Raw genomic sequence first — 225,364 nt, 5'->3', positions numbered from 1 at the left:
CTTATAATGGCCCTTCGTTTTGTGATCACTGTGATTAAACAGCACAACATTTTGGTGAAATATTTAATGTATTTGCTCCACTACATTAATCTGACTTTGACACTTTTAGAGGTCCAACTCCTGAGTTGGGAAACCACTAGACAATATAACCTGGCTCTGTTTCAGGTAGTTAGAAATTCCACCTAAATCAGTAAGGTTACTAGAGGCCTCATCAAAATTTACCTGTAAAATAAAGAGGAACATTAGGAAATAGAAAAAAAAACTAGCATAAAGCAACAGTGAGAGGGTCAAAAAGCAGTTTGAACTTTTATCAGTCAGATTTGATTCACTATAACGAGTTTTTTGCTTTACATCTGTTTTCCCTCCAGTAGTGGCGAAGCTATATGACCAAAAACAATACAACCATAATAGCACAAACACAGCAGAGATTATGGCTGTTACACCTTTTTTATACTGTCAAAGTAGAAAATTGGAAACACTTGGACACTTCACAAGACATTTCAAAGAGTATCAGCAAAATAGTCTTCAATAATTACGCTTAAATTAAGCTAAACAGCTAAAGTAATACTTTCCTGACAAAAATGCCAATTTTAATTTGGGTTTTAGAAAAACGTGATTAAATTAAAAATAAAAGTTTTTAATACAGAGAAGGTGATTGTGGCCATAAGATGCTACGTTCTCTTAATGCATGCTAACTAATCAATTAAGGACACATAACAAGCCATAATCCTTTATTACTAGTTTCTAAATAATAATGACAGACATTGGGAGCACAGTTAACAGAAAAATGGCATGTGTATATGATGCAAGATTTATGGTCCAGCATTTAAAAACCCAGTATAGTTTTATTAATAGGATTCAAACAGGCTCTGTTTGCAGCTTTGTACACACATCTGACAGTCTCACCAATATCTGGACCAACCTGTAATGTGGGCACTTAAAAATGTTTGGGTAGTATGACTTGTTTTTATGTATGTACGTCCCAGTCAGAAGACAGAAAATAAAGAAAAACAACTTCTTTGTTGTGAGGTGAAATCAAGGATTTTTTTGTCACTGATGTGTTTTCCCCCTTCTTCCTCTTGATGGTGATCTCCTGATCAAGCTAAGTTCTTTAACCAATCAGCATTCAGCTGACATGTAACATCATGAACATCTACCTACTCATTGTTGCCTTTTTGAAGGACTGCACTCTTCACAATCGCTGCATTGATTAAATTTCCACAATCACTCCCTCTTCTTTAAACAACAACAGTTCATGAAATACTCTAAGCTAAGCTAAAGTTGGCCATGGATTTAACAGTGTTTGTGTTCCACGCGTAACATTTTCTACCCTTAAAAGGCCAAAACAAAAAACAACAAAAAACTAAAAATTTCGACAGGGAAAGAATCATTTCTTCCAATGCGTCACTGCAAAGAAAACCAGAAGCAGGATCATAAACTCTGTGTAAAATTTGGAGGTGGTCAAACACAAAAATGCTGAAAAGTAGAGATACAGTCATTGAGATGGTATACTTGTATAAAACATATTTAGCTTGCCTTTCTTGTACTGCTTCTTCAAAACTATATTTTTAATTCTGTCCTCACTCGACTCATGTTTATACTTGTATCTGTGCTTTACTTATCATTCTTGCCCTTTAGATTCTAAAATGTGTAATACATGATTGTTTTTATTTTTGTGTGATGAGTTACTATTTCCTATAAAACATGGATATTTAACATTGTGCACATGAAACGAGAACAAATAAAATATATAAGAATTACAGAGCCTTTATTGGATCATCTAATCATTTTCCTCCATAAGTTGACTCCCCATCGAGCACAGCTGGGTTTTCAGTCTCAGTACTCACTGAAGCAGAGCTTTTGTATTCTTTGAGCTGTTAGTTATTGTCCCTGAATGAACTTTGGAAGTGCTTTGCCTCTTTCCTCATTACTACTTCCTGCCTGAATTGTTTATCTCACCAGATGACCACCCCCACATTACCTTTCACTTCATATTTGTGAACTTTGTAATACTGATATTTTTCAAGTGTGAAGCTTTTTGAAAATACACCACAAAATAAGTTATTGTGAAACAAACAAACAAAAAAAATAATAATATATCTTTTACTACTTGCATGTATGTTAAACACACAAGCTCACAGTCATCAGCCAGCTGAAACAGTTCAAATTCCAGCTTCCGACAGTTCCCAAGAGTCCATTAGTGTTATGTAACATGTTTGGGTCCTCTTTTTCCTGTGCACTCTGCAGCCTGTTGATAACACCACACATACCACAGTACTCTTTGCTGGGTCGCACTACTTCTCTGCAGAGGGATTTCTGATACTTCAACCATGATTTTTCAAGCTTTCTTCGATTGTATGAATTTTACTAGTTGGTTTTTGCTCGGTTTTATATTGTTAATTTTAAATGACGTAATACGAAACCGGAGGCCTCGCAACTTTCCACCAGGACCCTGGGCTGTGCCTCTGCTAGGAAATGTCTTCACTGGAGTAGACTACAAAACAATGCATGAGGTGAGCAGGAGAAAATCTTTACAGTGCAATTTACACACAGTAGGCTGGCCAATATAATGTGCACAATAAATAACAAAAGATAATAACAAGACTTCAACTTTAAAAACATTTAAAACTTTCAGTGAGTTATTAGTGACTCCAGCTCAGGTCCGTTTCACTACTGTGTTTATGTTATTGTCTACCACTTGAAGGGTTTTTAATAAAAAGTCTTTACTTCTAAAGGAATACCAACTGTGAAACATTTCTCTTGATTTATTTCTAAATGCAGCTGGCTCAGAAGTACGGCCCCGTGTTCAGTTTGAGGAGGGGCAGTGAGAGGATGGTGTTTGTTGCAGGATATAAAATGGTCAAAGAGGCTCTTGTCAGCCAGCTGGACAGCTTTGTTGATCGACCAATCGTCCCTCTTTTCCATGTTACATTCAAGGGCATTGGTGAGTAGTTAAAACACGTGCACGAAAGCATGTGCTATCACATAGATTTTTGGGTGTACCAACTTCCTTCCCCAAGTCTTAAACTGTATTAAATTTTTGCCATTTGGAAATGACAAGCACCTTTATCATTATCATAGCATTAAATCAGAAGTCCTGTGGTGAAATGCAACTAGTAAGTCAAATTTCACCTACTTTCTGGAAACTTTAGGTACATATTTTAATGTGTTCTCCATTACACACATTACACACGGCAAGAACATCTTGGGTTGATTCACTGCAGTGAATTTGGTAGTTGATGATTTTCTGTGTGAAGTGTGCATGTTCTCCCTGTACCTGCATGGGCTTTATTAGCTCCCATGTTTCCTCTCACAGTCCAAAAACATTTTACGCCGTGCCCTACAAGATGTACATTAATGCAGAGACTTCCTTGTTATTAATTCAATATAATATTGTCATAGGTATAGCGCTGAGCAACGGTTACCTGTGGAAGAAGCAGAGGAAGTTTGCCAACACTCACCTGCGTTACTTTGGAGAAGGCCAAAAGTCACTGGAGAAGTACATTGAAGTGGAGTGCAACTTCCTTTGTGAAGCTTTCAAGGAGGAGCAAGGCAAGTAGGCTGCAGGAATTCACATGACTGAAGTGATTGCTGTGCACTGAAATCATTTTTGTAGCAGGATTTCTCTTGACTTAATTATATTTTGACATCTTCACAGGAAGACCATTCAACCCCCATTACATCGTAACAAATGCAGTGGGTAACATCATCTCCTCTGTGGTCTTTGGACATCGCTTTGAATACACTGATCCGAGCTTTCGCAAAATTCTGGAGCTGGACAATGATGCCGTTGTGCTTGCTGGTTCAGCTCAGACGCAGGTACTCCTTGTTTAAACTACCATGTTGTGATCGCTTGCGATGTTGTTGTTGATCTTTTACTCAGAGTTTATCATCCTCACCAGCTGTATGATGCCTTTCCTGGCTTGATGAAGTACCTGCCAGGACCTCACCAGACTGTCCTTGCCAACTACAGGGAGATTGTGGCTTTCTTGAACAGAGAAATTGAAAAGCACCAGGAGGAGTGGAACCCAGATGACCCTCGTGATTTCACTGATGCATATCTGTCAGAGATGGAGAAGGTAACACAAAAACATTTCTAGCGAAGCATATGAATACTATTCTGTTAACTTTTTAAAAAACTTTAATTGAAACAACCTGAAAAGGATAAGCGGAAGCGAATGGATGGATGGATGGATGGATAATTGAAACAATAAGCATGTTTTCATGTAAACCATAACAATTCCAAATTGTCTATACTGACCACTAATAGGTCAGATTTGTAATGTGACAGCACTGTGTTGGGATTCAAAAGAAGCCCTTTAAAAGTTTCTGAGATTTCAGCCACCCAAATGAATCAGTTAAACAAAAAACACAATCCTTATGATCATGAGATTAACTGGTAATAATGTAAATTGCCTAAATGAACCAGGTACTGTGGATAATGTCTGTATTTTTCTGTTACATTAGAAAAAAGAGGATCCTCGTGCTGGCTTTAATATTGAAACACTTCTGGTCAGTACCCTTGATCTGATTGAGGCTGGGACAGAGACAGCTTCCACCACTCTACGCTGGGCTCTAGTATTTATGATGAACTACCCAGAAATACAGGGTTAGTGTCTTATTACTGTATCCCCCTTTCTCATATCCCAGATTTGCACATCTTCGATCCCTGCTTTCAACTCTCCTTTATCATAGCAGGAAGAAAAAGTGAAGGGCAAAAAGCTTGAGAATCTTAAACAGCTGAAAGCAAATAAAGGATGGTTTCCTCCTCCAAGACGAATTTGCAGGTTAAATTCTAGGTGGGCCACTTTCATAATGGATACAGCTTTGCATCCTTGATTGTAACTCCAAAGGAGAGAACTCCCTTTCTTCTGTCTGTCAAATGCATTTTAAGAATTGTAAATCATTGGTGTATTGTCATCAGATTTTAGGTCACAAGCAGGATGAGGGGGGATGGATGGGCAGGCACAAACGAGAAAAATGAGAACAGCCTGAAGAAAATAGATTTTAGACCGGTCTGACTATGATGGTTATTAAGTTGGCTGCTTTAGTTGTTACTGTTTCCCCTTTCAGAAAAAGTGCAGGCAGAGATAGACAGAGTGGTCGGACAGTCTCGCCTGCCCACTTTGGCCGACAGACCCAACCTGCCCTACACTGATGCTGTTATCCACGAGACCCAAAGGGTTGGAAATATTGTTCCATTGGGATTCCCAAAAATGGCCAGTAAAGATTCTACACTGGGAGGATACTTCATTCCTAAAGTAAGGGATTATTTACCAGACTGAGCCAGAAATTAACGTTCATTTCATGTCTTTCAATTATTTATAAATAGCTAATAACAACATCTTATAATGAAATTTCAGGGCACAGCTATTACTACAATACTTTCATCTGTGCTGTTTGATAAGAATGAGTGGGAGACTCCAGATGTCTTCAATCCTGAACATTTCCTGGACTCAGAGGGCAAATTTCGAAGAAGAGATGCCTTCTTGCCATTTTCAGCGGGTAATTTTATAGCGTGTACTTAAGTTTCCATTAAGAGTACATTTGATAGAAAATGAAAAGCAGGATAAATACTTCTGTTTCCTACAGGTAAACGTGTGTGTATCGGTGAGCCCCTGGCCAAAATGCAGCTCTTCCTTTTCTTTGCGTCTTTGCTCCAACGCTTCACTTTCACTCCTGTTCCCGGAGAAATGCCCAGCTTGGAGGGTGTGATGGGCTTCACCTACTCTCCCGAGGAGTTCAGGATGCTGGCAGTGACTCGCTGAGGTCATGCCATGCAAACACAAAGATGAATTAAATGAAACTCCACAAGCTTTATGGGATCATCAAATCACAGCATACTGAAAAAGCATACTAGAAACCCGGAGAGAAGCAATAGCGTGAAAATATACTCTGTAAAACATTTAATGAACATTTCACATAGTAAGACACAATATGCATGTCACAGTGCCGACTGTTGTTGTACTTTTATTTCTTGTCTTTTACTGTGAAGCACTTTGAGTTTTATCTGTGAAAAGTGCTATATAAAACAATAAAGTTTGCTTACATAATACATAATAATAGTTAGACAACCTTGAAAAAATAATGTGCACGCACTATAACAACTGACTGAAAATTAGGTGCCACATGATTCCATAAGCTAATACTAACTTTATCTATAACAAAGTAAAGTCTTTAAATATATGTTGTATTGAAATTAAATTAACAAAAAGAAAGTTTGATGACATATGGATAAAACTGCCCTTTTTATCTATTTTTATCTATTAGCCAGTCAAACTGTTCTGTGAACTTTGCATCTTTTTACAACTATTAGAAATGCAATTTCCTTTCATGATAAAACAAATTTCTCTGGACTGCAAAGAATTACATGTTATCTATCAACAGATAGATAAGTGTTTGTTTAATACTGAATACAAATCTAGTATAAGAATTAACAGCAGAATTAATTCTAAGAATGGCTGCCAGAATCAATTTACTGAGCAAATTTAAAATGAGTCTTATTCCTTTAAATGTAAAATTATTTTCTCTTACAAATACATCACGGTGTGTCTTTGAGTCATGACTAAATAACTCTTACAGGCTTAAGGAGGGAATAGTGACAAGACACCATAAAATGAAACACTTTAAACATACTAAAATGCTTTGAGTGCTCAGTAAGACTAGAAAGGTGTTCTATAAATGCTTTTCAATATCCAGTAAAACTTTATGCCCAAACTGCTTTGGACCTTGAGTTCCCTGTTTGCACATTGGAAGTGGGATAGAGTTAAAGGAGTTGTTATGTTCTGGTTGAAAAGGAAAGAACATGACTGGGAGTGGTGAGCTTTAAAAACGTATTAAAATCTGTTTGCAAATGTGGACTGAATTATTAAAAATGTGATCAACATTTATTTTCTTTTGGTTGCCCTTGACAAACATAGCAATGTGATTTATTTCATTTATCTCATGTTGTTGAAGAAGGAACACTTGGAGGCAGGAATTGTCTTCACCTGATGTCCAATTTATTTACAAATGCTTATAACAAAGCAGCTTGGACTGATGGTATGTACAACAAAAGAAAAGGAAAACAATATAAAGACAAACTTAGGCTACGTCCACACATACCCGGGTATTTTTGAAAACGCAGATTTTTCTATGCGTTTGGACCTTTCGTCCACACGTAAACGGCGTTTTTGGTCACTGAAAACGGAGATTTCTAAAAACGCCTGCCAGGGTGGATATTTTCGAAAACTCCATTTTTGCATTTACGTGTGGACGAGGAAAACGGAGAAAACGCAGCGTCAAAGGTGTGCGCCTTTTTTGACGTCACACTGTGCGCCACGTTATTGTTTCGGTGAAATGAATTTCTACAATACTGTTACTGTTAATTGTACTCTCTGCACTGTTTAAATGCTTACATATACACACACAGTTACTGTCCCTCCACACATAGGACTGGTTCTGCTTCTATGCCCCATCTTTGTTTACTATTTCCTACCGAGGCTTCTAGACTTCTGATTGGCCAACATTTCTACACTGTTAGGAATATATCACCACCTGTTGCTTTGGCATGTTCCTAGCAGCGTTTTCCTTCATGTCTGCGTTTACGTGTGGACGGGATTATTTTTTTAAAACGAAAACGGAAAATCTCCGTTTTCAAAAATACCCGTGTACGTGTGGACGTAGCCTTAGAATATTAAATAGGACCTAAGGAAACTAAAGCCCATGGCTGTTGGGCAACATCCGCCAATTTGGTCTTTCATCTTGACCTCAAACTAGTGATACACACTGTGCCGAGGTTTTGGAGCATGTGTCAAGAACCCTAGGTCGTTTTCTTATGAAGGGTATCGAGGCTTGCTTCTTTAAGGGCGAATGGTGTCAGTGATGACGTCTGAACTTTGAGTGTTGAGCTGTACACGCTTGCTGTGGAATACTTGTGTAGCCCTGCTTCCTCAGTGCCAATGTGAAAAGGGTTTCTCCAAAGCCAAAATGATTATTTCCAAAAAGAGAAATCAACTAAGTCCAAGTACAGTGGCAAAACTATTTTTTCTTAATAAAAATGAATGAAGTCACAATAACCTCAGCATTCATAACTGTTATCTTTACCAGCTGACCACCTTGTAAACTGTGAAATATATCCCCAAAAGTTGATTCTGTTCATCTGGATGTAGCGTTTTCAGTGGGAGAAAAGTTTCGTCACTCATCCAACTGACATCTTCAGTCTCAGCTGACTGCAGGATTCCACAATATTATAAACAGTACATTTGCATATTAATGATCAAGGAACTGACCTCCCAGCCCATTGTTCCTTTAGTGGTACTAGTTTCAGTCACTATGCAAATGTCTTGTTGCATTCTTAATCATCCAGGTAAGTAAATTTCCAAAAGCTGATTCTTTTCTACGTCCAGATGAACAGAATCAACTTTTGGGGATTTACTTACCGGGATGATTGAGCATGCATCAAGATGTGGAATATTATACTTTCCAAATGTGAAAAATTTCTGAAAAAACCCAAACAAACAAACTTTGATATACCTTCTACTAGTCACATGTAGACTTCAGCCATCTGAATGAATCAAGTAATCAAAAACACAATTCTTATGATCATGACATGTATTTTTCGGTTACATTAGAAAAAAGAAGATCCTCATGCTGGATTTAATATTGAAATGCTTCTGGTTTGTACCCTTGACCTGATTGAGGCTGGGACAGAAACATCTTCCACCACTCTACGCTGGGCCTTAATATTTATGATGACCTACCCAGAAATACAGGGTTAGTGCCTTATAAATCTATCCCCCTTTCTCATATCCCAGATTGCACATCTTTGATCCCTGCCTTCAACTCCTCTCCTTGTATCATAGCATGAAGATAGAGTGAAGGTCAAAAAGCTTGAGAATCTTAAACAGCTGAAAGCAAATAAAGGAATTTTGACCTTGGATCCACGGTCAGGGGATACAGAGCAGAGTTGATTCTGGGGAGAGCACAAAATCAACTTCTAAGTGAAAGGAGAAGACGGGTCCATTTCACTATTGATGCCCTATCGATGAACAAAATTAGCCAGACTCTGCAGGAACTGAAACCACTTCTACCCTCCCCTATTTTAAAAGAGGTTCACAAGTTTGTGGACAAGGTTCAGCGGGCCCAACATTCTAGAGGAAAAGAAAGACAACTCAGGAAATTCCACACTTTATTAACAAAAACCTTTACTTCTCAATCAGAACCTACACCACACAGAGAGGAACAGGAAGACTTCACACCTGAAGACAGTCAGGAAAAATGGGTAAAGAACTTTTCAGACAGGAATCTCACTGAACCTGAAAAGAAAGTGCTAGCCAAAGGACTCAATTTTGCCATTTCTCCTCAACAGTTGATCATAGTGGACCTCATCACAGCCACAGAGACCGCCATAAGGATTAATAAATTATCACAAACAGAAGCAGAGCAAATCAGGATGAAAGTTTCAGCCACCCTCTCCAGTGCTAACGTTCCTCCATCTAACCTCACAATACAAGAAAAGAAGGCCGTTGCTTCCCTGAGCGAAGACCACGACATCACCATATTACTAGCTGACAAAGGAAGGTGCACCGTGGTTCTAAACACAACAGATTACCACACAAAGATTACTACACTCCTCAGTGACAACAATACCTACGAAGCCTTAAAACGAGACCCCACAAGCAGCTACAAAAAGAAAGTTATCCTAAGATCCATAAAGAAGGAGTCCCACTCAGACCCATTGTTGGCACCATAAACTCAGCCACTTACAACATCTCTAAACACCTTGTTACCATCCTAGCACCCCTTGTGGGGAACACCCCACATCACATCAAAAACTCCACCGACTTCACCAACAAGGTCCAGAAACTTACACTTGAGCCAGATGAAAATATGGTGTCTTTCAATGTAGTCTCTCTCTTCACTTGCATACCTACCATGGAGGCAGTGGAGACTTGTCAGAAAACGACTATAAGAAGACAGATCCTTGGAAGACAGAACCAGCTTCACTCCCGACCTGATTTGCACATTGTTAGACCTCTGCCTTACCACCACGTATTTTATATACAACGAGGGTTTTTACAGACAAAAATATGAATGTGCCATGGGCTCCTCGGTGTCACCTATTGTAGCCAACCTTTACATGGAGGAAGTGGAAAGAAAGGCTCTTGGCTTTTTTAAAGGGAGAGTACCCAGCCACTGGTACAGATATGTGGACAACACCTGGGTCAAAATCAAAACCCAAGAAGTGGAATCCTTCACTGCTCACATCAACGCTGTGGATAAAAACATCAAGTTCATCAGGGAAGACACAAAGGATAACTGTTTGCCATTCCTGGACTGTGTCGTGCGCATTGAAGGGAATATAAACATCAACATTGAAGTTTACCGGAAGCCAGTACACACAGACCAGTACCTCCTCTTTGACTCCCACCACCCTCTGGAACACAAACTTGGAGTAATCAGGACCCTACAACACTGGGCAGAAAATGTTCCCTCTAGGCCTGAAGGGGAAAAGAGGGAACACACACACGTTAAGCAGGCTCTCCAAACATGTAGTTATCCTAATTGGGCTTTCATCAAATCAGCAAAGGGGCACATAAAAAAAGAAGATCAGACACCAACTAGGGAGGATCAGAAAGACAAACGCAACAACATTGTCATCCCCTATGTTGCCAGTTTATCAGAAAAACTCAGGAGAGTCTTCTCCAAGCATGACATCCCGGTGCATTTCAGACCCAGCAACCCACTCAGACAACAACTGGTTCATCCCAAAGACAGAACTCATAAACACAAACTTAACAACATAGTATATGCTGTACATTGTAGTGAGGAATGCTCAGACCTCTACACTGGAGAGACCAAACAGCCACTTCATAAATGCATGGCACAACATAGAAGAGCCACCTCAACCTCTGCATCTGAAGGACAAAGGTCACTCTTTTGAGGATGCCACTGTTCACATTTTGGACAGAGAAGACAGATGGTTTGAAAGAGGAGTGAAAGAAGCCATCATATCCACTGTGAACGACCGTCTTTGAACAGAGGCGGTGGTTTACAACACCAACTGTCTGTCATCTATAATCCAGTTTTGAGAACCCTTCCCAGACGCCTTAATGCCCACTCACATCCTGGGGCTATTGACCTCAGGAAATCACATGATAGGGTGGCGCTAGGTTTCAGAATGAGTTCACCCGAAACCTTGGCTGATTGTGACCTACACCCATTTTCACACCTGAGCTCGTGTGATTAGGTAGAGGATCAACAGGGGGTTCATGACCCCTGTTAAGTCAAATTGTTGAATGTTGTCATTGTGTTTCTTAAATTTGTAAAGTCTTAGTTCAAACTATAGGATCAAAGACATTTCTTTGTCCCCCTCCCCAGCCTCTCGAGTTTCTGGGTGGAGGCTGTAGTGTTTTATCACAGACACATCCCATGTGAAGATTCTGTTTGTTGTTTGGTAAGCTTCCTGCCCTTTTATGGCTTCACCTGTGTTGTGCATGGTGAACCAATATAGGAACTGAACCACATATTGGGTGTAGGGGAGATTACTCTCTTTATGACCAAGGATGTTCTTAAAAACAGTTGTGATCAGGAACACAGACAGACAGACAGACAGACAGACACACACATACACACACACACACACACATTCTTGCACACGTGCTTACACGTGCGCACACACACACACACACACACACATAGTGCCTTGTGTTAGAACCATTGGGGGGTTTTACGGTGGGAGGTGCTTGTGCTGTGATGTGTATTGTAACAGTTTGTCAATAAATAGCTGCGAGGAGAGCTGCTCTTTGAAGGAGTTGGTCTGAAGACAGGTGAGGAGCATTTAGCTTCACAGCCTGGTTCTGACCAAGCCTTTCCTCGTTAGCGAGTAAAAGACCGGTTGAAGATGTTCTGTCTTGTTTTTCGTTCTTCGTGAGGAATAAGTCTCTAAACTAGCAGGGCCTGTGGAAACACAGACTCAACAACCCCATTGGGGGACACTCCCCTAGGACTTAAATCTGGGACTCTCCACCATTTGACCTTACAACTGAAGAAGCTTCTCGGATGAGAGGTGAAACGTCTTCAAGTCACTTAAAGAAGTCCAGACGCTTTTCTTTCCAAGCTCTTTAGACTAGTCACATGTATGTTAACATTTTAACATACAAGCTCAAAGTCATCAGCCAGCTGGAATAGTTAAAATTTCAGCTTCCGACAGTTCCCAAGAGTCCATTAGTGTTATGTAACATTGACGTTTTCCTGAGCACTTTGCACCCTGATGATAACACCACACATACCACAGTGCTCTTTGCTGACTCACACTGCTTCTCTCCAGAGGGATTTCTGATACTTCAACCATGATTTTTCAAGCTTTGTTCAGTTGTATGAATTTTACTAGTTGGTTTTTGCTCAGTTTTATATTGTTAATTTTAAGTGATGTAATACGAAACCGGAGGCCTCACAACTTTCCACCAGGACCCTGGGCTCTGCCTCTGCTAGGAAATATCTTCACTGGAGTAGACTACAAAACAATGCATGAGGTGAGCAGGAGAAGATCCTTACAGTGCAATTTGGTTTACATACAGTAGGCTGGCCAATATAATGTGCACAATAAATAACGACAAAGAATAACAAGACTTCAAATTTAAAAACAAAAGTTTATTAGTGACTTTAACTCAGGTCCTTTTCAGTACTGTGTTTATGTTATTGTCTACCACTTGAAATGTCTTTAATCTTACAAAAAAGCTTTTTTATTTCTAAATGCAGCTGGCTCAGAAGTACGGCCCCGTGTTCAGTTTGAGGAGGGGCAGTGAGAGGAAGGTGTTTGTCGCAGGATATAAAATGGTCAAAGAGGCTCTTGTCAGCCAGCTGGACAGCTTTTTTGATCGACCAATCGTCCCCCTTATCCATGTTGTATTCAAGGGCATTGGTGAGTATGAAACACGTGCACGAAAGCATGTGCTATCACTGTCCTATCACTATCACTATCATGTCCTATCACAACTCCTTCCCCAAGTCTCGAGCTTTATTAGATTGCTGCCAATCTGGAAATGACAAGCACCTTTTATCATCATTATGTCTTTAAATCAGAAGTACTATGGTGAAATGCAACTAATTAGATTTACTCAAGTCAAATTTTGATGTATTTTACTGAAGTTTTACCTAATTTCTACAAATACTTTAAGTGCATAATTTTACTTTGTGCTCCATTACACACATTTTGAAGCTTTTCTTACTACTTTAAAAGATTTTTTTAAATTATTTTTTTTTTATTTATTAGGCCACCAATGTGGTTCATGGGTTAGTACTGTCATCTCACAGCAAGAACGTCTTGGGTTGAATTCACTGCAGTGAATTTGGCGGTTGGTGATTTTCTGTGTTTGCATGTTCTCCCTGTGCCGGCATGGGCTTTATACATTCCCAGTCTCGCAGTTCAAAAACATTTTACTTCATGCTCTAGGAGATGTACATCCATGCAGAGGCTTCCTTGTTATTAATTCAATATAATATTCTCCAAGGGATATCTATGAGCAACGGTTATCTTTGGAAGAAGCAGAGGAAGTTTGCCAACACTCACCTGCGTTACTTTGGAGAAGGCCAAAAGTCACTGGAGAAGTACATTGAAGTGGAGTGCAACTTCCTTTGTGAAGCTTTCAAGGAGGAGCAAGGCAAGTAGGCTGCAGGAATTCACATGACTGAAGTGATTGCTGTGCACTGAAATCATTTTTGTAGCAGGATTTCTCTTGACTTGAGTATAATTTGACAACTTCCCAGGAAGACCATTCAACCCCCACTACATCATGACAAATGCAGTGGGTAACATCATCTCCTCTGTGGTCTTCGGACATCGCTTTGAATACACTGATCCGAGCTTTCGCAAAATTCTGGAGCTGGACAATGATGCCGTTGTGCTTGCTGGTTCAGCTCAGACGCAGGTACTCCTTGTTTAAACTACCATGTTGTGATCGCTTGCGATGTTGTTGTTGATCTTTTACTCAGAGTTTATCATCCTCACCAGCTGTATGATGCCTTTCCTGGCTTGATGAAGTACCTGCCAGGACCTCACCAGACTGTCCTTGCCAACTACCGGGAGATCATGACTTTCCTAAACAGAGAAATTGAAAAGCACCAGGAGGAGTGGAACCCAGATGACCCTCGTGATTTCCTTGACACATATCTGTCAGAGATGGAGAAAGTAACACAAAGACATTTCTTGCGAAGCATATGAATACTATTCTGTTAACTTTTTTAATAAGTTAATTGAAACAATAAGCATGTTTTCATGTAAACCATAAGCAATTCCAAATTGTCTATACTGGCCACTAATAGGTCAGATTTGTATGTGACCAATGTGCTGACATTGTGTCGGGATTCCAAACGAGTCCTTTAAAAGTTTCTGAGACTTCAGCCATCCAAATGAGACATTTAATCAAAAAACACAATCCTTATGATCATGAGATTAACTGGTAATAATGTAAATTGCCTAAATGAACCCAGTACTGTGGATAATGTCTGTATTTTTCTGTTACATTAGAAAAAAGAGGATCCTCGTGCTGGCTTTAATATTGAAACACTTCTGGTCAGTACCCTTGACCTGATTGAGGCTGGGACAGAGACATCTTCCACCACTCTACGCTGGGCCCTAGTATTTATGATGACCTACCCAGAAATACAGGGTTAGTGTCTTATTACTCTATCCCCCTTTCTCACATCCCAGATTGTACATCTTCGATTAAATAAAGGATGATTTCCTCTTCCAAGAAGAGTTTGCAGGCTATAATCCAGGTTTACTACTTTCATAACGCATCCACCTTTGCATCCTTAATTGTAACTCCAAAGGAGAGAACTCCCTTTCTTCTGTCTGTCAGATGCATTTGAAAAATTGTAAACCATTGGTGTATTGTCATCAGATTTTAGGTCACAGGCAGAATGAGGGGGGACAGATGGGCAGGCACAAACAAGAGAAATGAGAACAGCCTGAAGAAAATAGATTTCAGAGCAGTCTGACTATGATGGTTATTAAGTTGGCTGTTGTTGTTGTTTCTCTTTCCCCTTTCAGAGAAAGTCCAAGCAGAGATAGACAGAGTGGTCGGACAGTCTCGCCTGCCCACTTTGGCCGACAGACCCAACCTGCCCTACACTGATGCTGTTATCCACGAGACCCAAAGGGTTGGAAATATTATTCCACTGGGATTACCAAAAATGGCCAGTAAAGATTCTACACTGGGAGGATATTTCATTCCTAAAGTAAGGGATTATTTACCAGATTGAGCCAGAAATTAACGTTCATTTCATATGTCTTTCAATTATTTATAAATATCTTACAACAATATCTGATAACGCTATTTCAGGGCACAGCTGTTACTACAGTACTTTCATCTGTGCTGTTTGATAAAAATGAGTGGGAGACTCCAGATGTCTTCAATCCTGAACATTTCCTGGACTCAGAGGGCAAATTTCGAAGAAGAGATGCCTTCTTGCCATTTTCAGCAGGTAATTTTATGGCGTGTATTTTAGTTTCCATTAAAAGTACATTTGATAGCAAAATGAAAAGCAGGATAAATACTTCTGTTTCCTACAGGTAAACGTGTGTGTATAGGTGAGCCCCTGGCCAAAATGGAGCTCTTCCTTTTCCTTGTATCCCTGCTCCAACGCTTCACTTTGACTCCTGTTCCTGGAGAAATGCCCAGCTTGGAGGGTGTGATGGGCTTCATCTACTCTCCTGAGGAGTTCAGGATGCTGGCAGTGCCTCGCTGATGTCATGCCATGCAAACTCCACAAGCTTTATGGGATCACCAAATCACAGCATACTGAAAAAGCATACTACAAACCCACAGAAAAGGAATAGCATGTGCTCATATAACTCATCTGCTACTGAAAATATACTCTGTATAAGATGTAATGAACATTTCACATAGTAAGACACAATATGCATGGAACAATCCTAATTGCTGTTATACTTTTATTTCTTGTGTTTTATTGTGAAGCACTTTGAGTTTTATCTGTGAAAAGTGCTATATAAAACAATACAATCTGCTTACATAATACATAATAATGGTTAGACAACCTTGGAAAATAATGTGCATGTGTTAGTAACTACTGACTGAACATAATTAGGTGTCACATGATGCCATAAGCTAATACTAACTTGAGTCTTTATCTATATTAAGGCAAATTACTTCAGATATTATCCTCTGTTTTTAAATATATGTTGTACTTAAATTAAATTTGTAAAAAGAACATTTGATGATGTGGATAAAACTGCCCTTTTTACCAAGCAAACTGTTCTGTGAACTTTGCATCTGAAACAAATAAAACAAATTTCTCTGGACTGCAAAGAATTACATGTTATCTATCAACAGATAGATAAGTGTTTGTTTAATACTGAATACAAATCTAGTATAAGAATTAACAGCAGAATTAATTCTAAGAATGGCTACCAGAATCAATTTACTGAGCAAATTTAAAATGAGTCTTATTCCTTTAAATGTAAAATTATTTTCTCTTACAAATACATCACGGTGTGTCTTTGAGTCATGACTAAATAATTTTAACAGGCTTTAGGAGAGAATAGTGACAAGACACCATAAAATGAAACACTTTAAACATACTAAGGTGCTTTGAGTGCTCAGTAAGACTAGAAAGGTGTTCTATAAATGCTTTTCAATATCCAGTAAAACTTTATGCCCAAACTGCTTTGGACCTTGAGTTCCCTGTTTGCAGAGTTGAAGTGGGTGAAAGTTAAAGGAGTTGTTTTGCTCTGGTTGAAAAGGAAAGAACATGAGTAGGTGTGGTGAGCTTTAAAACGTATTAAAATCAGTTTCTTTCATTATTTTCATATTGTTGAAGAGTCTTTCTTGAGTGGGCAAAGCAGCTTCCCTCTGGGTCTGTATTTCTTAGCTACATCCACTAGAAAGTTCCTTGTGGCATACACTGTGACTCCCTGTAAGAGGGATACAGATGCAGTGAAGGAAGAACACTTGGAGGCAGGAATTATCTTCACCTTATGTCCAATTTATTTACAAATGCTTGTAACTATGGCATTATATTTGTGCATCTGCACTTTTTTTTACATGCGCTCAAAAATTTTTCACGTGCACTCAGAATAGTGGCACAAAAATAACGCCATATGTAACAAAGCAGCTTGGACTGATGGTATGTACCACAAAAGAAAAGGAAAACAATATGAAGCAAACTTAGAATGTTAAATAGGACCTAAGGAAACTAAAGCCCATGGCTATTTGGCAACATCCGCCAATTTGGTCTTTTATTGCAACCTCGAACTAGTGATGGTTAACTCTGTGTCAAGGCTTTGGAACATATGTCAAGAACCCTAGGTCATTTTCTTATGAAGGGCATCGAGGCTTGCTTCTTTAAGGGCGAATGGTGTCAGTGATGACGTCTGAACTTCAAGTGTTGAGCTATACACGCTTGCTGTGGAATACATGTGCAGCCCTGCTTCCTCAGTGCCAATGTGAAAAGGGTTTCTCCAAAGCCAAAAAGATTATTTCCAAAAAGAGAAATTGACAGTGGCAAAAATATAATTTCTTAATAAAAATGAATGAAGTTACAAGAACTCAGCGTTCATAACTGTTTGCTATACCAGCGGACTACCCCAAGATGACCTTTCACCTTATAATTGTGAACTGTGAAATATCATACATCCCAGATGTGAAAAAATTCTGAAAAAACCCAAACAAACAAACTTTGATTTACCTTCTAATAGTTTCATTTATGTTAACATTTAACACATAAGCTCACAGTCATCAGCCAGCTGGAATAGTTCAAATTCCAGCTTCCGACAGTTCCCAAGAGTCCATTAGTGTTATGTAACATGTTTGGGGCCTCTTTTTCCTGAGCACTCTGCAGCCTGATGATAACACCACACATACCACAGTACTCTTTGCTGGGTCGCACTGCTTCTCTGCAGAGGGATTTCTGATACTTCAACCATGATTTTTCAAGCTTTCTTCGATTGTATGAATTTTACTAGTTGGTTTTTGCTCAGTTTTGTATTGTTAATTTTAAATGATGTAATACGAAACCGGAGGCCTCGCAACTTTCCACCAGGACCCTGGGCTCTGCCTCTGCTAGGAAATGTCTTCACTGGAGTAGACTACAAAACAATGCATGAGGTGAGCAGGAGAAGATCTTTACAGTGCAGTTTACACACAGTAGGCTGGCCAATATAATGTGCACATGGAAAAACAACAGAGAATAACAAGACTTCAACTTTAAAAACATTTAAAAGTTTCAGTGAATTATTAGTGACTCCAGCTCAGATCCTTTTCAGTACTGTGTTTATGTTATTGTCTACCACTTGAAGGCTTTTTAATAAAAAGTCTTTACTTCTAAAGGAATACCAACTGTGAAACATTTCTCTTGATTTATTTCTAAATGCAGCTGGCTCAGAAGTACGGCCCCGTGTTCAGTTTGAGGAGGGGCAGTGAGAGGATGGTGTTTGTTGCAGGATATAAAATGGTCAAAGAGGCTCTTGTCAGCCAGCTGGACAGCTTTGTTGATCGACCAATCATCCCTCTTTTCCATGTTGTATTAAAGGGCTTAGGTGAGTAGTTAAAACACGTGCATGTAAGCATGTGATATTGCCTATATTTTTTGCTGTACCAAGCTCCTTCCCCAAGTCTTAAGCTTAATTAGATTGTCGTCAATCTAGAAATGATCAACACCTTTACATCCTCATTATATCACGTCCATGTATGGCCCAATTCTCAAAACAAACCCTGAAAAAGCATATCAAATGTAAAAATATAATGAAATTATATATTATTTTTAGTGCTGTTACAGTCCTGGGTCTTCGACCCAGTTTTTGAGTTTCGTTTTGGACCTATTTATTATTTCATAATAAGATAATTATGAACTAGTTCCTGAGTATGTTAGTTTCCTGTGCAGATGGGTTTATTAGTTATACTGTAGTTCTTCAATTCTGGTTTCTTCATGTTTGTTCTGTTTGTGTCCAGTTAATATTTTCTTTAGTCCTCTCTGTGTTTCCTCCCTTCATGTTTCCATGTTCATCTCTCTGTGTTTTGTTCCCTTTACTCACCAGTCTTTCATATCTTCATGGTTATCCCTAGTCCCAGTGTCAAGTTTACGTGCCGTAGTCTAAGTATCACAGTATGTGTGTTAATTCCTATTTTATTTTGATAGTCTTGCGTGTGTTATGTTCAGTTTTTCTTCCTGTCCTGTCAGTCAGATTCTGTTCAGCTGTGCTCTTCAGGTGTGTCCACTCTACCCCAATCTCCTCCTCCTGTGTATATACTGTCTGCATCTCCCTCTCTTCTCTGTGGTGTCGGCTTCTCTAGCTGTCTTCTGGAATTCCATGTTTCCATGTCATTAGTTTCCTAATTTATCAGTTCCTTAAGTTTCTAGTTTTATTTCTCACCTGAGTTTTTTGATTTTTAAGTGTATAAACTACAGCAATAAAGCTGCCTCTTTTAGTTTACCCCTTTGTCTCCGAGTCTTGCAATTGGGTCTTGCCTTGCCTGTCACATAGTCCTTAATGATAAATGCATTTTGTTTTGGCTCACATTGTACTCCGTCCTATACAAAATGTCCATCCGTGCAAAGGTTTCCTTATTATTAACTTAATATAATATTCTCCGAGGGATATCTATGAGCAACGGTTATCTTTGGAAGAAGCAGAGGAAGTTTGCCAACACTCACCTGCGTTACTTTGGAGAAGGCCAAAAGTCACTGGAGAAGTACATTGAAGTGGAGTGCAACTTCCTTTGTGAAGCTTTCAAGGAGGAGCAAGGCAAGTAGGCTGCAGGAATTCACATGACTGAAGTGATTGCTGTGCACTGAAATCATTTTTGTAGCAGGATTTCTCTTGACTTGAGTATGATTTGACATCTTCCCAGGTAGACCATTCAACCCCCACTACATCATGACAAATGCAGTGGGTAACATCATCTCCTCTGTGGTCTTCGGACATCGCTTTGAATACACTGATCCGAGCTTTCGCAAAATTCTGGAGCTGGACAATGATGCCCTTCTGCTTGCTGGTTCAGCTCAGGCACAGGTACTCCATGTTTAAACTACCATGTTGTGATCGCTTATGATATTCTAGTCGGTCTTTTACTCAGAGTTTATCATCCTCACCAGCTGTATGATGCCTTTCCTGGCTTGATGAAGTATCTGCCAGGACCTCACCAGACTGTCCATGCCAACTACAGGGAGATCATGACTTTCTTAAACAGAGAAATTGAAAAGCACCAGGAAGAGTGGAACCCAGATGACCCTCGTGATTTCATTGATGCATATCTGTCAGAGATGGAGAAGGTAACACAAAAATGCATCCTGTTATGTTCACTTTATTAAAAAGAAACAAAAAAAGCAACAATAGCCATGGGGGCATATGTTCATGTAAACTATAACAATTCAATTCAATTCAATTTTATTTATATAGCACCAAATCACAACAAAAGTGGCCTCAAGGCGCTTCATAGGTACAGAGAAAAACCCAACAATCATATGACCCCCTATGAGGAAGCCCTTTGGCGACAGTGGGAAGGAAAAACTCCCTTTTAACAGGAAGAAACCTCCGGCAGAACCAGGATCAGGGAGGAGCGGCCATCTGCTGCGACCGGTTGGGGTGAGAGAAGGAAAACAGGATAAAGACATGCTGTGGAAGAGAGACAGAGATTAATAACAGATATGATTCGATGCAGAGAGGTCTATTAACACATAGTGAGTGAGAAAGGTGACTGGAAAGGAAAAACTCAATGCATCATGAGAATCCCCGGCAGCCTACGTCTATTGCAGCATAACAAAGGGAGGATTCAGGGTCACCTGATCCAGCCCTAACTATATGCTTTAGCAAAAAGGAAAGTTTTAAGCCTAATCTTGAAAGTAGAGATAGTGTCTGTCTCCCGAATCCAAACTGGAAGCTGGTTCCACAGAAGAGGGGCCTGAAAACTGAAGGCTCCCCCTCCCATTCTACTTTTAAATACTCTAGGAACAACAAGTAGGCCTGCAGTGCGAGAGTGAAGTGCTCTTATAGGGTGATATGGTACTACAAGGTCATTAAGATAAGATGGGGCCTAATTATTTAAGACCTTGTATATGAGGAGCAGGATTTTGAATTCAATTCTAGATTTAACAGGAAGCCAATGAAGGGAAGGCAATACAGGAGAAATATGCTCTCTCTTTCTAGTCCCTGTCAGTACCCTTGCTGCAGCATTTTGGATCAGCTGAAGGGTTTTCAGCGAGTTTTTAGGACATCCTGATAATAATGAATTACAGTAGTCCAGCCTGGAAGTAATAAATGCATGAACTAGTTTTTCAGCATCACTCTGAGACAGGATATTTCTAACTTTAGAGATGTTGCACAAATGGAAGAAAGCAGTCTTACATATTTGTTTAATATGTGCGTTGAAGGACATGTCTTGGTCAAAAATGACTCCAAGGTTCCTCACAGTGTTACTGGAGGCCAAGGTAATGCCATCCAGAGTAAGAATCTGGTTAGATACCATATTTCTAAGATTTTCAGGGCCGAGTACAATAACCTCAGTTTTATCTGAATTAAGAAGCAGAAAGTTAGCGGCCATCCAGGTTTTTATGTCTTTAAGACATTCCTGCAGTTTAACTAATTGGTGTGTGTTACCTGGCTTCATGGACAGATAGAGCTGCGTGTCATCTGCATAGCAGTGAAAATTCATGCTATGTCTTCTAATGATGCTGCCTAGGGGAAGCATGTATAATGTAAATAGAATTGGTCCTAGCATCGAACCCTGTGGAACACCATAATTGACCTTAGTGTGTGAAGAGGACTCTCCATTTACATGTACAAATTGGAGTCTATTAGATAGATATGATACAAACCACTGCAGCGCAGTACCTGTAATACCTACAGCATGTTCTAATCGCTCTAATAGGATATTATGGTCGACAGTATCGAACGCTGCACTAAGGTCTAGCAGAACAAGCACAGAGATGAGTCCACTGTCGGAGGCCATGAGAAGATCATTTGTAACCTTCACTAAAGCTGTTTCATTATGTTCATGTCATTCCTGGCCACTAGCAGATCCCTATTGGCATTCCAAAGAAGTCCTTTAAAAGTTTCTGAGACTTCAGCCACCCAAATGAATCCATTAATCAAAAAACACAATCCTTATGATCATGAGATGAACTGGTAATAATGTAAATTACCTAAATGAGCTCAGTGCTGTGGATAATGTGGGTATTTTTCTGTTACATTAGAAAAAAGAGGATCCTCGTGCTGGCTTTAATACTGAAACACTTCTGGCTTGTACCCTTGATCTGATTGAGGCTGGGACAGAGACATCTTCCACCACTCTACGCTGGGCTCTAGTATTTATGATCAACTACCCAGAAATACAGGGTTAGTCCCTTATTAATCAATCCCCCTTCAATTTCCCAACTCCTCTCCTTGTGTAATAGTCTCCAAAGATGAAAGTGAAGGAGGTGAAGAACGGAAGGGCATCGAGGCATCTTTTTTTCCCAACAAAATTAGACATCATTGGTTCAGAGCCTCATTTTCACACAACACCATTTAAATATAAATACTGCATCGGAAATTGTTGTTATAGCAAACCTGCTGCTGACATTTTTTTTAAAAAATATTTGGGACCACTTTTACTTCAGTTAATAATGTGGCATATTGTGATGAGTTTTAGTTGTTACTGTTTCCCCTTTCAGAGAAAGTGCAGGCAGAGATAGACAGAGTAGTCGGACAGTCTCGCCTGCCCACCTTGACGGATAGGCCCAAACTGCCCTACACTGATGCTGTTATCCACGAGACCCAGAGGGTTGGAAATATTGTTCCACTGGGATTACCAAAAATGGCCAGTAAAGATTCTACACTGGGAGGATACTTCATTCCTAAGGTAAGGGATTGTTTACCAGACTGAGTCAGAAATTCAATTCATAAGTGTGTCAATTATTTATAAATAGCTAATAACAACATCTTATAATGAAACTTCAGGGCATGGCTGTTACTACAATACTTTCATCTGTGCTGTTTGATAAGAATGAGTGGGAGACTCCAGATGTCTTCAATCCTGAACATTTCTTGGACTCAGAGGGCAAATTTCAAAAAAGAGATGCCTTCTTGCCATTTTTAGCAGGTAATTTTATGGCGTGTAATTAGGTTTCCATTGAGAGTACATTTGATATCAAGGGTTAGCAGGATAAAAACTTCTGTTTTCCACAGGTAAACGTGTGTGTATCGGTGAGCCCCTGGCCAGAATGGAGCTCTTCCTTTTCTTTGCATCTCTGCTCCAACGCTTCACCTTCAGACCTGTTCCTGGAAAAATGCCGAGCTTGGAGGGTGTGTTGGGTTTCAACAATTCCCCTGAGGAGTTCAGGATGCAGGCAGTGCCTCGCTGATGTCATGTCGGGCAAACACAAAGATGAATAAACTGAAACTCCACAGGCTTCATGGAACCACCAAAGATTTAATGAACATTTCACATATTGAGACACTATATGCATGTTACAATCCTAATTGTTGCCATACTTTTATTTCTTGTTTTATTGTGAAGCACTTTGATTTTTATCTGTGAAAAGTGCTATATAAAACAATAAAACTTTCTTGCTTACCTGCTGAAAGCTTACGCAATACTTATTAAGGTTAGACAACCTTGCGAAATAACAGCCATGTGTTAATAACCGTTGACTCAACACTGTTAGGTGCTACATGATGTGACTTGAGTTTTTCTTAACACAAAGGACTTCAGATATTATCCTTTGTATTTAAATTCACAAAAACGTTTGATGTGTGGATAAAACTCTGCTTATTTTTATCTAAGCAAGGCCTACACAGGCTTGCTGCACCTCTGTCTCCTTAATGCCAGTGTGAAAGTATTTTCTCTAAGTCCAAGTTCAGTGGCAAAATGTTATTTTTTTTATATAAATGAATAAAGTCACTATAACCCCAGTAAACTCCATTAAAAATGTATGTCCTATTGAATTTATTTAAATACTGACTGAAATCATACAAGTTTTCTTGCATTGATAGACCTCTTCTACAATCACCAACAAATTAATCAAAAATATATTAGACAAATGAATGAACCACACAAAATCAAGTGTTATTTCTACTCTTGGCAGTGATTATTCCAGTGCTGACAACCAAGTTGAAATGGTAGTAAAGATTTATACAGTCCCGATCAAAAGTTTAAGTCCACTTGAAAAATGGCAAAAACTCAAATTTTGCATGATTGGATCCTAAGAAGGTTCCAAGTAGAGCTTCAACATGCAACAAAAAGAAATGGGAGTGAGACAAAACATTTTTTGAGTGTGTAATTTATTGAAAACAACAGAAACAGACTGTTTTACAGCTGATCAAAAGTTTAGGACCGCACCTCCAGAAAACCCGTAAACTCCTCTAAAACAGAAATTAAAGTTCCAAACATGAACTCAGTAATGAGTAGTTCCACTATTATTGTTGATCACTTCAAAAATTCATTGCGGAATGCTTGACGCTAGTGCTTCCATGAGATGAGTGGGAACATTTCTCCAAGTGGTGATGGCCACATGAAGGGCATCTACTGTCTGAAACTGTTGTCCAATTTTGTACACTTCCCTTGCCATCCATCCCCTTCTATAGCACATTTAAAAGACTAGTGTACATCAAAGTGCTTCACAATAAAACCGCCAAGCGGGTAGAACAATTAACAGATAGTACAGTTACAATTAAAATTGCATTACATGGTGTAGTGCAGGCAGAATGAAAGTCAAACTTATATGCGAAAAAAGCTAAGTTGAACAGGTGTGTTTTTAAGCGTGATTTGAATGATTGAATTGATTTCGGTGTACGGATATCAACTGGGAAATTATTCCAGAGTCTAGGGGTGGCAATGGCAAAAGCACGCTCACCTCTGGTTTTTAAATCAGACCTTAGTTGCATTAGAAGCAGTTGGCTGGAGGATCTTAGTGCTCTCTTTGGGTTGTACAGATCAAGGGGATCAGTTAGGTAGCTAGGGGCCACGTTATTTAGAATTTTAAAAGTGAGCAGAAGGGTTTTGAAATCAGTGTGATATTTGACAGGAAGCCAGTGCAAGTTAGGGAGCGTGCGTGAAACCCTGTGACTGTGGGAAGGGGACCAACCAGGTCCACATGAACGTGATCGAAACGCCTACCGGGGAGGCGGAAAGGTTCGAGGGGTGCCTGCGTGTGCCAGTGGATTTTCGAGCGTTGGCATGGGATACAAGCCGCCGCCCAGTCTTTCACCGTTTTGCGAAGGCCTGAGAAGAACCTGGCGCTGACCAGCTTGACCGAGGCCCGGACGCCCGGATGAGAGAGGACATGCACCGAGTCAAAAACACGACGACGCCATGAAAGGGGAACCACTGGGCGGGGATGGCCGGTGGAAATAAAGCAGGCGCGGACCGCTGTCCCACACGGGGGTGTCCTCCAGCACGAGGCCCGTTTTCCTTGACTGAAGGGCAAGGACGTCTGGGTCAGCACGTTGCTCAGCGGCCATGGCAGCGTAGTCGACGCCGACATACACTGGAGAAACCAACATGCGTGAGAGACAGTCAGCGACGTGATTGGACTTACCAGCCACACGCTGAATGTCTGTGGTAAACTCCGAAATGGCCACCAACTGGCGCTGCTGGTGTGCACTCCATGGGTCAGAGACCTTGGACATAACAAATGTCAAAGGTTTGTGGTCAACATATGCAGTAAAGTTGCGACGCTCAAGGAAAAAACGAAAATGTCGTGTCACAAGGTGCAGGGCCAGCAACTCCCTGTCGAAAACACTGTGCTTGCGTTTGGCATCCCGGAGCGTACGACTGAAAAAGGCAAGCGGTTGCCAGACACCTGAAACCCGCTGTTCCAACACGGCACCCACTGCCACGTCGGATGCGTCGGTAGTCAACGCGATCTCTCCTGACAGAAACGGGTGGGCTAGCAGGGCGGCGTCAGCCAGCGCAGACTTGGCTGTGGAAAATACCTGGATGCCAGTCAACAGGATCTTTGGCTGTTTTACCTTTTAAGGCAGCATAGAGCGGCTGTAGCAGGTGGGCAGCTCTCGGGATAAAGCGATTGTAAAAATTGGTCATCCCTAAGAACTCCTGCAACGCTTTAACCAACGTGGGACGCGGAAAGACCGAAACGGCCTGGACTCTGTCCAGCAACGGAACCACACCCTCAGCGGTGCCCAAGGAAATCCAGAACAGGCAACCCAAACTGGCACTTGGAAGGGTTGACGATCAGGCCGTGCGCTGCCAAACGCTGGAAAACCTGGCACAGATGGGACTCGTGCTGGCTCGCCAAGCAGCTGGCCACCAAAATATCATCCAGGTAAACAAAAACGAACAGCAGCCCACGCAAAACGGAGTCCATCAGCCGCTGAAAGATTTGGGCAGCACCTTTCAGGCCAAACGGCATGCGCAAAACCTCGAACAAGCCGAAGGGGGTAATGACAGCGGTTTTAGGAACGTCTTCAGCGCGTACGGGAACCTGGTGATACCCCTGTACCAAGTCAATTTTAGAAATAATCGAGGTCCCGGCGAGATTGGCGGAAAAATCCTGAATGTGGGGGATGGGGTAACGGTCATTCTCCGTGGCATTATTTAAACGGCGGAAATCTCCGCATGGCCACCGATTTGGGCACCATGTGAAGCGGAGAGGCCCATGCACTGTTCGAGTGCTGTACAATGCCAAGGCGCTCCATTGCTGCAAACTCTTCCCGAGTGAGAAATTAGGGACAGACAGCGATGGAAACTCTAAAAGCAAACGCTGAAAAGCATCCCTGGTGGTCACTACATTAGCCCGAATCAGGGGCTTGGCGGCCCAAGTACAACAGGGTAGCGAAGAAAACGAGAGAGCATCAATTAAACGTCTGTTAGCAACATCGACAAGCAGTCCACGGGCACACAGAAAATCAGCACCTAAGATAGGTACAGAGCTAGCGGCAACAACAAAGTTCCACTGGAAATCCTGGCCATGAAAACAAATAGTCACCAACCTTTTCCCAAACGTTGTGATGGGAGAGCCTTTAGCTGCAATGAGCTGCAGCCCGCAGTTCGCTGCTAGCCTGTCGGCAGCGGTCGGGGGAAGGAGGCTCTTCTGGGAGCCGGAGTCCACGAGAAAACGTCTCCCGGAGCGTGAGTCCTCTATGAAGAGCAGCCTTTCTGTATTGCCAGAGGTCGCGGCTGCAACGGCGCGCTGGCAGGTCCAGCAGGCAGCAACGAGGTCTGGCGCCAAAACGCTGATGGTAGAAACAGATGCTCTTTCCATGTTGCTGCCGTGTAGCAATCCCTGCCATCAGCAAAGGGGCGGATGCTCCAAGGGAGGCAAGGGGAGGCGTGGAAGGTGCGGCCAGCGAGTCCGTAGCCAGGGCGTGGATGTCGAAAGTGTGGCTAGCTAGAAGAATGCGATCTGCTTCTTCAGCCAGGTAGCGATAATCCTTCGCAGCCAGAAGCGGAGAGTTGGCGAGGACAGCTCCCAGGACAGCAGCCGGCAGTTGGCGGAGGAAGAGGTGGGCGAAGAGGAATCCCCCGTCATCTGGCCCGAGCAACGACAGCATGTTCTCCATGAGCTCTAAGTGCATTTGATCACCAGCTCCTCTTTACCTTCTTAATTCATTTGGAAACACTAAAGATGTTTGAAATTTTCCAAACTGCTTCTGCATTTTAGCTTAATGTTTGTTAAATAAATTACGAGTCACTGCTGTATGTAATGTGTTGTTTTTCATGTGAGGTTGTATTTGCCTAATTTTACAACCTGCTAAGAACCAGGTGATTTTTTTTTTAAATTTACTTTGTTCTCATACCTAAACGGGAAGAAGGTGGACTTTCTTTTTCACAAATGGCCTAAAGTAGGAGACAATGGCTTTCAAGTGGAACTCAACTTGTAAAATAAACTACTAACTCAACTTAGCTAGTTTTCTACATTTGTTGTGCATGTGGCAAATCCAGGAAAACAAACAAAATGTCAGTGATGGGTTGAGGCCGGGCTTTGATTACTGTGTCTGACACGCAACCAAAAAAAATTCTCTGCCTATCCAAAATACATGAAAAACAATCTTTTCAACAAAATTTAACATAACGGGAACAAAAATATATTTAAATGATCAAAGTAATCAAAAGGAAAATAGCAGTCAACAAAAAATATGGAAATCCCCATCGCTCTCTTTCCTCACTACACACAGATGAAAAGGTGCTAATATCAATTACCTGTCACCACCAATATCCGTGTGATCCAACATTCCCTAATTACTGCAATCAATCAACAAACAAAACAACATTGACAACTAATAATAAAAAATATGAATCACATTTCAAGTCATAAATCCCTTTCTCTCAAACACATTCATGGCTCATACATTGCATATGTTAATCTAAATATGACAATTTTTGTATCAAATTTATTGGGGAATTTGATACAATGACTTTGTATAGCACAATAACTCTTTTCTCTACATGTTAAAATGTTGGCTTTGATACAGAGAACACATATTCTTCCTGACATAGTTGATGAACTGGAGGCTTTTAGACAACAACTAAATCCATGAAAGCCACCAATGAACTGATCATCATAAGCACATAGTATGCAAATGTTTTATTTCTTAATGTGTTGATTAATACATTTAAAAACATAAGCAGGAAATAGAGAAGCAGCACTCCTACATTTGAATTAATACCCATTTATCTTAAATACAGGGTCTTCTATATAATCACATGTAAAAGCAATTTGCAGCATGCCAGGTTATATGAAGATCAGTTAATTTTTTACAAAAAAATCTTCCATTTTTTTGGTCTAATTTACGAGGTGTGAATTTTTCACATTTTTGAATTTTTTGAATTTTGCCCTGTTTTCTGTCTATGATCTTATCTTCATATGTTCATGATCTTATGTTCATAATTACACACAGTTCAAAATTAGAAATGTCTTGTGGAACCAAATATGTGCTGTAGATGCTAAATATTTAAAGAATGATCACGACTAGACCATGAGCCTGGCATCAAAGTGTAGCTTTGTATGTTTGATATCAAAGTGTAGTTTTGTGTATTTGACTTGGCAAATTTAAAAAAGAAATTGTTACGCAAAATGTCCTTCCTGTCGCAATCACCATCCCTTAATCTCTTAATCACTACACTGTGGTCACTCCAGTTGAAACTATGCTGTTGATGATATTTATTCTCTAGCTAGTCATAAAATAGCTGTTGAACAAAATCAAGGTTGTTATATGGTTGCTGATTTTCCAAAATAGTGGAAGAATCAATGTCAAGAAGTCATTCTTGAGGTAAATTCCTTAAGAACCTGACTGAAAGTCAGTGACAGCAGATAGTATAAGGGGTTAGGCACACTGCGACAACTTCTAGACAATTTTTTTTTAAAAGGCAGGCAACACCAAAAAGAGATTTTTGAATGTTCTTAAGAAGCCTGGAGAACTATTCCTCAAGACTACTTAAAGAGAGTTACATTAAGAAAGTTGCATTATTATTTTTTTCAGTTTGCAGGTCAGAATATATATGATAAAAAGTGTTGTTTCTCTTTGGGTTTCTAGTATCCTCATGAAGAGGTTCAGCTTCTTGATCTTTATGTTTGGATAGAAGGACATCAGCGAGGCACAGCCTGCATCCTGAACTCCTGAGGCGTGTGGGTGAAGCCCAACACACCATCCATGCTGGGCATTTCTCCAGGAATAGGAGTGAAGGTGAAGCGTTGGAGCAGAGATGCAAAGAAAAGAAACAGCTCCATTTTGGCCAGGGGCTCACCAAGACACATACGTTTACCTGCGGGGTGACAAACAGAAGTATTTGTTTTTTGTGGCAGTCATTCTCTAAAATAGGAATTCTGATTATTGTTGCTATAGAACAAAAAGAAAAGTAGATTGAAAATGACCTGCTGCAAATGGCAAGAATGCATCTCTTTTTCGAAACTGGCCCTGTGAATCCAAGAAATGCTCAGGATTGAAGACATCTGGAGTCTCCCACTCATTCTTGTCAAGCAGCACGGATGCAAGAATCATAGTCGTAGCTGTGCCCTGAAAAGAAGTTTTACAATCTTTTTGATATTAGCTGTTTAGAAATAACCATCTCTGGGTGAGTCAGGTAAATCGTCACTTACTTTAGGAATGAAGTATCCTCCCAGTGTAGTGTCCTTATTGGCACATCTCGGGAATCCCAGGGGAGCAATATTTGCAAACCTTTGGACCTCATGGACAACAGCATCAGTGTACGGCAGGTTGGGTCTGTCGGCCAAGGTGGGCAGGCGAGACTGTCCGATCACACTGTCTATCTCTGCCTGGACTTTCTCTGAAAATGTAAGCACAGTAAGGACTAACACAGACAGTTCACTGCTCATCATGGTTAAACTCTCATCAACAGTCTCAGTCCTTCACTAAAATACATCAGTGTTAAGTGTTATTGATTAGACTCTGACCCTGTATCTCTGGGTAGGTCATCATGAATACAAGGGCCCAGCGCAGGGTGGTAGCAGTTGTTTCTGTTCCAGCTTCAAGCAGGTCAAGGGAGGATAACGACAGTGTTTCAAGGTTGAAGCCAGCCTGGGGATCCATTTTTTTCTAATGTAACATAAAAGCACTGACATTATTCAAAGTGCTGAGCTGATTTAGGCTATTTTACACCACTACTAAATATATTATTATTTAACAGCAGGTTTTACATTTTCTTGACAAATTGTACTCATAATGAATAAGTTGCCCTAACTTAGTTATTTTAACTAAGCTTTATGTCATTTTTCATAATTTTTTAACGTTTTGGGAACTAATTGGATTTTCCGGTGTACTCTCCAGAAGCATGTTCAGAGTATTCACCACCATGGCTAATTGAAACTCCTGGTTCATATAAGCATTTAGATATTTTATCAATTTTCAAGTGACACTGATAATAATTCTTTCGGGAATTAAAAGTGGTATTTTGGTGAAGTGTGTGTGTGTTTCTTTTCTTTACAATGATATGTGCTTTAGTTGTAAATATTACCTTCTCCATCTCTGACAGATATGTATCAATAAAGTCACGAGGGTCTTCAGGGTTCCAGTCCTCCTGGTGCTTTTCTATTTCCTTCTTTACAAATGCCAAAAGCTCCTTGTAGTTGTTTTGGACAGTCTGATGAGGCCCTGGCAGGTGTTTCATCAAGTCAGGAAAGGCATCAAGGAGCTGTTGATGACGACAGTCTCTCAGAACAGCAATAGACCAACACAGCTTATTTTGTTATTACAACATAATAGTTTACATAAGGAATACCTGCGCCTGGGCTGAACCAGAAAGCACAATAGCCTCATTGTCCAGCTCCAGAATTTTGCGATAATTTGGATCAGTGTATTCAAAGCGATGCCCAAAGACTACACAGCAGATCACATTGCTCACTGCATTTGTTATGGTGTAGTGTGGGTTGAATGGTCTTCCTAGGAAGATGTCAAATTTAACTCAGGTCAAGAGAAATCCTGCTATAGAAATGATTTCAGTGCACAACAAACAGCCCAACTGAGTGAATTCCTGAACTCTACTTGCCTTGCTCCTCTTTGAGAGCTTCACAAAGGAAGCTGCACTCCACTTCAATGTACTTCTCCAGTGCCTTCTGGCCCTCTCCAAAGTAACGTAGGTGAGTGTTGGCAAACTTCCTCTGCTTCCTCCAAAGGTAACCATTGCTCAAAGATATGCCTATGACAATATTATATAGAATAACTAATAATTAGTTTCTGCTCAGTTATATTTCTGTTTTTCCCACAAAAATATGCTGTATATATATGATGTCCTTTGTAAAATGATTTCCAACAACAAATGTGACTTCACTTTCATGCTACAGTTGTGTCTACTTTCTGCTTATTTTATGACAGAAAGTTAATAGAAGAAGAAGAAGAAGAAGAAGAAGAAGAATCCTTCAATTGTCCCACAAGGGGAAATTTGGTTGTAACAGCAGCCAGAAAGACAATCGTATAATTGTTATACTTTATACTCAAAACATATTTAATAATAATACAAATCTGTGCAATTACTAGTAACTACAGTTTCATGTAGTGGAGTACAAAGTAATATTTCCCTCCAAAATATGAGTTGTAAAACGCAAATACTTCAGTAAAGTATATTCAGATTGTATTTATTTAGAGTACTTGGTTACATCATGAGCCCTTTTTGTCAAAGTGACAGACTGATGACACTTGGTGGTGCGGGTGGGAGGGGGTATGTTTGGCAGTTCCTAGACCTTGATGCCCCTATACTCACCAAGACCCTTATAGACAATATGGAAGAGAGGAATAACTGGTCGATCAATAAAGCTGTCCAGCTGATTAACAAGAGCCTCTTTGACCATCTTGTATCCTGCAACGTACACCATCCTCTCACTGCCTCTCTTCACACTGAACACAGGACCGTACTTCTCAGCCAGCTGCATGTAGGAAAAATTAGGAAGAGAAATGTTTCACAAACATTTATTTTTTTCAGAGTAATACCTTCAACATGTAGACAATGACAAACATTTCATTAAAAGATTGAAGTTCCCAAATCCCCCACTGAAGCTGCTGACACAGTATGAAAGTGTGACAGTGATGACTAAAAATCTTTTAAGTTGCAATATTGTTACTATGCAGTTGTGATTTCTTTTGCACTTCATGTGGACCACGTTGTTGTGTGTAAGTCAAACTTCTGCTGGAAAAAATGCATGTACATACTGTTGCATGCATTACTGTTACATGACTGTTAAGCTCACCTTCATCATTGATTTGAAGTCAACTCCAGTGAAAACATTTCCTAGAAGAGGCAAAGCCCGGGGTCCTGGTGGAAAGTTACGCGGTCTGCGGTTTCTTATCAGATCAAACAAAATCAGCAATACAAAAGCAAGCAACAACCAACTAGTAAAATTCAAACAGTCAAAAAGAGCTTGAAAAACCATGGTGAAAGTATTGATGATCCTTGTGGAGAGCCACAATGATTCTGCAGACAGGACTTTAGTATGTCTGGTGTTATTTGGGTGGGATCTGCAGTTCTGAGAAAACAAGCCCCAATGTCAGGTTACATAACACTGAAAGCTTTGTGTGAAAATAAAAGGCTGGAACTTGAACTCCTACAACTCTCTGCTGACTGTGAGAATGTCTTTTAAATGTTTATACCCAGGTTGATTTGTCAGTGACTAATGGTATATTAAAATATTGATTTTGCCAATTCTATGGCGTATTTTACAAACATGATTAGTAGATTTTTCACAGTTTAAAATAAGTTTAATTGTCTGAATTAAAGGAGGGAATGACAAAGCTATTCTAAAAAAATTGCTGGTTTAAGATGGAATGATGGAATGTATTGCATATATGTGGCACTGCCCCAAATTCAGAAGTTAACAACTCAGAGGATGGTCCTACATAGTTGCTTCATACTTCTGCTTCATAAATTCTCTAATCTATTTTCCACAGCTGTCAGTTAAAGGTCACAGACCATGTACAAAACTTCATAGAAACAGCATTCACTGAAGGATATGGTCTATTTCCACTGTATAAAAAAGGGAAAAAAAGAGGAATACAGCCATGAGTTGGAGATGCTGACTTGCTACACCCTTTTTGGCTGCTACCTCAAAGTACACTGTGCACTGTCGATCTTACGTGCTGCACAATAATATTCAATATTTGGTATGTACTTTTATATACACATAGATTATTGCGATGATGTTGTTTATTATATTGCTCTCTTTTTTGCTTGTTTTCTCTTTTTTTTCTCTCAACAGGTGATCCAGGTGATTAAAATATATATATATATATATGTGTGTGTGTGTGTGTGTGTGTGTGTGTATTTTTTGCCCCCCCACCTTTTTTTTGTACCCTTTATCTCCGCTGTTTTTCTTTCCATCCCTCTCTTTATTTCTCCCTTTCCTTTCCCCCAGTTATGTCTGTCCCATATGTAACAACTGAAAATAAAATAAAATAAACTTTGTTTTTTTTAAAGGATGCTCTTCTAATGGGAAATGTCAGCAGTTATGGCCACAATTGTGTAATTTTAGTATTTTTTGTTCAAGGTGTTCCTTCCTGCAGCTGAGACAGTAAATCTGTGGGTGTGGGCATAAACAAGGTCTCTGTTTTTCTAACGTACAAGTGCACACAATAAAATGAAGCTCCCTGTCAAACTGTCTTACCTGGACACTTGAATATAGAGAAGTGGTATGCTTTTGGGGGACATGTATATTCTTCCTAATAAGCTACAATTTCTGCTGTAGAAACAAAGGAACATAAATAACCCCCAAAAAAGTTGTAACAGAAGAAAAGTACACAAAGTATTTCTATCTGCACAGCTGTGATACTCCACTACCTCAACCTAATTTTTTTTTTTTTTTGGGGGGGGGGGGGGGGGGGGGATGCTGACTTGCCTCCAAGTTCCGCAGATCTAAAACCAGAACATCTGTGGGATGTGCTGGACAAGGAAGTTTGATCCATGGAAGCCGCCAACTGGCAACTTACAGGAGTTAAAGGATGTGTTGGTTGCCAGATACAACAGCACAGCAGGGATGCTGTGGAATCTGTGCTTTGGCAGGTCAGGGCCGTTTTGGCAGCAAAAGGATGACCAACACAATATTAAGCAAGTCGTTATAATGTCATGCCTGATTGTTAATTAACGGTATGTCATTTAGGAAATCATTTTGTCTTTCAGTAAAAACCTAATATATGGGTTGAAAAGTCTGAATATGTGTAATTAAATTCAAATTTGAACACTGTTGCCTCACAGCAAGAAAGTCCTGGGTCTGAATCCAGCATCTGGCTTTTTCTGTGTAGAGTGTGTATGTATTCCCTGTGTCTGTGTGGGTTTTATTCGGGTTTCTGGCTTCCTCCTACATTCCAAACACACAGAGTTAGTGGGGTTAGGCTAATTCGTGATTCTAAATTGTCCATAGGTGTGAATGTTTGTCAGTCTTTGTTACCACTGTGACCAGGTCTGGACTGATTTCATCTTAATACCACTGCAGTGCAGCATGCGAGAAATAAAAGCTACACTAGGCTGCTAGGAGTGGCTCATGACCACAGTAGCCATTAATTTTGTTTGAATCTCTCCCTCTCTAATTATATGCCTTCCTGTGGTTCCTTACCACATTAATTACACCTTCCTCTGTCTATTCCTCACCCTGTTGTTGAGACTGCTGTCCTGCACTTGCTTTTGTTTTTACATCTTAAACCACTGCTTCCACATTAAACTCTGTTCTGCAAGGAACATGAGCAGGAAAGATAGGGGAGGGGTCGGTCGTGTTAAGAGATTTGATTGGGCAAAATCAGTGTCATTAATGAAAATGAATGAATGGGTTGTTCAAGGTAAGTGTGCTCTAAAAGCCAGCCATAACTTGTATAATTAAATCGACAAAGAAAAAGAATTATGTGCATCGACCCAGTATGCCAGAATACCAGTTCAGCCCTGCCTGTGACAGTCTGGTGGTCTGCTCAGGGTGTACCCTGACTCTCCCCCTGTGGTAGATGAGGAAGGCAACGCTGAAGTGGATAAGCGGAATAGAATGGTTTGATAGATGGATGGAAATTCAAATTACATTTCCTTTTTATAAGCACAAAACTAAGTACATTTTAGTTTCAACAGCTCAAATAAAAACAGCAGCTAAAAGTTAAATGAATTACTGAGTGAAACAAAATGCAAAACATAAAGGTACAAACAAAGGTAATTTATTTCCACTTCTTTAAGAAGAAAAGAAAAAACACGTTATGCGATAGGAACTTTGTAAAACCGAACGCTACCTTTCCTGTTTAATGTCCAGGTCTATGGCGCCCCATACAGGTCTGGCCAGAGTATGCTACAAGATACACAGACTTCGTGGGTTTTTTAAATGAGATCATTTCTCTCTGCACCTAATATTTCCATTGCCTTTAGCAATACTAGAGGTAAGCTACGGGTTCTGTACATTTAGTTTAGTCTGTGATGAAACACTGACTAAATTTCTTTATCCATTGGACTGAACCCTAGAGTTCAATACTAGTACATTTTCCATTATATTATGTCTTCATTGCTTAGGAGTGCTGCTTCTCTGCAAACTTATTCATGTTATCACTTCTTTTAGCATCATGTGTTATAATATTACACATCTAAAACAGAAGATGGAGCCAGAGTCTCTGTGACATTGGTCTTTCATTAAATATATTTGAGTTTCATTCAATACACTCAGTTATACAGTGTATTCAAGTTTAAATTTGAATTCTGCCTGTAACCCATTGAAAACTAACAACTACTTCATTAGATATGTGGGCTCTTTGTCGTATGTTTGTGGTTTTCAGTGGTTTTATAAGCCTGTTCATGCTTCAGTGACTCTTTTGCTATGTAGACGTTCAGAATAGATCAGTCATGACAAAGTTCATATAGAATATTGTCTGTTCAAAGGTGCTTGTGAAACAGCGTTTGTGAAATGGTCTGCAAAGCAAATCCAGACCCATCAGGCTCTGTGACCTTACATCTACTTACAGTGTAAATAATGTTCAGTGGAGGCAAATATCAACAAGCAGATTCATGAGCAGAACCCTGGATAATTGCACTATTTGAAAGCAATCAGTCACTTTAATGATTATCCAGCTGAATCCCTTGGAAGGTCAAAGGTGTTTAACTATGAACTCAGAGCGCATCGCAGGATAAAAAATTAATAAAAAATTCTTCATACAAAAACATATAACCTGTCATGTGTGCAAATGTGAGGGAACGTGCATGTGTCCATTTCCAAACCACTTTATCACTAACCTGAGAAGAACAGACAAAAAAAGTTTCCCTCTTGTTTCTGCAAGTCAGGAATTGAGACCTGTACTGTAATCTGATCACAGATAAGGTTTTATGCAGGATCAGGACAAAGGGCACTCCTTATTTATTGTTTGTCCATGAAAACCATGTGACCACATACTACATATATATTATATATATTTGTGTTGATAATATGACAATATATCTTAGCTATATAGCGAAAGACACAGTAAAACCATTATTCCTGGTCATCATTCATGTGACTTCCACTCAGAAGTATATGAAACTGCAGGATGAATTTACTAGATGACTTTTGTCACCACTGGACAGTATTTACGCTGTCAGTAGATGTAAGTTCAAAGGCCTTGAATAAATTCATCCTGCAGAGCTGAGCAGGTGGATTGTGTTTTGTAGCCCAGCTTGTTATGTAACCACCGTATCACAAGCACCTTTGAACAGACAAGTATTAGTACTGTGCGTCAAGAACATTTGCATCAGATGAATATTTTATCAAGCATCAGGTTTATAAACCACTAGTTTCTGTAAGAAAGAATCACATCTCCAGATTGGCAACATTTAGCTGCAGCTGAATTTAACAATGTGGTTTTCCAACTTTTTGCTGAGCAACGAGGGAGTTTTACTCTCTGTGTTTTTGTTCCTTCTGATCATGTACCACCTCAGAAACAAGAATCCAAGAAATTTTCCACCGGGACCATTCGCTTTACCTTTTATTGGGAATTTCCAGATTGTGGGAAAGAAACACCCACATATTTATTTCAGCAAGGTACTTGTTCATGCTGTATAATACTAATATAAATATACTAATAAGTACTGCTTTGTTGTTTGCATGTATTCTCATGTGCTTGCGTCTGCATTGTCATCAGGTTCAAAACTGAGATTTTGATTTTGTACCTGTACGTGTTTTACTGCAGCAGTTTTTTTATTTTTCCATTTATTTGTATTGAAATGCAGGAAGGAGAGAATACTTCCAAACCAACTCTAATAAATTATCAGAGCAACTCACTTAGCACTAAGTATCAAACTATAGTTTGATACTTAGTGCTAATAAGCAGATATAAGTCTAAGCAATTTCTTCAAATATGGTCAAACAATTATCTGGAAAAACTTGGACCCCAGAAGTTTAATTATGTAAATTTCAATCCACTTGAATTTCAAGACTGTAAAGTTTAGATTTAAGTTAAAAGAAGACATGCACTAACTATTAGGTTGAGTGGTAAATTTAAATTTCTCATAGTTGTGAATGTGAATGGTTGCCTGACTGTCTGTGTTAGCCCTGTGACAGACTTGCAACCTATCCAGGATGTACTCCACCTCTCTTTAGGCTGCTGAATTAGATAAGTGGAAGAAAATGGATGGTCGGATGAAATATTGATTGATAGTCAGTTTATCCATGTAGATTTCCGGCCTCTGATTACTACCCTTTCCCACTAATTTATTTCTCTAGTTTACAAATGTTGTGGTATATCCTTCATGTTTGTTGTGTTTTTTGTAGCTGGCTGAAATCTACGGGAATGTGTTCAGTTTCTGCTTCGGCAGGGATAAAATGGTAATCGTCTCTGGATACAAGATGGTAAAAGAGGCTCTGGTAACACAAGCTGACAACTTTGTGGATCGACCGTACAGCCCCATGGGCGACAGGTTTTATTCGGCTAACTCAGGTTTGGAAGTCACTATTTGATGTACCATTCAGTGCTGAAAATATTCTCCATAGGTTGTTAAGTTCACAATCTCCTTGTGTGTATTCAGATGGTCTGTTCATGAGCAACGGTGGAAAATGGAAGGCACAGAGACGCTTTGCTTTGTCTACATTACGAGACTTCGGCCTGGGGAAGAACCGCATGGAGCAGTGTATCTGTGAGGAGATCCGATACCTCCAGGAGGAGATAGAGCAGGAGAAAGGTGCTTTATGCAACGATACCAATTTTTTCAAACCGATACAATACCAATACTTGGATCTGAGTACTTGCCGATACTGAGTGCAAAAACCGATACTTCTACCACACACACACACACACACACACACACACACACACACACAAATGCAATGAACTGGAAGACAGGTAAAAATAAAATCTTAATAAAAATAACCACAAAAAAATTTCAAGTGAAAAATAAGCACTTCTGTTAAATTATTGCGGAGTATCCACACTGTAATTTAACAAAATATCACTGAACTATTGGGCACTGTCTCGAGCTTTCAGAATAATAAATAAACACTTCTGTTTGGAATAAAATAAATACAAATTATGTTTGAGAATAAAATAAACTTTTAAATTATTGCAGAGTGTCCGTATTGTAAACGAACAAACAAAATAACGAAAGTATTTGGCATTGACGAACAAACTCCTCATCTGCCCGTGGATCATCAGTCCACTGTGCCGTTAAACTGAGGACTGACATCGCGCACACACTGCTTGTCTTTACCTCTTCAGAAAGTTTTGGCACCATTATCTCCCTGATGTATGGGCGGCTGGGAATTTCATATCAATCCTATGTTTTCCACGACCGGCATTGGCTGGTCATCCAGAGAAATAAAATGAGTCAGGGCCTCTGTTGTTTTAACTGCCAGTGGATTTTCTCTTGACATTTTTCATCGCTTTTCCAAAACCTGAGTTAAAGTTGGCTGTTGTGGTCCACACTGCTGACATTTTGTTTAACCTAGCTACAGCAGCCTCCAGTTTCTCTTTTTTATCTGGAGCCGCCAGTCTCACTCGCCTAACCCTGTGCCTGTTTAGCGCTGGATGTCCCCCTAGTGGCCAATCTAAAAAACTACAACTGAAATGACCAGCCACCCTCTGACTAATGACATAAGTTCATGGTATCGGTTAACTTTTACGAGTATGAGTACACACACATTTTACAGTATCGGCCCCGATACCCGATACCAGTATCAGTATCGGTACATCCCTAGTGCTTTACATCAAGTGGAACATAAGCATACAACCCTGCACAAACAGTGCTAAAGCAAAGAATAATGTTTTTTTAACAATCGTCTTTTCGTCTTCAGGAAAACTTTTTACGCCAGCAGGCCTCTTCAACAATGCTGTGTCTAATATAGCGTGCCAGCTGGTGATGGGGAAAAGATTTGACTACAGTGACCACAACTTCCAGCTCATGCTGAAGAATCTGTCTGAGATCCTTCACCTGGAGGGCTCCATATGGGCTCAGGTATGTCAAAATAATTTCCTTCTGTCACAAAAAGAATGAGAGACAGCACTGTGGCATGGGTGTTGGATTTCTTCTCTCTATCATCCTTTGAATAATGCTTCCTCTCATCAAATCTTTTATTCCAACAAGCTCTATGAATCATTCCCCGGAGTGATGAAGCGTTTGCCAGGTCCTCATAACAAAATCTTCAGGGATTTTAACAAAGTCAAAGAGTTCATCGCTCAGGAGGTGAAAAGCCACAAGAAGGACCTGGATCACAACAATCCCCGAGACTACATCGACACTTTCCTCATCAAAATGGAGAATGTATGTGGACACTGCATTGCACAAACTGCACTCTGCCAATTAGCCATTTGTGTTGTGCCTAATGTAACTTTTTCATTTGTCTGTGCAGCTCAAAGAATCTGACCTGGGCTTCACTGAGACCAACCTGGTTTTGTGCTCTGCTGATCTTTTCCTGGCTGGAACAGAAACAACAGCCACCACTTTGCTGTGGGCTCTGGTTTTCCTGATCAGACATCCTGATATCCAGGGTGGGTGGTGTGCTGGGCTTCATCCGGAGGTTTAAAATAGTCAGAACATAATGCTAGTAACTCTAATACAGTTTACTATAAATGCTAACATTAGCAAAAGCAGACCACATATACAACTAATGAAATGCTTTTTTATTTGTGTTTAAAACTAACAGTTGGGAAAATGTAAATCCAAACCTGAAAAGGGCGTGAGAGAAATTTGTTCCCCAGAATCAATAAAGTCTATTTTATAGGGCTGTCAATGCAAACGCATCATCACGATTAACGTGATTAAAATTTTTAACGCATTTAACCCATTTGGAGCGCAGAATGGACAAACTTTGGACAAACTGCCCGAAATGTGTTGACATAGACATTTCGGAGATTTTGAGTTATTCTGCCCTCCAGATGGGTAAAATGTGTTAAATAACTGTCATTGCGTTAATCATGATGACAGATTAATTTGCATTGACGCGTTAACGTTGAAAGCCCTACAACTAAAAAACTTTTCTGGAAAACGGTGTTATTGTTCCTAAACATTTGTAAAAAGTATAATTTTATGAAGTGCAAAACTTGAATATTAAGTCATTAGGTAAATTTAATGAAACAATTGCAAGATTACTAGCGTCAGTGCAAGGTTTTACAGCAATGCTTCCAGAACTTTGACATATTTGTTGGACATGTCAACCAGCCAACAACCAAAGTTTGTCAGTAAGATAACCAGTATTAAATAAAAAATAGAAACTAAAAACACTCATCTTATGGGACTCAACAGCTCCATAGAAAGCTTGGGCTAATAGTTTTGGCCACATTATGTGTGAATTTAAAGACAAAACATACCTCAGTTTGGGAAAATAAACATTTCTCCCACAGTTAAAGCTGAACTCCTTTTGATTCGCTTTCACAGAGAAAGTCCAGGCAGAGATAGACAACGTGATTGGACAAACCCGCCAGCCTTCCATGGCTGACAGACCAAATCTGCCCTACACTGATGCCGTCATCCACGAGATTCAGAGGATGGGAAATATTGTTCCTCTCAATGCACTCAGAATTGCTGCCAAAGATACAACCCTGGATGGTTACCACATACCCAAGGTGCATGCAGTATACACTTTAAGCTTCACATGTTTGTTCTGTCAGGTGTTGTTGTTAAAGTGCATCTTGTTGTTATCTTGTCTGTTTTTCTAGGGTACCAGTGTGTTGCCTGTACTCACCTCTGTGCTGTTTGACAAGACTGAATGGGAGACTCCAGACACCTTCAACCCAGGACACTTCCTGGATGCTGATGGGAAGTTTGTGAAGAGAGAAGCATTCCTACCTTTCTCTGCAGGTAAAACTCACAATGAGTGTTTTGTTTTAGCAAAACTTGAACTTGAAGAAAAAAAACATCATCCACAGCTTGTAAACCTGCACGTGTATGTGTTTGTGAATTCTTCAGGGAAGCGTGTGTGTCTTGGTGAAAGCCTCGCCAAGATGGAGCTGTTCCTGTTTTTTGTCGGCCTGCTGCAGAAGTTCACATTCTCTGTTCCTGATGGAGTGGAGCTGAGTACAGAGGGTGTTTACGGAGCTACACGTGTGCCTGAACCCTTCAAGATTCACGCCAAGACTCGCTGAATTACATTTGCTCATTTTCCATAAGGCCAGTGTGTAATAGATGAGACTAAGTGAGATTATTTTCATTAAGGCTGGATTTTGGGGGATTTTGGGGGAATAATATTGATATTATTTTTCAGTATCAGTGTTCATCTGCAGTGTAATTACTGCAGATGAACTGACCTGTTCATTTTTCACCTTTATTTTTGATTATTAATGTCATCAATCAAAAACTATTTAGAGGTTCTATACAAAATGTATTTCATGAAAAAAGAAAGTTTGAATTATTTTGTTTGTGTTGGTAATGTTTTGTGTATGAACGTTTGTGGTAATAAAATATTCACAAAAAATAATTATTGACTGATTTGTGTCATTAACTTTATTAAAGCCACAGGTTATGCAACCAAACATTTGGTACAGTGCCTTACAATTAATATTAACGCAATGTAGTTCTTTCAAATGCAGTCAGCGCTTTTCACATATGCAAACCTCGCTTTCAATAGAACGTTACCTTCAAAAGCAACATATAAAGAGATGGATGACCTTTTGCAGTGTCTCAGTATAATTCATAATAAATAATCACAGATTTCAATATAATACACCAGTTTTAGGGTAGACACTTTAGTCCTGAGTCAAAGGCTAATTATGTTGAGTAGCATTTTTCAAATAAAAACTGGCTTCATCTATCCATTAAGCCAGATAATACACACCCATTAGTTAAACTGCAGGAATGTCTTAAAGACATAAAGACCTGGATGATCTCTAATTTTCTGCTTCTAAATTCAGATAAAACAGAGGTTATGGTTCTCGGCGCTAAAAATCTTAGAAATTCTGGATCTATCTAGATCCTTACTCTGGATGGCATTACCTTGGCCCCCAGTCACTGTGAGGAACCTTGAAGTCATTTTTGACCAGGATATGCACATATTAAAGATATATGTAGGACTGTTATGTACTATGTAGGCTGGACTACTGTAATTCATTGTTATCAGGTTGGCCTAAAAATTCCTTGAAAAGCCTTCGGTTAATCCAAAATGCTGCAGTAAGAGTACTGATGGGGACTAGAAAGAGAAAGCATATTTCTCCTTTATTGGCTTCCCTTCATTGGCTCCCTGTTGGCTCCCCTCTAAATGACCTTACTGTCACGGTTCTTGTTCATTCTGACCCAGCATTTTCAGTTTCTTATGTTTTTGATATTCTTCTGTATTATGATTTATGTTCTGATTCTTTAGCTATCATGTGTTGATTATTATCATCATTATTATTATTATTATTCTATGTTCCAACTTATTCTGGTTTAGGTTTTGTTCTTTTGCCCTCATGTTTAGTATAGGTTTAGTTCCGTGCTTAGTCTTCTCTGCCGTGTGTTCCCTCTGTGTAAGTTCGTGTTTTTCAGTCTGCGTCTTTATGACCTGCTTCCCGTTTTAATTTGAAGGGTTATGTCTTATGTCAGTGTTTCTAGCTTCACTCCTCCTGTCTCATTAGGTCTCATTCCTGCCAGCTGTGTTCCCCTTCTGTCTCTAATTCCTTGATGACTTCCTCAGTGTATTTAAGCCCCGTGTTTCTTTGTGTAAGTGTCGCGTTGTACCCTCAGATTTTGCCTGTGTGTTCCTGTTAGTGTTCCACGGTTTAGTTTTTGTTCATGGCCAGCAATAAAGCTGTGGGGTTTTTTTTTTTAGTTGCAACTCAGTCTCCACGAGTCCTGCATTTGGATCCTCACCTCTGCCCGCCTGCACACAGAGCCCTGACAGAATGACGCGACCAGCATGGATCCAGCGGACTCACGTTTCGCCTCAGAGAGGGAGTATCTCGCGCAGCTGTGGGATTACTACCGGAGGATAATCCACGCTGTGAACCCCTACAAGAGGCAACTGGAGGTAGTGTTTTTTGATCACCTCTTGTCATCCACTACCTCCACTGTCAGTTTTGTGGATATTAAAGGACTAAAACAAATAATTACAGATTTGAGGGTGAGGCTCTGTTTCGAACTATTTGGCATGGGCGGTCCGGGCAAGGAAAATTCAGCTGCCCTCCTGGAAGCCCTCGCCTCTTGGTATTCTCGGCATCAGCGGCCTTTCCCGTCGTTGTTTATTGCCAAATCGCTCAATCCTCCCTTAAGGGAGAAATGGCGCCCTCGCTATCTTCACCCCACCACACCCCACTCTCTCCTGTGGCATTGGCTGAGGCAGCTGTTATTGGACCTGCAGCACAGAACGCCGCAGTGAGTAAAACAGACTCTGCCATCAGAACCAATTGACTCACTAAGACCAGGAAAGTTCAGAGGAGTTCTTCTATGTTGACTGGCAATTTTAAGACTGTTTTTGCTGCCAAGCCGCCTCTCTCTGAGAAGAAATCTGGTGCTTCTTCTTTTCTTGATTTTAAAACTGAAAAGACTGAGATCTGTTCCAAACTGTTAGCTCAGCCACAGTTAGCTTAGAACCTGTGAGCTTAGAAACTGTTAAGCCTTTGTCAGTTAATGTAACAACTCTGATTTCTGAGTCAATGGACTTCGAGGATGTTGACCCGGAGTCAGTGGACTCAGAAGTATTCAACCCCGTATCAGGGAGCTTAGAGTCTGGAGGTTTGGAGTTATTCGACACACAATTAGTGGACCTTTCGGCCCAGTCAGGCTACACAGAGACAGAGATTCTCCCCAGGGCTTCCCCAGAGGCTGAGTTTGTGACTGTTGCCACCTCTGGACCCCTGGAGAAAGTAGAGCCTGCTGGGCTTCAACTCTCCGTTCAGTCAGCAGTTCAGTTGCCGCTAGCTCGGTCGTCCACTCCACCACCTGCTTTACAACCATCATTACTGCCTTTAGCTAAGGTTGTAGCCTAGTCAGCCGCCCAGCCTGCAGTCAGGTCAACCACTCCACCACCTATTACACCTCCACCACAATCAGCCCCGTTACCTGTAGCTTAGTCTTCAGTTCTGTCAGCCACTCAGCCAGGGGTCTCAATGCCTTCTGGCCCTGCATCAGCTCCTGCTGGAAGCTCTGGTGAGCCAATCCAGCACTTCGCGGCTCCTATGCCACTGTCTGTCTCCGCTGGCAGTTCAGGGGAACTGTTTCAGCCGTCCGCCTCCGCTGGAGGGTCCGAGGGGCCCGTCCAGCAGTCTCCTGTCTCCACTGGAGACCAAGGTTATGGTTATGCCATCCAGAGTAAGAACCTGTTAGATACCATATTTCTAAGATTTTCACATAAGATGCGGAAGGTCTCACGATGATTTCACCCGAAACCTAGACATGACAAATGAAGTCATCTGCAATCAGCAAAGGAGCTTAAAATGATTTTATGGGTTTAAAATGATTCAGATGGAGCTCTATGAGCTTCAGAAAAAGCAAGAACATCTTGAGATCCAAGTGGAAGAAGCACAGTGTTATAATAATTAGAAAAGCAAGTGAACTTGAGACTCCTATCGCAGAACCACCTCCTGACTCGGCTCAGACTAGTGGTTGGTGCCATTGTGGTCATGAATCTCTGCAACAGTCGCACAGAATGTTTGAGTCAGTGGAGAGAGGAATAATTGAGCCTCAACAGAAAATTCAGGTAAGAGAGACAAGAACACAGGAAAAAACAATTGAGATCGAGCTCCGTGAGCTTGAGAAAAAGCAAGAGCGCCTCAAGGAGCAGTACAGAAGGATTGTTGCTGAGCTGTCCAAGGCTAAAAGAGAGAGAAATGAGGAAAAGAGAGAACGCAAATCTCTGGAAAGCTTTAGAAAATCTTGAGAGCCAAGTGGAAGAAGCACAGCGTTTAATAATTAAAAAAGGAACTGAACTTCAGAAACTTGAGACTCATGTTGCGGAAGTTTTCCTTTAATAAAGCCTGCAGACAAAACGGTGAGCGGTAGCTAACATCCTTTAATTAAAAAAAGAACAAACCAAGCTTGGTGTGAAGTCCAGACGCTTTTCTTTCCAAGCTCCTTAGACTACAATGACCTGGATGACTGAGAACCTTCACAGACATCTTGGTGAGGCATCATCGCAGGGCAGACAATTGGCAGAGTCCCTACTGAGCCGAGCATGGCCCTCGTTAAATACCTCTTACAGGAACAAAAGGCAGTGCACAGCCATTTTCACACCTTTGGTCTTACCCCCCCCCAATAGAAAGTTTCACACTCCCTCGATACCCCTTACAGTCGTTGAAGAGACAAAAGACACACACACACCCCGACTCTGGGTCTTTTGTGTGTGAATGCTTCCCTCCAGCTTCCCAAGATACCATCTGTTAACAGTTTGAGTGTGAGTGACATTGAGACATGCTAAAATCCAGTGGTACCAAGGCATTATACAATAAAATAATGTGAATAATACATAAACAAAAGAAATTCTTCTACACTCATGTCGCAGAACCACTTCCTGACAAGGCTCAGACTAGTGGTTCGTGGTGTCATGGTGCCAAACGCCTACTTAAAGTAGGTTTAGGTCGTGCTTCAATTCATCTGTGCCGTCCCTCTTTTCGCATTCCTGGTCCGGTGCACCATTGACTGCCTGACACCTTTGTCCCAAAGACTCCAAAAACTTCTACGTTTGTTTTTGACAGGTACGATGCCCATAGGACACCACTGCGTCTGCGACCCACCGGTGGTTGCACTCACACCCAGTTTGAGGGGAAGTGAGAGGATTAGATTTTGGCACTTTGAATGTTCAGTTGTGTGAAGGTGAGATTAAAGTTGGAGTAAAATACTGGGATCTCTCGTGTCGTCTTTACATACCTCCACTACACAGCTAAAACAGAAGATGGAGCCAGAGCCTTGTAATTAGGGATGGGTATTGATAAGATTTTAACGATTCCGATTCATTTTCGATTCTGTTTAACGATTCGATTCTTTATCGATTCTCTTATCGATTCTTGTTTTAAAAAAGGAGAACACACAGGTCAATTAGCTTAGAACTGTTTTATATCTTCTCTTTCAACAAGATAGAAATTTAGGAGTAACATGGCCTTACAAACCCAACAGTGAGATCTTAAGAGATCCCCAGCCTACGGCTCTTCAATGGGGTGTCACAGGGTCCCCAGGAAAAAAAATTGTAACTGTCAAATAATAAAATAAATATTCTTCTGTAGCAATAACAAAGTATAACATAAATTATTCTGTAGCAATTACACAGGAATATCCAGTAATGTCCCTGCCTACAATTAAACACATTCACTTACCATCTGCTGTGGCAAATGGCTGCAAGGTTTTGACCACAAACTGCTCTGTGACATTCGGGCCTGAAAAGAGACGCTACCGGTAGACTGCAGCGACAACTGCCAGCGAGCGCCAGCCAGACTCTGTCTGTCTCTCTCATCATGGTCACCTAAATGCACAGTAATGGCAGGTTTTGTAATAAAGCAGATCGCGCTAACATAATATGCACTGTTAGTTGATTATTTATCTGCCGCATTAACGGGAGAGGACGTGCAAACCGCTGCTGCTGCTGGGTTGAGATTCACGAGTCCGGAGCGGAATTAAAGACATTCATTTAAGTTCATCGCGTGTTTTGTGAGCAAATGCTTTTGCATATTCGTAGTGTTTCCTCCCTTAATGAAATATCTACTTTGCAAGTATTGCAAGTTGCCCTGTTGTCATCCGTTCTCGTAAAGTATAAACAAACTTTTAAGCGTTTGAGCCGCTTAGGCGCCGTGTTTCCTGCCAGGTACGCTCCGACGCTCCGCAACGTGGTGACGTCATTCGGGGCGACTGGAATCGATAAGGGAATCGTTTGTAAAAATGGCAAACGATTCCAAGGAATTGAAACAGTGGGAATCGGTTCTCAACAAGAACCGGTTTTCGATACCCATCCCTACTTGTAATGTCAATCTTTCATTAAATATATTTGAATTTCATTCAATACACTCAATAGAAATTACAGTATACATTTAAAACACTGTTAAACATTCAGTTTAACAGTGTATTCAAATAGAATTTTAATTCTGCCTGACAAACACTGAAAACTAACAACCATTTCATTAGATATGTGGGCTCTTTGTTGTATGTTTGTGGTTTTCAGTGTTTTTTATAAGCCTGTTCATGCTTCAGTGACTCTTTTATCAGGTAGAAGTTCAGAATAGATCAGTCGTGACAAAGTTCATATACAGGGAGTGCAGAATTATTAGGCAAATGAGTATTTTGTCCACACCATCCTCTTCATGCATGTTGTCTTACTCCAAGCTGTATAGGCTCGAAAGCCTACTACCAATTAAGCATATTAGGTGATGTGCATCTCTGTAATGAGAAGGGGTGTGGTCTAATGACATCAACACCCTATATCAGGTGTGCATAATTATTAGGCAACTTCCTTTCCTTTGGCAAAATGGGTCAAAAGAAGGACTTGACAGGCTCAGAAAAGTCAAAAATAGTGAGATATCTTGCAGAGGGATGCAGCAGTCTTAAAATTGCAAAGCTTCTGAAGCGTGATCATTGAACAATCAAGCGTTTCATTCAAAATAGTCAACAGGGTCGCAAGAAGCGTGTGGAAAAACCAAGGCGCAAAATAACTGCCCATGAACTGAGAAAAGTCAAGCGTGCAGCTGCCAAGATGCCACTTGCCACCAGTTTGGCCATATTTCAGAGCTGCAACATCACTGGAGTCCCCAAAAGCACAAGGTGTGCGATACTCAGAGACATGGCCAAGGTAAGAAAGGCTGAAAGACGACCACCACTGAACAAGACACACAAGCTGAAACGTCAAGACTGGGCCAAGAAATATCTCAAGACTGATTTTTCTAAGGTTTTATGGACTGATGAAATGAGAGTGAGTCTTGATGGGCCAGATGGATGGGCCCGTGGCTGGATTGGTAAAGGGCAGAGAGCTCCAGTCCGACTCAGACGCCAGCAAGGTGGAGGTGGAGTACTGGTTTGGGCTGGTATCATCAAAGATGAGCTTGTGGGGCCTTTTCGGGTTGAGGATGGAGTCAAGCTCAACTCCCAGTCCTACTGCCAGTTTCTGGAAGACACCTTCTTCAAGCAGTGGTACAGGAAGAAGTCTGCATCCTTCAAGAAAAACATGATTTTCATGCAGGACAATGCTCCATCACACGCGTCCAAGTACTCCACAGCGTGGCTGGCAAGAAAGGGTATAAAAGAAGAAAAACTAATGACACGGCCTCCTTGTTCACCTGATCTGAACCCCATTGAGAAACTGTGGTCCATCATCAAATGTGAGATTTACAAGGAGGGAAAACAGTACACCTCTCTGAACAGTGTCTGGGAGGCTGTGGTTGCTGCTGCACGCAATGTTGATGGTGAACAGATCAAAACACTGACAGAATCCATGGATGGCAGGCTTTTGAGTGTCCTTGCAAAGAAAGGTGGCTATATTGGTTGCTGATTTGTTTTTGTTTTGTTTTTGAATGTCAGAAATGTATATTTGTGAATGTGGAGATGTTATATTGGTTTCACTGGTAAAAATAAATAATTGAAATGGGTATATATTTGTTTTTTGTTAAGTTGCCTAATAATTATGCACAGTAATAGTCACCTGCACACACAGATATCCCCCTAAAATAGGTAAAACTAAAAACTACTTCCAAAAACATTCAGCTTTGATATTAATGAGTTTTTTGGGTTCATTGAGAACATGGTTGTTGTTCAATAATAAAATTATTCCTCAAAAATACAACTTGCCTAATAATTCTGCACTCCCTGTATAATATTCTGTTCAAAGGTGCTTGTGAAACGGCATTTGTGAAGCAAACTGGGCTGCAAAGCAAATCCAGTCCCATCAGGCTCTGTGACCTTACATCTACTCACAGTGTAAATAATGTTAGGTGGAGGCAAATATCAATAAGCAGATTGATTAGCAGAGTGCTGGATAATTGCACTATTTGAAAAAAATCAGTCACTTTAATGAACACCCAGGTTAACTGGCTAACAAACAGGAGTGACCAAAAGTAAAGAAAAATAATTTTTAATTATGTTCAACCAATAGCAAGAGCAGCGCAAAATACATGAGTGTTGTTCCTAATGTCTAACCAGGAGGGCAGCCTACAGCCCCCCTCCAGAGTCCTATCATGATCAGATGTACAAACAAACCATTGAATCTCTTGGAAGGTGCAAAGGTGTTTAACTATGAACTCAGAGCGCATCTACATACACTTGTATTTTCTGGTTGGTAGAAATGACTGTGGGCTTTTTTCTTATTGTTTGTTTTTGTATTCTTATGGAAGGTTTGTCATGAGCAGCACAGCAGCATTAAAATAAGCTGGTGGGTTGGGCATCGGGAGCACCGCGCAGTTTTATTTTGCCATGCTGTGGGTTTGAAAGTTGAGTTTTGAATTGACAGCTCCCTCAGAATCTGCACATCACAGTGTGACCTTGTCAACATTCAGCTTTCTAGAAACTGTTACCTGAAATTACCAGAAAATCCCACTGAGTACCCCAGTGTTTTTCTGTCGCTCTCAGCATTACAAAAAAAAAAAAAACTATAAGAGCCGAATATGTAGAAAAACAAATAATTAAACTCAAAGAAAATTTTCTTTATCTGTAAAAAGAAATAGTTTTTTGGGCGGGGGGGGGTTGCAGTTCACATATGTATATAACCCTCTGAGCCTAGTTTAAATCCAACACTTAGTGTGCGCATGAAAATGGCCTATAGTAACTCATGCTTTTCAAATATGCAGGAGTATTACTAAACAAACAACAACATAAGAAACCTCATAAACCTATACAAGCTAAACCCCAAAATTAACATCCAGAGAAAAACAATAGATGGCATTTACCTAGGTGGTATCAGTGACTGTTTTCAACAGCTGTTGGGTGGTGCAAGAAACACTTTTACCACCACTTTATCACTAACCTGAGAAGAACAGATAAAAAAGTTTCCCTCTTGCTCCTGCAAGTCAGAAATTGAGATCTGTACTGCAATCTAATCGCAGATAAGGTTTTATGCAGGATCAGGACAAAGGGCACTCCTTATTTATTTCTGTGCATGAAAATAATGTGACAACATTTTACATATATATTTGATATTTGTGTTGATAATGACAATATATCTTAGCTATATAGCAAAAGACAGTAAAACTGATGATGGTGATGATTCCTCTAACGTCATCAGAAGTATATGAAACTGCAGGATGAATTTACTAGATGACTTTTGTCACCACTGGACAGTATTTACGCTGTCAGTAGATGTAAGTTCAAAAGCCTTAAATTCATCCTGCAGAGCTGAGCACGTGGATTGTGTTTTGTAGCCCAGCTTGTTATGTAACCACCGTATCACGAGCACCTTTGAACAGACAAGTATTAGTACTGTGCGTCAAGAACATTTGCATCAGATGAATATATTATCAAGCATCAGGTTTATAAACCACTAGTTTCTGTAAGAAAGAATCACATCTCCAGATTGGAAGCAATCAGCTGCAGCTGAATTTAACAATGTGGTTTTCCAACTTTTTGCTGAGCAACGAGGGAGTTTTACTCTCTGTGTTTTTGTTCCTTCTGATCATGTACCACCTCAGAAACAAGAATCCAAGAAATTTTCCACCGGGACCATTCGCTTTACCTTTTATTGGGAATTTCCAGATTGTGGGAAAGAAACACCCACATATTTATTTCAGCAAGGTACTGGATCATGGTTGTATAATATTAGGGGTTTCTAAGTAAGGAGTGCAATTTAAAGTACTGCTTTGTTGTTTGCATGCATTCTCATGTGCTGGTATGTCTGCATTGCTCAGTCATTAGGATCAAAACTGAGATTTTAATTTTGTACTTCTACATGTTTTACTGCAGCAGTTTTTTGATTTTTATTTTTTTAATTCATTTTTAGTGAAACACAGAAAAGAGAGAATACTTCAGAAACAACTCTAATAGATTATCAGAGCAACTAACTGTTGTACTATAGTTTGATACTTAGTCCTAATAAGCAAATATAAGTCTGTGTCTTATATCTATATCTATCTATCTATATTGTGCTATGTCTAATATAGCAATTTGTTCAACTATGGTCAAACAAACAATTATCTGGAAAAATTGTGGATCCCAGAAGTTTAATTATGTAAATTTCAATCCACTTTAATTCAGTATTGTAAAGTTTAAATTTAAGTGGTTAGTTGCCACACAATGGGATTTGGCTAATTGGTCCCATAGGTGTGGATGTAAATTGTTACACATCTGTCTGTCTGTCACAAACTTGCAACCTGTGATGTAATGATGTACTTAACCATCAATAGCCTCCTGCTCCTGCAATAAGTGGAAGAATAGTGAAAGAAAATGGATGGACAGATGAAATATTGATTGATAGTCAGTTTATCCATGTAGATTTCTGACCTCTAATTACAGCAGTTCACTCTCATTTATTTATCTAGTTTACAAATGTTGTAGTATATCCTTTGTGTTTGTTGTGTTTTTTGTAGCTGGCTGAAATCTATGGGAATGTGTTCAGTTTCTGCTTCGGCAGGGATAAAATGGTAATCGTCTCTGGATTCAAAATGGTAAAAGAAGCTCTGGTAACACAAGCTGACAACTTTGTGGATCGACCATACAGCCCAATATCTGACAGGTTTTACTCAGGAAACTCAGGTTTGGAAGTCTCTATTCGTTCATTCAGTGCTGAAAATATTCTCCATAGGTTGTTAAGTGCACAATCTCCTTGTGTGTATTCAGATGGTCTGTTCATGAGCAACGGTGGAACATGGAAGGCACAGAGACGCTTTGCTTTGTCTACATTACGAGACTTCGGCCTGGGGAAGAACCGCATGGAGCAGTGTATCTGTGAGGAGATCCGATACCTGCAGGAGGAGATAGAGCAGGAGAAAGGTCCTTTACATTAAGTGGAACATAAGAGCACAATCCTGTGGAAACAGTGGTGAAGCAAAGAATAATGCTTTTTTAACAATTGTCTTTTTTTTTCTTCAGGAAAACTTTTTAGGCCAGCAGGCCTCTTCAACAATGCTGTGTCTAATATAGCATGCCAGCTGGTGATGGGGAAAAGATTTGACTACAGTGACCACAACTTCCAGCTCATCCTGAAAAACCTGTCTGAGATTCTTCACCTGCAGGGCTCCATATGGGCTCAGGTATGTCAAAATAATTAACTTCTTTCCTTCTTCTTCCTTTTTCTCATCAAATCATTTATTCCGAAAAGCTCTATGAGTCATTCCCTGGACTGATGAAGCGTTTGCCAGGTCCTCATAACAAAATCTTCAGGGATTTTAACAAAGTCAAAGAGTTCATCGCTCAGGAGGTGAAAAGCCACAAGAAGGACCTGGATCACAACAATCCCCGAGACTACATCGACACTTTCCTCATCAAAATGGAGAATGTATGTGGACACTGCATTGCGCAAACTGAACTCTACCAATTAGCCATTTGTGTAGTGCCTAATGTGACTTTTTCATTTGTCTGAGCAGCTTAAACAAGCTCACCTGGGCTTCACTGAGATCAACCTGGTTTTGTGCTCTGCTGATCTTTTCCTGGCTGGAACAGAAACAACAGCCACCACTTTGCTGTGGGCTCTGGTTTTCCTGATCAGACATCCTGATATCCAGGGTGGGTGGCGTGCTGGGCTTCAAATGGAGCTCGACAAGTTCAAATTCAACCCTGATAATGATGTGAGAGAAATTTGTTCACCAGAACAGTCCATTATATAACTTTATGATTAAATCATTCATGTAAACAACCAAAGTTATTCAATCAGATAACAAAATACAAAATAATCATCTTATGGGACTCAACAGCTCCATAGAAAGCTTGGGTCCAGTTTGGGTCACATTATGCGTGAATTTAAAGGCAAAACATACCTCAGTTTGGGAAAGTAAAAATTTCTCCCACAGTTAAAGATGAACTCTTTTAATTCGCTTTCACAGAGAAAGTCCAGGCAGAGATAGACAATGTGATTGGACAAACCCGCCAGCCTTCCATGGCTGACAGACCAAATCTGCCCTACACTGATGCCGTCATCCACGAGATTCAGAGGATGGGAAATATTGTTCCTCTCAATGGACCCAGAATTGCCGCAAAGGATACAACCCTGGATGGTTACCACATACCCAAGGTGCATGCAGTATACACTTTAAATTTCACATGTTGGTTCTGTCAGATGTTGTTGTTAAGTGCATCTTGTTGTTATCTTGTCTGTTTTTCTAGGGTACCAGTGTGATGCCTGTACTCACCTCTGTGCTGTTTGACAAGACTGAATGGGAGACTCCAGACACCTTCAACCCAGGACACTTCCTGGATGCTGATGGGAAGTTTGTGAAGAGAGAAGCATTCCTACCTTTCTCTGCAGGTAAAACTCACAATGAATCTTTTGTTTTAGCAAAACCTGAACAAGAAAAAAAAACATCATCCACAGCTTGTAAACTGGCACATGTATGTGTTTGTGAATTCTTCAGGGAAGCGTGTGTGTCTTGGCGAAAGCCTCGCCAAGATGGAGCTGTTCCTGTTTTTTGTCGGCCTGCTGCAGAAGTTCACTTTCTCTGTTCCTGATGGAGTGGAGCTGAGTACAGAGGGAATTTCTGGAGCTACACGTGTGCCTGAACCCTTCGAGGTTCACGCCAAGACTCGCTGAATTAAAACATCTTTCTCGTTTTCCATATAGCCAATGTGTAATAGACATGACTAAGTGAGATTATTTTCATTAAAGGTGGATTTTTTTTTATTTTGTGGGAATAATGCTGACATTATTTTTCAGCATCAGTCTTCATCTGCTGTGTAATTCCTGCCTGTTAAATTGACCTGTTCATTTTTTACCAGCTGACTAAATCATTAAGCACTTGAAGTAGCATTATTCAGCTCCACTACAAGCAAGCATTACATCACATTCACCATCTTTATAAATAAAGATGCTATGCCATGCTATTCAATAAAATGGAAAATCACACTGCCAAGAAACAAACTGGTACGTGAGCCGCTTTTACATTCAAGTTGTTTAATTCATACAAACCCTACTTTTATTGTGCAGACTCACCACATAGCATCACCATGTATAACAAATCTAAGGGTGAAGAAAGATCTGTAGTCTGTGGCATCAATCCAGTTGCAGTTACTATTCATATCAGTGATTATCTTCTTTAGAACATTAACTGATTTCTGTAAGCGTGCTGCTGAAAACTACACAAAGCATCCATGAAATCCAAGTCAACTTATTTGGTGTTTTTATTCATGTAAGCTTTCCTTATATCCAGTTAACTGTGAACAGTTTTCATGAAGTCTTCAGACCAATGTAGCACAGAGTATCATGGTCAACACTATCACCTCATAGCAAGAAGTTCTTACAAAATCTTGAATAATCAGACTACCTCATACCTTAAAACCCTCACACTACATTATTTTCCTAACCACATACTTTGCTCTTAGACTGTAGGCTTACTTGTGGTTCCTAGGGTGTTTACAAGTAGAGTAGAGTAACAGGCAGAGCCTTCAGCTTTCAGGCCCCTCTTCATTGGAATCAGCTCCCAGTCTGGATTTAGGAGACAGACATTCTCTGTACTTTTCACATTAAAGTTTAAACTTTCTTTTTTGGTAAAGCTTATAGTTAGGACTCGATCAGGTGACCCCAAATCATCCTCATTATACTGCAATATGTTCAGGCTACTGGGGAGCGTCTCATCACTACTATATTTAGTCATTAGTAAATATTGAACTCTGGCTCTTTCTCCCATACTTTGCTTTTCCTCCCATCTCTCTTTGCTCTGTTCTCATTTACCCTAGGCTGGTCGTAACAGATGGCTGTCTCTAACTTTGTCTCTAACTCTAACATTTCTCCTCTTCTACTCTGCTTCACAATGTGAAGATTTGTTTGTGTGATCTGTTTCTTTGGCTTAATATAAAACAAGTGGTCAGTATTATTTTTGCCAGCCTTCTTATGGTATGGTTTCATTTTTGTTAAGAAAAAGGATCCACCAGGCTTTTTCCTCCAGCACCTCCAGCTCTTCCTACTTTGGGAATCCTCTCCAACATTGTTGCTGAACAGCCTCATATTTATCTAACCTGGATAATCTAACATCATTGTGGCATTGTTACATATTATGCAGTACACGTTTCTTTAAAATCCTCAGGATGATTAATGACACAGATTTGTTTAATGCTATCACTACTTAACACACGGCTCTGATCCCTTCCAAGATAAGGTGAGGCAAGGTCTCACAATGGCTTCACCCGAAACCTAGATGAGACAAAGGAAGTTACCTGCCACCAGCTAAAGTAGTTTATTGTTATGGACCTGCTTTAAGCTCAAAATGAATGAAATACAAATCCAGAAGGAAAAATCTGTGTTTTTAACCCACTCTCTAACTGGTAAAAAAAACAGAGAAATTAGTTTTCCTCTTGTTTGTGTAACTCCGAACCTGAAACCTTTTACTATCTGTTTCACTTAGGAGGCAATGCCCCCTTATGGCACAGAATGGGAATATTATATTATAATACATGAATTCTCTACGGTGATCATTTGTGTGATTGATGTCTCCACATACCACATTTGAGCAGTAATTTTTTTGTCATAGATATAAATAAATGACACTGCAGAATGTATACGCTAGATGACATTTGTCGCCACTGTACTTCACTTACACTAAAATTACATGGAATTACAAGTTATGCTAGCACTACATCACATTCACCTTTGTACAGTTGTAAAATGGCGCAGATAAAGCTCCTATATGAGCTTTGTGAGGACTGCTCTGTCCTGAACTTCTGCGTAACAAAAAGAGTTAACTAGGCGTCGAAAGGCTCATAAAAGCCCTCTGACATCCGCGAGGACGCACAGATTACAGACATCGTACTGCTCACGTCTTCGCTCTCTGTAACGATGTGGTTTTCTAATTTTGTGCCGAGCACTGAGGGGATTTTACTCTCATTTTTTTTAATCCTTTTGATCGCATACTACCTCAAAAACAGGAATCCAAGAAATGTTCCGCCTGGACCTTTTGCTTTACCCTTCCTCGGGAATCTTCAGTTTATTGACAAGAAACATTTGCATCTTTACTTCGCCGAGGTACTGATTCACACTTCTGCTATCTTTAGTATTGAGTGTACTTTGTACTATAGCTTTGTTTGTTTGTATGCTTTTGTGTGCACGTGTGTTTGAAACCGAGATGTTTATGATATGTTAGATTTCTATGGAGAGAAATATGCCTCGAAAGGGTTTCAAACCCGTAAAGACGTTTTACGTATCTTCAGATTTCTTTGTATTTGTACAAATCATTGTACACATTTGTAAATGTTATTTTAAGCTTGTGGAACATATCGTACGGATTTGAGGCAGATTTCTCTACATATACTATTTTTTTTGACTGAAATACTGGAAGAAAGGACAACTGCATGCATCTATGCAGAGGTTGTCAGAGCCATGAAAACTAAGGGCGTTTTTACTGTAGTCTGACTCAGTTGATGAGTTTGTAAACTTGTAGCTTTCCCAGGTAGTTTAGTTTGTTTTCAAACAGCGAACAAAAATGCGTAACCAAAAAACACTTGCGAATGTCTCGATGGATGCTCAATCGTTCAGATAAGGAAATACCAAAAAGTTGATTCTGTTCATCTGGACGTGTTTTTAATGGGAGAATTGTTTGGTCACTCATCCAAACGCCTTTTTCAGTCTCAGCTGAATGCAGGTATCGTGCCAAAGTAACTATCCCCGACAGAATTTGTTTCCCCTGCCTCTGGAGGGCGCACTGGGGAGGGAGAGCGGATGCAGTCTAGTCAATTCTCAGGCTCGGGTTATAGCAGGTTATTTCCGTCGGGGATAACTACCTTGGAACCCAGTGGACACTCTTTCATTGATGAGGATGTAGACATCCTGGAAGTGGAGGAACGCTGGTTTGGGCGGGGAGTCAAGGAAATGGGGGCCATCCTCTTTTCCCATCTTACAATGCTGTGATTGCAGCCATTCCCCAACTCTCTGTGAATGGTACTCATGGCCATTGGTAAATGGTCTTTGATTAATGATCAATGGCCTTTGATCAGTGGTCATGACAATTTGCAATTTGATTTTTGACCTCACAGCCCATTGTTCATTCAGTGGGCTAGCTTCAGCCATTGTGCAAATGTGCTGTTTATAAGTTTGGGGAAACCTGCAGTCAGCTGAGACTGAAGAAGTCACTTGGATGAGTGACAAAATGTTTCTCCCACTGAAAACGCTACGTCCAGATAAAGAGAATCAGCTTTTTGAGATTTCCTTACCTGCATGATTGAGCATGGATCAAGACATATTGTCACACTGACTGCAGGCTTTCCCAACCTTATAAACATTACTTTCGGGGCGATCGTGGCTCAGTAGTTGGGAGCTCGCCTTGCAATCGGAAGGTTGCCGGTTCGAGCCCCCGGCTTGGACAGTCTTGGTCGTTGTGTCCCTGGGCAAGACACTTCACCCGTTGCCTACTGGTGGTGGTCAGAGGGCCCGGTGGTGCCAGTGTCCGGCAGCCTCGCCTCTGTCAGTGTGCCCCAGGGTGGCTGTGGCTACAATGTAGCTTGCCATCACCAGTGTGTGAATGTGTGGGTGGATGACTGGATATGTAAAGCGCTTTGGGGTCCTTAGGGACTAGTAAAGCGCTATATAAATACAGGCCATTTACTTTTACATAATGACCGAAACTAGATTAGCAATGGTGCCCTGAGGTCAGTTTCATGATCATTAACATACAAATTCACAGAGAGTTGGGGAATGACTGCACAGCAATGAAAGATGTACTTGACTCCTCCCTGTCGAGGATGTGTATGTGCTCATCACTTAAAGAGTGGCCACTGGCTTGTACGTCTTAAATAGACCTTGGAGTCATGAATAGAGAAAATGTGTCACAGATTTTACGTTCAAACTTTTAGAGGGGACTCAGCTCGCATTTATAATATCATGCATACAGTGCCTTGCATTAATATTAAGGGAATTTGCTGTTTGGAAATGCAATCAGCCCTTTTTCACATTTGTAAACTTTCATTTAATTGGATATGTATTAGGCAACCTAATTAGTTGAATGACCTACTGTAATGTCTAAGGATAATTCAGAGTGAATGATCAGACATTTCAATATATTCCACCGGTTTCAGTGTGCAGCCTTTAGTTATCAAACCTGAGCAAAAGCTCAGTCGTTAAAGATGTTAAAGAAATATTTGTGGGAAAGCAGATAAGATGCGAAACATGCACAAAATCATTTCAGTCTCTTTATCACAAAGAGGCAGTCAACCAAATCATGAAGCATTTGAAGTAGCTTTATTCAGTACAGACACTGGAAAAGTCACCCATGCCACTCCAACCTGTCATCAATAGTAAAAGTACGACTACATATATATAAAAATATATACTTAAAATGAGTTTGTTATATTACTAATAAAAAAAGACCTGTGTTTTTTTTTATATTTCTGCAGGGCTGCAATATATGAAGCTATTAAACAACTATAAGCTATAAGTGGGCTGGCCTCACCTCCATAAGAAATGGCCTATCAGACAATTGCCCCATTCATTTTGAGCCAGCGAGAAAGAGGGGCTGTTTATAAAATGGGCTGGAAGTCTTAAACAGCAACACAAATGCAAAGTTTTTGTAAAACCCCTTGAATTAAAGTCTGTACTTCACATCATGATTATTTGATCTGTGGTCATGCACAGAGGGAAATCTACAAATATTGGATCTTTGTCCAATTAATTATGGACCTAACAATATTGTTCATGCTTGTATTTTTTGTAGCTGGCCAAAGTCTACGGGAACGTGTTCAGTTTCTGCTTCGGCAGGGATAAAATGGTAATACTCTCTGGATACAAGATGGTAAAAGAGGCTCTGGTGACAAACGCTGACAACTTTGTGGATCGACCATACAGTGCCCTGGCCGATAGGTTTTACTTGGGACCCTCAGGTTTAGAAATTATCCTCTATTTCTTCTCATTCAGCGCAGGAATTATTTACCAGTTATTAACTGCCAGATCTGCATGTTTGTATTCAGATGGTCTGTTCATGAGCAACGGTGGAAAATGGAAGGCACAGAGACGCTTTGCTTTGTCTACATTACGAGACTTCGGCCTGGGGAAGAACCGCATGGAGCAGTGTATCTGTGAGGAGATCCGATACCTGCAGGAGGAGATAGAGCAGGAGAAAGGTCCTTTACATTAGGTGGAAGATAAGTACATAATCCTGCAAAAGGGAGCAAAATTTTACCTGTAACAGTTGTCTCTTCTTCTTCTTCTTCAGGTAAACTTTTCAGTGCAGCAGGTCTCTTCAAAAATGCTGTGTCTAATATAGTTTGCCAGCTGGTGATGGGGAAAAGATATAATTACAGTGACCACAACTTCCAGCTCATGCTGAAATATCTGTCTGAGGCTGTTCAGCTGGAGGGCTCTGTATGGGGTATGGTAAGTCACTTTCAGAAAGTGAATAAGGGACAGCACTATGGCATGCGTGGGATTTGTCTTTATCATTTATAAATATAACTTTCTCTCATCACCGACCAGCTCTACGACTCATTCCCTGGACTGATGAAGCATTTGCCAGGTCCTCATAACAAAATGTTCAGCGATTTCGACCTTATTAAAGAGTTCATTGCTCAGGAGATAAAGAGCCACAAGAAGGACCTGGATCACAACAATCCCCGAGACTACATCGATGCTTTCCTTATCAAAATGGAGAATGTATGTGGACACTGCATTGCACAAACTGCACGAATTAGCCATTTGTGTTGTGCCTAATGTAATTTTTTCATTTGTCTGAACAGCTCAACGAATCTGACCTGGGCTTCACTGAGATCAACCTGGTTATGTGCTCTGCTGATCTTTTCCTGGCTGGAACAGATACAACAGCCACCACTTTGCTGTGGGCTCTGGTTTTCCTGATCAGACATCCTGATATCCAGGGTGGGTGGCATGCTGGGCTTCAAATGGCACTTTAAAATAGCCAAAACATAAAGCCAACAAAAGTAAAAATTTCGTCCAAAGCTAGAGCTGAACTCTTTTAATTCGCTTTCACAGAGAAAGTCCAGGCGGAGATAGACAATGTGATTGGACAAACCCGCCAGCCTTCCATGGCTGACAGACCAAATCTGCCCTACACTGATGCCGTCATCCACGAGATTCAGAGGATGGGAAATATTGTTCCTCTCAATGGACTCAGAATTGCCGCCAAGGATACAACCCTGGATGGTTACCACATACCCAAGGTGCATGCAGTATACACTTTAAATTTCACATGTTGGTTCTGTCAGATGTTGTTGTTAAGTCGATCTTGTTGTTATCTTGTCTTTTTTTTCTAGGGTACCAGTGTGTTGCCTGTACTCACCTCTGTGCTGTTTGACAAGACTGAATGGGAGACTCCAGACACCTTCAACCCAGGACACTTCCTGGATGCTGATGGGAAGTTTGTGAAGAGAGAAGCATTCCTACCTTTCTCTGCAGGTAAAACTCACAATGAGTGTTTTGTTTTAGCAAAACCTGAACAAGAAAAAAAAACATCATCCACAGCTTGTAAACCTGCACGTGTATGTGTTTGTGAATTCTTCAGGGAAGCGTATGTGTCTTGGTGAAAGCCTCGCCAAGATGGAGCTGTTCCTATTTTTTGTCGGCCTGCTGCAGAAGTTCACATTCTCTGTTCCTGATGGAGTGGAGCTGAGTACAGAGGGAATTTCTGGAGTTACACGTGTGCCTGAACCCTTCGAGGTTCATGCCAAAACTCGCTGAATTATGAAAAATCTTTGAGCCATTTTCCAGTTAACCGACATGCAACAGTCTAAGACTGTTAGCCGTCATTAAAGTAATTTGATGAATGTCTGTTTTTTGTTAACATGCGTAGAGGGTCATCGCTGTATGATTGCTGCCTGTAAAAACGACAGATTTATTTCTTTATCTGTACGTTTGATTCAGTGTGAACCAGTTATGTTCCTTTACAATATTCCTTCAGTACCATTATTATTAAGGAATAAATGCTATAAGATATGTACGAGATGCATTTTATTACAAAAACATTTGCTAAAAAAGCTGTGTTGGTTTTAGAACAGTGAGTTATGTCACATGTAAACAAGTTGGTAATAATAAACTTTTTTCATAACAACTAATAAATGATTTCCTGATTTGTACCTTGGTTACAACAACATAACACTGCAGACTCATGGTTACACATTGTTAATCATACTCTGAGCGTCTTGGTGGGGGGGGGATCTGCTGTTACGCCTGACTTATTTACAAGCCAGTGCTTCTGTTCTCATTCAAGCTATTTTTTCCATGTATTTATCAATCCATGTATTATATTACACGTAGGCTCGGAACAACAGTGTGAAAAGTAGAAATTATTATTTGGTATTGTCATCTTTTATAAGACACAGATCTACACTGACTTGAAGTAAAAGAATCAATTATGTTTTTTTTAGGGGGAGGCGGGGTGGTCAGTCACATTAAAATTTTTAGATATCTTAAAATACCAGAATGATTGCACAATTTTTATTTTATTTTACTGTTTAGCATTCTAAACAAATGAAGACTGATAAGTTTCCACTGGAAAATATGTTTCTTGTAGCTGGAAGCTTTTTTCACAGACAGAGATTATTATATCCACCTAAGTTCCGAGTCAGCGGCGTGCCAGCCCATCTCTAACTAGGAAGGAGTGATTCAGTCACGCAAATCTTCTGTACACAAATGCAGTACATCAGCAATAAAGAACTCAAACCATCATCTCAGCCACACCTGGGTAATGTTTGCTTTCTTTTTGTTTCAGTGGGTCTTTTCTTCAGCAGTGGGAAGGTGTGGAGGAGACAACAACATTTTGCCATGACAACATTACATACCTTTGGTCTGGGTAAGAGGTCAAGAGGAAAGAGTATTTGCCATGAAAGTCATACACAGATACACATACATTGATCATTATCAGGAATCTGACTCAGATGACTCTAGGATGGTCAATATGGGTTCTAGTAAGATGCAAATAAAACTATTTTGTATGACCACATTCAAGCATAAAGCCACAAGTAAGAGTTTTTGTACACACTCAAGTAAATTACTGAGACACGGTGTGATTCAGATAACCGATGCAGATCAAAAATGTAGAGTGGTTATTGTTTCAGTGAAAGTGCGTTCTTATAGAGAATATTGTGAGTTAAACCAGCACAACGACTTCCTTATTTCCTCCCCTAACAGTTCAATTCAGTAAAAATTTTATTTTATTTACACAGCGCCAAATCAGGCAACACTCACCTCAAGTTTTAAACTCAAACTCGAAAGAAAGGATACCTGTCTCCCAAATCCAAACTGTGTGTTGATTCCACAGAACAGGGGCGTGAAAGCTGAAGGCTCTGCCTCTCATTCTACTTTTAAATACCCTAGGAACCACAAGTAAGCCAGCAGTCTGAGAGCAAAGTGCTCTATTGGAGTGATATTGAACTATGAGGTCTTTAAGATATGATGGGGCCTTGTATGTGACGAGAAGGATTTTAAAATCAATTTATCTGAGGGGCTTTCTAGGAGTTTTTAGGACAACACATCAATAATGAATCACAATAGTCCAGCCTAGAAGTAATAATTGCATGAACTAGTTTTTCAGCATCAGTCTGAGACTGGATGTTTCTAATTTAAGAGAATTACATTTAGGAGAATTACATATGGTATCTGATTAGATACCATATCTTTTGAGCCGAGTAGAATAACTTTAGTTGTATCTGAATTTAGAAGCGGGAAATTATCCAGGACTTTATGCCTTTCAGACATTCCTGCAATTTAAATAATTGATGTGTGTCAACTGGCTTTATTGACAGATAAAGCTGGGTGTCATCGACATCGCAATGAAAATGTATGCTGTGCCCTCAAATGATACTACCTAAAGCACGGGTAGGGAACTCCAGGCCTCGAGAGCCGGTGTCCTGCAGGTTTTAGATCTCACCCTGGGTCAACACACCTGAATCAAATGATTAGTTCATTACCAGGCCTCTGGAGAACTTCAAGACATGTTGATGAGGTAATTTAGCCATTTAAATCAGCTGTGTTGGATCAAGGACACATCTAAAACCTGCAGGGCACCGGCTCTCGAGGCCTGGGGTTCCCTACCCCTGACCTAAGGGAAGCATGTATAATGTAAACAGAACTGATCCTAGTACAGAACCCTGTACAACTCCATAATTAACCTTTGTGTGTGAAGAAGACTATATTTACATGAACTAATTGTATTCAGATATATACGATTAAACACACCACTGTGCAGTACCTTTAATGCTCCAATCTCTAACATAAAATACTGTGGTCAGCAGTAATGAACGCTCCGCTGAGGTCTAGCATGACAAGCACAGAGATGAGTCCACTGTCAGAGGCCATAAGAAGAACATTTGTAACCTTTACTATCGTTGTTTCTATTATGCGATTATACACAGTGAGTGTTCGGAAGAAAGAACATCGGAAGAAAGGCAGTCCAACTTATTATTCTATCAGTCCATTTTCTTCTTCCTATCCATTTCAAGGTTGCAGAGTTGCTGGAACACAGCTCTCTAAGAGATATGGTACATCTGTTGTCCTATGACAGCTCTGCATAATTACACAACAATACATAATACACTAAATTTAATCAGATAATCAGACCACATGCATATTCCACACTGAAAACTTCTTGGCTTTGCAATAAAGACACCTTATGAAACACATATGATTTCACAAAGGTTTTCATTCATACAACTGACAGTTTCAATTTACAAAGTTAAATTCTTCATATATATATATGAAACTGCAGAATCAATCTCTTAGATTATGTTTTGTCATCAGTGCACTTTATTTGCACTGTATGAATGCCACGATTTTATTGTACATGTACAGCGACAATAAGGGTATATTCTATTCTGTTCTACTCTATGAGGTGAAAGGTTCATTGACTCTGAATAGATTTCATCATGCAGACACAAGGGAATACGGTGTTCTTTAAACACAGGTTGTTGTGAAAGCGCTGTATCACCATCACCTTTATACAGACAGATATTAATTTTGAGCTTTTTCTTGACTGGTCTGACCTGAACTTCTGGCTAACAAATAGAATTAGCCAAGCGTGACTGGCTTACAAAACCGCTGCTTTGTGCCTGGAAAAGACAGATTACAGACTTCCAGCTGCTGCTGTCTGTCTCTTTAACTATGTGGTTTTCCAGCTTTTTGCTGAGCACTGAGGGGTTTTTACTCTCTATTTTTTTATTCCTTCTGATCATATACCACCTCAAAAGCAGGAATCCAAGGAATTTTCCACCAGGACCATTCGCTCTACCCTTTATTGGGAACTTCCAGATTGTGGACAAGAAGCACCCACATATTTATTTTACCAAGGTATTGAGTCATACTTGTATTATCTTAAGTGGCTTCTAAGTATTGAGCATTTATAGTACTGCTTTGTTTATTTGTATATATTCTTGTGTGCTGGTGTGTCTGCATTACTCTACTTTCAAGACAGAAACTGAGATTTTCATTTTACACAGAGAAGAGAGAATACTTAAGAAGTCCATGCACAGTGCTTGTGGTCTATGTTTGTGAACTTTAGAAAAACGTTTAAAAAATCTTTACTCATGTTGTTGTGTGGTACAGCCCATCCAAGAAGTTTGTCCTCCTGTTTTGATGATGAAAATGTATTTTTTGTGTCCCACTCTTAACAATGAGAAAACAAAAGTTGATGTGATTTGATTTGGATTTTGAATATTTACATTTGGTAGTCAAATTGTGAGTGTGGATTTCTGGCTTCTGAGCAGAGCAGTTTACACACATGAAACCAAACATATTTATTTTATCCTTTGTGTTTACAGCTGGCCGAAGTCTACGGGAACGTTTTCAGTTTCTGCTTCGGCAGGGATAAAATGGTAATAATCTCTGGATACAAGATGGTAAAAGAGGCTCTGGTGACACAAGCTGACAACTTTGTGGATCGACCATACAGTGTCCTGGCCGATAGGTTTTACTCGGGACCCTCAGGTTTAGAAATGATTCCCTTTTCCTTCTCATTCAGTGCAGGAATTATTTCCCAGTTATTAACTCCCAAATCTGCATGTTTGTATTTAGAGGGTCTGTTCATGAGCAACGGTGGAAAATGGAAGGCACAGAGACGCTTTGCTTTGTCGACATTACGAGACTTCGGCCTGGGGAAAACCCGCATGGAGCAGTGTATCTGTGAGGAGATCCGATACCTGCAGGAGGAGATAGAGCAGGAGAAAGGTCTTTTACATTAGGTGGAAGATAAGTACATAATCCTGCAAAAGGGATCAAAATTTTACCTGTAACAGTTGTCTCTTCTTCTTATTCTTCTTCAGGTAAACTTTTCAGTGCAGCAGGTCTCTTCAAAAATGCTGTGTCTAATATACTTTGCCAGCTGGTGATGGGGAAAAGATATGATTACAGTGACAACAACTTCCAGCTCATGCTGAAGTATGTGTCTGAAACTCTTCAGTTAGAGGGCTCCATATGGGGTACAGTAAGTCAAAAAGAATTTACTTCTTTCAGGGTATGACAAAAGCACTGCTGTGTTTTTTCTCTGGCAGATTTGCCCTCTGTAAATACTAGGCTGTTGCTATGATGCTTTGAATAAAACTGTCTCTTATATTTGTTATTAACAAGCTCTATGAATCATTCCCTGGACTGATGAAGCGTTTGCCAGGTCCTCATAACAAAATGTTCAGCTATTTCGACATAGTCAAAGATTTCATCGCTCAGGAGATAAAGAGCCACAAGAAGGACCTGGACCCCAACAATCCCCGAGACTACATTGATGCTTTCCTTATCAAAATGGAGAATGTATGTGGACACTGCATTGCGCAAACTGAACTCTAAAAATGAACCATTTTCCAATATTAATTAACAAATGTGACTTTTCCATATCTCTGTGCAGTTCAACGAATCTGACCTGGGCTTCACTGAGATCAACCTGGTTTTGTGCTCTGCTGATCTTTTCCTGGCTGGAACAGAAACAACAGCCACCACTTTGCTGTGGGCTCTGGTTTTCCTGATCAGACATCCTGATATCCAGGGTGGGTGGCATGCTGGGCTTCATATGGCACTTTAAAATAGCCAAAACACCAAATGTGAGATTATTTACCTTTAACAAGTTTTAACCAAAACAAGCGACTCTTCATTTTACAGGTGTTTAATACAGACTACCGGACAAGTTACCTACATTAGTATCAACAGGACCAAATTCTGATCTCATCTGATGAGGATGGGAAATGCACTGGCCCTGCATGCATTAGCAGCATTAGCATACAGCAGGTCAAGAACTCTTCAGATAAAATCATAAACACACTAAAATACTGGATTAGCAGTGACGTGAGTCATGTTGCACTGCATCAGATGATGGTAAATGTGAACAGTAATAACAATAACAGGAAGTAGTATGGATGCAAAACCAGCAGATATAAATTCAATATCTGGCCAAAGAAACAGTTCTTCTCACAAACATGTTGACTATTGCACCACTTTTTGTTCACCAACAGTGCATTTCCTTCACCGTTCTTCTTGCCACTCAGATTACACCTAAAATGTTCTGCAGGAGCTGTAGGACTGTCACCCGGGAAGTGTGAGTTCATTAAGGAGAGAACTGGACTTGATTTATTGAGATAGAGAAATTAATTATTCTATATTTGGTGACTGAACTCAGATGACCCATCATGGCAGAACAGGATCCCGGTGGTAATAGGAGTTAGGACAGAGTCTACCTCAGAGTGATTTGGGTCAGGTGGAGGTGTGGAGTCTGAAAGGGAGAATGACAGAAGAGTACAGAGCTTTAAAGCACACAGAGTGGATGATGATTGGCTCAATTAAGGTAGGCAAGAATATGACTGGACTAGAATAATGATGTCAGTATTGATTTGGACAGTGTAAAAAAAATGGAAATGATGTGAAGCAAGGACTAGCAGCCGAAGTTAAATAGAGTTAAATGATTAAATAATTATCGCTCTTCCTTTTTAATCTATGCATAAGGTTCATTTCAGTTCAATAAATTTTGTTCGTAATCTCAGTATCCTCAAAGTGCTTTATTTTGTCAGACAAAGACAAACAATAATAGAGAGAAAACCCCAATAATCAGATGACCCCTTATGAAGAAGCACTGTTAACAGGAAGAATCCTCAAATAGCACCAGAATCAGAGAGGGGCAGCCATCTATTGGACAGAGGGGACAAAAATAATTATAACGCTAACAACTAATAACACATTTCAGACAAGTTTTAATAAAGCACATAGCACTAAACTCTGAATCAGTGCACTAAGCTCATCCTTTTTTATTGCCCAAGAACCTCACACTCACAGCGTTTACAGCTGAAGCAGAGCTTATATCCTTGTGTTTCGTTGCTTAGCTCCAGCTCAGCAGCCCTGTTGTCTCCCCCTTAGTCTCTGAGGAACAGAATGTGTTCCATTCATTATCACTGGTGTACTCAACACCAACAGTTTGTCCCGTGCGTAAACAAAGTGGCTCTCCAGTGGCAAAAGAAAACATCATGAGCAAGAAAAACAAAGGTGTATAAAGTAACCATGATATTACTAATAAAGGATAATAACAAAGAGTAAGTGACTCAGACAAAAACACACAGACTGAGACTCGAAATTGTGCTATGGTAACATACAGGTGTTAAAATATGGCTTTTTCTGAACTCTTTTAATTCGCTTTCACAGAGAAAGTCCAGGCAGAGATAGACAACGTGATTGGACAGACCCGCCAGCCTTCCATGGCTGACAGACCAAATCTGCCCTACACTGATGCCGTCATCCATGAGATTCAGAGGATGGGAAATATTGTTCCTCTCAATCCACTCAGAATGGCCGCCAAGGATACAACTCTGGATGGTTACCACATACCCAAGGTGCATGCAGTATACACTTTAAGCTTTACATGTTGGTTCTGTCAGGTGTTGTTGTTAAAGTGCATCTTGTTGTTATCTTGTCTTTTTTTCTTGGGTACCAGTGTGTTGCCTGTACTCACCTCTGTGCTGTTTGACAAGACTGAATGGGAGACTCCAGACACCTTCAACCCAGGACACTTCCTGGATGCTGATGGGAAGTTTGTGAAGAGAGAAGCATTCCTACCTTTCTCCGCAGGTAAAACCCACAATGAGTGTTTTGTTTTAGCAAAACCTGAACAAGAAAAAAAAACATCATCCACAGCTTGTAAACCTGCACGTGTATGTGTTTGTGAATTTTTCAGGGAAGCGTGTGTGTCTTGGCGAAAGCCTCGCCAAGATGGAGCTGTTCCTGTTTTTTGTCGGCCTGCTGCAGAAGTTCACGTTCTCTCTTCCTGATGGAGTGGAGCTGAGTACAGAGGGTGTTCCTGGAATTATACGTGTGCCTGAACCTTTCAAGGTTCACGCCAAGGCCAGATGAATCTCACTGAGCCATTTAACCAACGACTAAGAGTCAAGACTGAGAAAAAGTATTTTAATGAAGGATGGATTTTTTTAATTGCAGAGAGAAAATTGTAATTTCTTTTGAATATCTTCTTCTCATTGCTGTATCACTGCTGCCTACAAAGGTTACCTGTTTTTCTTTACATGTGTGTCTGAATCAATGTGTTTTCATTCAAGCATATTCCATCATTAAATTGCAATAACAAAAAATTGTAATGTACACTTTTAGTAATAAAATGTATTCACAACTAGTTTTTTGCCAATCTGTGTCACACAGCTGGTTTAATTCACTGGTTACACAAGAAACCGTACATGCAAAGCCACGACTACACATTTGACTAGCTTATAAGTACCAGTGCATTTTACTATTTGTGTTCCTGTTCAAGTTTTTTTCTCCCTTATATCAATTTACTCAAAACAGTTCCTGTATGTATGTAAAGATTTCACATCAACAATGTGAACATAAAAAAATGTTGGTGCTACTTTTTAGTAGAATCTGTAATAACTGAGGCCTGACCCAGCATCAGACAAACCTTCACACACACACAGATCATTATATATACCCAAGCTGTGAGTCAGCATGTACCAGCCCATCTCTAAATAGGAAGGGATCCTGGAGTTGAGGTCCTGATCACTCAGTTTTTTCTCCTTTCCTACTCTGCTTCACAATGCAGCTGCGTGATTTGTTTTCTTGTCTTGATATAAAGGAGCAATTGCTTATTATTTTTGCTGGCCTCCTTATGGTATATTTTCATTTTCGTAAGGATAAGGATCCACCAGGCTTTCCTCCAGGACCTCCAGCTCTCCCTATTTTAGGAAACATCTTCAACATTGATGCCAAACAGCCTCATATTTACCTAACCAAGGTAAGCTGACAGTATTGTGGCATTTACACATTTCTTAAAAGTCCACTTGGGCAACCTCAGGATTTCCACTACCTCTAAGAAATAGCTATTTAGTTACACTTTCATCTGAAGTAGAATCACTGCTTGAATAGTTTAAAGAGAACATTAATAATAAAGTTAACAAAATGTTCATCTTTCACTTTGGTAAAATAATAAAGCAATTCCAAATACCTTGCAGATACTAAGTTATAGTGTTAACAACAGGTTGTGCTATGCATCTTATCAGAATCACATGCTAGAAAACAGGCCACTTATTGTCTGCTGCTGCATCCACAGCTTGCTGATTTTTATGGGAATGTGTTCTGCATACGTCTGGGAAGGCACAAAACAGTGTTTGTGTCCGGGTGGAAGATGGTGAAGGAAGCTTTAGTAACACAAGCGGACAACTTTGTGGACCGGCCTTACAGCCCGATGGTGACCAGAATTTATTCAGGGAACTCAGGTGAATCACAAAAAGAATACACAAATGCAATACTTCAGCAACAAAGCAGTCAGGTCGCCTTCTGAGGCACACCTCAGTAATTTTTGCTTTCTTTTCCTTTCAGCGGGTCTTTTCTTCAGTAATGGGAAGGTGTGGAGAAGACAGCGACGTTTTGCCATGGCTACTTTACGCACCTTTGGTTTAGCTAAGGAGTCCACAGAGCAGAGTATTTGTGATGAAAGTCAACATCTGAAGGACGCGATGGAAAAGGAGAAAGGTCGAGAGACCGCAATGAGTGAAAGCAAAACACACACAGTGTACTGTGACTAAACGCATTTCCTGTCTTCAGGTGAGCCATTCGACCCAGTGCCGTTCTTAAACAATGCTGTCTCCAACATCATCTGCAAGATAGTGTTTGGGAGACGATTTGACTACAGTGACCACAACTTCCAGGTCATGCTGAGCAATCTGACTGAGATGGCCTATCTGGAAGGTTCCATATGGGCTCTAGTAAGACACAAATTGTGTCAGTGGAAGTTCTCTTCCTGAAAATATTGAAAGGTAACCCACCACTGAATACATTTTTTTCAATTTCCTCCCCTGACAGCTATATGATGCATTCCCAGGACTGATGAAACACCTGCCGGGGCCCCACAATCGCATCTTTAGCAGCTCCAGATCTTTGGTAGCATCTATCAGGGAAGAGATCGAGAAACATAAGTTAGATCTGGACCCCAACAACCCAAGAGATTATGTTGACAGCTTCCTCATAAAGGAGAAAGTATGCTGTTTACATTCACCAAAAATAATAATAACAGTAATAAATAAAATCTGTTTAGTAACTTGTATGTTTGATTCCTTGCTTTGCTTGCTAGCACAACAGAAACACTCATTTGGGCTTTGAGGAAGAAAACCTGGTTCTGTGCTGTCTGGACTTGTTCCTGGCTGGCAGTGAAACCACTTCAAAGACTTTGCAGTGGGGACTCATCTATCTTATCATGAATCCTCAGATCCAGTGTAAGTTCAAAACAAGACTAGTTTTAAATGACATCCAGGTCAGAGATCAAAATAATTATATGACACGGATACCTGTTAATTAACAAGTTAATATAATTTGACTGCCAGGTAAAGTCCAGGAAGAGATAGACAGAGTGATCGGACAGACCCGTCAGCCCACCATGACAGACAAACCCAACCTGCCTTACACTGATGCTGTCATCCACGAGATCCAGAGGATGGGAAACATCGTTCCACTCAATGGACTCAGGATGGCCGCCAAGGACACAATGCTGGGTGGTTACTTCATACCCAAGGTGCATCTGGTCTGCTCATAGAACACAGCAGCTTAAGCCCCCTACATAAGATTAAAAATTGCTTAGTTCAAGTTCTTGCATTGGTTTCATCCAGGTAAACCATCACGTAGGGGACCAAAAACAAGGTTTCCATTTGCCAAAAATAATTTAGCTTTTTATAAAAATACTTTTCTTTTTCCAAAATAAACAATGACTGAAATTCTATTTTTCCACTCGCCACACTGCAACTTAAAACTGACTGTTGCTTTCAAATGCGTTGCAGATGGCAAAAAGGGGGAAAACAATTTTTTCTGACAGAGAACAAGGATGCTAATAATGATACATGCTAAATATGTAGGCTATACCTTAACAAAACAGTATGTGTTGTTTCCCAGATTATAACCCCCTTAACAGCGTGAGCACCTAGTAAGTGTTTACTGTCAACAAGCCCTTGCATGAGATTTTAGGAAGGGTTCTTTGTCCTTTTTTCAAGATAAAGTGGTCTTTTTTGTCTTATATTTGTTCTTACAAACATTGCCTAGCTGTATAAACCAGCACTTTGAATACCGTCTTTGAATGTGACTGCTGTCATCTGTGTGCAGGGGACCTCTGTGATGCCTAACCTGACTTCAGTGCTGTTTGATAAGAATAAATGGGAGACTCCAGACACCTTTAATCCTGAACATTTCCTAGATACCGAGGGCAAGTTTGTGAGGAGGGAAGCATTTTTACCTTTCTCTGCAGGTAATTTTAACATATAAACTGTAATTATGATATTGGTTAAATGGGGTGATAACCAGAGTCACCTTCCTTTCCCAGGTAGGCGCGCGTGTCTCGGTGAGGGGCTGGCAAGGATGGAGCTCTTCCTGTTTTTTGTCAGTTTGTTTCAAAAGTTTAAGTTTTCCACTCTGGATGGAGTCAAGCTGAGTACAGAAGGAGTCACCGGAGCCACTCGCACACCCTACCCTTTTAAGGTGTACGCTAAGCCCCGCCGAACCATCCCCAACAAACCACACTCGTGAAATTTAAAGACTTATTTCAAAGAAAGGGTATTCCCCTACCAAAATCAGTTTCAACAGAAAAAGCAAATGTGAATATTGTTGTGTTGCTGTGAGATGGAGACTATGCCTTTTTCAATAGTATTATTATTATTTATCATTATTTATCACATACTGAGTTTTGACTATAGACTGTACATAAAAGATAGACCTCACACAAAGTGCATTGTAGAGCCTTAAGCTGGCATCTTCACTATTTTTGTGACTCAAAGGTGATGTAATAAGCAAGAGGCAGAGCTAACTTTGAAACTGAAACTTTTCTGTAAAGGAGAATATGTCCAGCAGGGGGTGGCTCAAATCTGCTGCAAAATACTCTAATTGATGCCCTGGCTGTCTGGAGGTGCTTCCATGATGTGCTGAGCAGACGTCTAGTGCTATTAAGTACTGGAATACACCCTAATGTGTGCACACACACAGCCACAGGCACGTGCTCAGTTGAACCACAGTTTTCAACTGGGCTATATAAGATGGCAAATGTGCAGACATTAGTCAACTATGTCTGTGAAGGTTCTCAGTCATCCAGGTCATCGTAGTCAAAGGAGTTTGCGAAGAAAAGTGTCTGGACTTCTTTAAGTTGCTTGAAGACGTTTCACCTCTCATCCGAGAAGCTTCTTCAGTTCTAAGGTCAAATGGCCGAGAGTCCCAGATTTAAACCCAGTGGGAGTATCCCCCCAAAGAGGGACAAAGGACCCCCTGGTGATCCTCTAATCATATGAGCCAAGGTGTGAAAGCGGGTGTGGGACCTAATCAGCCAGGGTTTCAGGTGAGCTCATTGTGAAACCTGGCCCCACCTTGTTATGTGAATTCCTGAGGTCAGATGGCCCAGGATGTGAGTGGGCGTTAAGGCATCTGGGGAGGGAACTCAAAACTGGATTATAGATGGCAGACAGTTGGTGTCGTAAACCACCGCCTCTGTTCAAAGATGGTCGCTCACAGTGGACATAGATGGCCTCTTTCACTCCTAGGAGTGAGCGACCATCTTTGAACAGAGGCGGTGGTTTACGACACCAACTGTCTGCCATCTATAATCCAGTTTTGAGTTCCCTCCCCAGACGCCTTAATGCCCACTCACATCCTGGGCCGTCTTCAAGCAACTTAAAGAAGTCCAGACGCTTTTCTTCGCAAACTCCTTTGATTAGTCAACTATGCTGCTTGTTGCTATACCTTTTAGGTTTTCCACAAGTGATAAATCTTCTTTTCTCCAAAAGTGCAAATAAATGTTTCCAAATGTTTTTTAGTCAGTGCTGGATGTGTGAAAGCTACAAACAAACTGATATACCAGACTACAACTGCTGCTTTTTAATTACAGTTGTTTTGCTGTGGTGACTAACTCTATTTACATAAATAAAGGTTAGGATGAATTTGATATGCATATTAGCTTTAAATGAGACGTTAAGCAGTTGCGTGTTAAGTGACCCTTAAGTGTGATTTTTTAAATTGCATTCTGTTGTTTAATTTGCTCATAAAAATCATCAATCAAGTTTGATATTTATATTGTTATTGCACCAACATTTCACTTAAGGTAAACAGGTTCAAAGTCATCAAAATATTTATCTTCCTAAATTTAAATAATGCAACTTCTGCGTCACCAATTGGAAGTATTGTTATTTTTATTTTCATTCAAAATATCCGAGGCCTACATTTCAGAGACATGTACAGTTATTACCCCCAAACCGAGGAGGTCATTTCAACATTTAGTTGAAATTCATTATTCACATTTAAAATGCTCTGGTACTTATCCAACTATTTCCAAAACTACAAATACTCAAGTTTTAAAATGTATAATATAGTACATAAAAAAACTAAAGTAAAAAATAGAGCAACAAACTAAAAGTAAGTATTTTTATTCACAGTTTTTAACTGATCTGAATAGAAAAATCAGAAACTAATGTGGAAAATTATAAGTGTAATGCAAAGTTGTCTCTTGATTGCAGACATTGACCATGATGTGCCCTCACACATTATGTAATATCAACACCCAACTCAAAAATAGAGACTAACTCAAAAGTGCCATCAAAGCACCCTGGACTTCATTAATACTTCATGCTCCATCATCCATGCTCATTTCCTGCTAAAGGAGTCCTGCTGAAGTTTGTTTCTAATGGTCTAGAGCTGAGTACAGAGTAAAATGACTCAAACTACATGTACTGGAACACTCCCAGGTTTATGCCAAGGCTTGCTAAATTAGAAGATTTCTTGGTGAGATTGTCTATTTATCAAAGTGTAGCAAACAAAGGAGACTGTTGCAATTTCTTTGATATCAGCCTTTGGGTGGACTAGTGTTCAGTAAGACCTGAAAGTAGCAACTGAGATGATAAATTCACAAACAACAGGCTTAAACAGTAAGTAGTTGGGACCATTTTATCTGAGTGTATCTGAGCTACAGGTGCGTGATCTAGCACCATCCACACACAACAGCAAGGTGGAAAATACTGTTATGAAAATGGGAATTTGGATTATTCTGAAGCCTGAACTTTTGGCTCACAGCGATGACTTGCACACACTGACAACATCATCAGAAAACCTTTGCTTTGTGTGGATAATATGAATACAGCTGTACACACCCAAGTGATAAATGAATACAATATACATTTTTAGAAAAACAAAATGCATTTATTCACAAGAAATCCAAAAGCTTTAAAATTTGAACTTCTTACAACCCTGAAAGTTTATAATGCCTTTCCCCTACACTTTTTTTTAATCCATTTACACACAAACGACAACTCACAGTTCCCTGTGCTGTGCTACACTTGATACCACCTATTTTTAGGAGTCACTGCTTTTTAACATCAGAAATCTATAATCGTCATTCACTGCAAAAAAAAAATCAAAGCAATTTTAGATACTTCTATAAAAAATTATAATAGAATCTAATTATGTGTTGTGAAACTAGTGCAGTTTAACTAGAAGGTGTAGCAACAGGCAGCCAGAAACCAACAATCTGAAATACAAATTCTGCTCCTCTATAGTGCTTTTAACCTCTGCTGACACTAAACAGCCTGAATACATGTTCACGATACAACCCGATTACAGTAACAAAAACAAAAACAAAAACAAAAAAGATTCAAGTTACAATTTGAAGGTACTATATAAATGTTCAACCTGATTCTGATATTTGGATCAAAGGCTGGTGTTAACATCATGTTTACATTACAGTTGTACAAATTTAGAGACTACAGTCTTGGATAGTCACTGCTAAATATGATTCAAGAAGGCCCAGCAGTTTTTACTGTGAGCACACTGCCAGTACAGAGATCACATCACTCCCTGGAAATATAGAAAAATATTCCTGGATTTACTTTAAACGGTTTAGGATTTTCACAGCTTTACATGATGGGCTTTTTTCCATTTTAGTAAAAACTAAGTGGCTGACGTTTGAAGCATAAAAGCAGTTGGTGGCCAGCACCACATACAGAACTGATTTTTCAAAGCTTCTTTGTGTTTTTCATCAGATGCTCCTGTTTGATGACCGTGTCACCATCACTGCATACTTTGATTGTTCAACTTGTACGTATTTCAACAATCATCTAAAGTTACAAGTTCTCGGCTTTAGCGTTCATTAATATCACATTCGTTAAAATGAGTGGGCTCAAACTCTGAATTAAATATCATTAAGCAGTCAGTTATGTTTCTCTTAGTCCTGACAGGAGATAAATGAGCCCAGGCTAAACTGATTATAACAAGTATTCAGCTGCACAGCAAAGCAAAAGCAGGGTAGAAATGTGTTCTAGTCTACTCTAGAGTTGGTGCATTGTGTACTGCTTGAGTTAACAGTAGGTTAACTTTCTATCCAGGTTCAATGTACAGTAGGAGAGCATAAATATCATCAGGTGGGTGACCTATTGGATGAGCCGATGCTCACTGATCCCAATCAGCATATCTTTGACCCCTCCCCGTTTTGAGAGCAGATGTGTTTAAGGTCACTTATGGGAGGGAGTGATGGTTATAGATTTTTCCTTAGCTGAATAAAGGGAGACATTCGGCTCTGTGACACAGTCTACTTGGAGGTAGTGGCAGGCACGCTGATTGAAAGTGCCCGGCGGGGGGCATTTGAGACTTGCCGCTGCTGTGTCAGAAAGGACTGACCGGGGGACAGCATGGAGGCAGTGTGGCCCCCGAGACGTGATTCGATGGCCAGCTTCTGAAAGTTCAGACTCTGAGTACAGAAAGAAAACACTGAGTGAAGGAGAGGCAGTAGGTAAATATGTAACAGACCATCTTGCCGGCCAATTTTACTTTACCTTGTTATACCATGCTGTGACAATCAGCTTTTCCTCATACTCTCTCAGCTTTGCCTGTTCACACTGACGCTATGAGACAAATTAGCCAAAAATGTCAGTCCATTTAAACGAAAAAAAACAACAACAACAAAAACCAACCACTAAATTTAAAACAAAATCTTCAATCTCCCAAAGAGCCAAACACTAAATATCAACACAAAATGACAGAGAGCCCTGGGCTGGGCTGTTCTTTTGCAGAATCACTAAGTGAGGAAGCAGAAAGCTTTTCCACGTCACTTCTTTCACACCAGAAAGACCCCCACAGGATAAATGAACCAATTTCAGATCTTTGCCCTAAAAGTGAGGCAACAGGAGGTAATCTTATTTACGGGTTTAGGAAATGCAAGAAGGGAAAACATCACTGGGTCTTTATAATGGAAAAGGTAGAGACTGCCATATTTCAGAACCTTTGTTTACTTCCATCTCCGAGTGGCTTACATGAATTTCCTCATACTGTTGTTGATATCTGTATATTCTGATACAGAGTTTCTTCTCTGCACATTGACTCAGTTTTGAGAAACATGTCGTAAACATATAACTTCAGTTTTAACAAGTTAAAATGCAGATTTACTTCCAAGCTGAGAATCTGCTTGTCTCGGTCTGCTAACTGGTTCCTCAGAGCCTGGATCTCAACAGTAGCAGGATTCAGCTTAGGGTCCAATGCTCGGATCACCTACAAGTAGGAACAAAGGAAGTGAAATACTAACACAGACAATACTCAAAGTAACGAAACATGAATAATATTACCCACATTGCGAGCTTTCTCCAGGTACATCTTGTATCTCTCTTCCATTGCTCTCATGTCATCATCCTTCTTCTTAAGAGCAGCCATCAGCTCATCCACCTTCAGAGCTTTTAAATAAAATAATAACACTTATAACTAAGCCATCACTTTGTGTCTCGTGTTGTGTAATGATGACGCAACACACAACTTACAGGTTTGAGTGTTGTCAGGCTGAAGGTCCTCCAGCAGCTCTTTCTTTTTCATGATTTCATCCTGAGCCTCGTTCAGTTGGACCCTGAAGGGGAAGAAAAATGCTGCTTCGTTACCGCCCTCTACTGGAAAAACATAGAAATTCATTTTGCACCCCTTAGTTATTTGTCAAAGCTCAGACCAGCTGCACTTACATGTGTGCATCAAGTTTCCGCTTCAGGTTTGACTGAAAATGACAAAGTAGAAGTACAAGATTAAATGTGGTTAAGGAATTTCATTCTGGATGGCAAAATTAAATAAAGTGGATTTCCCCTGACAGACTCACCCTAAAGTAAAAACAAACAATCAAGATGTGATTGAAAGAACTGTGCTGGCTCTTTAAGGTGTTTTCTGGAAAACTAATTTGGCCTTCCTGTTCTTACATTTAAACCAGAGGTTTGCATCTTGCTGTAAACCATCTATGTGAATGTATACAAATGGCTGTAATTACAGTTAATACTATTCTTTTGTAAAACTCCTTGTGGAAAGAATGACAAAAACTGCATGACTGACCAAAAATCTATGAATCTGACTCAATGCATACATCTTTCTCTACCAATATCTATCCATCTCAATCTCAGTCTTAATATCAATCTGCCTACCTTGTATGAGTGATTTTCTTTTGTAATACCCTGTCAGCATCAAATATACCAGGCTGACACTGACTCTGCATTTTCTCTGTACTAATGCCAGCCTATTTGGGCACACTTACATCATCAGGCTTGGATGCCTGACTCTGCAAAGCCTTTTGGAGGTCCTCAACCTGCTGCTGCAGCTCACTGACCCGTTCTCGACTCAATCTGAAGATTAACCACAATGTAGAGGAATGAAAGGTTAACATGCAGATCGAATACGTTTGATAAGGACAATAAAATACTTCAAACTAAATGTATGGAGAGAACAGCTTCTATCACATCTATCAGTGCTTGACAGAAATTCTGTTAACCTGTTTTCAGTGTCCAGTTCGCTGCGAGTCTTGTGTGCTTCCTCCAGCTGGGCCTGCAGAGAAGCGATCTTCTCACGCTCATATTCTTCCTGCTGCACTCTCAACATCTTATTCTCATGCTGCAGCCGAATGAACTTTTCTCTGAACAATTACACATCAGTCACACACATTAATTTAGTGGGAAAGATAGAAATCTTATTAAGTGCAGCAACAGCAGTAAGATACTACCTGTACTCAATGGGCATCAACTCAGCAGCCAGGTTATCATGACTCGGGCTGCTAGAGGGAAGCATGCCTATATGAAATAAGCATGCAAACTTCAGATTACCATAGCAACACCACAATAAGTAATGTCAGGTATGACCTTTCCTATAGGATACCTGCTTGGGAGAGTTGGTGCTGCTGAGCCTGAGTGCATCGAAGCTCCTCGTTCAGTTCCTTCAGAGAATCTCGCTCAATGATGATCCTCTTGTGGTGGTGAAGAAATTTTTTAACAATGTTAGTTAGGAGTTTTATCACAGAAGAAAATTATTACATTATTATTGCTAACAAAAAAAAATAAATAAATAAATAAATGCTGCTAAACCTCCTTTTCTTTCGTTGCAGTTTCATGTTTCTCCTCCAACTTCTTCATCTCAAACGCCAGGTTGTCTGCTCGCCTCGTCTCCTCAGACAACTTCCTGTGTAGCTCCTGGACCTAAATAAATGAAAAAGTAATAATATAAATTCATCTAGCATCAGACACATTATTGCTCATAAAATGCCAGTAAATGTAATTATTACAAATGATTAACAAATAATTATTGTGTGAAATTTATAATTTGTGTGGATTTTGGATGAAATTTCCAGCTGTGCTTTTGCATGTCATTTACCTGTCTCTTGTATGTCTCGAGCTGTGCACGGGCAGCGTTGGCCTTGCGCAGCTCTTCCTCCAGACTGACTGTGTTTTGCATGTAAGTCATGTTGTTCTCCTCCAACAGTTTCATCTGCCTCTTTAAATCACCCAGATTCTCCAGCTTGCGCTTGTACGTTTCCACCGAAGCCTCCAGCATCACCACCCGATCTGAGCAGTTCCTATACAGCACATTGGAAAACAGAAATATACAGTACTGTGGCACATGTCTCGATTTACTGTGCCTGGAATAAGCAACATTTAAATAAGCTATTGGGATCACTGGATACTTTAAAACTACCTCTTTGATTACTTATATATTTAATATCGCAAAACAAACATTTTCCTACCCAAGAATATGAAGGACTGTAAAATATCTTTGCCACACATTTGAGTCTCCAATATAACTGTGAACAAGAGCTGCTTCAGAAATAAGGCCTTTCTACTTTAAACTATACACTCAGGTAGAACGTTTTGAACCAAGGTAAGCGCCTTTTGTGTCGAACTTAAATGATCTCCCAGTGCTTGCGTGAGAGATCAAAGAGCTCTGGTTTCAAAAACCTGCTGATTATCTAGTCCCAGGACACTCTTACAAAAGAAATTCGAAATCTCATTGTTTCACTTCCTGTAACATTACCGATTTAGAATTAAGTCATTTTACTGGAACGAGATAATCTGTACCGGTGTTCCACCGATTTCATGCCAGCAAAATGACAGCCCTCATTGTTAAGGTCAGAAACTCAAACATCAGCCAGTTTCACTCATTGAAGGGTGTGGCCTTTCTGCTTCTATTAGTTTCGCAGCAGGGGACAACAGAAAGTATCTACTTGTAAACTGTCCTTCGATTCCTTCCTTTAGAGGTCACCACAGCAGATCATCTGTCTCCATCGGACCGTATCCCTCATCTTCATTCACACCAACCTTCTGTAGGTCTTCCTTCACTATATCCATGAATCTTTTCTGTGGTCTTCCTCTTTTCTTTTTACCTAGCAACTCCATATTCAACATTGTTTTTCCATTGTAAGCACTAACCCTCCTCTACATATGTCCAAATAATCTCGGCCTTGCCTCACTAACTTTCTCTCCAAACCAATTAATTTAAGCTATCCGACTGATGCACTCATTTCTAATCCTGAGCCTGAAATGCGTTTTTATTTTACTGGATTAATTTTTATGATTTTACCTCTACACAATTTAATACTTTAACGGATCTGTTGTAATACAGACACAAACCTCAGCACATCCAGTTCATCTTTGAGAGCTCGCGATTCTTCTGCCAAGCTGGTGAGATCATCATTTCGGTGCTGAACTTCTATCAGCTGCTTCTCCAGCTCCTCACAGTGGATCCGATAGTCATCCTTAGCAGCCTCCAGCCTAGAAAATGCATAACACATCATTGTTTTGTTTTCACCATAGTGAGGTGGGAGGTACATCAGCCATTTCAAGAGGAAAGGACAAACCTGAAGTTCTCCTCCTGCAGTGTTTCTAGCTGTTGCTGTAACTGACTGTGTTTTCTTCCTGAGGGTGTGCTTGGGTCATCAAATGTGTCCAGCTGATTAGCTCGGTCTGTTAGGACGTCATTCTCAGCCAATAAGCTGTTCCGTTCCTCTTGAAGAACAGCCACCTGTGCAGGCAAAGTAAGGTGAGAGAGCCATTCTCACAAGTAGTTTTAAATTTGAACTGGTTTCCTCGGGGGGAAAATATGACATTAAATATCTTCATTTATTTCATGCAAAGTAAAATGTCACATCAGTGCATCAAAAGATACACCACTTCCATGAAAATTTATTTTCCCAGCTGTTAAAGCAAACAGTGCAGTTAATCCATGCTGAAAGCAGAGCACAGACAAAGTGCACTTTAAGCAAACATGTTAATGCATGGTTAGTTTTCATTCTCACTCACCAGTACCTCAAAGCTGGTTGCCAGTTTATGAAATTAGTTTGAGAATAACATATCACTGTTTAAATTCCTATCCCATAATGCCCTTACAACTTGTCTACAACTAAAGTTGAGATATACGTTCACTATTATTCTTGTTATTATGAATACCAATCAGGCACATAATTAAAAATCACAGGTCAAGCACAGAATAATTTCAGTGACTCATTATAGTGCAGAGTTCTGCTGGTAAACCTTTGGTTCTGACCTTCACGTGCATGTTTCTTTGACTGATGCAACCTTTCTGCAGGATGTTGCAGACTATACACCCATGGCAACAGGTGTCCTCGATGACAACAGCATTTCCACATGCAAGGGTAAATGATAAAGAGCCTACTACCAATGTAAGATGACAAAATCTCTTACTCTGCATGTAAAATATTTACAAAATGCACTTTCAATTTATCTACTACCACCAAACAAAACCATGTAAAATAGAAATATTTAGTAACTCAGTATGGCCTGTTGGAGCTAACTTGAAGCCATTTATTTTAATAGTTTGAATCTTTGAAACAACAAATAATTAGTAACAAGCACATCAGTACAAAAGACCCATATACATTTCAAAATAATGTGATGTTGCTTTTCTCAAAAGAATATGGCAAAGTCTTTAGGTTAATTACTGGAACAACAGTAAAAATTATTAAACAAGCACTGCGTGTCAAACAGAATCCCAACTGAACCGTCTGTTAGCCGAGTTAGAGTACAAATATTTAAGCAGCTGGTTTAGTTGAGTTTAGTTGTGCGGGACAGACAACCATGTTATACTTACCTCGCTACGATCAGAGAAGAGCAAGACTGGAAACAGAACAAATCAATCTGTCGAGAGTCCAGTTGAACAGTTGATCAGTCCCTAAGCTAAAATTAGTCTGCCTGTTCAGTGCTGAATGAGGCCTTGTAGCAGTGGCAGAGCATGGGCTGAATGCCACGGTAGGACAAGCTGAGCCCAGACTCTAAGCTCATGGTCATTCTGCCACAGCAGCTCCACACAATGGAGCAAAGCATTACACAATTCCTGTTTATACTGTACATAGACATGTATGTGTGGAGACATAGAGACCTGAATGTCAGCAAAGTAAGGCAAGAGAGCGCGAGTTAATCAGATTCAGGAATATTTCTCAGTAGTAATTCTCCTTGGCTGTGTGTAACAGGTCTGCACTCACCTGTAGGTCCAGCTCTTGACATCGCTGGGTTAGTGCTTCCTTCTCTGTCTGAAGTTCAGCGAGGTCCTCAAGAGCTTTTTTCAGCTGGACACATGAGGATTTGGAAGTTAAATTATCGAAGAGAGACATTGATGATTCTCACATGGATCAGAAAAAGCAAATATTAAATGGCTAAAGTTTTTCTTAAAAAAAAAAAAAAAAAAAAAAAAAGCTAAGTTCAAGAACTAAGCATAAAATACATTACTCATAAAATCAATACAAAACCATCAATGTTCCCCGATTCATTTTCCCATTGAAGATGCACATCCCCAGCGCTACATGTGCAGTTCATGTCAATACTTGAGCTGTGGTAGTCTCTGCACAGTGATAATGTTCTTCCTCAAACACATCAAGGAAAATAAAGGCTCAAGTTACAGAAATAAGTTGGGTGGACTCCTTTGAAATGGCAATATCAGCAGCTGTGATGCCAACTGCCTGACAAAAGTTACATTAGTGACTTCTGCAGTTTGCACAGTACAGTAACGCTCCAAGAACAAGTCAATAAACTGACGAGCTGAACCAGCTGAACAAGCCAACAATTTAAATTACATACGCAGGTCCTTTGCTTGACTTAGCAAAAGCAAATTAGAGTAAGCTGAACTACTTTAGACTTTATGCATGTTAAAGAAAACATCATATTAAATACAACTAAAGTTTTAAATTATGAGGTCAGTATATGTGCAAGCAATATCTATGAGCCAAAAGCCGAGGTTGCACGCTGCACTAAAGGAACATTTTAACTGCAAAGAAATACAGCAGCGGCTGTCACTCAGGTGGCAGAGCAGATCGTCTACCAATCGGAAGGTAGGCGGCTCAATCCTAAGCTGCTCCGGTCCACATGTCACAGTATTCTTGACCAAGATACTGAACCCCGATTTGCCCCCGATGCATTCATATCCACCATATCGCACCAAATAGACATTACAAATGCATTTAGCAACACACTTTCTTTTATAATCAGTGGGATATAATAATAATACTAACCTGCTGTTCCAAGTCCCCTGACAGCTCTGCTCCAAATGGGGTCTTGGCCTCTTTACTCATGAGCTGAAGAGGAAAATGAAGCAGAGTTTATTACATACACTCACTGAAAAAGCTGCAAAGCCTCAACCTATTTCAGCATATGCAAGTAAATACTCGAACCTCCTTCAAAAACTATTGCTGCTGCTGAAACAGTTACTGTTATTTAAAATGGCAGAACTGCTCAGCAAAGCTGTTTCTGCGTATCCTTAATACCGCTAATTTGTCATAGCAATTAATGTTGTATTAAAACAGGCTGACCTCCTGGATGGCTGTCATGACAACATGCTGCACAGACTCCTCCAAGGTCATGATGATCTGAATGTATTCTGGTAGTATAATGAGAGAAATTAATTACACAAACGTACACACCATTGTAATATTTTGTCAAACTACCAAATGCAGCAACTGTCCTCACTGGTTTCTAATCTAGGCCATCTCAAAACATGACATGTTACAACATTTTTTTTTATTTATTTTTTTACATTTTGTTCCTGCAAAATGTATTTATTTGGGTCTTACATGAGTGTAGAGATTATGTGTAACACACAAGCAGCAACATACCCTGTTTGCGCTCACATCTGACTGCACAGCCCAGTATAAGCTGCAGAAGTCTCCCCAGTTCAGTGGGGTCTGAATGCTCTGCCACCAGTGACACATCTGGCAAGGGAAAATCTGAAATTTCCTGGGCTAAGACCTGAAGGTGCACAGAAAATAAAAGCTGCACTTTAACTTTTCACTAAGGTAAAGCTTTTCTCTAAGATGTAAAAGTATTATAAAAGCTGTAAACAACTGTTTATAGGTTTTCAGATTCTGTAGTCATCTCTACCAATAACTTGTGCACAACATCTGTGCATGAACAAGGATTACATACTTCATACCTCATTATAATAGTCAACCACCATCTGAAGGATCTTTTTCAGGTTGTTCATCTGAGGAAAGATATAAAATATTCTCATATTTGTTTTATATAGATCAAAATGAACAAACAACAATGGAAAACAATATATGTTCATGCAGACCAAAAAAAGAAACTTTTCAGTCACACATGTGAAAATGTCCTTTTTCATGGCAGATATTTTGAGTTGCATAGTAGATTAAGTTGATATTAATAATAAATCTTAAGACCAAATTAGGTCATTTAATCGCTCATCATCAATTTTTTTTTGAACAATTTCTGCTCAGCCACTTCTGATTTGCCTGAAAATCTTATGGTTTAAAATCTAAAGTTATATAACAATTGCAGTCAAACTTCAGGTCATGTATCAAATACTTGTAGATAATTATCTATAAATATCGTTTTTTGTTTGTTTTTTTAAAAAAAGGCCTGTCCATCCACTGTAAAGCCTTATTTTTGCACATTGAAATCTGAGGCAATAGTTGAACTTGAATATATCTCAAAAACTATTTTGAGCCTTAAAAAGCCAAAACTTTTCACTGGCCGCTCTATAAAAATGAATGAGTAATTTGAGACAGATACATACAAAATGTTTGCACACAAATTTCCACAAAAAAGTCCCATATTTTAAACACACAACAATAAAAAAGGCACATTGCAGAAGATAATTTCTGAGTTATATTTAACAATAATGCGAAAAAATGAATAAAACCTCTGGAATACTACTTAACATTAAATTCTTATTCACAAACATAAAGAAAATGTTATTTACATTCAACTTTCATGTTGGACTGACCAAGAAAATGACAAGAATATTTAATTTTGGACCATAACATTTTAAGGAAAATCTGAAATGGTCAGGCAAAAGATTTGAGATGAATGACCCACATGTAAATAAGACTTCTATTATATGCACAATAAAGCAGCGGTCCCCAGACCCCGGGCCACAAGAGTTGAGGCTCGGATGTGAAATTCATGGTTTTCAGGGTTTTTACTGTTTTTATCATTAATTCGGTTTCCCTGGGTCTTTTCCCGTGTGTTATGAATAAATCCTCTTTTTCTGGCACTGGTACTGGTTTTTTGTTGTTGTATTTATCCGAGACACCTTAAAGGCTGGTCCATGAAAATATTGTCAGACATAAATCGGTCTGTGGTGCAAAAAAGGTTGGGGGCCGCTGCAATAAAGGATGTGTCCATGAAAAAGGCATTCAGGGGAGAGGAAAAAGCAGCAGCAGGGAATAAAGCATCACATCCAAATCAATGTAGATAAAATGGCTTTTTTTTCCCACCCTTACACCTTACAGCTGACATATTTGGACAAACATACATGCACACTTTCACCAGAAGAGTCAGAGCGCAGAGTCAGAGCGCACGCTTAAGCCAGAAGCAGAACCCCTGGAGCGGCTTGGAGATCAGTGTCAAGGACAGTTTGGCAGGTGTGGAGCAAACAAAGGATTTAGCACACAAAGGGTTCAGCAAATTAGAAAAAAATTAAAAAATTAAAAAAACAAAAAACAGAGTGAACAAAAAGCAGGGCATGATAGTACTTTGTACCTTCAATCTCCAGTTGTCCTCAACATCTGTTTTGATACGACTGAGCCACCCATCAGTGAACCATGCAGGGTCTCTGAAGCACAGAGATGGTAAGACTTATTCTACACAAGAGTCCTTGTTTAGTCTTTGTTAGATATCCATGTTATGTGTATTAAATTTCTGAAATAAATGCTACAACCTTTTCTACTCAAGCTCTTTAATTTCTACAACTGCCAGCATTAGATTAGATACAACAGACAGGTTCTTTTATTCAGCTGTGGGCTGCACATGGGGAAGATCCAGCTTTTGACTTTTACAACAACTCTGTCAGGCAAAAGTGGCAAAAACTGTTTCTGTAATAGGAGAAAATGTTTGAATTCTAAATTAACCCACTGATTTTTGATTATATGGGTAAGATGTTACTTTACTGGAGATATGTGACATGTGATCGGTGAGAGCATGCAAACTCCATGCTCGCTCTCAGAATTATCACACAAAGCTATAACTGTGCAATTAACTGAAATTGATATTCACTTACAATTAAAGCCTCCAACAAGTATTTTAAATGGTGCTCTCACTTTGCCTTTCCTTTACAGTGGGGCACTTTCTCTGTTCTCTTTGTTAAACTAAAAAGTTTGACAAATGCATGACATTTTAAATCAATTTTCTGTGATAAATAATCCTCATCATAACTGTGATTATGATTGTTGCCATAATTAAGCAGATCTACTTTGTACCCAAAATGTTCTTGCTGTGAGGCGTCATTGTCAATGACTAATATGTGGTACTGGCCAGAAATGTAATAAGATATCAGTAGTTTTCTTGTTGTTTGTGTGCACTTTAAAGCAGAATCAGGACCCCTTCTCTCTATATTAGAGGAACTAATGAGGGCATGAGTGCAAAAAAATGCAAGCATACTATCCCAACTGTTCCAGCAGTGCACATTTGACCTAATGTGGAGCAGGCAGGAGTGTGTGTGACATGAATTACTCAAGCTTAACGAAACTGGCTCCAAATAAATAAAGCATGTGCTCTCACATCTGATGCAGTGCCTGTGACATTGCTGCTCCAGTGGTCAGCTCGTCCACTGTTTGGCAGGGTGCAGGAGTGTTGAAGGTTTGCAGCTGAGAGGCAGAAAACAAAATAATATTATGATGACTGATAAACCGAGGGAATAATGTAGAAGTGCACCATCAAAGATATTTTAAAAAGTACAACATTGCAAATATTCTGAGATGCCATACGGTGCTGTGAACTATTTGCCCCGTACCTAATTTTTTATTTCTTTGCACATTTGTCACTTACCCGTTTTAGATAAAAATAAATATTATTATAGAAAGAAACCTTTAAATGATGATTTTTTTTTCAATAACAGAACAAAGCTATTTAAACATACCTGGACATGTGTGAAAAAGTAATTGCCCCTTAAACCTAAAAACTAGTTGCGCCACCCTTAGCAGCAAGAACTTCAAGTCTTTGTGTTATGTGACAATGAGTCTCTCGGGTTGCTGTGCAGCAGTGATTCTCAAAGTGTGGGCCAGGGCCCCCTGGTGGGCAACAGTAATAACAGAAATTCAGTGTGAAATTACTCACTTATGTACAGTAACATGCTTATATAAATGTATTTATTTATTTATTTATACAAAAAAGTTATTTAAAACTGGTAACAGGACATTACTCTGACCTAAATTTACTTGTATTGAAGTTTGTGCCACAGTGGCAAGTGGGTCAAACATAGGCCTTTATACTTTGCATATAACTGGGTAGCATTAGCAATTTATAGCCATTTATTTGATTATTTTTAATAGATTTTTTGTGGAAATGGAGCAGAGTCTCATATTTTGGTTAGAGTGCAGATTTAATGATGGCAGGCCCCTCTGGAATTTTTAATTTTTAAGCGGGCCGCAGTACTCTTAACTTTGGGAATAGCTGCTGTGGAGGAATTTTGGCCGACACTTCTTTGCAGAATTGTTTGAATGCAGCCACATTGGAGCACAAACTAATTGTGGGATATTTGCCTCCAGGATTTGCTGGCAGAGAGCAGAATTTATGTCACCATTAATTAAAGCAAGTTGTCCAGGTCCTGACGCATGAAAGCAACCATCACACTAGCACCTCCATGTTTGACTGTCGACATGATGTATTGTTTTTGAAATAGTATGATAGTTTTATCCCAGATGTAATGGGATGCAAACCTTCGAAAAGGTTCAATGTGTCTTGTCACTCCACAGTATATTTCTCCAAAAGTCTTGGACATGTGAGACAAGCCTTTGTTTCCTTTTTGGTCAGCAGTGGTTTTCTCCTTGGAACCTCCATGGATGACATTTTTGCTTTTCTTTCTTAATCGCAAAGACCGACCTTGACTCAGGCAAGGGAGACGTGCAGTCCTCCAGAATTCGGTCTGGGTTCTTTTGTGACCTCCATGATGAGTCATTGATGGATTATTGATGATAATTTTGGTAGACTTACCACTGTTCACTACTGTTCCAAGTTGTCCCCATTTGTGGATAATGAGTCTCACTGTGGTCCACTGCTACTTTTTGAGACCTTTTAGCCTGTTTCAACTTGTCAGACAGGTTCTATCTAAGTGATGATTTAACAGATTTAACAGATCTGGCAGTAATCAGACCTGGGTGTTGCTAGTGAAATGATTTCCAAAGATTTCAGTTAAACACAGTTAATTAAAACTTAACAAATAAAATCATTATTTAAAAATGCATCTCTGGGGTTATCATTGTCTAATATTAAAATGTCTAATATTAAAATTTGACAATCTGAAACATCATGGGACAAAAAACAAACAAACAAACAAAAACAATACAAAAAAAAAGAAATCATAAAGGTGGTGAATAGTTTTCACAGCACTGTAGTTGTTTCATATCCCTACAGAGAATAAGGAAAGCTGAGAGGAGAGAATAAGACACATTATCACTCTGCACTGTTTCATTTGTGTTCTTCTTTAGTCTTGTTTGTCTCATTTACAGCAGTGCTTTTTTACCTATCTACATTTGCACAATGTTTCCAAAGTCAAGCCATTCAGTTAAAAAAAACAAAACAAAAAACAAAAAAAACTCTTATTAGTGACTCAAACAATAGCAATTATAACGTTTCCCATAATCTAGCATGGAAGCAATGATAAATGTTTAGAGCGGGATGCACAGGGCAATAGTGGCAAAGAAACCACAGCAGACCCAAATAAAGACAAAGGCTTTCTTGCTTACATGAAGATGTAAATAATTCAAGCAGCAGCCACGGTGTACGGTTAATTCTCCCAGTCTAAGATCAATATCCTTACACAAGAACAGTGCAGCTGTATCCACGAAACAATTTAAAGAGCACCAAGCACGGTTTTCAAATTAAAGAGTTCATAGGAAGTTTGACTCCCTGCATGGGACACCTTTATACATTTTCTAGTTTTTTGGCATTGGGTAAGTTGACTCGTTACTTAGTGACACTGCTGTTCAACAAAGTTATGGATTCAACAAAGTGGCTTACTGACAGATACAGCAATCGTGGATCCTGGACGAGATCTCATTAACCCAGCGCTTATCCTATTACTAACCACAAGACAGGCAGCAAAACTGTTTGTTCTCTGTAAGCGGAAAGTGCCTTACTACTTGCTGCTGTTTGCTACATTTAAGCAGTTACATAACATTAGCAAAAATCCAATCAAACAGCGACATTCCGCAAATACCCCCCTGGTTAATTGGATTAGCGGCCCGAGTCTTGCCAGAGCCACATAAACTAGAGGATTGTTGTCTTTGCATCTGCTAGGTGTTAACTTTACATTCAGCAGACCGCAGGACCCCCCCGCCCCCAGATACATTTCCTACCTATAGACTCACAGAGACGAATAACAGCTGCACACGAAGCTAATGTCTCTAATAACGACCTTATTCTGCCATTACACCGTCCGGACAAATCGTCAGATTTGCTTCATTTTCTCTCTGGTTTCTTTCGTTGACACCCCCACCAGCTACGAACAGGTGACTTAAATCCCTTCCGCGGTTTCGGCGACACATTCACAAACAGACTCACCCATATTATGAGGCTTTCGACCAGCTCCGTCTTGTTTTCGTCCATTTGTTGCCTTTTAGCTTAAAGCTAAAATATTTTTTCCTCCACCTGTCGGCAAAGCTCTTCCGCTCCGTCCCTCAGCATTTGACCTCACCTGCTGCCAAAGGTGGCTATCTAACGTCAGATACGTATTTTGAAGGCGAGTGAAGACCTGTCCGACTTAAGTTTGCGTAAGATGTACGCGAATAGCGTAGCTTCTTCTTCTTGCTTACAGGTTGGGTTGTTGCGAAGTGAGAGCGTATCTAAGCAGAAACCAATCGGTATTAAGATCGGGGTTGATTGACGGCTGTTACTCCACACTCTGGCCAATCAGACAGTTTGATTTAAAATTCGTGTACGCCTCAATTATCTGGACAAAATAAACACATTCTCTATCCGCTTAGTGAGTCATTTTCTTTGTCCACGGATATTAGGGAACAGGAAAACAAGGTATTAGAAGAAAATGGAGCGTAGCTGATTTAGCATTATTTATTGTGTTTTATACAGGTTACAGTATCAGTTTCCCCCAAATGAGGTCGTCATTTCACCTGCAGTTAACAGTTAAGTAATAAAAACCCTGCTCGAGCCTACAGCATCGTGACTAAAATCTTTATACACTGATATGATAACTTTAGTTGAAACGAGACAGTATCGAATTCCCAAAAGGACACTCAGATTTGCAGGCAAAGGTAAATATTTCAAACTATTTGCTTCTTGAAACAAGTCACAACCTAAACCATGTAAAAAGTCATACTGAGCAACAGATACTGGCCCAAACATAAATGTGGCTCGAGCTTGCTCAGCCAACATCTCCCCACTGCAGTTTATGCCATGTTTGACTTCTCTGCTTTAAAATATTTTATTATCACACCCAACAAATTCAAAATCCTGCACAGCCAGTTTTCTTAGGCAGAGCCTTAAGAAAAATACTGTTGGAATGATAATCCCTAGGACACGTTTTATTGGCTATACAAGTATTTTCTGTAATCTGCACTATTCCCAGAGAGGCACTAAAACCCTGGCAGCTTGTCAACTACTCTCTGCCAGTAAATCATTTCCCATGAAGGCAATAAATTTTCTCAAGTTACCCATTTATTTTATGCCTCACATGAGGTTGTGTCTAGTTGATATGAAATCTTCCCTGTGTCACATGCTTTCCCAAGCCACACACCATGGAAAATTACAAACAAATCTTAAAAAGCATATATTACAAGTGGATTGTTACATCACCCAGCAAGCAACATAATGATTACAAAGCAAAGCTAAAATTTGACACACTTGTAAAATGGTACGTGCTTGAACTGACTCTGGACTTTACCCATTAAACTCTCTTTGGATGAGGACCTCATTTATCTCCTGATTTCTGCCACTCTGAGACCTTGACCTTATAGTGGCTATTTTTAGAGGATTTGATCCACATGAACTTCCCCTTTTTAGCTTCTAAGGTATAGTGCCAGGGCAAATATTTGACAAGATATTTCTGCAATAGCTGCCTTGGAAAAGTACGTGATGGTTGTCACAACATTTGACACTACGTTGCTTTGCCACAAATATTTGCCACAATAATTCAAAGCTATGTTCATGTAGTACTCTGTTTTTAATGCTTTCACTATCCACCGATTTGGACATTTCTTGCTTTCACACTGCAACTTGGATTTGGATCAAAGGATCCGTTGAAGTACCCTTAGTGTAGTAATATAAAAAAGCACTGCATGGACAGGGTTTTGGCTAAGTAAACTCTGGGTAAATTATTGGCAAGTTCAAATCTAACCTACTTAAACAAAGCGTAGGAGGAATCTTTTCTGGCTTTGATCTGGTCATGCGACCCAAACTGGTTACCTCTGGCCAGACTGAAGGGACAAATATGTTGATTTTTTTTCTCAGTTTTTTGTATTTATTTGAGACTAAAGGTTGACAGCTGCCTATTTTAAAGGGAAGTAAGTGAGTTTTGTACAAAGCACCAATGTATTGATCTGACCATAATGCTGTCCCCTTTAAGTAGAAAGACTCACAGGCCAGCTGATATTGGAAAATGTAGTTGATCATTAACAGGGAGCTTCAATTTATTTTGTTCAGTGATGCTGTTGGGCAGCACTTCACTTCCTTCTAGAAGACAGTGATTATCTATCTGCCTAACCTCTATACACCCATGCTACAGATTTAAGTCCAGGTGAGTCTTTTTTCCAATGTTTTCTGTAATAGAAATATGATTTTGTGCTTTACCAAATTGTTAGAGAAGGTTTGGGGGAATTTGTTGAGTGTGTTTCTTACAGATTTCTTGATTTGTATGAAAGACCAGACCTAATGTTAACCTCATTAGGTGATCTAAGCCATAAATTGATACTGAAGTTATTTGAAAAATGAAATCTGTTATAAACCTGCAAGCTTCTTTGATTTGAGCATATCGTTATTAACAGTTTCATCTTTCCATCTGAAAAAATCATTTCACCTGTTAGTGCAGGCTAAGCTTTACAAACCATTTAAATTAGCAGTCCGAACGCTGTAGTCAGAGCATCAGTAGCCGTAATCCGCAAACAGAGAAGAGCTGAGCTTCTGTTCTCTTTATCTCACACATCAATAATTAAATCATTAGTTAGATAAATGAGCATTACAGGTGTGTTTATCTATGTTGCTATGTAATGTCATGTTTCAGATCAGACTGAAGTTCCACTGAGTCAGGGTCGCCTGTAGGATAATCCACGTATTTGCTGTGCACACCTGATCAGTCAACATCAACGTATATGAGCTGCCAAAAGGTGAGTGGTTCACACAAACGCATACACTCACAGTAAAGCTCATGTCATGCAGGGGCTGAATTATTATATTTCCTTGTTTTCAGTGGGGGTTACACTTCTGTTTGTCACTATCGCTGAAGCACTTGGGTGATTCTCATGCTTTAACTTAAAGGGTTACATTAATTTGGATTTTTAAAACAGTTTCTTCTACACGGAAACTGGGAAAACATTATTTATAAGACACTTCCTGTGTTATAAAAAAAAGTAATTTATTGCTTTTATTGGGGGCACAGTCTGGTGTAGGAAGTTGTTGTCACTGCTTGCATGACTCAAATCAAAAGTTTTCTATTGTGTTGTGTTCTGTTTCATCGTTACATCAGTATAAGCTTTTTCGAGATTATTTCACTTGAAATCCATGAACACCAGGAATAGGAATAGAAAACGCTTATCGATTCTTCTATCATTGTCCTTTTCCTTCTTCCTGCCTTTCACTTATCTCTTCTCTTCTATGTCTCCTCGTCTCTCTTGTTTTTAGGAATCCATGCAGGCATGTCTGTCTTCAAACAGACGAGACTGGCACTGCCCAGTCTGCCTGCAGACGGCCAGATTCCCAGTCCAGACGAACTGCGGCCATTTGTTCTGCGGTACGAGATCCTGCACACATTTACACAAACTGACCAAAATCTTCTCAGACTCTAATTATTTTACGCACGCACCCGTTCGCTCCATCATCTGTGATTTGGGCTCACACTTCATGTCTTAGTTTATGCGATTTATTCACTGATCAGTGTAGAAAAAGTGTGCTGTAGCTGTTTCAGGCCCATCTGTTTGGCCCATCTGTTTGGCTTTTAATAATTAACTTTTGCCATGGTCCACCCATTACACTTGTAGATAGAGCAGCAAATGACGAAACACAGTAAGGTATGTGTTCACAGACGATGTGAGATGGAGGTTTTATGCCAGCTACTAGGAAAGCAAAACCTTAACATCATTAACCCAAGTTCATAATTTACACTTTGAACATTAAGGAGTTTTGTGCTATGAGTTGACCTTAGAGGTCCTATAATACATAGAATTATATATTAGGCTAACCATGTAAAAATGTTCAGGTCTTTGCAAATCTCCTTTTAAAAAAGGGCTCTTGTAATTTTTGCTACAGGGTCATTCTACCTTATATTTGCCTGAAAAAAAGAATCCAGGAGAAAGATTGACTTCTCAGTGGGGAATACATTTCAGGTTCTGTCATTTAGGACTTGTTTTTTTTTTATCTAGAAAAATTAGAGCTAGATCCTTCAGTTTTCTGGTGTAAATATCTGGTAACATGGCACTATGAATATGGAGGCTCAAGAGTGGTTAGCATGTAATGACTGTTGAAATCCCTGAAATATTATGTCCAATCTCTACCAGCAGATTTGGAGGCCTAAAGACACCACATTTTTGCAGGTAGAGGACTGATATTTTGTTCACAGCTTCTCATATTCAAGGCACATAATATTCTTTGAAGAATATCCAAAACTTGGGATGGTTTTCTCTCATGTTTCCAATATGAACCTGACACTGAACCATGACTGTGCATAAATGTATTGCTTTAAAAAAAAAAACTAAACAGTAGGAGTGAGAACCTGAAATTCTGGATATCTGCAAAATCCTATTAGGAAGTGTTTCTCCTGGAATTTCTTCAGGCAAATCTGAGATGGTCAATTAGATGTTCATATCTGTAACTTTTGAGCAACATTTATGGCATGAATGCACTCATCCAACCTTGATACTATCTGTTATAGATTAAATGACGAGTTAAATAAATAGTTGTGTTTGATTCTGCAGCTCCCTGTCTTATCACCTATTGGAGGCATGGGTCATGGTTAGACGCAATCAGCTGTCCACTTTGCAGACAGAAGGTGCGGTATTCACGTAGTTCTTTTACTGTACATCATAAAAGTGTTACGAGTGTGGACGTGAAATAAAAAAACTTGTAATCTTGCAGGTCAGCGTGCTCTGCCACCTGTTCAGCGAGACCCGATCAGACCAGCAGTCAAAAGAAGTTCTCAGAGAAATCACAGCCTACAACAAACGTTATTCTGGAGCTCCACGCAGGGTCAGTACTCTGTTAAAACATCAGTAACATCATTGTACTGCTACTCCCCAACAGCAAACACACCTATCAAAGAGCCAAGAGTACTTTTATTGTTATTATTCTAAGATATCATAAGCCGTGGTATCTATCAGGGTATCAGAAAGGGAAGAAAAGAATTCTTTCATTATTTCCTCGAAGAGTTAGAAACGGGAATAACTCTTATGCAACCTAGTAATTATTGTCCTGTTTAACCAACAGTGATAGACAAAGGAGGTATGAGCTCAACAGTTCACAATGGCACACCTAGAAGCCATGTGACCTTCTTTGTGTGTTTTTATTCCTTTGAAAACATATCCTGTAGTGTTCATGCTTAAGAACTGGAGCTAGTTTTGACTATAAATACATTTAGAATAATTTATTTCTTGCTTTTAAGAGAGACACAAATATAATAAATGCAGCATCAGGAAATCAGCAGAATAGTGTAGAAGTGGTCATTCAAAAATCTTGTGGATCATTTTTGATTGCTCCAACTTGATCCATTTGGTGTCTGGTTGTCTGACTTCTTCCTGCATACTCACTCCTCCAGGTAACAGACTACCTCTGTGACACACCCCTGCTTCTGCAGTTACTGGTTCGTGGCCTGGGCACCATGGGAGGACTCGTGTGGCTGTTTCTGTTCAGGGTTGCTCTGTGCTGCGTGGGGACCGTGATGTCCATCTCCTCCCCTGCTCTGGATGCCGTGTCTTCATCGAGTACCCTAGAAACAGACCCCTCTCTCTGTGGACTGCTAGGTGTCCTGGACGACCTGGTGGTGGTCATCCTGCTCCTTATCTGTGTTATCAATATCAACCAGCAAATAACACCAGAGAGAGGACACCCTGGAAATGCTACCACCTCACAGGGAGTGATGGGAGATTCACTTTAGAGAGCATGAGCAGCTGGAGCGTGGCAGCACAAGCTGTTGGACATGGACTTTTATTGAATTTCTTCCTTCTGGCTGGATTAGTGGTTAGAAGAATATTGACAACTGCACAGCGTGCAACAGTCAAGGTGTTAGAGGTTGTCTGAGCCTCCCCAAATGTGGATTCAGATTCCAGGTGTTTTTGTGAACTGTTTACAGAGTTCATGCTAAAGTCAAACTAAAAATATGACGTTATGCAATGTGTAGGTTCAGATGTGGTTACAAATCCTTAACCCTTCTTGAGTCCTTAAGTATTTGACTTGTCTTTGTTTTCCCTTTTAAAAAAAAAAAAAAAAAAAAAAATCTCTACCAGTGTCTATTAACATGCATTGCATCTTTTATATTTTAATACTCTATATTATTTTTTTAGCTTGCGATTTCCCAGAGACACAGATAGGAGTCTTTTGGGTCCATTATATAAAAAACAAAAAGAAAAAACCCCAAACGTGTTGTTCCAGTAAGCTACAGAACATGTGTCACGTCAGTACTGTATTATTGACATCCATGTAAATACTTGACATTGTATAAATTTAAGTTTTTATGGTTTAAATAAAGAATATTTATTGATTTATATAGCTGTTCTTTATCACGTCACACTACACCACTTTTTTCAGTATTAAATCATTTATTGTTAGCAAGTTCAGTACTGGATGTTTCAGCAGACCAACACTAATCACACAGACCTGCAGTTTTGTACAATATGCAGATTAAACCTATGGAATTCATGTTTAATCCATAGGTCAATAAAGTATAACAGGCAGAAATAATGCATAAACACCAGCGTACCCCAGTAAGTAAAAAGGTGGGTAACAAAATGTAAACAGACATGACAGTTTCAGGTGACGCCCTACTTTGACAGCACTAGAAACGTGTTAATGGAGGAATATCACTCTTGGTTGCTGCACCAAGAAGCTGCGTTCTTGAACATACGCAGCCAGGGCGAAGGTGTGAGAGAAGGTCTGAAGTCCCTCGGGGCCCAGGGCCACTGCCAGCTCAGGGTGCAGCGCTCCGGGTGGGGCATCATGGCCAGGTGTCTGCCGTCCCTGGAGCAGAGTCCTGCGATACCCTGCGGTGAGCCGTTAGGGTTGAGAGGGTATTCTTCAGTGGGATGACCCTGGTCGTCAAGGTAACGGAGGGGGGCTAGTCCACCAGAAATAATCAGGTCCTGAGCCCGAGAGCTACGGAATTGCACAAGACCTACGGGAGAGAAAAAGGTTAGGGGAAAAATCAATACTAAACACAGGTGCTGATTACAGAGCATACTGACCTGTGACTTGTTAGGCAACCAAATTAATCTTTGATGTTATGTAAGTTTAAAGAGGGGGGGCTCATCATTTCTGTACATTTTGCTAGAAAAATGATAAATAGCTCAGTGATTTATTGACGTGTGCAAAATTTTAATGGAAATATATAAAGCTAGAAAATTTTGGCTATGACCACCTTTACTACATACTTTTCTATATTCATAATTCCTTACATTTTGACAAGATCCCAACACCATGGCTGAAAAGCAGGGCCGAACCACGACAGAGCCGCCAACGTGTTTTACAGATGATGTCACAGATTTTCGGTCCAGTTCGTGTGTAATCTGATATACCTCAGCTTTATCCCCCCACTTCAATTTCCCTTCCTCAAAAATGACTTCTTGTCAGCCAACCTTCCACCGAGACTATTTCTGATGAGGGTTTAGTGAACAGCAGATAGATCAGCTGAAGGGAAACATGTCATTTCTCAGGTCTTATGCCAGGTTTTTGCTTTTCTTTCTCCCCCATTTCTTAAGGACATGAATGTCAGCTACTGTTCATTTCCTGCAGATAGCTTTTAAGCCTGCCACATCGTCTTTTGTACTTATCCAGTTTCCGCAAAGTTTTTAAAGACAGTGCATCATGAGAAGATATGCCAAGTTTGCCTTGTTGATGCAAAATACTATTTTATGCCTGTTGAAAATTGAACAGTCATAACATAGTTACAAGCTGTTGTAAGAATAAATGCTACATATGGGTCATTTTAGCCCGTTGATGTTTGGTAGGCAAAGTCATGGTATCTGATCTGATAACATCCTAGCCCTAGGATTTACCCTGTGGGCCAAGTTTGCTCATGTTTGCTTGATCAACTCCTGATCACATATAAAGAATTCATGTCCAAACATCCTGAGTTTTCATGTATTATAGTAAAATTAATTAAATGATCTATCATCATCTCTGAATATTTGAACTCCACAGGATCCTCTAGTGCAGGGGTGGGGAACTCCAGGCCTCAAGGGCCAGTGTCCTGCAGGTTTTAGATATCACCCTGGGTCAATACGCATGAATCAAATGATTAGTTCATTACCAGGCCTCTGGAGAACTTCAAGACATGTTGAGGATGTAATTTAGCCATATAAATCAGCTGTGTTGGATCAAGGACACCTGCTAAAACCTGCAGGACACTGGCCCTTGAGGCCTAGAGTTCCCCTACCCCTGCTCTAGTGTCTTCTAAGACAGCGGTCCCCAACCTTTTTTGTGCCACAGACCGGTTTATGTCCAACAATATTTTCACAGACTTGCCTTTAAAGTGTCGCGGATAAATACAACAAAATAAAACCAGTACCGGTACCAAGAAAAAGAAAATTTATTCATAACACACAGGAAAAGACCCAGGGAAACCAAGTTAATGATAAAAACAATAACAAATAATGATAAAGGATTTATGGTTTATTATTTATGGTTTTCAGAATAAAAACCCTGAAAACCATAAACTTCACACCCAAGTCTCAACTCTCACAACCTGGTACCAAACGACTCAAAGACCGGTACCGGCCCGGGGGTTGGGGATCGCTGTTCTAAGACACCATTTTTCAATAGAACAGAACTGGTTTGTGGGTACTGTTTTTACAGCTGGTGAGTTTAAGTTAAGCGTAAGTTACCACTGTGATTTAGTTCAGTAAGTTGTGACCCACTGTCATGATACTAAGCTCGCTTGGTTAAACCTGACTACAAATCCTGCTTAGCAGTAGACCTCTCGTGCTGATCTGACTTTACCTTCTCCATGTGCAACCCAGACTCCCAGCGCTGAGCCCTCCATGCCTCTCAGCCAGATGGATGGAGAGTCCTGGATCCCAACGCTGACAAAACGCGACTCAAACCTGCCAGACTTATTGTGACTCAGCACCACTTCAGATTCTGGTGAGAATAAAAAAGGCAAGACAAAAAACATCAGGATTAAAAATTATTCTAACCAATTCTGTTTTAATTCACTACTAAGGTATTGTGTTGCTTTATTTCAGTCATCACATTTTCAAGAAACATTTCCATGGCTTTCTTTGCATTGTCCTCTTACCCACTCCTTCCTCGCTCTCTCCCACCCAGCCCAGCAAGGCGAGCAGCTGACAGCCATTACATACGCCCAGACTCACTGTATCCTCACGTTGTCGGAAACGATCAAATTCAGCCTTGGCCTTGGGGTTGTAGGCAACAGTAGCTGCCCAACCTTTATGAAAAAGTAATACTGTTACACAGGAAAAAAAGAATATGTACCTCACAGTGGTTTATGTCTGAGTGCGTGCAAGTGCGATTACCTTTAGCTGATCCCAGAACGTCTGCATAGCTGAAACCACCAACAAAGACAACTGCTTTGAAAGGGTCCAGCGTTAGTGAGCCAGTGCACAGGTCTTGCATGGTGACATCCCAAACCTACACACACATTTACTTCAAAGTTCAATAATGAACACATGCAACACAGTTTAGATTTAGATGAGCAGATATCTGGTTCATAAGGCTGTTGTTAATGACCTCAAAGCCCGCCGTGTACAAGGAGACAGACATCTCTCGATCTCCATTACTGCCCTCCTCTCTGACCACAGCAACACGTGCTAAAAGAGCAGAACAGTTTAAAAAGACAAATTCACAGCGTATTAATAAATGATTATATCTGACAAAACCTGCACAAATCAGCACACTGGGAAATGATGTAAAGTGAAAATATAAAAGCTGAAACAGACTTATAAAGAACCACAGCAATAGATGACAATGCATTACCAGTTAGCGGCTAGCTGTTGCATCATTTCAGTGTTGCTACTAGCAGTTTGAACCACTAGCGAACTGAATAAAATGCTTCAAAGGTTTGCTGTTCTTGGAGGACTTCCCCAGTGGGGATACACCCAACTGTTATGCTAAATTATAGTTTATAGACAATTAAATAACCAAAGACTGTTTGACTTCATAATAAAAACAACCATTAATTCCAGTTCTGGAGTACAACAAGTCACTGATACCAGGTTGGCTGATGGTGGGCATTTCAGAGGGGTTAAAGGTCAGTTTAAAGTATGGCTGTGTCCTCTTTGATAGCCCCTCCTCCTCCTGTTTAATACACAGCTCATTGGCTTGGAGACGCTCCAGCTGGAAACTCGTGTCCTCCCATATTGCTCTGAGGTCAGGCAGCAGCTCCCTCAGCACCTCCTTTCCATCTACACGGACCCTGACCTGGAAGACAAGTGAGATGAAAGACAGCGGTCATCCCTTACAAAGACACAAGACCCAAGTCCATGCCAGGTTTAACGTCTCACCATGGCTTCTGGTCCAAAGCCATATGTTCTGCCGATATGAAGGCACTGGACGCCTGCATCGCTGTATCTTTGGCACACAGTTTCTAAATCTGACTGTGAAACCTCCAGAACCAAACCCAGCTCCTCGCTGAACAACAGCTCCATGACTACATGTGGCAAAAGATTTGAAACTCACAGTTAATTTGCATTATGTATGTGTAATTAACTGGTAAGGAAAGGGAAATAACACATTCAGTCTCTAACCTCCAGCTCCTTGTGAAGTCAATTCAACATCAATCCCACGGTTTCCTGCAAACGCCATCTCTAGCAAGCAGGTAAGAAGGCCTCCGTCACTGATGTCATGACCTGCACTCAGCAGGCGATCTGAAAGGACACAAAATAGATTCCATGTTGTTGCTGTTCTTATTTTTTTTAGGAGCTTTTCAAGCCACTAGGTGGCTCTCTCGTCACAGTGCAGAGCTGTGGCTGTGCAGTAAGAATTTAATGGAATATTTAAACAAAACTGAAAGGGAAAAAAAAAAAAAAAAAAAACACTGGAGAAAACTTTGCTCGCAGTATAAGTCGACGCCAACCTTTTCCCTCTCTGTGGCAAGGAGATGTTTTCCCTGTGCAAACTGACCGTGTATGAGTTTCTGAGTGGTGTTGAAACAGGCTGTCAATAGTTCTGGCTGGTCCAGGTCAGGAGAGCAGTCTCCCAGCTGGCTGTAGCACTGAGCCAGGGCAGAGCCTCCCAGACGATGATGGCCTGGACTGAGAGGAACCCACAACAACACGCCTGCAGACAGAGGACAAAAAGTCAGAGGCAGGCCGTCTGTTACTGAGAGTACGATGTGCGTAGCGTGAGTGAGAGAAGCATGAAAATAGAAATTAAAAGCTCTAAATAAGGAAAATTAACTTATTTTTTATGCCATTAAAACACTGACAGATTTGAGTCTTGGTGTGTGCGTTATACCTTTGCCATCTGGATCCTCGAGATCAGGCGTCACAGTAGCAGTGATGTCAGGGGAAACAGCATATGCTGAAATAACAAGAGCACCTGAAAAAGAAGCAGAGTGAAAGCTAAGTTTAGACAGTTCACACACACACACACACACACACACACACAGTACCTGGAGCTTTGACCGTCTCTTTTCCAACTCTAGCAGCCATGCTCAGAGAGTCCTTGCCTCCATCGATGGCCACTCCCAGCTGACCCATGACTGCACACATGGCTTTGCAGGCTTCCCACAGGCATGCCCCCTCTCCAGGTAGCTTAGCAGCCCACATCCAGTTACCACTGCACTTCACATCCTGACAAGATTATAATAATGATAATAATAATAATAATAATAATAATAATAATAATAATTACATCATGTTGGGATTAAAAATATACCTTTTTACATTTTTGCATATCTGCGATATATTAATTAAGCTTGTTTGTTTCTGCACATTTACTCACCTTTAGTTCTGTTACCCTTGCAAACACCAGATTGGTCAGAGCCTCACCCACAGCCATGCGAGCCCCTGCTGCAGGACACACCAGCCCTTTAATTGGCTGCTCCCCAATGGCTGTTGCTGCTCCCCCTAGGCTGAAAGGTGATAGAGCAACAACAGCCACATCGGCCAATGGGGTGTGAAGAGGGCCGACACACTGTTGCTGGGCAACCAACCCAGTCACAGACCGGTCCACCTGATGGAGGGAGAGAGAGACAACAGAGAGAATCACAGTGTCTGCACAAGTTATTTCTAAAAACAAGAGACTGTAAGACGGGTATATACACACACACCTTGTTGGTCAGGTAGCGTTTGGACGCCACAGCAGGCAAACGTAAAACTCTGTGCAGAGCATCTTTGACAGTCAGCCCAGCAGGAAGACTCAGTGTTTGATGATTCAGGGCCAGTGACTCCACCTTAAACTCCTTCTGCGGCATCTTTCCCAGAACCCACTCCAGCTGCAGGTCCACAGGACAACGCCCGCTGTCTGCCACATCTCCACTTCCTCCCTCATCATGGACCAGCACAATCTGAGTGAGAAATCAGTAATTCACTGAGCATGGATCTTACTCAGTGAGACACTTGTGGCATTATGACCTAGCCAACAAGGTGAAATGACCGGTATGATAGATGTGCATGTATTGACTCGAGCCAGTCTAAAACGTGCCTTGCCGTCTCCTGTGATGTTTCCCACAAAGTCAACAGGACACTTCTCCCTTTGACACACCCTCTCCAGGAAGGACCGGTCTGATGGCTGCAGCAGGAGGGCATTGCTCTCCTGATACTCGGCCCCCCACAGCTCCAGCACACTCAGTGTGGGGTCACCTTTCTACAACACAAAGCATAAAAAAAATCCAGACATTTATCCTGTTGGATTCAAAAGAAAATACAAGAAATGTGTTTTAAAACACAAACAGAAAGCTGTGCTCATGTGGTGATTACCTTGAATCTACTGCAGTATATCACAGCTCCTGCTGGCTCACTGAGCTCCTTGAGCACATTACCTAAAAAAAAATGAGAGTATAGGTTCAATACCTTGGTTTTTCTCTCATTTCTAAGCTTTATATAACCTCTTAAAGAAGCCACATTTTCCTCACCATTTCCTCCTGCCCCCTGATCATGTATACTGCAGATTGGATTTCCACCGCTTCTTTCCAGGCATGCCCTGAGAGCACGGTTCATCTTTTGCTCCATCTCAGCATCTCCCCTCTGGACAGCACCCAGATCCCTGTCGCTGGAGTTGTCCCCCTGGACCTACAAGTTTACATGTACTTAAATACTGAAAAACATTCACGTCACATGAGGTCATTGATTAATTGTAGTGTCCATACTTGAACAGAAGAGGCTGCTCCTCCTCCTACACCGATCCTGTACACCGGCCCTCCGATCTTCACCACCTCCATTCCTGATGGACAGCAGAGCGGCAGAGAGTCTCTGTGAGTCACTGATCAATGCGTGTAAATATAGTCTCCGAATTGATTAATGTCATTTCACACAGTGTGTTAAAGCATCACCAGGCTCTGGCGCTTCTTTCTTCACGTGTATATCTTCGATAGAACCGAGACCACCACTGAACATGATCGGCTTAATCCACTCCCGTCGCTCCCCATTAGCCAGCCGCATGCCGAAGGAACGAGCAAAGCCTAAAGGAGGGTTAGATGTTAAAGCAGTGCCGAAATAATTCAATAGTCATTCATAAATGTGTACATTTACGTTAGAAAACAGGTTACAGATTTAAAGATGCAATGTTTTTGGGAAGCAGTCTAAGGAAAAGAGACAAAATGAATTTTCTGCAAAAACAGTGATAATATTGGATTTGTATCCTTGTTTAAACGTATGTGTTTAGTGTGTACTTGCAGGTCTTCCTACCCGAGAGGACAGGTTCTCCAAACTTGTTGCCGTAGTCCGACGCTCCATCGCTGGCTTCAATGGCCACCTGCAGGGGAGGGGCAAAGGTGGAGGGATACTCCCATCCCTCTCCTTTACATTCCCATGGGAGATCATATCCTACAGAGGAAAAGGCATGTTGGCTCAAGGTCAGTTTCTGTGCAGCACAGTCCAACCAGGTTTTACCTTACTAACAAAAACGCATCTTTTTTATGTTTTGCATGGTGTGCCTCAGGGTTTCATTACTGGACCATTATCCATTTTCTGTATAGATGCCGTGCATGTGGCAAATCATTCAAGACTTTCAGATTCTTTTTCACTGTTATCCAGATGACATCTAGGTTTATCTAAATGAATCTGGTAAAATTCTTCAATTTTACCTTTAAAGAGAGAATTTTTATACTTTAATGAAACCACCTTTTTACTTTCCTGAACTGGCAATTCACTGATCAACATCAAATTCTAACCAAAACCATTTTAACATCCTCACATGGTGTCAAAATGACTCATGGATAAAAACTATATTTAGGTATTTAAAGCTTTTACTTTGTAGTGAAGACTTGTGATATATTATAATAACTCGAATATGTGGATTTTAATTTGTTGTCCTGTAGGTTTTAAAGCAGCGGTCCCCAATCCCCGGGCCATGGACCGGTTCGTGAGTCGTTCGGTACCGGGCCGCAAGAGTCGAGGCTCGGGTGTGAAATTTATGGCTTTCAGGGTTTTTATCGTTAACTCTGGTTCCCTGGGTCTTTTCCCGTGTTGTAGTTGTGTGTCTTATTTCGAAAGAAATGTTTACGTGTTACCATAGCAACCAGAGAGCATTAAGGGGGAGAGAGGAGGACGTTACTCTCAATGTTGTTGCTGCATTTCAGGAAGACGCTGCTAAAAAAGTTAGACAGTGAATTCACGTTTATTATTATATTTACAAAATACCACAGTTTTTGTCTTGGTCGTATCATTTCATTGTGTTGTATTTATCCGCGATACCTTAAAGGCCGCTCCGTGAAAATATTGTCTGAGATTAAACCGATTCGTGTCGCAAAAAAAGGTTGGGGACGGCTGTTTTAAAGCATGCCCTTTAAAATTAGATGTATAGAGTCTTGGACCTGGTATGTGCAGGTTCCCGAAGCAGTATCCCGCAGTGCCAGCAATGACGTGGCCTCCTCGTCCGGCACTCTGGACATCTCTGATACGACCACCAGTCCCTGTGGTTGCTCCGCTGAACGGTGATACACCTAAAATGTCCATGCAGCTCAGGATTAATCTCAGGTAAAAACAGAAACTTGCATTTTAAATAAGTCCAAAACTTTTTGCGCCCTAACCAGTCGGGAAGTTGTGCGTCTCTGCTGTGAAGATGACATGTCTTAGTGATCGCCGAGTCTCATACGGGCTCGCTTGGGATGGGTCTTTTGGGTAAATGAACTCAAGCTCCATGCCTTTGATGCCACTGAACACACACACAAAATTTACAGTGAGCCAAAATAGACAGACACACTCACAAGTGTGCTCGCCCCTGCTGTTGCCACTACTACCTGCTGTTGTCGCAGAACTTGATGACGTTGTTCTGGTTGCTGTGCCGCTGCGTGTCCATTATGAGGCTGAAAAGAGTCTCCTTCTGCTCCTTCCCGTCGATCACCATCCGCCCCCGGAAGAACCAGTGACGACTGTGCTCACTGGGAAGGACAAAGAAAGCCTTGCAGCATATAAACACCAAAAACACACAACACACAGAGCAGTCCTGCCAATCTGTTCACTGCAGACAACCCCACCTATTGGACTGGGCCAGGTCAAAACATTCCACACTGGTGGGGTTCCTTTCAATCCTCTGGAACATCAATGTGTAGTAGTCCAGATCCCAGGAGTCAAAGGCCAAGCCTGCACCAACCACAAAAGTGCATACATAAAGTTTCTCAATACTGAAAAAACAACCACATGGCATCACCCGATCATTTAAAGAGCAATGAGTAGTTTCCATCCATTTACTATTGATTCAAAATGTGCTCTTCTAAAAAGGTGCACAGCACTTCGGTCAGCATTTCTTCCCCTGAATTGTGCTCTATAAATAAACTTGGAAAAATATCATTTAACCCTCGGGCGAAATAAAAAAATCAATCGACACACATTCAACAACTCAACACATTCACATTCGACTCACATTCATCGACATGCATTCAAACATGCTTCAAAACACAACAAAGCCGACAACTCTGAGATGGTTTTGGCTCGTGTATACATAAATTTGATCACTTCCACTGCACTTAAACTTAAGCAGTACTTAGCATGAATACATTACAATTAGTATTCCAAGGATCCACACTGCATAACAAACTTGTGTCCCGTCTATTAAACACCAAAATACTGAGTGTAAAATTGATTTCATAAGGATTCAAAGCAGCTGTAGTCAGAACAAATTCCACATATACCTCTTTTTAATTATCTCCTCAATTCACCAGCCGAGCATGGGAGCGCCTACAAAGTATGTGCACTGAAATGATTCTCATTTCTTTGAGCTGCTTGTGAATGTTAATGAAGCTGAGCGAATAAGCAGAGCATGAACATAAGAACGCACGCCACGTTCTGTCACTGTGGCTGGTGTCAGTCTGAAACCTGTTCACATTATTAGGAAGAAATAATCACTCAGCGTGCAGACACATGAAATGCTTTACAGTTCTGGGTCATTACACAGAAAATCGCCGTTACGCACAGATGACAGAACTGACTTTTTCGTATGGCTGCAGAAATTATTTTTACTGTGGGCCGTAACTGCAATCTTAATCATTTTAGTAAGTCAGAAATTATCACATAATTATTGAGCTTGTTTTTGCAGGAGATTTCCATGAACTTTAAATATTATTTAAAGGAAAAATTAAGGAGTTGGAAGAGAAAACAGGGTCGTCTGGTCAAACAATAGCAACTGTCCGTTTCTGTCAGCCTACAGCTTTCACCACAGTGTGACTGCAGCTCCAGGTTGGCGAATAGAAGATCATGTTACAACCGGCTCATAAACCCGAAGGAGAGAGACCGAGTGAGACATACTGGAGTGCTTTAGCATTCAAAGCTAAACTAGGAATTTTAAAATTGACTGTAAAACTAACAGAGAGTGAATAAAGATGCAAGTCATCTCTTCCTAGAAACAGGTAAAATATGTGCAGCTGCATTTTGGACAGACTGCAACAGATGTTAAAGATGGTTAGTTAAGAGCGGTAAATAGCAATAATTAAAGTAAGAAAAGATAAAACCAAGAACGATTTGCAACAATTGCACCTTAGAAATGACACACCTTAACTTAGCAATGATCCTTAAATAAAACCAGTGTCACCAGGGAAACAAAAATGATTTTAATGTGTGATTAACCGCTGCATCCAACTTTTTCTAGGAAAAAAACTTAACTGTTTTTATTATCTTATACAGTAATGTCTCAAGCCACTTCTAATTTATTTGTATGTTAATGTAAATATAGTATATAAGGCAAAAATAGAGTCTGTACAGTTTTAAAACTCAGTATTTGGTATGAACACCTTTGTTCTTCAACACAGCTTAGGCAATGAAAATCAAAGACCTTTGAGTGTTTTCTGCCTTTAGTTGATGACAAGATGATCTCACAGTGTTCAGTGATGCTGAGGTCAGGGCTCCGGGAAGGCCAGTCCATGACTGACAGCGTTTTCTGCTTTTACACATTTCAGATACAATTCACCTTTTTTTTTTTTGGTCTGCCAATAAGTCATTTGTTCTCCAGTTTACTCAAATTGTTTAAGGACAAATTACACACTATGCTGAAATACGCCAAATTTTTAGTTAATAGCTCTTTAAGAATCACCTCATGGGTACAAAAATACCATTTTATGCCTGTAAAACTGTTATCTTTGGGATTTTATGACATACTGCTTGTAACAAAGCGCTTAAAGATAAAAAATAAACTAATAAGTCGTAACTGGACTAAGCACTGGTTCAGTCCCTTGTTTTCTGTGTAATACAAACCTTAACAAACTAACTAACTAACAAAGAAAATGGTCAGGTACAAGGACTAAAAACTTTTAGTCAACCAGAAACAAACAAAACAAAACAAAAATCTCGGCTTCAAATATCACTCAGATCAGTTTATTCAGTCCTTCAATCGAGCGAGCCTTTATCTCTTTAGGGTTTTACATTAGACACACACATGCACGTGCAAGATAATCAGCAGCATCACTGCCGTCCTGTGACTTCAACCAGCTAAGTAATAATGTCATGCATCATGTGACATTATTAGCAGTGTACTCACAGACCACTGTAAGACTGAGAAGCAGAATAAAGGAAGAGCAGACAAAGAGAAGAGAGGCAGGTCACAGTTCATTAAATGCAATAAAAGACTGATTGAGGAAAGTAAAAGCAGAGATTAAAACAGGATGAGGCTCAATAATGCTACATTAATTAAGAGAGCCCCAGTAAGGAAACTCTATTAAAGTGTAAAAAAATTAAAAAATGAATAAATTCTCACCCAGCTCATCATTAGCGCTCTCCAAGGCTGCGCGACCCTTCCCCAGGATGTCCACGTCGAACACCGCCTGAGGTTCTGTTTCCACAGTGAAGGAGGTGATGGGGTGTTGATAGATGCACTCCGTCATGCTGTCATACAGACACTCAATCAGCTTCTTCATATCTCCACTGATTTCACTCACACTCTGCTCGGTCTTGGGCTGAAGCGGAGACAGACGGTTCACATTAGATCCAGAAAATAAAGTCGCGAAAGAAAAAGAAAAATATATATATGTAGATTTTTCTCTGTGTGTGTGTGTTAACACCTTGATGAGAAACCTGCGCGACAGCTCGACTCGGGTGACGTTAGTGAGACCGGCACTCTGGCAGATGGACACAGCGTTAGTGGACCAGGCAGTGGAGAAGTTCAACCTGAAAATATAACATAAAAGACTTTTTTATAATGTAGACTTTCTCTCATATGAACGATTTAAAGAATTATTTTAATTAAAACTGTACCATATGTTTCCCTATTTACTTTTAAGTCAGGCTCGCCTACAGTCTGTGCAGCACTTTTAAAGATTTCCATATTACTTACCCTTGGTCACAGTGAACACCTGCCTAACATTGTTCAGTACAGACAGTATTTATTTTAATGTATGCGACAGGAAGTCAAAAACGTCTTGGCCAGAACCCTCACGGCCTGGCTTGTTTGCAGTTTACCAGTTTGACTTCTTTGTTTCTGTATTTCATAACCATAAGTTCTCATTTCACTAACTGGAATCTTATTCATACAGTACGACAATGTCTAAGGCAGGAGAAAAAAAAGAGAAAAAAAAGTGGGGGAATACATAATCAAAGAATAGAGTACAAATAGAAATGCACAATATATCGCCAACTGCCAAGAAAACAAACATACAGAACCTGGAACACAAACATTTGAAAATGCAGAGATACAGATTTGTATGTTTCTTTCAGTTCCATCTTCTTGCAGCTCGTAATCGCAACCTGCTGCCTGGAACTGCAATATCTGAACTATTGTAGTTAGAGAGGTGCTGTGGATCTCAAAGAAGAACAAGGACTAGCAGTCCCAGCTGCAATCCAAAAACAGTGGAGCTGGATGTCAGATCCTCGCTGGTAAAGCAGCTGATTACTAAGGATTCACAGGGAAAGGCCAGGACTAGCTGCTTGGCAGTGACTGAACTTTCAAAATAAGAGCAGTGATTGCCTGGTCAATCAACTGCAGATGGCATCTGTCTGTTTTGTGCTGAGCAAAAAGACTGTGAGATGCAAATGAATTATCTCTAAAAACCAGGCAGCAGTACCTGGGCCCGATCTCCACCAGTTTCTCCCCACTGCCCTCTGTGAGGTTTGGTTTCTCAGACAGCGGCTCTGCGTGCAGAGGATGACGAAACAACCAGAGTAGAACCCCCTTCTGCTCAGTGCTGAGACTCTCACAGCCTGCAGGAGAAAAATCACAGCAGGACAAAACATTATAAACAGATATAAATGTGACATTTTAAGTGGGAGACTAGTAAAAAGCCTTTAAGGTGAATTCAGTGACTTTAATGCTCATTCTATCCACATCCATAATAATTAGCATCTTCAAAGCCTGTTACACACTCACCTGTCAGTTCCACATTGTAGCACAGCTCAGTCGTGACTAACAGATGTGGGTAGAGCTTGGCTGCCCTCTGTAAGGCCCGACTATTCAGAGCTTCATTACTGTAGAACCTCACGACAGCCATGACTGATGAAGAGATACACAAATCCAGTTTAAAGGCGGAGGGTAGTGCATTAGTCAAATCAATTGTAGAGGGTCAAAGAAGGTGAATTTTAGGGATCGTTTCTCAATAGAATTGATTTAGCCTATTACTAACTGCATTTTCTGAAGTAACGAGTCATTACATCAGAGTCCAAAGTATAAAATTGATGACCAATATTAAGTATGCCCTCTCAAATCTTCTCACTGAGGCCAACCCTTGTTTCCACATCGATTCAGGTCAAGACAAACCAATAATGAGATAGCAGGCCACTCGTAATACTGCAAAAAGCCTACAACTCCAACACCTCTGCAAGACGTGAAAGCCATCTCTCAGTATATCAGTGTAATCTATGTTTAGATATGGCACTTTTAAAAAGCTTTAAGAGCTTTAAATGTTTTGATTACAAGCCATTAGCTGTAGCAGGATTGGGCTACACTTCATCTGAACCCAAACAGGAAAAAGAAGTGGAGTCCTGCAACATGCTATGTTGCCCTGATTTCATCATCATGGAGTCAGCGATTTAATGAAGTGATAAAAGAAAGAGGAGGGAGGCTGAATCCGCACGTTTTGTGCCAAGGACCTCAAAAGCACACAGAACAGAGAGGATGTTACAAGACAAATTCTCACTCTGGCTTAGGCTTTTTCTTAAAGTAAGGTGAACATGAGTCTTTGTTTGATTTTCAGCAAGATTACACAAACTACAGAGGTGAATTTCATAAAATTTGCTGGAAAGGTGGAACAGGAGCTAAAAGAAAGAACGTTGGTACAGATCACTTTATTTTAATTTGAAATTCGAAGAATTTACATTAGCAGAAAACACACTGAAATCTAATTTTCATTTACTGTACATTAAGTTCAAAACAAATAAAAACTATTAATACTGCATAATCTCAATTTATTTGTAGTTTCTAAAAGTTTTCGGTCCACTGTACGTTTGAGTCAAAAGGAGAAAAATGTAGCAAATCGTCACAGAAAGCCAACGATATCAGCATGTTGAACATACAACCCAGGGACCACAACAAAGTTTGAAAGTTGTATTCAAGTCAATAACTATTCCAATTTTTAATTACAAAAAAAGTTAATAAATTTTTGGTAAAACATCTGGAAAATTTCTAGATCCAGACTCAAGTTGTTTGAATTATAAACATGTAAAACACTTTTGCTAGGTTAGAAAACCAACATGTGAAGGTTTTCTGTGACCTATAATCTACATGTACTGACACATGTGCAGAGAATAAGTTTTTTTCCTCCACATAAGACATTCTGGACTCCCCTAAAGAAAAATGAGCAGTACCCTATCACTCATTAAAAATATTCTAATTAAAAAATAATTCATGTCATCAGATTTTCAAGAGATAAGAGATGTTTGTCATTAACACTCGCGATTTCATGGTTTCAAAAGTATTTATTCACTTTTTTATATATATTTGCTGTGGCTCAGGTGAACTTTCTATTTAGACTTAATAAAACCTACATTACAATAATAAATGCAGAACTATGTCCAATGTAAAATCACACACACAAACTATCCCGACAAATAGCCCACTGATTGTATGCATATTGCAGGTCACACACTGCACGGTCAGGAGTTTTCTGTTAGTGTTTAACACGCTACAAACTGCAACCCCCTTCAACACACACACACACACACACACACACACACACACACACACACACACACACACACACACCTCTGTGTCAACACTGACTGTAACACAACAACGACACATTATAAGGGATACAACTTCTTAATAAGTGACTCGAGCCTAAACAGAGCTGGGGGAGTTTTCCATGTTTCCTGTGTGGAAGCTAAGCGGCTAAAAGGCAGCAGAGTTAGCAGAAAGCACGTTAGCTAACTTACGTGCAGCAGCAGTTACGCTGTCTGGGATCAAACCTGGTCTCTGCTGGAGTCCCGGAGTAACTTCTGCTCCTGCAGGACGGACTGAAAGCGGCTGGGTTAGCTGCGGTCTGCACACTGATTGACTGACTGACTGAATGGATGGAAGGATGGCTGGACCTCTGCACCCACGTGTGATCCACTCAAACTGCAAGACGCATGCGCAAGTGGGAATGGGTGTTGTAGCAAAAAGTGATTTCCAGTATTTGCTCAAAGACGATCGCCAGTATTCAAACTGTGGTAAATTACTTGTTGGCTTATAATCTGCCAATTTTATCTCATATTTCATCCATACTGAATGATATCAGCTCATTTTGAGCAACAGTGAACTTTCCTGTCACAAGGTAGAAGCTGGAATCTGCTTTTTGTGTTTTGTTTTTTGTTTTGGCAAAGTGATTTCTATTTATCCTTTATTTATTCAGGGTAAAAGTCTCATTGGCATTAAAAATGTCTTTTTCAATCGAGTTCTGGCCAAAGAGGAGCAGAAATTGCACAACAGTCCTATAAAGATATTTTAAGTGGCCAAAAAAGGACAAAAGGAGGATAATGCTTTCAAAACAGGTTATTTCTTTATTTTATATAAATCCTATTTGTAAATCCTGTTGATGGCAGTCTGTTTACCATTATCAGCAAACATACTTGATATAATATGATATAATAAAAACACAGTTCTCATGGCAAAAGTTTCGGCAATGTCAGTGAATTTTGGGAGGCATCGAACTTTTAATGTGAAAACTGCCAACAGGGAAGCAACTTGTTAATTATTTTTTTCTTTTCTTTTTAAAATGTCTAAAACACCTGAAAACAATCCTTTTATTTAAAATTATTCAGAACAAGCTGAAATTAATAGAACTGGGGGGGAAGCATGTCATTTAGATCTTCATGCTGGAAAACTTTGGGGGTTTACTTTGACTATTAATCTTAGTATTTCTAACATCCTGTCGAACTGTATACAGCTCAAGGGAGCCAATTACTGTTTTCTTTATTTCTTCTCACATAAACTCTCCCTGCACATCTTTCCTGCATCTTTGTGGCAAAAATTCAACAAGGTGCTGAAAAAATTCCTCAGAGATCTCAGTCCACGCTAAAATAGTAAACATCACACAGCTGCTGCAGATTTGGTCCACATCCAAGAGATGCTCTATTGGACTGAGATCTGGTGACTGTGGAGGCCATCTGAGTACAGAGGACTCACTCTCATGTTCATTTAAATTTTGTGACACCACGAACAAGCCTGCTGGAAGCAGCCATCAGAAGATTGGTACAATACTCAGGTCGGCTGTGGCCTTTAAATAATGCTCATTTGGTACTAAGGGGCCCAAAGTGTGCCAAGAAAGTATTGCCCATATTATTACAACACAATCACAAGCCTGATACAAGGCAGGGTGGATCCATGTTTTCATGTTCTTTATGGTTATTCTAACGCTACCATTCAAATATATGTGCAAATAAACCCTGTAAGCAAAAAGCTGCTGTGGGTGTTGGTGATATAGTCATCTCAGGGACACAATTCATGTTGTGAGTATAAAGAAATTGCACCCAACTGCTGTTTAAACTTGATGTACCAGGTACAGCCAATCAGAAAAGAGTTGGCTTTAACTAAAGGTGACATTAAAGAGAGAGGATAGGATACACTGGGTTTGCACCCAGGAGCAGAATAAGGTAAATAACTACTATTTTGAACTGTGAGTAATACAGTGCTGCTCTGGTGCAGTCCAAAAACAGAAATATGGAGTTGTAAATTCGCATAATAGGCTCACTCTCTCAAACTATAAAAAAACAAAACAATTAAAGACATTTTCTTAGTTGTGTAAAACGTTTTGAAAACTGGAAAATATATGCAGGAGGTTGCAGACATTTTGATGCAAGTGTTGAAGGAAGAGAACAAAAATACTCCCACACACACATAAAAAGTCAAGAGTTGCAGTCTTAGATATATTTAATAAATTAAAGCCAAGGTACAAAAAAAACCAAGTACATTTCATACCTCCCTCCCCTCCTCCTCCACCTACAAGTCGTTCTTTAAACTGTGACAAACATTGTTCATTTCCTCGCCTCAGAGTAAGAGCGCAACACCGACAGAGGATCGGCGTTCAACGTCACAGTTCATATCAGACTCTGAAGCAGAACAGCTCACTCCAAAGCTGATTCACGCCTCGGATCTCACGCCACAAATCGCATCTCTACCCTACCTCGCCCCCACCCACCCCCTCCCCACAAAAACACATACATGCTACATGTCTGCAGGCACCGCGGATAAGACAGAAGGATTAGACTGAGATAAAGTTTTATCAGAGACCACAAAGTACATTTCAAATGCTGAGTGTCATTAGGTGTCAGCTGGTCCTGCTGATTCACTAGACAGTGTATTTTACAGCCCTCGCATCACTTCACCAATAATGTCTCAGGCATATTAGATGAGCACAGAATGTCGGTTTCAAAAAACTTTCTCAGCGGTCTTGCAATTTGTTACTGAACTCTCTAATCCTTCTCGGTCCTCTCCAAGGCAGTGACCCAGGTGGGTACAAGGATTCTGGGTAGCTTGTTTGCAAGCAGTTCATTAAGAGCAGTAGTTGGTGTCAATAACAGACGGATGAATCTCAGTAATGATTTTCCACATGAAAAGGAGGTTTAATAGATGGGTGTGGTTGCTGGTGAGCAGCAGAGGTGAAATATTTGGACGTGCATGGTCAGTTTTAATGAAGAGAGTAAGCTGAATAAGAGTGATATGAAGATACGAATGGATGACTGGGCTCTTTCTTTAAAAAACCGGCAGAAATTATGCATGTGAATTGTAGGTCTGATATAAGTGCACTAAACAAGTGGAAAAAGATATAATCTGTGCAGACACACGCGCACACACTCATGCACAACCTCTCATACATACAGGTATGAACACACGCATACACTCAAATACACATAAGTGTTCAGCAATAACTGTTAATATGCACAAGTTGATTAATATTTTTGCACAATTACAGTGACTAAGCAGTCCACCGTCAGGATTATTATTCCCTCCCAGCAGTCTGTTCCCTTCTTCATTTACATCTTGGGCCGCGTTCTCTTCCAGCAACTACAATTTATTTTCCTTTCATTTTGTTACTGTAGGCAGCCCTGCTTTACCTAAGGGACCACTGCATTACCCACTATCTACAAACCTGAGGAGACTGCAATATGACTGGGTGGAATCGTATGTACATGAGGTACAGCCCTGTACACACTGGGCAGGGCAAGACTGACCAAGTTAATGTGGTCTTCAGCTTTCTGTCTCCATATAAATCCCATAAAAGGCATTTATTTAAAAACAAAACACAAAAAAGAAAGATTCATGATAATTTGGCAAATGCAGAGACCACAAGGGGCATGAGTAGGACTAAATATTATATCAACGTCAGTCTTCCTGCAGAACCCCCCGCCCCTCCCCCTAACATTGGTCCTTTTCTCCTTTCTTCATAGCAGCAGCAGGACTGAAAACCACTGTCTTAATATATGTGCATACATATACATTTATATAATTAATTTGATTCATTTTGAAAATAATGTTAAGTAGCTACGTACGATACCACTACCATTTCATATGGATGCTAATCACCAGGAAACAATCTAGGAACCACAGGAAGATCTAGAAAGGCAGAACAAGACAGAGAGAAAAGGAGATGTGTGGCAGCACTTCTCCTCAAAGCTTGACTTAACAAAAGACCTTTAAGTAAGAGAAGAGAGGCAGGAGGGCGAGAGAAACAATCAAGATTATAACAAAAAAAGAAAAAAATAAATCATGGCCTCTCTAGAGCCATGGATTTAATGTTTGTCCATTAATCCAATGGCGCATCTGCACTGGAATGGTTTCATGTCTTGTTCTGCAGCGGGTTCGGTTACATTACAATCATTTCATGATATCTTCGCTGAAGGGGTTGAAGAGAACTGTGTTGTTGTGGCATCCAGCTGTTTTGCACTGAAGACAGAGGTCATGGTTAGGTGAAAGTTCAAGGGTAGAGTTTCAGTACTCAGCGGCGTACTCTGTACCATGGAGGCCTCTGCACAGTAGCGTAAACTCCTTTACTATATCCTTCACCCTCCTCTTGTTCACTCGCTCTCTGTTTAACAAAAGAGGAGAAAAGAAGGCAGAAAAGAAACAATTGTAAAGTGTATGTAAATTACTCCTTGGGCTGCTTCCTTCTTTGTGTGCAAACATGTGTTTAAAGCATAATCAGTACAGTCTCATATTTTACAAACATTTGACTCCAAACGTAGAGCAGAACTCTGGTTTGTTTTCCGCCTTGGTGCAGTTCCCTTGTGCAGCTGTGACACAGTAATCGCGCTTAGGTGCAGACAAAAACAACCGCACCGAGACACTTTGGAGGAGGTAGTTTTGTGTGGTTCGTTTATGGTGTGAATGTGATTTGACCTCGATCTGAACAAACTACCAGGAGTAAATTTCCAGTTTGAGCAAAAAACGTCCTGTAGGCACGTATGCCGTGTATTCTGGTCCAATATACGTGCTGTGGTCTGTACGGGCTAGCAACTAACTGTGAATTTAACTTAAATCTCCAACAGTCCAGAACACAGCGTCCGTATTTACTGTTGTTGCTCACACTCCAGACACATCTAGCCAGTGATCATACTGAACAGTCTCACGTGGTTTGTAGTGATGAATTATCACAGTGAACACGTTATAAGTTTACAAACTCATCAACAGATTCAGACCAGAGTAAATGAACAACAGATGTGACAATGCCTCAAGTAATGGTAATTTAATGGTCGGGCATGGCACAGCAATAAGCATTTCACCTCATGTCATAATGTGCATGGTTGTGTCTGTGACAAATAAAATTTGAATTTGAACTTGAAATTTGAAGTATGCCACCTCTTTTTTCTGGAATAATCTACAGAAGGACCTGAAACTGTCAGAATTGGTGGTGATGCAGAAGTTTAAGCCCATTTTAAAGGCTCGAGAAGAACAGTCCTCTCAGTCAATGTGATGTTGCTTGTTCTTAAAGTGTTATCGCGTATGATGTGAGTCTCACACTCCCTCGATTTTACTGTGTGTTTCTGTATTTGTTTCATATGTTAAAATCTCAGTGAGACCAAATAAAAGGATGATATTATGGATGTGTGTGTCCAGTGGTGTTACCTGAGTATCTGGTGTGAAAAGTTGTCTTTCTGCTCAGCTGTGATCCGTGATGATGGGAATCCTGGAGGCTGCAGCGCCTCTTTCAACCACACGGCGAGAAGAGAGAAGCAGTGCTTGTTCAGACAAAACAGCACATCTGCAAACTGGTCCATCAGACTCCGAGACGCCCCACCCCCAATGCCCTGGAGAGAGCGGAGGAGGTATATTACATCAGGGACTTAATTGCAGTAAATGAGGAAGAAGAGTTTGGAATGTAATAACACAGCAAACTGCAGGATCACTGAAATGATGAAACATTTCTGTGGTGTGAATGTGGTGCTTCTCACCTCCAGAACGGCCTGTACCAACAGCTTGCCGTCCTCCTGCACCACTCTGGCTAATGGAGGCACGTCTGAGCAGTGGGGTAATAGTTCAGTCTAAGACAGGAACACAGAGAGAATCATCAAATTTAAAGACAAATGACTCACTTCTGAACACACTTGTATGGTTTAAGCTGTGTGTGTGTGTGTGTGTGTGTGTGTGTGTGTGTGTGTGTGTGTGTGTTTGTGTGTTTGCGTGCGCTTACAAAGAACAAGCACGTTGACTTGACAGTCGGAGCCTCAGGAAATTTGAGTGACAGAACTCCTAGAAGTGGGAGACAGAAACTACTGAAGGCTTGTGTCAAACATTTACAATTTGTACTTTGTACTGACAAGCACACATTCACAGAAACTGTAGCAAAACACACAACAGTGTGTATGGTTGTGTAAATCATGTGCAAACTTACCGCAGTGGAACACTGCTTTCACGTCGAGGCTCTCAGACAAGAACAAATCGGGCTTCCGTTTGAGGGCCTAAAAGGCAGATAAAGGAATTAAACAGAGTATGTTTTTGTCGGCCCGACCCAATCGGTACTGCTTCACCACATTCCACTGCATAAGATCCTTCAAATTTCTGGTATCAACAATACCCGCTAAGCCTGGTAGTCAGATCTGACAGCAACACGGGCAAGGAGCCAGATCTGCCTACCAGGCTGCAATACTCTCTCTCCGTCTGTTTAGGAAGAACTATATGCAAACTCATACAGAGATCCTCCAATGCAGAAGTCGGCAGGTGTAACAAACAAATTGCAAAAAATCAAACTTTGAAATCATTTGAAAACTTAAGTCAAACTAAAAGCAATGGTGGTTTTGGGCTCGTTTCTTGAACTCAATTGTATTCCAAACATTATATTCCTTGTTTTTGGTTGACTGGATTGAATATGCAACAGAAGTGTGTAAGTAATTAACATGTGCAGATAAAGAGAAAGACAACTCATCTCATAATAATGAACTCATTCAGGATGGAGGAGAGGAGAGAGGGAGAGAGGGAAAGGGAGAGATGAAGGTCAGATCTATCCAAAGATAGAAAACAAAGGAAGAAGAATGAAGACGAAAGACAAAAATATAAAACGGGAGAGCCATCAGCCAATTTGTCTGAACTGATTAATATTAGTTGAATATTAATTCATTTGGGCTTTGATTGGCTCTGGGCTGGAATGACTTCAGAGGAGGACTCAGCTCAGAGACTAATCAGTCACCTGAGACCACAATGCTGATACTCATACTGTTGCATCATCCTTCCCACGAGCGCTTCGTCAACTAAAATATTTCCTCTAAGGTTCTGAGTTTGTGGATTTAGTTTTTCCAGATGAGGAAATCTACCCTGGTGTTGACTTTAGGGAAAAATGGTTAAAGACGTAATACGATTTAAGTGTGTCAGGTGGTGGATTTTATTGCAAAATGACTTCAAACAAGTCCTCTTGGTCTTTTGTTATAAAGTAGTAACTGGTTAAGGGTTTACATGGCATGTGTCATGAGAATTTAAGACATCACAGGGTATAAAATCCTTCCCAAATAACCCAGGTCATTTTAAAAATGCCCTGTTATCTTACTGCAACAAGACTGGTTATGTGATGATGGTAACTTGGCAGTGAAAAGAGAACATCCTGCATATCTGCTAGAGGCCATAAAAAAGTTGCTAATGTTTTATTAGCAGATTACCTGAATATAACCTAAACTTACAAAATATGAATTTTGGTTGTTTTTCCTTACTGTACTGAGCACACCGCACGGATAAGGGCCGTTTCTACAGGTAAAAATAAAAATTCTACATGAGTACAGCGCTATATTTTTGTGGTGAGGAGACTGTTAGAATCAAAAGCGTTTGAGGAGAGACAAATGTCCCGTTTTCAAACATTCCCCTCGTGTGTCACATTCCACTGCCTTGCCTATGTAACAAAGAACAGAAAAGGGTATATTTATATAGAGAGAGGACAGAGAAACAGGTCGGAACTAGAAAAAGAGAAAGAGAGAGAAACCCAAAGTGAATGAAATAAGAAACCAAAAACACACCTGAGCTTGGAGTTGCATAAATGAATCAACAATATCAGGATGATCCCTGGGTCCTAAAATATAATAAAGATGAAACTTAAGAAATCATAAGAGAATAAGAATAATATACAAACAGCAACTTAATAGATTCAACAGTCATGTGGAAATAAAAGAGAACTCAAAAATATTTCATTGAAATAATTCACACGTGAGTAAGGAACGAAGGGGAGAAGGGGGGGAGGGGCATATGAAGCTTTGGCAGAGTCTTGGAAGAAGAGACCAACCAAAAACAAAACACAGGCAGAAGACAAAGACATGGGTCTGTTTGGAGAGAGAAACGGAAAGAAGTAACGAGAGAAAAAGAACAAACCTAAAAGAACAAAAGTGTGTTTGGAGTGGGAACCCAGGAGGCACCTCTGTTACTGTTACAGCTTGGAAGAGGAAAAAAAAGGAAAAAAAAAAAAAAAAGGCACCACACCTGAATGAACCCTCTTTTATCTCCTCCTCATGAGGCGCTGCCGACATCAACACCATCAAACAGCAAGCAAAGCATTTCCTCTCATTTAAACAAGTGCCTCAGAGGTGAAGGTTACTGTAAAGGGTCCATTCAGCACTAGTCAATAACATCACCATTGGTTCAAATGAGAGCCCACAGCATCAATAGGAATCACGCTTAACATTAAGGACAGCTTCATTTATCACGACCTCCCTTTATGCTGGACACAGACTACAAGGCTCTGAAAACATATGATGCAGAGTTAAACACACATCTCTTATAAAAGCAGAAGAATCCACATTGAAATTTTTGACTTTCTGGATCAATCCAATAGCGAAAGGTTGACGTTGGAGGGACTCCAACTTTTTTTTTTTGGGGGGGGATATACGAAAACAAATGTAGTGAGCGCCCAGCTTTGGCTGTTCCCAGACTCCAAACAAAGTTTCCTGCTCGATACCCTCCTCCAGCCCTCAACCACACAGGAACACTTCAAGACAATTCAGGATTATTCAAAAGGGCTGTGATTGTGACCCTGACTAATTCTTGGACAACAGCGGCTGCAGTCGTATGGAGCAAGCCCTCCCTGCTATGCTATATGTCAACTGAAAAAAGCTAGTCTTTTTGCTGTGACTGTATCCCGTACTAATACTACTGCAGGACACCTGCTTAGAAAACAAGAGTTTAGAGGAGGGAGGAGAGGCAGCCATTACTTAACCAGTCAAAATAGGAAAAGGGGGAGAAGAAAAGGGGACAACACAAAGGGAAGGGGAGTATCAAACAGACTTGGCAACAATACTCAAAGCCATGTTTAATGAAACAGGAGATATCGACTCAGCGATGTTCATTTTATGTCAAATATTTAACAGTCACTCTAGCCCCCGGGTTACGCATATAAGGAAATGTTTCCTCAATTAAATACTTACATGGGTTTGTTAATGTCACAGAATAAATAAATTACCCCATTGAACAGAATCATAACAACATGTCAACTGTTACAAGATAGTAGCAGATAGCAATAATCTGAAAATGACTTGAATCATAAGTGGAAAAAAAGGTCTGCTTTTATGACTCTCTGTCAACACACCAAGCAGACAGACAACTTTGTGGCTCCACTTACATTATTGAGTAATTAGAGCGAATGTCTAAAGGTCGACTGTGGAGTCCGATGACCTGTAACCTTTTTTTGTTGTTTTCTTTTTTATGCTCCCAGGCTGACCTGTTAGCAAAATCTACTATGTTGCACAAGTATTCTTAGCAGGAAGCATCAATGGACATGAAATAAAACCACCTCTGCTAAACCAAATCAAAAACTGTCAAATCAATTATGACTAGAAACATGTACTCAAAAAAAAAAAAAAAAGCATGTGCACATTCAGGCAATTTTTTTGAATTTCTTTAGGTGCCTGACAAAAAAAGACAACAAATCACAATATGTTGTGAAAACTACACGTCCATGATTTAAAGGTCTACCTCTTCAGAACGTAAAGGAAAGTTTAAATAACTATTAAACTGGAGACAAATAATGTGCAGCTTTTCTGTCTTTTTCAGAAAAAAAATCCTTCCTGATTTTAACAAACTGTTCACATTACTGACACTCCCGCCCCTGCAGGACCCCCTACCTTGCTGGAAGATGGACAGTGTTACCGAAGTAACCAGCTCAAACAGAGCCTTGATGGGTGGGAAGTGGTCTGTCTCACTGGCAAAGATATGCACCATCTGAAACAGCAGGTCCTCACATTAAAAACTATTTTTACTTACACATAAAAAACTGGGTTACTCAAAGGAAAACAGGCTGCAGTATGAAGAAACGACTTTAAACAGGCAACAAACTAACCAGATAATTACGGATTTACATTCACCAGACGTTAGGTAGGGCTCACTAGTACTGAGCTCGAGCCCTTTTTCTGTCAGAACTGCCTTAATTAATTGTGGCATAGATTAAACAAGGTGCTGGAAACATTTCTCAGAGATTTCGGTTCATATTGATAAGATTTTTGTGAGACAGTTTTATGAATTTTATGTTCAGTTTCTCATTCTTTGCTGATGGGAGTGGTGCCTGGTGTGGCCTGCTGCTGCAAACGCTCATCTGCTTCAAGGTCCAATGTGTTCTGCTTTCAGAGATGTTCTTCAGACCTTGCTCGGTAATTTGAGTTATCGTTGCCTTGCTATCAGCTTGAAGCAGTCCAGCAATTCCCATCTGACCTGAGGCATCAACAAGGCATTTGGACTATTCTGTGAAAACCTCAGAGACAGTTGTGTGGAAAAATCCCAGTAGATCAGCAGTTTTTGAAATACTCGCACCAGCTTGTCTGGCAACAACTACACCAGAATCAAAGCCACTTAGATCAGCTTTTTACCCCTTATTCTCATGCTCAGTTTGAACTTTAGCAGGTCCTGTTGATCATGTCTACTTGCTTAAACCGTCTGAGCTGCTGATATGATGGCTGATTAGATATTTGTGTTAATGAGCAGCTCAACAGGTGTACCGAACTAAGTGGCTGGTGACTGGAGAGATTATTTAGATTTATTTTAGAAGGCAAGAACATATTCTTCTATTTTCTTTCTTTATTGTTACCCAGTGGAAAGAGAAAAAACAAGCTTTGTATTATTACTTTTAATTCCTCCAGTATTTCTGGATTTTTCTCATCTGTGGAAATCAGCATAATTAACACTTGTTTAGTAAGTAGAAAATAATGACATTCACACTTTCAACTGGACTTGGATTTGAGTTTTAAAAGAAACGGACAAAAAAAAAAAAGAAAAATCAGGTTTCCTCTGCAGAAACCTGCCTGCTTAAGCTACACACTTTAACTTAAAAATTAGGTTGTAAAGCTGCAAATAATAAAAAAGCTGACTAAATACCGTCTGTAAATAAATACACCAGACTTTTTTCTGTAGAGTAAAAACCTAACACGTTTATTTGACATTATAAATAGCACTAAACTGTCAGTAACTGCTTCTAATAGGTTCATTATTAGTGTTCTTGCTTAACTTCCTGAAGGAAAATGTAATCAGTAATAAAAGTGTGTTTCAGTTATGTGGCAACATAAATCCTATTAGAAAGTCTAGTGATGAATAAATACTAAAACTCTGGATCATGATTTACAATCTTATTTAGCATTCTCATTAACCTTGGACTTGTTGGCACACAGCTCTGTAACTCCTACACTACCATTTTTAACAAAGCTTTAGAGCCTTAAAAGCAAATGAAAAGATACTCATTTATGTTTAAATCTATGACCAAAATGTATTTGTACCTGTCGGGTGAGGTCAAGGGCTGAAGCCTGTGGAATGGTACTGTACATCTGCCCAAGCATCTCACTTAGCTGAGAAACCATGGGAGCAAAGTCATGAAGGAGAGTTTTCACTGACTTCTCAAAGATGGCACACACCGCCTGAGGGATATTACAGGATTAGCTACATAAAATATAGACAAAAAATAAAGGTATGCACTGCACATCTTAACAACTCACCTCTACAACCTGTGAGTCGTTGAGCCACTTGCTGAGTACCGTCTGTATGAGAGCAAAAACTTGTTGCAAAACAACCACGACCTGAAACACACAGACATCATTAACCGTAATCTGCTGACATCTGCGAGTCCACTGAGGCTGTGATTGTTATTGTTATAAATAGAAGTATAAATCCCCAGTCATGAGTTTATTCAGTGACATCCTGATATGTTCAGTGGCGGAGACAGCACAGGGTTGGGTTGTGGAGAATTAAAGTCAAACGGCTGCAAGGGCTATGTATCTCACTGCTTTCCATGTCTACTTAACTAGAGTGTGTCATGCTATAAAGCTGTAAAATGGTACACTCTCTGTGTTTATATTAGCTCAAATCTGACAAATACAGATTCAGCTCATTGATGACAGCCATAGAAACTGTTCATTCATGCAACACTTCTAATTAAAGTGATGACTGTGTGCTGTGACTGACCGGGTTTGGTCCTGGTGGAGGTGGGGCTGTTTTGACAGGTGGTGCTGAGCCGTCCGCTGACTCGTCATCCTGCTTGCTAATGTCGAGCGTAGTGAATAGGTTGGACAGCAGCCCCAGGATGTGGATGATTGCTAACTTATTAGAAGGATTAGGCTGAAGGAACAACAAAAAAAGAGAAACAGATTACTTCCAATTGGAAATTTGCTCATTTACAACCTAATGCCGGGACCCAGACTGACTAAGAGCATTAGTGTCAGCCTTGAAATATATAACTGCTTAATTATTTAAGACACAAACAAATCTTGAAAACTAAGACATGTTGGCACAATTACACTTGTGAACAGAATAAACAGTTTTAAGAAGGATTCAAAGGTATCAACAATTCAAGGCGGTAAGATGTGAAGTGTAAATAATAAAATAAAAGCAAATTAAATTTGACACTAAATAATCTATTCAGTAATAATAGACTCAATATTACAGTTAGGTTAAATTTGTTTTTTCATATTTATATCTTTACAATTAAACTGTTAAATTATCATATTTTCAATTACAATTTCAAGTAAAATGTTGATTTAAAAAAAAAAATTAATGAATTAAAAAAAAATTGGTCTTGTTGTCATACCACTTTTCTTACAGGCATCATAACACCCACCCATCCAAACACACTTAGCACAAACACAAACACACCATGACAGGTAAAAACATTAGTAGGAGTTTCACAGGCAGTGGTTAATCATTGCCATTTTATGTGGAGGTGTAACAACCAAATTGCAACAAAGAGAACAAAGATGTAGTTGCCACACCCTCTAATAGCCACATCTTTTATGTCTCCTTCAAATCCACTGACAGTCCCATGCTAATCCTGCAACAACTGCAGCTGAACTACAGTTCATGGACAAATGCTACTCAACAGCCCCCAAGTGCCTCTATCATATATTTATTCCCCCATCACATGTCATGGTCATTCACCCCTGACGTAATGCAACCCGAAGGTCTCCCCACTAGGTGCCACTATTTGTCCGGCACCAGACACCACCTGATTTCCAAGTCTGATGTAATGCCGATACATCAAAAAGCAAGACAGAAAACAATAAGAGGGGGAGGAAACGAGGATAGATAAGACATGGTTTGACTGTGTGTGCGTATTTTGTGAAGGATGGGAGGTGAGACAGGGCCAGAGACAGAGACAGAACTGAAAAGCTTCATCTAAACTGACATCTCTTTTCAGCCCATCCAGGGTCTGTACTGACAAAAACAAACCACCCCCCCCCAAAAAAAAAACAAGCAATCAGGAGAAAACCTGTTCTGTTCCACAAACAGTAAATATCAGACTATTTTTAGACAGGAACAGCTGTATATTTGTACTATCCAGCATGACAGTTTATTGGATGTAACATTTAAACAGAGTCATGAATTTTCTTTTGCCTGACTGTTTGCTCACAAGCATGAAAGCATGACCTACTGTAAGTACATTTGTGTAGGCAATTTTATTTTCCCAACTCTGCTTTTATCCTGCTCTAGTGTGCATGTTTCCATGAGTAAGAGAAAGGGTGTCTTTGCTATTTCCATGTGAGTCACTAGCCCATGGTGCAGGGTCAAATCCAATCTGGTCCCGCAGAGATATGTTCCACTGCAGTGACACCACACAGACACAAGGCCTGTTCGTATTGGCCAGAGTCCAACTGTGCCTGCTCTCTGTTTGTGTGTGCCGTTTCACGTTGGTTTGTATACGTACCGTCTCATCTGCTAGTTTCTCCAGTTGCTGAATGTAGGGGGTTATGAGAGAGTGAAGGTTTCTTAAGATGTCTTCCACGGGGAGAGCGGAGAGCAGGAAGCCAAGAGCCTGCATGAGCCACATACACTGACTTGTCTGCAAGAGGAAGGAATCACAGGTTTAGCTTTAGTTTAAGCAAGCTTTAAATCATCACAAAGATCTATACAGACATAGCTAACAGATTGTTGCACAACACATAATCTTCAGACTACAGGCTGCAAACATGTCACATAATCCTTTCACAGCGTTTCTCATTTAATTGTCACTTCCAAACTGAGTGCCAGGACAGAAACAGAGGCTGAATGTGACACGGCAAATACTGACCTTGTGTATCTGCTTGATAAGCACCTCCTTGATGGAAAAAAGAGAGAGAGAGAGAGAGAAAGAAGGCTGTATGATTCTGAGAGCCCAACAAAAACATCTCAAAATAGCAATAAAAAGTCATCCAAATATAATACAACTGAAGTCAGTTCAAAGTGTATTTATTTCTGGAAAACAAGAACATTACAAATATCTGCAACACCTTAGCTTCCAAAAACGAAGAAGGAAGCAGTTACATTATCAACTTCTTAAATCCTGGAACAATTTGGAAGAAAGTACACAAGCGTATAATATCCACACACCTGTGAGACAGCGACTATGTTTGTCGCATATGGGGGTAGGTCATATTTGCACTCCCTACAGATTTTCTTGAGGGTTGACACTGAAGACACAGAAAGGTCTGGGTTTCCTAAAGCTTGTAGCACCAAGGGAAGGACACTGCTAAGCATCACTGGGTGGTCTGCCAACCATTCAGCCAGAGCACCTAGAATTCAGATACAGATCAACAAACTATTTGTGTGTTTTTTTCTGTATGCACCACAACGGTCTAGTCACATTAATTACCATTATTTACATTTGATATTCATTTTATTATCTTACCTATTGTGAACATCACTGTGTCTGCTAACTGGACGTTGTTGATGTTGATTCTGGGGATGAGACCTATCAAGCCTGGGATAACGTCAGAGTAATTCACATCTATCGTCTCTGCTATGGACTGGAAGCCATACAGCAAAGCTTCTGTGTGCTGAAGGAGGAAGATGAAGCGTATCAATGTATTTGTGTACAAAATAAGAAAGGTGACGCAATTTTAATAGCTTAAGGAATGGATTAAAGACAGAAGAATAAATCAATAAATAAAACATTGGAAAGAAAAAATAATTCAAAACTGAAATCAAAATGTTTTGAATGTTTTTTGTTTTTGTGATTACACATTTCGCTTTTATGTCTATTTAGGTTATGTAAGTCTACAGGTGCTAGTCTCAAAAAAGAATTATATCTGGCATGACACATTTTCAGTCCAGGCTCCTTTGCAACTCTGAAAGAAACTGAAAATAGCTTAGATTACTTCTTTGCTTGTTTATGTGTCTATGTCTCACCCACCTGCCATGATGTAGGCTGCTCTGCATTAGTCAACAATCTTCCCAGTTTGTCATACAGGTTACTCAGCAGCTCGGATCCCAGCATTTCATACACATACATGAGTGTGTCTGAGATATCCACTCTGAAGGACAGACGTGCACAGACAGACATTTTAGGGGCACAGAGTCTAGAAACCTTATCCGTTGATCTGTTTACAAGACAGGTTTTGCCCTCTCAGCTGTCAGTTCAGTGAGAGTCTATTAGAGGAATACATGCTCATTTGTTGACCAATCATCCTGTCAGTGAGTAATTTCTGAAACTCTTAGACCATCACCGAAACACTTGCACACAACAGCAGTGGCACAAACGGGCTTGTACAATAGACTGAGACAGATCCATGCATACAAATGCGCAAACACAAAAGCAAACAAACACACCTGTAGATTCGGAACTGCTCTTTTTCATCTGAGGACCAGGATGCATACTCCTGATCAGAGGGGAACTGGGCTTTGTGCAGCAGGACATCCACCAGCTGGAAATATACTGGCCTGTAGACCTGCAGGTATACGGCCTGTTTGTCTGACTCAAATGACATGATCTCATCCTGAGAAGAAAGAGATAAAGAAGAATCAAATCTATGGTCTATTACATAAAATGACTGAAATACTTCCAAGGTATCTACCTGACTCACACAAAGTTCACAAAAAAAACACATGAACTGATTTTGGTTATTAGTTTAGATTTTACAAGAATAACACAAATACCGAAGCTCTGCAAATAGAAACCGACCATGAAACAGATAAGATAGAAGACAAAACCCAACAATTTCAGAGCTGCAATTAATAATTTAAAAAATGAAGACAAAGACCTATGACAGGCCGAGAAGAGTTTATTTATGCAATATGAAGTGCAGAATGACTCATGTTCTCATGAAGTCTGTTAAAATCAAGTGAATTGCAAGCTTTGTGATACTATGGAAGAGGTAGCAAAACTTAATGTATGGGATGGTTTTGTATGTCCAGTAAATACATGACTAGCAGAAACATCTAGACTTGCTGGGATTACCCATAAACACATTTTATATACTGTAAGAATCTAACCTTGAGGTACAGATCTGATTTGAACATCACTCACTTGTAACGTGTACCAAAAGGTGAGTGTGAGGGAGCTCGTTGTCTCATTGACTGGGTAGTGGCCGGGGATGCCTGTACAAAACATGATCATGTTGACTAAAGCCAAGAAGCTCTGCCAGTGATCCACCTGCTCCAACAGAGTCCTGGAGAGAGTGGGAGAGACGAGTGTAAAGGGAAAAAGAGAGAGATAGAAGAAAGGTGTGATTTGGCAAGTGCACAGTGAAGTTAGTACACATTTAAACTAGACTACTCCTCTCTTTAAACACAACAACACATGAAACACTGACAGTGTGAAGACAGTTTAATGCATGATTTATTTTATACAAACTGAGCTCAGTAAAAACTAAGATTTAATTGGAGGTTTTTTCCCATCCAAAGTAGGAAGAAGTTTTTTTCTCAACAACTTTGTAAAGACTTTGAAAAAGCATTGTTTTGGTGCAACTCTGCTCCAATGAAGACCCATGAAAATGAAAATTAGTCTGCTATTGTTGTAGCAGCTGTTTTCACACCCAGGAATTTATTTTTTTTTAAAAAAGAAAAAAAAAAAGAAAAAGAAAAGTGACGAGGTTATGTCTCAGCTGTCTCCATCTTTCTTTTCTGTTCCCCGTCTTTGTCAGAGATGCACATCTCCGTGACAGCACCGAAACAGACACACAAAGCAGCCACTGAGCACAGGATGAGGCCTGTATATAAAGAATGAAGATGAAGCCTGGTCTTTGGCTCTGAAAATTCTGCAAGCTGCACCTTGCAGGATGACTGTGTTGGGGTTGGGTGTGCTAGAATATACGCAGTAACCAATCACAAAATAAAAAGCAGTTCTCCAATTCAGTGCTTTGTATACACTAATACCTCTTCTGCTCTTCATTCACTTTCTAGGCTGCTTAACCACCACAGCTTGCTTCTTCTCACGTTTTCAATTCCAATGCTGCTCTTGACTCTATATTAATATTAGAGTTTTGTTTTGTTTTTTTGATCTAGATTCACTTTTAAATACCATTTGTTTTGTTTGTCTTATCTGAGTTTAACTAACAAAAAGCGCTTTTTAAGATTTTTTTCAGGGCCACTCAGAAGTCCCTTCCCCCAAAACCTTGCTTACCTTTATGTGTGGAAACACAAAAAGGTAAAGACCACCTCAAAAAATAAATAAATAACTCATATTTCCTGTAACCTAAGAAGTTAGGTTAAGTAAGTGCCACTTTCAAAATTTCAAGGCCAAGTCATTTTTAAAAAAATATTCATAGCAACAATACTGACCAAGATCACTTTATTGTTAAAGTGTTTATTATTATGTTTATGCTATAATAAACACACACCTGGAGTGGTTTTCTCCCAATGTGACGACGATCCGGCAGATACCGTGGCAGGTTTCCATGTCTCCATTCTGAACAGCCTCTCTGAGCTGCTCCTGGAGTGCCAGCACTTGAGGGACCAGTTTCAATAAAGTGTTCACATATCTGCAACCCATAAACACAAACGAATACAAAGAACATCTACAATCAGTATTTATGAGACTGCTAAGTTTAATAAAAATGATTAAAAAAAAAAATACAGCAGATAAAACACAGGATGCAAGGCTAGGGACTCTCAACTGGTGTATATCAACCTGACTCACACTGCTCACAGATAGGTTGATGTATTTATTGCTCCTTTCCAAGAAAAGTGTTTATTTCAAATCAAATCTCAGTCCAAGTTAGTCCAACCTCTGATCTAGCACACCCACCGTAAAAATCCCACCAGAAAATCTATTCAGAGCTTCTTCTCACAGCTTCACTGCTGTCAAATTTGATTCTGTCCTCTTCCTGCTGTCTCAGCCATTTATAATTCCCTCACTCTGGCTAAAAGACACGTATGACGTGACACAGGGCACCACACACTCCCCTCACAGCTGCTCATGTGACGACGTCATGCAACATCAGTTCTCCTGTCGTCTTTAATGACAGCAAGAAAAGGAGTGACATTTGGAGATGAAGGGCTCCTTAATGTCAACTAGAAGATTATATGCATGAGTGAATGCTATACATGTAAACCATATTACGTGTGTCCCACTGGGTTTTTGTGGCATGCAGCCTGTGCTTCATCTTTTACGAGAAAGTCAATACGGAGGTTGGTCCAGATCGATGAATATTTATCAATGACAGAGCAAGGTTGTGGGACTATACCGGCATTTGGAAAAGCACACAAAATTATTAAAAAAACACCCCCCCCAAATATTTCAACCTAATCAACTGTAGGTTAGATTAGAGTACTAGAGAAGCACACTAAGGCCGCAACTGACTATTATTTCCATTACCAGTATCTGCCAGTAATGTTTTTTAATCTTTAAAAAACAACAACAACAACAACAACAACAAAAAACATCTTTTTAAATTTTGATAGCTAACACGGATTTCCTGTCTATGTTGACTAATTACGTATTTCTCAGTGGTAATTTAACAGCAGCCACAGGGAAAGTGTCCTCCTGTGTTGCACGTTAAATGTATCCCTTGCTGCGGTCATAGAAAGATTTATTATTTTAATTTCTTTAGGACCCTCTTATGAGTCAAGCAGATGGTTCTATGGTCCTGTATGAAGTCCAGCCCTCTATTAAGCTGCCCATGCTGATTCAGCCTTTCCTTGAGTGATATCCACCCTGTAGCGAAGCACATGTGTATGAATATGGCCTCTGTCTAATAATCTCATACCTGTACATCTATTGGCCTAGATCCTGTGTTCAGCTGTCTAAGTAGTGCTATGAGCTGCACCGAGAACTGCACTTAACCTAACTGACTGTGCGAGCACGCGTGTGTGTACATGTGACCGGTAGACTGCACTCATGCACTCAGAAGATCATTCATTTTTAATAAGGTGCTTTGCAAATGCAGGTCATGCACTTTTAGCTCAGAAAAGGAAGGCTTGGTGTGCATGTCATGTGATTAAAAGGGCAGAATGAATTTGTATGCATTTCCCCATTTCCTTTATATGAGATGACATTCTGGAGATTCCTCTGAGACAGCCTGCAGCAATCTCCTCTCCGCTAGCTTATAGTTATCTCCTCTTCTCTTTAGCTCCTACCATGATGTTATACAGTTTCTGCCTCCTTCCTGACTCCTCCTTCATTCTCTCCCTCTCATTCCAGCCCCCCCCAACATCCCTCTCCCCACCTCTGATCCCCTCTGCAATTACTGCAACACTCTGAGACAGGGGAAATGGGTTGCCTGGCAACAGGATGCAGCTGGACCAATAGCATCCCCCTAAATGAGTTGACTGTAATGTGTTTAAACAGAAAGAGAGAACAAGAGACAGGGAGGAGGGCTTAGTGCTGATGAGAGAGATGAGAAAGGGGAAAGGAAGAGCACAAAGAATCAGAGGTAGAGAAGCGATAAAATAGAATAAACAAAAGCGATTGTGAAGGATGGAAAAAAATGTGGGCTTTGACAGTATTTTAAGGGATAATGGAAAAACACATTTATTCGTTTCCTTTTCTTTCATTCATTAATGAACACATTATACTATTTTATGTAGCTACTTTAACCTTATTGTTAAACAATGGACCAACAAAAACAACGGCCGCATGTGTCTCAGGAGACGCTTCTAATAAGACATGACTTCTGGGAGGGGCTGACAACAAAGACGTTAACAAGAAGAGAAAAAAGGGGGAACAAAATAACAGAAAAGAAAAAAGAAAGAAAACAAAAACATCACTGAAAAAAAGGAAGTGGAAATAAAACAATTCAGAAAAGAAATCAGAAGGATCACATTTGTAACAGTCTACTCTAGGAGCCTGGAAATACTTATTTTATGCTGTGTGTGTCATGTTGAGACTGAAGATGTTCTACCTGTAACTCCACTGCCATTAATTGTCCTCCTACCATCTGCTAGGAATAATAATGTCAGGTTGTTTAAAACAAATTGTCAGCAGCAACTTCACAGGTCCAACCCCCTCTGTCTGTGTAGCCGTGCAGAGGTATGGAGGATGAAGCCTTTTATCCTTCCACACTTCTCACACCTTCCCTTGCCCTCCCCTGTCTCTTAGCATCCTTTCTTCTCTTTGCATCGCCCCATCGCCCCCTCCCTCTAGATTTCTGTCTCTAAGGGGAGGGGTAATGGGTGCCTGCTATGTCTGAATCAACCGGGGCATGATGACATCTCTCCCCAGCGCTGTAACCATAGCAACGCCAGCCAACCGAGAAATGCCGCTCTCCTCCCCCTGGCTGTCAGATTGCCCTGTATCAATCCCTCCCTCCTTCCTTCCTTCTTTCCATCCCTCCCTTGTGCCCTTCCAGTGCCCACCCTGTCTGCTCTCAGCCCTAAGCTACTGATTTTTTCATCTCTCTCTTTCACTGTTTTCATTTTGACTCCAGTGTATTTTCTCCAGTTCCTCACAACCTTTTGTGTAGTAATATAGTTATCATGTCATCTTATAGTAATAATTCCATTTTAATGGGTAAACATAAGCGCACATTTACAAACATTTGTACACACCTTTGGGAGTCGGGTTGCGAGATGGCATTGACTATTGCCTCTACTGCTGTGTCAAAGAGCTCTGGGTCGGGCAGGGCACTAAAGCAGTCATGCACCAGGCCTTCACTCTCGCTGAGGGGCACATCTAGCAGCACCCACGATGACAGGCAGCGTAGCACGCGAGCTTTCACGGCTCCCGGGCTGTCTGTCCGCCGCAGTAGTTGTTGCAGTAAGGGACACACTGACCCCCACTCCCGGCCCAGTGCTCCCCGAACCTAGAGTGATAATGATAAAAAGGGTTAATACTGCTAAAGCTTTGTTTAGGTCTGGTATTTGCCTCTGTATATATCAGACACATTTTTATTTTGGTGGCAATAAAATACTTGACTATCTTTTGGATACCATACTTTTTGGAATATAAACCATTGTTTTCACACAAACATCTCTCCAGTTAAAAAAATCCAGTCAAAAGAAAGAACTGTTGTTCAAAAACAGTTAAAAAAAAAATTAATAAATGAGCAGTAACTCCAGAGTTTTGCAAACTGCTGTAGGTTTAGTACTGTATAATGGAAAAAAATGTTAAAGCTTTCTTAGTCTTGTGTTGTCATATCATAGCATAGCATGAACTGTGGTTGAATACATGGGCTGCATAAAATATTACAAGAAGTTGCTACTGGCCTGTAAGCCATTTAAATTTTTTAGATTTTCCACATTTCCACAACTAAAAATCCTGTAAACCACTCTCCATGCACTATGAAGATGCATGGAGAGTGGTTGAGTAAAAGAGTTAAAAATGTTAAAAAAAATATTTAATATTGGGTGACCTGCAGTGCATCCAAAGATAGGAGAAAGGGGTGCCTGGAGAGATACCTGTCCTTTCCGGTACTGGGGCAGGCGGCTGGTCTGGAACTCTTCAGGCAGGACAGTGAGCAGCTCCAGCAATGCAAGGCATCGTGCCCGTCCGTCCACTCCCCCTCCGTCCTCCTGAAACACTCGCACCATCTCTGCCACTGCACCAGGCCAGGCCTCGGGCATGGTGTTGAGTGCCAGAGAGGCCAGTGCCACACACAGCCTTGTGAGCACCATCTTGGAGCCAGAGGAGAAGCAGGCAATCTGGGAGAACAGCTGGCTCTTCAGAGACTCATACTGGTCTGTGGGGATATCTGACCAGTACCGAGAGATCTTGGTGTGAAGTGCACTAGCGCCAAAGTACTGGATCTCTGGAACCTGTGAACGAAGAAAAGATGGATGCAAATTACATAAAATATCTTAGTTTTTCTATCTATGTGTGTCTTTATGAGAGTCTGTGTACCATGTACCTTTTCTGGGCTCAGGAGGGCCCAGCAAAACTGCCAGGCCTGAGGCGAGACCTGAGCCTGCATTAGCCATTTCTGGGCCAGATTCTTGTTTTCTATATTAGGATCATAGTACAACTGGTGGAGTGCCTATGAAAAAGAAAATAGAAGAATAACACTAAACAGTGAAACCAATCCATACAGTCTTGAACCACGAAGGATCTGAACAACTTTCTTGTGAGAAATGTTTGCAACTACACTCCACAGTCACAACAGTGGGTGTCCGCAAACAGACCTGCTGCGAATAGATGCATTCCTTTGAGCGCTTGTATGCTGGAAAGGCCTGAATGCCTTGAGAAATGAGAATCTTTTCTCACTTGGCAACACATAAACACCAAATAGACAGGTTACCTCCAAAATCTGAACAGTTGAGAAAGCAATGACCTGAAAACAGCACTCTGTGAAATGTAGCTCTGAGTAATTTGAGTACTTGAGTGCAGAGAGAGTAAGGAGAGAGCCAAAGAAAAAAAAAGATAAGGGATGAGTGTGAGAGAGGGCAATACAGGAAAAGAAAATGCAGTGTTAATTAAACAGACACCTCTAATCCTGACAATGCTAGACAAAATACCAAGGTACTACTCTGCAAAAAATGCCTTTTTATTTCACTCTCTCTGTCTCGCACACAAGCGCACTAGCACACGTACATGCTCACTGAACTGAAACAGCTGGCTGCCAGCACATAGTGTCTCAGGGAAGAAAAAAAATCTATTCAGTGAGCTTTTGATCCTTGTCTTTTACCCCTGAAGCCTGCTCACATCACTTCCTCCACCACCAGTCATGCTCTCCTCTTTTCTCTCTGACAGTTCATCTCTCTATTTTTCTTCCTCAAGCCTTAACTGTCCATCTGGTTTCTTCCCATGCCTCCGTTTCTCACATTTCTTCTAGGATTTACACTTTACCCCAAACTATAATGTTGTAGAAAAGGGAAGATTTAACAATACAGCCAAAAAACATGACAGGTTACAAAGGACAACAAATACAACTAAAGCTGAAAAAAAAAAAAAGACCATCAATATAAAGTCAATACTGACTAGAGGCAGAGTTTCAGGTGATGTTCTCTAAATGTCTGTCATCCTCCACTGCAATTATCTGTCTCTACTCACTATACTAGACTCTGAACACGGCTGCTGGCTGTTAATGAGCTGACTGTTTGCACAGTCAGGTAGCATCTGTACAGCTATGTATGAGCAAGAGCTATAGGAGCCATATGTGTGGTATTTAAGGGGCTTTTACTTATTCTTAGCTCATACTTAACATTTATCTTCAGTTTCAGAGAAACATAAGTGATAACAGGCTATGAAACCTTTTTTATAAAACCACATATAGAGGACTGTTGACACACGGAGAGAAACTAAGCCTGATAAATTGTAGGGAAAATAAGGACAACAGTTTACTGTTGCTTTTGTGCTAACCTTTAACTCTAATTCAACCTGCATTATTGTTAACAACTTATAAATTGTGGGGTGTGAACTATGTTTCACTTCAAGTGTAGCATGATAGAAAATATGAGAACCACTGATGTAGAAAAATCTCCATGGCAAAACGTATGAAAAATGAATGTTGTGCTGTGATTTGGCAGGATCTTTGCAATTTGGCCCCAACTATAACTGGATTTTTAGGACATTTATCATTTTTAGAGAGGGGAAAATAATTTCAATATTAATATAAATCAGCTAATCCATCCATTCGTGGTGTATATAGACTAGAGATGGCACGATACCACTTTTTTATGTCCGATACCGATACCGATATCATAAATTTGGATATCTGCCGATACCGATATGAATCCGATATAGTGTGTTTTTTAATCAATAAAACTGTTTTTTTAATATCTTGCTGCATTTTGTATAGGTTCATACTCAAGTTTAAATAAACAACAACACTAAAGCTATTCTGTTATACCTGTATGTAAAAAATACACTGCACCCAAAATATTTCATAGTTCCGCAACACTGATTAATCTAATAAACTTAAACCTGCTCCATCCTTCCTATTCTGGTATTTTAAAGAGTACTTAGCAGAAATATTAAGCAACCTAACTAATAGGGTTGCCAACTCCCAGCAAAAGAAAATAGGGAACCCCCCCCCACCACCACCTCATGATGCTTAATCGATGTAATCAACTTTAAATTGATGCAGGGTGAAAAAAAATGCGCAGAAATAAATTATTTTTCAAGAATAATTAAATAGATTCAACATCTTTCTTCAACAGAATTGCAGACTGCACAGATGGTATCTTCCCAAAGGAAAAAGTAGTATAGCTTACTAGGGTATATTAGACTTAACAGTTACTATATACAGTAATGGACTTCTATACATTTTACATCAGATTAAAACTTTGGGTGTAAGATTCAGATAATTATTTATTAAAAGCTAGACATTTTAAAAGAAAAGGATCCTGGTCTAGAAAGTAATATTAAATAAATTCTAACAACAGCTTATCAAGCTTAAACGTGCTGCTGTTGTTCAGCCGCTGGTTTCCTCTTTCTGGTGCAAAGTGGGCCAAAAACAAAGAAGAGAGACGGACTCGCGACAGAAAAGCCGATCAGCTGATCATTAAGCAGTTTCACGATTGAAGTAGCAGCAGGAAGGGGAGGGAGAGAGAGAGAAGAGGCAGTCGCTCCATATATCGGTTGTTAAGCTTAACATGGGAATGCTTTACAAACATTCAGAGATGAACTTACACACTTGCTTTACTTCTCTCTGGGATCACTTCCCCGGAGATGAAATGCTGGTTTGGTAGCGAGGCTACAAATACACACAGCTGCTCCGACGTGCTACGGTTATGAGCCAAGTTACGCCATGTCGCAAGTTTTGTGAGGTGCTTTTTTGATATTTAATGAATCAGATTACATTTTTTACAGGCAGCACGGTGGCACAGTGGTTAGCACTGTTGCCGCACAGCAAGAAGGTCCTGAGTTCAATTCCACCATCAGGCTGGGGTCTTTCTGTGTGGAGTTTGCATGTTCTCCCCGTGTTTGCGTGGGTTCCCTCCGGGCACTCCGGCTTCCTCCCACCGTCCAAAGACATGCAGTTTGAGGGGATAGGTTAATTGGATAATCCAAATTGTCACTAGGTGTGAATGTGTGAGTGAATGTGAGCGTGAATGGTTGTCTGTCCCTGTGTGTTGGCCCTGCGACAGACTGGCGACCTGTCCAGGGTGTACCCTGCCTTTCGCCCTATGACAGCTGGGATAGGCGCCCCCCGCGACCCTGGAAAGGATAAGCGGAAGCGAATGGATGGATTACATTTTTTTATTTCTCGCCGATATCCGATCCAATAATTTAGGTCAGTATAGGACCGATACCGATACGTAATATTGGATCGGTCCATCTCTAATATAGACCTATCTGCAGGATTTCCTGGAAGCATTACCTGGGAAGCATATATGGCAAATAGGCAATGTTTCCCATATATTCAGTTATTTGTGGCATCTCAGTTATTTGTGAGATGCCACAAATAACTGAACAGCTTTCTTCTAATGATGTAAAGTGCAATCATTTCACTCAGCACCTTGTTGCCCTTCTCACATGATCTATTTATGTGCGAATTTGCCCAAAACTACTGCATTCAGGTAAAACTGCTAACACACCGTTCTTCAATAAAGTTAACAGAAGCAAGAGTGCAAGGAGCCTGGCTACCAGGGACAGCTATTAGTTAAAGTTATAATACAACAAGGTTTATGAAGTTACTAGGGTAAATATAGCTGAGAGCGAACTGCCCATCCAAGAGGAAAATGTTAATGCTAATCTGAATAGATGAATATTCAGGTCCAGCTTTAACTCATATACCAATTAAGACATAGATCAAACATAAAAAAGATTGGATGTATAAAAGATGGTTTAGTCAATTCCACTGTGCCATTTATGATATCCGAGTCATAAACAGCAGCTTTTAACGCCACTGTGTGATCGCAGACTTCTCCTTATTCAATCCTGAACAGCACTGTCTGAGCTGCTCTGTCCTTCCGAGGTTTATTATCAAAGCACACCATGCTAAACAGTCTGCTCAGTTTGCTCCTTTAATCTGCTGACAAAGAACCACTGCTTGTCTTTTCCTATAAATCACACGAGACATCTCAAAAATCTCAAACAACTGTACTGTCTACTGTTAACTGGTTCTTAAAACAGGAATAAAACCCACATCCTTAAAAACACCAGCTCTCAATTTTACTTGCAGTTGACAGAGGTAGTTGTATCTACAGATGGTCGCAAACTGCCTGAACCACCTGGCTTCACCTGAGGAAGCAGAGCTCTTGGCAGACACTGTCAAAGGTCATTAGCCTCCTCACCACTGTAGGAAGGGAAAGGGCGTGTAGGCAAAAAAAACAAAACAAAAAAACAACATGCCCCCATCAGACAGATTCACCATCTAGCTGAATCCTCACTACCAAAACAAATAGCTATAATACTTCACCTATAATTTACTAAATACCAAATATGAAGCAAATCCAGGAGGTGAGAGCCATTATAAATTAAAAATGATCTTATTAAAATAACAAAAAGTGCATAGCAGCAGATTTGGACTAATAGAGGCAGGCAGATCTAAAATAAAGGCAGTCTTTTTATTTTTACTAAAGAAATCTCTCTTCCTCAGCATGCTTTTAAGGCATAAAAGCAGGAACCCCCACACACATACTTTGGAAATATCTTTGCACACTATGTTCACACACAGCAGGTCAGGTTCAGTGTATTTTCAAGCCATCTGTCCACAAGTGTCACTGTAGCAGCTACGGTTGTGTATGCAGAAGGCATGATCACATCACTGACCCATGATAACACTGCAAGAGTCGGAGACATGCAGACGAATGATGATTAATGAGGGAACAAAGAACAATAGTTTGTGTGCGCGGGTGGCTGTTGACAGAATACAGCCAAGATAGAAATTAAGAATACTATGTTGCCAAGAGTGATTATATCTCAGTCACATGAACACTAAAAAAATCTCTTGTACCAAATGTCTCCATATGCAGTCCCTGGTTCCATAAACCATTTATTTTCCTGAAAATTTTCAGAGGACTGCTGAGGTGTAGATACTGAATGGAGGATAATATTATTTATTTACTATAGAAATGCATCTATCTGATATTTAGAGCTGATGCTAGTTAACAGACATGACAACTGAAAAAAACCCATAACTGTGCTTTTCCTGTTGACTTCACTCTGTGATTTGTGCTAGTGTTCAATGTAACTATGATCAACTTCATTAATATTATTTTACTTTCTAACTAAAGGCGCGTCCCACGATTCAGTTCTAAGATTGCTGCCATTTATCTTAGATATAAACAACCATAATATTGTCACTGTACCACCCACCCAAGGATTTGGCCACAAGGATGTGAAGGGTGTGGGTCTGAAGGGCCTCCAGGCATACTAAATTGCCCTCATGAAATGACAGGAGCAGGTGTGAGATGATGGGTTTTCAAGAAGAGGACACTTAAGCATCTCCAGGCTTCGCTTTCCTCTTTTTTTGTTTATTTGGAATATGATTACTTTTATGTCTCATCACCCAAGTGTTGAACTGTCTGCGGGGTGAGGAACTGCAACTTGAGACTGAATGGAGTCCATAAGCTGGCCCAAATCTTTGGAGTAAAGATTGTGGGAGTGGAAGCCATGTATTCTGGACTTTACAGGGAGGGTCATTTCGCCTAGTGAGCCTGGAGTCATCGAGGTAAGGTCAAACTTCTTTCCATGCTGGTGGCCCCTAGTGTAATGTGAAATGTTCGACGACCGTTAAAGTATCACTAAAGCAAAGTTTCATTTTTATGCAGATGATTCTGTGATCTACTCCTCTGCACCTACTCCTAATCAGGCTCTCTGTCAGCTACAATCAGTTTGTAATACATTGCAGCACAATTCTCTGTGTGTGAACTCAAACGTACTAAACCTTTCAGCTTTGAGATTGAGTTAGTATCACAGAATAAGTACTTGTGAATTACAATTGATAACTTAAAAAAATATCTAAATTTAGGCATCTGGTGAAAAAAAATAATAGAAATTTAAATTTACCTTAAAACCAAAATCTTTGTGTTTTGAGGCAAGAAAGAAACTTGATGTTAAAACTTCTAAGTCAGGACTCCACTAATCTTATTTATATGCATGCATCTTCAAAATATTAATATAATTGGATAATGTCTATAATAGAGAACTGAGGTTTATGAGCACTCCCCGAAAAAACGCATTTTAATGGTCAGATGAGGTTGACTTCTCTGGTAGAAAGAAGTCTGGTTGTGTAGAATGCTATACTAAAACTGTCCTCGGCTCACTTTCTCTGTCACCGTTGATTAAAACATGATGTTAATTTTGTAAATTATGGTTATTATTAGAGTCAAGAAACAACATTACCCAGGGGAGGCTCTTTGGCCAACAATTTGCCCAATAACAAGCTGCGTGAAAGTGCTGTGTTCTTAGTTTCACAGTCAGATTCTCCTGTTCTTTATTTCAAAATACCAAGATGGTGAGGAACGCTTAACTTGTAGCTTGACATGACAGGAGCTAATTAACCAATTATTAATGTCTAGACTTAAACATAAAAAAAAAAAAGATTCCCAGTCTCTTTCTCACAGTGAGTAATTCAGGTTATTCATTTAATACTGGCATTGGATTAGCACAAAAAGATATAAAAAACTCTTACACTCTCACTACTGAAAAACTATTTAATACATCATGTGTAATTTCTCAGTGACAGATTTTAGGGTGCTGCTATGTTCTATAATATGTTAGCTGGCTGGGTGAATAGTCTCCTCAGCCTTTAAATGTGATAAAACTTCTTAAAACTGCACCTGCTGCTACATAGATCTCACCCTGAAATTACCTACAGTTACCGAATGGCAGAGGTGCTTTACCAGCTGAGAGGCAGGGAGCTAAACCATACTAAATGGACCTTGACAGTCTCCTGTGCACAGCATCCTGTGTGGGGTGATTACAGGTAGTTATGGTAACAGAAAGTCACCCCTGTTAAAGTTCCCTTGAGCAAGAATTGGGCCGATCCAGTGCAGTGTTGGGCTTCTTTCCTGTGGTACAGCAGTAGTTTGTCTCAGGGGAGAGCTGAAAAATGGCAAAATCCTAAAAACACACTGTGGCGCTCTTTATTTCCTCTAAAAAATTCACTTTCTTGGCACATAGTGACTCCAAAGATAATTATAGTTGGGCGGAAATGTACGCCAGTGTTCGAACCCCTTTTATTATGCACACAAAGATCCTGACAGTGTGACACTTTGTTTCACAGAGCCGAGACTGAACAAAGAGCACTCTATGGAACACATAGAAACACTGGGCCAGGAACCATCATCTCCACCACCATCTATAATATAAGCACACACTACCCAACACCCACTGCAGCAAAGGGAAAATTCTGCATCTACAATCTCCTTTTTTCAGCTGCTCCAATAAAATTACAATTTATCTTTTTATTCATAAGCCATATGCTGCTGTACAGTAGTTAATTTACCACCGATAGTGACATCTTAGACAATAAGTTAAATATCAGATTTACATGCTAAGGACGTTTTTAGGTAAGCAGGAAAAGAAATTTAGAGACACTTTACATTCTCTTAGCATCCTACTGATCCCATAACCAAAGTGTTATCACCAAACTAACAAGAAAGAATAAGAAAATAGAAAAAAAAATCTCAGCTATTACTTTCTAAATATAGTCAAGCCTTAGACTAACAATATCTCATTAGTTTTGAAATGCCACTGCACTATAAATACAAAACTGCTGATATCCTTTATGGGAAATTATACTTCAGATGCTATGTGCCATGCTATATTAGTTCATGAGATTACAGATAGTGCTGTATGGCTTGGAACAGACTGAATGCTGGTGCAAGCTGTCACACAATCTGAATAACGACCTTAAATTCTTAAACACTACCCACACATGACATTTTGTTATTTGCAAAGACATTACAGTGATGCTCTTAAACACTTTTTAAAAACTATTATTTACTGAATGATTAGTACCCTGACACTACTACCTGATTCAGACAGTAAAATGAGTCAGTGGAAGCTGAATGTAGCAGAAGTGGTTCACATTATTATTATTATTTTATATCAGGCATTGTTTTTGCTTGTGTGCGGGGTTTTTGGTAAGCAGGGTTTCACTTCAATATTTCAAACCGAAAATAAAAACAGAACAATGTTATGATAATATCTAAGCATATGAGTTTGGACTTAGTTTACTTCATCTAAAAATGTACCTCCATGCATCAAGTTATATTAAATTATACATTTTAAGGAGTGCATGTAATATATGTTAGTGTTAACTTTAAATTTAGAAAATGTAATTCCATAGAATGGAGTATCTTTTTCTCTGTTGTGCCAATAAAACAATACACTGTCTCCACTTGCAGAAATGAAACATGAATAAGTGAAGATAGATTATCCTAAGGCAGAACAGGACCATGCTCAGTGTTTGTTATTCTTCTTTGTGCTTTTATTACACCACACTACCCATCTATCCAAGCATTTTCCCCACAGGAATCTGCCTCTCTCCTTTAAACCTGCCTCTAATCATTTCTGTCGCATCGCCAACCTCCTCTCACCCCCTCCTCTCTCTTTACTGGCACTGTTATCGACATGGACCCCTCCCTCCTTCACCTCATCCCTCTATCAGTTTTATCACATCAGCTCTCCTCCACCACAGGAGAACCTTTCTCTCTCACACACACACTCTCCACCGCCTCCCCACCCATCCCCTTGTGCCCCTGTCAGCGGCCACCAAGGAGGGAGATTTATCACAGCGACCTGGCTGCAAACACTGCCATGCACACGCACTCGCGCGTATACACACACACACACACACACACACACACACAAGCTAGCTGAATATTACCAATCTGACAAAGATAAACAAAACCTTGAAGCGCACTTAGGAGAATGTGCATGCTACAACCTGTTACCACTTGAGTATTCTTTCTAAACATAGCATTTAGTCGAGGCTAAATTAGGTGAGGTCAACTCGTAAACACAGCAACATCACGTCCCCTAAATAAACCAGCATTGTAATAAAAAGTCTTAACCAAAGTAATTACAGCGGGCTACAATGCGCACGAAGCGTCCTGCTTTCCCCCTTAAGTCGCCCGTGTTATCTTTAACACAGCCCCTGCTTTTCCTCTTGAGCTGACTGATCCAAAAACTTACCGTCTCCACGTTTTCCACCGTAAAGTCCAGGGCGTCCGGTGTGGCTGCTATTCTCCCCGGTGTCTCCATATCTCCGCTGATACGGAGCTGTCAAATGATCAAAGAGCAACACATTCAGCAGCAGCTTTCGTTAAACTTTCCCCCGCAAAGTGTGTAAATTCCATAATAATTCCGCAACAGCAATGGGCATGTTTAGGTTAGCTTTACGATATGATTAATTGTAGTCTTAAGGATGACATGAGGGGCTAACCGGCAAGCTAACATTAGCTCTTCTAGCTGTCGCTAACCTCCACTATGTAAGACTACAGCGATTGCTAGCGTCACTGTGCTAGCACGAAACTAGCTAACGTAGCAATGTAACTTGACGCAACCCTAGTGTCAAATTCAACCAAGCGAGACGGCGACGCTGGTATTTTCAGAGTGACAGTTTTATCAAAACAATCTCATCTCCGTGTGTTATCGCCAGTCTATCTGGGCAACCAGTATTTTCACACCTTTCTGTCCTGCGACGGTCTGAGACGATGCTGGCAGCTGCCTGCAGCTCTTCTGCCTCTGCTCCGTCACCAGTAGCCTTTGCTACGTTCATGTGTTGTTGGAAATATCGTAATCGCAGCGTAACCAATGAACAAGGCAAATGAAACAGCGATTTTGTAAAATTCCCATAATACTAAATGCACTGAATATGTATACATTACTGCAAAGAGTGAATTTTGCTATTATAATCTATTAGATAGTTATGTCTTACTAAACTGTTTGCATCATCACAAGGTTAAATTATATAAATCGTCCAGAGTTTCCCTTTTGAAGCCATTAACATTAAATGCGACAGTTTCCTCCCTAGATAGATTGTGAGTGATGGAATACACGTCTATGCACACATACTACCAATACTACTACTACTACTACTACTAATAATAATAATGATAATAATAATAATAATAATAATAATAATAATAACAGCACAAGTTACCTTAATTTAAATATACCGAATAATTAACTAGTTGTCACAGGATGAGACTCAGGGTACCCTGGACAGGTCGCCAATCTGTCGCAGAGCCAACCATTTACACTCACACCAGGTAATTTAGAATCACCAGTTAACCTAACTGCATGCACTTCTTTGCAGGGAAGTTGGGGTATCAGATAGAAGATACAAACTCCATACAGAAAGGCCCAGGACTGGATTTCAATAGAGGGTCTTCAGCATCACCATGCCAGCCTGTGTTTTCAAACACATCTTAATCTTTAGGTTTTCAAGCAAGTTGTGCTTCTTAAACAATGGCTTTATTTCTTTTACTGAACTTGGCTTGCAAATCCATTCATTCATCCATCTATTCATTTTCTTCCTTTATCCATTCCAGGGCTGCAGCTAGTTGGAGCCTATCCCAGCTATCATATTAGGTTTATTATTTTATATGCAAATAAAATATATAATAGACCAATATATCTTTTTCTAAGTGCATATCATACGATAAATTTTATCGTACAAAATTATTGCCACACATCACTGTCAACAGATAACTATTTAAAACATATATATGTAGTGTGCAAACAGTAATAAAAACAAAGCCATCCAATTCAACTGAAGAAAATTGCAGTTAAAATTGAATCAGGAGTTGTAGGACATCAATGACTCACAAGTCTAATCTTATTTAAACCAGTGAATCAGCAGTAGAGTTGAGAGCCCTAACCCAGCCCTAACAATCCTCTGTGTATATGTTTACTATTCTTCATTCCATCCCCAAAACAGTTTAATATCTTAATATAATTCTATATCTATATGAAATGAGAGAGACAAATGGCTTTCAGTTTTACAGTCCAACTAGAGCAGTATGTTGCAGTTTACGGTTTGGTCGGTTTGATGAATCAACTTTAAAGCAACAGCGCCCCCATGTGGATGAGAAAAAACCTTACAGTTTGCCTTAAAAATCACAAAAAGCGAGAACGTTCTTATTTTTATCCCGCTTTAGCATAAAGTTATAAACCTAAAGAACGAGTAAAGCTTTTTAAAAATGTTGTATAGCTCAATCCTTAGTGAGACAATGATTTAACATTGTCCCAGTTTAAACACGGATTTGTTGCAGATTTAAAGGCGTCAATAAGTCAAACATTACGAAAACATATTATTTAAAAAACGAGAGAAAAAAACTGGGGTAATACATATTATACAGCCAGTGCAATATTACTAAGGTATCACAGGCATTTGAGGAAGTAACTTGTATTTTTAAATTAGGTATGAATGGAGAGGGAAAAAAACAGGGCAGAAGAAAAACAACGTTAGAAGTTCGTTGAAGTGAGTAATATGGAGCTTAAATATTAACCATAAATAGCAATGTAACAGATCTTTAATACATTTGTGATTTGTGTGGCTCGTGTTTGCGTCGTCGTTGCCCTGTGCGCTTGTGCGTCACAGACTCGCTGACTATTTTGAACCAGGAACACGTGGCACTGGTTCTGGAGAGAGAGAGAGAGAGAGAGAGAGAGAGAACACACCACACACTCCTCCCTTAACTTTGTCCCTCCAGCCACGCACACACTGTTAGAGCTACTGTTTCTCCGCAGAGGGTAGGACACTAAAGCGGCCTCGGGTTTTTAAACTGTTTCGTGAAAGTCTGCAGTCCGACTGTGGACAAAAGCGAGAGAAGTCCTGGGTGAAGAAGAGGAGAGGAAACCACGCTTGTGTAGTCATTTTCTTACTGCGTCGCCACAGGACACAGATGATGGAGACCAAACTCTGGATTGCCCTTTGCGCGCTTCTAGTGATTCACTTGGGATCCGCTGCACACGGTAGGGGACAGTTTATTTTTGTATGCTACATGCCCGAACTTTGTGCTTACATCGCCTAAAAAGTAAACATAGCGCCAGATTCCGCTCCGTCTTACTCGCCAAAACTCACCTGCTGACACTTGTGATGTTGTTAGAGCAGAGATTAGTGGCTTTATTAGTCATGTCTGTCCGGCTTTAAAATGACAAAACTCACCTGGGTTTAAAGGATGAAGTCAGTGTTGTTTTGTTTTCATTTTACGCAACAAAGAGACAGTCAGGTTGTTATTTTATTTATTTTAGTTCCTCCTTTTTTCTAGCTCACGCCAAACTCGCTTTTACACTGACCAGGTTTATTTTAAAATTTCTACTCCACATCGTCGCCTCTACTTTTTGTTCAAGCAAGCCACATTTGGTCTTGCACATCACTTCCTCTCTTGCTCCCGCTCCCCTTCTTCCTCTTTCTGCTTGCATTACATTAACTCACCTCTCACACATCCTGTCTTTCTCTCTTAACCCACCTTCTGCTTTTCCCCCCCTCCTACCTGTTACAGCCCTTTTCTCTCCTCCTCCGGCCTTTTCTTTTCTTTCTTCCATCACCACCTCTCACATAAAAGGACAATGAGACTGTTGACATTTGAAAAGATTTTATTGGGCTGAACTGTCCCTTCAGCTCCTCGAGCTGAAATTCAAATGAATAGGAAACAGCACGGCTCCACTGGAGAACATTTATTGGCTGTAAATTAGCAGGAAAAGTACATTGTGATAAATGACACCTCTAATTATGTGCAGCAGCACACTGTCATTTTACTGAGTTCCTACTAATTGGCTTGCCTCTGCAGTACACTATGCAGACTTTATGAAGAGATTTTAAGCAGTTCAGTGGTAACAGGTTCAGTTTTTACTGTATGCGTTAAACAGAAGGAAGGGGGTGATGGCAGGTTATTAGCATTCACCATAAAAAGCCCCCTGAGTTTTCATAGCAAAGAATATGAGCAATGCTGCATTCATATAGCCTTCTTTTGTAACTAATCAATCAGATCTTTTCTCCTGTGGAAAACACAAGTTTTAAATAAATAAGAGTAACACAGACAGACTATTTAAAATTAGATCAAAAGTAAGAGTATTTTCAGTAACTGACATGATGCTTCAGTCAGCATACCTATGCAATAAAATGCACACAATATAACAGAGCTGGGTACAAGTTTCATTTGTATGGTGTCATATTTACTCAGGAAAAGAACTACAGATAGAGCATCTTATGAAGCAGAACTGTGATATAAGTTAAAGCTCTCTCTGTGCCTGGTTTCAAAAAGGCTGTTTTTGATAGCTTCCATTTACAAGAAATCCCTTTGTTTCATTTCATTGAGCTTAATTTTTAATTCTGATAAATTCCCCGAGCTGGATAATTGTGAAGTTTTACTGGGAGGGGTTTTTATGGTGCAAATTAGTTTAGGACAGAAGTTTTTGCCTGCAGTGTGTAACATGCATACACCAGATAAGTTCGCTATCATAAAAAATAACAAAACACCTATAGTTAGTTTAGGCTCTCACATGTGGTGTATTCGACGGTAAAAGAGAATGAGAGCCAAAAGCATGGTAGGCAGTTTGAGTACAGCATGTGCATAGCTGTTTGTGTTTAGCTCTTTCAGTTTCACTTAATAAAAAGCTCACTTCAGTAGTATTGGCTCAAATGTCACCAGAACCACTTGCTGAGAAAACAGAGCTTATGATGTGTCTCAGGCAGACTGTATCACAGTATATTTTTCCAGCAGTGCTGCAGCAGCAGACATCTGTTCACAGAGAAACTTTTGGCTGTTTCTCTCGCTGGCAGGGTCAACAAATGGGCAAAAGCTATCTCCCCAGGTACATGCTGCATTGGCCTGACAGATTGTGAGTAAGCCCTTGTAATATCTAAAAAGGGGCGTGTGCAATGGTGGAAACAGTGACTCTCTTCATGATTTTACCCTGCAAACACATGCATGTACAAAAACAGACATAGCCTACTAGACGAGACCTAGGAAGCTCGCTAATGGAGCTAAAGTGAGGGAACAAGGCCAGCATTATACAGCCAAGCACCTCTGTCTATTTATGAGTGTGTCTGTTTTGGTATCATTTAGTTCACACAACTCTCTCTTTCTCTGGGTCTGTCTGTGTCTCTCTGCCTCGCTCTCTCACTGTGTTTACTGATGAGCTGTGTGACTGATTATGGCAGTAATGAAAGGCATCAGGGCAGTGTGTTATGGAACGGTAATGACTTTACATTACATTAGTGCTCTGGTCTTCATCAAAGGAGGGGAGAAACTGAAATGGAGCCTTGTACAGTAGAGATAAATGTGTCAGCACAGAGGGGGAAAAGAGAGAGAGTGCAAAAGACTGAAGGTCTTCATTAGTTCACACAACTTATATGGCCTGTAGTTGAAAGTGGCAGTCAAACTGTGTGCATTTTTTTTTTTTCGTGCGGCATTGTGACTGTGCACTTTAGTTAGCGATTCGCGACCTATAGGTTAGAGTTCATAAAAGGATGGAAGGTTAAACTTGAGTTGGTAAAACACTTTTTTTTATATATATATATATGTACTTTTAATACTGCATGGTTTGGCATATCAGCCTTCTAAAGATGTCTCCCAAAAGGGAACCTCTCACACTGGCTAAGCTAATCACATCTCTACAGGTCACAAGTAGGTTTACTTTGATTTACTTTAAAAGGTCACATGCGAAAAATGGTTGGGAATTTATGGCTCCTGGTGCAAAAGAAACTCTGGACTTGCAAAACAAAAACAACTTGATATCCTAAAAAGTTGACTCTGTTCGTCTGGATGTAGCGTTTTCGGTGGGAGAAACGTTTCGTCACTCATCCAAATGACTTCTTCAGTCTCAGTGAGACTGAAAACGTTACATCCAGATGAACAGAAGCAACTTTTTGGGATTTCCTTACCTGGATGATTCTCTTTCCAAATTCTTTAGCCAGACACTAAAACCTTGTTTGATCCAGGGAAGCTGGTCGATAATTGTTGTGATGATTTTGAAGCTTTACTCAGGACAGATACATTTGCATATAAAGCACTATGCAAAAGTTTGGGGCTCTTTAGACTTTTGGATTCCAGCAGTAACATGAGAGGGCATCTGATGGGTTTTATCCCAGACATATAATGAGATTTTTGAAGTGCAACCTGCTGCAACGAGATGAACAAGGAGTTTTGGAGCGGATGTTGCAACCCCCGCAAATCTCTGATCTCAAGTAAACAGACGTTGTGAAAGTCTAATTTCACAGAAGAACCAGGTCAAGTTGTCCAAGATGCTGAAAAACCTCCTTGCCAAAAGCCAACAACTGGGGTCATGCGGAAACTTTGTTTGTTTTCAGTTTATATTTCGATCGTGTAAACAATATAAAAAAAGTTATTTATGAAAAAAGAGAATTAATCCTGTAAAAAATTAAGTGAAATACACTCCAACATTGCTCCACTTTTTTGATTTTGTTTACATGTTGAAAAGAAGTGAGAAGTGCACACTTATTTAATAAATGAATGAATAATAATATTAATAATGTTATTTATTCAAAAATGTATTCATGCCATTATAACTTGTTAATACCTTACTGTTGTTGCTTAAGGTGTTTGCACAGCTGTATGTGTGCATGTTTTAATTTCAGTATCCATTGTTTGGTTGTTTAAACATTAGCCTGTGTTGACACTGAGTTGGTATGATGGTTTTGGAGTGTGAACACTTCCTGTTGCTTCATATGTATTTGGAATAATGAACAAATAATTTGTGACTTTAAGGATATTAATAAGATGACACATTTGCTTCTGTCCTTACTTCTTCAGGTAATGGGCATACTCCTACCCCTTCTTCAAAAACTACTCCTAATACTGTTCAAACTACAGGGGCTCCAGTTCTGGACCATATGTCTACTTTGGGCCTGGACCCTGCCAGTCATTCAGGGAGCACCCCAGCGACAAACAAAAGTCCCAGTGGCACAGATAGTGTGAGCAGTAGCACAACTACAGAAAATACAAGTATCCCCATCACAGCCGAACCAAGGAAAGATAATGGTAAGCATGCACCTCCAAATTCTTACTCCTGCGCTCACTTACAAAACATGATTGTAGGCTAAAGTGTTCAGGAAGTAGCCTGATATTGGAAACTTGCAACAAACTGTGATGCGCTTTTGTGGTTATTGTTTCTGTCTGTTTGACGTTTGCCAGTACGGGAAGTTTTGTTACACTTCAGAAGAATTTATAGGAAGCACAACAGCAGGTGGCTCAGAGTTGAGGAGCTATATTTAACAGAGTCCTTATCACCGTTTTCCATGTCCAGAAGTGGGCCACAAGGCTAGTGACAGGGTTTAAGTGTTGACTGCGATTCCACAAACACAACACAGGAAGAGACAGAGAGCTCAATTCAGACTTTAAAGAAACAGAGTACAGAACAGGAAACGCCACTAAATGCAAAGATGATGCAAAGCAGTGAAGAAGAGCAGTACAAAGAAGCTGTGACTAGCTTAACTGTATAAGGTGCAATTTGATTGGAGAATAAAGGCAAAATATAGTTGGAGAAGAGCTGGGAAAAAGGTGATTCAGATGCCACTGAGGTGAGAAGTGATTAAATGCTGTGCGACTTTTCACATGGGGGTGAGAAAGAGAAGTGAAATCCTCTCCCCCAAGACAGACAGAACGCTCTTTCCTTGCCTTTCTCACACACACGCACACACACACACACACACTTGGTTCACGCATAAGACTTCTAATCAGTAAATCTGTAGGCTGAGTACCTTTTTTTAATACGCAATTACTTTTTGTAAAAAATAGCAATTATTATCATTTACATGAGTCAGTATCTCTGCAGGATTTAGGCCAGCAGATAGCTGTGGTTATATGTTTTCATCCAGGCTCAGACATATTTAACTTTTAAGTCATTAGCACTTACCTCAATACAGTGGAAACAAGTGAATTTTCATTTTTAGTGCTCGTAGGTTATACTTAGCATGCTCATGCACGTAATTATATGCTACCACTGTGATTCATAAGTGTGGTGTGAATATCTGTAGCTGCTATGCTGATACACACAGCTGTATATCTCCGTAAGGCCAAATGAGCAAAATATTTTAATTTAACTGACTGTGTGTCAGCTGCTAATCAATAGATGAATATAAGCTGTTTAAAGTTAAATATAGACAAAGTAAGGCACCAAGTGTTAGAGAGCCTCTGTCCTGTAGCCTCACAGACGTAATCAGAAGGGGAAAAAAACTTAAGTGATACATTTGATTCTGATATTTATTTAATAGCTAATAATTATTCTTGTACAAAATTGCTGTTTACCATTTGTGAAACATAGCTGAAGCTGAAAAGCTTGTTCGAGGTTTTCCCAGAAAGTTGATTCTGTTCATCTTGATGTAGCTTTTGCAGTGGGAGAAAGAATTCGTCACTCATCCAAGTGGCTTCTTAATTGAGCACGCATCAAGACATTTTAACCCACTTTGGCAGGTACTGCCTAAAGCTAGTATTGGAGACTGAAGAGCTCACTTGGATGAATGACGAAATATTTCTCCCACTGAAAGCGCTACGTCCAGATGAACAGAATCAACTTTTTGGGATTTCCTTACCCAAAGATTGTTCCAGCTTTTGTTTCTTAAAGTATATGCTGACCTACTGAACACAGCAATTACAAAACTGCACGTTATCCAGGATGTTGCTGCCAGAGTTTGAAGAAAAGCAGATCAGATAATTGCTGTTTTACATAATCTACCATTAAAACTGAATTGAAGTCCTTAATTCACTTAATGGGCTTATCTGCTCCTATAGCGCAGACTTCCTACACTTTGTGGACAGAAGTACTGGGCCACCTCCATATTCCATCTGTAATAGCTTGCCATGAAGCTCATGGTGCACAGTTTTTGTGCTGATGTTAAAGTCAGAGGAGGTCTGGAACTACTGAGTCAGCAGAGCGCTGCTGACTTCTATGCCCTGTGCTCCTCAGCACTTTGTGATCCCACTTTGTAACTTTACATGGTCTCTCACCTTGTGGCTGAGTTGTTGTAGTTCTTAAACACTTCCTTTTTGCAACACATTTCACAAACTTCCACCTGTAACACTGGCATCCTATTACAATGCCACACTCAAAATCAGAAAGCTCTTTAAAACAACTCATTCTTTAAAAAATGTTTGTAAAAGCAAACTGCATGGCTGGGTGCCTGATTTTGTACACCTGTGACAGTGGGACAGAAAACATCTGCTCAGCACTTTTGTCCATATAGCGTGCCACAATATGATCTTACAAATAGCTTAAAATCCACACTTTTAAGTATTCATAAGGTTTCACCCTGAAGCTTTTGGGTGCCAGTTTTAGTTATCATAGACCCAGAAGTATGAAGTCTTCTGTCTTTAAATATTACTTTTACCGAGCCTTTTAGATTAAAAAAAAAAAAAAAAGCAGCAAAGGAAAATACATTTTCGTTTTGCATGTGCATATTTAATTATATTTTAAGAAAAAAATATTCTATTGGAAATAACTTTGAAAGGTGATAAGGTAAATTAATTCACTGATATTTAGCATGTATAATAGATAACATTTGCTTCATATGATAGATAGCAAGTCTTGTTTAGAGTGATTTATGGTAAACGTTAAATTAAACATGCTTTCAGCACAAAAGTACTGCCGAGGCTGATGAGAACTGCATTACATTAGCAGATATGTGATGATGGCACCACATAAAAGTTAAACGATCATCAGAGTAATTACATTTTATCCTGTACAAAATTGAATTCCACAGTTCTCAAGAGATTTCACCAGCCACGATCATTTCATTTCTCCAGCCTCAAGCGGTCACTAAAGTTTTCAGGAGACAGCTTCTGAAAAAAACATGAATACCTGAACGGATTTCATGGCAGTCTATCGAAAAGGTGTGAGAGTAGCTGAAAGTCATTTGAACCATCTGTTTTCAGAAGAAATGACCTTATTCCTGGTCATCTAATCTTTTTTCTTCGAAAGAAAATACAGTAAAAAAATTTTTTTTTAAAAAAGTACGATTTCACAGTAATATGAAACAAATTCATTTATCTCCAGTGTTTTGCTTACATTCAAATATCATTCAGTCTTGTTAAGATATTAGATCTGCTTCTTTAACAGAAGTAGATCTAATTTTCTGACTATTTCAGGAAAAACATATTTGAAACCATATGCTTCACCATTATGGATTACAGTAAGAGGATTTATCTGCATATCTCTGTCTCCACCCTTAAGCCCCTGGATGATGTTTATCCTCAGGTTTATATGGATTTTATATGAATAAATCTTATTTGTGTAAAAGGTATTATAGGCATATGTTTTTATATACTGTAAGGCTCTTATTGGCAAGCTGTCATTTTGCAGACTGGTTCTAGAGGCTCGTTTAGTTCTTTGGCTATCACTGCAAGCCTTTTAAGTCCATACTGAGCTTGGAAAAACTGCTCTTATCTTCTATGTTTAGACCACCTGGAACTCTTCACCATTTACCATTAAAATAAATAAAACCACTTCCTTTGTGAATTAATAGTAATAGTTACTGTTTATATCATTTTGTGTAATTTTAAATAATCAATATAATTATAAATAAAGGCTAGATTCACTGCTTTTTTTATTTTACAAAGTAAAATAGGTCAAATTAAATTAGGTGTGCTGGCAGAAATGTAAACACAGGAAACTAAAGGCATGACTGCTGCATGACTTGATTTTTTACCTGATAGTATTACATAATTTTAACAATAACATTGTCTCTCCCTCTCTTTCCATAGTAACCGACAATGCCATGAAGACCACAATAGCAAAAAATGAAAACACCGCAAATAAGGGACTTTCACCTTCTCAGAGCAACCCCACCACAGCTGTTCCCACTAATACCAGCACCACACACGTACTGCACACTTCTGCAGGTGCACCGGTCACCCCGACTCCCTCATCAAATCAAAACGCATCAGAGCATCCGAGTCAAACCAAAAAACCCCGTGCTACAACATCTGAACCACCAAAGCCTGAATCTAACACTACCGCCGCCACCAACACCAAGTCAATCGCAGCTTCCAGCAACACCTCCCAAAACCCCTCCACTCCCCAGCCAAAGACAAACACTTTACAGTCCGACAGACAGTCCACCGCCGCCCAGCCTAGCAGCCAGACCAGCTCCCATGCCAACAACCCATCACAGCTCAACGTGGACGGGGACGGTAAGTGCATAATACCTTCTGTGCTGGTGTATGAATTTGTTCTTGACTGTTCACTTCCAGGATATTGACAGAGCCAGAAGTGAATTGGCTTAACAACAAAGGAGATGCTGTTCTTTGTTTCCAGCACAAGCCAGTCCTTGGCTGTACACACAGAGACACAAACACACACCACGCAACCCCCCCCGTTTACATCTTCTACAAGCACTGTCACCACCAAGCACTCCACAATCATGGGTTTGTTTGAGAAAGGGACAGAGGCAGTCATGGGACTCCAGCCTCAAGATTTCTGTTTTTCTCCTTTTTGTCTGTCTCTGTCTCTCTATTTACTAAATGATTTATATATGAACAGTTGCTCTCTCTGTGCCCATACAGTCCACACAGGGTTTAGAAACCATTCATTTGAACACGTTGAAAGTACTTTTACCAGACTATAGGTGCAAAGAAATGAATAACTGATTAACTTTTCTCAGTTGTCAAGGCTGCTTGACTACAGTTTAAGTGTAAAATTCTCTCTGCTTGTCTCACTCTGTGTGGTTTTATTAGGTGCTTGGCACCTTGCCTCTTTCCATAAGCCAGAGGAACAGCAAGCATTCATGGCTCTGTGGTTGTTGTTACTTTTGACCAAAGGATATTAAAAAAAACAGCTAAGTTTACAAAACAGTCTTCCATAGCAACATTCATATACAGAGATGCCAGAAACGCAGATCTGAAATCCTCCTGCCCAGAAATACTTAGCGGAAAGAAACAACAAACAAAAGGTCAGGCTAGTCTTTGAAATTAAACAATAACCTGGGAGAAAATGGAAACATACTTCATGTGCTGTATAAACTGCTCTAGTTTAGTTTGAAAAGGTCTTAAAATGATACCTTAATAATAAAATGACTTGCTGATTTTACTTGTTCACCGTAAGTATCGTTCTGGCAAGTTTAAACATCCTGTTTGACACTTCTGTCCTGAGCTTCATGATGAACACTCAGCAGGCTCATGGAGTGTCTATATATAGTTCTAACCAGAACTTCAAATGACTACTTAAAAAGTTGTATATTTATAGTGTTTAGTCAAAGTCAAATCCTCCCTAAACGCTGCATTGCCAGCATGTTTACTCGGGATACAGTGTGGTAATAGAAAATTGGCCCCAGCTGATGTGTCTCTGGTGTTTCTTGTCTAGGGGCGGCCCACAACTCTCCTGGATTAGACCCCCTCCTGGCTGGTCTGGTATCAGCCTTCATCATTGCTGCTGTCATCATCACTCTGCTCCTCTTCCTCAAACTGCGCCGAAGAGGCAACAGGCCGGAGTTCCGCAGGCTGCAGGACCTACCTATGGTGAGCTCACCCAGGCAACACTGGAAAATATTCAGCCTGTCAGATGTTGTTAAGCACAGATGTGTTATGCACTCTTAGTTACAGTTTTCATTTGGCCTGACTGGAGATGTACCTCTGCTGCTGCTCTTCCTAATATAGTTAAAACTCACAGCGTTTCCTCAGGCTTCTAATATAGGCCTGGGAGTTTGAGGGTTATTTCTAGGGCTTTACGTCTTTGAAACCACACGTTGTTGTGTAATAATGCTGCTATTACTACTGGGACCGTTTTGGACTTTACCATCCACAGGGCTTTTCCATTTGTGCCTTTGTTTCCTGACACTCTTCTCATGCTCATTCTTTCCGATGTTGCTGCTGCGATTGCTGGCATCTTTTGTTCCTTGTTAACCACCGCTATATCTGGCTGGTTAGCCAGCATCAGCTTGTCTGTCTAGAACTTGAAGTCTTACAGAACATTTGCTCTCTTGCTCTCAACCACTTTCGGATGTGCCTTATTGAAAATTCTGGGCACAGATGTTCCTGTGCACAATCCCAGACACTTGGCTATGTCTCTCAGTGTGAGCTGCAATGGCATGCACCTTCTACAGTATTCTGTCTCTTGGGCTTCTTTGCACAGTCTTCACTAGGGATGGGTATTGATAAGATTTTCACGATTCCGATTCCATTTTCGATTCTGTTTAACGATTCGATTCTTTATCGATTCTCTTATCGATTCTTATTTTTAAAAAGGAGAACACTAAGGTCGATTAGCTTAGAACTTTGTTTTATATCTTCTCTTTGAACAAGATAGAAATTTAGGAGTAACATGGCCTTACGAACCCAACAGTGAGATCTTAAGAGATCCACAGCCTACGGCTCTTCAATGGGGTGTCACAGGGTCCCCAGGAAAAAAAATTGTAAATGTAAAATAATGAAATAAATATTCTTCTGTAGCAATAACAAAGTATAACATAAATTATTCTGTAGCAATTACACAAGAATATCCAGTAATGTCCCTGCCTACAATTAAACACATTCACTTACCGAAAATCGGGGGCATCTGCTGTGGCAAATGGGTGCAAGCCTTTGACCACAAACTTAGTCACTGCTCGCTCGGTGACATTCGTCTATCCTGGCCTGAAAGGAGACGCTACCGGTAGACTGCAGCGAGAACTGCCAGCCAGACTCTGTCTCTCTCATCATGGTCACCTAAATGCACAGTAATGGCAGGTTTTGTAATAAGGCAGATTGCGCTAACATAATATGCACTGTTAGTTGATTATTTATCTGCCGCATTAACGGGAGAGGACGTGCAAACGTTACCGCTGCTGCTGGGTTGAGATTCACGAGTCCGGAGCGGAATTAAAAACACGACATTCATTTAAGGTTATGGCGTGTTTTGTGAGCAAATGCTTTTGCATATTCATAGTGTTTCCTCCCTTAAATGAAATATCTACTTTGCAAGTATTGCAAGTTGCCCCGTTGTCATCCGTTCTCGTAAAGTATAACAAAACTTTTGAGCGTTTGAGCCACTTAGGCGCCGTGTTTCCTGCCAGGTAAATGACGCTCCGCAACGTGGTGACGTCATTCGGGGTGACTGGAATCGATAAGGGAATCGTTTGTAAAAATGGCAAACAATTCCAAGGAATTGAAACAGTGGGAACCGGTTCTCAACAAGAACCGGGTTTCGATACCCATCCCTAGTCTTCACCTTTGGTCCTCCTGTCTCTGTTGCCTCTGATACTTATAGCCTGCCATGATTTAAGCCTATGTGTATGTATACACCCCCAGCCCACCCTAGGGCTTTGGTCTCCTTCTTCTGCTGCCCATAACACCCTGTTAGCAGTTATTCCTGCATCTTCCTGAAGGATTCATGAGTGCTTTTTACTCTATAGTGGCTTCCAAAGTCCAATAGTCCCTAAGACAGGAGTGTTAATAATATGAGCCAATAATAAAGCTATTAAAATGTTATAATTTGCTGCCTTATAACAAAGTGATTCCTGAAGTTCAACTGTATTGCATAAAGAAAGGGCAAAAGTTTGAGTATGACTGTGTAAACATAGGTGTAAGCATTTATATCGTTCTCTTTTTCTTGTAGGATGATATGGAGGACACACCTTTGTCCATGTACAGCTACTGATGAAGGCACAATTGGATGTTTGATGTCCAAATACCCTCGTAGAATCCAGAATCAGGCCACTGTGGTTGGTGAAGTTAGTCTCTCTTCCTTAATCTGCACCAAACAGAAAGAATCCTGGGTAGGTGTAAGCACATTTCTGGATTGCTTTAAGTTACCCAGATCATTGGCAAAAGGATCCGATTGAAACTGCAATGGACAATGAAGAAAATATCCATGATGTTGCCTTTTGGATTTTTTTTCTAAATTTGTCTGTGATCACAAGTGTTCCCAATTTTTCATCCATCCATTCATTCATTTGTTCATTACTGTAAACTTCACATTATTCAGCCTGTCTAAGGTGGCTGGGGTTGTGTAATATATTTCTCTAGAGTTTAAAAGAGATTGTTTTAAAGCAGAAGATCATCCGACATGGCCATCGACTGAGCCTCTCCTACTGGCTCACTGGTTTAATGTTGCTTTACCAGTTAAAGTCTGGCAGAAATAAAGGCCAGCAAGCTAAAGAGAAGAAATAAACAAAACAAACCACCTGATTATAGTGTTAACAAGGTTGCACTTTACTTTTTCAGGAGTGGAGATTAAAAAAATAAGTAGAAGAATTTTCTGTGTATTAAAGATAAGGTTTTTGTGTACATAGGCAGCATAGCTGGGTGAACGTTTGTGTGTGCAAGTGTGTTAAAGAGGCATGTATGATGTTTTGGAGGCATGGGAGGTTTTACTTAACTTCCTTTTTTTTGTTACCTTAATGGTCTTGCTGGCTTTTTTGCCTGATTTTGATATGTGCAGTGTTTTAAGTCCAGGAGAGAGTGCCTTACACAATACACGAACAGCTTTTAATGTATATTGTTTTCATATTCCACAAAAACTAATTTCCAGATTAAGTAGGCATTTCCAGTAACCATTTAAACACACGCTCTGAGGACCAGGTGGCTGCATTGAGTCGTCTGTGTTTGAAGATTAGCCTCAGGCATGTTCACTGTAAGGCACTCTTTCATACAGTGACAGTTGCAGACTGATGTGCGTTAGTGGCCTTTCCACACAGTGTTTTGCATTTTCCTGTGTATTGTAAATACTACTGATCTGCATCAAGCAAAAGAATACGGATATAAAACACATGTGGGAAAAAATATAATGGGTGGAAATGTGACATACAGGACAACTGAATCGCCCACAATGACACAAAACACATTTTAACTACTCTTTATTTAGGAAAAAAAACCCTTGTCCACTGATACAAGTTAAATTCTGGTCATGCTGGTAAGTTTGAGCTACAGCTGTGTTGTGGTTTAGTATTTGTGCCACAGATAAAAGGAAAATGAAAGAAAATGTGTGTAAGGCCATAAAAGATTCAGTGATCTTTGGCATAAATTCTACACTTCTAATTCTCATCAATCCGCCAAAACTAATTCCTTTATTTGGTGAGAGTAATGGTTACGCTCTAACCATTTTAAAAGATCTAATGTATAATTCAGTCATCATTTTTAAGTCCTGTATTGTCCATTTCTGTACATGCTAAACGAATGCCGAATGCTTTTCCTGAGGCTTTGCTGCCAGATGTGAATTATTGGACTGGTGGTGATTTATGATTAAAGATATTTTAAAACCATCCGCCGCATTTCTCGAATTTGCACTTTTGGCTGTGTTATTCCAACTTGTCACTTCAGCACCAAAGAAATCACAATGGAAAAAGAGTCTCTTCTTTTAAAACAGACTTTTATTTTTGGAGACAAAACGTAAAACATTTCTTTTACAGATCTTGAATAAAAGAATCAGTGCTCTGCTTTACTGCAGCCTAACTGCACAATACTTGGCAAACACCATAAAATGGCAGTAAAAGGGTCTGATTCATCAGCCATTATGTGGACACAATAACGAATAGATGAGTCTTTTCTTCATTAAATGTCTTACACAACAAAATTAACAGCTGTACAAGGATAGTGTTACAGTGGATTGTGAAAAATACGCTCCGCTCTGGTTTTTTAGAAGGTATTGTATTGCTCACTACAGACTAATAAGACAATCTGTCTTGTTAGTGAGGTGGACAATGTGTATGTGGTCAATACTGTTGAAGCCTGAATGCATGCACCCCACTGAATACCTAACCTGGCTGTCAGCTCCCTGCAGCTCTGCACTGTGGTCTGGGATCCTTGATGGGGGGTGTCTGGAAGCTGAAATATTTAACAGCTTGACACGTAGCCTGGCGCAGTGTGATTCATGTCAGACACTGTAGCAATAAAGGGACCTTCAACTGCCTCGCTGAGTTGTGGGTATATGGAGATCGAAGTGGAGACTGACGGGCACCGGCGCCTTGATAATGGTAATGGCTTTTGATTCCTATTTATCTTATCTCACTTCACTCCTACCCCACTTCAGTTACATTACCAGGAACCAAAATCCCATCCCTCATCAGATTCCTTCTGGACTGAAGAGTGCATTATGGCAAGACGAAAAATCCATTAAATATCCATTACCATTTCACAGAGAATACTTACAGTTACTTTTGATACAGAGTCATGACATTCACCAGAACTTTAAACCCAAGAGGGATTGCAGCTCTTCTCGCCTGATCTATTACTGTCTATAAAGTGATCCAAGTCCCAGTTATAAAATACCAACTTAACTCAATCTGAGCATATCACGGGGCTCTAAGCTTGCAAACCAATGGTGTGCTCTTCAAAGCCAAGTGATTAGTTATGTCTCATTATGCATCCCACTGTCGCTATGGGCAAAGATGAGAGTCCAGCCCAAACCTTAACCACATCAAAGTTTCACCTAACCCCAACAATCTGTAATCATAACAAACCTAAACATAACTATTTTTAATTTTGTCATGCCTAAAGCCAAACTTTGTGGTTTAGCAGACCAATTGCAGCAGTTCTATCCTTAACTCCAGTAGGACCCATAATTTTCTGCCAGTAGTGCGCAACGTGCGGGCAGAGGGTGTGGCAACAATTAAAACTTCCTATTCTTTTAGTGCCTCACACTGCAAAATAATGCACCTTATAAAAGTGCTTCTATACTGACACAAAGCTCCACAATAATGGGAGAAAAAAAGTTTTATGTCAAAGGTCATACAAAGAACTATTTAAACAACTGACTGTCACCTCAAGTGGTTCCCAGCATCCTATCAGTCTGTGCATGTGGGAACAGAAGATTTTACAATCCTAAACTGTACCTGATAACACTAAATAGACTGAGTGGAGAAAAAATGCTTTGATGATGGGTACTTTAAACAAACAAACAAGAAGGAGAGTGGGCGACTCAAACGAGACCAGTTTAAAAAAACAAAAAAAACATTTAAAATAGGACAGATCACTAAGTGTGAGGCTGAGTCCAACACTTCTGGCACTCTCACTAAAACTGTTAAAAAACTGCATTCGAATAAAGCTCCCCCGAGGAAAAAAATCATCATATCCAAGCAGCTCTGTAACAGCAATAGGTAAAATGATCTAATTACTTGTTCTCCTTTATGTACAGTCAATACTCATTTTTGAATTTATCAAGTTTTATCTCACATTTTATGCACCTCATTTAATTTCTCATCACGCTCGGCAATGATGAAGCAACAACGCCGTCTGCTGTCTTTTTCTTGCTGAATGCTTCCTCAGCCTTCACCTTTTCCAAAAAACGCACAACACATAAAGGTCAAAGCTCATCAAGACTTAGGTCAGATCCCAAATCTGCATTCACATCATCTTCAAGATCATCATCGCCATCATTATCATCGTTGTCATCACCATCCACATCTGATCCAGGACCAGCAAAGTCACTCCGCCTGGACTGAATACTCAGACGTGCTCTGGGCTTCTGATGAAGAGCTGGCAGACATAAGGAGCAGAGAGGAGCGGTTAATTTTGTGTGAGTACCTCATTGCTGTGGTACCATCTGGGATTGGGTTGGAAAAGATTCAAATGTTTTCCCTTAACAACTATGCACTGGCATGAGTGCGTGTGCAAGTCTGTGTGGATACAATCGTCAAATTATCCTGGCTTCGTGGTCCCAAATCACTCTGGGAAACATTTAGAGCAGTGATGGTAATCTCTTCCGGGAACGTCAACCCTCTGTTACAGTAAGTCTCAGGGCGAGCAGTGCATGAGCTCACACAGGCACACAGAGTACTAAATTTCCCAGAGAAATGACCGGCTTTGCAGAGACCGTTGGAGAGGAAATGAGAGCTTTAGTGTTTTTTCTGCAGACGGAAGAACACAGAAGGACACCAGCCTGCTGACAGTGACATGCTACACTCACTATCACCAGCAAATTATATACTCCTGTATATTTTATATCTAATTTCAAGGTTTTTGTTTAGTCATGTATTTTTTTTAAAACTACTCTGTCTTCTTTTTTGTGCAACTCTTCAGTGGTCATGGTTCATGTAAGATGAAGTTACAAAAGGATATGGTTAGCTTAGCATAAAGACTGTAAATGAGGTGACCACAAGCGTTGCTGTATCCAAGTAACACATTTTTCCTTTAACATTAACATGCTTACAGTTAATCCCTACAAAATCATCATAACTAGCTGTAGTTTTACAATACATCAAACTAGATTGTAAAATAACAATGAAATATCATCTTCAAGATCTTGGCAGAACTCATCTCTAGCAAATCGTTTGAGAGTAGAAGAGCAAGGATATTCTCCAGGACAGACACTGTAGTGGTATTAAGGTTTTCTTTTAACTCTTGGAAAGAAACCTAAAAGCATATTTTATTTCCCGACATGTCAATCTATTACTTTAAAGTCCTTTTCAGGCATGGCCCAACTTCAATTCCAAAAAAGTTGAGACACTTTGTTATATGTAAAGAAAAACAGATCAATGATTTACAAATATCATAAACCCATATTTTATTTACAACAGAACATAAAAAACATGTGAAATATTTGAAATTTTGATATTTTAGTATTCCATGAAAAATATTAGCTAACTTTGAATTTGATGGTAGAAATACATGTGAAAAATGTTGGGACAGGGGCAGGAAAAGGGTGGGAAAATAAATAGTACTAAAAAATAAATTAGAGGTACATGTTATAACTAGTTAGGTTAACTGGCAACAGGTCAGTAATATTATAACATAAAAGAGCATCTTAGACAGTCAGTTTCTCAGGAATAAAGATCGGCAAAAAACAAACAAACAAAAAACTGTCGACAAATTATGACACAATTTAATATTCATCAATGTAAAATATCAAAGACTTTGAGTGTCTCATCATCTACAGTACATAATATCACCAACAGATTCACAGAGTCTGGAGAAATCTCTGTGCGCAAGGGACAAGGCAGAAAATCAATACTGAAAGTCCATGATTGATGGGCTCTCAGCTGGCACTGAATTAAAACAAGGCATGATTCTGTCATGAACTTCCCCATGCCATCCACAAAAGCAGGTCAAAGAGAAGGAACCATATCATGTGAACATGATCCAGAAACACTACCATCTTCTCTGGGACAAAGCTCATTTAAAATGGACTGAGGAAAACTATTCTATGGCCACATAAATCCAAATTTGAAATTCTTTTGGGAAAGCAGGATGTGAATGTGCTGCCCCTTGCCCCTTGCCCCTTGCATGCAAGCTCTGAGAAAGATTTCTCTCTGGGATTGGGAATGAGATTGGGAAAACACACCATATATAAATGTATTTGTGAATTAGAAACAGAGTTGCTGACAAAAACTGCATTATACATGCTACATAAAAATTTGGTGTTTAGGCCAGTGAGGTGGTAACTCCAAAAGATGCACAGTCAAGTGCATTGTGAGTGATTATCTGTTGATACAACTGTTTGCAGTTCAGACTTGTGTTGACAATTATACCAAAACTAGGTCCAAACCAGTAAGACTGCAGCTCTGACTTCAACAGATCACATGATTTAGATATGCTGTCAGATCAATGGAAAGGAGTGATGTCTGAAAAGGGCTTATTTCACTGTAAGCTAAATTGGCAAAGACTGTAGTGTACTCTCTGCACTGAGTCACACCTACTGGGTTGAATAAGACTGAAGGTTGAGCCAGATGTGTGGGGGAATGGCGGGAGAGGGAATGACTAGTCTCATCTTGTTAAAACCACCATCAGGTCGTGCCCATCTGCTTTCCTGTGTAATGCTTTATGTTGATATGACAGGTGGTTTAACTGTCAGAACATGCCTTTGGTACTGTATTTGCACCAAAGGTTGATTTGCAAAAATACTATCATGCACACATGTGGTATTGCTGTGACTGTAGGTGCACTAGGCCACCGGGCTTCAGTGCATTTTTCATTCCAAAAAGATACATTCTTACCAGGGTCTTCCAGCCACGAGAGATCATCTGAGCTGACCTCCGCCAGGCTCGGGGTTGGGCTAAGGTCTTCTGAGTCAGAGTCTGCCTCTTCAACTTTAACTACTCTCTTATGGCTATGAGAGAGTGGGAGTGGTGATGCCCCTAAATCAAACAACAAAAAACCCCCAAACATGGTTTATTATGCTGTGGATCTGTGTTCAACAGAAACAGAAAGGATGGCACTTACTTGATGTGTGGGCTGAAGGCAGAGGTGATGTTGGTTCACATCCTCGTAGAACGAGACTTCTGACCTCATCCTTCAGTTCTGACACAGTTGATCTGGTGTAAGTGATTTACAGTAATATAATTAATACAAGACAAGAAAAAAAAACCTAGATACACACAGACTGTACATGGTCACACATATACCTGATCTGGCGAACCTCTTGCTGTGTGTGAGAATACTGTAAGACCGTCTTTGTCAGATCAGTGTTGTGAATTCTGTAGCTGTCTGTCAGCTCCTCCACAGTCTGAATAAATCACACAGAGAAAGGTTAAGCATCTGAAAGAATAAAAACCACAAACCCACAAGCAAACACTGGCTGTGAGTTACAATGTGTACCTTGCAGCTGTGTTCGTACAGTCTCCTGGTCTCCCTGGCCTGTGCCTGCTGGAGAAACATGTCCTCCTCCTGCCTCCCTGTCAAGGGTAAAAGAAAGAGCAGATGTTGCAAGCAAGATGGTTCTTGCTTTTCCTTTGTAGACCAACAGTGGAAAAGGACATGTGCAGGCCCGCTGAATGAATGCAAGGGCATGATGTGTGTGCGTGTGTGTGACTCACTTAGCCGTGTTTTTAGTTGGTCCAACTCTCTGCGCAGCTGTTCCAGCTCCTCTCGGCGGAGCTTTGAGCTAAAACTGGGAAAAAGAGAAAGTAAATGACACTCACACAGCTCTGTAATAGCAATCTCTTATTAAGAGATGTAAACATTTTAATGTCAATTTAGGGTTGGACCTATCATCATTTCAGTCTCCAGTCACCTCCCCCAGCTCCACCCCTAATGCACCTCTCCTCCAGGTTGCCTAGCGACGTGGCTCGGGTGATGTGTCCCCTTAGACTGTTCAGCTCACGTCCAACTTCCCTTCTCCACTGCTCCATCCTTCTCTCTGCTCCTGGGCTTTGTCCTCTCCTCGATTCCTCCCTTTGTCTATCCTTCTCTCTCAACTCCTCACGCAGCCTGTGAACCTCGTCTGGAAAAGAAGATAGATATCTAGGACCAGCTGATTTTTTTTCTACTTTACAGCTCCTTCCATTACCCTTGCGGACAAACCAGAATAATTCATCAATATCTTTAATTATGAATGAATCCATTCTGGCTGAATACACTTAGCAGTTTTTCCAGGCTGTAGAGAGAAAGGATGGATAGTGAGTAGAGAAAATAGAGGCGGGCCAATAACAAATAAAGTTTGCTAGGACTCATCTCTTTCAAGCGGTGCAGTAAGTGCTGATGGCTCACAAACTTGAGACCATATTTTCCTGTAAATCCACTTGCTTCCTGTAGCTGCAAGTATTTAGCTATTGGCCCACTTTTTCTGCATCTCCCCTGACACAGCTAAGTGAACCTGTTAGTGTAGAGTGGAAGTGGGTCGAACTGTATTTAATGTAAACTCAAAATTTAAGCACCTTCAAGTTTTTTAGGAAAAGCATATTATGCTTTTCCTAATTTCTGTCAGTTATATAATGTTACAGAAGCTGGTGATCATATTAAATGTGGTCAAAATGTCAAATAATGTCACCATGTCTACAAAGTAATCCGTGTGAGTCGCAATCTTAGAGAACTGACTACATAAACCTCTGCAGGGATGTTGCTGTGCCAGTAAGAACTGTTTACTGCAAATCTTCGATTACTAGCAGTATTAAGTGCCTACTAAACCACAAAAAGGAAGCACAACCTGAGAGGCAGTTTTAACAGGTAAAGGGAGACAATAACAGGAAGCTGGAGGGGAAACTACCATGCAGCAACATCAAAGATATGTGTGGGAGAATGAACACCATGACTGGCTTCAAGAGGAAGAAAAGCCTGCCTCCAGGACAGGTGGACATAGCAAATGAGTTTAACCTGTTTTATAACTGGTTTGAACTTGGCACTCTGCAACTTCTGCCGGTCCAGCATCTCCAGCACCATCCTCAGTAAGCACACTACAGCTGCAGCACCTTCTACACCAGCTTCTCCTCAGCTGTTCTTTACAATGAATGAGGTGAAAGCAGAGCGGAGGAGGCTGCACTCTAGGAAAGCAGCTGGGATAAGTCCCAGGCTATTTAAAGACTGTATCTCAGATGGCAGCGCTTCTGCACACTATCTTCAACCTTAGCTCAGAAGAGTTCCAACCGTCCTGTGCCAGTGCTCAAGGCAAGGCAGCTGACCATGATCAACAACTGCAGACCATTTACCCCCAATTCCCATATCATGAAGACAATGCTCTTTCCCTTTCTGACACCACAAGTCCAGCATGCACTGGAGCCTTTATAGTGTGGATAACAGGAGAGCACTAGACTTATTTCTTTTGGACAAGCCTGGTGGCTACATGCGGTTTATCTTTTCTTATTTTTCTATTGTGTTTAAAACTCTTCAACCTCAGATTTTGAGAAACAAGCTTGAGAAGGTGTGGTGGATTTTACCTTCACCTCGTGGATACATAACTAATGAATGGGCCAACAGTTTGTTAAACTGGATATATGGATATGTCCAGTGGATATATGAACATAAATGCCTTATGGTAGGTAAAATTCAAGGATTGTTTGTACTGTAATCTGAAACTCATCACATGTAATGTCTAAAATAGAGAAGAGCAACACAAAATCTGTGGTAATAACTAATTTACATTAAAATGCTACATGCTCTGGGTGCATCGTTTGTGACCTGACACCTCACTTTGGATGATGATTCTCAACACTTCTGAATCTGGTAACAGTTCATTTCTTGTAGTTGACAAACTGGAGTGAGATGTGTTTATGAGAAAATAATATCACGCAGTAACGGTTACCTTGAAGCACCTGAATGTGACATTGTTGAGAGTGCTTCTCTCTTTCCAAATCATGGAGCCTCTGGGTGAGGGAATCAATCGCCTTTGAAAGATTTTGGGAAGAGAAAATGAGTCACTGCTGAAATCAAACAATGTGTTAAATACCATAAATATCTTGCTATTTAGTTCTCAGTGTTAATCAAATAAACACACCTGGCTCTGTATCTGGAGCTGTGACTGGACAGAAGCCAAGTCTGCCCACTGCACACCAGGACTGAAAGTTGGGGAAGTCTGTCGGAGAAGTGGTGCTCGAGGAGGAAGAGCAGGGGGGTCTGAATCTGAATCACAACCTCTCTCACGCACTGGAAACAAATCTGAAAAGGAAGAGTGGAAATCAGGTTACTTAGATGGTTCAAACAACTGTTGCGTCTACAGTATTTAGTTAACTCTAAAAGAAAGGAAGTCAACTTAACATAAACAATGACAGGTTAAGGGTAATTTCCCCTTTTAGTCATATTGAGAAATTTAAAATGCTAGGCTCACCTTCGCCTCCTCTGAAAAATTTCCCCGTTGGCGTCAACCTCTCCTGTCAGAGACAGAAGTTTGGTTTTTTCGATATTCAACATTCAAAGGGTACTTCCCAAAGTCTTCTATCTACACTGTCTTAATTTAAATCACTGTTTAACTTTAATAGAGCACTGCTGCCATCTACAGATCGCTATGGGAACTGATCACAAGGGATCAGAGAAGGTTCTCCTGTGGTCAACACCAGAGCTTATCAAACAATAGGGTGCAGACAAGCGTGTGAAAAATATCAAATAAAATGACATTTTTAACAAGTTTTGCAGATGCTACTGTGCTTTGACATGCACCTTCAGTTATGTAAATATCAACACAGAGCCTTTTTTATTGTCAGTGAATGATGAACGTTGTGTGATGTGAACTTTGTTTTGCTTCACAGAAGTACTGTTCAGAGTGATGCAGAAAAAAACCTGCCTCAGTATGAATCAAAATATACAAATAAAAGTATTTAAATGTACTCACCCTCATCTTTGCAACACTGCCATCTGCTACAGATAGAATGGAGCTCAGCTGATTGTCCCAGTTCATGTCTCATTCGAACTAGAAAGAGAAAAAATTAAAAAAGTAAAGTTGTCAAATTCAAATATTTATTATTATTGTTGCTTAACTGATTATCGATCCATGAGGAGCATCATCCGAGACAACACTTTGTGCCCTGAGATAGGTTAAAGCTACATCAAAAACCACTAGACCACAATGACACAACCTTAGACACGTGTTATTCCTGGTAGGCGAGGCATCAGCTGAGTTAAGAGCTTACACTTTGAGGGAGATTAAATTACAGCAGCCCTGTACATTTGCACGTTTTTAGTTACAGTGATCACCTGCCTCACAGGAAAATGTAACCTGGGATGTCACGATATAACAGCGTATTAGCTCATTTTCAGATTAAAAAGGGAGCAGGAGTTTCCAAACAGGCCTGTTGGGAATGACTACAAACGTAAACATAAGTGGTTCACATGCTGTTAAAATAAAAAGTCTTATTACCTGACTTAACTGAAGTTTGTCCATTTTCCTAATATTTCTGGCTACTTTATAGATAAAAAAAAAAATCTAAGTTTGAAGGGATGATCATCAACATCAAAAAGGCCAGATGAGTGGATTTGGACATCTGACAAGGATGCCTCCTAACTGAGGTGTTTTGGTCATGTTCACCAGGAGGAGGCCCCAGCACACAAACACTCTGGTGTCCCCCTATACATGCTGGATGAGGTGGGCAGAGAGAGGGGTTTGGGCTTCGAATCCTGTCAATGGGACTCAGACCCAGAAAAGTGGCAGAAAATGGATCGATGGATGGATGGATGGAGAGACAAAATAAAAAAAAATAAATTAAATTACATTTTCCTACACTAATTATTGTTAATAACTCATGAGAAAGAAAATGGTTATTCTCTCGTAGTAAAGCAGTAGATATGAGAATATTTCCTCAATTCTCTGAGGTTTGTGCCATTTTCTTTTATTGTTCTTTTTCAGTCCATGAATCACAAGTCACACATTCAATTAACCTTTCTGCACCTGGGACCACAGGTGATCAGGAGATGCCACAAATGTCCTTATGACAAAATGATGAATCCGGGATTCAATTTCAGGTATTTCATTACTGCTACAGTGCTAATTATAATTACAGGGGTTGCATACAGGTTAATCAAGGTCGTTCCCTAATATTTTATGTTTCGCTCACGCCACGGTTTGTAGGTCGATAAAGTAATGGGCCTATTAAACTGATCTGCAGGTCCGCTAGGAACTATAGGGCATATCGCTGTCCGGCTGCTAGGAACAGAAGCTTGAAAGAGTAGCTCTGGACAGAGCAAGCATTTCCTGACATAGACAAAATGCACAGCACACAAACATGTTGAGACACATCAACTGGTAAAGGCCAATTTTAACAGTTAATACCGCTAACGTTAGACGTTAGCCGTGATTTGCGACATTTTTTTCTCTCGGGTTTTTATTCGTGTTGGCAGGAAAAATTTTTTCGACTCTAAAACAGTCGATAGAGTTTACTTTCTTGTTTCTAACGCTGTCTCTGAAACATTATTAAGAAAATAAATATATTTCCTACCGCTAATCGAGATACTCACAGAAAACCTTGCGACTCCACTTTTAAATCCAGGAGCCCCTAACAATAACGTGATTGCGTATGACGTAAGGCACATGCCTTCTGGGTTTTGTAGTCAAAAAGTCCGAAATTATCTTTAGCCTCAAAATTACAGAGATAACCTAAAAGTACACTCACTTAGTGAAATACACTGTATTTTAAATGCATTCTAGTTAGCAAAAACAAACAAAGAAACAAAAAACTGTTCAAATATACCCCGAAGCTAAGATTTTTCATCGAGGACGTTGATTGGCCAAAGAACACCATGTCCCACAATGCAAAGCTCAATGTTGACACGCAACAATGGCGGCTTCCGATGTAAGCGTGGAAAGTGTAAGAGGACTGTTAAACGAGAGGTTAACAAATCTGGGATTTGAAGTTTACCCGTTAAAGGTATAATGAATTGTATAGTTTTATATTGAAAAGTATGAAAAAATCATTCTGATCGTAGAACTATTTCTTTTATGTGTACCGATTAAATATTTACGTTTAAATATTAATTGTTAAACATGCTACAACAAGTAAAAATAATGATAGATGGTTGAATACTGCATGTTTACTGACGTAATACTGGTTCTTGCCTTTAAGGGTATGTGCGTGGATCATTTTTTTCTGTTCTTTTATCTCTTCCTCGGAATTAATATTTTCAGCCAAATCAGATGATTTGTGATGGAGTAGCCTGCACATGTTTGGTTCTTACTCCCTAACATGTCCCTCTGTTTACAGATTGGCTGGTACAACTCTGTGCTACCTCCCACCCTGCACCTGTCGTATCCAGATGACACCCTGGCTGTGGTGGTGCTCAGCACTCCCGCCATGTTTGAAGAGGCCTTTCTGCCTTTCCTGGAGCAGAGGTGCTACCAGGGGCTTAATGACCCCATAGACCAATGTGTTAGAAAATGCATCACCTCTGCTGTCTCTCAGGTGAGGATGGAGGAGTGGTGACCAGGGTTATTTTAGTTAAACTGATTAAAAAGTAAAACTAAATTTTGAAAATGTAATAATAATAATCATCATCATCATAATAATAATATATACAAATATACAGGAAATATTTATAGTTTTAGTCATTTTTTTTTATTAATGAGAAGCCAACATGAGAAGCCACTGAGGTCTATACTACAATGCAGGATCTTGGCTTATCCAGGTAATTTTAGGGTTAACTCTTACCAGGGTAAATGGTAATATAAACCATAGGCCTAACTCCTTTGAAGCTGATTATGTTTCAAATTAGAGATCAACAGGGGTAAAATTACCACCTACTGATCAATCAGTTGACTGGAAAATAGCACTTCTGGAAGATCCCTCAGGCTGTTGCGGGTCTGAAGCTTTTCAGTAGCGTCCACAATCATACCACTGATTTGTCTGCAGCTGCCAGCACACTTATCTATGTCTGTGATTTGTCAGATGCTGGCAGTACCACTCCTTTCATGTGAACATGCTCGTAGCTGGATTGATAAACCCTGAGTTAATTTTTGAGTTGATAAGCGGCTTCGTGCGACCGCTCAGTCTGATCACCACTGTTAGGTTGAGTGGGTCCAGACAACAGAAAGATACCCTGGGTATGCTGAACTTTCTTTGTATTGTAGAGCCTAGATGCACCTGTGTATTGAAACCAGGATGTCTATGTTTGCGTAGTTGTGTTCCAAAATCATACTGTTTTTAAATCTTTCTCCTTCCCCCTGAAAAATGCCACTCATTTCTGAATAAAGGAAAACCTAAAAGTAGCACTGAAACTGATCAAAAATTAAACTAAAACTAAAGTGAATACACTAAAAATGGTTAAAAATACTAGGCAATAATGCTTGTAGTGATTGCAAAAATCAGTTTCAGTGGGTTACTTCATTTAATTTCAATCTGCAGTGCATTCACTGTTAATGACCTAATTATAATTCTTCTCAAATGCCTGCATTCTTTTGTCCATATTCATTTTCACTATGACTGACTTTTTCCAGCATCCTGAGGCCTGTATTACAAAGTGAGTTCAACTTACAGTGTACCCACATGGGTATTTCCACTGGGGAAATACAAAGGCTTTAAATGCTATTGAAAAACTTTAGACACTCCTGCTCCCCATACACAGAAGTCTCAGGTATCTTCCAAGAATGGTAATGCTATTTTCCTGAGATCCGATTGGTCAGTAGGAGGTGATTTTATACCTATTGATTTTGATTTTAATCTGGGGTTAACCCTAAAGTTACCTGGCTAAGATGAAATCCTGCCTTGGTGTCACGGCTTGGGGCAGCGGCCGTGTGAGGTGTGGAAGGGAGGACTCAAATGCAGTACTTATTCAGATGTGAGGGAGATTTATTATGAATACCAAACATAAAGTGGAGATGGTAAAACAGAACTAAAGATGAACTAAACTGGGAGAATCTAAACCAAAGAGCAGCAAACCTGAGCATGGAGGGAGGACAGCAGGGAGAGCACGCAGGGTGACACAGAGGAGGAACACAGAGCAATGCAGAGTAGGCAGGGTGACACTGAGTGATGAACACAGACGACGCAACGAGGAACAAAGGCAAACACACACAATAAATACACAGAGGGACACTGGGAAATCACACACAGGTGGGAGACACAGCTGGACCTGGTTAACCTGACGAGACAGGGGAAACACTCACACCAGGGACCAACAGAGGGAGCACAACCCCAGAAACCCAGTATCAAAATCCCAAAACACAAACCATCCCAAACAGCCCACAAATAATAACAATAAATACACCAAACCCAAAACCGCTGAGTCATGGACTCAGGATCATGACACTTGGAGTGCAGGCTTCTGCTGAAGGCCAGTCTGGTATAGCGCTGCTATTTTGAGACAGTATTTGAATTCTAGACACTTATTTAGCCACATGTATTCCTTCTTTTTTGACATTTTTTAGCTTGGTTTATATAATCAGCTTTTTTTTTAATTATCAAAGAGCATTTGCAGAACTGCTGGCTTCTGAAAATGAGGCTCTCTATGCAGTTATATTATTTCCAATATTTCTAATTAACTTCACGTTGGATTAAATGAAAAAATGAAATACTCACATACTAAACGTTTAAGTCACTCCTTCATTTTTGTTGTTTCTCATTAAATTCGTCTATATGTTCAGTCACAGTTAGTTTCCAGGCAGTCATTGAAGTCACTTAGCTTAGACTGGCTGTACTTGACATGAGTAATCACGTGTTTGATGAGCCCACTGGATTATTGAATAAGGCTGTGCAGTCAGGGTAATACCTATAAATCTAAAGAGCTGTCATCCACTAAGGATGTGCCTTGTGTCACCCTGTTTTTTATCAGATTCACTGAAATTTAATAGGTTACGGTGGAAGCTTGTTTCTGCCACTGCAATCTGTATCTTGAAATGTCTCCTTACGAACTCGCACCTCTGAGAGAGTAACTCAAACTTAGGAAAAATAACTAATTATTTCAAATAATTTTGAAATAATAACACAAAGTTTTCACATACCTCTGTTGACTTATGGATGAAAAAAAACTTTTTCAGCGCTGAAACAAGCTTCCATACTATGATCTGTCTCTGCACCGTGTTTTCTAAAACTGGTGTGACTTTTTTTGTTTTGCACGCACACATACGCGCACACACACACACACACACACACACACACACACACACACACACACACACACACACACACACACACACACACACACACAAACAAACACACAGATTACAAATGGCAATGAATGACTTGTCATTTATCATTACAGTTTGTCTGAGAGATATTTTGAATTTTAAAATAATGACATCATTATGGAAGAGGTTCCATTTGTGTCAAAACTGTTCAAAATGCACATTGTTTGTATTGACTGAACAATGCTGATTTTTTTTAGACCACCAGTCATAAAAATAAGAAAACAAAATATTTTAGAAATCTCTCAAAAACCTGTTTAAATTAAAACTTGCATTGTTGTTTATTAGACAAATAACAAACTCAAAGTCAGAAATGAATCATAACATTATGTTGACACGCAACATTCAGTGACCAAAACGTAATTTTTCATTTAATTTAAAATAACCATATTTTAGCATCTTATTCAAAAATGTATAACAAGAATAGTTATATTTTAGCATTGAAAATATCATTTTGATTAAGGCGCTTGTGCATACTGGTATATCAACTGTTATGGAAATATAAACATTTTTTTGGTAATAACCGGTGCTGCTAATTTAGGGCACTTGTGGCATAAACCTTACATTGCGTGAGTGAGCTTACAGTTTGTGTGTGCATACAGTTTAAGCACAGTGTAAAGGTTACTGGAAGCCTATAGCATATGAAACTTTATGGGAAAGCCTCTGACAGTCTCACAGCATCATCATGCTGCCTAACTCTATTTAGATTGCAACTGTAATCATATTCATGAACTTTTTCTCACGTTTAAACATATTTCTTACCTTATCCTGCCCTGCAGTGTTTTCCAGGAGAGAAGGTGGATGTGAGGTACGACTATGAACTACTGCCCAGCAGGAAGCCCAAGTTCTTGGCCCAGACTGCAGCTCACGTATCAGGAGCAGCTTTTTACTACCAAAAGGCTGATGTGACGGAGCAGCCCTGGGCTGAAAAAGTAATCACATTCTTGTTTGCTCCTTTGGTACATTTTTAAAAGGCAGTCTTTACCTTTCTTGTGTGCTGTGATCCTTTGATCCTTTTGCTTTCAGAAAATGTTTGGAGTGTGTGTGCATCCGCGGTTTGGGGGCTGGTTTGCCATCCGAGCTCTGTTGGTGTTTGGAGATGTCACGGTGGGCTCTGAGCTGGCGCAGCCTGTTCCTCCTGACTGTGTGCCATCCAGAGAGGGCAGGATAAAGCTGCTAGAGGCTTTTAACTTTCGCTGGCAGGTAACATCTTTTAGTCATAAAACCTGCGGCACACACAAACTGTAGATAGACACCACCAACTGTTTTGTGCTCTGTGATGGAGGTTTTGTTCTCTGAGAAGATTTAGTCTGTCTGCGCTGTAGGGCTGAGGTGGCAGAGGACCCATGTTGTTGTCCTGTTTCCTATTTCATGACGATACAAATTAATTTCGTATCGCTGTTTAGTTTTTAATGCTACATTTTAGTTTTCCAATCTTTGGGAAGTTCCAGTATGCCAGATTAGTGTATAACTGAATTTTCCCACCATTCTGTCTCATCAGGATTGGAGCTACCGTGACATTATCAGTCCAATCCAGACCTACTCTCAGAAACAGAGGGACTATTTCTCCACCCCGCCTGCTAAGCGTTTGGCTCTGCTCAGGGCTTGGGGCTATCTGCCAAGTGACAATAATCAACCTGAGCCCACCTCGGACACACAGAGTCAAGAAATTGGACATGGGTGAATTGTGGAAGCACCGCCTGTCCTTTCTGAATGCACACCTCTGCTGTATTTCCAGAATTTAAATTAAGTCTTGGTTGAAGACCCTTTAATCAAACAGCTTCTTATTGAGACCAAAGCTGGGATTTTAATTTAAGCTCGACTTTTTGGTGGAAGCTTCTTTTTCAGGGTTGAATATGTGTTTGATTCTTTGTTTTGTTTTTTTCTTGAAAGTTTAACACTACTGAAAATATCAGTAACATATCAGGTTCCTCTTTCTCTTGTATTATTAGGTAATAGCTGATATTATTGAGTGGATTTTTGCTGAGTAGTATTCTGTTCAGGAAAGCAGAATTTACCGTCTGATGTGCTTTTGCAAAGTAATGCACTTTAGTTTTTGTTGTGTCCTATCGGAAAATAGAGAATGTGAGTGTCCAAGTAGCAACAGGAAGGTTTTGCTTCACATTTTGAATGACTCGAGTTCAAACTTGAGTTAAGCCATGTGTCATCAGCATGTTTAATCTGCATGCAAGTGCCTTGATTAAAAAAACACTATTGTTTTTCTGTAAAATGTTTTTATTTGATTTAACAGTGAAAAAATGAAAGTTGAGACTAAATAGCAACATTAGTTTGTTTGTGAGCAGAATGACTCAAAGAGTTGCTTGAATATTACTTTTTTTTGTCCAGAGATCAGACTTAACCCAACAAACTGAGAAATATCTGAAGGATTCTTTAACAATGCTAGTTCTTGTGTTATGTCTTTCTCTATGTTCTTTTCATGCTTGCGTGGATTCTCTGTGGATACTAAAGCCTCCTCTCACAGTCCAAAGAGATGCACGGGGTTAGTGTAATGGAACTCTAAACTGGCCCTAGGTGTGAATGTGAGCATGAATGGTTGTCTGTCTCTGTTTTAGCCGTGTGACAAACTGGTGATGTCAGCTGGGATAGTCACCAGCCTCACACGACCCTGAACTCTGAATTGCATAAGCAGAAGACAACGTATTGATGATATATGACAATATATTCCTTCTGGATCCAAGAAGGATGTAAACATGTATATATGCCATCCATGCATGCAGTCTTTGTGCAGGGCTTTGAGAAAAATATTGATCACATCTGTAGTTTTTTCCAGAGCAATGTACTTGTTGGAGCGTGTTTCTTTAATAACCAGAACAATCAGTCATTCTTTGAATTATTTGAGGTTTATAGTTCAAACTGAATGAACCTACCTGCAGAAAATCAACGATGAATATTGCAGCACAAAGTCCGAAATTATTATTTTGTTAAAACAAACAAAGAAAAAAAAATCCATCCAGTCATCTGTCTCCAGTATTCATTCCCTCCATTGTTTTGCCCTTGTCTCTAGTTTACCTGACACTCAGCTGATGCATTATAGATGTGAGCAGCCTCTGCCCGCCTGCCTGGTGACAGACTGACTACCTTTAACTGTGACTAACCTCAGTGACGTTGAGTCAGCACCCAGCATGCTACTGTGATCCCGAGAATTCTCAGTTTGTCAGGTTTTTCTGCTCCTGTCTGTTTATTTTTAAGAGGAATGAGTACAACAGGATCTAATGTGCACTGAGGGGTTAACTGCATCAGTACGGGTTCAGCCCAGGTCACATTTGCACTTGCAGCTCTAGGTGTCGCTGTTGTCGTGAGGCTGAGGGTTTGCGCTGCTGTTTCTGAAGCATCTGCAAATGTTCAGCACTTCATAAAGTCAAGTACTGACTGCAGATAACCTGCCTCAGATTATGAAGTATACATTTGCACACAGCTCACTGAATCTCAGACTATACTATTTGACTCTTAGTTAAACGGCTGTACTCTCTGCTCTGTTTTACTTTCAATTTTGGTGACTTTTTACTCCACTGAGCCATCAATTGCTTAATTTCCTCTTTAATGCTCAATCCAACACCCCATCCCTGACTCCTTTACTCTCCTTTGCTCGTATTGCCTCTCTCTCCTCACCCCTTTCTCCCTCCCGTACTATTCTGTCTATCTGTGTACTGAATCAGCATTTCAGAGCAGTATGCCGCAGGCCTGCAGAGAGCCAGACCATGGAGTTAATTATACTCCCACAGATACTCCATCTCTCCTCTTTCCCCCACCACTGTTACTCCGTCCCATCCCGCCTCACTCTCCCCTTTTCTCGCTTTCTCTGTGTCATTTTTTCAGGAGGGGTCTTCATTCCTCGGCCCAACATACTGTGAGCTTCTAACATTTCATTTTCTGAATTCTGAATTTGATCTAGAAGATAAGTTACTGTTAAGTTACATAACTTTGCTTCACTGAATTTAAGTTTGGCTGTGCTGAAATGAGACACATTCTGCATGCTACATTTGCAGATGCAGATGTTTAGCACGGGTGATATATTTGGCACAAATCTACACACCAAGAACTGAAGCAAGCACAGAAATCATTAGCAGAATGATGCTTTTCTAGCTTTTTTTTGTCTTCTTTCCTTCCATCTTTGGTTAGTTCTGAACCCCAATACTCATTCTGATGAGGTGCAGGGATAAATGTCGTTGTGGAAAAAAAATGGGAGAAGCCAACTCTCGGGTTTCTGACTCCTTAGAGGTGAGTAGTATGCCTCACCTCTCTGCAGCTGGCAAAACACTAATATCTGGAGCAGAGCATGTCTGAAATGAAGGAAAAAGACAAGCGAGCGGGATGTAGGGAGATACTCCTGATGATCAAGCTCTCCCTTCGCGTCTGTTCAGTTTTCTGCAGGAAAGCACATTGCAGATCGTGTTGGCAGGCAGAACTGCAGGCAGAACTGCACCAGCAGGTTCTCATGCTTCCAGTGTTTTTGCAGAACTACATAGGCAGTTTTTGGACTTTCACTGAGTTTAACAGATTTGATTGTTGGAAACAGTAAAATGGTTAAAAAACCCCCAACCTTTTTATGATTCACAACAACACGCACAAAAGCCATCAACAAGAGCATGAAGCACCCAAATTCTCACATCTGTCATAGTTTTCTAAATAGTTCAAAAATAAAATAACTTATGAATATATCTGCGAGGAGGAATGATGCTAAAAGTATACTGGATGCTGCTCCTCTAAAATCCAAAGATGGAAAAACAACTCTGGGCTGTAATTTAATGTGTTTGCTGCACAAATTATCTGAATCTCAGATAGTTTTGGGCAGAGATGAAAAAGAAGAGGAAAAAATGAGTGGTGTTTCATGAGTTGTGGATCAGTGAAGCAGTGTTATCCGCCCACAGACATAAGCTAACAAGAGGAGAGGGGAAAGGCCAGCAGAGTACCAGCAACAGAGGAGGAACTGAAAGCCGAGTGGGGGGAGGAAAGGACCGGCATCCAGAGAATTTAGTGGAATTTTGAATTTAATGTTTATGATGCTATTCTGAAACTGAGATAGAAAAGGGAGAATTTAACACTGAACTTTTAAATAACCGAGGTTGAAGTTTATGAGAAAAGGGGAGTATCCTAATTATAACTCTTCTCTGTTTCCTGCACATCCCATATTTGCTTATTCTGACGAAATAGTCTCGCTTTATTCCTCAAAGGGGCTGCCTCTCTTTAAACCACACTGCCTCGGTGTGTATCTGTGTGTTTTAGGAGGTTTTAAATTTTTAAAACCGCCCCCTTATCACTTTCTTGGCTTAGCATAATTAACTAGTCTTTTGCATCAGAATTCCCCCTGCAGCCAATCGGTTATTAGCTGTGCCTGTGCAGTCCAATGGATGTGGACAGGGAGTGGTCAGCAGGGAATACTGAGAGAGAAAGCGAGTGGAGGTGGGTAAGTGGAGAACTGCCCAATTGTCTTATCAGACACCACCTGCGATAAGACTAGAAATCCACCCTCTTTACACAACAACAAAAAAATAAACACAAGTACTATTTAAAACATCAATAAATCAGATGCATTGCATCATTAGTAAACCTGCTCATTGTAAAAGTGCAGTGAACATGTCAATGTGCACATTTAGTTTGTCAGAAAGGGAGAATTTGGCTGATCTGTCTGTGTGCAAACAGTGTGTGCAAATTCTTCATTTGTGCTAAATGCCATCGGGTTGCTTACATATATACTTAAGTATTGCCATTATTTATTTTATGTAAATCAAAGTATATGCAAACTTAAAAAAAACAACAACTAAGATTTATTGAATGTGAGGCTAAAGATGTTACAACGGCAATATTCCTGTTTCTTTTGGACAACAACATAGCAACGTTCACCTGACACCGCATCATCTCCACAATAACCGAGCCATCACGCAACAGGGTGGCAGTAAGACAGCAGAGGATTAGCTCAAGCTAAGACTCCCCTTACATAATCCACATTTTTAGATTAACTTCATTTCCTTGAGACAGTGATATATTTCAGCCTTTGAACCATAAAAGAGGGATGCAGCCTCACAAAAAAGAAGCAAAAAACAAAACGGAGGGTGGTTGTCATTTACAACATAAAATACTCTCCTGTGTCTACTGAGGTGTAACGTTTATGCTGTTGTGGAGTACACACAGCAGTGCTTCAGTTCTGGGAGTAAAAGAGGCCTTTATAAATCTTGGATGAACCCGCTTTGGTTACTAGCAACAGTTATGGAAAAAAAACTGGAGATAAAATTTAGTGGCACAGGAGCAGAGATAAAATAGAAAGACTCAGTAATGTCTGTTATGCTTCAGCCCAAAAACAGCTATCGTGAGCTGTCAGCATGAACTGCTGCTCATACCAGACCAAGTCTGCAGCAAAAACCATAAATGTGTTTTTAAATGAGAGATAGAAATGAGAGCATCTTATTGGTTATGGATTCGATATTTACAGAAGGAGGAGCGAGCTATTAGTTATTCTCGTTCTCTTATAGTTCTGCTTTAAGGTCAGAGTCGGGGCTTTTTTAAACTCTTCATATCAAGCCAGCGAAGATGAAGTCAAAGCCATTATTTCCTATTTTCCTTTTATGGAGATGACCTGCTGAAACTCAAACCAATCATCAGAACGGGGAAGTAATGTAATTAAAGTGACTTTGAACATGACATGATTGGTGGAAAATGGCACCAAACCAGGAGAAAGGTGTATGAAAATCCAAATAATGCTTCACGTCCATGAACAACAGCAGTGGTTGATCCCTCTTTTCTGGTGAGGAAAGTTATACTGCACCCATTTTTACCCCTGAACCGTAAATATCTGATGGGATGCTGTTGTCATCCCACTGGGCGGGTGGGCGGGTGGGCGGGCAGGGTGGACACCCAAATTTGTGAATGCAATAATTCAGGAACGAGACAATGTAGGATTTTGACATTCATACTATAGGTGCATCTACTGGAACTCTCAGATGAGTTCAAATCCTGGTGACCTCACCCTCAAGGTCAAGATCAGAGGTCAAGTTTTCTGAAGGAAGAAGTAGGATTTTTTCCATACGCACGTCTACTAGGAGTCTGAGGAGTGGCGCTGGCAACCACCAATACTTTTTCGATTGGCGGTGGGGAGTGTTCTCACTCCTTTCTTCTTCCTTCACTATTGTTTGATTGCAGTGAGCTCCATGCTTTATATGCTTTGTCTGCTGCTCTCTACTAATGCTCTCATACACATATGTGTGTATCAGCTAATTTATAGCCATGCATTAAGCATTACATCACAGCTGCTGATGAACTCTAAATCTGCCACTTATGAGTGAGGCCTCTTAATGCGTTTCTCTGAAACACAAGGAGCAACATTTACATCATTCACCTCAGCTTTGCCTTTCACTTTTCCTCTTCTTCTGTTCTCTCCTTCTACATGAGTGAAGGATTTTTTGAAGGAGGTAGAACTGTAGAGAAAATAGTTTGATCATCTTTCTGTGATGTCCGCCTGTGTCCTTGCAGTCTGTCGTATTGGATGGGTCTGGAGAACAATTAAGCTCATTGATAGTTATCATTAACTGTTTTGAATTGGCAGGGGGAACATTTTTCTAGTTCTAAAGTGTACGTAATAGACTTTTTGCAACAATACTTGACCTCAAATGTATTATGCCAGTCACCTGTAAACAAAAAGAACAGCCTGTGTCTAGTCTAGGAGTTTGATTGTGCACAAGTGTTTTAACCTAGAAGTAAAAATTGATAAACCACAGAAATATTGTCCTAAAGCATTAGGTGGTACAATCATATGTTTGTATTTATATTTAACATCCACTTTGCTAAATCTGGTGTTTTGCATTCGACATGATATATGGGAATTAGGAATACGCGTATGTGCCTGTGCATTGTGATTTATTTTTATGTAAATGAGCTCCATCCTGAAGCAACATTGCTTCTGCACTGTATGGCTGTAATCCAGCATAATTAAATTGATTTTCATGCACATGCACAAAGCAAAATACGTCATAAATCCCCATAAATGAAGTAAGTGCAGCTCCTGTTCGGTGTTTGTCCTTAAAGTCAGAACAGGGCTGATGTGGAGCTTCTGGGGATTGGTGACTTAGTCTGATTAGTGGTGTGGTGTCAGTGAGCCAATGATCACCTCTAAGTAAAATATCCCCTGTAATGGAGATGTTCGCTGGTCAAATCTAGTTCAAGCCAAATGCTTAAATATTCACAGGCTGATGTGGAACTTCATCTGCACCCACTGAGAAGGCAAGAAGAGGCTGCAGGCTTTGCTTTCAAGCCCTTGAGTACTCAGCGCACCTGTCGTTCGCCATTCAGCGTCAATAAGTGTAATGGGAGAACAGCTGAATTCATTAGGCTCAGATTGACCTGCTATGACGAGCAATTTAGTTTCAAACACAGTTAGGCACCTGCGGGAGAGAGGAAATTAGCAATTTAAATAGGGACGATTATAGGCCAGGCCACTGTGTGCGTGTATGTCCTTGTGTGTAGCCAGACACACAGGCATCTCCACTCTACTCACTTACTTGAGTAACACATCGTCGAGGTTTATACCATCTGAAATATTGACACAGCATAATGCTCTCCTCCCACGCCTCAATGCACTTTTTATAAATAGAGTGCCTGTGCTGAACGCAGCTGGAGAGCACTTCTGAGAGTGCTTGAATCTGACACAACACAGAGAAACCACTCTGCACTACTCCTACATTTAGCTGGCAGGCCTTACAAAGTAGTTACCAGTTTGAGCATTTAAATTACAGATGGCTTTGATGTGAAAGTTACAGCAAATCAGTTTTAGAGTTATGGATACAGAGTCAGCTTATGCTAGAGTTTGTACAAGATGCTTACTTGATCATTTAGGAACTTGATTTTTTAAGCCTCTTGTTGGGTGGGTTGTCTAGTGGATTTTATTAAACTATTTCTAGCAATGTTAGTGGAGCAACTGGAAATGATGATACTGTATTTGTACAGAGTGACCATTTAAATCACTTCATGGAAACACTCATACACAGTTAATTCAGTTTGGGGTTCTCCCGTCAACATGCAGACCAGAAAATTGTCTGATTGGACCATGACCTTCAGATGAGAGGACAGTGGTTCAGATATTCCCTGTTAGATAAATTGCCATAAGATTTTGTACACACATTCATGGTTTCCAGATATTCTTCAGTTATCTCTTGACTTTTCCTCCACACATGATGGCCAGTGCACGTGAACTCAGCACTTTCTTACAGCCAAGAAAGTGCTAATCACTGCGTGGCCAAGAGAGAATTATCACATTTTAAACGTTGGAAATGTTTTGAGATGTTTAAAGTGTAAAATTAACCACACTGACTAAATTTGTGGTTACTATTACAATATTAGGCGTGTTTTTTGTCTCTTTCAGCAGTCCAATGCACCCTGCCACAAATCAAAAATGATTCAGGAATGGCTGAGGAGCACAAGAACAAGTCTGAGGTGTTGACTCGGCCTCCAAATTCCCCATATCTCAGTCGATTCGAACATATGTGGACAAACAAGACCAATCCATGGAGACCACGCTTTGTCCATGCTTTGACGAATCAGGGCTGTTTTGGCAGCAAAAGGAGGAACTTCTTTTGCTCATAATGTTATACAACTGATTGGTGTATATTATGTATCAGTTATAAATCGTCATCTGCCACTAAATTCAAGCATTGATTGGGGATCTAATTTTAAGTGCAATTGTAACTGGGAGTTAAAATGATCTATGCATTAATCTCATTTAAGGTGGGAAAGTACACTGTACTAAGATATTTTGCCAGATTTTCTTAAATTATTTTCTCCTTTGTGACAAAGTTATGACAACTAATAATGCATCAAGGGGGCAGCGTCTACTGTATGACTCCAGGCAAAAGGGGGACCACCTGCCAGCAAAGTATTAGGCAGCTGGTCATTATCTTATACCTGATTGATGAATATTTACTGTCAACTCGTATTTTTGTTTTATTTTTTTGTGGTTATTTTTAATTTTTATTTGTTGTTGTTGTATTTTTTTTTTATTTCCTTTGGTGTCTGTGCTGAACAGTAGGTGGGTGGAGAATATAAGAATACAGTACATGTAACTTACACTACAATTCACTCCAGCATGCAAATGCTTTCCACTGCGAAGGCACTCACTGTGCTAAATCCATTAGCACTGTTGCCTGCAGTCACGAGTTATCTCTCTCATCGCAGAAGAACTCATCTCCTTTTCTGTAAAAAGGCCAACAAGCCAAGTTTAACATGATTTAAAATAAATGACAGGAGTTTTGTTCACACATGGCTTAGTGTCTTCACCTTGTAGGGAGAGATTCTTCTACTTACCTGTGGTCAAAAGTATTGGATCTACATATTACAGCTATGTGAGCTTAAATTGCACCTGTTTCTAAATCCATAGGCATTAATACGCAGTTGGTTTCCCCTTTGCAGCTATAACTACTTCTACTTTCCTATGAATGCTTTCTGCAAGATTTTGGAGTGTGTCTCTTGGAAGTTTGGCTGTTCACCCAGAAGACCATTTGTGAGGTTAGACGCTGATGTTGGATGAGAGGATCCCTAGTTTATGTCAGGGCTCTGTGCAGGCCAGTCAAGTTCTTACACACTAAACTCATCCAACCATTCCTTTATGAACCTTGCGTTGTGCACAGTCAGAAAAAAAAAAAGGCCTTTCTCAAACTGTTCCCACAAATTTGGAAGCACAGAATTATCCAAATTGTCTTGGTAAAGGCAGGCATAAAGATTGATTTTGCGCTGTTGGCTCAGAGCAACCCCATACCTCAAGCTTTACAGCTGGCACACTGCAATCAAGCAGGTCCTGTTCTCCTGGTATTCACCAAACACAAACTTGTCTATCAGACTGGCAGAGAGAGAAGCATAATTCATCACTCCACAGAACAGGTTTCCTCTGATCCAGAGTCCAGTGGCAGCATGTTTTGCATCACTTCATCCGATACGTTGTGCTTGGAAATGTAAAGCTTACATGCAGCCGTTCAGCCATGGACATGGATGCCATGGAACTCGAGGCTCACAGTTTTTGCTCTGATGTTATTGCCAGATGTTTGGAGCTCTGCAGTTAGTGAGTCAGCAGAGCGTTGGTACTATGTGCCTCAGCACTCAGCGACCCCTCTCTGTGACTTTCATCTGCCACTTTGTAGCTGAGTTGTTATGCTTCCACTTTGCAATAATACCACTTACGATTGAACATTACATTTCTAGTAGGGAAGAAATTTGAATTTCCTTGTGAAGCTGTTGGGTTTCTAGTGAAGTTCATTGCCAAAAAACTCCAAATATACTTTAGATTCAGACTGGCTGAGTCAGGCTTGTCGAAAGATATAAGCATCTGCTCTCTCTCTCTCTCTCTCTCTCTCTCTCTCTCTCTCTCCCTCTCTCTCTCATGCACACATACACACAATCGTGTGTCCATGACTTCAGATGGCACTGATTTGAATTCATCCTTTAGAGGTTTATTCTGACCTTTACCATACTATCATACTTGGCTAACCTTAACCTTGTCATAATTTAGATATGTGCCTTTAGGCCTAAAATTGAATCATTTACATTACGGAGGCATGTGTCCATGTGATTATGTAGACAGTTTTAGGTTCACAAAACAGACACACACACACAGAGCGAGAGGAAGAGAGAGTGAGTTCATATATTGGATCAATAGAAAGGCATCTTTCAGAAAAGAGGGAGGCTCATGTGGATGGCAGGAAATGCAGAGTTGCATCACCTCTTTTTTCTTCTTCTCTTCCTTTTCTTGCGTCTTCTGTTCTGCTCGCCTGTATTGATCCATAAAGGGCTGTTTTTAGCAGCAGCCTCCAGTATGATATTTGACCCTCCTTTTTTTCTTTCTTTTTCCTTTTTCCTTTATTTTTTTTCCAGGTTCATTAGATCACTTTATAGCTTGTTTTTGGGTCACAGGATTTTTACCCCCAGGTCTGATCACTTGATCATGATTGAAGTGAATGTTCTTCTCTGTGTTTTAAGTAGGTACTAACTCCTTCACATTAATCACAGTAAATAAAGGCGGATTTGCAAATAATGAAATAGTCCATATCTTCTTGGGTGTTTCTTGAATTGTGTCATCTTTCTGGGGGGAACGTGCATCGTCTTTAGGGAGGTTGTTAGCGGTAAGCATGTTCAAGGTGGATAGTTGTGGGCGACAGAGTAATCTACTCTTTGTTCTCCTGGGAAGCGATAAACATCACAGTCAAACTCATCAACACACCACTTGGACTTGGACAGAAGGGGAAACTGGGTTGGAGTAAAAGTACTGAGTTCATGATGGTATTCCCTTGATACCAGAAAACTGCTGGTTAATGAGAAAACTTTACATTAGGAGTGTTGCGCTGGTGTTTCAGCCGTTCTTTGCTGACAGATGTGCAAGAGCTTTGACTAACAGTGCTGTGTTTGTCCATCTCAGAGCCATCACTCTTACCTTCTGAGCTCCAGTGTGCAGTTTCATTTGAGTGGGCTTCTACTTGGCTATTTTCAGTGTCTCCTGGGAGGAGTCGGACTACCCCTCTACCTGGAACAGGATCAAGAGGCTATCCATCACACAAGCCCAGCTACTAAACCAGCCTTCGCAAAGTGCTAAGCCAGCAGTTTCTGAGAAAAGGGCATGTAAGAATCTGTCTTTTATTTGTGTTTTGGCAAAAGTGCAAGGTAAGCATAAATGCTTTACATTTCCCTGAGGTTAAACAGCTTACCCCTGTTGGGTGTTTCTTTTTGTGCAGACCCACTCCATGATGAAAAAGACAAAGTGGACACACTCAGCTAGTGTGCTTGAGATGCTTATACTTTTACTTGATTTTTGATTTTTTTTTCATTATTGTTCAAGTCATTTCCTGTTTTATTCTGTAGTTGTAAGCCTTCCTATACTTCAGGTAATAGTTTCTGAGGCTTTGGTGCTGTTTCCAGCTCCCACCACTGTGGTTAGAGAACACAGTTCATACTTGCACATGTGCCGACCTCAATATTTGAAACTTATCATGCCATGTGTAATATGAGCATACACCATTGTAATTGTATATACACACACACCACCTACTTTGGTAGTGTGCGTACATCTGCTTCAAAACACACCAGGCGGACTCACCAAAATTAAACAAAAGAAAAGGAAAAATGCTGCCTGGTCTGAAGGATCACAGTTTCTGCGGCAACATTCAGATAGTAAGGCCACAATTTGGTGTAAACAACATGAAAAAATGGAGTCATCCTGCCTTGTATCAACCATCCAGGCCACTGGTGCTGTTATAATATTCTGGAGGATATTTTCTTGGCACAGTGGTCACTGTTGAATGGCTTCCACGTGCACCAGATCTCAATCCAATTTGTTAACTGAAAATTCCCAGTTAGTCCCATTGTCTGAATCTTTCTATGTGTGTTCAGTATATTTAAAAAATGTTTTAATGTTTAGAATGATTAAATATCATTAAGTTAAATTAAATTCACAGTCAATTCACACTGCCCAAACACATCTCATGCTAAATAGGACATCTTATTGTTACAGCTGAGCAGCTGGTGTGTTTGAGGAGCAGACCCAAAAGCAGACGCATGGGAAACAAAACTGAAGTGTAACAAAAAGCGAGACATTTATTTAGGCTGATAGCAAAACGTAGAAAACATAAGGACCTACGGAACCAAGTCAAAGACCAAAAGCTAAACCAAACTGCGAACAGCAAGAGCTAGACGTGAAAACTATGACAAAAACATGAACATGAACCTGAACAGGGGCATGCAAAAAACTGTAACATGAGGAAATAAAATAAGAGCATGAACATGAATCTGAACAGGAGTATGAAGACATGAAAAATCCGTAGACATTGAGCGAGATTAAACAGACGACCAAACAATGAACAAAGAGAAACAGAGGACTTAAATACATAGAAGGGTAATGAGGGAAGTGGAAACACATGGGGAACAGAGCTGACACAAATAAGCATGATGCCACAGGGGGAAGCAAAACTGCACACACTGAACATGGCAACACAAGACTTTCAAAATAAAACAGGAAACATGGAGGGACATAAACTGGAACACGCGAGCTTGACACAAGAGACAGAAAGAGGGAGTGAGGGGAAGATTTAAACACAGGGGATACAGGAAAGAGGGAACGAGACATGACGGGCTGAAGAAACATACATGGACACATACTACAGACCGGAGAGACATGTAAACAGGACGGCGAGATGAGACACCTTGATTAAACCTTAATTAAACATACAGCCACAGTAAAGAATAACTAAAAACTAACTGATAAAAACTATATTTTACCTTGGAGTATGTGGATAAGATCAACCTATGCTGACTCCACACTCTGTTCCAAAACCCTTAAGTTAGAGGACATACTAACGTCCACACTCAGACATGGCTGTTCAGATGCAGCAGATGGCAGGTGTGACCCATGATGCTTGTAGTGTACTTTTTGTATGCCAAGGCATTCATTTCAATCATGAAAAACCACTTCTTCATGATGAGGCATTCTCCTCCACATCATGGCCCTTTCCTCCATAGGGATGCCCTTTATTACTACTCTAACATCCATATCACGGAGGCCATCTATGGGGTTTGGGGTTGCCCAGTTAGGCACACATGTACACACTGAAGACTCACACTCACACCCTTATTAATGCGTGTCCTTGCACAAACATTGTTGGGGCAAACCAGACATAAAATAACATAGTTTGCATTCATAGAGAGAGCTAGTCAGTCTGCCAGAGTTGTTTGTGTCTTTGAAAAGTCTGCGAGTCTGACAAAAGAGTACCCAGTTTGTTATGTTAATTTAAATTCTTTCAGGTTGTCTCAGCTAATGTTTTAATTTGACATCTCAGTAGAGCCACAGAATAAAAATTATGACACTGGGCTAAGAGAAGAGGGAGAGGGAAGAGGACACAGAGAGAGAGAGAGAGAGAGTAAAAGACATGATGAGACCTCATTAAGGCTATAACGAAGTGTGTGTGCACGCTCATGTTCCAGTACGTGCCAACGCACTGGGCATGATCCAGTCGTTTTTGTGTGTGTCTGCGTCAGTGTGTGCAGATCTAAGGAGCCCCTGGGAGGGTTAAGTAGGGAAACAGAAGAGATTGAGGTGGGGAATTCTCATCAAAAGCTTCCAAATCAGGAAAGGTGTCGACAAGAGCCACCCTGCAAAGGGACAGAGGGGAGCGGTGGCAAAGGAGGGGAGTGTGTGTGTGTGGTTGTCGGGGATTCTGCTGAAAGACAGAAGAGTCATGTGTCTGAGATAAGGGTGGCAGCTATCCTAATAGAGAGAAAGGCGGAATGCAAAAGTGGGAGGAACGGGAGTTTCTTAAGATTACTGATAATAGTGGTGAAGGGGAGGTGGAGGTGTATTCATGCAGAAACACGTCACAATGCGAATGCCCCACCCAACAACAGGTCATTTTGTTGGGTGGGGGTTTGGTGATGAAGGCAGGGTGAGGTGGTTGGGGTGGGTCCTTGGAGGCAGTCCTGTGGTAATGAGCTGTTAGTCTCGGAGGAAGATGAGCTCTATTCTAGGAACACTGAGCTGCTATTCTGAGGTTTAATCTGGCTGGTTCACCTTCTGATGCCGCTCAGCACAGATACACCCCCACCCCCACCCTCCCCCTTTGACAACCACCATAATGTAAGGACATCTTTGAGTTTAGCTTTGAGAATCAGATCAGGTGTGACAATCCTGCTTCATGTGACTTCTTAAAAACTGCTAAAAGGTCAAAGTTTAGGACATGTAGAGAGATTTTCCATCAGGTCTACAGGAGGGCAGCAGGGCAGTAGGGCGAGGTCAGAAAGTCAGATGAGGGGGGTGGGGGGAGGGAGGGCTGGAGTCTGAAATTTATCTAAAAGCGGTATACCACTGATTATAAATCAATGATTTCAACCACTGGCTTTTTGTAGTGAATTTATAGCTGCTTCCAAACAGAAATCCCTACTTTCATTTTAGTTTTAGCAGCTTTATAGTGCTCTGACTCAAAGCTCAAATGAAAAATATCAATATTGTTTTGTTTTTCTAAAGCCAGCTTTGCCTGTAAAATGTTCGTATTCCTCTAGGTTACCCTGACTGGCTGTAAGTATAATTACAACAAACTTCAGGAGCAAGATAAAATCAAAACAAAAACCCAGAGCAGCATATCCCAGCTGGCTGTAATGGCTGAAGGTGACAGCCATCTAGTTACTGTCGACTAAACAGTCGACTGCTGCTTGTTTGATGTGTGTAATTAAAATGGCAAACACAGTGGAAACACTGTTGCATAATGTCTTAATGTAATAACTTGCATAAAGGTAGTTTAATTGAATTGACACCTATAATAAATGATGACAAAAGATGTTTTGACTCTTGTATCATAAACAGTGACATCTTGTGAGATTATGCTATGAAATTTGAATTCCTTAGAGTTGGAGGTCTCCTATAACAAAGGAAGACCCAAGCAATGGAAAGCTTAATAGAAAAAAACGTAAAGGTGGATTTATTTATTTATTTTTTAAAAAGAGATCAATATGTTCAGCAGCCTAATTAACTCAAAATAGGAAGCCACTGACAATGAAAGCATGGGAAATCTAACAAAAACAGCCTCGAAGATAAGACAAGATAAACACAGGTGGGGGGCAGGAGGTAAAAACCTCAAAAAGACAAGAAAAAAGCAAAACGGGACGTAATTAAATGTAACACTGTAGCCTGACATTTAACATTAGGACAGAGAAAAGGGAACGTAGATGGAAATAAGGGAACAGGAGCACAACAAAACCAACATTTATATACGAGGGCCATAACATTCTGTGATTTCTATGAGATGACTTTTATAGATAGGGAGGATCTAACAAAGATTGCTGTTGTATTGCATTCTGATAAGTGCAGTGTTTCTTTAATATTTCTCTCATGAGTTTAAAGTTTCAATACATAATGGCTGTAATTATTTTTTTAAATATGAAATATTAAAGGTACAGTCAGTCATTTTTTAAGGTTATTTTATGAGAGAAAATGCTGTACTCATAAATATATATTGATTATTGTGTAATTACACCTTCCAGAAAGCTGATTCATTATCACCAACCTGAATAATTAATCAATTCAAAATACATATGAGTGGGTTTGTGGAAGTTGCCATGTTGCCCCACTATCTTGAATAAGGTGAGCGAGATGGACTTGGTATTTCTGCCAAATCTTGTTATATGTGTGCAGTAGAGATCAGCCAGATACATACATATAATATTGTTGCAGTTGCTTACTGTCACCAGATTAGTCATGCAACCCTTCTGTCTCGGGACAGTTGATATCAAGCCAGTTAAACAAGAACAACAGCTGGTTATAAGCTAACGTTACACCAGCTAATGTTAGGCTCGAGCATGATAAACAGTTTGTTTACATTTTCACATAATATGAGTTTATTTCCAAAAATGTCCACAAATGTCACATCCACTTCAAGGAACGTTTAACTAGCAGAGGCTAATAGTGGCAAAAACAGCAGCACTTACTGACAGAAAAGTTAAAGATATCAACAACTCACCTGAGTATCCCTGTCATCGGATATAAATGAGCTTCACTGATTCATCGTCTCGTACTGGACTCCATTCACAAAGTTTTACAGCGTCTTCTAGAATAAGTCGATGTGGACATCTGGTATACAGACAGCTCACAGTGGACTGACAGCGTACACTCACTGAAGATGAATGGTGACCAGAGTTTTTGAGGGCATTCAGGCGTTAAAACTTAAAATACTGCAAAATATTTTATTGGCACATATATGTTTTGTTTTTGTTTTTTTCATTTTTATTTCCTGATTTATTGCTAATGAGACCATTATGCTCGCTGATTTTGACGTCACCTCATGTGTCGATCTTGGCGCGTCGGCCATGGGATGCAAATCTTGATTTGGTCACCGTGAGACGAGGTCACGGCAGTGAGCGAAGCGACCATTGCAGCAGTTATACTGGGACCTTAAATGTTGATATGTTGTTGAAATATATAAAAATATAGTGCGCAGAAAAACATGCTTGGATTGTGCGTGTGAATTGGAAAGGATAAGAAAATAAACCTCAGTTGACAGCATTCTGCAATCTACTGATGTCTAGAAGTGCATCTTTAAATATGAGCAAATAAGCTGCATTTAGAGAACTGTTAACTTTAATTTTTCTTATTCTTCATCCATGCATGTAGTCATGGGTCCAGGTCTGGGTTGCAGAGACAGCATTCAAAGCAAAATGAGTAGACTTCCCTTCCTGTAGCCATTTCTTACAGCTCCTCTGGTAGGAAACCAAACCATTCCCAAGCCCCTGGACCGACACGATCTCTACAGCATACCAAATATGCTGCTTATTATATTTTAATTATTAAGCTACCAAAGACTTTTACATTTTGAAACAAAGACTGGTCTGCTAGATATTGTGAAGTGAAACAGTTTTAAGAGTTGTGGTCATCCATTTCAGTGCAGATGGGGAGTATTTTTCTTGCTGCCCGACTGCATCAGACGGGAAAAAGGCACAGAAGGAATGTCTAAAGCTACTAAATCTGACAGTCATTCTTACAGATAGTTTTCTATCTGGTTAGGATGGCATAATCTTTGTAGCTGTAGCAGAAAGTACAAAATAAACTTGAGGTAGTGGACTACTTAGAACGCACCTGGATTGACAGAAAGAACAAAGCAGAACAGGTATTCTTATTGCAATCTTCTGCTCCTTAAAATGGTTAAAAGAGAAAAGTGCACTTTAGTTGATTGAAATGAGGTTTTTTTGTTTTTTTTCCACAGTGTGGCGGTGTGACCTGGTGACACACTGAGCTGTCAGGATCGATTGTGGCTCCTCCGAGCCGGCAGTAGAGACCAGGCCTGGCATTCTTGCATTGGCGTGCTGTGTCTGGTCAACCATATCTTCCCAGAAAGCCCACAGCCACAGTGACGCATCGTTCATCAAGTGGAGCTGCAGCAAACACTACTCAGACACACTTCATCTATGCAGACGCAAACACGCATAAACACAAATATTTTACACAATTTGCTGGGCTGGAAGCCTGAACCTTCACACCTACAGATTGTGCAGCAGAGGGATAAACTCTCCACCTGTGTGTCACTCCCTCTACTTCCCTCAGATGTGTATCTGTTTTTCCTCCCTCTCCCTATGTTAAGTGCCAAGTGAATACAGCTCCACTGCAGTATCTGACCCATCCTGGCAGAGGTGACGTTGGATAATAAAACCACTGTTCCTGCCAGAAAGACAAGAGGAGATAAGGGAAGGAGGTAAAGACAAAGAGAATGAGGCAGAGTGGGAAAGAAATAAGAGCAAGAAGGAGAAGGGAAAATCACTGGGGACACGCAGGAGATGGAAAATTTTGACTGGGAATTTGAAGAGGTTGAAATATAAACTAAACAAAAATATAGTTTAGGGTTGACATTGTTTGAATGAGGTTGCAGGTACAACGCTGTGTATTTTCTCTTTCTCTCCCACACCTCAGTCCCTCTGTCACTGCCATCTCCAGCGCCAGGGTGTTGGTGCAGAGGCTAAATCAATCACGATTTGCTCTCCTGCTGCACATTGTGCTGACATAGGATGTGTACTTTTTTCCACATCACCATAGGACACCCAAGAAAGGGACAAACAGAGAAGACACACTATTAAAAAAAGGAATGAAAGCACAAACATTGGTTAAACATCAGTCTATTGATTTAATTGATAGTAAAAGATAAAATGTTACTTAATATAAGTTACTGCAGTATTAAATAGCCAGAACCGCTAGTCATACAGTACAGGCAAGTTCTGTGAAGATTTGTACAATAGTCTGTGTGTGTGTGTTTTGGTGTTTTGGAGTGTTTAAAGCCAAAGATGAGAAACTAGAAAGAGAGCGCTACTGCAAGTGAGAGAACCAAGATAGGCCAGTGATCGACAGGAAGTGTGTGTGCGTGTGTGTGTGTGTGTGTGTGTGTGTGTGTGTGTGAGAAACTCTTGGGTAAATTGCTGCTCTGTATTGTATTTGTTTTTATTTATTTGCGTGAGAGCACATTGTGTGTTTCTAATGTATATGAAGTGTGCCATTTCTATAATTATGAAACTGAAATCTGTCTCTGGTCCACTTTTGACCTCTGACCTCTACCCCAACTATGTCACATCTTGGTATGCTAGAAAAGATGCTTGACACGCCTGAAACTCCTAAGATTGTTCCAGTCCCCAGTCTTAAATCTTTTAAATTGCAGCATAAACATGAACTAAGACTAGTTCTGGCTCATCTAAAAATTTCTTTAATCTAACAAATACAGATTTATATAAAAAAGAGTCCTCACTTTAACTTTTAATTGTACTATAATGTCTTTTCTAGAATGGACAAATAGTGTGATGGTGATTATTTTCTCCTCTTTTGCTCAAGTACCTATAGGCTGGTCTGTTTCAAAGACATCCATCTACTGACTGAAAGGTCATGTTTTTCAAAGCTTCTGAGCGCCCTACCTCTTGTAAGAGGGCCAGTGTTAATGGAAAATTACAGTTCAGCTTGAGTTTCGTTCCCATTATTGTAGCTATTCGGACTCATGTCTGGGTTGATAAATGTGTAGGTTGGAAAATGAAGTCAACACAGAAGTTACAGCTCCTTGAACAGCCACTTGTGTTGCTGTGTGACGTGCCCCTACAGTCTATAGATGCTAACAGCTTGTTAGTTAGGCTTGCAAGCACTGACTGATAATCTGGTTTTATTATAGTGGAAACATTATATAGTAATAACATGAAGCACTTTGTGGCAACATTGCAAAAATTCTTTTATCCATCCATCCATCCACTTCCGCTTATCCTTTTTAGGGTCACGTGGGGCGCTGGAGCCTATCCCAGCTTTCATAGGGCGAGAGGCAGGGTACGCCCTGGACAGGTCGCCAGTCTGTCGCTAACACACAGAGACAGACAACCATTCACGCTCACATTCACTCCCACAGGCAATTTAGATTGATCAATCTGTTTTACTGCAGTAAAATTGCAGTAGAACGATTTAAATGCAAACAAAGGCTTCATCTGCGCTGGTTATTTTGCAGCCATAGAGCTGTAGAGATGTTGTCATCACCAGTTAACATCATTAGTTATTAATGTTGCAAATTATAAAAATTATGAGCATTACATAATGCTAACATAACATTTATGTGATGTAATGTGTTTGTAGGAAAACCTGTGGGTGAAGTCACAGTGCGTATACGTCTGTGTCAGGGGAAAGAACTTAGTGGCTGCAGCTTTCAAAATCTGAACAGCCCACTTTGCCGCAATCTTTGCCACATAGTCACAATTATGAAAATAAAACCCAGGTTAAGATATTAGGATTTTTCTACCGGTTGTGCATTTGTTTATAGTACACCTCCCCTTAAATGCCATTCAAGGGGAAGCAAGCAGAGGGAATCCTGCTGACTGCCACTCTCTCCTCTGCTCCCACACAATGTCATCCAGTCATTATGCTATAATTGTGCATGTGTTTGTATGTTAGGGTGTGCGTGTGGTTGTGTGTGTGGTTGTGGACAGTTAAAGTGGGGTTGCGCTGAAAGTGATGCATAAACAGTTGTTGATTTTGATGTATCACCTCCTCCTGGTCATATTCTAGTATTCCTTCTTTGATTTTTACAGTTTTTCCACTGTAGCTGTGCATCAGTGGTGAGTACAGGGAATATGATGGAGAATAATAAAACTCAAAGGATCTGCAAAGACAAAATGTTCACATTTTCTTCTGGAAGGCTATTTTGTGCAGTGTGTGTGTGTGCAGTGATGGGTTGTAATATTGACTTATTGCATTAGATGGTCTCTGTGCTTCATGCTTGCACTCTAACTTCACCCTCAGAGAAATAACGGGATCAGATCAGACTGAACACACAAACTAAAGCGCACACCCACCCACACACATGCAAACGCACACAGTAATGGTTGTGTGAACACAAAATGTTTTGGCTCTTGCATTGCTGTTGTGCTTCTGGGGTTTTGTGTTCTCAGTATTGTATAAAATTGCCATTTCTGTCCGTCTGTCTGCAAGCCTGTCGGTCTTTCTGTGTCCATTTGTCAGCCCGCAATCCTTCCTGTCTCTCTCATGGAAAGCTTTTAGAAGCGCCAAAGCTCTAAGATCCAGCAGGCACAGTTTTGAGGGCCGTGTGAGGGATTAGGGCTCGCTCTCTGCCAGTGGTGTGAGTGGAGCGGCTGAGCAGTTGGCAGCACAACTGAAGTGAAGAGAGGAGGGAGTGGAAAGAAAGGGAAAGTGGAAGGGTGGGGTGCTCCGAGCCAAGCAGGTGGGAGCAGGGTGTGAGGACAGATAAAGAGGAAAATGAAAAGTTGTCAGGCAAGAAAGGGGAGAAAAAACATTCATACGTGCATTCACCAAAGTCAACTGTGAGCCTCTGCTTCCTGCTCTAAGCCCCTGACGCTATCCCAGTGCCACTGTGAAGTGCGTATGTGTGTGGCTTGCAATCTCTAAATTCTCTAGAGGCACACATGACAGACAGACAGACTGTGTCTAATATATAGGAAATTGAGCCAAATATTGCTCAGATTTACGAGAGTGGACTATTTCTATTTTTCCCTCAGTGTGTGTGTGAGAGAGCGAGAGACTGAGTCTAAGATTGCTCTTTCCAACCTCACTGAGAGCTATCTGTGAAACTGAGTTCCCACAGGCAATTGCAGCAAAGGAGCACACACCTGCGCATCAGTACCAGAGCACGACTACACAGTTTAAAGTGAGAACCTTCGGGATTTCACTTATAGTAGATTTAATAACTTGTGTGGTTATTATTGTAGTAACAGCTTGAGTTGCTATTTTGTCATTAATCTCCAGAAACAGATATCTGCGCATGAATATGCCAAATCTGCAGAGTTTTGGTGAAGAACTTCCCAAAATGCATGCAAGTCAACAGTTTTTGTGTAGAATAAAAGAGGTATGGCATGCTGAAATGCAATCTAAAAAAATCATAAGCTATTGTCTGACACTGATTTTTTTTTTCTCATCATCTTTTTCTAATTTACCTGCATTCATAAACGATGCCCGGAACAGGAAATCTTGGAAGAGATCTTTACTGGCTTCAGTATGAGCCCAGAATTGCTGGCATCGTCTCCAGATGCTAATTATTCAGACTAGCCAGTGGGTTCCCAGATTGCTCATTCATAAACCATACACATAGCAAGGAGTTAGCCTCCAAAAGTAAAGCCAATGTGGACGTGAACCTGTTTTTTTTCTATAAATGGCCAGCAGGGGCAACTTTTATGGGGAAATGAACCTACTGCTAACTTGATTTGTGACCTTATTGACTGTCCTGATGAGTTAATGGTCTCAGTTGCTGGTTTCACTTTGAATACAACGTGTTATTAATTTTCTAAATAATAGTTAAGAAGTGAAATAGCAAACCATGGTAGGCTAACATATGGTTGCCAGTTTGCTACCTTCTAAATGTGCAGTCCCCTCCTTGAATCATCACCTTAACGTGGTGGAGGGATTTGCATGTCCAGTGATCACAGGAGATATGTTGTGTGGGTCAATTTGCCCCTGGTCGGATCTCCCAAGGCAAACTGGTTCTGGGTGAGGATCCAAGAGTGACCCGCTGCACAGAATAGGGTGAGGGTCTGGTGGCTGTGCTCCCAAGCAACCCAAAGCAACTGCATGCATCTGCCCTGCTGTGTACCCACCACCCACAGGTGGAGCTGTAGGGATTTCGTTAGGGGTTTTGTGAAATACAACCAAAAAGCGACTGCAGAGAATTTGAACAAAGAAGCCAGCTGATATCAATGCCACATTATTAGAAACACTGGTATACATGCATACACAATTTCCTCTTAATGCTTTTAAAGCAGACAGGAGATTTCAGTTAGTAAATGGTAGAATATGCCGGAAACATTAAAAACAATATGAATAAACCAAATTAAGATTGCTATAAAAATGCCAATAATAAAGAATGTGGTGGTGGGGCTATGAAAATCAGCAACGGAACTATGTTATACTGCAAACATCCAGCAAAGGTGCACTGGACCCAGGACTCAGTGCTGTTAAACAAAAGATCTCCACTATTTGTGGTATTAAAAAATCTTACAGTTTTTAACTGAGTAGTTTTTATTCATGTAAGACAAGAATTCAAGTCATTTTTCCAGTATTAACAAGTAAAATCTTAGAAAACTACTTTTCATCCAGACTTCATCCTTAAGTTCTTTATTGCTTATGATTAATGATGTACAAAACTAAAGAAAAATCTAAAAGAAATGGCAAAAAAAACGATACACAGAATCTAGATCAGACCCCCCCCCAAACACACACACGTACACTGGGGACTGTGCTGTCACCTTCGAGGACATCTGCAATCTGCAGCTTCAACAGCAAGCCATCACAGCACCTCTGACTTCTAAACAGCACACCAACGCTGCTTTCTCGGGCAGTAATTTGTGAATTTTCCAGCCACACACAGAGATACATCCTCACACACTACATGTGTAAAAACATGATGAGAGGAGGGGAGAAGTTACAAAGAAGCCCCCTCCTCTCTTTCCTCGCTTGCTTTGATCAGCTGCACCCAGAACAGAGTCCACTGCAGTGATTTTACCAGTAATAATATATTAAATTGTTTCCAACTCCTTTCCACAAACTCATGCTCATTCAATAGATGCATTAGTGCCTTTAAGATGAGATTCATAAGCCAAAGTAGCTTCCAAACATTTTAAACGTCCACTCGCCTCTCAGCTAATTACACAATCTGATGGTGCTCACATGTGTGCACAAAACAGAAGCCCTCTTAGATCAGTGATATTTTTACCCTGTCCTGTGCTCTGCCCTGTGACGACTTCACACCAGCATAGCGCCTCACCTTTTGGCACGCTGACTGACTCCCCTGTCCTCTGACCTAGTGCTGATAAAGGACTGACATTTTCTGTCCGCTAAACAGCTCTATATTTGTCAGCAGCATAAAACTGACAATCAGCCCAGCAAAACAGATGTACGCACCAAACAGAAAGTGTTGTCTGCAAGTTTAGGTATGTGGTTGTGAGGTCATGCCATGGTATCAAATGCCTTTTTATGAATGTGATGAAACATGGATACCAGCCTTCCACAGGTCCTTTTAAAATCTGCCCTGACAGCCTAAAGATTTAGCAGATAAATTATAGATCCAGGTGTGTCCGTGTGTCTTTGTGTGCTGGCGTCATGTGAGAGCTGATGACAGTGTCGGATTGAGAATGAAGGGGAAGGATAAGAGGATGTAGTGATGCATGGTAAGAGAGACCAAAGCAGGAGTGTTAATGTTCTCAGGCTTGCAGCTCTGACTTTAGCGATGCCCTTGAGATTTAATGTGCATGTAGGAAGATCTATGTGTGCGCATGTGTGTGTTTAAATGGGAGGGTGAGTGGCTTCCCGTGAATGAGTGAGGGAGGAAGCGTGTCTGTGAAGATGTGACAAATTTTGATTGGAAGTTAACCTCTCATTGTAAAAAACAAAAAAACAAAACAAATGAAAAAGCTGTTGTCGCTCATCTGCACCCACATTAGGATATACTGTTATGATCATAAACCAAGCCACAAAAAACATAAACATGCACTCTTTCACACACTCACGCAGTGACGCACTCGCGTACATTCTGTCAAACCCTCTGGAGATTCATCATTTAACTGTGCCCATTCATCCAGGGCATTTGGATCCACTTAGCCCACAACATCAATAAAAGCCTGGCTATCAATCAGTCTTTCAATACAGCTGCTAAATACATCAGTCAGGATGAATTCCTGCTTCAGATGGTGACCCCGCTCTTGCTCAACCCCACCTCTATCTAAAGTTCTATTATCGCTAACCGCCTATCCAGTCTCTGACAGACAGGGTGGAAGCGGAGCAGGATGAAGGAGGAATCGGTTTGGATCAGTCTGTGCTCATGAATCACTCATCCACGCTGCTAACAGAGATGCTCTATGATCGCTCTGCCCCACTTAAACACATACAGTTACGCATACATGAACACACACAGTAATATTACTACTACTACTGCTCCAGAGGCACACTTCTATTCTGACAGTTGGGTTTTAGGCTGCAGCCCATCTGCGTATGTGATATGGGGTCAACTAAGTGATATGTCTAGCCACATAAAGCAGAGTCATCCGTGGATGTACCACTAAGTCAATCACCCTGGTGCTGTCTTCGTGTGCAGCCACCATGAACCCGCCCCAATTCTACAACTACAGAGCACGGGAGAAGTTTGGCTTCAGGGCTTTCAAAAGCCATTTTCACACGTGCACACACAGAATCAGGTCGGGACATTGTCCAAAGCTGCCTTTTCTTACATGTAGGAAATAATTCTTACTACAGAGGAATACCCTGTGCAGATTAGCCTTAGGTGCTATGAGGGTAGAGCGTGCACAAAGCAGCAGATCAACTTGCTCACGGTGAATTCACCGTACAGTTGCCTAAGCTTTTCTCACGTGTGCAATTGGACATCACACAGACACACAAGTTAGCGTATAGTGATTGATGTGACAGGGTTAAACATTTACACTCTCACATTCACCTCTGTCAGTTAATGTCTATAAAAGCTGAGGGCTGCAGTGCATGTGTGAAAACAGCTTAAGAAGTGGCTAATGTTGTGGCAATGTGTATTTTAACCACCAAAAGCATCTTTTCTCAAATGCAACTAATTAAACTTTGACTTTAAGTTTAAAATAATAATTGGATACTTGGCTCAAACTCCAGACTTCCTGGGTGAAAGCCTGACAAACACTGTCTGACTTTCACAACAGGCATCCTGCCACAAAGAGAAAGACAAACTTCTCCCACAAGCACAATAGCAAGATGGAGACTACGGCAAGCAACTACTGCAGCGCGACTCACAGTGTGGCAAACCATATACTGTACACACAGAAACATGAAGTCAGACATACACACAGTAAACATGAGATTTGACAGTCACTTAGTGTCACTATAGGTAGACTTCTCCGGTCTGTTATTACAGAGAAACAAGCTTTGGGAGCAACTTAACATCAGGCTGAAAAGCACCTCAGTCTTCTGCACGGCCCCTATCTGAGGTGGAGACGTTGGGGCAACGGCATGTAAAAGCACGTCTTTAAATGTCGAGTGAACCATACGCTCTAGTAAGAAACAGCAGCAAATGAAAACATCAGATTTTTGTGAAATACTGGGGAAACTGTAGCTACCTTCAAATAAACAGGTGAAATTAACACCATTAATTCAGCACATTTTCCAGAATGTTTGAGTAGCACTTTTTAAAAGGGTCAAAACCGTTCTGTCTTTTACAACTTGTGTGATTTCACTTAAACATCTTTTAATCTGTCTTTGCTTTGCTTTCCTTTAGGTCAGCATCAAGGATATGTTGTGGAATCTCATTCTCAAGATGTCACAGAGTGTTTCAGATTCTTGCAAACATTTTTGGTCCCAACACTCCAAAAGGTTTCTGGTCAGGAATTCAGGAAAGAATTGTGCTACAAATTTGCATTACTGTCTGGATATAGTAACCACAAAGTCTGATTTTCAGCTGGTGTTAAGTTGCTTTGTAAAGGCACCCTGTGCAGTTTTCTTGTCAACAAAGGGAGTTAATTTTTTACATTCAAATAAATTCATCTGCATCTATCCTCTAGGCTTATATAAATGCTTATATAAATACCTGCTGACTTAAGACATCGGCATCCATTGATAACTAGAAACCCTCTAGTTTTGCTCAAAACCCTCAGCACGTTATGTGTCAGTCAGTACAGCAAAACTGACAAACGTCCCAAAGAAAATGTTGCTCCATAGCACCATTTACCACTTAGACAGCTCCACAGGGTGCCTTTTAATGTTAAGAGTAACATGGCAAGCTTAGTTGGACCAACGCTTTGATCTTTTTTTGTACATTCACATTATTTTGACAGTGTCTGACATTGTTCGATCTGTTATGACCCAAAATGTGTGTTTGTTCTCTGTGGACAGATTCTGTCTATAGGAAACAGCGGTGACTGTAGAATATTTCAAGTGAGTTGCCTTAAGGCTTTCAGGAAAATCACATTTAAATACGAAACTAGATCCCCCTCTAACTTTGGAGATAAGGCAAAGCTCTCGTTGTGACTCCCAGTACCTTCTTATGTATTTTGTATGATTATACTGTGTGTGTGTGTGTGTGTGTGTGTGTGTTTGAATGCGTCACTCACGTGTCTTGTTTTACTGGGTGTTACTGAAGAGTACTTTACATATAGTATAAAGGTACATCCACCCACTCAGAGAAACCAGCAGCTCCGTAGACTATCTTTGCAAAGTGTGTGTGTGTTTGTTTGTACGTGTGTGTGTGTGTGTGTGTGTGTGTGTGTGTGTGTGTGTGTGGTGGTGGGGGGGTTATTGCTCTCAATAATCTCAGAGGTCATTCTGTTTCTCCTGAAGTGAAGGCATAGTCATCCTTATTGCTGTCTCTGTCTGTCTCTCTTTCTCTCTCGCAGACACACACTCTCACACACGCGCGCAAACACGTACGCATACACACTCACTTTCTTATATGTTAAGGAGCATATTGCAATATCTAAATCTGTAACAAAGAGAGACAGGCAGATCTTAGTTCATAGCAGAGCCTTTGGTCTCAGACTCCTCTCATCACTTCAAGTTGCTCCTCTCTGTCTTTTCTTTCTTCCTCTTCCAATGTTGTTTCACATCAGTCTGTCACACTTGCATGCCAGACTTGCTCACATCACCATTCCCCTGGTTCCCACCTCCCCCTCCTCCGCCTGCCCCACCTCCGCCCATCCCTCCCCTTTCATCCTCGTCATCGCTGTCCAGTTCCTCGCTCTTTCGCTTGCTGTAGCGTTCGTACAGCACCATGAGCACGCCCATCACCCAAGCCGACACCGTGCCGGCCGAGAAGATGACAAAGCCGATGGCGATGAAGAAGAGGTAGTCCCAGTAGCCCAGGCCTTGGTGGCAATCTGCCCGCAACTGCATGCCGACCTCCGCCAACCGCTGGCCAGCCAGCTCCGGAGGGTTGTGGCAAACTGTCTGGCCCTCATCTAGAGGTGAAGGAGAGAAAGAAGAAGAAGAAAGAGAGCGGAGGAGTAATGAGAGAGGAGATTAATGAGGAAAGACATATCATAAAAGAGAGCAGTGGCAGAGAATAATCAGTGTGTGGTTGAGGATGAAGGGCAGAGTATCGGGAGAGAAAAGGGAAAAAAATGTAATTACTCAGGAGAAAAAGGTATGCAAACATCAAACGCCAGGATCCAAACAAACAGCTTTTAAAAATGCAGCGATAACCTTTGTGATAAAGAATCCCGAGAGACACTACAGATTTCCTCTGAGTAATGGGGGTCTTTGGTGTCTAGGGCACGGGATCATTATTACGCTGCACACATACTCATACACATGTATGCAAGGAAAGGTGACTTGACTGCAAGCCTGGGGCACATAAACGCTCCCCTACGCTCATGTACATCATTATACACCAACAAATCACTATGCACCCGTGAGAAGATAAGGAGACGAGTGTTTTCTCTGACAAAACATCTGCTGCTCGTAATGGGGAAAATGATAATCAGCTGGAGTAACTGTCATCCACACAGAAAAGCAGAAACACTGACACTTTTAAAACAGTAAATGACTTATTTATGGGGTTTGAGACAATAACAAAAGAGAGGTTAAAGGTTAGGGTCAACTACTGAAGCCAGAAAGGTCCCAATCTCTTCATCCGTGCTTGTCCTAGCCTCCTTGATGGTTCATTCTGCTACAGTGAATTTGCATTAGCATATACAGTACCCTCGTGTATATCAATTAATATGAACGCAGCGCTAACAAGAGAGAGGGTGGAGGATAGAGGGACTCGCTCTGCATGCATCTAATAGTGTAATCAGAAACAAGAACAATACGCGCTGTTTCCTATCAGTTCATCTGACTTTAGAAGCACGGCTAATTCCCATGCTCCTTCACTCCCACCCTCCCTGCATGCTTGATTGCATTTGTATTCTACAGAAAGGGCACGGGTTTTTGTGTGTTTTGCTTTTTCTTTTTCTTTATTCCAAGCTGGGAAAAACGAGAGAGATGAGAGACCGAAAAAGAGATAGACGGGCAAACCGAGACGGGCACTTTTAAAAACCAAGAGAAAGATAACGGCACAAAACAGGGACTGAGGGAGAAAAATGCAAACAAATGCACAGAGAAAGAGTGTATGCACACACTAAATAGGAATCACGAGATAGACAGAACATAGAATATGAGCGAAGTCTCCGGCAGTCCATTCCTCTGATGGATTATTGCTGTTAACAGTGTTAATTAAACTGCAGTCATCTACCAATGAAGCCAAAGGTCTGGACATGGAAATGAGCAATGGGAAAAGAATGACTGGATATGATCTATACTTCTCAGACTACTTGCCAGGGATTTGCAGAAGCAGCAGTTTGAAGTAAGAACTAGAAGGACACCCAAATGAACCTCAAACCTAAAGTATTTTATTCTGCCCAAGATAACCACGAGACACATTATACTGGTGGTTGGAAAAGTGCAATCAAACAAAGCAAACTTGGTGTTTTGAAAAAGGTTTCCCAAACCTGCTAAGAAGAACTTTCACAACACATATATCTGCAGTGGTTTTATGTTTTCGATCAATACAGCGTTACTTATCACCTCCCCCGGGGGCTTTCTCCCACTCTTGAGAAGAAAAGTTGTGCTGATGCTGTTGTGTCAAGTGGATGGATTGGTATTCTTCTGTAACCAAATAGCTGTGATGTTTTTTTCTTTTTAACAGCTGTCCATGTGAGTGCTGAGAGTATGAGGTCACTGAGTTAGTATTTAACACCATAAAACAGGATTAGTTGTCAGAGGTGCACAATTTTTAAGTGGCAAATAAACAACTGAGGATAAACTGAAACATATTCTGCATGTAACACTTTTTTTTTCTTCATCCATTTTTGACTATTAATCAGAAAATAGATGCACAGACATTTTACATCGCCCCTCTCTTGTCTCTGCTCGCTTCCCCTTATAAATAATCCTAGAAATGAAAAAGAGACCTGATTTAAAAAGCTGGGAGAGAATACAGAGAGCGGACAAATACAGTGGTTTATGCTGAGTGTTCAGTGGGCAACGCAAAGGGCAAGATTATATGCTTTATTATTACACACAGAAATTATGCTGTTTGTATTTTAACACACTGGTAGTTTTGTAAATAGCATTAACCTTAGAGTGTCTGTAAGTTAATAGCCCAAAATTGGACCGACGGATGACATTTACTGCTGGAAATGTGAAAGTAAAACAGGCGCATTCCTGAATGTAAAGAAGAAATTCTTTTATATTTCTCCTTTGTGAAAATTAATTATCAGAAAGCGCCGGAGAAAGCAGGGACAGGGCTCTTTAAACCCACCCAAACAAGACTTTATTGGATCTTCGAGGATTGTTCTCCACTAAGAGACTAAAGACGACACCTGATTGAAATGAATCATGGCCTTTGTTTGTTGCAAAGGATTTTTGATGTCATTCAGTATTTCACTATTACAATACAAAATGTATATAGGCCTTAAACAGGCTGTCTGTGAACCCAGGGGATCAGATCACCATTGCTGCCTCCTTTAACTGCTGCCCAAGCCACAATGCAGCAGGCCACAATGGCACGTCTACAGGCGGTGGACCCACTTGTTTGGGCTGTGTCCAGCTGAGCCCCATGGATTAAGGTCTGACTACCCTTTGGGATTCCGGAATCTACTAAGTAAGGTTTTTCAGGCATTTCTAACGGGGAGAAGACCCAGGACATGCTTGAGAAATTCTGCCTCTCAGTATCGTTGGAAGAGCTGCTGCAGGAGCCCAAGGACAGCTCAGGGCAAAATAATCTGTGGAGGAAGTATGGAAGGTCGGTTCTCTTTTTATTTTATTATCTTTATCTGCTTGTCACTAATCTTTTATCCATGTTACCTTATTTATGTTGAAAGGTCTTCATATGTTGGAAAACTTGAATTGCATTAAACTTCCTTATGTGTCTTCATTGTTCGTGGCTGTCCCTCTGTCATCGTCTTCCACTGTTTCTGGCCCGGCTAGCTGGTCTGCTCTGTCTCATTACCTTGCCAATCTTGCCTCGAGGCTGGTGTGAAGATTTGTTTTCCTGCGTATATGTGGTGAGGTGTTTTCTTTTCTCTCTTGCAATGTAACATTCGTAACCGGATGCTGGAACAGTGAGGTGCAATCAGAGGCTGTGCAGACTCACAACAGCAAACAGGTCCCTCAGGGTATTTGGGTCTCGTTTGTTCTTCTTCCGTCAACATTTCATGTGCCTTGTAACAATCCAAACTCTGGTCACAGTTCTTGGCTGCATGCTACTGCTGCCTGTTCTTCTGTAAAGTGTGACGAAAGTCAGTATACCGATTGAGCGTGCTCCACTTGTATTCCTCTGTGTGCGTCTGAGCAAAGTGAACAAACAAAAACACTGTCTCCCACCAAAACAATCCTCCAACAGAAAACTCTAATATTTAAACAATAGATAAGCATGAAAATACGATGCATCAGCCATCTTCCTGTTATTTAATGTTAGCTGTGAAGTTAACAATAATCAGGCAGCCTATTAGAAGCAAAAGTTAAGTCTTGCTTTGGGAAAACGTATTCAATTCACATGACTCTCTTTATTGTCTTCCTATTGATTTTATATGAAAAGCAGCCCTTTTCTCATTGATTAAAACACAAAGTGAGAATTGACCATTGACAAAAGGATCATATGATACAGATCAATAAGATTTACTGAAAGTAATAGTAATCCAGATCTGCACTTGTTTCATAAACATTTGGTAAGTTTTAGTTTTTTACTTGCAAAGTGCCCCGAGTTGGCGCTTATGAATTAGCATTAAATAGAAGAAAACTGTATTGCATTTGATTAAAATGAGCAAACATAGGAACTTAATGAGTTAATCCTAGCACAAGACATACAGTGGAGTACATAATTCTTTGACCCCCTGTTTCATTTTAATGGAGAGAGGCAAAATATCAACCAAAAAAGTCAAAAGAAAACACATAAAAGTTAAAAACTGATGTGTAGGTCATTGAGTGAAGTAAATATTTGATCCTCTATGACCCAGCCAGAATTTTGACTCCCACAGACTGGCTATATGCCCACGTGACACCCAGATTATAATGAATCAGTCAAATAATTACAGAGACTCCTGATCTATTTATGACCGCACCAGTGGCTTCTTCCAGCAGAAAAACCCTCCCTGTCACAAAGTTCAGTCATCTCAAACTGGTTTCTGAACATGAAAATTAGCCCACAATAATCAGATATCAATCCAATAGACTAACAGAAGATGTGCATCATGGGTGTAAAGTGGTCAGCGAGTGTATATAGCCTGTCGTATTTAATCTAAGGTGAAGAGTTTTAGACTGTAACACGGTGTGAACTGGGCAGGTGTCATGTGTAAGGGCTTCTGTCAAAAGCACACACAAAGCCTGATGTTAAACAAGAAAGGTGCAACTTTAATGTAAATTTTGGAGGAACATGACCACAAAAAACACTGCAGAGTTGAGCAGGATTTACCAAAGTTGAGCAACGAGTCAAATAAGTAAACAATGAGATAAATAAAAATGCAGGGGATCCCCAAATGGACGAGAGGCAGGCAGGAGATGAACATGATAAGATCGAGTATTGGCTAAACACAGACGGGGGGAGAAAAAGGATAAGCCACAGGTGGAGGGAAGGATATAATAAGGAAATAACTTTTAGAATAAAACAGATAATAGGAACGGATTACAGGAGAAGCCATGACAGCAACTATACAGAGTGGTTAAACAAACGGGTAATATCGCCAGTTGTTTCTGTGTCGTTCAACAGGAAGACGTCTGAATTTCCGACCGCAAATACATTTATCCTGTACACTTGTGGCTACGTTTTGGAGATAATTCACTGCCGCTTCCAATCCCAGATAAGAGAAAATAATGTGAGTATTACTGGAGAATACAGGAAAAGGTGGCAGCCTGGATGATTCACTCTGCGTTCAGTCTCTCTTCACCGTCTGTTTCCTTGTCACTCACTGTTTTCTCACTCATCCCATCACTCAGCCATCACTCTGGCAGCATGCCCTTGACATTTTCAGTAGTTGTCCCTGTTTTTCACAGTCGCTATTTTTCACTGAATTTTGTCTTTAATAAGATATGCACTGGTACTTTTGGTGAATGTAGTTAAAACTGTTAATTTTCTTGTTTAAAGTCCAGCATTTTAGGCATTGTAGCCATTCTCTCCGGTTAATATCTAATCTGAAGACTGTTTCATTAAATGTCCAGTTATAGTACCCATTCAGTACAGGAGCTAATTTATTTTAAACACACCTTTTTGAAAACTTAAACGTGTATAAAAGGGTGTTACTTGCAAACTATTGCTAAAATTTGCCCTTCTTTCCATTTGCCTTTGCAGTTAACCTGCTCATTGTCTCATTAAAACTCAGTAGGTGCAGCGCTTATACAATTCTGCAAAATGAAACAAATACCCCGAGAGCTAAACCAGGGTTATTTTCAGGTTAGGGACCGTGTGCATGTGCATGAGAAAGGCTCGGAGAGAGAGAGCAGAGAGCGAGTGTGGAGCACAAAGATAAAGAGATGTGTGCCTGCGCTCTTTGTTCCTGCAGAGTAGTTTGAGTGCAGTCTAATTCCAGCAGTTTCAGGACAGTTACTGCAGCCTCAAAAAACTGACAGTTTGCATGCTCACTGCACTGCAGTTTCCCCGTTTCTCAAACACACCTTAAACAAGCTGCAGCATAACCCTGCAAGGCAAAGCATACACACTCATTATGACGTAGTGTGGCCTGAACCAGGTGGTTTCATATTGCCCTACACTTAGATTCTGCAATTTGCAGTTTGTAAAATGTAGTTTTGGTTTCCTGCATGGTGTACATCTGCCTGTTTTTTCATACCTTTTACCCAATTATTTCTGCTGTGCATGCCATAACGTCAACGTGTTACCATAATGTCATGTCAGCGTGCTAATGACCGGACACAAATCCCTGAAACTCAGTGACACCTGGCCAGTGCTTATAAGGATAAAAATATCACAGGAGGAAATAAACATGAGCAGTCAATCATGTAACACCGTACTTTTTAAAATAGACAAGCGGATATAAAAGCACACAAGCCCGAGACACGAGTAAGCACCTCTCTGAAAGCCTCAGCTCAAGCAGAGCTTTCCAGGAGTTGTGAATGGGAACTAAGACGTCCTGTTTTATTCAAAAGAGAATGCACGATTTAGCAATCCAGTGACTATAAGCAGTGTATGTCTGTGCATATGCATCTGTAATCAGAGGTCATGAGTGTTTGTGAGTGTCAGTCACTGAGCCTGGGTGATACAGTCTCAGTGTCCAATCATCAGCTGGGTAGTTTCCAGGCTTGGTGCTGACAGGAAAGCGGGCTCATTGCTTCCCAGGAGGTGTTGCTAACGTGGGGATGAGATGCTGCTGAAAAATGCTGTTGACTCGTTGACTTCACTCTAACTCGTTCACTAGTCTCTGATGCTCAGTCACATAAGACGGCAATGAGCAGCGGAATAACAACTGCTTTTTTCTTTTTTTTTTTAGACTGGACTGTGAATGCACACAAAACAAGAGATGCCTGTAGTTTAAAGGACCTTAAGACGCAGGTTATATTTTGGCATTTTACACTCATGTGTGCATTTACAGTATGTTCACATTACACACATGTATGATCAGATCTTTGAGGTATTACCCTGTGGGGGCAGAGATGCTATCCTGTGAAACAGGAGCAGAGCTATTTATAAACAGATTAAGTACGCCAGTGCACATGGTAATTAGTACAGTTTTGGTCCTGCACATGTGGAAGCTGTAGATACAGGCAGCTTCTAATACCTTCAATCACAGAGAATTAACTTAAGTCTGTTTTACATGTTTCTGTGTGTATACACGCTTCGAGGAGGCCACTATTCAACCAGACACCTTGACTGAAGCCTGTAATCAGCTACCCTGATGATATGTCTCTGACAACCCATTCTTCTGTATTGCTTCTATGACCTCTGACCTCCAGGTGGAGGAAGAGTACTAAGAAGAGAATTTGAAGAATTATTTATGAATCAATAAGATTACAGTGGACAATAATGTCCTTAATACATACTATCATTCATTCAGGGATTTGTGAAAACTGAAGTTAGTAAATCTGCAGGTTTTGCAGTATGGTCTATCAGATATCACCATGTTATTTGTTGTGTTATTTGTATTTTATCATAATAAAATTGTTCCGGAACCATCACTGCAACTCACCAGTCTTGTTGTGATGTCTCAGATTTGTACTCAGAGGGAACATCATAGAGTGTGCATAGGATCTGTAAAGTAACGCCATCTTGGCGTAAAACCTGAACTCTTTCTAATGATTAGTAGGTATAGACATCTGTTAAATCACATTGTATAAAAGTCTAAGAGAAAACCACCCCACTGCGTCAGTGATTTTATGGCACCACTCACTAATTTTAAGTCTTTCTGAATACAAAATGATGTTAATTTTTTAAATCACGGGCCCCATTAATGACAAGAAGCATGTTAAAGATCCATACTGCGCTGTTGATATCTGGTATCAAAAGGCTCACATTAAGGGTTCAGAAAAAGGGCTTTGCGCACACTGTAGGGCTATGTCCACCTTTCATACACAGTCTATGGAAAATACTGAAGTTGGCTTGTTCTGTAGTGGAAAGCACCTCCATAAAGATGGAGCTGTGGTGGATGACTTCCCTATTTCAGTAGCCGGTGGGGTCGGAGGAAGGAGGCAGCCGATTGGAGCAGCTGGCAGCAGCAGAGTTCGAAGTGACAGAGAGACACTGTAAAGTGTACAATAAATAAAAGTTTTGAGAGCAGCCATATCCGAGTCGTTCTAGCTCCTTTCACATAGCTCTATCGGGATCACCTTGTTGGTGGAAAAATATAAATGTATGCTTGTGTTTTCTTTGGTATTTTTAATAGGAACAAATAATATGTTTTTGCAACAGGCTGCAAGTAATAAAGTCCCTACAGATACAATTCAATACAGGTTATTTGCTACTGTGTAGACACAACACTGGCTCATGAGGTAGGCCCATTTTTATTGTTGAATGATTCATAGGTTGATGTTAAGTTGCAAAAAGAAAGAAAAGACATTCTTCTGAAATTGGTCAGGTACGGGGACATGACTGAAAATGAGTGAAAAACAGTCAATTTTGAAAGAAAAACCCTTCAAAAAGCCTGGAGATCTATTGCTCGAGACAGTCTGGCTCATTGAAAGGAAAATATTTAAAAATTGAGGGGGTGGATCAAGACTTTCGACTCTGCTGTACTTTTAATAACAGTTACACAAGATAAGACATAAGGAACGATGCATACATTATAATATCCATTTAAAAAACGGAGACTCGATTTTTACTGCTTTACCTAAAATGCCTAGACATATTTAAATCTCCAAATTTTCCCAGTCATGCTCATTACAAGCCTACAAAATCCAGCATAAGACATTCTGGGGGCCCTCCCCTCACGGCGAAGCTCGGATATCTCACCGTTTAGCCAGCTAAATGCATCATACTGGGGAAGGCAAAGAAGACTAAGAATAGTTGACCTTTTCTCCATCACATCCACTAGGGCTGAATAACACACGCCTTCACACTCTTCTCAAATATGGCATTAGTCAGATTACCACCATCCTCCTATCTATCATTTCTCCATATGATCCCTTCTTCCTTTGGCAGAGGATGAGTAAAGAGAGAGAGAGTGAAGGTCAGATAGGAGCAGCTCCATCTCTCTTCTCTTTCCTCTATCTCTTATCAATGCCCCCCTCTTTATCACCTTCCACTTTTCATTCCCTCCCTAGCACGTTTGCATTTGTTCTCCTCTTCAGCCCCGTTTCGCGCATCTTCTACATCCTCCTATTTCCCTGAGTTTTGTTTTTTTTTTTGCTCCGTCATCTTCACACTCTCCGCTCTCTTTTCCAATTTCATTCTCTTGGCTTACATGCTTGGTTTGCCACATGCACGTGCACATACATGTACACGCAGTCATGCACATGAACTCACACACCTGTGCTATCTCCCCTCTGTGCCTCAGGTGATCACATCACAAACACACCCACACAAGCATCACATCAATCCTGCTTTCGAGCTCACACAGTAAAATGCACATAAAAATACATAGAGGCTACACTATTGAAGGAGACCAGTTGAATTTGATATGCCTCTCTGCACCAGATGGGTCTGAGGAATGGTTCCAGCTGATAAATAATGCATCATCTACCTGTATTAAATTGAATCGATGCCTCCTTGTCATAATGAATGTTTTAATGGGTTTGAGTGACAGATCTGGGGCATAGATGATTGGTAAGTCCTCAATAGTCTGTCTGGTTTTTTTTATTTTTTTCATTTTACTTCTCCTTGCTGTACCCAAAGTTCATTTTTAATCTCTTTGCCCGATTTATTATCCCTTTCTGTCCTTTCTCATTTTGTCCTTTCTTCTTTTCCTGCGTTACTTCAGCTGCTCGCTCTCTTCTCATCTCATCTAATTTCTTCAGTAATTTAAGATTCTCTTTCATTAAAGTCAAAATCAGGTGCAATTTCTGAGAAACCTAAAGTCTTTCTTTCACTGTGACATCTTTAAACTGGCTGACCTCTGTTTGTCTTTCTCATTTTATAAATATTTAACTCTTGCCCCATGCGTGGCCCCCCTGCCTTGGCTCTTTGCCTCTGGGCTCCGAGCCGTCCAGGGGACTGACGAGCAGCCAGAAAATACTTTCCCCAACACTGGAGTCATAACACTACAAGCTCTGCCAGCCCGAAGGCAGGACAAGCCACTCAGAGTCTGTGTGTTTAGCTGAGACACTTGTCAAATATCACCCTACAGTGAGTACAACAAGGCATTTAACAAGCTGAAATGTTATTATGACAAGGGAAAGTACATTCCCCGAGTACTGACAACTCATAATAGAGAATGGAGATCAGAGCATGACAGGTAAGTCAGAGTTGTTGGAACGCATGACCAAACAGACAATGTTATACAAAAATCTTCCTGAACATACATTTTTCTTTTTGATTTATTGCCATGACAAACAAGACTAGTCCGAGACGGCAAACCTTTAATTGAATTAAGTCCTTGGATCCAGATTAGTCTCTGATATCTTCTTCAGAGCAGCAAGATGACCGCTCTGTTTTTTTGTTTTTCAGTTTGATACGTGGTTGCAAAGATTTGATGCATATTCTCCCACCTTGCCCTGTCTTGCAGCTGTAAAAAAGTTTCTGTATCCAGATCTAAATCATTTTAAGTTGAGCCAGACTCCACTTCCAGTGAAACTGATAGATAAACAGAAAAAAAAATCCCATTTCCTCTTTGCTGGAGGTAATACTTCATGCAAACCGTGGTGTGTGAACATCAGCTGCTTTGACATGTGATTCAAAGCATCATTAGACAGCACATGTCCCAAAAGCAGCAAATCATCTGCACCCGACACACTGTGAAGTGCGGCAAAGTGAATGAGTTATTATTATCGCTATTCGCTGAGAAGTTTGCCTGTAATGTAAGATGTCCATGACTGACAAATGCCTCCACACTACAGCGTTTTATGTGCACGACACAACAAAGTAACAAACTGAGGTTATTTTTCCCTCCATGAATATCATGTTTCTCCCTAAAACTGCATTTATTATTTTTTTCTCTTGGGTGCAGCTTACACACGCCAGAAGTGGCTTTGTTAGATAAATGTGACTAACATATTAGTGAACAACTGGCTGTTTTTACATTGGAGTTGCACGCTTGTCCACCTGATGACTGATAGTCTGACATTTACTGTTTTTTCTTTCAGCTCTGATTTATTCATTTGCTCTATAAATATCAGGTTCTCTAAAACTCACTGCTGCAAAATGAACTGAAACTGATCTCCAGGCATTACCCCACACAGCCGTCTCTAGGGTTTAGAGAGAATGGTCTGAAAATGAGAAAATATCCAGTGAGAGGAGAATGAACAGGGCTGTTTCTAGGGCGAGAACAATATCTTAAATAACCACCTGCAAGAACTGAGTAATGCACGTCAGACCTCGAAGCAGCAGAAGACCACACTGGATGGCGTAACCTGTCATCCAAGAACAGAAAACTGAGGCTACAATTGACATCACGACTCACCAAAATTGGACAATAGAAAATTAGAAAATGCCTGGTTTGATAACTCAATTTCTTCTGCAGACAGTAGGGTCAGAATTTAGTCTAAACATGAACAAATGCATTTGTTTGACGTGTATCAACAGTTCAGGCTGCTGGTGGTGTAATAGTGCTGGGGAAATCTTCTTGGCACACTTTGCCCCCCTTAGTACCAACTCAGCATCCTTTCATTGCCACAGCCTACCTGAGTACTGCTGCTGACTAGTCATTGCTCTCCATCTCTTTATTGCCACAGTGTGCCTATGTTCTGATGGCTGATTCCTGCAGAAAAATGCACCATGTCACAAAGTTCAAATCATTTCAAAATGGTTTGTTGAACATGGCAATGCACTGTACTCAAATGAACTCCACAGTTTCCAGATGTCAATCCAACAGAGCACTTTTGGGATGTGGTGAAACAGGAGATTCACAGCATTAATGTGCAACTATCATGACAAATCTGCAGTAACTGTGTGACACTGTCATATCAAAATGGACCAAAATCTCCCAGGAATAATTCCAGCACCTTGTTGAATCTATCCCATGAAGAAATACGGCATATTTGCAAACATAAGGTGGTCCAACGCAGTACTAGTAAGGTGTACCTAATAAAGTGATCAGTGAATGTAAAACAAAATAGCTGAAAGATGCTAAAATGCTTCACAGAGCTGAGGAAACTGCTGAGTTAAGTGATAAGTCTATGTCATTGTGGCAGGGGGCAGTTACAAAACCACTGCAGGAAAGAAGACCAATAACGCCACCAGGGGATTTTCAGTTCAGTAAATATTAATCTAATAATCCTAAATTATATCAACAATTAGTAACCAAATCATGCAGACTTGTTACAGAAAAGGCAAAGGTGTGACAGATGAATTTCAATACTTTATTTGTACAAGTCGATAACTCAAAATAGGAGCTCCAACAAAAGAAAACAAGTTAAAAACCAAACAAAAACCCACAAAATTTGTTAAAATATTACTTTATTATAATATTTATTAAAAAAGGCAACTACAGTCACAAAGCTCAAAAAATATTAAAGGACCACTCCAGCCAAAATAACTAATTAATACAACTAGCTGGGGGCTAGTTCTACACTGAGAAGGGCTCACTCAGGGTTGCAACCAGCTACTCACCAAATGTGTCTCACTGCGATTGATTTGTCAAATAAACTATTGAAATTAATCTGTCACACCTCTGCCTTGCCACTAATGAGTCTGTGTGCTTTAACTACCAATTTGCAGAATAATTAAGGTTTATTAAATTAGTATTTCCTGGGGTGCAAATCTGCAGGTGGTGCTGTTGGTCTTCTTCCTTCCAGTTCTCTTGTAACTGATCCCCCCACCACCAAACCCCACGCCCAGCAACATTATGACAGAACTCCCTCAATTTAAAGTCTAAATATTATACATGATTAACTAAAAGTATCTTTACTTCTTTTCTCTTGGTTAATTTTAGACCTTTTTAATAACAGCAACTGTTTCACAATCACATTAAGCTCCCCTTTCTGAAAATCTCACTTTTTTTGGAAAAGTCTTCTTGTCCAGGAAGAAATTTACAACATCAACAATAAAACCCGACTGCTTGCACCTCTAGCTCAGACTCGTTCTCTGTGACAGACTTTCCTGACTGTTTGTCTTTTTCCTTTTTTTATGACTTTACTAAAGAAACACATCCACTCTGTCTTTGTGTCTCTTCGTTCAATCACTCTGTCGCTCTCTCTCTTGTTGTCTCTCTTTTTTTATGGCTGCCAGAATCAAGTCATGTCAGCCTTTGTCAGTGACACATAACCAGCACAAACAAAAAAGAAAAACTGGGTGACTTTCTTAAAAAAGACGGGCATGTAAATACCTAACAACGACAAAAAGCACAGTATCTGGAACAGAAACACAAAAACAGTCAAACCAAACTAAATTTGGTTTGAATCCAGGTATTAATTATAACCTTAAACATCAGCAGCAGCAAAACTGAAAACAATCCTGAATTAGTTATTGTGTGTGTGTGAAGATGAACTCTCACAAGCATACACACTTGCATGCACCTGATTCATATTCACACTGAGAGGTAGCGACAGCTGGAGTCTCTGTGCTTTAGACTCACAGCCCTGCAGTCTGATCAGGAGGCATTCACGACCACGGAAACACAACTACATGCTCTAGCACACACATGCTCGCTTGACCCCGTTCACTTCGTTAAACTGGTTACGTGTTTGTTTATGAGTGCCACATTCATACTTGATTTGTCAGCCTGAGCGATGGAGGGTGCGCGATATGTGTTTCTCAATGAACAAAGTCTGAACTCCACTGATCACGTTTCTAACTTTTATAGAGCGTTGTGATGACGAATGAGTGTCATTTCATAATTATTAACCGTTACAGGTGTGAGTGTTTTTAAAGCAGAGTGGCTCAGCTGTGGGTGTTGGATTGTGTCACTTACAGTTCAGAAGCTCTTGGGTTAGAAAATGTGTTCTGATTTTCTTAGTAACTATGCATGTCTGAAGGTGGATAACAACTTTGGGTACTTGCTGTCTTTAAGTGGCCTTCCTCTAAAGCTCTGTGTCCCTTAATACTGAAATTTCCCATGGGTCCTTGCCTGAGGTTCCCCCTTAACCTCTAGCTGCCACACTAAGTGGGGTGAGTCACTCTATCTTTCACAGACAAACACACACGCTTCACACATGTACGTGTTGTCCTTAGTAAGAGCACAGGAGGCCAATTTTTTAGAGCATCATCATTAACCATCTGGACTGAGGGGCCCAACAGATACAGCAATGTGAGCTCCAGTACACCCAAGTGGACACTTTGTTTGCATGTGTGTTCATTAAAGTCTGTGTGTGTCAGTGTGTGTGTGTGTGTGTGTGTGTGCAAGCAAGAGAGGCTGGTAAAAAAAAAGGTACAAAAGGACACAATCATCCTCTTAGCATTATCTCTGCCTTCAGGACTCAGATAAACAAAGCGGTGACATTGATGGGATGAACACCAGCTTAAGACAGCAATCCATTGTCACGAGCGATAACCCAATTCACCTGCTTACAGTTAAGCTCAATTAACCTTTATGAGCAAAGATCACCTGAGCTCGTCCTCTCTGAGAAGGTCACAAGTCCACAAGTTCTTCGTGGGTCATTCTCCATCTATGTTTAAGGGATTTTACAGCCGAGGTGCTGATGCCTTCCAGGTAAGAACAACACGAGGCTGCTTATTTGTTGGGGGTAAACTCGAGGTATTATTGAGACGTGAAGGGCAGTTTGGAGGGACTGTGTTGCAGAGATCAGCAGGGGAACAAAATCTTCAGATTGCTCTGACTCTGAGGTCAGACTATTAGCTCTGGAGCCTCTCTCCCTCTCTCTCTCTGTGAGTGAGTGCTTTTCAGAAAAAGAGCATCTGACTGTGCATCTGTGCACACCTGGGCGAGGTTGGAAATATGTGTGTATACATATCAGAATAAAAGGAGAGCAACAGTGCAATAAGTGGCCCATCATCAGGAGCTAAGCCAGCCACAAATGATGAAACCTTTGGCTCAAGATCTTAAAAGTAAGAATAGTTTATTTTCCAGGAAAGAGCGGTCAAATGCACAGTGATCACCTCACAAAAGACTGCTGCCCACTGAAAAATAAACATGCATTTATTAACCAATTTATGTGTTGTGCATATGAAGGTAAAAAGTACATTATTATTTTTTTTAAGTGTTTAAAACCATCATAAATGCCCGTTTGTGTATACATACAACCTCACCTTGGAACTTGTATCCCTCTATCTGCACCCAAAGGCAGAGGTCCTCTGTGTCACAGTCGCATCTCCATGGGTTGCCGCTGAGCCCCAGAGACCTCAGAGCAGGCAAGGCGATCAGGCTGCTAATGTTGAGGGTCGTCAGGTTGTTCCGGCTCACATCGAGCACCTGCAGAGCCATGTTCTCTGCGAAGGCATCCGGGTGGATCTCCCCCAGACTCGGGTTATCCGTCAGCCGGAGCATCACCAGAGACGCTAGGGGCCCGAAAGTCCGGTCCTCGATCTGCAGCAGGTTGTTGAATGACAAGTCCAGATAAGCGAGTTTCCTCAAGTTCCCGAAAGTGGACTCGGAGATTTCTGTCAGTGAGTTGTTGCTACAATCCAGATAGACCAGATCAGAAAGGTAGTTGAGCTGCAGCGCCGGTAGGTCCCCGATGCGGTTGTTCGAGATTATGAGCTGCCGGGTGGCCAGGGGGAGGTCATTGGGAAACTGGGTAAGATCCTGGCCAGCGCACTGGACCACCAGCTGGTCGTCGCACACGCATCTGTCAGGGCAACCGGCAGTGAGAGCCGGTGAAGGGGCCACCCCCATCACGAAGATAAAGAGGAAGAGGAGTCGGAGGGACTGGGCACTGGGCTCGGGCAAGAGACGCATGACGAGGCCGCCCAGAGCGTCATGAACTCGGGCTGAGCTGGACCAGGACTCTCCGGCGCTCTCCGGGCATCCTGCATGGGTGTGAGTAGCTGGGAGAGAGGCAATGAGTGTCTGGCTGTCGCTGCCTGAAATCCCGGCTTCTGTTTATATCCAGGCTCTTTCTCTCTTTCTCAGAAAGGCTATCGGTCAGTCACTCACACGCACGCTAGCGCACCACGCACGTCGCCACCAGACATCATTTCAGAAGGTGACCGCTTCTCAGGCTCAGTGGGTGAGACTTGTGCAGCTTATCGGACTTTGTCCCACCTGAGGAGACCAAAGAACCATTGAATGTTGTCGATCACCCCCTCCGAGTCTCATCTTTGTGAATTAGTCGACTCCATCGGAGAGCATTGTTTATTTAGTTTCCAAACAAATACCATGACTTACGCAAAAAAAATTAACAAATTTAAAAAAGAAAACCCTGAATCCTGGACGCAGAGTCCGCGAAATGTTCTCCGTGGAGACGCACTCGGCTCACATGTGTCCTTGACTGTGTTTGTCTGAGTGATGTACGCCACCGTCCAGCAGGCAAGTCGTGTTTTTCCCTCAGGAGTGCAACTGAAAGTGCGTCCTTCCACTGCGCTCACTCTCACTCAGCCCTGTGTGACCGTGGCTCACTGCCGCGCTGTACTGATGCTGTCTCGCTCTGTGCGCCCTCCCTTTCTGACTCTCCATCCGCGCGTATACTGCAGCTCTGCACACACAAAAGTCCGGTTTGTGGTGTGTGTGTGCGTGTGTGTGTTGGCTATGGGTAATTTGTAGTGGTGACGTCAGCAGGTGTTGCCCTCTTTAGAAAACCAGACGTCCACAGAGCAAACAGTCCGACTATCCAGAGAAAGTCAAAGAAGAAAAACGGTTTGCGCCCCCCCTCCTCGTACCGTTGTGTGTTTGTGTGTGCGCGCATAAAATAATAATAATAATAATAATAATAATGATAATTTAAAAAAACAACTCAATCATAATCTTGTCTGAAAGCAGCAGCCTCTTAGCCATGCACAAATTTAACAGGCCTTATCTCATGTGGTCCACTGGCTAATTTCTCCCTCGTCTTTTCCCCCAGCGGCTTGTTGACAACATAATGCATTCAAATTGGATTGTGCGCGCGCGTAGTTATTAATTTTTTCCGGCATAGTCAGATTTTAATTTGGTCAGGCAGTGAAGTCACACACTTCCTTATCCACATGCCACACGTTTTGTTGTCTTACAGTTGGAAGGAAGTTGACAGGATGTTGACTGTCACCTCCCATTAGTGTCATTCAAAAGTTCACTTTCAAATGGGAGATGAATGAAGGAAAGGTGTAATGCAAAGCTATGTGACAGGTGTCAGAGATAGAAATAGTACAAAAGTCAGAGAAATTAGGTCAAAGGCTCCTTCATTAAGGGGTCACATAGAGGACTTCATCAATCAAACTGTAGTCAAACTGGCCGCAGCTCAGCTACAACTTCGTCTCTGCTTCTAGTTAAAAAAAACCCCTACATTATATTTTAGTTTGCACAAATATCCTGTCAACTATCCTATGTGTCCAAAGTCAAATGAAGCAGTACTAATGCCTTGTAATTTTTCTTAAAGGGAAGACCGTTTCACCCATAAAACACTATTGCTATGCCAACATATGTCAGGTCAAAGGTTAAGGGTTTAGGGCAAGACCTCATTTGAGCTAGTAGCATAGTTAAACCACAGCAGGAGTTTAAACGTACGTATGAGAAATAGCTGGTTGTGTTGGTCAAAGGCGACTGCTGTCAGGAGTCTAAAATCTAGCGTAAATTTTTTGTTTCTTCTGAAAACATGAAGTGAGGAGCATAAAATGCCACCTTCAACAATCTTAAACGGAATTAACCCAATCCGGTATGAACATGAAACCAGAGATTGAGAGAGTCAGAGTTCTTTGATTTGCAAACTCCTCGGTGGCGTTTTTATTGCAATCATTGAAGAACCTTAATCTTGGTTTAAAAAAAACAACAACATTGGAAACTTTAACATGTTAGAATGTGGGGGGTAAATATTCATTTCCAGGAGCCAGTTAGATCAGCATAAACACCAACACCTTTAAAACTTTAAATTAGTAAATTTAATCCTTTTTTTAAAAAAATAATGGAAAAAAAATTACAAGCACAGTAACTATTTCTTTGTTTGTGATTTCTCATTGTTTTCCATCTGCATTCAGAGCTACTCTCTGAGAAATCTGTTGACTGTTATTCATCCTAAAAAGTTTATTCTCCAAGAAACCCAATTTCAAGTTATTCCAGTAGTGTAAAATTTTATCAAACATAGGAAAACAAGAATAAGATTGTTACTTTAATTAAAACCATATTTAAGACAAGTGACCTTTATTTCACTGCTGTGGGGAAAAAAAGGCTTGAAATCTAAAATCTAGCCTAAAAAGCATATTTACAAATGCCCAACTGGTTGCCAACCTGAGGTCAGGACTGCTACGAGTAGGTTGAAGGCAAATAAATGATCAAAGGTTGGTTGGATAATTGCACAGGCCCTTAAGATGATATTTTTCTAAGAAAGGAAAGTCAGTTGAGTAACACGTGGCCAGAGGAGACAAGCAGGCGCTGCTTCATAATAAGAGTTCACACAGATAACAAGCTGTAAAATATTACAGCTCTGACACCTACATCTTTTCATTTCAGAACTGTTGTGGTCCAGCATGGTTATCTATCTCCAGTCTGATGTATGATTATTGAAGTAAAGCTCCACCGAGCCCTGAGCGGCCTGGAGAAAAATGAGCCTATTTGATCAGTGTCGGTTTCTCTCGGCCGGTCTGCTCCCTCTGTCATGGGTTTCTGTCTAAATGGCCCAGCTGGATCGTGTTCGCGGCTAACTGCCTTGGTAAAGCCTGGTGATCAGAATCATTAATGTGACTTTCCTCCCTGACTGCTCAAAATGGTGTCAGCTTCCAAAGGGGCTTGTGTACATCCATGTGCTTGCATGCGTGCGTGAGCTGAGTGAACATCATGCGTCCAGGCTGCGCGGCATTCGATGTCTTGTCTCGTACAGTCATGTGAGAGCAGCGTGCGGTCTGTGTCATGCTCGTCTGCATGGATGTTCCCGGCCTTTGTGACAGTGCACCTGTGTGGAGTGTGTGAGCGTATCTTTATTTTTTAATAAGGGTGTGTTCAGTGTCAGCTGTCAAGTGCCAGACAGACCGTCTGATCCCCAACCCGAGGAGAGGACCACCTCTACCATTAGAGGTGTCACTCACCTTTCCCTTCAGATCCACTACTTCACATCCTTTTGTTTTTCTTTGGAGAAATTGCTGGACTAAATAATGACAAGACAAATTGTTTTTCTTTTTGTAACAGCTGAAAATACTCACTTTTCCCGAGCATATAGCTATAACTCCACTCTCCCTTTCTCTTTTTGTGGTTCAGTATGGTTGTAACTCTTCTCCCATTTTGCACAATCTCTCAGGCTATAAGGCCGAGGCTCTTTATTTTCAGGTTGTGTCCAAGTCCATCACTTTAATGTAACTGAGCCAAGAGTACAGTCATCTATCAGTCACACAGACTGCCTCCGTACTGGATGCTATGGATAGAGAAGATTAAGTATAAAGAGACTGAACATGTGGACATTACATTGTATTTACAGCCTGTAATGGCTCAGCATGGCCATAAAGAGGACTAATCTGAAAAAGGTCAAAATCATATTTTCATGTGCAGTGCTGTCCAGGGAGCATTTGAGTACTTAACATAATCCTGTGTTACATTAACATATTTGAGTGTTTTGCAGTTCAAAGGGTTCCTTATTTATATTTAACGCTGCTTTGGTGCAGCGCCTGTTAAGAAAAAAATCTATTTCACTCCCTTTCCCCTTCACTTTTAAACAGCTTTTACTGCCTGTCTCTCACAAAAAGGGTTGAGAGTGCTCACAGCCACATATGTGTAGCAGGTCTGGTCATACTATGAGTACTGGCTCTCTTTGACATCATAAAGAGTCAAGAATTAAAAAAACCCCAAAAAACTAAATGAACCTGTGTGCATGGAGCACTCAGAAGGCTGACTGGGTTACTTAAACATATGCTGACCTTACAATTTGACATGTGAAAAATGAGCATGTACCACTGTAAACAGGATATTTTTGTCCATTATTGTGAACATATAGAAACAGCTCACTGCTCATAACTATGTTCGAGCTTCTCCAACATGTAGGCTCATCTGGCTCAGGAGGTGGTTGGTGGGTCACTCCTCGGCTTCTCCAGTCTCCATGTCAAAATATCCTAGATCATAGCGTAGGTGTGTGTGTGTGAATGTCAGACAAGGTGTGTATAGAAGGGTTCCTGTTGTGCATGTTTGGATGAATGATGAATGAGGATTGTAGTAAAATTTGCTTTGAGTTCTCAGGGTAAACACGTGGCCTATAAGAAGCAAACTGGGTGATGTTAGCTGTATGTATACTTATTTTCCAAGGCAGACTTGAGTAGCACTGGGGTGCAAACTGTGGATACTTGCTAGATGCACATCCTGATCGGGATTCAAACACCTGGTTTATTTCAAAAATAGTAATAATGTCACTACACTATCCAGATGCATCCTTAGCACCAGAAAACTATCAGGGGCTGAAGGATCAGCTGGAGCAGATGTTCTAGTCTATAATGGTCCCAGTGGTAATGGAAGGGTTAGGCAACTAAACTGGAAGCATGTCTCCAGCAGATTCCAGCCACTATACATCAGAGGTTTCAGTCCAGAAAAATGAAGTGCTAGGAACAGCTATATATATATCTGAAAAGACTAAAAAAGTGAAAAGACTAAAACCAGCAATGCCAAGATGCAATGTTTACTATTACTGATTTTTAAACTTCATCTGTTACACTCAATTCCAAGTCACATGAATCCTACCAAGGATATAAATCTTCATAAATAAATCACATATGCAATAATTTCCCTAAACAGCTGGGCCACATAGACTTTTTTTAAGCAAAAAATGAATATGTGAATGTGCAGCTTTCAGTTTTCAGCTGTGGGATACTAAACAACGGTGCTCTCCTAAGTGCATAAGACATCAGGATGAAGTATGTGGGATTGAGTAAAAATAGATTAGTGTCCATGTTCATTTTAATAAATGCACATGGAGCCAGTGCAGCAGCCTAGCTCACAGATACAGACGGAAATATCTCAGCAAGCGGGCTTACATGAAATTTTAAACTGACATTTGTGAACCCCTCATTTACCATGTTTCTCCTCTTTCTCATCATTGTGTCACTTTTTTTGGTTTTGGGAGGTTTTTTGGTAAAAATATAGACATTTACCAGATGTTTCCCTTAATGTGGATTTTTTTACACTTTTGATTTGTAGTTGATAAATGTAACTGAGGTACATTTTTATGGGATTCTGTTGGCAAGCAAAAGCAGCTTTATCAATCTGTAGTATCATCAGAGCATATTTATCCACTCCACCCTGCTTCTATGCTCAGTGTGCTCACGTAACATCCTTCTCTGCCCCCTCACAAATCACCTCACGCACAAATCAGGATCACCTGAAAACACATCTGCTCTCATTTTCTTTACCTCATCACTCTTCTTTTCATTGCACACATTCTTACACACACACACACACGCACACACACGCACACACACACACACACAGACTTATGACACTGAGATACTTATAAACAAACAGGGTAGTGTTGCACAATTGTTGTTTCTTCCATAGTTATGTAAGTAAATTAAGACCTTGGATGATTTCAAATCCACCTTGGTGCTTTATAGGTGTTTATAATAGAATCACATGTGCTAGTATTACAGCATATCAGTGTGATGAAGCGCTGGATGTAAAGCTCAAACGCACTGCACGCGCCCTGATGAGCTCATTGTGCCGTCTTACTTTTCCCAGACATATCTGGTAACTAAATGCAACTCACTCCCTCTGACTCATACCCTACCTCGTCAGCCATCACCAGCCCACTGTGAACAAACTCAGCCCTGGGCTTTAATGAAGATAATGCTGGAGGCATGTCTGAGAGGGCAAACGAAAGCCCCTGTGAACAGAGTTCACAAACCTCGAATCAGCCCTCTGATACGAGGCTGACCCCTGCAGGAGTGGAGGGGAATCAATGTGTGGTTGACACCGAATAAAGTGTGTTGTTTCTGTGATGTTTGTTAAAAGAGGATAAAGTCTGAAAATGTAGGTCTTGGAAATAACCACCAAAGTCATGAAAATGCAGAACAAATACTTACTTCTCTGTTTTTTTTGTAAAAAAAAGAAAAAAGAAACAGTAATGGTGGAATACTAATCTTTGCCTGCTTTTGTCCCAGAGTGCTGGAGTGATGTGAGTCCAACCTGTGCATCTTTTCTGGGAACAGACTGTCTACATCAGTCAGAGTCCATCAGGCTCAGTTTCTGTCACTCACACACCCTCACACTCAAACTGTGAGTGTCATCTTCTATCAGTTTTCCGTCTCAAGGCACACACGAGAAGAGGAAGGCAAACCTGCCAGACATCAAATCTGGACAACCTGTTCTCCTCCAAATCCCTCAGGTAACTTTCCACCTCACTGCAACAGAACCTACAGACTAATACAGATCTCTTTTCTCTGTCTCTTTGCCTCTCAAATGAAGCCTTATCAGCAACTGAACATCTATATTTAAATGTTTCTTATTTTACCTGTCATTCTTTCTTCCTCTATTCCCCCTTTTCTTTTATTTATTCCATTTGTCTGTGATTAGTGGTGGAATTTATATGATTAAAAAATGTGTGTTTAAATATGCATCTGTGCAATTATGGGCATAGTTTCAATCTCACTTTCCCACTTCTTCCTGCCCACTCTCGTGACCTGACACCCTGCAGCACACACAGCCAACTACACATTGCACCGATGATTAATTTACATTTCAATTACAAATTAATATGATTCATTGCCCAGAGCCATTGGCATCCATGTTAATTAGGAAGGGTAAACAAAGAGAGGCCGCATTAAAATGGACTCTGAACAGTGCCGTGGCACACTGGATGTAATCTGATTGATTTGAATGTAATCAGATGTACTTGAAAGTTAAAATAGAAACACAGACCAGACTCTCTAATCTCAGGCCGTTGTGCCATCAAAGCAACTGTCTGGCTTCGTGATTGCATAAGCTGTAAAGACCCGCTCAATAATGCATGGTCAAACTAGACATGAGAAGTCTGACGGAAAACCTTACCTCAACAAGCTGTGTGATGTCTGGCCAAAGACTGGACACTCCAGAGACAGGACAACAGGCTGGAGGACAACGTGTGTTTGTTGTCATATGGTCGGGATCTAAATGTCTTTACAGTCACACTGGAGGGACTTAAAATTAAATCATAGTATATTTAATGTGAGAACTGATTTCATGTTCAGGCGATGTCAAGACTGAGTGTGTGTGTGGGTGTGTGTCAGGGAGATGAAGAAGTAAAAGTAAACTTTCACAACACAATTTT

General features: G+C 40.4%; 17 protein-coding genes across 26 annotated transcripts; 11 read left to right on the top strand and 6 right to left on the bottom strand.

Annotated features, from left to right (window-relative positions):
• The first annotated feature begins 2,221 nt into the window (after positions 1–2,221).
• LOC100701797 (cytochrome P450 2J2) lies at positions 2,222–6,886 on the top strand. The gene is made up of 9 exons (XM_019351323.2): positions 2,222–2,513; positions 2,782–2,944; positions 3,403–3,552; positions 3,659–3,819; positions 3,903–4,079; positions 4,468–4,609; positions 5,074–5,261; positions 5,364–5,505; positions 5,593–6,886. Exons 1-9 carry the CDS (start codon positions 2,331–2,333, stop codon positions 5,766–5,768), a joined length of 1,482 nt encoding a protein of 493 aa, XP_019206868.1. The 5' UTR covers positions 2,222–2,330; the 3' UTR covers positions 5,769–6,886.
• A 5,365-nt stretch (positions 6,887–12,251) lies between these two features.
• LOC100702332 (cytochrome P450 2J2) lies at positions 12,252–16,307 on the top strand. 2 transcript variants are annotated; one of them, XM_019351324.2, is made up of 9 exons: positions 12,252–12,515; positions 12,742–12,904; positions 13,494–13,643; positions 13,750–13,910; positions 13,994–14,170; positions 14,510–14,651; positions 15,035–15,222; positions 15,327–15,468; positions 15,557–16,307. In XM_019351324.2, the coding sequence occupies exons 1-9, from the start codon at positions 12,333–12,335 to the stop codon at positions 15,730–15,732; spliced, it is 1,482 nt and encodes a 493-aa protein (XP_019206869.1). In that variant the 5' UTR covers positions 12,252–12,332; the 3' UTR covers positions 15,733–16,307. The 2 variants fall into 2 exon arrangements, with proteins under 2 accessions (XP_019206869.1, XP_019206870.1); XM_019351325.2 differs by lacking the exon at positions 12,252–12,515 and adding an exon at positions 13,256–13,337 and having other exon boundaries at positions 12,765–12,904.
• A 1,509-nt stretch (positions 16,308–17,816) lies between these two features.
• LOC106097004 (cytochrome P450 2J2) lies at positions 17,817–23,565 on the top strand. The gene is made up of 9 exons (XM_019351326.2): positions 17,817–18,110; positions 18,379–18,541; positions 19,598–19,747; positions 19,854–20,014; positions 20,098–20,274; positions 22,195–22,336; positions 22,654–22,841; positions 22,940–23,081; positions 23,168–23,565. The coding sequence occupies exons 1-9, from the start codon at positions 17,928–17,930 to the stop codon at positions 23,341–23,343; spliced, it is 1,482 nt and encodes a 493-aa protein (XP_019206871.1). The 5' UTR covers positions 17,817–17,927; the 3' UTR covers positions 23,344–23,565.
• A 5,392-nt stretch (positions 23,566–28,957) lies between these two features.
• Positions 28,958–32,908, bottom strand: LOC100701527 (cytochrome P450 2J2). Of its 2 annotated transcripts, none has more exons than XM_019351322.2 (9): positions 32,641–32,908; positions 32,157–32,319; positions 31,442–31,595; positions 31,179–31,335; positions 30,915–31,091; positions 30,355–30,496; positions 30,040–30,227; positions 29,815–29,956; positions 28,958–29,705 (listed from the first exon to the last, which is right to left on the bottom strand). In XM_019351322.2, the coding sequence occupies exons 1-9, from the start codon at positions 32,821–32,823 to the stop codon at positions 29,530–29,532; spliced, it is 1,482 nt and encodes a 493-aa protein (XP_019206867.1). In that variant the 5' UTR covers positions 32,824–32,908; the 3' UTR covers positions 28,958–29,529. The 2 variants fall into 2 exon arrangements, with proteins under 2 accessions (XP_019206867.1, XP_005479013.1); XM_005478956.4 differs by having other exon boundaries at positions 31,179–31,339; positions 31,446–31,595; positions 32,641–32,907.
• Positions 32,909–37,116: 4,208 nt separating this feature from the next.
• LOC100702869 (cytochrome P450 2J6) lies at positions 37,117–42,279 on the top strand. Its single transcript, XM_019351318.2, has 9 exons — positions 37,117–37,416; positions 38,146–38,311; positions 38,400–38,552; positions 39,661–39,821; positions 39,951–40,127; positions 40,216–40,354; positions 41,241–41,428; positions 41,522–41,663; positions 41,772–42,279. Exons 1-9 carry the CDS (start codon positions 37,231–37,233, stop codon positions 41,945–41,947), a joined length of 1,488 nt encoding a protein of 495 aa, XP_019206863.1. The 5' UTR covers positions 37,117–37,230; the 3' UTR covers positions 41,948–42,279.
• An 8,900-nt stretch (positions 42,280–51,179) lies between these two features.
• LOC102080408 (cytochrome P450 2J6) lies at positions 51,180–54,417 on the top strand. Its single transcript, XM_019351321.2, has 9 exons — positions 51,180–51,470; positions 52,262–52,427; positions 52,512–52,664; positions 52,764–52,924; positions 52,993–53,169; positions 53,258–53,396; positions 53,714–53,901; positions 53,994–54,135; positions 54,242–54,417. The coding sequence occupies exons 1-9, from the start codon at positions 51,285–51,287 to the stop codon at positions 54,415–54,417; spliced, it is 1,488 nt and encodes a 495-aa protein (XP_019206866.1). The 5' UTR covers positions 51,180–51,284.
• A 2,181-nt stretch (positions 54,418–56,598) lies between these two features.
• Positions 56,599–61,867, top strand: LOC106097024 (cytochrome P450 2J6). Its single transcript, XM_019351319.2, has 9 exons — positions 56,599–56,841; positions 59,522–59,687; positions 59,775–59,927; positions 60,020–60,180; positions 60,280–60,456; positions 60,540–60,678; positions 60,793–60,980; positions 61,074–61,215; positions 61,322–61,867. Exons 1-9 carry the CDS (start codon positions 56,656–56,658, stop codon positions 61,495–61,497), a joined length of 1,488 nt encoding a protein of 495 aa, XP_019206864.1. The 5' UTR covers positions 56,599–56,655; the 3' UTR covers positions 61,498–61,867.
• Positions 61,868–64,787: 2,920 nt separating this feature from the next.
• LOC109196841 (cytochrome P450 2J6) lies at positions 64,788–69,403 on the top strand. Of its 3 annotated transcripts, none has more exons than XM_019351317.2 (9): positions 64,788–65,100; positions 65,571–65,736; positions 65,824–65,976; positions 66,072–66,232; positions 66,376–66,552; positions 66,647–66,785; positions 68,425–68,612; positions 68,706–68,847; positions 68,954–69,403. In XM_019351317.2, exons 1-9 carry the CDS (start codon positions 64,915–64,917, stop codon positions 69,127–69,129), a joined length of 1,488 nt encoding a protein of 495 aa, XP_019206862.1. In that variant the 5' UTR covers positions 64,788–64,914; the 3' UTR covers positions 69,130–69,403. The 3 variants fall into 3 exon arrangements, 2 of the variants coding, with proteins under 2 accessions (XP_019206862.1, XP_025758998.1); XR_002058177.2 differs by having other exon boundaries at positions 64,915–65,100; positions 68,714–68,847; positions 68,954–69,068; XM_025903213.1 differs by lacking the exon at positions 68,954–69,403 and having other exon boundaries at positions 64,915–65,100; positions 68,714–68,848.
• Positions 69,404–69,548: 145 nt separating this feature from the next.
• Positions 69,549–73,262, top strand: LOC100703683 (cytochrome P450 2J6). Its single transcript, XM_019351305.2, has 9 exons — positions 69,549–70,018; positions 70,334–70,499; positions 70,603–70,755; positions 70,828–70,988; positions 71,086–71,259; positions 71,354–71,495; positions 71,604–71,791; positions 72,373–72,514; positions 72,590–73,262. Exons 1-9 carry the CDS (start codon positions 69,821–69,823, stop codon positions 72,790–72,792), a joined length of 1,527 nt encoding a protein of 508 aa, XP_019206850.1. The 5' UTR covers positions 69,549–69,820; the 3' UTR covers positions 72,793–73,262.
• Positions 73,263–75,419: 2,157 nt separating this feature from the next.
• Positions 75,420–90,812, bottom strand: hook1 (hook microtubule-tethering protein 1). Of its 2 annotated transcripts, XM_003439888.5 has the most exons (22): positions 90,549–90,812; positions 87,549–87,634; positions 86,532–86,604; positions 84,961–85,011; positions 84,644–84,776; positions 84,341–84,408; positions 84,044–84,106; positions 83,021–83,104; positions 81,380–81,543; positions 81,153–81,293; positions 79,900–80,101; positions 79,614–79,724; positions 79,408–79,495; positions 79,256–79,322; positions 79,028–79,168; positions 78,794–78,881; positions 78,237–78,268; positions 78,045–78,127; positions 77,860–77,960; positions 77,680–77,781; positions 77,070–77,138; positions 75,420–76,984 (listed from the first exon to the last, which is right to left on the bottom strand). In XM_003439888.5, the coding sequence occupies exons 1-22, from the start codon at positions 90,591–90,593 to the stop codon at positions 76,826–76,828; spliced, it is 2,151 nt and encodes a 716-aa protein (XP_003439936.1). In that variant the 5' UTR covers positions 90,594–90,812; the 3' UTR covers positions 75,420–76,825. The 2 variants fall into 2 exon arrangements, with proteins under 2 accessions (XP_003439936.1, XP_025758991.1); XM_025903206.1 differs by lacking the exons at positions 87,549–87,634; positions 90,549–90,812 and adding an exon at positions 86,305–86,381 and having other exon boundaries at positions 86,532–86,595.
• Positions 90,813–92,570: 1,758 nt separating this feature from the next.
• si:dkey-183n20.15 (RING-HC_RNF170 domain-containing protein) lies at positions 92,571–96,907 on the top strand. Its single transcript, XM_025903216.1, has 6 exons — positions 92,571–92,736; positions 93,220–93,322; positions 93,837–93,945; positions 95,126–95,199; positions 95,286–95,396; positions 95,962–96,907. Exons 2-6 carry the CDS (start codon positions 93,308–93,310, stop codon positions 96,298–96,300), a joined length of 648 nt encoding a protein of 215 aa, XP_025759001.1. The 5' UTR covers positions 92,571–92,736; positions 93,220–93,307; the 3' UTR covers positions 96,301–96,907.
• Positions 96,908–97,043: 136 nt separating this feature from the next.
• On the bottom strand, positions 97,044–112,667 carry pfas (phosphoribosylformylglycinamidine synthase). The gene is made up of 28 exons (XM_013266430.3): positions 112,328–112,667; positions 110,328–110,450; positions 110,026–110,161; positions 109,027–109,132; positions 108,723–108,921; positions 106,015–106,120; positions 105,778–105,918; positions 105,568–105,692; positions 105,352–105,480; positions 104,225–104,362; positions 103,870–103,998; positions 103,687–103,760; positions 103,453–103,609; positions 103,298–103,359; positions 103,023–103,184; positions 102,649–102,885; positions 102,321–102,551; positions 101,989–102,169; positions 101,832–101,915; positions 101,499–101,654; positions 101,123–101,242; positions 100,880–101,025; positions 100,589–100,796; positions 100,107–100,186; positions 99,893–100,007; positions 99,655–99,804; positions 99,357–99,497; positions 97,044–97,533 (listed from the first exon to the last, which is right to left on the bottom strand). The coding sequence occupies exons 1-28, from the start codon at positions 112,650–112,652 to the stop codon at positions 97,223–97,225; spliced, it is 4,272 nt and encodes a 1,423-aa protein (XP_013121884.2). The 5' UTR covers positions 112,653–112,667; the 3' UTR covers positions 97,044–97,222.
• A 1,742-nt stretch (positions 112,668–114,409) lies between these two features.
• On the bottom strand, positions 114,410–144,167 carry LOC100704490 (importin-13). Of its 2 annotated transcripts, XM_003439722.5 has the most exons (23): positions 144,024–144,167; positions 143,530–143,616; positions 134,351–134,476; positions 133,902–134,258; positions 133,053–133,306; positions 129,905–130,045; positions 128,593–128,734; positions 127,896–128,062; positions 127,480–127,600; positions 126,976–127,123; positions 126,678–126,859; positions 126,379–126,405; positions 126,016–126,150; positions 124,281–124,433; positions 123,815–123,895; positions 123,599–123,736; positions 121,961–122,057; positions 119,867–119,919; positions 118,261–118,327; positions 118,060–118,118; positions 117,821–117,910; positions 117,495–117,676; positions 114,410–116,457 (listed from the first exon to the last, which is right to left on the bottom strand). In XM_003439722.5, exons 2-23 carry the CDS (start codon positions 143,596–143,598, stop codon positions 116,361–116,363), a joined length of 2,886 nt encoding a protein of 961 aa, XP_003439770.1. In that variant the 5' UTR covers positions 143,599–143,616; positions 144,024–144,167; the 3' UTR covers positions 114,410–116,360. The 2 variants fall into 2 exon arrangements, 1 of the variants encoding a protein (XP_003439770.1); XR_002058342.2 differs by lacking the exons at positions 114,410–116,457; positions 117,495–117,676; positions 119,867–119,919 and having other exon boundaries at positions 117,846–117,910.
• Positions 144,168–145,995: 1,828 nt separating this feature from the next.
• Positions 145,996–159,535, top strand: LOC100704760 (mucin-5AC). Its single transcript, XM_003439723.5, has 5 exons — positions 145,996–146,316; positions 150,120–150,347; positions 154,065–154,493; positions 155,662–155,816; positions 157,891–159,535. Exons 1-5 carry the CDS (start codon positions 146,247–146,249, stop codon positions 157,930–157,932), a joined length of 924 nt encoding a protein of 307 aa, XP_003439771.1. The 5' UTR covers positions 145,996–146,246; the 3' UTR covers positions 157,933–159,535.
• A 242-nt stretch (positions 159,536–159,777) lies between these two features.
• Positions 159,778–172,626, bottom strand: LOC100705030 (centrosomal protein of 128 kDa). Of its 4 annotated transcripts, XM_025902981.1 has the most exons (13): positions 169,866–169,956; positions 168,772–169,040; positions 168,247–168,324; positions 167,746–167,788; positions 167,416–167,576; positions 167,224–167,305; positions 165,246–165,429; positions 165,023–165,096; positions 164,805–164,881; positions 164,612–164,712; positions 164,430–164,521; positions 164,204–164,344; positions 159,778–161,747 (listed from the first exon to the last, which is right to left on the bottom strand). In XM_025902981.1, exons 3-13 carry the CDS (start codon positions 168,310–168,312, stop codon positions 161,575–161,577), a joined length of 1,194 nt encoding a protein of 397 aa, XP_025758766.1. In that variant the 5' UTR covers positions 168,313–168,324; positions 168,772–169,040; positions 169,866–169,956; the 3' UTR covers positions 159,778–161,574. The 4 variants fall into 4 exon arrangements, with proteins under 4 accessions (XP_025758766.1, XP_019207646.1, XP_005479002.1 ...); XM_019352101.2 differs by lacking the exons at positions 168,772–169,040; positions 169,866–169,956 and adding an exon at positions 172,280–172,626; XM_005478945.3 differs by lacking the exon at positions 168,772–169,040 and having other exon boundaries at positions 169,866–170,021.
• Positions 170,135–176,501, top strand: mmachc (metabolism of cobalamin associated C). Its single transcript, XM_005478947.4, has 5 exons — positions 170,135–170,275; positions 170,609–170,806; positions 174,303–174,455; positions 174,550–174,726; positions 175,025–176,501. Exons 1-5 carry the CDS (start codon positions 170,186–170,188, stop codon positions 175,205–175,207), a joined length of 801 nt encoding a protein of 266 aa, XP_005479004.1. The 5' UTR covers positions 170,135–170,185; the 3' UTR covers positions 175,208–176,501.
• A 16,642-nt stretch (positions 176,502–193,143) lies between these two features.
• lrrc52 (leucine rich repeat containing 52) lies at positions 193,144–218,763 on the bottom strand. Its single transcript, XM_019351182.2, has 2 exons — positions 217,272–218,763; positions 193,144–202,449 (listed from the first exon to the last, which is right to left on the bottom strand). Exons 1-2 carry the CDS (start codon positions 217,918–217,920, stop codon positions 202,106–202,108), a joined length of 993 nt encoding a protein of 330 aa, XP_019206727.1. The 5' UTR covers positions 217,921–218,763; the 3' UTR covers positions 193,144–202,105.
• Between the last annotated feature and the right edge of the window lie 6,601 nt (positions 218,764–225,364).

Source organism: Oreochromis niloticus, linkage group LG23 (assembly GCF_001858045.2).
Source record: "Oreochromis niloticus isolate F11D_XX linkage group LG23, O_niloticus_UMD_NMBU, whole genome shotgun sequence".
Classification (NCBI taxonomy): domain Eukaryota; kingdom Metazoa; phylum Chordata; class Actinopteri; order Cichliformes; family Cichlidae; genus Oreochromis; species Oreochromis niloticus.
The sequence above is the reverse complement of the archived record's forward strand: the minus strand, read 5'-3'. Positions and strand labels throughout refer to the sequence as shown.

Bases quoted from the DNA above. Each gene is read 5' to 3' on its own strand.
- LOC100704490 (XM_003439722.5), bottom strand. From the start codon at position 143,598: ATGGAGACACCGGGGAGAATAGCAGCCACACCGGACGCCCTGGACTTT. The intron at 123,737-123,814 runs GTGAGTTGTTAA...AATATCCCTCAG, and splicing joins ACGACTCACAGGTTGTAGAG to GCGGTGTGTGCCATCTTTGA. The intron at 118,119-118,260 runs GTAAGTTTGCAC...TCCCACTTCTAG, and splicing joins GAAAGCAGTGTTCCACTGCG to GAGTTCTGTCACTCAAATTT.
- LOC109196841 (XM_019351317.2), top strand. From the start codon at position 64,915: ATGTGGTTTTCCAGCTTTTTGCTGAGCACTGAGGGGTTTTTACTCTCT. The intron at 65,737-65,823 runs GTTTAGAAATGA...GTTTGTATTTAG, and splicing joins GTTTTACTCGGGACCCTCAG to AGGGTCTGTTCATGAGCAAC. The intron at 68,613-68,705 runs GTGCATGCAGTA...CTTTTTTTCTTG, and splicing joins ATGGTTACCACATACCCAAG to GGTACCAGTGTGTTGCCTGT.
- LOC100701527 (XM_019351322.2), bottom strand. From the start codon at position 32,823: ATGGTTTTTCAAGCTCTTTTTGACTGTTTGAATTTTACTAGTTGGTTG. The intron at 31,092-31,178 runs GTATTCCTTATG...CGTCATCAACAG, and splicing joins CTGGTTCAGCCCAGGCGCAG to CTCCTTGATGCCTTTCCTGA. The intron at 29,706-29,814 runs GTCATTTTCAAT...GTCACCCCGCAG, and splicing joins ATTCTTGCCATTTGCAGCAG to GTAAACGTATGTGTCTTGGT.
- LOC106097004 (XM_019351326.2), top strand. From the start codon at position 17,928: ATGATTTTTCAAGCTTTCTTCGATTGTATGAATTTTACTAGTTGGTTT. The intron at 18,111-18,378 runs GTGAGCAGGAGA...TTCTAAATGCAG, and splicing joins ACTACAAAACAATGCATGAG to CTGGCTCAGAAGTACGGCCC. The intron at 23,082-23,167 runs GTAATTTTATGG...TGTTTTCCACAG, and splicing joins CTTCTTGCCATTTTTAGCAG to GTAAACGTGTGTGTATCGGT.
- LOC100701797 (XM_019351323.2), top strand. From the start codon at position 2,331: ATGATTTTTCAAGCTTTCTTCGATTGTATGAATTTTACTAGTTGGTTT. The intron at 2,514-2,781 runs GTGAGCAGGAGA...TTCTAAATGCAG, and splicing joins ACTACAAAACAATGCATGAG to CTGGCTCAGAAGTACGGCCC. The intron at 5,262-5,363 runs GTAAGGGATTAT...ATGAAATTTCAG, and splicing joins GAGGATACTTCATTCCTAAA to GGCACAGCTATTACTACAAT.
- hook1 (XM_003439888.5), bottom strand. From the start codon at position 90,593: ATGGACGAAAACAAGACGGAGCTGGTCGAAAGCCTCATAATATGG. The intron at 87,635-90,548 runs GTGAGTCTGTTT...TCTGCCTCTCAG, and splicing joins TCGAAAGCCTCATAATATGG to CTGCAAACCTTCAACACTCC. The intron at 84,409-84,643 runs GTATGTTGCTGC...TTATACTACCAG, and splicing joins CAGATGTGAGCGCAAACAGG to AATACATTCAGATCATCATG.
- mmachc (XM_005478947.4), top strand. From the start codon at position 170,186: ATGGCGGCTTCCGATGTAAGCGTGGAAAGTGTAAGAGGACTGTTAAAC. The intron at 170,807-174,302 runs GTGAGGATGGAG...CCTGCCCTGCAG, and splicing joins TCACCTCTGCTGTCTCTCAG to TGTTTTCCAGGAGAGAAGGT. The intron at 174,456-174,549 runs GTAATCACATTC...TTTTGCTTTCAG, and splicing joins AGCAGCCCTGGGCTGAAAAA to AAAATGTTTGGAGTGTGTGT.
- si:dkey-183n20.15 (XM_025903216.1), top strand. The intron at 93,946-95,125 runs GTACGAGATCCT...TTGATTCTGCAG, and splicing joins CTGCGGCCATTTGTTCTGCG to CTCCCTGTCTTATCACCTAT. The intron at 95,397-95,961 runs GTCAGTACTCTG...TCACTCCTCCAG, and splicing joins ATTCTGGAGCTCCACGCAGG to GTAACAGACTACCTCTGTGA.
- lrrc52 (XM_019351182.2), bottom strand. From the start codon at position 217,920: ATGCGTCTCTTGCCCGAGCCCAGTGCCCAGTCCCTCCGACTCCTCTTC. The intron at 202,450-217,271 runs GTGAGGTTGTAT...CTTCACCTCTAG, and splicing joins AGAGGGATACAAGTTCCAAG to ATGAGGGCCAGACAGTTTGC.
- pfas (XM_013266430.3), bottom strand. From the start codon at position 112,652: ATGAAATATGAGATAAAATTGGCAGATTATAAGCCAACAAGTAATTTA. The intron at 106,121-108,722 runs GTGAGAATTTAT...TGGTTGGTGCAG, and splicing joins GAGCGCTAATGATGAGCTGG to GCTTGGCCTTTGACTCCTGG. The intron at 105,481-105,567 runs GTTAGGGCGCAA...TGGACATTTTAG, and splicing joins GACGCACAACTTCCCGACTG to GTGTATCACCGTTCAGCGGA.
- LOC100705030 (XM_019352101.2), bottom strand. From the start codon at position 168,312: ATGAACTGGGACAATCAGCTGAGCTCCATTCTATCTGTAGCAGATGGC. The intron at 165,430-167,223 runs GTAACCGTTACT...CTTCTTTTCCAG, and splicing joins TCACATTCAGGTGCTTCAAG to ACGAGGTTCACAGGCTGCGT. The intron at 164,345-164,429 runs GTAAGTGCCATC...TGTTTGATTTAG, and splicing joins GCCTTCAGCCCACACATCAA to GGGCATCACCACTCCCACTC.
- LOC100703683 (XM_019351305.2), top strand. From the start codon at position 69,821: ATGCAGCTGCGTGATTTGTTTTCTTGTCTTGATATAAAGGAGCAATTG. The intron at 70,019-70,333 runs GTAAGCTGACAG...CTGCATCCACAG, and splicing joins CTCATATTTACCTAACCAAG to CTTGCTGATTTTTATGGGAA. The intron at 70,500-70,602 runs GTGAATCACAAA...TTTTCCTTTCAG, and splicing joins AATTTATTCAGGGAACTCAG to CGGGTCTTTTCTTCAGTAAT.
- LOC100704760 (XM_003439723.5), top strand. From the start codon at position 146,247: ATGATGGAGACCAAACTCTGGATTGCCCTTTGCGCGCTTCTAGTGATT. The intron at 146,317-150,119 runs GTAGGGGACAGT...TTACTTCTTCAG, and splicing joins CTTGGGATCCGCTGCACACG to GTAATGGGCATACTCCTACC. The intron at 155,817-157,890 runs GTGAGCTCACCC...TTTTTCTTGTAG, and splicing joins GGCTGCAGGACCTACCTATG to GATGATATGGAGGACACACC.
- LOC100702332 (XM_019351324.2), top strand. From the start codon at position 12,333: ATGATTTTTCAAGCTTTGTTCAGTTGTATGAATTTTACTAGTTGGTTT. The intron at 13,911-13,993 runs GTACTCCTTGTT...CATCCTCACCAG, and splicing joins CTGGTTCAGCTCAGACGCAG to CTGTATGATGCCTTTCCTGG. The intron at 15,223-15,326 runs GTAAGGGATTAT...ACGCTATTTCAG, and splicing joins GAGGATATTTCATTCCTAAA to GGCACAGCTGTTACTACAGT.
- LOC106097024 (XM_019351319.2), top strand. From the start codon at position 56,656: ATGTGGTTTTCTAATTTTGTGCCGAGCACTGAGGGGATTTTACTCTCA. The intron at 60,457-60,539 runs GTATGTGGACAC...TTGTCTGAACAG, and splicing joins TCCTTATCAAAATGGAGAAT to CTCAACGAATCTGACCTGGG. The intron at 61,216-61,321 runs GTAAAACTCACA...TGAATTCTTCAG, and splicing joins ATTCCTACCTTTCTCTGCAG to GGAAGCGTATGTGTCTTGGT.
- LOC100702869 (XM_019351318.2), top strand. From the start codon at position 37,231: ATGTGGTTTTCCAACTTTTTGCTGAGCAACGAGGGAGTTTTACTCTCT. The intron at 38,553-39,660 runs GTGCTTTATGCA...TTTCGTCTTCAG, and splicing joins GGAGATAGAGCAGGAGAAAG to GAAAACTTTTTACGCCAGCA. The intron at 41,664-41,771 runs GTAAAACTCACA...TGAATTCTTCAG, and splicing joins ATTCCTACCTTTCTCTGCAG to GGAAGCGTGTGTGTCTTGGT.
- LOC102080408 (XM_019351321.2), top strand. From the start codon at position 51,285: ATGTGGTTTTCCAACTTTTTGCTGAGCAACGAGGGAGTTTTACTCTCT. The intron at 52,428-52,511 runs GTTTGGAAGTCT...GTGTGTATTCAG, and splicing joins GTTTTACTCAGGAAACTCAG to ATGGTCTGTTCATGAGCAAC. The intron at 52,665-52,763 runs GTCCTTTACATT...TTTTTTCTTCAG, and splicing joins GGAGATAGAGCAGGAGAAAG to GAAAACTTTTTAGGCCAGCA.